The sequence below is a fragment of the Sus scrofa genome, chromosome 2 (genome assembly GCF_054392235.1).
Source record: "Sus scrofa isolate SSC_HxYL_T2T_F1_AM1 chromosome 2, Sscrofa_HxYL_maternal_Yorkshire_Landrace_v2.0, whole genome shotgun sequence".
In the NCBI taxonomy this organism is placed as follows: domain Eukaryota; kingdom Metazoa; phylum Chordata; class Mammalia; order Artiodactyla; family Suidae; genus Sus; species Sus scrofa.
The window spans coordinates 52,093,613-52,337,841 of record NC_139384.1 but is presented as its reverse complement, the minus strand read 5'-3'; the positions used below and the strand labels follow the sequence as shown (position 1 = coordinate 52,337,841).

The window sequence follows — 244,229 nt, the reverse complement described above, 5'->3', positions numbered from 1 at the left end:
AGCCATGACAGAACTCTGTGCCGCCAAAAACTTATTATAAACTTTTCAAATTTACACAAAAATAGAAATAATAATGTAGTGAACTCCCATATACCTATTATTAAAATCCAATAATTAAATAAGTCCAATAAAATATAAATATAAACATAATATAAATATATATTAAATACATATTAAATATAAATATAATTTAAATATAAAATATAAAATAATCCAATAAATTAAATAATAAAAATCCCACTTAATTCACCTATCCCTTTTTCTTTTCTATTTTGTTTCTTGCCAGAGTATTTGGCTTTTCCTTCCTTCCTTCCTTCATTTCAGTTCTCTTCTCTTCGCCTTTCCTCAGGCATCATATTATTTCATTTCACCCCACACAATTCAGTATGCATCTGTTAAAAAAAAAGCAATGAAAAAGAAGAATGCTTTCTTACGTAACCAAATGCTATTGTTACACTTAACGTTAACAATAATTTTGTGGTATCATCTCATACCCAGTCCATAATCAAATTTGCCTTACTGTCTCAAAAGTGCCTTCCAACAGTGGTTCGTTCCAAACAAACTCCAAACAAAATTGTTGTATCTCTAAGGTTTCTTTTAATCTGGAGCAATCCGCCTTCTTTTTGTTTTCCAGTGCCATGGACTTGTTGAAGAAAACAAGGTTTTAACAATTGTCATGTAGAACTTTTATTATCAAGATAGATCTTGACTCTCCACTTCACCCTGCCTGTGTAGACACAGCCAGAACACCATGGCCTGCTTACTTGTCAGGGTTGGGTGGGGGTGGGGGACTGGGTGACCAGTCTCAGTATTTCTTACACAGAGAGAGTATCATGGGAGGTTAATCTTTGTGCTTTTCTTTGTTACACTTTTTCCACTTGACCTTTCCCCTAGTAAGTCAGAAGCATTGCCTCAAGGAGAATTAGGATTGGTAAAACCGGAATGCACAGAGAAAGAGTCAGAATAAAACAGTCAATGTTCAGTTTTCTGACTTTTAAAAGAGCCTCTTGGAGCCCACATCAAAAACAATAGTTTTGAAAGCCCAAGGCCTTTATTTGCAGAGCACCGGGTTTTGTTGAGGGAAGAAAAGGCCCTTGAGAATCACAAAGGAAGGCCCGGAAGCGTGAGGGATTGGCTTTGCCCTAAAAACATTGGAAAGAGACCAGGCTGGGGGGACCTGACTAACCCCTCTCACTCTCCAGGTCCTTTGGGCAAGGGAGGATTTAGGAGGTTGGAGGGAGGCCTGAGGGAAGCTGCCGGCCAAGCGGATGCAGCAGCCGGGAGACACTGCAGATTGGCCTCAGGAAGCCTGTGGTTGGAGGCCATCTAGGCCTGGAACCCATCTGCCATTTGAGTGGGCCCCACACCCGCTGAGCCCAGGAGCTGTGTTAGCTGTTCTTCTTACTACTGTCAAGGGTCTTTCATCATCAACAGCCAGAAGGCCCAGCAGAAGTGACACCTGTCGGGAGTCATTTGTTGACCCCATCCAGATGACTCCGCATGGTGGAGGATACTAATAAGCCACCCTGACTTCTTAGATGGAAGGGCATTTTGTACTACAGGAGAGGGGGAGCTGATAGGGGAGCCGCCCACCTCTGTGTTTAGGTGGGACTGGACCCTGGGGAGATGCCCTGCAGGGCATTCAAATGGTACAGGATCTCCCAGCCCAGCTGTACTCTTGTGTTCTAGCCTAGTTTTTGGTCTCAGTTTGATGAGTTTGTTCTGCTAGTTAGAACCGTGGTCCTTAACCTTTTCTGCCTCTTAAAACCACTTGGGGGAAGCCTTTAAAAAAGTACTGACACCCGGGCCCCATCCCAAATTAATTGAACTAGATTCTCTTGTGGGTGGGGCCTAATGTCATGTGTTTGTGAGTAAAATTTTATCTTGGTGAGGCCACTTAACTTTGTTTGGCCCAGACGTTATCACACTTCAGCTATTTAAAAAATGCACCCCGGGGATCCTAACAGACTGAGACCAAGAGATAGTTTATGTTTGTATGTAGAGCTAAAGGGAAAGCTACAGGCCCCAAATGGCATCGCTTGTGCTAAAGCCCATGATTCCATCCCTATACAGAATACCTGAGCTAACTGCAGTTTTGACCTTCCCCAGAAATGCAGTCTTTATTATTATTATTATTATTATTGGTCTTTTTAGGGCCACACCCACGGCATGTAGAAGTTCCCAGACTAGGGGATGAATTGGAGCTGCAGCTGCCAGCCTATGCCACAGCCACAGCCACACCAGATCCAAGCCGCGTCTGTAACCTACACCACAGCTCACAGCAATGCCGGTAACCCAGTGAGTGAGGCCAGGGATCAAACCCACATCCTCATGGATACCAGTCAGGTTTGTTACCACTGAGTCATGACAGGAACTCCCAGAAATGCAGTCTTAATCAGCCTGAAATTTTCCAGTCAGCACCTATGAGGTAATCTGTCACATAGGCCCTCTCCATCCTCCCAGAGGATAGAGAAGGGGGAAATGTGTGTGATAAAACCCTTGTCATCCCCTACCCCCTAGAAAGATGTCCTGGCCTAACAAGAATCCTTTCTTTCCTTTTGCCAATTGCTCCCCTACCCTGTCCTTCTTCCTATAAAAACCTTCTATTTTGTACAACTCTTCAGAGTGCCTTTGTAGTTGCTAGATGGGATGTTATTCCATTTATGAACTGATGAATAAAGCCACTTAGATCGTCAAGTTGACTCAGTTGAATTTTGTATTTTAACAGTAGTTAGTTTCAGATTTGGGGTTGTACTCATCCACACAGCCAGAAATAGAAGGGTTAACTGCAGCCAGCAGGGGCAGGTGTTTGGAGAGAAGACCAGCTGCAGGTGATGGGAAGAAGGCCAGCCCAGGGTTCGGTCACAGACGACAGGTGGTTGTGCTGTAAAGAGCTGGCCCCAAGGAGGAACAACTGGAAGTAACAGGGCATCGAGAATGGCAGAGAGCACAGTGGAGGGCATTCTAGGAACAAACCATAGACAGGCCCCTCCAGCCAGAGGAGGCAGAGAGAAGACTCTGCTTGTGACAGCTTGTTATAGACTGAATTGTGTCTCTCCTCCTGCAAATTTATGGTCGGAGTGAAACTGACAGCCCTAATGGCCTGAACCAAGCCAGAACACAGATTGGGACTTGAACCCATGTGCCGGGACTCAAACCCAGCCAAACTTAGAGTGGGACTTGAATCCATGGTTTTAAATTCGAATTACCCTGTGTCTGGACTCACTATGGTTCAGGTTCTTTACGCCTCCGCAAAGAAGGAATTTGGCAAGTGACAAAGTGATAGGCAAGACACAGATTTATTAGGATAGGGCGCTTGTGAGAGATGCAAGCAGGCAGGCAAGGAAGCTTCGGCCCTGAGGATCTGGTGGGCCGCAGTTTTATCCAAGCGGAGTTAGGGTTGGAAAGCTCCCCTCTTCCTTTCTGGGAGTAGTAGCTCTTCCTTAGTATCTGATAAGATGTGTATTCAAATCAGCTGAAGGGTGATCCTCAAAACCGCTTGCCCTTGGTCTGAATCTGAATGCAGACCTCATCCCATCCCCCACCCAATGACCCGAGGCAATTCTCACACCTCCACTAGTCAAGCAAGTGGAGGTGGTCTCCCAACATCCCCCAGGTTTCCCTCTTTATCTACGATCCCCCATTGGGACCACCTGTGCCTACTCCGACCCTATCAGGAGTCCTAACCCTCAGAACCTCAGAATGTGACTGTATTTGGAGATAAGGCCTTGAAAGGGGTAATTAAGGTAAAATGGGGGTCTTCTGGGTGAGTTCTAATCCGATATGAATGGTGGCCTTAAAAGCAGAGGAGATTAGGACAGAGATGACATGCAGACCGAAAGGACACAAAGAGAAAGTGGCCATCTACAAGCTGAGAAAGGCCCCAGAAGAAACCAACCACACCTGCTGCCACTTTGATCTTGCACTTCTAGCCTCCAGAACTATAGGAAAAAAAATTCTGTTATTTAAGTCACGCAGTATGTGGTATTTCATTATGGCAGCCCTCATCAAGGGATTGGAGAGAACAGGGCAGGTCTAGTCCCAGAAGTAAGGTTTTGTGGCTGAGTCTCAGCACCAGGCACCCACCAAGGGTCAGGGAACCAGGACTGGGTCACTGATTCAGGGCAAGCAGGATCTCATTCATTTATTCATTCATTCAATCACTCAGCAATATTTTATTAAGCTCCTACTGTATCCTGATGCCTGTTCCAGGCAATGGATATACTGTGACTGCAGTAGTCCAGACAGGGAAGTGATATGGGCTTGGATCAGGAGGGTAACAGTGGGTGAGGTGATTTAACACTGAAACTAACCAGCCTGGGGGTGATATTCCTTAAGTCTTCCTGACCAGGCGTGTGCCTACCTTCAGAGGGGTTTTAAACTACCTCATTTACAGAGAGAAGGAACTGTGGAGCAGGGATTAGGCAGATTATTTATAATTTATCCAGCTATATGGTTTTTCTCTGTGGGAGAAAGTAAAGTTTCGGTTTACATGAAGTTTTCATTGGCACCTGAGTTTACAAACTGGGATGTATCCCCTGAATGTCTCCATCTCATGGTCTTTAGTTTAACCCGTAACATTCCGACTTTATCTCAACTTTATTAATTTTTCAAAAACATCAGTTTCTTTCCCAAATCATGTTCCAGCGGAAAATGCGAACAATTCTAGACAATAATTCCATCATCTGTGCCACTGTGGACAAAGATCAGATAAAACTTCCTTAATTCATACTACATCTGCTCTCCCAGCCCTGTTTGAGTTTGAGCATTAAAAAAAAGGTCCAGATTATTTTTTCCCCCAATAAGCATTCCTCCCAAACCTCCCTCACCAATTTTCTATTAAATGAAAGACAAATTGTCAACATCGAATCAGGCAACTTTTATTAAAAGCTGGGAATTCTTTGTTTGTTTTTTGCTCTTGGAGGGCTGCACCCATGGCATACAGACGTTCCCAGGCTAGGGGTCTCATCGGAGCTGTAGCCACTGGCCCACACCACAGCCACAGCGTGATGGGATCCGAGCTGCGTCTGTGACCTATACCATAGCTCACAGCAACGGGAGATCCTTAACCCCCTGAGTTAAGGATCGAACCTGCAACCTCAAGGTTCCTAGTCAGACTCGTTTTCACTGCACCACGACGGGAACTCCAAAAGCTGGGAATTCTTTCAAAAACTTTCAGAGTAAACTGCCTTGTTAAACATGACGAGTAGATGACGGGAAATAGCTACATCTATACGGTCCTGGTTGATCTCTGCAAATTCTCGCAACCTGGGACTGCTTGGACACAGGCATCTTTCTCTATCACTCTGGAGGACTCTTTCCTCACCCTATTATTTGAAAAATTAAAGTGATATGAGAGCCCAAGATCTCCCAACTTGATTTGCACTCTGCCCTTGTTTCTATTTGACAGGTAGCATGGGTGAAGAGTAAAGGACACAGGCTTTGAAGTCGAGCAGCCTTGAGTTTGCCCAGGGATTCTTCCTTCTTCTAGCCCTGTAATTGTGGGCAATTCACTTAACTTGACTCTCTATAGTTTCATTAGCTATAAATTAGGGATAATAATATTTTCCTTATAGGCATGTTGTGAGGTTGAATGACACAACATGTATGAATGCATCAGCCCCTGCCTGGCAGTGTAGTAAATGCTCATTAAATGACAACCCTTTTTAATAGTAACAACTAAGGATGCCCTGATTAAAAAATAAAAAGCACCTGCTCTTTCCCCATGCCCGAACCCAAAGCTGAAACAGTATGTATACCATTTCACTTTTGGTTAATCATCATTAAAGTTAGGAGATATACTCAGTGATCTCTGATTCCTCCCTTCTAGCTCCAACATTCTTTTTTTTTTTTTTGATTTTGATTTTTTTCCATTACAGCTGATTTAGTGTTCTGTCAGTTTTCTACTGTACCCTTCTAGCTCCAACATTCTAAGATTTTTTTCAAAAATTATTTTATTGAAGTATAGATGACTTACATTGTTGTGTTAATTTCTGCTGTATAGCACAGTGATTCAGTTATATGTATATACATTCTTTTCATTACAGTTTATCACAGGATATTGAATGTAATTCCCTGTGCTATACAGTAGGACCTTATTGTTTATCCATCCTATATACAATAGTTTGCATCTGTTGACCCCAAATTCCCAATCCATTTCTCCCCACCCCCCTCCCCCTTGGCAACCATAAGTGAGTTCTCTATATCTGATATTTGTGAGTCTGTTTCTGTCCTTTTTTTTTTTTTTTTTTCGGGGCTGCACCCTCAGCATATGGAGTTTCTCAGGTCAGGGGTCCAATTGGAACTGTAGCCACCAGCCAATGCCACAGCCACAGCAATACGGGGTCTGAGCCATGTCTGTGACCTGCGCCACAGCTCACAGCAACGGCAGATCCTTAACCCCCTGAGCGAGGCCAGGGATCGAACCCACGTCCTCATGGATGCCAGTCGGGTTTGTTAACGGCTGAGCCATGACAAGAATCCCTGTTTCTGTTTTCTAAGATCTTATGTTCAGGGAGAAATGAACACTGAAGAGCAGAAAAAATGAGATCATCTTTTCTGACTACTTCCTCTGCAGGTTCAAGCAGTGCTTCACTAGTACTTCCAGTTCCAAGGCTTATAGGATTATGCTTTTTCATGAGAACAAGAGGAGGAGGCCTGGGTGGAGGGTACCTGTTAACTTCACGGCAGCTAAATGATTCTTCAGGGTAATAGAGAGCAAGGGGACATTTGACCTTTTCAAAACTTTTTTTTTTCTTAATGCAAAATACGAGGTATGCACATAATCTTGTTTTCCGACAGATCCTTCAAAAAATCTGGCATATTAATGATTCCACTTAAAAGCCCTGAAGATGGGGGCCAGAAGGAAACTTTTTCTTTCTGAACAATGACTGAGAAGGGAATTCTAATGAATATTTTGGCACACAGATCTCATTTTCTGGCTGCATCAGGACCCAAGAGCCAGTAGGTCATAATTAAAGCCAATAATGGCAACTCCAGACAGTTATCCAAATATTTTCCTGGTGCTGTCAATTCTCTGTGTTAAATGATTTAACATCATACTTGGGGAGTGCAGAACATACAGAGAGGGAATTAAATGTTGATATAAATTCTGGAAGATGCATGGCAAGTTGCCTCAAAGACACTGTTTATTACATTCAAAGGAATCATAAAATGTTTTCTTTAGTAGATAATTTTAAAGAATCCTTTCTGTGCAGCAAAACTTGTGAAGTTTGTCCTTAAGTCCTTAGAACAAGATCACATTTTCTGCAGGAAAGAAAAATATCATGTGTTTGGGCCAAAGACCTCATGTTATGTAAATAAATGAACTTCTCCTTCCTCCATTGCACCTTACAGGAAGGTTCTCTTTGATCACCAGGAGCTGCTAATGCTGCAGATGTACTTACACAACTTACAAAAGGCCAGAGCTACTCACTTTTCCGTCAATTCCTTTTCCAGAAAGAAAACCCACAAACACGTCTGTTTGTAAAATCTGTTTAGGATCTTGAAAACAACGTCTTCAATTTTGTCTTTCTTTTTCCATAACAAGTTCTGTATCTTTAAAAAATAATGACTAGGCACAATCCTCTGGCCCTCCCCCCACCCCTTTCCATCCTGACTTTAAACAGGAAGAGAGTGTCCACCTGGATGGAAATTAAGTGGCTCAATCTAAAATGGGTGTGAGAGAGTTCAGAAGCACATTTGGGGATGAAATAAACTGGTCTGTCAATTCATAAAGTCAAACCTGGATTTGTTCTGCAAAACAATTCAGCCAAAACTTGGCTTCCAGGAGTTCCTGTCATGGCTCAGCAGAAACGAATGAGGATGCAAGGTTCGATCCCTGGTCTCGCTCTGTGGGTTAAGGACCTGGCGTTGACTGCTCTGAGCTTCGGCGTAGATCGCAGACGCGGCTCGGATCCGGTGTTGCTGTGGCTGTGGCGTAGGCTGGCAGCTACAACTCCAATTCACCACCTAGCCTGGGAACCTCCATATGCTGAGGGTGCGGCCCTAAAAAGACAAAAACCAAAAACAAACAAAAAAAGACTTGGGTTCCAAACTCTAGAGCTGTGCTGGGGCAATGGAAACTTTCTGGCCACAAATTGAAGTTGGGAGCCAAGCATAATACTAAGGCAAGGAAGACATTTGAGACCAAACCAGACAGTGATCTTGGCATTGTCTCTCCCAAGCCCAGAGCTTCAGCAGTCAGTGGTCATGTAGCCTTTGGAGGTCTCTAAATCTCTAGGTACACCAGAGACCAGATTTTAAAATCCCTTTTGTCTTCCCTGTCTTTCTCTACCCACACATTTCACCTCGTGGGTTACATCATACTAGATGGTGAAAATGCTATGAGGTGCACACACAATTTTTAGGCACACTTCCACTTAATCATTCTCAGGTTTCCCTGAGGGCCGCCCCATTGTGAGTGAGCAACTCCTTGACGTTGGGCAAGAGAACACGAGACTCGCAGCCACAGCCCTTGGCTCTGTGATGGGGCCACTCTGTGCCGGTCACTTCCCTGTCTGCCTTGCAGAAAGAACCAGGCAGGCCTCTGGTTTCGGGGGAGACATTTTGGGGGTTCTCTTGTCAAAATGCACAGAGCCTACTCAAGAAGACTCTATATACTCCACATCACAAGATGGCATTGTGCCAGTTTCTGGGCCAGTTGGCTGACTCAGAAATGAGGAGATAATTCCATGACACTGTGTTTTTCAATTCTTGCCCAACGGGTTAAAAAAAAAAAAAAAAGTAAAACTTTGCTGCCACCTGCTGTTTTCTTAGGAATAAATTCTTGAACTGATTCTAGGATTAAAATAAATAAAATGATTTATTTTAGCAAAGTGCCTTGAAGAATTTGGGGGGTGGTCAGAAAACACGTTTGTATAGTTGGGTACCGACTGGCCTGTCATTTCCTGGGATGGATTGCTGGGCCTCACCAGTGTCTTTCTTCTCTCAGGCCAATAAGTCCTGTCTGTCCCATCCATTGATACAGACTTGCTCCGGCACAGGAGGGAAGGGCTGATGCCCTGACCCTGGCAACCTTCCAAGGACATCCATGCAGGGGTCTGGCCAGTGAGGTGTAGGTTTGGATGCCCTTTCCTCGTGGGCCAATGATGTCATGAAAGTCATAACCCAAGGCAAATTCCCCAGGCACAGACTGTTCCCCTCGGATGTGTCAGGGGGACCTCTTCCTCCAACATGCCCTTCTGCAGTGCATTTATCAGCAGAGGTGACTGCAAACCTTGGGATGAGGTTCATTTGTAAAATCTTCAAATGTTTTATCTCTGTCTTTCTTGAGGAAAATGAGAGAGATGAAGGGAAGCTGGAGTCTCCAGGCAAGATAAGGCTAAACCAATTTGAATCACTCCCAGGTGAGGATTCTTGAGCCCGTGTTAGATGAGGAAAGGGAGGAGAGAAATAGTATCTCCATGGAGCCCGGGCAAAGAACAGGGGAGCAGGTAATAGTCATAAGCATAGATGGGCCGAATAAGGGCCCTTGATCACCTTCCTGGTAGTACCCAGAAGACCTCCTTGTCTTGACTAGATTAATAGCTTTTTTTTAAAACAGCTGCACCTGCACCCTATGGAAGTTCCTGGGCTAGGAGCTGAATCAGAGCTGCAGCTGCTGGCCTACGCCACAGCCATGGCTACACCAGATCCTAGCCACATCCTGTGACCTATGCTGCATCTTGAGACAATGCTGGATCCTTAACCCACTGAGCAAGGCCCACATCCTCACAGAGACTGTGGCAGGTTCTTAACCTTCTGAGCCACAGTGGGAACTCCCATTAGTAGTTTTTGCTGCTACTAATCAGAAAGTGGGAATTTTTTTTCTTTGCAGTTTTGTGACCCATTTATATGGATCCATTGTCTTATGAGAAGTCTTCAGCCAAGATCTTTTTTTTTTTTTTTTGTCTTGCCATTTCTAGGGCCGCACCCGTTAACCATTGAGCCATGCCGGGAACTCCCAAGATCTTTTTTATTGGCAGAGATTAATGAATCTATTAAATATGTTTTCATGTAATTCTAAGTGCCTATTCTTCCTCTTTTTTATCAAAAAAAAAAAAAAAAAAAAGTAAGCTTGGAGTTCCCGTTGTGGCTCAGCAGAAACGAATCTATCGTTCATGAGGACACAGGTTTGATCCCTGGCCTTGCTCAGTGAGTTAAGGATCTGGCGTGGCCGTGAGCTGTGGTGTAGGTCACAGACTCGGCTCAGATCTGGTGTTGCTGCAGGCCAGCAGCTGTAGCTCTGATAAGACCCCTAGCCTGGGAACCTCCATATGCCACGGATGCGACCCTAAAAAGACACACACACACACACAAAAGTAAGCTCTGGGACCTTGTAGATGGGCACAGAATGGAGTTTTAAGGAAATGACCCTTGATCATTCTCCTATGAAAGAGAAAAGGCACCTGAGTAGTACTGATAAGCCTTGAAGATATTATTCATTGTCTGGCATGATAGATGGCATGTAGTAGCATGTTTGCTGAATGAATGATCAAACCCATTATCCATTGTTCTTGTGAGTGGGTCTGTGAGAACTGCTGGGGAGGGTAGGGGATAGAAAGGTTAATAAAGGGCAAAGTCTCTGGATAGAATGAATCATAGGAACTGGAATGTAATGATAGCACCAAAAGGGATAGGAAATTAAGAGATACAAATTACTATGTGTAAAATAAATAAGCTACAAGGACATATTGTACAGCACAGGTAACATAGCCAATATTTTGTAAGACTATAAATAGGGTAAAAATTGTGAATCACTATATTGTACACTTGAAACTTACATAGTATTTTACATTGATTTTTTTTAAATAAATAAAAACCTTGATAAAATTAAAAAAAAAAAACAAACAGAATCCCCAATGAATACCATGTAAGTTTTCCAATATATGTGTACTACTTATAAATTAAATATAATTCTTGGAAAAAATCAAATAACAAGAAAATTATAATGTATAAAATTCCTCCTTGCATGTCTCATTCCCTAAACATTACCATTTTAATGTCTTGCACAAGCCTGCCTGTGTTTATACTTCGTGTATTTTCGTGTTTATATCCTCGTTCTTTCTCAGAATTTTGTAAAGGCTTTGGAAAAGTTCCAACTTGTCTCAGCTATGTAAAGAAGAGCTCAGGGAGTTCCCGTCATGGCTCAGTGGAAACAAATCTGACTAGCATCCATGAGGATGCCGGTTTGATCCTTGACCTTTCACAGTGGATTAAGGATCCGGCATTGCTGTGAGCTGTGGTGTAGGTTGCAGATGGGGCTCGGATCTGACATTGCTGTGGCTGTGGTGTAGGCCGGCAGCTGTAGCTCCGATTCGACCCCTATGCCACGGGTGCAGCCCTGAAAAGGAAAAAAAAAAAAAGAAGAGTTCCTAGGGAAGGAATTAGTATCCTACTAAAGAAATACCAGGAGTTCCCTGGTGGCTCAGCTGGTTAAGGACCTAGCATTATCATTGCTGTGGCTTGGGTTTCATCCTTAACTTGGGAACTTATGCATGCTGCTGGTACGGAAAAAAAAAATCAGCATTTCCCTAAGGGGTCTAATGTGATGATGGCAATGGGAGGTCAAATGGGAGACCCTAGACAGGAAAACTCAAGAGGACTGGATTGTGTTGTGGAGATTCTTAGCCTGGAGATTCTTTATTTTTTAGATTTTCTTTTTTTTTCTCCCCTCCAGCTTTATTGAGGTATAACTGACATGTATATGTTTAAAGTATTCAATGCGATGATTTTATATATGTATACATTGTGAAGTGATTACTGCAATTAAGCTAATTAACACAACCATCACCTCACCCAGCTACTTGTGTATGTGGTGAGAATGCTTAAGATCTACCCTCTTAACAAATTTCAAGTAGATGATACAGTTGTATTAAGTGTAATTATCATGCTGTGCATTAAATCCCCAGAACTTATTCATCTTATTGCTGAAGGTTTGTACCTTTTGGCTTCGGTCAACATCTACCATTCCTACCCCGCCCCCCGCCCAGTCCCTGGCCACCACCATTCTACACTCTGTTTTTAGGAGTTCAATTTTTTTTTTTTTTGTTTTTAAGCGTCCACATATGTGTGAGATCATAAATATTACACTGTACTTGTCTTCTGGAGATTCTCTTGAGAGTGAGAATCTCACTCAAAGTTTCTGGATTTTTTTTTCTTTTTTTCCAGGACGGGAAGCAACTTCTCAGGAGAATAAGATGGGCGCTTTATTCTCAGGAGAATGACTGAGATTTGAGTAGCGTGGGAGCCTGCTGTCTTGGGCATCTGTTGATCCCTTGCTACCCACAGAAACCCTGTCCTGGCCCAAATGTCAGAGCCAGAGGCTTCAATTGGGTTCTGCACTCTAGGGAGGGGAAGAGAGCGTGGTATTTGCCAAGAGAAGTGAAGATGAGTGTAAAGTAAGCAGGCGACTGCTACACTCTGCTCCTCCTAAGGCTCTCGGAGCTCTATCCTGACAAATGTTATTTTGCAAATGTACTTACCAGACTCCCCTGTGGCTGGATGAACGAGATCATCACTGTTTCTGCAAACCTGTCCTCTGACGGACATGCACTCCCATCGGAAGACACCAGGACATGGCTGTTTGAGTGTTTTAGATACAGGTTCTTGCCACCTCCTGTTGTGCCTGGTAACCGGGATGCTGTCAAGAAAATAAGCTCCTGTGAGCTTAAAAAGAGCACTTCGAAATATTGCATTAGCCTCTTGTCCCTTCAAGTCTTTTTCCTAGAACAAATGTAATCTTAGTCGCTACAAATTCTGTTTAAAATAGCTCTTCTGGTGAGTCATGTAAAGTTAAGCTACAGATATGGTATTGTTTTAGCCATGTCGAGCGTGAAACCTTAGCCCAGTCCTAGTAACAGCTCACTGGGGGGAGCTGGTGACATGCTGGCACATGCCTGTTTTGGGGAAGATCCTAAAATGTTCAGAGAGAAAGACATGCCTGGGACGAGCCAGTCAGTGTTATGCACCTCAGGAAAGGCTGCAAAAGCGTCAAAACGTAGGGAATGGTGTCTGCAGGCTTGGACATTCCTCACAGCCCAAGACACGTGAAAGTCCTCTGGTTATACCCCAGCCCCACCCCAGCAAGTGGACAGAAATTTGGAGAAGTCTCCAAGAGGCCGTGCGGAGGTCAGAGGACCTTGCAGATACCCTGAGGAAGAAATTAAAGCTTTAAACAGAACATCATGCCATGACTTTAAAGGTCATTATCTAGTTCACACTTACATCAGGCTCTAAATATTGTCAGAAAGTGGATAAGTTTGCCAAGACCATGAACAGTAAAATCGCTCAAAATAGACCATAGAAATCTTCAAGGCCGGTACGGCTGTGGCCAGTTGTGATGCTCGAACCTGATGCTGCCTCCTTGTGAGAGACCTCAACAGGAATGAGAAACAGCAGCTGCTTAGAGGAACATTTATACTTACTGACCCTCAAAAATGGCAAAAGCTTTTTGAACCCCATGAGTGCATACAACCTTATCCCTCCCTTTCCAAATGGAAATGGTGCCGGAAGGGCAGATGCCTTAACTGAAGTCCTTGGTCAGAGACTAGCATTCCTGTGATCCTGCAGTGCTCTCTGTCCATGTCCCTTCCTATGGTGGAGCTTGGTGCCCAGTTAGCACTGAGCTGTAGCTAGCAGCTTCACTCTCTTGCTGGCCCCACCCTCTGTTGACCAAAGCCAGGTCACCTCCTGCCAGGCAGCTGCTGGGTGAAAGTCCAGAACAGCTCTCCTGAATAAACAAGTCAAAGAAAGGCAGTTCCCAGCAGTGGATGGGACTGTGCTCCAGAAGCCTATTTGCAAATCTCTCCTTTGAAACTTGGAAGACGTCCTCCAAGAGGAGCGATGTTATGTGTGTGTGGTGGGTTTCCCAGGCTAGCCCACAGCATGGATTTAATCCCAGAACAGCCTTGGGAAGTGGTGCTCTAGAACTCACCATCACAGGCAGTAGAGCTGGGTTGTCTTTGCTTTATAGATATTTGCTGAGCGAGGCATGGTGCCACCTGATGGGGGATTCCATGCTGCCCCAGATTTGTGGGGTGGGTTGATTCAGTGGTTCCCAGGTGCCAGGACAGTGGCTGAGATCGTCCCAGCTTCATGAAGCAGCTTTATCCCTGCTGCCCTTTCCCACCGACAGACTTTAGGCTGAGGGTGAAGGAATGACTAGTCTGGCTTTGCTTTAGTCTCGTTCCTTGGAGTGTCCTGGTGTTGGACCAGGCAGCCTGGATGAGAATCCTGACTTCACCACTTACGTAGCCTCTCTGAGCTGCAGTTTCTCATTAGCAAAATTGGGGTAGTGGATTCTTTTTTTTTTTTGCTTTTTAGGGCTGCACCTGAGGCATATGTAGGTTCCCAGGCTAGGGATCCAATTGGAGCTACAGCTGCTGTTTCTCATTCCTATAAGAAAATGAGGAAAGAAGGAAGAAGGGATGAGATGAAGCCTGATCCCCAAGAGAGGTCCTTTTGTTATTGCTCCAGCAAATCATGCTTCTCTCCTTTCTTCCCTCTTTGTCCCCCAGACCTCTTCAATGCATACACCTGTCCAGGGTCAAGGGGGGCATCCCAGGTTTAACAAGGCCAGGTTCCCAGGCCAGGGATCCAATCGGAGCTGCAGCTGCTGGCCTACCCCAGAGCCACAGCAACACGAGATCTGAGCCGTAACTGCACCATACACCACAGCTCATAACAACGCTGGATCCTTAACCCACTGAGCTTGGCCAGGGATCAAACCCGTAATCTCGTGGTTCCTAGTTGGATTCTGTTTCCACTGCGCCACAATGGAAACTCCCCTTACTCTCAATTCTTACCAGACCTAGGGAATAGGGGGATGTCAGAGCTGGGATGGACTCCTGGGGAGGAAGGGAAGGTCTTTATTGGAGGGGAACAGGAGAACTCCTATCTCACTTGAGAGACTTACTGAAATCTAGGAGGGATCTCAGTTTGCAGATTAAAAGGTGGATTTTTTTTTTTTTTTTTTTTTTTTTTTGTCTTTTTGCTATTTCTTGGGCCGCTCCCGCGGCATATGGAGGTTCCCAGGCTAGGGGTTGAATCGGAGCTGTAGGCACCAGCCTACGCCAGAGCCACAGCAACGTGGGATCCGAGCCGCGTCTGCAACCTACACCACAGCTCACGGCAACGCCGGATCGTTAACCCACTGAGCAAGGGCAGGGACCGAACCCGCAACCTCATGGTGCCTAGTCGGATTCGTTAACCACTGCGCCACGACGGGAACTCCTAAAAGGTGGATTTAAACTCCTGTAGGGGGTTGGCAAGGCTGGCGTCTTGGAGTCTTTGCATGAAGGATAAGGATGTAGGCAAGACAGCCTCTTCAAGGACAGAGGGTTGTGTTGTGACTGTGGTAGGAGGGAGGAGTCATGTGGAGGACACGTAGCGGCTGTAAGTCAGATTTCTGGTCATTTCATCACCCCTAGATTTAGGCCCGTGTCCCCAGCGAGAGGAGACTGCAATAAAAGAATGAGTTGACACAAAGCTGGCAGGACCAAAAGCTCTGAAAGGGACCTCGATCACGTGATATCACTGCTTTGTAGTGTTGCTGCATAAGAAGGGTAGAGTTCTTTTGTCCCAGTTTAGCACACCGCTTTGGGAATGTGCTGGAACACAGGAGGGAGAAGGAGGGTAAGAAAACATTTCTTCACAAAAATGGGTTAAGGGTGCCACGTTCCCACAGCGAAATGGATGCCTAGAAGTGAATATAGAACTCCGGCGGGATCCGACTAGAACAGGATTGAACTGCCAGCCTCTTATCTGGACGGAGATTTATGGCTGTTGTCATGAACTGCCCTCGCCTTTGTTTTTATCAGCCACATTCCATTAATGCCTCATAATGAATCTGTGGTCAATAAAAAAAAAAAAAAAAAAGCAGTTGTTTTTTACGGGAACCGCTGCCAAGCCAGGAATCCCCATGAACTTGTCGATTAAAAAAAAAAATAAAAAATGAAATACACAACTAAATAACGATCTCTTGTTGAATTTCCTGCTGTTGAGATTCTTTCGCATCTTGCTTCTTCCATCTCTCAGCTATGACTCTAAACTTTGTGCTTGTCTTCTTCATTCAAGTCATGTATAAAAATGCTGACTAAGGCAGGGTAATAATAGGAAGAGTTCTTGTGGGTGGACACCAGTTATTATCAAACTTCTGTGGCTACGGCTATTCAGTCAGCTGCAAAATCATGTCACAACACTTCTATTTTTGTTTTTTTTATTTTTTGTCTTTTTTGGGATGCACTCACGTCATATGGAGGTTCCCAGGCTAAGGGTCGAATCACAGCTGTAGCCACTGACCTATGCCACAGCCACAGCAATGCCAGATCCGAGCTGCGTCTGTGACCTACACCACAACTCATGGCAATGCCAGATCCTTAACCCACGGAGCAAGGCCAGGGGTCGAACCCGAAACCTCATGTTCCTAGTTGGATTCGTTTCTACTGCGCCAGGACAGGAACTCTGTTGTCACAACACTTTTATACCACCTGCCTTCCTGGATCTGATATATCACTGAGCTGTGTGATGCTTTGTTTCATGCCTCACCGAAATCAAGTTGCAGTGCCTCTGGGATTTTGACCCCTAGCAATCTGGCACTTACCCAATTCCTCACATGTGGTAGGCACCCATAAATATTTGTTGAATTAAATTGGATTCCCTGAATCATCAGCTTAAGAACCATATGCATTTTTTTGGCCACACCCTTGGCATGTGAAATTTCCTGGGCCAGGGATCAAACCCAGTGACCCAAGCTGCTGTAGTGACAATGCCTGATCCTTAACCCACTGGGGCACAGCAGAACTCTACATAACCTTATATTTTTTAAAAAAGGAAATGAGACGTGGTTAATGGATGAGACACGTGGTTTCCTAGTGCTCTTTATATTTATTTTTCATTGTTTTAAATTAAAACGTGTTATACATTACAGAAAAATAAAACGTAGACTGGCAATAACAATTATGCCATATTATTATCATTATCAATATCCATCATTGTAATTATTTACTTTTAAAAGACATAATCAGGAGTTCCCGTTGTAAAGAAAAGAACTCAACACAGTGTCTGTGAAGATGAGGGTTCGATCTCTGGCCTTGCTCAGTTGGTTAAGAAGTTGGCATTGCCACAGGCTGAGGCATAGGTTGCAGATGGGGCTCTGGAGTTGGCTGCGGCATAGACTGGCAGCTGTAGCTCCCCCTAGCCTGGGAACTTGCATATGCAGCAGGGGCAGCCCCAAAAAGAAAAAAAGAAGGAGTTCCCGTCGTGGCGCAGTGGTTAACGAATCCGACTAGGAACCATGAGGTTGCGGGTTCGGTCCCTGCCCTTGCTCAGTGGGTTAACGATCCGGCGTTGCCGTGAGCTGTGGTGTAGGTTGCAGACGCGGCTCGGATCCCACGTTGCTGTGGCTCTGGCGTAGGCCGGTGGCTACAGCTCCGATTCGACCCCTAGCCTGGGAACCTCCATATGCCGCGGGAGCGGCCCAAGAAATAGCAACAATAACAACAACAACAAAAAAGACAAAAGACAAAAAAAAAAGAAAAAAAAAAGAAAAAAAGAAAAAAAAAACCATAATTACACGAAACATCCTTTTTTTTTTTTTTTTTTTTTTTTTGTCTTTTCTAGGGCTGCTCCCGCAGCATATGGAGATTCCCAGGCTAGGGATCTAATCGGAGCTGTAGCCACTGGCCTATACCAGAGCCACAGCAACTCGGGATCCGAGCCGCGTCTGCAACCTACACCACAGCTCACGGCAACGCCAGATTGTCAACCCACTGAGCAAGGGCAGGGATCAAATCCGCAACCTCATGGTTCCTAGTCGGATTTGCTAACCACTGCTCCACGACGAGAACTCCCATTTTTTATTTAATATATTTTAGCTACCTTTCCATTACTGAGTAGAACTCAGTTGTACAATTCAATTTTTAAAAGTGAAAAAAAAAAAAAAAACCAAAACTCAGTTGTATGGATCTCATTCTTTTTTTTTTTTTTTTTTTTCCGCTGTGCCTGCAACATGTGGAAATTCCTGGGCCAGGGATTGAATCTGTGCCACAGCAGTGACCCAAGCTGCTGCAGTGACAAGGCTGATGGATCTCATTCTTTCTAAGTGTTGAACAAATTGTCTGCTTCAGTTCTTTAGGTTTTAACATCACAATAATTCGTCTTCAAATTATGGAGTTAATTTATTCTTCCTAAAGTTTATTCAGCATCTACCAAAGGCCAGATCTTGGGTCAGAATGACAAGGAACTAAAAAGAAAAAATGGACAAGGTCCTGGCTGGTCAGACACTTGGAATCTGATAGGGGTCATAAAATAAGCACGTAATGATGGAAAAAGGCCTGATGTGCTGAGAGCTGCTGCAGAGGAGTGAGCCACGGTATCAGCCTGAAATTTTCTTCTGCTTGTAGACTTAGTACAGCTTAAACTGTCTGCCTTCAGACATCCCCTGCTCAGGGAGCTGTGCTAAAAAGTCCTTGCTCTGGGTGAGGGCCCCATACACTTCCCCTATATCTGTTGGTTATCAGATCAGCTCAGATCCCCATCACAGAGGCTATGGCAGAGAGAGGAAGAGGAAAATGCCAGGAAAGCAGAAGCCAGTTGTGGCAGGCAGACCCTCAGGGTGACTGCCCTATACTCTAACTCTGGCATTCACACTTTGGAACAGTCCTCTTTTTTTCCCCCAACCAGCGGCATATGGAGGTTCCCAGGCTAGGGGGCGAATCAGAGCTACAGTTGCCGGCCTGCACCACAGCCACAGCTCAAGCTGCTCCTGCGACCTACACCACAGCTCATAGCAATGCCCTATCCTTAACCCACTGAGCAAGGCCAGGGATCCAGTCTGCATCCTCACGGATCCTAGTCAAGTTCTTTAACTGCTGAGACACGAAGGGAACTCCGGTCCTCTTCCATTCCCCTCCCTCCCCTCCCCTTCCCATTCTTTGCTTTTCTTAAGGAGAAAAGAATAGCTTTATTGCTTTGCTGGGCAAAGGGGGAACAGTGCACTAATGCCTCCGAAAGCTGTGAGTCCCCAGTCCTCCTTTTTTTTTTTTTTTTTTTTTTTGTCTTTTTAGGGCTGCATCCATGGCATATGGAGGTTCCCAGGCTAGGTGTTGAATTGGAGCTGCAGCTGCCAAGCAATGCCACGGCCACAGCAATGCTAGATCCAAGCCACGTCTGGGACCTACACCACAGTTCACAGCAACACCAGATCCTTGACTCACTGCGTGAGGCCAGGAATTGAACCCACATCCTTATAGATACAGGTCAGATTTGTTTCCATTGCTCCACAACGGGAACTCCCAGTCCTCTTTTCTTTTCTTTTCTTTTTTTTGTCTTCTTGCCATTTCTTGGGCTGCTTCCGAGGCATATGGAGGTTCCCAGGCTAGGGATCTAATCGGAGCTGTAGCCACCGGCCTATACCAGAGCCACAGCAACTCGGGATCCGAGCCTCGTCTTCAACCTACACCATAGCTCACGGCAACGCTGGATCGTTAACCCACTGAGCAAGGGCAGGGATCAAACCCGCAACCTCATGGTTCCTAGTCAGATTTGTTAACCACTGAGCCACGACAGGAACTCCCCAGTCCTCTTTTCTTGAGTGTGGATGTGGTCTATGACTTCTTACTAACCAAAGAACACCGACAAGGTGATGGAATGTACATGGTTGCTGATTATGTTGCATATAAAATCTTAGTGCTATTTTGCTGAATTGCTCTTTTAGCTTTGGGAAGCAAATAGCCATGTTGGGAACTCCCTGCGCCAAGGACTTGTGTGAGCAGACTCTAAATGTTGAGAGTGGCCGCTGGCTGACAGGCACCATGAAACTGAAGCCCTGAATGCTACCACCACAAGGAAATTAATTCTGCCAGCTGAATTCTGAATAAGCTTGGAGCAGATTTTTCCCTAGGTTAGCCTTAGAGGAGAACATAGCCCTGTTTGATACTCGATTGCCTTCTGAGACTCTAAGGCGAGGGTCCAGTTAAGTCACGCCTGGTCTCTTGAATCACAGAAACTATGAGATGGTAAATGTGTCATATGAAGCCGTTAAATGTGAGGCAGTGTTAGGCAGCAACAGTTGACAAAGCACCACTGATTGATCTCTTTGGCCTTCCATAAAAACTGAAGGATGAAAATTAGCCAGAGGGAGGAAGTGGGAAGGGAAACTCAGCAAATTTATGAAGATAAGGAAGTTAGACTAAAGAATGGGCTTCTGCTGTGAAGCTCTGCTGTGTTTATGCACTCGTTCATGTATTCACTCATTTATTAAAGGATATTAAATTGGAAGTAGAGGCAGACACACCAAGATATATGTGTCAGTCAGGTTTCAAGGAAGGATATTGTTGTTGTTTCATCTTTTTTTTCTTTTTTTAATCTTTTTTAGGGTCGCACCCGTGGCATATGGAGGTTCCCAGGCTGGGGGTCAAATTGGAGCTGTAGCTGGCAGCCTATGCCACAGCCACAGCAATGCAGGATCCTTAACCCATTGAGTGAGGCCAGGGATCAAACACTCGTCCTCATGGATACTAGTCGGGTTCGTTAACCACGGAGCCATGATGGGAACTCTGGAAGGATATTGTTATAGATGGAATCGTGTGCCCCTAAAATTCATAATTGCAGTTCTAAACCCCAGCGCCTCAGATTGTGACTGTATTTGGAGAGAGGACCTTTAAAGAGATAATTAAGATAATTAAGTTAAAATGAGGTCATGGGGATAGACCCTCATCAAATTGGATTGGTGTCCTACAAAGAAGAGCAGATTAGGATACACAGAGGAGTACCAGGGGCATATTTGCACAGAGGAACAACCATGTGAAGGGGCAGCCAGACTGGCCATCTGCAAACCAAGGAGAGAGGCCTCAGGAAAACCAACCCTGCCAATGCCTTGATCTTGGACTTCCAGCCCCCAGATCTGTGAGAAATAAATTTCTGTCGTTTTATCCACCCAGTCTCTGGTATTTTGTTATGGCAGCCCAAGCAGACTAATACACATATAGAAATCACTCTAGATGTTTTAAGCACAGAAGGATTTCATACAGGTGTCTTCAAAATCTTTGGAAGAGCTGGAGTAGTGGGGTCGGGGGCTGCCACCAGCCTTAATGCAGTCAAGAATGTACTACCATGGCTGTGATCTGGGGATGATGAAGGTGCTGCCTCTTCTGTTGGCTCTGCCATGGCCGTCACAGTAGCCTCTTATCACCTGAGAAAGCTGTCCCTGAAAAGCTGGGATCAGCTTCCCAACTGGCTTTCTACACTCAGGTGTCCATGGCCTTGATGGCCAGGAGAAAATGGTAGGGGAGTGATGCCCTTCATCCCATTTATGCCTTCCAAATCTCATCTGAGGGGTCTTTATTTTTTTTTTTTAATTTCTTCATTAAGACACACACCCCGGTAGAATTTAAAAACCAAAAGGAGGGAATTCCCACTGTGGCTCAGCAAGTTAAGAACCTAACTAGTATCCATGAGGTTCGAGATTAAGGATCTGGCATTGCTGTGAGCTTACCTGGGTTGCAGATGTGGTTCAGATCTGGCATGGTTGTGGCTGTGGCGTAGGTAGGCAGCTGCAGCTCCAATTCGACCCCTAGCCCTGGAACTTCCATGTGCTACATGAGGTCCCCCCCAAAAGAAAAAAAAACCCTAAGCCTCCCCAAAACAAAAGGGTATAGCTCCAACATGAATTATTTGAGCGCAATTTCTTATACACATAAATCGCATGTAACGTAACCTTCTATATAAATACTGAAGCAGGCACTGTTCCTTCCGTATTACTATATTTTGTTGCCTTGAACATTTTTATTCTTTTTTTTTTTTTTTTTTTTTTTTTAGGGCTGCATGTGTGGCATACGGAAGTTCCCAGGCTAGGGGTCGAATAGGAGCTGCACCTGCCATCCTACGCCAGAGCCACAGCAATGCATTTTTATTCATCTTTAATGTAGATTTATGTTCAGCCTAATGAGTCCCTGATTATGAACCCAGGGAGCACACTGTAAACTTTAATCTCAATAATTCCTTGTAATTCTAAGCCTTAGCTTATTTTCTTGGTCTGGTTGAATTATAGTGAAGGTACCGCGTGGTCACTCCACAGTGAATTCCCAGTGATCTCCATTGTAGGCATAAACACATCTTATTATAATTAATTTCAAAAATTTATTATTGTTATTATAATTATTTTTGCTTTTTAGGGCCACAAAAATATGGCATATGGAGGCATATGGAGGTTGCCAGGCTAGAGGTCGAATCAGAACTATAGCTGCTATCAGAACTATCAGAACTATAGCTGCTAGCCTACACCATAGCCACAGCAACACCAGATCCGAGCTGCATCTGCAACCTACACCACAGCTCAGGGCAACACCGGATCCTTAACCCACTGAGCAAGGCCAGGGATTGAACCTGAAACCTCATGGTTACGAGTGGGGTTCGTTTCCGCTGTGCCATGATGGGAACTCCCCCATTATAATTACTACAAGGTTAGTAACTGGCTTCTGCCAAAGTAAAATGGAATGTCCATCTTAGGTTTATGTATTTATTTTAAAAAAAGTTCTTTGCAGAGTTCCCTTGGTGGCTCAGTGGTTAACGAACCCAACTAGTATCCATGAGGATGCAGGTTAGATCCCTGACCTTGCTCAGTGGATTAAGGAACTGGCATTGCCGTGAGCTGTGGTATAGGTCGAAGAGGTGGCTTGGATCTGGTATGGTTGTGGTTGTGGCATAGGCCAGCTGCTACAGCTTTGATTAGACCCCTAGCCCGGAAACCTCCAAATGCTGCAGGTGCAGCCCTAAAAAGACAAACAAAACTCTTTGCAAGTTAAATTTTTATTCTGTCTTATTTCTTTTTCTTTTTTCTTTTTTTGTCTTTTTGCCTTTTCTAGGGCCGCTCCTGTGGCATATGGAGGTTCCCAGGCTAGGGGTCCAATTGGAGCTGTAGCCGCCGGCCTATACCAGAGCCACAGCAACGCAGGATCCGAGCCGTATCTGCAACCTACACTGCAGCGCACAGCAACGCCGGATCGTTAACCCACTGAGCAAGGGCAGGGATCGAACCCGCAACCTCATGGTTCCTAGTGGGATTTGTTAACCACTGAGCCACGATGGGAACTCCTGGTTTCTTTTTTAAAAATTACTTTTTATTGAAGTATAGTTAATCTGCAGTGTTTTGTTAGTTTCAGGTGTACAGCAAAGTGATTCATTTATACATACATATATTTATTTTTTTTCCAGATTCTGTTTCCTTATTCACATCTCAGGTTTACATAGAAAAAGCTGTTACTTCCCTGTGACTCTCTCTCGTGTTTCCACCCTTTCTCTTTCCCTTTATTTTGGTTCTCTTCTTTTGCACATTCTCTTTTATCCCTGAGACTGGGAACCAAACATTAATGTAGAGAGCTGCTCTATGGACAGGCTCATATGAGGTTTCTTCATTAAATTTAGTATTCGGGCAGCAAGGGAGCTGTAGTTTCTAAGTTTCCAGGCTCTGTAGCATGAGAAGGCACACCGAAGGGTATGAAAAGGATGCTGAAGTTTACAGACATGTTCAGCACTATATGCTAGACATCAGAGCAAAGCAAGTGCCAAGGTATTTGACGTAGACACCTGAAACTGGTAACGAAATTCACTAAAGTGCTCACTTACATTGAAGATATAAAGTGCATGGATGGAGTTCCCTGGTGGTTCAATGGGTTAAGGACTTGGTGTTTTCAATGCTGTGGCTCTGGTTTAATCCCTGGCCCAGGAATTTCTGTGGGATTGGCTCCCCCCAAATGCATGGAAAGGAGAGGATTAGTAAAGAAGATTTCTCGAAAAGTTGTGCAGTTTTATCTCCATCTATCTCAAGCAATAGTGTTGAGTGCTTCTCCTATCACCTCAGGTGAGAGAGAAGGTGTGCAATAGGACCACTCTGAGAGTTTGATGTAGATCTCCTGCGGTTTGGGCATAAGAGTGTTTATAATGGACTGAACACTCTGTCTGAGTTTTGCCTTGGAAAATGTAAAGGTGGAGATCGTTTGAGGAGCTGCTCAGACTTTGGTAGTGAAGGACAGGTAGTTGATCTGGGCAGCTTACTTTTCTATAGTTAGTTGTGGCAGAGAATGTGTGTGTTTCAAGAGCTATGGTATGGGAGTTCCTGTTGTGGCTCAGCAGGTTAAGAGCCAGACATAAGGTCTGTGAGGATGCCAGCTCGATCCCTGGCTTCACTCAGTGTGTTAAGATCTGGCATTGCCACAAACTGCTGTGTAGGTCACAGATGCAGTTTGGACCCCCCGTTGCGATCCCACGTTGCTGTGGTGTAGGCTGGCAAGCTGCAGCTCCGATTCAACCCCTAGCCTGGGAAGTTCCCTATGTTGTAAGTGTGGCTCTAAAAAGAAAAAAAAAAAAAAAAAAAAAAAAAGCTCTGAACTATGGAATGCCACTGGAGAAGTGAACTGGGAGAGCTGGGGGAAAGCTTTGAGTTGAATCATTGAAGAGTTAGCTATAGCCAAGTTGAGAAGGGCAGAAGATGCTAGACTATAAGCTAGAGCATTCCAGGTAGAGGGAACAGCATAAGCTGTTCAAAGGCTGAGAGGCACCAAAGGGCCTGGAATGTCCCAAGAAAAATTAAATGCTCAGTGTGGCTGTGGTATGACTTGGGGGTGCAGGGAGTACAAAAAATTAGCTTGGAAAAATGCCCTAAGGACATGTTGTGCTTCCAGGCTTAGCCTTTATCCTTTAGGAACTAGGTAATTACCATAGAGTTTTTTGTTTCTTTTAAATTGACACACTATTTTTTCGAACATTTCAGATGTGCAGAAAAACTGAGCAGATGGAACAGAGAGTTCCCAGGGAACTCCACTGTTTCTTCTGTTTCTGTCATCTTACAATATTGTAGTATATTTGTTACAACAAATGAATCTTATATTGACACATTATTATTAACTGAAGTTCATCGTTTATTCAGATTTCCTTAGTTTATACTTATTGTCCTTTTTGTATTCCAAGATCCCATCCAGGACACACAAGTACATTTACTTGTCATGCCTCCTTAAGGTCCTCTTGTCTGCCTGTGACTGTTTCTCAGACTTTCTTCTTTTCGGTAACCTTGACAGTTTGAGGAGTATTGGTCAAAAATATTGTACGATGCTTTTAAACTGGGATTTGTCTAATGTTTTTCTCATGATTACAATGGGATCCTGGGTACTATGGATTTTTCAGTATAATTCTGACCTGTGTCGTACAAAAGTGATTTGGGGTCAGTTTGAAGAGTGAATGATGGAGTATATACAGTTGGTACCCTTTCATTGGCAAGTCCTGCCATGGCGAACCATCACAATTATTGTTATTATTATGTTTAATTTTAATTTTTAATCAAAGTGTAGTTGATTTACAATGTTGTGTTAGTTTCAGTGTATAGCAAAGTGATATAAATATATATATATATATATATACTCCTTTTCAGATCCTTTTCCATATGTTATTACAAGACATTAAATATAGTTCCCTGTCCTTGTTGTTTATCTAATTTATGTATAGTAACGTGCGTCTGTTAATCCCAAACTCCTAATTTATATTCTCCCCATTCTACTTTGGTAACTATAAGTTTTTTTTTTTTAATGTCTGTGAGTATTTTTATGTTTTTCAAATAAGTTCATTTGTATAATTTTAATTTTTCAAATTATTTTATTTAAAAATCTTTTAAAAAATATAGTTGATTTATAATATCCTGTCAATTCTTGCTCTATAGCAAAGTGACCCAGTCATACATATATATACCTTCTTTTTCTCATATTGTTTTCTATCATGTTCTATCACAAGTGATCGGATATAGTTCCCTGTGCTATACAGTAAGACCTCATTGCTTATCCATTCTAAATTTATTTTTTAAAAAATTGAAGTATAGTTGATTTGCAATACACAGTGACTCAGTTATCTATATATATATGTATATGTATACATATATTCTTTTTCAGAATATTTTCCCTTATATGTTATTATAAAATACTGAGTATAGTTCCCTGTGCTATATAGGTCCTTATTGCTTATCTATTTTATATATAGTTGTATGTATATATTAATCCCAACCTCCTAATTTATTCCTCTCCCCACACCCCTTTCCCTTTTGGTAACCATTAAGTTTGTTTTCTATGTATGTGAGTATTTAATATATTTGGTAATAAGTTCATTTGCACATATATGTATTTTTTAGATTCCACATATAAGTGGTATCATGTGATAATTGTCTTTGACTTACTTCACTTAGTATGATAATCTCTATGTCCATTTATGTTGCTTCAAATGACATTATTTCATACTTTTTTATGGCTGAGTTATATACCATTACAATTATTGAATTAAAAAAACTAGGAGTTCCCTCTGTGGTGCAGTGGGTTAAGGATCCAGCATTGCCTCTACTGTGGCTTAGGTCACGGCTGCGGCTTGGATTCAGTTCCTGGCCTGGGAACTTCCATATGCCATGTGAGTGTGTCCAAGAGAAAAAAAAAATCTAGAGAACGACAAACACTGATGACTTCACTGACATGTGGAATCTGAGAAACAGAACAAATGAAAAACATAACAAAACAGAAACAAAGTCATAGATACAAAGAACAAACAGGTGGTTGCCAGAGGAGAGGGAGTGGAGGAAGGAAAAGAAATAGATGGGGAAATTAAGAGGTACAAACTTCCAGCTATAAAATTAATGAGTCATGGGGATAAAATGTACAGTGTGGGGAATTTGGTAATAATAATGGAATATATTTGTATGGCGACAGCTGGTAACTAGACTTACTATAGTGTAATTTACAGAAACATGGAGTCATAATGTCATGCACCAGGAACTAACATAGTTTTGTAGGTCCATTATATTTCAAAAACAAACAAAACTCATAGAAAAAAGAGATGAGATTTGTGATTCCCAGGGGGTTGGGTGGAGAGGACGCAGAAGAAATTGGATGAAGGTGGTTAAAAGGTATAAACTTCCAGTTATAAAATAAATAACTACTAGGGATGTATTGTATAACATGATAGATATTATTATTATTATTATTGTTATTATTATTATTATTTGGTCTTTTTGTATTTTTAGGGCCGCACCTGTGGCATATGGAGGTTCCCAGGCTAGGGGTCCAATTGGAGCTGTAGCCACTGGCCTACGCCAGAGCCACAGTGGGATGTGTAATCTGAGCCATGTCTGTGACCTACACCACAGCTCATGGCAACACCAGATCCTTAACCCACTGAGCGAGGCCAGGGATGGAACCCACATCCTCATGGATGCTAGTCAGGTTCACTAACCACTGAGCCACAGCAGGAACTCCCCAACATGATAGATATTATTAACATTGCTGTGTTCTATATATGAAAATCGTTGAGTAAACCCTAAAGGTTCTTGCCCCAAGCAAAAACATTTTTTTTTTCTTTTTCTTTTTTATATATTATGAAATGATGGCTGTTTATTGAACTTACTGTGGTGACATTTCATGGTATATGTAAATCAAATCTTTATGCTGTATACCTTAAACTTATACAGTGTTTTATGTGTTGATAAAACTGGAAGAAAAAAATGGTACTCTTTAATATGACTTACATAGCCCTGCAGCAGGAACTGGACCTAGCCTGTCTTTCTGACCTCATCCTCAAGTGGGACACTCTCCTACTCGCTCTTTATGTTTCAAGCCCACTGGCCTTAGTTTTCTTTTCTTTTCTTTCTTTCTTTTATTTTTTAGGGCTGTACGTGTGCCATATGGAAGTCCCCAGGCTAGGGGTCAAATGGGAGCTGCAGCTGCCCAACTACACCACAGCCACAGCAACGCAGGATCCGGGCCGTGTCTGCAACCTATACCACAACTCATGGCAACTCCGGATCCTTAACCCACTGAGTGAGGCCAGGGAGTGAAGACACATCATCACGGATACTAGTCGGGTTCGTTACCAATGAGCTACGATGGGAACGCCCTTGTTTTCATTTCTCGAAGATGCAAGGTGGGCTCCCCTTGGGACAATTTTTTTTTCTTTTTGCGATTTCTTGGGCCGCTCCTGTGGCATATGGAGGTTCCCAGGCTAGGGGTCAAATCGGAGCTGTTGCCACTGGCCTACACCAGAGCCACAGCAACTGGGATCCCAGCCGAGTCTGCAACCTACACCACAGCTCACGCAATGCCGGATCCTTAACCTACTGAACAAGGCCAGGAATCAAACCTGCAACGCCATCGTTCCTAGTCAGATTTGTTAACCACTGAGCCACGAAGGGAACTCCCCCTTGAGACATTTGAAAGGGTTTCGCTTTATAATCCAAGCAGAAGATGAGTTGGGTCTGAATTAGAGAAGGGACAGCTCAGAGAGCATATACAGGGTAGAACTGAAAGGATTTAACTGATGGGATCTATGAAATAAAGAAAGACTATTTGAGCAGTTCTGAGACTTCTAGCACTACACATGCCCATTCTCTGAGATGGGGAATGCAGGGGTTTGTGGGGGGGGCATCATGAGATCATGATGACATACCAAGTTTGATTTGCTTTTGGGCCATCAAGATCTCCTTGTCCAGCAGGCGGTTGGAAATCATGAGTCTTGAGTTCAGGAGGGAGATTGGAAGAAGAGCAACTGCCAAATAAGAGATTATGGCAGGGGCCCTGATTATTAATTCAACTGGGATAAACCCAAGGGACATATTTGCAGTAATTCAAACCCTTGGCAGCAAATAGTTTAATGTGAACTTCAGGTCAGCAGAGAAATTAAATTTATTTTGGAGACTCTCAGGCAAAAGGAGGCCAGGACTTTGGAGAGGATTTTGTGGTCATTCCATTCACCAGGCTTAGGCAGATGACTGCTTCGTTTCTACTGGAATGAAACTTTGGGACCTGAAGAGAGTGCTATATTAACTAATTAATATAGCCTCAGAAAAAGTAGCAGAGAGGTTTGGGGTATGCACCGAGTCATGGCAGTGGAAAATAGAGTGGTGGACAGGCCAGGTTATGATGAAATTGCTCCCAGGTATGCCATTTTCTTACAGTCTTTATACTACTGTATTTAAAATTTTTAAAAAATTACAAAAGTGGTACTTTCATGCTTTGCAGATACTCAGTAACCACTGAAACCACTTTCTCTCATGCCTTCTTCTACAAGAGAGGCTGGAAAGCAATATACATAAATTCCAAGACCTCATTAAAACCTATGGTGGCCACTAAGTACAGTCTGGGTTCATGAGGAGTTCCCAGAAGTCCTTGCGGTGGGCTTCCATTTCTGCATAGATAAGCAAATATTTGTGAGAAGCTTTTTGCCCTTCTGACTTCTCCTAGCACGGAGCTTAGATGCAATGCCTGGAGATGGCAGCCATCTTGTTACCAAAAGAATGAAAAGTGTAAGCTGAGCCTGATTCCTTAATGACATCCTTTAGCAACTGTGCTAACTCTGGTCCACCCACTTCTGGATTTTGTGTTATGTGGGAAAAAAAGCCTTAATATCTTCATACCAGCAAACTGGCTCTCAAACTAAACTGTCCACTAGAATAACCTGTGGAGAATTAATGCTCCCAGTGTTTAAATGACCCTGTATACTACTGGCTGAATGGGAATTTCTGGTGATGGAACCTTAGATTCTGTAATTAAAAAATTTTTTTTGGTCTTTTTTTAGGGCATCACTTAGGGCATATGGAAGTTCCCAGGCTAGGGGTTGAATCAGAGCTGGAGCTGCTGGCCTACACCACAGACATAGCAATGTGGGATCCAAGCCACCTACACCAGAGCTCACAGCAACTCCAGATCTTTAACACAGTGAGCGGGGCTGGGGATCAAACCCTCGTCCTCATGGATTCTAGTCGGGTTGTTACAGTTGAGCTGTAATGGGACCTCCCCATGAGTTTGTTAAACCACTGTTTTTTGTTTTTGTTTTGTTGTTGTTATTCCCAGGGGAACACTATTGTTATAATACATGTGTTGAAACTGTATTTGAACAATAGAAGCATATAAATTCCCCATCTCCAATCAGCTCCATCTCTATTATTGTCCCTAGGAGGAACACTATCCTCACAGTGCTATGCTATGTTTCAAGATATGTGCCATGTGTCTGTATATACCAGTGTGGGCTAATTTTTTACTATTAAAAAAATCCTTCTAGGGAGTTCCCATTGTGGTGCAGTGAAAACAAATCTGACTAGTACCCATGAGGATATCGATTCAATCCCTGGCCTTACTCAGTGAGGTGGGGATCCAGCATTGCCATGAGCTCTGGCATAGGTTGCAGATGTGGCTTGGATCCCAAGTTGCTGTGGCTGTGCTGTAGGCTGGCAGCTGTCGCTTTGATTTGACCCCCAGCCTAGGAACTTCCATGTGCCGCCGGTGCTGCCCTAAAAAACAAAAACAAAAAGCAAAGAAACAAATCCTTCTAGAGGCTGTTCAAGTGGGGCTTGAGAAGTGACACTGCCAAATAGCCTGGCAACATCAGGACAGTACAGACCTCAAGTAATTATCTTCAGAAACCATTAGAACACTTGGGAAAAGTCAATATTTTGGCATTCAACCTACATCTCCCTTTTGCATTTTTAAATGCCGGCCTATGCCACAGCCACAGCAATGCCACATCTGAGCCGTGTCTGTGGGCATTCAACCTACATCTCCCTTTTGCATTTTTAAATGCCGGCCTATGCCACAGCCACAGCAATGCCACATCTGAGCCGTGTCTGTGATCTACATCACAGCTAATGGCAATGCCAGATCCTTAACCCACTGAGTGAGGCCAGAGATCAAACCTGTGTCCTCATGGATACTATTCGTTTCTGCTGAGCCACAAAGGGAGCTCCTTTTTGTTTTTGTTTTTAAGTTGCAAAATCACTTTGAGATCCATGAGAAGTTAAAATTAGTGCATGATAACATTTCCAGCAGTCCTGCTATAATTGAGAGTGTATCTAAAAGTGTATATAAAAACATTCTTTTGTTGAAAAGACCTAGCTTCAGAGTGCCAACTCCTGTGCCACAAAGTATTAATGTTGTGACTTTAAGAGGTGACTTGCAAACTATATGTTGATTTATTTCTCTTGGGAGGAGTCGTATCAAAAGTTCTAGCGTGAGAAGGCAGGGGTTTAAATGCTAACTCTGCAGACAAGAAAACAAGTATTGGTGAGAATGTGGAGAAAAGGGTACACTTGTGCACTGTTGGTGGGAATGTAAATTTATGAAACCACCAAGGTAAATAGTATGAAGTTTCCTCAAAAAATTAAACATAGAGGAGTTCTCACTGTGGCACAGTGGCTTAGGCCTCCGGTGTTGCCGAAGCTATGGTGTAGGTAATAGCTGTGGCTTGGATTTTATCTCTGGCCTGGGAACTTCCATGTGCAGTGGGTGTGTCTGAAAAAGGAAGAAAAAGTAAACACAGAATTACCATGTGATCCAGCAATTCCACTTCTGGCTTATTATCCAAAGGAATGAAGACATTAACTTGAAAAGATCTGCACCTCCACATTCATTGCACATTATTTACAGTAGCCAAGATATGGAAGCAAACTAAGTATCCATTGCTGAAATAATTAAAAAATGCAGTATGTATGTACAATGGAATATTATTCACCCATAAAAAAGAATGAAATCTTGCCATTTGCAACAACATGAATGGAACTTGAGGGCCTTATGCTAAGCAAGATAAGTTGGAGAAAGACAAATGTGACATATGATCTCATATGTGGAATCCAAAAAAAAAAAAAAAACCCTCATGAGACAGAGGACAGATGGGTGGTTGACAGAAGTGGGATGGGGTGAGTGAAATGGGTGAAGGGAATTAAAAAGTGTTAACTTCCAGTTATAAAATTATGTCATGGGGATGCAATATGTTGCATGCTGACTACAGTTAATAATACTGTATTGTGTATTTGAAAGTTGCTAAGAGAATAGACCTTAAAAATTCTCATCACAAGAAAAAAATTTTTTGTAGCTATGTATTGATGTTAACTAGACTTATTGAGGAGATCATTTCACAATATATACATATATATTTGTAAACAATATATACAAATCATTGTGTTATACACCCAAAACAAATACGTCAATTATATCTCAATAATAATAATAATAAAAATCTCAACTCTACACTATGTGACTTGGGGCATATTACTAAATCTCTAAGCCTCAGTGTTCTCATCTACAAAATAAGGATATTATTGGGAGCATTAAATGAGATACTTCATGTAAAATAATTAAAAATGTGTCTAGTTCATAGTAAATGTCCAATAAATATTAACCATCATGGTTAGCTGTGATAATTTGAACACTTACCTATGCTCAAATGTGAATTCCCTTTTTGTGTAATTTTCCCCCAGATCTCCACTTGACATGGATTCCCACCCCCCCATAATTTCTATTGCATTCCTTGTTGGGATTTTACCATTAGTATTTCATTTTCCTCTTATCTCACTCTATACATTCTTCCTGAGCTCCAGTTATCTCCATAGGCTTCATGGTTCCCACATTTGAAGCTCAGTACAATTTTTTTTTTTTTTTTGGCATATACTCCATACTCTTATGGCCTTTCCGACATTACTACTTGGATGTTCCATAACATTTTATCCCTTAAACTGTATTGCCTATCACAGAAAAATACCACCACAATCCACATATAACTGCCTATATATCTGAACATAATCCCTGACTCCTCCCTTTCACATCCCTCAGTCTTTTTTTTTTTTTTTTTTTTTTTTTTGTCTTGCTTTTTTTTTTTTTAGGGCTGCATCCATGGCATATGGAGATTCCCAGGCTAGGGGTCTAATCAAGGCTACAGCTGCCAGTCTACACCACAGCCACAGCAATGTGGGATCCAAGCCGTGTCTGCAACCTACTTCACAGCTCATGGCAATGCCGGATCCTTAACCGACTAAGCAAGGCTGGGGATCGAACCTGCAACCTTATGATTCCTAGTCAGGTTCGTTTCCACTGTGCCATCACCATGATGGGAACTCCTTACATCCCTGTCTATCAGCTGTGTCTCCAACCCATCCACTTCCCTCCCACCTCTTTGCTACGCCCTAGTTGAGGCTGCATTCTTCTCTCTCACCTACTGCAGTAGCCTCCCATTCTCCTGTCTTCACTCTGTAGCTTTAATTATATTTCTAACATGTAAAAGTGTCATGCCCTCCCTCTGCTTACAACCCTCCAATGATACCCTATCATCCTCCGGATAAAATACAAAACTTTTAACAAAGCCTGTAAGTTCCTTCGTGATCTGGCCTGTGCTTAGCCTTCCAGCCTCATCACCTGCCCTTCCTTTCTTTATGTTCTAAGGTCCAGGCTTACAAATAAATCCACCGTGCCCTTTGTCATCTCAGGGTTTTGGCACTTGCTGCTCCCTCTGCTAATTTCTTCTCTTTGCCCCAGCCTGACTTTGTCTGCCTAACTCCTTCTGATTCTTCTCACTTTAGGTATCATGTCCTCTCAGAAAACTTCCCTTGACTCCTACAGTTGTGTTAAGGGCACCTCCTACTTGTTCTATAAAACCGTTCTTATCATTGTACATTATACTATCTTGTAACGATCTGTTCTCTTATCTATAACACCTACTACAGGGGAGATGCAGATAAACCTTGATAAAGACAAGGTTTGTGTACCAGTACCTGTTGTGTAATCGGTACCTCTATCGGGCATGACCTCTAAGTCTTCTGGGAATGGCATTTCTTCTCTGATAGCTAATTCTGTTGTAGTCTCTGGAGGGTTTGGTAGGTCTTGATAGGACTTAGATCAAAGGTAAGCACCTGACCCAAATGAGAGCAATCATGGTATAAAGTCTGTGATAGAATAATGATAAAGCCTAACATTTGCTGGATTCAAACTAGGCTCTTCCTATTGATAGAGTATGAACATCATTGTGGTTTTATCTTTTCATCTGTAAATGTGTATAATAATACCAACTTTATGACAAGTGCATCTTGAAGAATGATAGTGAATTATCGTAAGTCTAATCAGGTGATGATTCTAGACGCAGTTTCATTGCTGACACCTTTAACACTTCTGGTATGCAGCTGTTGATCTGAATGCTTCTTTCTCTCTACTTGTTGATAAAGACCATCAGAAGCTGTTTGCTTTCGGTTGGCAGAGCCAACAATATACCTTCACTATCTTACCTCAGGAATGTACCCACTCTCTAGCCCTATGTCATAATCTTGCTCCAAGGAACCTTGATTGCCTTTCCATTCTGAATCACCCTGGTTCAACATATGGATGATGTCATGCTGATGCTATTGTGCTTGCTGGTAAGCAGGAAGTAGCAGCTACTCTAGATCACAGATGCGTGGACAGAGTGGGAAATAAACCCCACAAAAATTTGGGGTCTTGCCATCCTGGTAAAATTTCTAGAGGTCTAGTGGTCTGGGGCAGCGTGAGTTATCTTTTTCAAAGTAAAGGAAGGAGTTCCTGTCATGACTCAGTGGTTAACAAATCTGACTAGGAACCATGAGGTTGTGGGTTCGATCCCTGGTCTTGCTCAGTGGGTTAAGGATCCGGTGTTGCCGTGAGCTGTGGTGTAGGTCGCAGACGTGGCTTGGATCCCGCATTGCTGTGGCTCTGGCGTAGACCAGTGGCTACAGCTCCAACTCGACCCCTAGCCTGGGAACCTCCATATGCCACAGGAAGCGGCCCTAGAAAAGGCAAAAAGACAAAAAAATCCCAAAAAACCAAAAAAACAAAGTAAAGGAAAAGTTGTTGCATTTGGCCCCTCCCACCACTAAGAAAGAGGTACAATACTCTCTAGTTTTTGGAGGCAACATGCAACTAGCTCATTGGGACATGCAACTCTCACTTTTTTACTGAGAAACTTAAAAATCTGCCCATTTTGAGTGAGACCCTAAATAAAAGACTACTCAGATCCAGACTGCTCTGCAAGCCCCTCTACCACCTGGGCTGTATAACACAGCAGCCAATGGTGTTGGAAGTGCCTGTGGCAGATAAGGACACTGTATGGAGATTTTAAATGTCTTCCATAGGTGAATCACAACCCAGACTATTAAGATTTTGGAGCAAAGCTTTACCATCTTCTGAAGATAACTATTCTCTGGAGAAACAGTTTCTAGGTTGTAAATGGGCTTTAGTAGAGATTGGAGGCTTGATCATAAGTCACCAAGTTACCATGTAACCTAAGTTGCCCAGCATGAACCGAAGATTGTCTGACCCTCCAGGGCTCATAATGGGGCATTCACAGCAGTATTCCATCATTAAATAGGTGGGGGTATATGAGACCATGCTCAAACAAGTTCTAAAGGCACAAATAATTTGTGTAAGAGTTGGTACAAATACCTATGGCCCATGTTCCTATCACATTGCCTCTTCCCTCTCAACCTGAATCTGTGACCTCTTGGGAAGTTCCCTATGACAAATTGGCTGAGGAGGAAAAATTCTAAGCCTGGTTTAAAGATGGATCTGTATGATATGCTAGCGCTACCTGCAAGTGGATGGTTATAACATTGTAGGCCTGACATCATGGATGGATTCAAAAGGTAGGAGTGAAGGAATAGTCTCCCAGTGTGCAGAAGTATGGTTCTGTATTGACTCAGGGGCAGTGGCTAATGGTTTGGTTGGATGGTCAAAACGTAGAAAGATCATGACTGGAAAATTGGTGACAAGGTCCAAGAAAGAAGACTGGGGATAGAACTCTCTGAATGTGAACATAGTGTTAAGACATTCTGTCTCATGTGAATGTTCATCAAACAGAAATCTCATCAGAAGAAGATCTTAATGAGCAAGTAAATGAAATGATGTGTCTGTGGACATCTGTGACAAGCCTGTGTATGTCTGTTAGCATCTTTCCTCAGCCACTTCTGTCTTAGTTCCCTGGAAACCAAACAGAGTGGTCCATGGAGGTTCTTCATGGGTTGAACAACATGGATTTCCAATCGCCACTGCTGAATCTTCAACCTGCCAATAGCAGAGACCAATACAGAGCATTTGCTAGGGCACCATTTCCTGAGTGCATCAGCCACACTTGGTAGAAAGTTGATTACAAAAGATCAGTTCCATCATTCAAGGGACAGAACTTTGTTCTCAGTGGAATAGACACTTAAGACTCTGGTTATAGATTTGTCTTCCCTGTTCACAGTGCTGCTACCAAAACCACCATCCAGGGATTTATAGAATGTGTCATTCACATTGTATTTCACAATGCATTGCTTCCGACCAGGGAACTCACTGCAAATGAGTTGTGTGTGACATTGGGCTAATGCTCATGGAATTCACTGGTCCTGCCATGTTGCCCATCACTTTGAAGCAGCTGCCCTGATAAAATGGTGGTGTGACCTTTAGAAGACTTAGTTGCAATGTCAGCTGGGTGGAAATACTTTGTAGAGCTGGGGCAATGTCCTACAGAATGTAGCGTATGCTCTAAACTAGTGTTATGTTGCTATTTCTCCTAGAGCTAATTTCTATGGTTCCAGGAATCAAGTTGTGGAAATGGGAATGGTTCCTCTTACTATCTTCACTAGTGGCCCACTAGTAAAATTTCTGCTTTCTCTCTCCATCATTTTAGATGCTATTGGTCTAGAAGTCTGATTTCCCAAGGGAGGAAGGTTTCCTTTAGGGAACACCTCAATCGTACCATCAAGACGGAAGTAAAGACTACGACCTGGCCACTTTGGGCTCCTCATACAATGCATCCGCGGGAAAAGAAGGGGGTTACTAAACTGGCCGGGCTATTTGATTCTGATATTAAGGGGAAATTGGATTTTCCTAAGAGAGGAGTCTTTAGAGGCTGGTGTGACCCATATATCAAGGCCAAGTCTGTTGGATTAGATCTGCATTTAATTAGGACTCTTATTAATTGCCCTAAGAATAGAGCCCCAAATCCAAGCAGCTTGAGAAAAATAAGGAATTTACTTAGAGAATTGTCTCCTGGAACTCAAAGTCAAGACCTCATTTGGTCCTCAGGAATAAAGTAGAGCCAGACTCTCAAATGTTGGCCCAGCTCCCCATATTTCATTCCTGCTTCTCTCTGCACATCAGTTTCATTCTGTGTTCTTATTATTGCACACTGGTCATCTCTGCTTCTCAGTTCATATGGCTGAAAACATGGCTGCTGGAAGCAATAGCGTCTGCTCCCTGGAGAGAGACTGATACCTTTTTTTTCCTGTTAAAGTTGCAAAGTTCCCGGGGAGGAATTCTGATCAGTCCAGCTTGGTTCAATGTTTGGGGGAGGGAGTCCTATTGTACAAATGTGGTAGCTTCCATGAGAACCTCATGGAGAGAGCTGGTTGGTCAGAAGGTTTGGAACGGGGGAAAGGTGACTGTGAGAAAGTCAGTTCCCAGAAGAGAAAGAAGGATGCTGCGTTGACAAATTATGAGGGTCTACTGCTTAGCACTCCATTTCCCCCCTCCCCCAGTAATAATAACAAAAGTAAATGAATGAATAAATAAATAAACAATAACTAATAGTATAGAAATTATTATGTGCTAGACACTATATGCATCTCTCGCTGTGTGGTTCACAGTCAATAAGGTAAGTTTAATTTTTATCCCCATTTGACAGAGGAAAATAAAGAGACTTAAAGAGAATTAAGTAACTAGTCCAAGTAAGTAGCTGGCCTGGAACTTAAAACGCAAACACTTGTTTCCAAGTGCTGTTCTTATAGCATGACACCCATACCTGGTTCTCCAGGCTCTAGGCACCCAGTTTCACCACAAAACCCAGGGTGCTGTCTGGGCTCCTGAAACCCTGCAAGGGGCCTGTGAGCTACTTTTCCTGGGCTGCATTTTGTCCTTGGGCTCCATGTGTCTGACTCTGGGGAATCAACTGACCTTGAACCTTAGTTTATACGTAAAAATGGGTTCCAACAGGATTATGGAAGCTACAGGAGGGCAAGTATTTTTGTCTCTCATGTTCACTGCTAATCCTCTGCATCCAAAACAGTGCCCGGCACTTGACAACTATTTGTTAAATGAATGAATGGGACAAAGGGAAACTCACAAGGGTCCTGCTTGAGGAATATTAGGATATGCCTGCCTTCTAGCTAAGTACTGGGTTTTTGTGTGTGGGGTTAGGTAAGTGACAGGGAGAGATGTGGAGGGGACTTCTTTTTTTTTCCTTTTCAGGGTGGATGTGTTAAGCATTGGCCTTGCAGTGGGTCCTGGGTGGTGTTATGGAGCCGAGCACACACACTGGCTACTACTGAGATGAGGCTGAGCACCTGGCCCATGGAATTTGCTCAAAGTCTATTTCCCTGTTGACCTCAGCTGACGTTCCTGCATCTCCACGAATGCAGCACAGGGCTTGGCATGCAGAGACTTCTCAGAATGTCTGCCTCCTTGCCAAGCGGGTTTTCCAAGGGCTCTGCTTGCGAGCATGACGAGCATGACAAAGCTCTGAGATATGGAGACTTTTGAGCCACTTTATGCATTTTTCCCTCCTGCTCACTCCCTAAAGAAGACGCTCTTTGGCCTGGTTGGGAGACTCCTGGGTAAGCAGTGATGTAATTTGTTTTCTCCAAAACTATCAGAGGCTTTTGAGTTAAGCTCACTCATTTTTTTTTTTTTTTTTTTGCTCAGCTGGCCGTTGCCAAAAACGACGGTTGCGTTGTGTCATTGCCTGTTGACAGCAATCACAGTCACGCGTTGTTATCTCAAAGGCCAGACCATTTCAGGGTAAAATGCTCACAAGGGGGTTGAGCCGCCCAGAGGGCTGGAGGGATCCTGTTGGGTACCAGCCTCAGGGATTCTATGCCAGGTATAATAGAGTTGGCAGGCAAAGGAAATGACAGCCAGTTCAGGCCCCTGCTGTCCTTTGGCACAAATGCTCTCAGAGTTGCCATAGATATTTGAATCAGGATGTCCCTTTGGTTTGAATCAGTGGGATGCAGGTTCTATATTTACTTGTTTGCTCCTCCTACCAGACAGTGACGTGGAGAGGGCAGGAACTCTGACTGGTTCACTGCCGTGTGCCTGTGGCCTAGCACAAAGCCGGGTACAAAGCACTCGTTTGGCTAAAGTTTGTGGGCTGGAAGGATGAACGTGGCGTCCTCCTTTCAGCCTCTGTTTTCAGGCTCTTCTTTACGCCCCTTCTTTGGCTTGGGTCCCTGCTCCCTGCAGGTGTCTCCTAAGAACTCCTGTCCCTCTGTTTCCTTCTCATCCTGGAAACGGAAGTTCATTTTGAAGGCTGCTCTATTGTTTGTTCTGCTTGTAAGCCCAAGCTGAATGGGACCCATTTGTTGCATGCTTGGCTGGTCTTCACACAGCATGTTTTTGTGATACGTAACATTTCCTTTCACAGCAAGTGTGGCCTGGTACAGTGACAAGCACCCATGCCCGAGGGCTCTTAGTGCTCTCAATTTCTGTTTTCTCTCTTTCTGAGGGGGGAAATTCAGACGAGTTACGGGATTTCAGGAAACCTCCATTTCCTTTGTCTCTAAAGTTGGCACAGCAAGATGAACGTGGCTGAGATTGGACCCCCAAATTTTTTATTTCGTTTTTTTTTTTTTTTTCCTTTTTGGTCTTTGTAAGCTGCATGTATGGCATATGGAAGTTCCCAGGCTAGGGATCAAATCCAAGCTGAACCTGCTGGCTCATGCCACAGCCACAGAAACACAGGATCCAAGCTGCATCTGTGACCCATACCACAGCTCATGGCAACCCTGGATCCTTAACCCACTGAGCAAGGCCATGGGTTGAACTTGTATCCTCATGGATACTAGTTGGGTTTGTTACCACTGAGCCACGATGGGAACTCTGATTTTTTAAATTTATTTTCTTTCTTTCTTTCTTTCTTTCTTTCTTTCTTCCTTCCTTCCTTCCTTCCTTCCTTTCTTCCTTCCTTCCTTCCTTTCTTCCTTCCTTCCTTCCTTCCTTTTGTCTTTTCAGGGTCGCACTTGCGGCATATGGAGATTCCTAGGCTAGGGGTCAAATCAGAGCTGTAGCTGCTGGCCTATGCCACAGCCACAGCCATGTGGGATCTGAGCCACGCAACCTACACACACAGGATCCCCAACCCCCTGAGGGAGGCCAGGGATCGAACCTGCATCCTCATGGATAGTAGTCCAGTTTGTTACTGCTGAGCCAGAAAAGGAACTCTGATTTTTTAATTTTTTGATAAAAGAAAAAGAATGAGGAAGAACTGTGATTTTGAAATTCACAAGCAATTTTGTCTCCTAAATTCTCCTAAAGAGGAAATGCCTCCTAGGGGCCTTAAGCAAGCTTAGAGCAAAGATCTTACTGGGGAATGGGGAGGGTCTCATATTCTGTGGCTCCAATAACCTAAAATGGTTGGCAAAATTATGTCAAATGTTGTCATTATATTAGAGTTAATCTCTCGAAAGGGTCTCTTTTGGAGCAGTGTTTATTTCCTAAGTATGTATTTAGACTGCCATCTGTCTGTTTATTATTGCTTTTAGAAAATGGATGAGCCATTTTTCAACTAGTTAATCAGAGAAACTCAGGAGCTGAGCCACTGAAGATGCCTGGAAGTCTGTATCATCCTGGTCATAAATTCTTGTCAGAGGAGAGAATGTGGACAAGAACTCGACTGGGTTTTATGGGGCTCAGGATTGTCTGGCCTGTAATATCACACACGTGGTGTTCTATGGTCAGAATGCTTGTTCTAGTGTCATTGGTGTTTTCCCTGAAATGGGCAGTTCAGTTCTCTGGCTTCCTGGAATGAGATCAATCCTAAAGCAGGAAATAAAGATAAAGGAAATAGGTCTTAGATGGGAGTGTGGGGCAATAACCCCCTCTTTTATCTGGACCTCAAGGATCTGCGGAATGAAGTGTGTCTCGCTGAGGGAGGCAGGCTGGTGCTTGCCCCATGGCAGCAGTAGAGACTAGTGTAGAATTCCAGTGAGAAATCTGAGCACAAGACTTGGGTTTTGAGTTTCTCTCTGTTGTCATTCTCATCTCAGTCTGCGTTATCATGTGTATATATATATATATATATATATATATATATTTTTTTTTTTGGTCTTTTTAGGGCCACACCCATAGCATATGGAAGTTCCTGGGCTAGGGGTCTAATCAGAGCTGTAGCCGCCAGCCTATACCACAGCTCACGGCAACGCCGGATCCTTGACCTGCTGAGTGAGGCCAGGGATCAAACCCGAAACCTCATCGTTCCTAGTTGGATTTGTTTCTGCTGTGTCACAATGGGAACTCCTACTGTGTTATCATAATGAGAAAATAGGGGGAGGGTCTGTTCAGCTCATGAATGGGCTTAGGAAAGTTGTACCCAGAGGGAAGCGGGTGTTCAGACCCAGAATCCTCCATGTGGGACCAGGCAGCTGGCTGAGCTGGAAAGTACAGGAGAAATGGGTGGACCACGTAGGCATTTCCCCAGGGGAGCTTGGTAAATGCTTAAATTTCTTTCTTTCTTTCTTTCTTTTTTTTTGTTGTGTTTTTAGGGCGTTCGTGGCATATGGAGGTTCCCAGGCTAGGGGTCTAATCGGAGCTATAACCACTGACTTACACCACAGTCACAGCAACGCCAGATACGAGCCATGTCGTTGACCTACACCACAGCTCATGGCCATGCTGGATCCTCAACCCACTTGAGCAAGGCCAGGGATTGAACCCTCAACCTCATGGTTCCTAGTTGGATTCGTTTCCACTGCGCCACGACGGGAACTCCTCTTTGTTTTTTTTTTTTTTTCCCGGCCTTTATAGGGCTGCCTCACTGCATATAGAGGTTCCCAGGCTAGGGGTCTAATCAGAGCTATAGCCACTGGCGTGCGCCACAGCCACAGCAATGCCAGATCCGACCCACGTCTGCAACTTACACAGCTCACAGCAATGCCAGATCCTTAACCCACTGAAAGAGGCCAGGGATCAAACCTGGATGCTAGTCAGATTCATTTCCACTGAGCCATGATGGAAACTCTAATGCTTGGATTTCTTGAAGGCAAGTAGGATGAGGCTTAAGCTCTAGTGATTGAGGCCTTAAGTAGAAGTATGACTTTACAAACTGGTGAAGTCGGCTATATGTGAGTCACATCGGGATTCTAATATCTAGTCCTCTTGTGGTAAAGGGCTTGCTGTTCCATTCAGGTTTTACTAAATGTAACTACTATCACTACTAGTGTGAGTTGAAAGGATGGATCTCTGAGATGCCTTCTTGCTCAGAAGTTCTTTGAGTCTCTGGGCTGCTGGAAGCCCCTGTGGAGTCAGCCTGGTCAAGGGTCCTTTGCTCTCCCCCCTGCATCCTCCTCCCTCACTGTCTTATTTCTGCTCAGCTGGTGTGGGGTGTGGGGCAACGCCGGAATTTTTCAGAACATGGGCAGTGTTGTAATTCATTAGGAGTTATTCTTAAGGGGAGAGAGGCTTGCACTTCAGAGAGTTTGTCACATTCTTGGAAATTAGGATTCTGAGGTCTTCCTGGTTGCAGGAGGGCCAGTTCCCATTCATCTTGTGACATGCTGAGATATTGTTTAAGTGTTTCTTTTTCATTCTTTTTTTTTTGTCTTTTTGTCTTTTCAGGGCTGCACCCACGGCATATAGAGGTTCCCAGGCTAGGGATCTATTCAGAGCTACAGCTGCCGGCCTACGCCAGAGCCACAGCATCGCAGGATCCGAGCGGCGTCTGCGACCTACACCACAGCTCACTGCAACACCAGATCCTTAACCCACTGAGCAAGGCCTGCAACTTCATGGTTCCTAGTCAGATTTGTTTCTGCTGTGCCACGTTGGGAACTCCTGTTTAAGCATTTCTTAAAAGCAGAGGAGACATGTCATGAGGAGCACAAACAAAACCTCACTTTCAAGATAGCAACAAAATAGAAATCTTTCTTAAAATTTGCACATGAAGGAGTTCTCCTCGTGGTGCAAGAGGAATCTGACTAGTATCCATGAGGATGCAGGTTTGATCCCTGGCCTTGCTCAGTGGGTTAAGGATCTGGCATTGCCATGAGCTGTGGTGTAGGTCACAGAGGCAGCTCAGATCCCACGTTGCTGTGGCTCTGGTGTAGGCTGTAGCTCCGATTCAACCCCTAGCCTGGGAATCTCCATATGCCGAAGGTGTTGCCCTAAAAAGCAACAAACAAACAAACAAACAAATTAAATATGAACACACCAGGCCCTGCTATGGGACAACGCCAAAGAGCCACATGACAGACAGTATTCTCCAAAGATGGCCACAACACCATCTCCCCTCCCATGTGCTGTTTTTGTGATGACACTTTGATGTTCTCTCCTTTGAGAGATGGGATCTATGTTCCATCTTCTTAAATCTGGGTGACTTTGGGGGGAACTAATGCTATATGACTGAGCCCAGATGGTGAGAAGTGATACAGTTTCTGTCTGGCTTTTACAGGCTGCTCACTCTTGGAACCTGTTATATATCTATTGTTATGTAACAAATCACCCCCAAACTAGTGGTTTAAACAACACATATTTATCATATGAGTTTCTCTGAGTAAGGAAGTTGGCCACAGCTTGACTTGCTCCTCTGTGGCAGGATCTCTCACGAGACTGCAGTCAAGGTTTCAACCAGGGCTGGGGTCTCATCTGAAGGTGCAAATGAGGAAGTATCCACGTCCAAGGTCATTTATGTGGTTGCAAGATTCAATTCATTGAGGATTATTGGACTGAAGTTTTTAGTTCTGCATTGGCTGTTGGCTAGAGTAACCCTCAATTCCTTGCCATGTGGGCCTCTTCAACATGGTAACTTCCTTCTGAGAGAGAATGAATACGTGTGAATGTATGACTGGGTTGCTTTGATGTACTGCAGAAATTATCACAACCTTGTAAATTAACTATACGTCAATAAAACTTAAAAAAAAAGAAAGAAAGAAACAAGCAAAAAATGACCACTTTCTTCATCAAAGCCAGCAAGAGAGGGAAAATCTGAGAACCAGACAGAACTCCCAATCTTTTGCCACCTAATCACGGATGGAACATTCTCTCAATGTTAGCATATTTTATTGGTTAGAAGCAAGTTACTCAAGGGGATGGGATTACACAAGGCTGCGAATACCAGGAAGAAGGGATCACTGGGGGGCCACCTTAGGACCTCTTACCGCAGAGCCTAACCACTGTTCTGTGAGAAATCCCAGATGGGGAGGTCACATGCAGATGTTTCAGTGTTATAGACATGAGGGAAAGAGGCTTCAGATAATTCCAGTACCCAGTCACTGAATAAACCCCCCAGCCTTTCAGACTTCCCAGTTGAGGGTACAGACACTGTGGAGCAAATACAAATTGTCCTTGCTATGTCCTTTCCGAATTCCTGACCCGTATAATCCTTGAGAATAATAAACCAGTTGTTGCTTTACACCACGAGGTAGTAACTAGAACAAACCACCTATCTGGAAGCTTTATTGCTTACCTGGTCACCTGGTTTGACCATATGAAATACCATTGCATATTTTTTGCCATTAGATTGATATCACATTTCAGCCCAAAGTTTGCAACCTGAGAGTACTCCAGGAGTCCATGCAGGATTGAAAGATCTTGAAAGATTCTTGTTGCCATAGGCACTAATTACTTTTTGGCTCCTCTAAAAAAAGTAACACCTCCACTTTGGGTGTCTTTCCTGCATCAGCAGTTTGCAAATTGTCTTCGCAAGGGGTACAAGACAAATCAAATTTTCCCAAGCTCAGCTCTGGGATTCAGCTGAGCTGTCGTGGCCAGGAGTACACTCCCGCATCAGACAAGACGTTCTAAACTTTCTTATCAGTCCATTTTGAACAGGACAATCACAGTGCTTGGTCAGGCATGAACTATGCATCAGAATAGTTCTGCTTACATTTTGTTTACACATGTGTCTTGAGATGGAAAAAATTCTGAATTACTTTAACATCTGGTGCTTGAATTCCTCTATGGGAGGGAAGTGACTTTGTCTGAAAAAAGAATTTGGTAAAGAAGCAGGAGGGGGGCAAGAATATGCCCCCACCTCACCCCCTGCTCCAGCCTCCCTGTGTGAGATTAAAGGAAAGGAATTTCTTTGTGACTTTGGAGAGATATGGTGGGGAGAGGAAGGAGCAGAGGACAGGGAAGGGAGAAGGAAGACAGAGGAACCTAAGGGGTTCACGGAGGTTGGAGCATTGAGGGAAGGTGTAGAGTTGGGGCCAACAGAGACAACCATCATAAGGGGGTGGCTGCCAGGACTGAGGACAGTGGGAATGTGCTATGAGGATGTCTAGGTTGTCTTTTGTGCTGAGTGATGAGACCCCCTTCCTGTGATGCCCCCCACCAACATTTGAAGGAAATATTAATCTTATATTTGGTACTTATGGATTTTTCCATGAAAAATTTATATTTTGTGCCTAGATTGATAGGGTGCTAAACAAAGCCATTACCCTTAGAAAGCAGGACATGTGCATCTATGTATCCTGAGCATTTACAGAAACCCTAGAGAAGGTGTTGGATTTCCATAGGCCCTAGTGGTGTGTATTTTGAGCAAATGTAGCCCAACTATCATGATGCAAGGAGGTCCCAGCTGATGTCAGGGACCTGACATATGTCAGGCCCTGCCTCGTTCCTGGCCACATGTCCTTTCTCAGTTTTCCACCCTTTCTTTTCCCTTGGCCTATGTATGTGACCCCCTGACCTGCTATTAGAGGCCCAGCCCTGCTCCAGATCCCTGGGACATTCTTGGGATGCGAGAGGCATTTAATCCAATTTAATGGCCTAGGGCTGCACATAAAACCAACTTACCTGCTCCTGACTTCACACTCGTATTCTGCTGTCTCTCCTTCCCCACCTTGGGGGCCTCAGGATTTGTAATTGGACTTCTGCTTTGGAATCTATTCCTAAATTTCTTCTCTGATCTTCCACCTACTCATTCGCTCTTAGGAGTGAGGAACTTTGGGCCCTGGGCCCAGATCTGATATGAAACTGCTATTTGACTTTTGCAAAGTCACTTTCACTCTCTGGCCCTTGGATTCCTCACTTGTAAAACATTGTGGTCGGGAAGATGATTATTAACTCAGCAGGCTTGGGCATGAGTTATTCAGGCTCCTCAGCAAAGGACTAGACCAGCAAAGAATCTGCTGGTCCTGCCAGAAGCCATGGAGGTGTGCTGAAGTCAGGCCAGGTGTGGGTCAGGGTTTGTGACCGCAGGGCTTCCTTGAGGGGTTGGTGGATTTTTCCGAGTGTAAAGTGGAGATAGGGCAGAATCTTGGTTTTCAACATTCAGGCCACTGAACCCAGCCAGTGGCTGGGAGTTTGAGGGCCCAGCCCCTCTGTGAGGGGATTCTGGTCAGGATAGATAGGGATTCAGAACCAGAACCAGAACCCAAACCAGGGGGCGGGGCTTGAGTTCAGGGAAAGATGTAGTTTTCAGGAAACTGAGACAGTTTCCTGGAAAGACAGGGAAACTGAGGCTGAAAGCCAGGAGTCTGAACTGAATCCATATAGCCGGCAGGTTGTGACTAGGAGAACTTGGAGGTTATTTCTAGCTTACTAGATTTGGGGGGGATAAAAATAACAAGATTATTTTTTTTATCAGCAACTATATCAGCCAATGCAATTAAAATTCCTTGGGTCCAAGCTTTTTTTTTACTCCAGCCTGCTCTAGAATGGGGTGAAAGCTGCCTGTGGGGGAGGATGGATTGTTGGTACCAGATCTGTCCACACAAAACATTCTAGGTTTCCTTGAGCAGCCTCAGCCCTTCAGGAGGGGTCAGGTGAGGACAAGCCATAGTACTTATGTGAGAGTGCCACTCTGCAGGCTCGCAGAGAATAGAGGCAGGGCACATTGGGCTTGGATCCCTTTCTACCATGTTTGGTGGGTCAGTCCTTGAGCAGAATACTGCGCATACTTGGGAGTTTGCTCTAGTGTAGGGAGAGATACTGGGTCCGGCATGCAGTAGGCCTTCCGTAAATGCTGGTTGCATCAATGAAAAATGAAAGTTGAATAAAATAAGCAGGAAAACAGAAAAGAAATGCATGGACTTGGAGAACTGACTTGTGGTTGTCAAGGGGGAGGGGGAGGGGGAGGGAGTGGGATGGACTGGGAGCTTGGGGTTAATAGAGGCCAACTATGGCATTTGGAGTGGATAAGCCATGAGACCCTGCTGTATAGCACAGGGAACTATATCTAGTCACTTTGATGGAATGCGATGGAGGATAATGTGAAAAAACAAATATATATATGTGTGTGTGTGTGTGTGACTGGAACACTTTGCTGTACAGTAGAAAATTGACGGAATGCTGTAAACCAACCATAATGGAAAAAATAAAAATCATTAAAAAATAAAATAAACAGGAAAGACTGACAGCTGGGAGAATGGATAGAATAGCAGTGATCCGGAAAATTGTCCTGTTGCCTTCGTGTGATCCTTACCATCAGCAACTGAGTCTTAACCTTTCCCCTCTAATAAGAAAAATAATCCTCAAAACATATTTTCAAATTATAGATTGCCAGGGCCAGGGAGATGTTCCTACCCTTGACCCAGTAATCCCACTCTTGGGATTCTATCGTAGGAAATAATTCAACAAAAACAAAAAGCTAAGTGCAGAAATGCATTTATGGTAACATCATCTGAAGCAGCAGAAAAATGGGAATAGGCCATGTGTCCAACAATCAGGGACAGGCTGAGTAAATTTTTTTTATATAATGATTTTTGTTTTTTCCATTATAGCTGGTTTAGAGTGGTCTATCAATTTTCTGCTGTACTGCAAGGTGACCCAGTTATACATACATGTATACATTCTTTTTTCTGACATTATCAAGAGGCTGAGTAAATTTTGTTACCTCCACTCAGTGGAATATTCTGAAAGCATGCGAAAGGTCACGGTGAAGATTATGTACCAAACATGAAAAGCACATACGAAATTATTTCATAAAAAAGGAATATACAAAATGCTACATAGAGTATCAGTGCAAATGTGTTGAGTGTTCTTTCTTGTCTCAACCAGTTTATTCTAAGTTTCTACTTCTGTGGTTAAATTCTGAAAAGAATGTATAAAGGCACTTAAGAATATCTAGTGTTCCCCACCCTTGCTCTGATTTAAAAAATGGTACAAATTAGAATTGTGAGAAGAGGGCATTCCTGTTGTGGCTCAGTGGAAAAGAATCTGACTAGGAAGCATGAGGTTGCAGGTTCCATCCCTGGCCTCACCCAGTGGGTTAAGGATCCAGCGTTGCCTTGAGCTATGGTGTAGGTCGCAGATGTGGCTTGGATCTGGCATTGCTGTGGCTGTGGTGTAGGCCGGTGGCTACAGGTCTGATTCGACCCCTAGCCTGGGAACCTCCATATGCTGAGGGTGCGGCCCTAAAAAGGACAATATATATATATATATATATATATATATATAAAGGAATTATGAGAAGATGGCAGGAGCAGGGTAGCGTAGATTTCAAATCTTCTTGAATCACCAGACAAAAACAGACAGAACAACTAGTTAAAAAAAAATTAAAGACTTAGGGTCAACATTTACAATAAAACTAGGTAACAAAATACAAGCACCAACAACCATGGTATAGTTGGGCATCTATGTGGGAGAAAGTAGAGGGAGGAAATGGGGAAATAATGCACCTGAGAACACATCAGACGTGGTGGAGGCATGGTGGGTCAATCTGAGAGCAGGAGCTAAAACTGGAAGGAGTTTGCCCACTCTAGTGATGGATGAAAACAGAGAGCTTGTGGTAAGGCCTAAAGGGACTGGGTCACTCTGACCTCTTTGAACGTAAACTCTCAAGACTGAGTAGCCCTGGTGTCATTTAAAGACAGGGCCCCACACTAAGGGAAACTCCTAGGAGCATAATAAAAATTGGTAAGATATGGGAGTTCCCACTGTGGCTCAGTGGTAATGAACCTGAATTGTATCAACGAGGATGAGGGTTTGATCCCTAGCCTCACTCAGTGGGTTAAGGATCTGGTGTTGCTGCGAGCTGTGGTGTAGGTCGCAGATGCGGCTCTGATCTTGTGCTGCTATGGTTATGGTGGAGGCTGGCAGCTGTAGCTCTGATTAGACCCCTAGCCTGGGAACTTCGATATGCTGGGGGTGCAGCCCTAAAAAGCAAAAAAAAAAAAAAAAAAAAAAAAAAAGAGAGCGAGCAAAATATAACATTCTATTTCAAAACAGGAGATTAAGGAACATATAAATCAAAATTTGAAAAACTTAGAAATCACGTGACAAAACTAAAGGATTAGAAATAACAGACAAAATCCTTTTAGAAACAAAGACTCAATTCAAAGAAGCAGTAAAAAACTATCCAAACTGTAATGCAGAGGAGAGAGAAAAAAAGCTGAAGAAGATGACCAGACCCTCTATAACCTATGGGACAACCTATATAACAGGTGGAATAGTAAGTGTATAACTGGAATCCTAAATTAGGGGGAGGACAAAGAAATAATGGCAGAAAAAAATTTTTAATAAAATTTTTAATAAAAATTATAAATCCACAGACCCAAGAAATATATCAAACCCCAGGCAAGAAAAGTAAAAAGCAAATCACACCAAAGCCTACATAATCAAATTGCTGAAAGCTAAAAATAACAACAAAAAATCTTAAACTCAGCCAAAGAAACTCAAGAGACATGTTACATATAGAGGAACAAAGATAAGAAGGACTATAAAACAAGCCATGTTTCTAACAGTATTTTTAAAGTACTAAAAGACAACTGTCAACTTAGAATTCTCTATCCAGGAAAAACATCCTTTAAAAATGAAGCAGTAAAAATCAGTATCTTTTTCATACAAATAAAAACTAAAAGAATCTGTGACTATTACCTGTATTGAAAAAATGTTAAAGGAAGTTCTTGAGGCTAAGGAAATATGACACCATGTGGAAACTTGGAGCTACATGAATGAAAGCGGAGTGGAAGAAATGGTAAACATGTGAGTATTTATAAAAGAATTTCCTCTCATTTAAAAATTTTATTACAAGATAATTCCCAGGCTAGGGGTCGAATCGGACCTGCACCTGCCACAGCCACGCAGGACCTGAGCAGTGTCTGTGACCTATACCACAGATCACGGCAACGCCAAATCCTTAACCCACTGAGCAAGGCCAGGGATCGAACCTGCAATGTCATGGTTCCTAGTCAGATTTGTTTCTGCTATGTCATGACGGGAACTCCTAGAAACATATTGTTATAAGGTCTATGTTATACAGAAATTGGTATACTATTTGAAAGTAGACTGTGATAGGATAAATATCCATATATAAAATGTAAAGCAATCACTAAAAACAAAACCAAAGGCAAAAGAAAGTACCTCCAAACAAGTGTAGCCCGAAACTCCAAATAAGTGGAGGTAAAATGGAATACTGAAAAAACAATCAAGTAATCCAAAAGAAGTCAGTAAAAGAAAAAAAATAGTAAAGAAACACCAACAATAATGACAACCAAATAGTTTAAGTGGAAAATAAATAAGGTGATAAATTTAAATCCAACTATATAGATAATTTCAACAAGTATAAATGTTCCAAATGCTCAGTTAAAAACAGAGGCCCAACTTTAGGCTGCCTTCAGAAACCCAGCTTAAGTATAAAGGCATCGATAGGTTACAATTTAAAAGATAGCAAAAGATATACCTTGCAAGCACTTACAACAACACTGGATTGTCTATGTTAATATCAAACAGAGTATATTCAGGGCAAGAAATATTACCAAGTATACGGAGTTCCCGTCATGGCGCAGTGGTTAACGAATCCAACCAGGAACAATGAGGTTGCAGGTTCGATCCCTGCCCTTGCTCAGTGGGTTAAGGATCCGGCGTTGCCGTGAGCTGTGGTGTAGGTTGCAGACGCAACTTGGATTCCACATTGATGTGGCTCTGGCGTAGGCTGGTGGCTGCAGCTCCGACTGGACCCCTAGCCTGGGAACCTCCATATGCCGCGGGAGAGGCCCAAGAAATGGCCAAAAAAAAAAAAAAAAAAAAAAAGAAAGAAATATTACCAAATATAGTATGAGACATTTCCTAAAGATGAAAGGGTCAATTCATCAAGAAGGCATAATTCTAAAGGTGTATACACCCAATCAGAGCTTCAACATATATGAAAAAGAGATGGACAAAAGTGAAAAAAATGGACAAATCTACAACTGTGGATGGAAAGAGTAATACCCCTTTCTCAATAATTAATAGAAGAGAGAGACAACCCGTAAAAAGACTTGAATGTGATCTACCAACTTGACCTAATTGACATTTGTAGAACTTAATGTCCAATAACAACAGAACACACATTCCTTTCAAGTGCACGTGGAACATTGCAAAGGTAGAACACATAATGGGTCATAAAATAAGTCTCAATGAATTTAAAAGAGTTGAAATCACAGACAGTACATTCTCTGACTAAAAAGGAATTGAATTAGAAGTCAATAAAAGAAGATAACAGGAAAATTCACAAATATTTGGAAATTAAATGATACTGTTGTTCTAACTCAGTCAAGGGAAATTATATTTTGAATTGAATGATAGTGAAAACATAAATCAAAACTGAAGGTAGGTAGTTAAAGCAGTGCTTTCAGATAAATTTAGCTTTAAATGTTGTTACAAAAGTCTGAAAATCAATGATCTAAGCTTCCACTTTAAAAACAAAGTAGAAAAGAGAGTTCCCATTGTGGCACCGCGGAAACGAATCTGATCAGGAACCATGAGGTGGTGGATTTGATCCCTGGCCTCGCTCAGTGGGTTAAGGATCCAGTGTTGCTGTGGCTGTGGCATAGATCAGTGGCTACAGCTCCGATGGGACCCCTAGCCTGGGAACCTCCATGTGCTGCAGATGCGGCCCTGAAAAGACAAAAAGCCAAAAAGAAAAAAAGAAAAATTATATAAACAAAGTCGAAAAGAAGAACAAATTGAACATGAAATAAGTAGATGAAAGGAAATCATTAAGAGCAGAAACCAATGAAGCAGAACACAGAAAAGTAAGATGAAGTCTATAAAACTGAAAGCTTGTTCTTTGAAAAGACCAATAAAATTGATAAACCTCTAAACAGATGAGAGAGAGAGATTGCCAGCATTAGAAATGAAAGTGGAGGGGGTTCCCACTGTGGCTCAGCGGGTAAATAACCTGACATAGTCTCTGTGAAGATGCGGGTTCAGTCCCCGGCTTTGTTTGGTGAGTTTTGGATCTGGAGTTGCTGGCAAGCTATGGCGTGGATGGCAGATGTGGCTCAGATCTAGTGTCGCTGTGGCTATGGCGTAGGCCTCAGCTACAGCTCATATTCAACCCCAAGCCTGGGAACTTCCATATGTGCAGGTACGGCCTGCATTTTAGGAGGTTGATATTAACCTGACAGCAAAATCAGATGTCACAGATATTACAAGAAAACTAAAGACCAATATCGCTTCTGAAGAGATTAAAAAATCCTTAATAGTCCAGCAAATTAAAACCAGCAGTGTATGAAAAAGATAATATATCATGACCTAGTGGAGTTTATCCCAGGAATGAGAGGTTGGCTTAACATTTGAAACTGAAAATCCATCAATATCTGAAGATAAATTCACTACTCAAATATTTCAGCCTAGTTTTTTATAGTTTTCTTTTGCACATTTAAAATTTTAAATAATCTGGAATTTATTTGGGTGTAGGTTGCCATGTGAGACTATGAATTTTTTTTGCCAAAGTTAGTTTTTCCAGTACCATTTGTTGAAAAATCTAGCATTTCCCTTCTTCATTTCTGATGTTTCCATCATAGCTTAAGTTACTAATTTGCATATTTGTCAGTAACTTTTGTCAGTATTATAGTTTTACAATGTTTAATAATAGTAGTTTGAAAGTATATTTTATATCTGGCAAAACACAGGATTTCCAATACTCTTCCTGTGAGCCTTTTTGCCAGCTCTTCTTTCTTAAATTTAACTTTGAAAAACTTATGGTTACCAAAGGGGACAGTTGTGGGGGAGGGAGGAGTGGACTGGGGGTTTGGGATAGAAATATTCTAAAATTAGGTTGTGGTGATGATAATTTTACAACTATAAATATAATAAAATTCATTGGAAAAATGTATTTATTACAGGTAATAATTTACTTGGCTTAAAAATCCAATTGTAGCAAAGAATTTGCAGATGCAATAAATGTTACTAATTTCTTGTGTTTTTACCCATTTTTTTCTTTGGCTATGCCCACCCATGGCATGCAGAAATTCCTGGGCCAGGGATAAAACTTGAGCCACAGCAGTGCCAATGTGGAATCCTTAACTACTAGGCCACCAGAACGCCCTAGCCATATTTTTATATGCATCCATATTTTATGAATAAAATAATAAAAAATCTAATTTTAACTATTAAGATATATGTACAAATGATAGCAAGCTTACACAGTCTTATGTACTTTGCTTTTTCACTTAACATTTTATCTTGGAGTTCATTCCATTTCAGAATATTAAAAGCTTCTTCATTCTTTTTTAAGCTGTGTAGAATGTTTACCACAACCGTTTATTGAACAATTTCCTATTGACACATATTTGTTTCAATTTTCTAATGTAATAACAATAAATACAAAATAACATTGTACATACGCTTCTTTTCTTTTTAGGGCCACCCCTGTGGCATAAGGAGGTTCCCAGGCTAGGGATCGAATCGGGCTGCAGCTGTTGGCCTACACCACAGCCACAGCCACACCAGATCTGAGCTGCGTCTGCGACCTACATCACAGCTCACGGCAATGCTGGATCATTAACCCACTGAGTGAGGCCAGGGATAGAACCCACATTCTCATGGATACTAGTCAGGTTCATTACTGCTGAGCCACAGTGGGAACTCCCCGTACATGTACTTTTTTTCATAGATACAAGGATATCCATAGGATAAATTCCTAGAAGAGGAATTTTTGGATTAAAAGGCAGGCATACTTAAAATTTTTAACTATTGCCAAATTTTTCTCCATAGAGGCTATACCAAGATACCATCAGCAATGTATGAGAGAATGTGTTTACTCACACCTTTATCAATGGTATGTTTTCTTTCTTTTTTTTTTTTTTTGGTGGTGCCACAGCATGTGGAAGTTCCAGGGCCAGGGATTAATCTGTACCAGAGCTGTAATCAGAGCCGCAGCAGTGATAACACCAGATCCTTCACCCGCTGAGCCACCATGGTACTCCCTCAAATTTTTTGATAGTTTTCCTGCCAGGGGGGTGAGGAAAACTTACCCTGCTCATTGTTCTAATACACTTTTCTTTATTCTGAATGACTCTTTTTTTTTTTTTTTTTTTTTTTTTTTTTTTTTTTCAGCTCTTCTTGATTAGTATTTTTTTTTCTGGACATTATCTTGGAATTTTAATATATAGCATTGATAACTAAGGTATTAGCATTGCTAAATACTGATAATTTTGTCTTAGTATCTCTTGTTTCTTTTTCATGTCTTCCTTTATTGCTTTGGCCTTAACTTCCAGAACAATATTAAAGAGTAATGGTGAGACTGAGCATCTTTTCTGGTTACTGATTTTAACAGAATAGTCTACAGTATTTCAATTTTAGGTAAGCTATTGCTGCTCCTCATTATGTTAAGAGATTATCCAACTCTTCCTAAAATTTTAACAATTAAAAAAAGAGCCAACAGAAATTGATGTGGAATTTTAGCAAATGCTTTTCAGGATCTAGATTTGGGTGATTTATTTTTCTTATTAATGAAATGTATGGTTTTAACACATTTCCTAATGTCAAACCATCCTTACCTAGCTAGAATAAACCCTGCTTGAGTATCATGGAATTTTTAAAAAATGTGCTTTAATCCAATCTGTTACTGTTCTCAAATATTTTCTGTCCACATTCGAAAGTGAGACTGATTGTTGTTTCTTTTTGTGTTTATGCTGTTCTTGACAGGTTTTGTTGTCAGGGTTATGATGACCTCATAAAACAAACTGGGCCGCTTTTCTTTGCTTTTTTGCTTCTCTGCATTCCTGGCTTGGGGAGAACCAGGCTGGCCCACATTCAGAGCTCTTCCAGGACCCCCGGTGACCTCCAGCATGTTCCCGGCCCTTTTCTGGACTCTCGGTGCTGTTGTCTCTGGCATCTCTCTGCTTCTCCTTTGGTCTGGCTTCCCAACGCGTTCCCTTAGCATCTGTGCTCCAAAGTGAGCTGGCCTCGGGGTGAACCCAGGGGAGGGGATTTCCTTGGCAGATGGAGGTTCTCCATGTGCTCCTCCCACTTCCTCCAGGAGCCGTCCCAGCAGCAGTCCCAAGGCTCCCCTGGGCTTCTGTTTCCAGCTCTCTGCTGCCCTCACCTGCCCTCTGGCCATCATGTCCATCCTTGTCATGGCTTTCTGCACCCAGAGGTATTAAGAACAGGGCTTATGTCCATGGGTTCAGTGACCACGGATGTCTTGACACCCCTGGGAGTTCTCCAGAGCAACTGGTTTGAAGTGGGTGCTGTATGAACAGGACAGGTTGTTCTGGCTGTCTCTGAAGATGGCGAGTCCCAGAATATACCCAGAGCCCAGACTCTGCCCATACAAGGGAATCATGAATCATATTTCTGCCAAAGGGCACCTCTGAGAAGGCCTGGTATGGTCTGGCAGGGCAGCTCTCTGAGCCTCAGAGTGGGGAATGGTCACTTTCAGTCTGGACCTTTGTCCAGCATGAATCTGTTGTTCCCCCAGATGTCTGTGGCCCGAGAGGTCGGACTTGCACCTCTACACTCTCAGCCCCCATGACGCTTTCCTGCCCTTTCCTGCCACGTGAGACAATTTGTATGTTCAGCCTTTCTGTTCAGCTGTCAGCTGTGAATGACACCAGATGGCAAGACCTGAGCTATTCAGCTGAACCATCTGGCTCAGGCTGACACCTTCCTTGCCAATCTCCCCTGATGGCATTTAAGGCCAAGGAGGCACTTTTGTAAGGATGTTGTTGGTCACTATTTAATCCCACCTAGTGGTTAAGAGTCAGGCAGATTTGGCTTTGAGCCTTGGGTATGTCACTTCACATTCCTTGAACAAGTAACTTGACCTCTTCTGTGCCAAAGTTCCTCATCTTTAAAATAGGAAAATAACAGCTAAACTCGTTAGGTAGTTGTGATATAATAATGTATAGAAAGCATTTGGCCTAATGCCTGACCTAGTACATGGTCTATAGATGTCAGTTAAGTTCTTCATTGTTCTAATTATTGTCTCCTGTGAAATCAGAGTAACTCCTTAACTGACAGTCAAGACTCTACACTCAATTTTCAGGCTGTCTTTCCAACTCTATCTCCACTGTTTCATCACACATACTCTATTAATCAGCCAAACCTTCACCTTCTTGCTTTTGTTCATGCTGTTCCCTTAAACTGACCTCTTCCCATCTCATCATCTCTTTGCTTAGAAACTTTCCAATTGTTAAGGCCCAAGTTAAATATCACCTCACCCACGAGGCCATGAGTTGCTCCTGGCTGCCCTTTTCAGAGGCTGTCTGCCTCCTGCAAGAATGTTATTGTTGCTTTCAATCAAGAACCAGGGGATCAGATTGGCCCCTGAGAGTGAAATTTAACGTCAAAATGCATGTGACAGGTGTCCTGAGTTTCCAGGGATATGCCCCTCCTGGAATGTTGATCTCTGAATGCCTCAGGCCTTAGAGGCACTGTTGGCTCTGGAACTTCTCCACTGGGGACTCTTGGAGGCAATCTGGTAGAAGGGGAAGCAAGAGTTGCATGGCACATGCCCTGGTTTCACTGTGATTGTTTATTAGGGATGCTTGGTGGGGGTGGTAAGAGGTTGGTCGGTTTACATTGGTCCTACTGATGAGCCATGGATATTTCCTAATCTGTGAGTGAGCGAGTGAGTGAATAGAGGACTTAGATCTTGACAGTGACTAAACCAGCTCTAACCTAAGCTGTTCTTGCAAGAGAGATGCAAGATGTGAACAAAGGTGCAAGGTGGTCATGCGGAGACTGTGAGAGACCAGCCAGTGTATTTCTATGTGTTGTCCCAAGGCCACCTCCAGCGATCTTTGTGAAAGGCCTGCTGGGAAGACGGGACCTTTGCCTGGGTTGAGTGGGCTAAGCTGACTAGTATGAGTGAGAACTTGACATTCCTAGGTGTTGAACTAGTCAAAAGGAAGGAAACTGGGATCTGGGCAGGCAAAGACCGTCTTTCTTCAGGGACCTCTCAGGTATGATGGAAGCTTGGGCTAGATCTGTCTACCAAGAACCACAGGCAGAAGGTCAGGCTAGGTCTAGAGTTACATCATCTCTCAGGGTTGGGAGCTGTCTTCATGGATCCCATGGTCTGGCCGTGCTTTGGAGCATGAAACTGGGGATATGTGACTTAGCGTCTAGACATCCTCCCCTGGAACAAAGGGTTGGGTGAGGGATCATGACTATAAGGGGAAGGTCAGGGAATGACCCAGGTCTCACACAGAGGACTCGAGAGAGATGCTTGCTGCTTTGAACTTCTGTGTGAAGCAGCAAGGGATCAACTGAGCCCGGGGTGATGGAGTGACCAGCAGGGAGCCTTTCAGAGCACAGTTGTGGAAAAGCTTCATTTTGCCATATTCCAACCTAGACCCCAGGATCCAGCCCTAGCTCCCTCCTTACCTTTCACTGAGCAGTTGTTCCTCTCTTAGTCTTTGAGGAATCATGGGCGCTGCTTTCCAAATATTTTCAGTTCTCTTCTCTTCCAGGCACATAATACGCCTGCACTTTCAAGTACCCTGTGACTGGCTGGAGCCAGTATGGTCATAGGAAGCCAGTAGGTTGTAAATGGAAGAGATGTGTATCACTTCTGGACCAGAGCATCTCATGGCCACTATCGGACCTTCTGGAGCTCACTTTCTGCCAAGATTGTGGGCCGTGTTTAAGATGATGGCTGATCTATCAGCCTGGGTTCCCAAGGAGGAGATGGAGAGCAGAGCCCCCAGCCCATGGACAGGTAGCCTAAGAGGGGGAAATAAACCTGTGTGGTTATAAACCACTCCTTTCTATTAGTTCTGCATCATGGAGGATCTGGGTCCCATGTCCATTCCCACACTTTACTCTCCCACAGTATTGTAAGACCTGTTCCCCCTCCCTGCACCCCGACTCTGTGTCCTCTGATTTACTTCTGTCCTTTTCTGTCCTGCTCTTTCTTTTCCTAGTTCTTATCCTTTATACCCATATTCCTGGGTCCCAGGGCTACCTTGACATTGCTTAGCTCCATCCTTGGAGCCCCAGAGTCCCCTCTTGGACCATGAGGAAAGGTAGACACTCCTCAAGCAAGATTGCAGAGGCTGGAGTGGGAGAGGGCAGAGGGTGCATGATAACTAGCTTCCAAGATGGCCCGGGTGATCCTCACCTCCCAGTATTTACAGCCTTCTGCATCCCCTCCCACCTGGTACCAGTGTAGGTCTGTGAGCTGAACAGAATAGAGCAGAACTGGTGGTGTGTCACTTCCTAGATTAGGTCAAAAAAGATGGCAGTTTTTGTCTTTCTCTCTGAATAATTCACTCAGGGGGAAGCCCTGTCATGAGGTGCTATGGCGAGGTCTGTGTAACAAGAAACTGAGGCCTCCTGCTGGTAGCCCTGTGAGTTAGCTTGCAAGTGGACACTCCAATCAAGCCTCAGGTTCCTGCAGCCCTGGCTGACACTTTGACTGCAACCTCTCAAGAGACCCTGAGTAGAACCACCTTGCTAAGCTGCTCCCAAATTCCTGACTCCGTAACATGTTTGTTGTCTTAAGCTACTAAATTTGGAATAACTCATTATGCAGCAAGAAATAATAAATACAGGTTGGGGAGATTGTTCTAGGGAATGCCAAAGCTGAGTACAATAATGAGGATAGATCTTGGTTTAGCTTCAGCTGTGTCCTTTGCTCTGGGACAGATTTGGCTGCCAGGTACCATTCTTTCTTTCTTTTTTTTAAAATTTTTTTCATTATAGCTGGTTCTGTCAGCTTTTTACTATATAGCATGGTGACCCAGTTACACATATAAGTATACAATCTTTTTCTCACATTATCATGTTTCATCATGTGACTAGACATAGTTCCCAGTGCTATACAGCAGGATCTCATTGCCTATCCATTCCAAAGGCAATATTAACCCTAAGTTCCCAATATATCCCCCTCACCCTCCTTTCCCCTTGGAAACCCCAAGTTTATTCTCCAAGTCCATGATTTTCTTTTCTGTGGAAAGGTTCATTTATGCTGTATATTTGATCCCACATATGTGATATCATATGGTATTTGTCTTTCTCTTTCTGACTTACTTCACTCAGGATGAGAGTCTCTAGTTCCATCCATGTTGCTGCAAATAACATTATTTTGTTCTTTTTTATGGCTGAGTAGTATTCCATTGTGTATATATACCACATCTTCCTAATCCAATCATCTATCAGTGGACATTTGGGTTGTTTCCATGTCCTGGCTATTGTGAATAGTGCTGCAATGAACATGCCAGTGCATGTGTCTTTTTCAAGGAGAGTTTTGTCCGGATATGTGCCCAACAGTGGGATTGCTGGGTCATATGGCAGTTCTATGTATAGCTTTCTAAGGTATCTCCATACTGTTCTCCATAGTGGTTGTACCAGCTTACATTCCCACCAACAGTACAGGAGGGTTCCCTTTTCTGCCCACCCCATTCAGCATTTGTGACTTGTGGACTTATTAATGATGGCCATTCTGACTGGTGTAAGGTGGTACCTCACTGTAGTTTTGATGTTGAGCATTTTTTCATGTGCTTGTTGGCCATCTGTGTGTCTTCTTTGGAGAATTATCTATTCAGGTCCTTTGCCCATTTTTCAATTGTGTTGTTGGCTTTTTTGCTGTTGAGTTGTTGAAGTCGTTTGCGCATTTTAGAGATTAGGCCCTTGTCAGTTGCATCATTTGAAACTTATTTTCTCCATTCTGTAAGTTGTCTTTTTGTTTTCTTTTTGGTTTCCCTTGCTGTGCCTTTATACATTTTTTTTTTTTTTTTGTCTTTTTGCCATTTCTAGGGCTGCCGCTCCCTTGGCATATGGAGGTTCCCAGACTAGGGGGTCTAATCCGAGCTGTAGCTGCTGGCCTACACCAGAGCCACAGCAACACCAGATCCGAGCCGCATCTGTGACCTACACCACAGCTCACGGCAACGCCGGATCCTTAACCCACTGAGCAAGGCCAGGAATCGAGCCCTCAACCTCATGGTTCCTAGTCAGATTCGTTAACCACTGAGCTACGACGAGAACTCCTATACATCATTTCTGATGAACCTGTCAGGACAGCTCTTAGCCCAGGGGAGGAGGGGCAGGAAATGAGCACAGCTTGGTGTCTATCCCTTAGAAAGGGCTCTCGACTCATTCCCAAGAGACTCACTTAGGCTTGCCTTGTGATGAATTCTGAAACCAATTTACAAAGAGTGTAAAACATTGATGCAATAGCCACATTCCTTTACGACAAATTTGCTGAGTATGACACACACTGAGAAGGCCAGTGTGACCCTATGAGGATTCCAGCTCGCCCACAGAGCCAGGAGTAGTGGATACCCTGGAGATAAATGACATCTTCCATAGCAGTGTGGGCCTAAGTAGCTGGGAGGGAGCAAGAGGCTGGTGAAATCAGAACTACTGCTCATACTTATAGCCTTGCAGGGCTTAGGAAAATTTGAAGTCCAATAGCAACAACAGCAAATACTGTTCTTCCGTTTAGTAAACACTTGCATGTTTAACTTCAAAGTAAATTGCTCATGTACATCATATTTTTCAAGCTTTGAAGTAATCTATAAAGTGGATTTTATTCCCATTTTACAGATGCAGAAACTGACCTTGCATAACTTGCTTCCTCCAAAAGTCAAAGTAGGGGCCACATGGGCAGACCCCTCCCACTCTTTTTTGGGTTTTTTTGGCCATACTCACGGTGTGCAGAAGTTCCTGGGCCAGGGATATAACCTGTGCCACAGCAGTGACAATGTCAGATCCTTAATCTACTAGCCTACCAGGGAACTCCATCCAGTGTGTTCTAAGCACACAAAGATCTGGCCCCTTTGAGAGACCAGGTCCCTTGGAAGAGAGCCCATGCCATAGCCAACCTAAGGCTCTTAGCTAAAGGGAACTAACCTGCTTTTATACACTGAATCAACAAAATGTGTAGATAACTTGTAGTAGCCTTGGAAGAGAGCATTTGAGGTGAAGTATGAACCTCTTGCACTTTAGCTTTACACAGATCTAGGCAGGAGCAAATAGAGGCAAATCCCTGAAAAAATGTAGGCGCAATGAACAAAGACTGTCACTTCAAGACTGAGTTTTAGGCAGTTGCAAAGGAGAGATGGGAACAACACTATGAATGTGCTTCACATCACTGAACTACATGCTCAAAAAATGGTTAGGATAATACATTTCATGTTAATTTTACCGTAATTAAAAATTAAAAAAGAAGACATTGGGACATGTCATCACTTAGTAAATGGAATCTGATAGGAAGGCATGACTGTTTTAAGGAGGTTTCTTTTCATTTCTTTCTTTCTTTATAGGACCACACCCATGGCATATGGAGGTGCCCAGGCTAGGGGTCTAATCGGAGCTACAGCTGCCAGCCTACGCCACAGCCATAGCAATGCAGGATCCAAGCCGAGTCTTTGACCTACATACCAGCTCTGGGCAACACTGGATCCTTAACCCACTGAGCAAGGCCAGGGATCGAAACCGCAACCTCATGGTTACCAGTCAGATTTGCTACTACTGCGCCAAAATGGGAACTCCCTAAGGAGGTTTCTTATGGGTCTGTGTGGGATATGGATCAACAAGTTGAAGAAGCAGGTGATACACTGTTGGGTAGTGGCAGGAAAGGCTAGATGAGACCATCACAGAAACTCTGCCGGGAGCCAGGACTGGAGAGGAGGGACTGGCACTTCATCCTAGGCCCCTACCCATGGCCATGACACTGTATGCACACTCAGTTAGTCACTGTATATATAACATACATATATAATATAGTTATACAAAATTACATTATTATATAATGTTACATATGTAATAACTACTGTTGTTATGACCTGTTATATCTGTATAACTATTTGATAATTGTAATTATTGTATAATAATACATATTACATTATGTAATGTGAGTTATATATATAATATGCATAAACACAATAGTTACACAAAACGATATTGCATATATAAATTGTCATTATGTATAACATTATATAGTAATATAATGTCATTTTATATAACTATTATATAGTTGCAATTGTTGTGCTATAATGAAATACATATTACATTATGTTACAGAAGTTATGTTTTATATATATTATATGTATACAGGTATATATAATTAACAAACAGTCATGTATGTTTGGTCACATAGGATGGGTTCAGATCTTTCAAATGATTCTTTTGTCCCCTTTACAAAATCCTGAGTCACAGAGGCCTTTCAAATTCGTGCAGGAGGGAGGCATACTCTGGGGGTCCCCCACCGCAATGTAGTCATGGTTCCAGGGCTGAGTGGATGTCTCAGATGAGATGCCTCTGTTTCTGTCTGTCTGAGCTACATGTTAGACCCGACCTGCAACAGCGCACAGAAAGCCAGCAAGGCAGAAACAGCCTAGTGTTCCTGATGATCCGATGGGAGAATTCAGACTCTCTTTGCTCCTCCAGGTTAAGGGCCCTGTCGCTGATGAGGTGAGGGGTGAGTCTGGAAAGGGGTTTGGGAATCTTGGCTTCTTCTGAAAGTTGTGTGGTCCTGGGTGCTGGGCGTGGGAAGTTGGGAGGAGTGTTTTTTTGCATATGGAGAAGCAGAAAACCCTTAGAGGACAGTGCTTGACTGAGAGGTGTGGAACTGGATTATCATCTGCATCCCAGGCCCTTCGAGCGCTATACTCTTTTCCAAGGCTCTGGGATGGTATTTAAGAGCATCTCTCAGAGTTCCCGTTGTGGCTCAGTTGTGAACAAACCCAACCAGTATCCATGAGAACGCGAGTTTGATCCCTGGCCTCACTCAGTGGGTTAAGGGTCTGGCATTGCCGTGAGCTGTGGTGTAGGCTGGAATTCCATGTTGCTGTGGCTGGGGTGTAGGCTGGCAGCTGCAGCTCCAATTCGACCCTTAGCCTGGGACCCTCCATGTGCCACAGGTGCTGCCCTAAAAAGACAGAAGACCAAAAAAAAAAAAAAAAAAAGTATTTTTCTGCCGGGCCAGCTTTCCTACCCCTGCATCAAGGAGGACCCCTACCTTTGACCATGCCAAATCCAGCACAGGCTCTAAGAAGGGCTCAACAGCCCCTTATACCCCTCTTGACTCAGTCCACAGCTGTCTCTTAGCCTAATTATGACCCCTATGAGGGTAGACACCATGTCTTTTTCATCTTGGAAGCTTCTGTAGCTTCTCTCTCCCTTCTTCACTCCCTGTGCTTTGCATGTAACAATGTACTAGAGGATACTAGTGACTATTTGTTAAAGACCCTTGTTCCCAGAGGCTCCTCTAAGCAGTAATATGTTTTCCTCTACCCTACGGGACAATTGCTGTTGCTTTAAACTTGACACTGTTGGGAGTTCCCATTGTGGTGCAGTGGAAACGAATCCAACTAGGAACCATGAGGTTGTGGGTTCGATCCCTGGCCTCTCTCAGTGGGTTAAAGATCCGGTGTTGCTGTGAGCTGTGGTGTAGGTTGCAGACATGGCTTGGATCCGGCATGGCTGTGGGTCTGGCGTAGGTGGGCAGCTATAGCTCTGATTAGACCCCTAGACTGGGAACCTCCATATGCCATGGGTGCGGTCCTAGAAAGACAAAAGACAAGAAACAAAAACAAGAACAACTTGACATTGTCAGCCAGGGTTCTTAAAATGTCCCCCCCTTATTTTGTCTTTTTTCCACTTCTAGGGCCGCTTCTGCAACGGGGGATCCCAGCCGCGTCTGCAACCTACACCACAGCTCACGGCAACGTCAGATCCTTAACCCACTGAGCAAGGCCAGGGATCGAACCCGCAACCTCATGGTTCCTAGTCGGATCCGTTAACCACTGAACCACGATGGGAGCTCCAAAATGCCCTTTATCATGGTCTGTGGTCTCCAGATTCTTGCTTGATTCCCCTCTCTCTGGAAATCTCCCAGATAAATCACAGCTAGTCATATCCGCGCACCTCTCCCCAGAATAGCCAGCATGAGGGCAGAGTTAGAAGGTCCCTGGGAGAGCGTCCAGGAAGCCTTTGTGTTACAGATAGAAAAACAAAACCCCTGTGAGGAGAAGGGACTTGCCCAAGGTCATGGTTTTGAATCAGGGCCAGAAGTCAGCTCTCTGGGCCTCCCAGGGCCTCCCGGGCTCAGAAAGCTGGCCTGGTGACCTCCTTCTTCATTCTGCTCGGGGTTTTGAAAGGGCCTTTCTCTGGTCCTCACCTTTCAGGTTTCACTTCCGGAGAGGCCGATTGGTGGCTTGGTCAGGGCCCAGTGTGTCTGTTCTAGGGGAGGACTAGTGCTCAGGGTCCAAGGAAAAGATACGGCTCAAGGCTGTGGAAACCATAGCCAGGAGCCCTCTTGACATTCTCTCCATGTAATGCCTTCTGTCAGATAGTAGTTTGACAGTGAACCCAGTGAACAAATAGTGTCCTGCTGGAATTCACCCTGAACGTGAACTTTGCAAAGTGTTCACGGCCATCGAAACTCTCCGCCTACACCATCTAACTGTCTTCTGGCAGGAGGACTGTTATGTTTTTGTGGCTTCGTGGTAATGTTTTTCTCATCAGCAGAGGCTGATTCCTGACTGAGCCCTGACCAAGGCCACCGGCTGCGTGCCATGCTGAGTTCTGCAGGGAAGAAGGTGGTCACGCTGTGTCACGAAGCTGTTTTCCAGGCCCTGCTCCCTTGATCCCCCGTGACACCCCGGGTGATAGGCAGGGGAGTCCTTATTAGTCCCTAGTTTATAGAAGACACTATGGCCCAGAGAGGATGAGTGATTAGCCCAAGGTCACACAGCTAGTAAGTTATGGAGATGGAGAAAGTTTTCAAATTCCAGCTCTGCTACTGACCTTGAAGAGCATTTCAACCTAGGGTCTGTTATTCACTGGTTATGAGATCTTTAGCATTACTTAGCAACTCTGCCTCAGTTTCCTCACTTTTCTTTTCTTTTTTTTTTTTTGCTCCTTAGGATCACACCCACCGCATATGGTAGTTCACAGGCTAGGGGTCAAATTGGAGCTACAGCTGCCAGCCTATGCGACAGCCACAGAAATGCCAGATCCGAGCCGCATCTGCGACCTACACCACACCTCACAGCAACCCCAGATTGCTGACCCATTGAGTGAGGCCAGCGATCAAACCCGCATCCTCATGGATACTAGTTGGATTCACTTCCGCTGTGCCATAACAGGAACTCCCAGTTTCCTCACTTTTAAAGTTAAGAAAGAATACAGAACAACCTTCATCAGAATGTGAGGAGATTGAAAGAGCCAATACATGAGAAGTTCTTAACCCTGTACTTAGCGGTCAGTAAATGCTGGATAATGTTAGAGATGGTTAATATTTTCAAGACCCTCTCTGCTCTGAGACAGGACAAGTCTTCTCTGAGCTCCCGATGGGGATTCCTCCAGACAAAGCCATAGTTTGCAAAAGACTTAGAGGTAATCCAGTTTGACCCTGTATTTACTTTTATTATTATTTAAAAAAATCTGACTTTTGAATATAATCACATATCATTACTCTTGTGATACAGAGTAATTGGGCACAGAAGGTCAGTGGTTCACGTAAATGGTTGAAGTTATTATTGAACTGATGTAGGCAAATAAAAAAAATTTAATTTTTCTCTTTTATGGTCATTTTTTGTTGTCTGTAGTAGAAATCCATGTCATCACATTGCTCCATTACATGCACCATTTAATCCTGATAGTATGCACTGACAATGACTCACATTAAGAGGCAAAAATAGAAAAAGAAAACAGTATTACTCATAATATTCGGGAAGTGGGAGGAGGGGGAGTGAGAGGAAGCATAAGGGTGTTAATTTCCTTACCTCTCATAGCCTCCAGTCAATTGATACGGTCTAAAATGGACTGTATTTTAAAAAAACACATAGTGATTCCAGTCTCTTAATATGTTTCATAATATGTTTTCTTAACCTTAGAGGTATCTTTGAGAAATAATATCTCTTGCGGAGAATAAACAAAGTTAAGCAATTCCATTAGCTTTACTTCAGTGTTTTATACCTTTGACCAAGCAGTATGTGGAGAGTGATCCCTTTTTTTCCTTTTCTTTTTAGGGCTGCACCCTCTGCATATGCAGTTTCCTAAGCTAGGAGTCGAATCTGATCCAAAGCTGCCGGCCTACGCCACAGCCATAGCAACACGGGATCCAAGCCGCACCTGCGACCTACACCACAGCCCGTGGCAATGCTGGATCTTTGACTCACTGAGCGAGGCCAGGTATGGAACCTCCATCTTCATGGATTCTAGTAGGGTTTGTTTCTGCAGCACCACGAAGGGAACTCCAAGAGTGATCTCTTTTTAACTATTTCTTCATATCCATCCACCTATCCATCCATTCATCCATCTGTCCTTTTGTGCATCTGTCCATCCAGCCACTCTCCCTTTTTAGTTACCTTCCTATCTATCCTTCTCAATGCACATATAAACAGAGAAATATCTGCAGTGGTGTTTATTTGTGTTAGCCATGATTATTTTTATTATTTGGAGGTTATGGAATTTTGAAAAAAATTTTTTTTGGTCTTTTATGTCTTTTCTAGGGCGGCACCAGTGGCATATGGAGGTTCCCAGGCTAGGGGCCAAATCTGAGCTGCAGTTACTGGCCTACGCCACAGCTACAGCCATGTGGGATCCGAGCCACATCTGCAACCTATACAACAGCTCACGGCAATGCCAGATCGTTAACCCACTGAGAGAGGCCAGGGATTGAACCTGCAACCTTATGGTTCCTAGTTGGATTTGTTAACCGCTGAGCCATGATGGGAACCCCAGATTTTGAAGATTTTTGACTAACTTCTTTGTGCTTTTCACTGTTGTTTGAATTGGTTATAATAAATATATATCTGCCATATTTCTAATAACATTTCAGCTTTAAAACAAACAAACAAATAAATAAATAAATATCTGCCATTTGCAGCAACATGGATGGATCTAGAGATTGTCATACCATGTGAAGTAAGTCCGACTGAAAGACAAGTATGATATCACTTATATGTGTGGTCTAAAATATGATACACATGAGCTTATTTACAAGATGGAAATAAACTCACAGGCATAAAGGATATATATATATATCCACACACATATATATATCTGAATCACTTTGCTGTATACCTGAAACATTGTAAATCAACTATACTTCAATAAAGAAGATACAACAAATGAAAATTATCATTTTTATAAAAATAAAGGATTATCTTTAAAAAGAGGATTTCGAAGTTCCCATTGTGGCCCAGTGGAAACAAATCTGATAGCATCCATGAGGACGCAGGTTTGATCCCTGGCCTTGCTCAGTGTGTTAAGGATCTGGCGTTGCCATGAGCTGTGGCATAGGTTGTAGATGTGGCTTGGATCTGGTGTTGCTGTGGCTGTGGTGTAGGCCAGCAGCGACAGCTCCAATTTGACCCCTAACCCGGGAACCTCCATATGCCACGGGTGCAGCCCTAAAAAGACAAAATAAATAAGTAAACAAACAAACTTGAAAAGGGGATTTCCCCCAACTTTGGGAGTTTCCTTGCTCCCCCACTCCAGTACATTCCAGAGCCAAGGCTTTCAGTCTCATCCAATACCCATGGTGGTCCTATCCCAGGCCCCTGCTCCCAGAACTCACAGGAATCCTTAATGGTGGAGAACTTAAGTCACAGAGACTCTTTTCAAAGAGGCTGTGTATAGCCTGCAGGGAGGCCTATAACTGAGGCAAGATGGCCAGTGACAGGGAGATAAGAAAAGGGCTCTGAGTCCCTGGCATTTCCTCAGTTTACATATGAAGACACCAAGCCAAGAGAGGAAGAGTGACTCATTCAGTGCCAACCAGCTTGTCACACACATCCAATGCACAACTTCAAAAGCAGTCAATATTTTTCTCCAACCCCTGTGTGTAAGGAGAGATGGGCCTCAGGATCTTATTCTTGATTTGGAAATTGGAGAAGGAAGAACAATGTCAGAGTGTGAGAGAAGGACTGGGGCCACAATTTCTCCCTCTCCAGCAGCCTATTTCCTATTTTCCTATTAAGTCTGCCAGAATTAGCATCTGTAGGGATTGAAAGACCCCTTGGAGACATATATACATTGAATGTTCAGAATCAGAGAAAAGGAGTTCTGGACAGATATTATGTCTGGATTTGAGAGGAGAAGATTCAGAAGACTGATAACCAATTATTTTCTTCTCTATTCCAACCAAGGTACGTGGTCTATGGTTCCATACATTCTAAAGTTTTTTTTTTTTTTTTTTAACATTTGTTTGGGGATGGGATGGTGGTAGGTGTGGAGGGGGCTCTTTCGCAGCTCTTGAGGAGGGCAGCCCCTGTCCAACTCCAGGATATTGTCAGCACCTGCCTGGTGGACAGCTCCACACCAATCACAAGAGCTCCCCATCTCAACAGGGCCATGGGGTCACTGGTATTCTATGAATGATGCCTTGTCTTTTTCTTGTTATTCCTTTTTTCTTTCTTAAGACATTCACTTTGTTGTAATAGAGATTTGGCTGAAGAGGTTTTATTCTTTAAGTTACACAAAATGATATATTAAAAGGAATGTTAAATTAGTCTGCATAAAGCGTTCCTTTGGCTAATTATAACAGCCTAAGTGATTGAGTTAGAAACAGTTCAGAGATGTTTGTGTGTGTAATAGCTCAGGAATCTTCTATGACAGGATTTTCAGATCCAAACCAAAATCAAGGATACATCATTTTACAAAAATTGTTTTGGGCTACTTTCCAGTGCTAACGCAATATGGGAGAGGTTAGTTGGACACTGAAATCCTAGCATTTCAAGGATATTTTAATGTTTTTAGGCTATCTTTCAGAATGTTTGAAATCTGAGATGTCCCAGAAAATCCAGAGTTATGATTATGGTCCTAATCAGCAGTCTAGAATGACTCAGGTACAAGAGAGAAGTCTAACTGGAAAAGGAGGTCCTGGAATTGTGAACACTCTGGGAACAAAGATACTCAAGTATGCACAGAGATTTTCCTGCTAGGAGGGAACAGAAAGCTTTGAAAAAAAATGTGATTCCATTTATTGCTTCCCTTAATAGAAATGGAACACTACCAATGAAGCCTGTAAGAAGATGTCTGATCAGGTCAGGTGCTGTTGGGAGAGGTTGGTTGGCTTCTACTAGGTCCTTATAAAGCAGCCTTTACTTGGAGAAGGCATTTCCCAGAATCTGGTTCCCAGCCTGATGAGCTTGGAAATACATTTTTGTCAATACTGAGGGTGGCCTCCATCTCATTTAGAATATGGTCTCACTGTAGGTGAAAGTAAGTTTCACCTATTCTCCAGGTGTTCACTGGCAATGATAAAATAAAACTCCTTGGGGACTGATCACTTGCTGCTCCTAATCAGTATCTTCTCTTTTTCTATAGAAAACCCATCAGGAAGCCCAGTCATCATCAGAAAGTTATTTGGTTATCTTGGACGCAGAATAAGGGGAGATAGCTTTATGAAGGTGGGGTTTGATGGCAACAGGTCCTGATCAGCTGTTCCCCTCATGTCTAGAATGGGGAAAGAACTGCCACTGAAGCTAGATAAGTTCAGGCCTCGAACCAAGAAGCTGGCTTTCTTTGTTTGGATCCCTCCAAAAGGAAACCCTGAAACAAGGATTTGAGTGAAAGTAGCAGTTCATTTGGAAGGTGGTCATAGGAAACAGTGGTAGAAGAGTGGGGAAGTGAAAGGGAAAGGGAAGGAAACCAATACAGGTGTGTTTTCAAACAAGTTCAACTTTCAAACAAGCAACTAGAACTTATTCACATGGGGGACTCTGAGAGGCAGTGTATGATGTGCGTATCAGTGTTAACCCACCCCATGGGCAAGAGATCCAGGCTCCTTATCCGTCAGTTCTCATGTGTTATTGGTTGAGTGATGTTCCAGACCATGGGTGGAGTTGAGTAGTCAATTTTCTGACAAATCCAGTCTACTGTGGACATGCCAGAATGTGGCTGGTGGCCAGAGAAAGTCCTCAGGCCAATCGACACAGGTGAGGCATTTGGAAGATGGTCTGGTGGGCACCAAAATGGATAGTACTGAGGGGATATAAAGAGGGGCACAGGTAGCATATGCCGCACCCTCTGTCCATCTTTTATCTGGCCATTTGTAAACTGGGTACCATCTCTGCTTCTGATCATACTCATTCTTTTTTACTGTACTTGGATCACTGACCAATACCCATTATGATGGATCCATTCTTTTTATTTTAAAAAATGTTTGTTCAGCCTACTCAGTTAGATTTTGCTCTTTCTATTCCTGATCCCAGAAATAGTCTATGATTATAGCTTTTTATATGTTTCCAGTTTTATTTAGAATGTGAGGATTTTAATAGCTGACTTAGAATTTGGGGAATGCCTTGCTGATGACCACATGTGCCACTTCCAGGGGTGGGAGTGGTGAGGAAGAAAAACACATCAGTAATTGGAAAAAGAGGAACATTTAGAAACAGAGTATTTGATGTGTTCTGAATTTTTTATGAAACTTCACTACTGACTCTTGGGTTCATCTGGAAGAGAAAAGACACTAACTTAGCCAAGAACATTTTGAAAAAGAGCAATGGCGAAGAATTTGCCTTGTTCTATCAAGTGTCAAAACATACTATAGAGCTGTAGTGATTAAAACATTGTGGTTTTGGCACAGGGATAGGCGAATAATTCGGTGGAACAGAATAGAGCGTCCAGAAAGAGAGTCATTTATATGCATGAGTTTAGCATATGATGAATATAGTATTTTAAATGAGAGGATAAAGGGAGGGGGAATTGGGTGAGTTATAGAATAAGTGGTATTGTTAGATATCCATTTGGGAGAGAATTAATTTAGATCCCTATCCCACACATATACAAAAATAAAATTCAATTGTGGAAGTAATGCAAAAGAACAAAACTTAGACATTTTGGAACAAAATATATGAGGTGCTTTTTTAATTATTCAGTGAAGTTTATTACATTTTTAGTTGTACAACGATCATCAAAACCCGATTTTATAGCATTTCCATCCTGAACCCCCAGCACATCCCCCCACCCTCCAACCTCTCTCATTTGGAAACCATAAGTTTTTCAAAGTTTGTGAGTCAGTATCTGTTCTGCAAAGAAGTTCATTATTTCATTTATTTATGTATTTATTTATTTATGTATTTATTTATTTATGTATTTATGTATATATGTATGTATGTATGTATGTATGTATGTATTTATTTATTTATTGTCTTTCTGTCTTTTCCAGGGCGGAGGTTCCCAGGATAGGGTTCTAATTGTAGCTGTAGCCACCGGCCTATATTCCAGCCACAGCAATGTGGGATCCAAGCCACATCTGCAGCCTACACCACAGCTCATGGCAACACCAGATCCTTAACCCACTGAGTGAGGCCAGGGATCAAACCTGCAACTTCATGGTTCCTAGTTGGATTCGTTAACCACTGAGCCATGACAGGAACTCCTTATTGTGTCCTTTAAGAGTCTACATGTAAGTGGTAGCATATGATGTTGGTGTCTCGCTGTCTTATTGTCTTCACTTAGCATGATCATTTCTAGGTCCATTCATGTTGCTGCAAATGCTGTTATTTCTTTCCTTTTAATGGCTGAGTAATATTCGATTGTGTATATGTACCACCTCTTCTTGATCCACTCCTCTGTCGATGGACATTTAGATTGTTTCCATGTCTTGGCTATTGTATATAGTACTGCATATGAGAGATATTTAAAAAAATCTCGGGATGGGGAAGACCATTCTAAGTAAGACGAAAAATTAGAAGCCTGGGAGAGGCTGGCAGATTTACTATGTAACACTGAAAACTTTTGTGCAAGCTAGGACACCACAAACAGATCATGAACAAAAGGAACTCCGAATCTCTGTCTCTCCCTCTTTAGTTCTGGTCTTTCTCTGTGTGACACTCTTCTCAGTCCCTGGCCGCCTCTCTGAGTCTTCACTCTCCCTTTCTGAACCTCTGCTCCTCCTTCTCTCCATCTCTGATCCTTCCTCTTTGAGTTTTCCCCCTTCTTGTCTGTGTTTGTCTCACAGTTCCTTTCCTTGAGAAAAGCCAACAGGTCCCAGACAAACAGTGAACTCACACATGAATTGAGAAGAGAGTCAGCCAAAAAATGGTGGGGTGGGGGGAAGTTTTGCAGCATATATATACCAAAGAAATGAGATTCATAAAATATATATAGCAAACACCAGTCTACATCATAAAATATATATAGCAAACATCAGTCTACAAAAATGTAAAAGTGCCACTAGGAAATTAGATAAAGGATATACGTAGGCGTTTGGAAGATGAAACGTAAGTGACTTAGTCTGCTCTGGTGCCCACCCGATTCCCTGCCTCAGAGCAGGACACTCAGTCCCCAGATTCTGGGAGTCTTAGCATCTCATGGCTCTCAGCTGAGTCCCTGCTACAGGAATAATCATTTATTTAGAACAAAAGCAAATGCTGTCGTTCCTGAAAGAGCAGTCACACAGAAGTCTGAAATACAACGTTGTTGTCTGTCATTTATAAATAAAAGTGATCCTCACAGCTGCCGCCATAATTATGTCGATTTCCCAAGTTTAGTTTCAGTCTTTTCAATTTAAACACTTAATTTCCTTTCCTCATAAAAAGGAGAATGACCTAATTTGCATTTATGTTGCTTCCATTTTATTGTCTAAGTCAAGCCTTTTTTGGTATTTGCTTGCTTTTATATCAAACTGCGAGGTTACTGAGAAATCTGCTCTGCCCTCCCTATTCTCCTGGAGGGAGATCTGACCTCTGTCTTGGCTAATGACAGGGGCTGAGGGCCAGGACAGGGGGGCAGCAGCTGAATGCCTCTCTGGGATCTGACTGTCCTCAGAACACAGAAACACCGTGTGGACTGGAGCAGAACTTCAGTTACATGCGTGGGTCAAAGGGAAATGTCCCTGACAACAACAACAGCTGGGGTTGTAATTGTGATTCCCCTGGCGGCTCTGCAAACCCACATGCTCATCCTCCCCCATCACTCCCCAGGGTGCAATGTGATGGGATGTTTACTGCTCACCTGAGCTGTTGAGGTCCAGAGGGGCCAAGGATATAAACAAGGAGGACAACAGCAAGACTTGAACCCAAATGTCAGACCACACACATTTCTGAATGAGGACACGACTCCCCTAAAAAAAAAAAAATCCCCCTTCCTCTGTGCTCCTACAGGCCCTTGTTCTTTCCCAATTATGCCAGACTGGAAATATCTCCGTAAACTCTTGGACTATTCTTGCAACACCTGGGTGGAGTGCACGGTAGGTACAGCCCACCACCAGAAACCCCTCTTACTCTTGCGGGTTTATGTCCACCGGTAGAGTTCAGAGCATTCAGCAAAAGATTTGAGTTGCTCATCAAATCATTTATTGGTCCTTTTAGAAGTAGCCTTAGAGGGGCAAATTGGAGTTCCCTTTGCTCTCTTCACTTTCCTATGATCCCGTTTCTCTCTTTTTTTTGGAGAGGGGTGTACTTGTAGCATATGGAGGTTCCCAGGCTAGGGGTCCAGTTGGAACTGTAGCTGCCGGCCTATGCCAGAGCCACAGCAATTTGAGATCCGTGCCATGTCTGAGACTTACACCACAGCTCTTGGCAACACTGGATCCTTAACCCACTGAGCGAGGCCAGGGATCGAACCTGCATCCTCATGGATGCTAGTTGGGTTCGCAAATTGCTGAGCCACGACGGGAACTCCTGTTTCTCTTTTCTACTCCTTGGCCTTCCTGGGGTCCTAACTCCATTCCAGAGCTGTGGCATCATATCCTGAGGTCCTCAAGGTCTTAACATCTTTCAAAATCAGCAGACTTTACATCCGTAAAGTAAGTCATCCTCTTTCTACAATTCATTGCCCGGGGGTTTTGTGCTAACAGAGCTCCTGCCCCTCTACTGGGGCTACTTAGAGACAAGTCTTCCCCATAAGAGGAGGTGGGGGTATGGGTAGGAAAGAAGTGGACAAAGAGGAAAGAAAACCTCATCCAGCCACCATATGTATTCCTTGAGTCCATCTCCTCCAGTAGATGGTGGGCTCTTTGAGGGCAGGGATGTGCCATGATCCCTCCACCCCCACACCAAGCATGGGGTCTGCTGCAAAGCAAAAGCCCAGTGAATGCTGGATGACTGAAAACATTCAGGCAGAGAAAAGCAGACCTCAAGAGCCTTCCAGAACCCAAGCCTCCTTCACACATGGCTGGTGTGACTTCTTTTGATTGATTCATTCAGCAACATGAACAGCTGTCTTCACCAACAACTTATCTTCACGAACAACTGTCTTCAGAGAGAACAAGGCTCCCCCCTTCAGGTCAAGAAGCTTCCAGATGGTTCTGGAAGAAGCCAATGAGCCACACCATCACATTATAGTCTCATTCTTACCAGGATGGGGGTCCACAGGGTGTGGTGGGAGCTCAGAGGGAGGGCCCCCATGCAGACAGGGGGATTGGGGAAGGCTTGAAGTCCTTTCTAGAAGCTGCTATGTTCCTGGCCAGAGATGGGGAGAGGGTAGGGAGAGCCAGCAGAGAGGGAGCTGGCCGGCAGTGAGGCCAACCAAAAACTTGGCTATTTTCACCAGCCTCTGGCCAGGAAGGGGGAGTGAGAAGACTCAAATGGAGCTTTGACACTGTTTTTCTTTCTTCTGGAGAGCTGCCACGTGCCGCCACAGAGAGCATTTCACGGGTAGACGCATATTATTCCAGTGTGTTTATCTAGGAAACCAGAGCCCAGCTCCAGCATCTGGTTTTCAGCACAATCCTGAATGAAGTCCAATTTTCCAGTTGGGTTAATGAAAATAAAACCTGGGAAGTTGTGGGCTGGCTGCATCGGAGGTGAGTCCTGGGCTCAGGCAGGGTCACGGACTGCACGGCCGGAAGGGCTCGGGCAGGTCACGGATTCCATGGGGTTGGCCATGAGGCTGGCACCAAAGACAACCTCACACAGGGCAGGAAGGCTGCCCAGCCTGGCTCTGGGGAGCATGCCTCACGGACGAATGGATGTCTTCGGATCCCATCTGTCTCAACCTGACCGAGCACCTTCCATGGCCAAAGCACCAGGCGGGGTCGTAGGGTGGGGGTGAGATGCAGATGTGAACCACTGCCTGTCCCTGGCCTCCTGGAGCACAGCGCAGAGCCATGGGGCGGGGCTGGCCAGGCGAGCTGACAGACGAATGGGACCCATGACAGCCCCTGTCAGCACTCGCCATGTTGAAGTTGTCAGGACACTTGAGATTTGAGAAGGAACTATTAAAAGCCAGCTTAAAAAAAAAAAAAAAAAAAAGAAAAAAAGAAAACCTGGGCTCTGGGGAGACCTGAAACCCAGAACTAAAAGTCCATAGCGCCCTCTTTGCCCCTCATGGCTGCCAGGCTTGCATATTTGTTTCATTTTCCTGTCTCACTGCAGCCTGGGTTTCTCCGCTCTCCAGACTGTGTGGCAAGAAAACACAATCGCCCCGCTGCTCCCGAGCTCACATCGGTTTTCTTCTCTCTCTCTTGCTTCCCCAATTTCGGATTCCTTGGGAAAAAGTGTTGACTGATGCTGGTAGATGACAGACTCACTCGTGGTAAAGTCAGCTGCAGTCAGGGATCAGAGCCACACGTGGAAATGGGGCTAAGGTGGGGGGAGTGGCGGGGCTGACCCGAGATCCCAGGCCTGGGGCCTCTTCTTCATGGAAAGTGCTTATAGGCAGACTCCTCCTCCCACCTGCTCGACCTTTGTGAGGGAGACAGGACAGGGAGGCTCGCCCCTGAGGGTCCGAAGCAGGGCTGAACCCGAGTGCTCACTCCTGGCCCAGTGCTCTTTCCACATCACCCTGTTCCTTTGGTCCTGATGCGAAGCCAGCAATTGTGAAACAGACTCGGCCCATGCCGTTTCCCCATGGGAGCAGCTCTAGAACGAGCAGGGTTGATGAGAGAGAATTTTGTTGGCGGGTCTTGGAGGGAGCTGGGAGCCAAACGCCAGTGGCGGAGCTGGTTGCAATCCTTGGGGAAATTACCAAGAGGTGTATGTCTTGGGTCCCAGAGAGGGTGACCTCGCTCAGGTCTGTGAGGCTCCCGGGAGGACGGCCCCTCACTCTTGTCTTCTCTACCTGGTTCTTAAGACAAAATGTGGTGAAGGCCAGGGCAGGAAGGAGATGCCGCTTTCTCCTGAGTCCCAGCTCAAACTGGAGTGTCATAAAAATGGTATTTGGTGGGGTGGCCATTTCCTGAGGCTGGAGAGGAGAGTCCCCAAGCCAGACCAGAGAGCTAGCTCCTAAAGGACCCCAAGGGGAAGGAAATTTGGTATCTCCTGGTCATCCTTTAAATCTCCTGGCAATGGCATTTTTCTTTTATTCCATCATCTTGGTGTGGAAAGTGATGCTAATGTCCTCCAGGATGCTGTCAGTTTTGTGCTCCTGCTCCTGTCTCTCCAGCCCCTCGAGACTGCAATCATTGCTGTTGCTACTTCCCAGGCTGAGCCCAATCCAGTGCCTGAGTCAATCTGATGGTAGCCTCAGTCCATTCCAGGGGGTTTGGAATCATCTTCCTACTGGTGGACCTGGCATGGAGAGCACCAGCCTGGGCCCCAGGTGGGCTCTTCCTGCCTTACTGCTTTGGGATACCCACAGACTGGGCTCCTACTTTGGTCCCTTCTCCTCCTCCTGCTCTTCCCCCTCCTCCCCCTCCCCTTCCTCTTCCTCCTGCTCCTCCCCTCTCTCCTCTCCCCCTCCTCGTCCTCCTCCTTCTTTTGTCTTTTGTCTTTTTAGGGTCACACCCGAAGCATAGGAAGGTTCCCACGCTAGGGGCTGAATCGGAGCTGTAGCTGCTGGCCACAGCCACAACTATGCGGGATCCGAGCCTCGTCTGCGACCTACACCATAGCTCACGGCAACACCAGATCCTTAACCCACTGAGTTCTAACCCAAGGATAGAACCCGAGTCCTGATGGATACTAGTTGGGTTCATTAACCACTGAGCCACGATGGGAACTCCTAGTCCCTTCTTCTTAGTTCACTTGGTAATACTTCTCCAGACCCAGACTGCGTGGGGCTCAAAATCCACTTATAACCTTTGAACTGCTATCTATTCCCCCAGCCACTCACTGATGAAGGAAACCCGGGCATCATGATCTGGCTTCATCTGGTTCTATGTCATCTCACATCTCTGTCATCTCTGACTATCAGACTGGCTTTCTTTAATACTAAGGCAGATCAGAATTACTTTTTTCAGCTGAGCTTGAACCCCTGGTACAGGGTTGCTCTCCCAATCCTCTCTTGTTCTTCTCTTTGGTCCTTCACACTTCCCTTTTCTTTTTTTGTCTTTTTTAGGGCCGCACCCATGGCATATGGCTATTCCCAGGGGTCCAATCAGAGCTGTAGCTGCCGGCCTACACCACAGCCACAGGGACGCCAGACCTGAGCTGCGTCTGCGACCTATACCACAGCTCACAGCAACACCAGATCCTTAACTCACTGAGCAAAGCCAGGGGTTGGACCCACGTCCTCCTGGATACTAGCCAGGTTCGTTAACCACTGAGCCACAATGGGAACTCCGGCCCTGCACACTTCTTCTGTGTGCCTATTCTAGTGACACTTGGCATGGATTTTGCTACCCATCCCATTAGACCTTATAGTGGATTCGTCTGTCCTTTCTATTTGTCCCCTTTCTGTTGGTTGCAGGGGTTTTGGGAGTTGGTGGGCAGTAGTCCTTTCCCCTGGGAACAGATTTCCTAGTTACAAAAGGAGGATGCTGACATTTTAGAATCAAGTCTAGCATGTAAATATGTCCCAGAATATTACAGATCATCCTACGTCAGCTCGTCAATCAACAGGATTAACCTGAATCTAAACAGCTCTGCCCAAGGTAAAGGAGAAAAGCAGACTGTGTTCCTCATTCTTTTGATTTTAACTCTCCCTCCAGTGATGCAGGCAGGTGTCACCTGAGGCCACTCCAGGCTGACCTTTCATAGTCCCTTTTACCATCCAGCTAGTGAAATGACATGTTTACATCTCTAAACTTGGGTTTCTAAATAAAGTTCCTGCAGGTGCAAGGTCTTTTCTGTCTAATCACTTCCTCTTCCTTGGACGTGGCTCCTATAGCTTTTTTTTTTTTTTTAAGTGGCTGACATTTATTGAGTATTTGCTAAGGCCAGCCGGTGTTTTTTTTTTTTTTTTTTTTTTTTTTTTTTTATCCTTTCTAGGGCCTCTCCCGTGGCATATGGAGGTTCCCAGGCTAGGGGTCTAATTGGAGCTGTAGCCGCCGGCCTACGCCACAACCACAGCAACGCCAGATCCGAGCCACGTCTGCAACCTACACCATAGCTCACGGCAATGCCGGATCGTCAGCGCATTGAGCAAGGCCAGGGATCAAACCTGCAACCCCATGGTTCCTAGTCGGATTTGTTAACCACTGTGCCACGACGGGAACTCTAACTTTTGCCCAAGGCTGATGTTCCCTCATCCACCTCCCCCATCCATCCATCTATCCATCCATCCAGACACTCAATAAATGCTTCTGCCAGGTTATGTGCTCGGCAATGAGAACACAGGGGTGAAAAAAAATCACACATGGTTTCTTCCCTCAAGGCGCCTTGAGCCCTGCCTGTCCCCCCAAGCTCTCAGCTGGAGCTGGTGATGCGCCCACCTCTAGGCTGGGGCTCATTCTTGTGGGGATGACAGACAAACATGACGGAGAAAGATGATAAGCATGTAAACAATAATGAACACTGACTGGGGAAGTGTTCTATAGGAAATGAATGGGACAGCAAAAGAGAACAACAAGGAATTGGAGAGGAGACTTATTTAGACAGGATGTTGGGAGTAGGCTTTCTGAGGAAGTGACCTTTAAGCTAAGATCTGAAGAATATGGTAGAGGAACCAAAATGCACAGGCGGCAGGAAATAAAATATGTCAAGGTCCTGGGGTGGGAAAGAAAATGTATTCTAGGAATGGAAATCCGTGTGGCTAAAGTAAGCAAATGAGTAAGTGGTATGAAATGAGACTGGGGAGGTAGGCAGGAGACATATGGATATACAGCTTTTTGGCCACCGTGAGGAAGTTGGAAAAGGAAAAGTCTTCAAAAAGGACTGATGTGATCTGACTTTTTTTTTTTTTTTTTTGTCTTGTTAATGCTGCACCCAGGGCATATGGAGGTTCCCAGGCTAGGAGTCAAATCAGAGCTGTAGCTGCCTGTCTATACCACAGCCACAGCAACTCGGGATCCGAGCCGTGTCTGCGACCTACACCACAGCTCACAGCAATGTTGGATCCTTAACCCATTGAGTGAGGCCAGGGATCGAACCAGCATCCTCATGGATACTAGTCAGATTCGTTACCACTGAGCCACAATGGGAACTCCCTCTGACTTAACATTTTTAAAAGATTACTCTAGGAGTTCCCGTCTTGGCGTAGCGGAAACAAATGACTAGGAACCATGAAGTTGCGGGTTCAATCCCTGGCCTCAATCGGTGGGTTAGGGATCCGGAGTTGCTGTGAGCTGTGGTGTAGGTCACAGACACAGCTCGGATCTGGCTTTGCTGTGGTTCTGGTGTAGGCCGGCAGCAATAGCTCTGATTTGACCCCTAGCCTGGGAACCTCCGTATGCCACAGGTACAGCCCTAAAAAACAAAAGACAAAAAAAAAAAAAAAAAAAAGAAGATTAGTCTAGTTGTAAGTGGACAGTAGGTTGCAGAGGGATCCCATGGAAGCAAGGAGAACCAGTAGGAACTATTGCAGACTGTCAGCTGAGAGGTGATGGTGGCTTGATGTGGTGTCGTGGCCCTGGAGACACATTTTGGATGTAGAACATGATTAGATGTGGTAGTCGTCTCCATGCACGACTCTCATGCTTCTGTTTTGAGAAACTGGGTGAATAGTGGTGCCATGGATGGAGATATGGAGTCTGCAAGCAGAGAAGCTTTGGCGTTTGAAGGAGGAAATCCAGAGCTCAGACTTGGGTCTGTCCATTAGACATCTAAGTGGTCAGGGGGGCAGTTGTAGAAATGAGATGGAAGAGAAGAAGTTGGGCTGAAGTTAATTAACCAGAGTTATTAGCACATGGAGAATAATTAGACAGGAGGGACACTTTGTATCTACTTCCCTGGGAGTTTTGCACCAGAGCGAAGGTCCTTCATGCTGCCTTGAGGAAAGTGGTCAGGGATGAGGGTCCCAGGACACCCTTTTCACAGGAGTGAGGACTCTTGGGTTCCTGCGGGGTCAGGACTGTGCACAAGCAGTGATTCAGTTGGGGCAGGGAAGTTTCTTTTCTCCACGGGACCTTTCCTAGGATTGTTCTAAATTCCATTGATTATTTTTTTTGCCTTTCCCTGGAAACAACTACTTTTTATGTAAGCCCTCTCAGAAAGTGACGAATCATGGAAAAATTCTCTTGGATCTGGATTCTGCAAAAGCCGAGGTGGTGCATCTTGCTCTGTGGTGTCGAGGCCATCCCTGAGGACCACTAGAGGCAAAAGATCTGGAAAATGGATGCAGGTGGCCAGGCTGAGTCCTGGCCACGCGTCACTCCTAAGAAACCATACATGGCTTCACGTGACATGAAGGGAGGGCAGTGGGGGCACTCAGTCATGTCTGATATCCTAGTCAGGAAGCAAAGAATTGGAAAAGGAGGAGAAAATGTCATTTCTCTAGGGCGGGAGAACACAGTGTGCTTCTCCACCTTCCAGAACAAAAGTTTCCTGCCCGGAACTCCGCTCTCTGCTGTGACTGAGCTCTCTGGGAAGGAAGTTATGACCTGACCCCAGGGACCCTCCAGAGGATATTCCTCCTGCCATCATTCTTGACTTTAGAGGACACATTTGGGGAAGCAGGGCTTCCTGGGCTACTTGACCAGGGATGAAGTGTTTTTTTTTGTTTGTTTGTTTTTTGTTTTTGACCGTGCCCACAGCATGCAGAAGTTCCTGGGCTAGGATCAAACTGGTGCCCCAGCAGTGACAATGCTGGATCCTGAACCCACTAGGCCACCAGGGAACTCCTCAGGGGCAAAGTCCTCTCTCCTGCTTCTGCTCCTCATCGCTTTATTTCCTCCCTTCTCACCCCTATCCTTTATCATATCTTTCTTTCCAGACTCTCTTCCTCGCAATGGGATGAAGTAGCGTGTAGGGCTGATGGTGTTGGTCATAGCTGTAGAATGATGATGGCAGGAACAGCGAGTGAGGAAGGAGCAGAGATGCTTCTATACACACTGACCCAGGAAGTACCTCTTCAAGCTCCAAGGCTTGGATACTCACTATTCAAGGAGGAAGCACAGGGTGGAGATGAACCTCTGGTGGCAAAGAAAAGGGGAGCCCCTGTCTCCATCCCACCAGCACATTTGCTAGAAAGCAACTTTTTTTTTTGTCTTTTGTCTTTTTAGGGCTGCACCCTCGGCATATGGAGGTTCCTAGTCTAGGGGTCTAATCAGATCTGTAGCTGCCAGCCTACATCATAGCCACAGCAACTTGGGATCCTTAACCCACTGAGCAAGGCCAGGGATCGAACATGCAACCCCATGGTTCCTAGTAGGATTCGTTTCTGCTGAGCCATGACGGGAACTCCTAGAAGGCAACTTTTAAGGTGATATGTTGACACGACAGTTGTCAAGATTATAAAGAAGAGAGATTAATGGAGTTCTTGTTGTGGCTCAGTGGGTTAAAGGACCTGACATTGTCTCTGTGAGGATGTGGGTTGTATCCCTGGCCTCGCTCAGTGGGTAAGGATCTGGTGTTGCCACACGCTGTGGTGTAGCTCGTAGATGTGCCTCGGGTCCTGCGTTGCTGTGGCTGTGGCGTAGGCCGGCAGCTGCAGCTGCAATTAGACTCCTAGCTTAGCCTGGGAACTTTCATATGCTGCAGGCATGGCCCTAAAAAGGAAAAAAAAAAAATTAGAGAGATTAGTGGAAGTGATGCAGAAAGCACACGCATCACCTTAGAGAGAAGGTAGTTGATGGGAGTTCCTGTTGTGGCTCAGTGGTTAACGAATCTGACTAGGAACCATGAGGTGGAGGATTTGAGCCCTGGCCTTGCTCAGTGGGTTAAGGATCCGGTGTTGCCGTGAGCTGTGGTGTAGGTTGCAGACACGGCTTGGATCCCACGTTGCTGTGGCTGTGGTGTAGGCCGGCGGCTACAGCTCCGATTAGACCCCTAGCCTGGGAACCTCCACATGCTGTGGGATCAGCCCTAGAAAAGACCAAAAAAAAAAAAAAAAAAAAAAAAAAAAGAGAGAGAGAGAAGGTAGTTGACACGACGTGGCTCCTGGGGGGTCCCCCTCCCAGCCTGGGTGCTTCTCCCTAAGGTTAAAACCCAAACCCCTCTGGGGATGAGACACTGTCATGAATTGGGAGGCAAGGCTAAGGCTGTTGAAAATGGAACCATGGAGGTTTCTCTGGGGAATATAGTGACCCAGGAGTGGCTGGCCCAGGAGCTCTGGATGGTAAAAGCACGCCTCCTCTTTTTCTGCACTTCTTACTTGTTTTATGGAGTTAATGCAATAACCCCGGACAAACACTCCAATGGCTTCTCATCCTTCCAAAGTTCCTACCATGAACCGGACTATCATGTAACACTGTACCTGACTCAGTCTCCCAGTACTTCTGCTATGCTCTTCCTCTTCCCTCTGTTCCAGTCACCCTGGCCTCATGCTGTTCCTTGAAGTTGCCAGCACATTAAGCCTCAGGGTCTTTGCATTTGCAGTTCCCTTTGCTTGGAAAGCTCTTCTCTCAGAGACCCGTGTGGCTCAGCCCCTTATTCAGGCCGCTGTTCTAACGCCACCTTAACAGAAGAGCTGTCTCCAGACATCCAACCAGAATCATACCCCCTTCATCTGCTCTCCATCCCTTCCCCTGCTTAATTTTTCTTCATAGCTCTTTGTCACCCCTGTAACATACTATGTATCTATCTTCTTGTTTCTTGTCTGCCTTCCCCCATTTGAATGTAAGTTCTCTTTACTACTGCATTCCAAAGCCTAAAACGGCATCTGGCACATGGAGGAATTCAATAAATATTTGTTGAGTGAGTGAATGAATGACTAAATCTGATGGGACTAGAGGTTTTGGTGACTCATTAGCATTGACATGTAATCTGCAGAGTGCATGTTTGTCACATTTATCAACATTTTCTTTAAATTAAATCCATTCTCTGCTGATCTTGTCTCATCAGTGCAAGAAACCTCTTCAATGTTGGGCCAAGAGCCAGGTGATTCCTGGAAAGATGAGCAGGACCGGCCAGCACGGTGATGCTTCAGCTGGACCCTTGATGCTGAGAAGAGGCGCCACACGGGGTTTGGACCGGATGCTTGAGGTCGCAGCCACTTGAGGGGCTTGTGCTGCCCCTTCCTGCAGTGGAATCTAGTGCCACCCACAATCTTAGTTTTCGCAGTTATAAAATGGGGATAGAAATAGGACCATTAAATATGAAAATATTATGAAAGCATTTTCACATCTGTCACTGATATTGGCTGGCTGTCCTTGGGACTTAATTTCCCAAGTTCCAGCCTAGTACCTTTTGCATCCATCAAACATGCTGGGAAGAGCTAAGAGTGAAGAGTTCTCCTTGGGGTGGGCCATCTCTCTGAGGACGGTAAGTTTTCAATCAACCACGCTAAATGCTGTTGGCTCAGCTCCCACCCAGACTTTTTCTTACATGGTGGGGGTGCAGTAGAGAGGGGATCGTAGGCAGCAAAAAGGAGTGAAAAGTTGCTCCCCCAACCCTGATCAAGAGACTATTATTGGAGTTCCCGTCGTGGTGTAGTGGTTAACAAATCTGACTAGGAACCATGAGGTTGCAGGTTCAATCCCTGGCCTCGCTCAGTGAGTTAAGGATCTGGCGTTGCTGTGAGCTGTGGTGTGGGTCTCAGATGCAGCTTGGATCTGGAGTTGCCGTGGCTGCGGCATAGGCCGGCGGCTACAGCTCCGATTCGACCCCTAGCCTGGGAACCTCCATGTGCCACGGGTGCGGCCCTAGAAAAGGCAGAAAGACAAAAAAAAAAAAAAAAAGAGGCTATTATTTATTCAACATTTATTGAGCACCTATTATGTGTCAGGCTCTGTTCCAGGCACCAGGGGTCAGTAGTGAGCCAGACAGCACGGAAATTCCGAACATTTTTCACCTGTTATGTCCTGACTAATTCCACACTAGATTAGTTTCAGGTTTCCTTAAAGTAGGGGCCAGAGGGCTTTTCCCCTCCATCCTCAATCCCTGCCCTCTGGTTTTGTTTTTTTTCTTTCTTTCTTTTTTAGTTCCCAAGGCATATGGAAATTGCCAGGCTAGGGTCTAATCGGAGCTACAGCTGGTGACCTACACCATAGCCACAGCAACACTGGATCTTTAACCCACTGAGTGAGGCCAGGGATTGAAACTGCCTCCTCATGGATATTAGTCGGATTCGTTCCCCCTGCCCTCTGTTAATGACAGCTTTGGAGGAGCTCTTTTCCTAGGGCAAAATGTCAGGCTCAGCAGGGATAATGCCAAGGCTTCTGAGGCTGGAGGCGATACCTCCTCTGGGGTCACTCTCTCCCACAGCTTCCTCAAGGAGTTTTATAAAGAGTGGTGAGCTCTGGGCTGAGTCTGGCTGACTCACCTAGAGCAAATCGTAGCTGAGTTTGGACTGGTTCCCTCTGCCCCGCCTCTACCACCCTCTCAGTCTCTCTCTCTAATTCCCTAGCTCAACCTTGGGCACCAGCTTGAGCCCTCTTGAAATTTCCCAGCTGCTGATTCTGTGTCCAAGTTCCTAATCCCCAGGCTTGCTTTTGCTCAGAGCTCAGGAGCCCAGGTCTAGAGTACCTGAGAAATAAAACCATGGCTGATGATCTTCAGGAGTCCCAAAGAGCCCTGCTGAAATGGAGACAGCCCAGGCCCCAGGATGGCACAAAGAGGCCTGGAGTGTGAACCTGCTGCTCCTACTTGTTTGCTGTGTGATGTCAGGTAAGTCACTTTCCTTCTCTGGGCTCAAGTTACTTGTTTGTTCATCCGTCTGCACACCCATCCAATATGCCCTTTGTCTACTCCCCATATCCTGGCAGTGTTTAGGGGCCTTCACAGTCTGAGCCATCTAGGAGGGAGCCGGCTGAAAGGTTCTGCTTCCTGAACTGCTCTTAGTCTGCCCCGGTTGCCCAGTCCTTCACACACCACACCTGGAGCTGCAGCTGGTCTCCGGTGCCAGGTGGGCTGGCAAGGACCCACTCAGGGCCCCTGAGTACGAAGAAGCTCTGTCTTGCCTAGAATTTCCTGGTGTTAAAAGACTCAAGGGTTTTGGAAGGTCTCTCAGCCCTTGAGTTATTCCGCTCTAAACTTGGGGGTGGGGGAGGGGCACTGAGAAGCAGGTTAAAATGAGAACCTGGGAAGGCGAGCTGACCTACAGAGGCTCAAAGGGTAGCCCTCTGGATGGACAGCACAGGGAAGAAAAGGAAAGAATTCTGAAGAAGAGAAAAAAGAAGAAGAAAAATCTGTAGGAGTTGAAGTCAGGAGAGACCTGGCAGGGGTCACAGGCAGATGGTTTGACTCAGGAGAGGGAACTGGAATTTGTTGCTGCCTTTGGTGGCCAGACTTTAGCGGAGAGCACAGCATGGACGCATTGGGCGTGTGTCCTGTTCCATCAGTTGACCATGGCACTTAGTTCGGGTGACAGTATGTGCCTCGGGAGCCGTCTATCAGAGTGAATTCCAGGACTTGGGCTGGAGCTTTGGGGAAGAGAGTTGATCTTTCCCCATTTGACTTGTGTCTGGGAAGATGAAGGCTTGGATGTGCTGGGAGTCATTTTACTGTAGCTGTGATATTTGAGATTGAAGTTAACCAGGAGGAGGGCAGAGCAGAGGCTGAGCTGGACCAGTGCCATTCTTTGAGCCACTTAGAATGCTTTGCCTGAATATACCCAACCCTGGGACTTTTTAGTTTCATGGACCCTTTTTCTTTTTGCTTGTGTGTGTCCAATTAGTCACGTGTGTGTGTGTGTGTGTGTGTGTGTGTGTGTGGTGTGTGTGTGTGTGGTGTGTGTGTGTGTGTGGTGTGTGTGTGTGTGTGTGGTGTGTGTGTGTGTGTGTGGTGTGTGTGTGTGTGTGTGTGGTGTGTGTGTGTGTGTGTGTGCTGCTTCCTGAAACCAAAAAGTCCTACCCAATATAGAACCCATGATAAAATTCATCTTTATAAAGACCAGTATGATAGGGCTTCAGGGAAGAGTCCTCAAGAGATCATTAGAACTCGGCCATATGGTGACTCAGTGGTGTTTATCAGCTGATGACTGCAGTCTTGTCCAGTGGGGCCCCACTGATCTGGTAATTGACATCCTGGGAGGCACAGGAGAGCTGCTTTATGGCCCCATTTACATAGTCCAGAGAAAAGGGATTAATTAACTACCAAGTCTGAGATGACATTTCCTGGCAAGCTGGCGAGGGGGTGGGTGCTGAGGTCTCCAAATGTGGCAGATGAGGATGAAGATGGGACAGAATTGAATACTAGAATGTACTGTATAGAATTTGAAGTTTTTTTTTTTTTTTTTTTTTTTTTGGTCTGCACCTGTGGCATATGGAGGTTCCCAGGCTAGGGGTTGAATCAGAGCTGTAGCTGCTGGCCTATATCACAGCCACAGCAACTCGGGATCCTTAACCCACTGAGCGAGGCCAGGGATCAAACCCACAACCTCATGGTTCCTAGTCAGATTCGTTTCCACTGTGCCATGACAGGAACTCCTAGAATTGGTGGTTTTTGGATGTGGACTCAGAGCAGAACTGAAGTTATCTTGATAGTAAATGGTCTGGAGTTCCCGTCGCGGCTCAGTGGTTAACTAACCCATCTAATATCCATGAGAATGCAGATTCAATGCCTGGCCTCGCTCACTGGATTAAGGATCCAGCATTGCCACGAGCTGTGGCATAGGTAGAAGATGTGGCTTGGATCTGGTGTTGCTATGGCTGTGGCATAGGACGGCCGCAACAGCTCCGATTAGACCCCATATGGGAACCTCCATATGCCGTGAGTGCAGCCCTAAAAAGACAAAAGACAAAAAAAAAAAGTAAATGGTCTATAGTTCTCATTCAGAGGAGAACCTTGTTGTCCTCAATTTCTTTGCTACCTGAATAAATGATCCTCAATTTCTATATGTTCCAATTTTCATATAATTTTCACTTATGTAACTATACATTGATGTTTTTTTCCTTCTTTTTATGTCTGCACCTGCAGCATATGGAAATTCCTGGGCTAGGGGTCAAATCAGAGCTGCAGCTGCTGGCCTGCACCCAGTTTGCAGCAGCGCTGGATCCTTGACCCACTGAGCGAGGCCAGGGATTGAACCCGCATCCTCACAGAGACAACGTCGGGTCCTTAACCTGCTGCGCCACAACAGGAATTCCTACACATTGGTGTTTGGAAATAGGTACTTCATCTATCAGCTGATGGATTTTGCGTTGCCTCTTGGTAGCTGCTTGCTGCCTGCTGCTGCTACCTTGGGGTGGGGGCACAAGAATTGTTATGGTGGAGTTGGCTTCCTTTCTCTCGATGTGCCAAGGGGACCTCAAATCCCCTGGATACTTGGGGCCTGGAGCTTGCCTGTTGATATCAGATTGCTGAACAGGGTGAGTGCTCCCCCTCCCCTCCTGTGGTCCTTGCATCTGGTGTGGATGGGGAAGTTCAGTGGCGGGTGATTCTAGATGATGGCAAGGGTGGTTTTCTGGCTGGGGACGCTGGAGATTTTGCCTGGAAGTTGGAGGTTTTGCCCATCTGTAGTAGTGGAGAAGGTGCGGGGGAGAGGTGGTGGAATCATGGAATAAGAGCCACGGCCTGGACCTCCCCAGACCCCATGGAGCAACAGGGGGGATACCTATGAAGGCTTGCCCCTGCCAAGACCCAAGGCAGGTGTAATGCCTGTGGTCTTTTTGCAAGTATAAAACTGATGCTTAATAACCCCTTACGTCACTGATTTCCCTAGGAGACTCAGTTACTCTAATTATCACTAGAGGGCAGGAGAGACTTCTTTAGCAAGAGAGCAGGCTTCCAGCTGGGGCTACCACTTCCCCATAGATTGGGCCTGAGTTGCCTAATGCCTCCCCCCCACCGAGCACAGAGAAAATGAGTATATTGTATGTCGCACTAGGGTAAACTGAAGGAGATTTGGGGATACCTATTTGGGCTTAGTGAAAAAAATGCACATCTTTTTTTTTTTCATGTTTTATCGTTATAGTAAGATACAAAGTAAACTAGTAATATTGAATTTGGATAAAATACAAAATAAATATTTTCAAATATACTATTATTAAACATGAGCTTGCTCCTACTAACATTTATTTATTTATTTATTTATTTATTTATCTTTTGTCTTTTTAGAGCGGCACCCATGACACATGGAAGTTCCATGGCTAGGGATTGAATCGGAGCTACAGCTGCTGGCCTATGCCAGAGCCACAGCAACGCGGGATCCAAGCTGCGTCTGTGACCTACACCACAGCTCACGGCAATGCCGAATCCTTAACCCACTGAGCGAGGCCAGGGATTGAACCCACTCAGGGTACTAGCTGAGTTCATTACCCACTGAGCCACGACGGGAACTCCCATATCTTTTTATATATAATTTTGAACTGAAATGGCAGCATTAAATTTCTGATTGAGATTTTTAATGATTTCCTGGAATTCTTGATAATCATCATTGACAAGAAAATTCATTCATAGAAACTGGTGATAAAAAATGACAAAAAACTTTAACCACTCAAATATTTACAGCTGTTGAAATTATGGTTAAAGACTATAAGCCTTTTCTTTTCTTCCATTGACAAATGAAGTGTTAAAATTTCTTGTGATAAGGCATTGGATTTAGTATCCATCAGATCTCTTGGATTTGAGCATACTGAGATAATGACGAAGCATTAATTTGCAGCACACACATGCATTTTTAGAGCAGTCACCTCGCAGCCAGGCTGGACGTAACTAAAAAAAGCTTGGCTGCTGCAAGAGATAAGAAGTGGCCCATATATGTAGAGTAACCATTGTCCTGATTTGTCCTGAAAGGGTTCTGATTTATGCTTTCTGACTTGACATGACTATTCATAGCATCTTCTTTCACTCAAAAAAAAAAAAAAGGAGTTCCTGTCATGGCGCAGTGGTTAACGAATCCGACTAGGAACCATGAGGTTGCGGGTTCGATCCCTGCCCTTGCTCAGTGGGTTAACGATCCGGCGTTGCTGCGAGCTGTGGTGTAGGTTGCCAGACTCGGCTTGGATCCCGTGTTGCTGTGGCTCTGGCGTAGGCCGGCGGCTATGGCTCCGATTCGACCCCTAGCCTGGGAACCTCCATATGCCGCAGGAGCGGCCCAAGAAATAGCAAAAAGACAAAAAAAAAAAAGAAAAAAGTCCATGCGTTTGGTGTTGTTGATACACATAACATGGATAAATCTCAAAAATATTATTCTGAGTGAAAGAAGCCAGATGAAAGAAAGTACACACACAAAAGATGATTGATTCCATTTATTTGAAATTCTAGAACAGGCACAACACATTTGCAGTGATGGAGAGCAGATGAATAGTTGTCTGAGGCAGCAGTGGGGGTAGAGAGAGGGGGGAATAACTGCAAAGGGGTACCTAGGAAATTTGGGGTAATGGCACAGATTTCTGTCTTGGTTGCAGCAGTGGTTACCCTGGTGGATCACCTGTGTTAACAACTGTCAACACTCGTAGTACTGTGCATTTATAAAATAGGTGCATTTTATTATATGTAAATGATACTTCATTCAAGTTGATTTTATTTATTTATTTATCCTTTTCAGGACCACACCCGAAGCATATGGAAGTTCCCAGGCTAGGGGTCTAATTGGAGCTGTAGCCACTGGCCTACATCATAGCCACAGCAACACAGGATCTGAGCCGTCTCTTTGACCTACACCACAGCTCACAGCTATGCTGGATTCTTAACCCACTGAGCGAGGCCAGAGATCGAACCTGCACCCCCATGGATCCTTGTTGGGTACGTTAACCACTGAGCCAGGAAGGGAACTCCTTTAGTTGATTTTTAAAAATAAAGTGTACCAGTTTGGACAATAAATTGCATGGCTTCTATAACTATTTGTGGAGAGATTCAGCACTGCCATCTGATGCTGTGCCCACCAGGAGCCCCCTCCTGCTCTCCTTGTCCTGCCCCCATCCCTTGGCGGGCACTTTGCAGTTCCTGCACACACATGCCTCCTGGTCCACACTCTGTAGTTGGTGGCCAGGGGACATGTGCAGGTGGTGGAGGGCCCCCCCCCCCCCGAATGATTGGGGAAAGATCATTGTCCTTGCGGCCAAAAGGGTCGAACTTGAGGGGGGTGGCCCTCCAAGGAGATCTATAGGCCAAGCTCTCCCCAGGAGTGACCAGCCCATGTGCTGTAGCTGCCCACTCACTTCAGGGCTGTGGGCATCACCATACCACTTTCTTCATACCCATGGCCCGCTGGAGGCACTCCCACTAGAAAGCTCTGGCCTTGGGAGTGTCACTATGCCAGTCCCTAAGGCTTACTCATGAGGCAGAAAGGAGGAAGATATTATGGAAAGGAAATAAACCAACACCCACTTCTGGCCCCAGAAAGAAGATAAAGAGTGGGAGGGGGAAGGAGGAGAGAAAGAACAGTCAGAAACATGGGTCTTAAGGAGTTCCTGTTGTGGCACAGCAGAAATGAATCTGACTAGGAACCATGAGGTTGCGGGTTCAATCCCTGGCCTCAATCAGTGGGTTAAGGATCCAGCATTGCCATGAACTCTGGTGTAGGTTGCAGATGCAGCTTGGATCTGGTGTGGCGTAGGCTGTGATGTAGGCTGGTGGCTGTAGCTTCAAGTGGCCCTAGGCATGACAAAAAAAAAAAAAAAAAAAAAAAAAAAAGCAGCCATGGACAATACAGAAGTGAATGACTCTAGTTGTATTCCAGTACAACTTTATCTGTGGATGCTGACATTTGAATTCACATAATTTTCTTTTTCTTTTTTGTCTTTTTAGAGCCACACCTGTGGCATAAGGAGGTTCCCAGGCCAGCGGTTGAATTGGAGCTGTAGCTGCTGGCCCACACCACAGCCACAGTAATGTGGGATATGAGCCTTGTCTGTGACCTACACCACAGCTCATGGCAATGCTGGATCCTTAACTCACTGAACAAGGCCAGGGATGGGACCCGCATCCTCATGAATACCAGTCGGATTTGTTAATCACTGAGCCATGATGGGAACTCCGAATTCATGTAATTTTCATGTGTCACAAAATATGATGCTTCTTGTGCTTTTTTCCAACCACTTAAAATGTAAAAAACATTCTTAGCTCACGGGGCCTTACAAAACAGACGGTGGGCTGGATTTGGCTGGTCAGGCACAGCTTGCCATCTGCTGATTTAGAGAGATGTGTTTATTGCGGGGATACTGAGGGTACAGGGCTTCTGGAAAGGGGTGGTCCTTGGTTGCAACATATTTAAAGAGGCCATGCATGACCTTTAGCTTTACCAAGATGTTTTCAGTTCCTGTTTGTTTTGCACGTAACTCAGAAATTCTCGCTGCCCCTGAAGGAGCGAATATATTTTAACTTTGTTCCCCATCCGGAATATACAAATGTGTTATCTGACTTTCAGTCATTTGATTTTGACCTTCAAATAGGTCTTCAGAAATCATGTGGCATGACATATATAAAATAATAAAAGGGGGCCATGAATTGACATAAAAATGTGTTAGGAACCAAAGATTCTGAGTAACCAAATTCTCCTTTGTGGTCTATAAACAGGTGTGTATCTGATTGAATAAAGTCCAGAACGGGGCCCTCTTCAGGTACCATGGTAGGGAACCAATTCGACCCTGGACCGAGAGTCCATTGCAGTCACTCCCCCTGGTACTCAAAGCAGGCCGGTCAGGTATGCTGTGTCCATGTGGGAAGGGCTGGAAGAGGGCCTGTTTCTGGGCATGCGTGATGCCTGACACATGCATGTCTTAGTTCAGCCTGCATTCAGCTGTGTCCACAGCCAACTCTGCTTTTTGCTTCCTGTCTCCTCCCTCTTGGGCCCCATGGCTCCCTCTCTTTCTGCACCCCTGGATCCCTTCTTCCCATACTCCCTTCTCCTCCTCCTTGTCACACACACAGTCATTTTTGTTTTGTTCTGGGGTATTTTTCTGACATCAGGAATTGGTCCCCCAGGGTGGTACTATGGCACACGTGTGGTCCTCCCGCCCTGCCCCTTGTTGGGGGCTCGCCTATGCCCACTAATTGTGAATTGAGCCGGGGATGTGGGGAAGTGGCAGGTTGGCTCAGGAATAGTGAAGCTGGCTAGCATCCCTGGCTCCCTTCATTTGCTCCCCAGTTGGAAGCCAGCCTTCTGATCTGCTCCCAGGATGGTGTGGCCATCAGAGGGCTGGCCGCCCTGACCTCTTCTCTGTTCCCTTCCCTCACTCTTTTGTTCTTTCCATCACGAGCTGTCTTCTCTGCATAGTCAACAGATCCTAATTGTGGGTTCTGAGGCCTGCCTCCCCTCAGGGGCTGTGTTGGGCTGTGCGAGTCCCTCCAGGACCTAGAACAGGGCCAAGTGCAGAGTGAGCCTTGATAATATTTATTGGCTAGAATTGAATCCACAGTTCACTTGTGGGATCTGTCCAGTCTGGCGGGAACCTGGGCGTTTTAGCCAGCCCCTGCTACCTGTCCTCAAGGGACCTCAGCCATTGAGGATGCCTGTGGGTCACTGTACCCCAGAATACCCTGCCATGACTACTAACAGGGCATCTGGGGTGAGGAATGCTGGGGACCCAGGAGGGGGCCCTGTAACACCACAGGTGGAGGGGGAAGGAGACGGGGATGGGGACAAGGTCAGGGCTACACAAAGGGACTCCGGGAGTTCCTGTTGTGGCTCAGCAGTAATGAACCTGCCTAGTATCCATGAGAATGTGGGTTCGATCCCTGGCCTTGCTCAGTAGGTTGAGGATCCGGTGTTGCTGTGAGCGTGGTTCAGGTGGCAGACACAGCTCGGATCTGGCATTGCTGTGGCTGTGGCTCTGGCTGTGGTGTAGGCTGGCAGCTATAGCTCCGATTGGACCACTAGCCCAGGAACTTCCATATGCTGCAAGTGCAGCCCTAAAAAAGCAAAAAAAAAAAAAAAAAAAAAAAAAAAGGTACTCTGGCAGGAACATTGCCATGGGGTAGGACAGAGAGAGTAACAAACAAAGTGGGAGGAGGCTGAAGGGTGGTGGTGGTGAGATCCGTGCCCTGGCCTTGGTCCTGGGTTTCCTGCTGGGGCCCTGCCCTGCTGGGGAGAGAAGCTGGCAACCTCTTTCCCAGGGAGAACCATGCTAAGCAGGCAGCAGCGGGAGAGCTCCCCCAGCATTTCTAGGGTCTAAGTATGGAGGCTGAAGACCCAGGCTCCCACCTCTTCTGGGGTCTTACGGGAAGGAGTTTCAACACTCAGATTTCCTTTGCAGAGGGCTCCAGGGAATAATTGCTATGGGAAAGGGCAGTTTTGGGTGGCAGGAAGGGGATTTCTCTGGGGCCCAGTGTTTTGTGGATTGGGTGAGGCACCTGGGAGGTCTTGGAAGATTGGTGGGTGGAGCCACACAGCTTGGCCCATTGAGGTGGCAGGCACCATGCCAGCTTGCGTTGTGGCTGCTGCTTTCATCTTTCCTTCACAAAGGATGATAAAAGGAGACTTTCTGGCAGCAGGATCTCCATGGACACCAAGGGGAAGTTTCACGGCTAGAGCGTGGAAGGGGGTGGATGGGCTTGTCAAGCCATGTACGCTGTAAGAAAGAACTGCGCAAAACGACGAGGTGGGACTCAGGAGGGGGTGTCCAACTCCGCCTGGGGGTGGAGCTCTTGGGAACACCTTCTCAGAGCAAATGGCACTTTTGCAGAAGTGGCTGGGAGGCAGGAGGATGGTAATTTCTTTTTCTTTTATTTTCTTCTTTTTTGGGCCTCACCTGAGGCATATGGAGTATGAGATAGAGGCTCAAACAAGGCCCCTGGGTGTGACCATTTTTGGAGTGGCCGCCCCCAGGGTCAGAGAGTCAGACTGTAGATATCTGGTGGGTGCAGGCCATCCCGAAGGAATGTGGGGGGGCCGGCTCCCACTTAACACCTGCGTTTGCTCTGGACTCACAGCTTCTAAGACAGCAGTGTATTTACCAGTTTATGCCCTGGGAATCCTGGCCCCCGTTCAGGTGTCAGAGGAGATTAATAGCATCAAGATTTGACTTCCTTCTAGGAATGGATGATTTGGGGATGTTGGTTCCTGTGTCAGCAGAGTGGAGATTGGGCTTGTTGAAGCTGGTGTTTTTTTTTTTGAGTAGTTTTTTTTTTTTTTTTTCTTTTTAGGGCCACACCTGCAGCACATGGAGGTTCTTGGGCTAGGGGTCTAATCGGAGCTACAGCTGCCGACCTATACCACAGCCACAGCAACACCAGATCTGAGCCTCGTCTGCCACATACACCACAGCTCAGGGCAACGCTGGATCCTTAACCTACTGAGCGAGACCAGGGATCGAACCCAAAACCCTATGGTTCCTAGTCGGATTCACCTCCTCCACGCTACAACAGGAACTCCCTTGAGTAGTATTTTTTGTTTTATTTTATGGCCGCACCTGTGGAATATGGAAGTTCCCAGGCTAGGGGTTGAATCAGAGCTGCAGCTGCTGGCCTGTGCCACAGCCACAGCAATGCAGGATCCTAGCCATATCTACAACCTATGCCACAGCTTGTGACAATGCTGAATCTTTAACCTACTGAGTGAGGCTAGGGAGCGAACTCACATCCTCATGGAGACTATGTCAGGTTCTTAACCCGCTGAGCACAATGGGAACTCCAGCTTTGAGAAGTTTTAGAGAATGGTAGTAACTGGCAATCTTTTAAGAGTTCCTGTTCTGGACATCTCAAAGTGGGATGCATGATGCTGTGCTGAGGGTAAGTCAAGTTAGGACAACTATAGACCATCTTCCTAGAGCATCAATTTGATGTGGATTATTTGTGGGGAATACCACTCCCACTTATGTCTATGAAAACAAATATATGTATAGGAGTAGAATGCAAAATTTGCAGAAATGTATAAGTGAAGAGGGAGCCCTGATAGAACTCTCGAGTTTCAAAAGCATATTCGTGGAGTTCCTGTTGTGGCTCAGAGGAAACGAATCTAAGTAGTAGATCTAAGTAGTAGTATCCATGAGGATGCAGGTTTGATCCCTGGCCTCACTAAATGGGTTAAAGATCCAGTATTTCATGAGCTGTGGTGTAGATCACAGATGCAGCTTGGATCTGGCCTTGCTGTGGCTGTGGCTGTGGCCAGCAGCTGTAGCTTCGATTCGACCCCTAGCCTGGGAACTTCCATATGCTGTGGATGAGGCCCTAAAAAGCAAAAACAAACAAACAAACAAACAAAAACAAAAGAGCATATTCAGGCTGTCCTCCCAGACCCTTGAGATTTGCCTCTGCTCTGGGTGCTGTCACTCTCTCCACATTTTACAAAGGACGTCTTACAAACTAAGTCCAGAGAGGTGGGTCAGTAACTTGCCTAAGTGATAGCACAGAATGAGAAGTAGGGGTGGGGGAGTTCCCTTTGTGGCACAGCCATTGACAAACCCGACTAGGATCCATGAGGACGAGGGTTTGATCCCTGGCCTTGCTCAGTTGTTTAAGGATCTGGTGTTGCCTTGAGCTGTGGTGTAGGTCGCAGATGCAGCTCAGATCCCGCATTGCTGTGACTGTGGTGTAGGACGGCAGCTGTAGCTCTGATTTGACCCCTAGCCTGGGAACCTCCATATGTTGCAGATGTGGCTCTAAAAAGCTAAAAAAAAAAAAAAAAAAAAAAAAAAAAAAAGAAGAAGAAGTAGGGGTGGGACTGGAATCCACGCAGCCAGACTCTGCATTTAGCATGCTGTGTGCTGCATGAAAGTCAATCTCCAGTGTCATGTTTTAGTATTTTGTTAGTATTTTGGTTTCAGTTGTACCATGGGAACCCCCAAATCCTACATGTCAAAGTAGCCTTTCAGCATGTTGGAGGGAATGTAGGGCAGTGGAAAGAAGCCAGGACTGCAAGTCAAGAATTTTATCCTCCAGCAGTTCTCTCAACAATTAAGCTCTGTGACTTTAGGCAAATTGTTCCACTCCCCGGTGCTTGGTCTTCCTTACCTGTAAAATGTGATGACTGTACAAGATACTCTCTAGCAACCTGGCCTTTCACGAAATGGGCAATGCCGCTGGGTTCTTCCTGGCCATTCTAGAGCCTCTGAGGGAGAGGCAGCTTGCAGCCCGATTGGCCACTTCTGCCTCACAGTGACCAAGGAAAGCTGCGGATGGGGCTTGGACGGGGTCTGGAAACTCAATCTTCTACAGGATGTCCTCTGCCTTCATCTGGGGAGCATGCAGCTGTCCTGGTAAAGGTGCTTGTGTGAGGGTTGGGCAGTCTCACAGTACGGGAGAGGAAGAACTAACTGCCTGGTGCTAGCTTTAGGCTGCCACCCTAAAGCTGTCCCCATATCCTGGTTCATTAGCATCTTTCATCTTTGCTGCTTTATCTCTTCTCATCTTGACTGGCTTCCTCTGCTGGCACACAGCCAGCCTGGCTGCCAGCCCAGCAGGGGTGCCACTCACAGCTCCTTGGTCTGCTCCAGAGAGAGAGAGCTATAAGCTTGGCTGGCTGCTGAGCTGGGGAGGGTGTCAGGAGCCTCACCAACCGGTATGCAAATTTTAGTCAACGCCCCTATTTCAGTCTAGGCTCACCTTTATCTTCCCCGTCCTGGGATCTCTCATCCTTGAGTCTCTCTGTTTTTTCATTTCCCCATCCCGGGGATCTTATCCTCGAGTCTCTCTGTTTTTTTGTTTTCTTTTTAGGGCCACACCTGCGGCATATGGAGGTTCCCAGCTAGGGGTCTATTGGAGCTACACATGCCAACTTATGCCACAGCCACAGCAATGCAGGATCCAAGCCACGTCTGTAACCCACATCTCAGCTCACGGCAATGCCAGATCCCCAACCCAATGAGCCAGGCCAGGGATCGAACCCCGCAACCTCATGGTTCCTAGTCAGATTCGTTTCTGCTGTGCCACAACGGGAACTCCATCCTTGAGTCTCTCTGGATCAATTGTTGCCAGGACAAAAATCACATATTTCCCAGCAGGATGGCTTCCTGGCAGGGCAGGCTTAGGGAGGGCCTCTGGGAGAGCCCGGTCATCCTTTCTCCCTCTCTCCTCCCGTTTTCAACCGCATTTCTCACCTTGGCTCAAATTCAGGAGCCTTGCTAGGGTTCAGTGATTGGAACCAACTTCCTTCGTCTTGGCACCCTCACCAACCCCCTGTCTTTGCAGGCACTCTGGCTTCAGCTTTCCCTGCTTTGCTTAGTTAACATTATCCAGCTTCTTACCTCTTTCAAGGTTTTATTAACTTCTCTTGTCCTCCGTCACCTTCATGCCATTCTTTTTGTTCATGTGGACTCATGATGTTTTGTTCCCTCTCTTTTACTTTAGCAGGTGTCAGGAGCTACATGTGTGTCTCAGCCACCTTCCCCCAACCCCCAAGCTTAATGGAAGTCCCAGTCACCATTCTAGACATTCTTTTTTTTGTCTTTTTGTCTTTTTGTCTTTTCTAGGGCCGCACCCACGTCATACGGAGGTTCCCAGGCTAGAGGTCTAATTGGAGCTGTAGCCCCTGGCCTACACCACAGCCACAGCAATGTGGGATCCAAGCCACATCTACAACCCACACCACAGCTCACAGTGTTACAGCAGCTGCCCAGCAGCCCCACGCCACAGTGTATCAGCTCTAGTGACAGCTCTGTGGCTGCAGTGCATCAGCTCTTTTACCCGGCGAGAAACCAAGTGAGCACACAGAGAGTTGGAGAACTCAGATGTATTACGCAGGCGGGCTCAGAGGAGATCCCTCTCAGGAGTCTGAGCCCCGAAGAAGGGTTTCACAAGGTTTTTACGGGCTACTTCTTCCGGGTCCAAGCTTAGCTGGTCAGACCGGAGTGAGATCAGGCAAGGTAGTAGATGTGGGAGCAAGCTTACAGAAGCAGATGTGTGGGGGAGGGATGGTTAGGGGCAGTTGGCTGGACTTTGCTTAGTCTCATGGCCAGGGTCTCTCCTTTCTACCTTTTTATAGGGACATTTTCTCCTACATCGGCAACACGAGATCCTTAGCCTACTGAGCAAGGCCAGGTATCGAACCTGCAACCTCATGGTTCCTAGTTGGATTTGTTAACCACTGAGCCACAAAAGGAACTCCTTTTTCTTTTTTTCATTTTCATTCTAGACATTCTTTCATCTCCACCCATCCTCTGAAACTCTTCTTCTCAAGGACACACATTATTGCCAAGTCCAAAGGTCACTTCCTTGCCCTCATAGTATTGTCTCTCAGCAGCATTCCACAAACGTGACCCCTCCCTTCTTCTTGAACAACTGGCTGCTTTTGACCTTCATGATAAGCGATTCTTCTGACTTGTCTGTTTCATTCCCTGGCTATCTTCATTTCCTTTTGCTAATTCTTCCTCTTCTGAGAATCCCCATGGACTCTTCAGTCCTCTCTTCTCTCCTACTCTTTCCCCAGTGGGTCTCATCTAGTCCTGGGGCTTTAAGTATCTCCTCAAAGCCAGTCCTCCTATCCCTATCTCCAGCTCCAGTATCCCCTGAACTCCAACTTAATGGACATCTCCCTTTGGATGCCTCACAGGTATCAAACTAGAGCTATTTATTTATTTATTTACTGCTTTTTAGGGATGCACCCGTGGCTTATGGAGGTTCCCAGGCTAGGGGTCTAATTGGAGCGACAGATGCCAACCTACACCACAGCCACAGCAATACCAAATCTGAGCCGCATCTGTGACCTACACCATAGCTCATGGCAACGCTGGATCCTTAACCCACTGAGCGAGGCCACGGATTGAACCCGCAACTTCATGGTTACTAGATGGATTCCTTTACACTCTGCCACGATGGGAACTCCACAGACTAGAACTCTTGATTTTCCCGCAAACCTCTTCCTTCCCGATCTTCTCCACCTGAGTAAATGACATGCCCACATTTTTTCAAGACCCAAACTCCAGATCATGCTTCACTCTGTCCTTTCTTCCTCTGCTCCCATTTACTACATCAGCAAGCCCTGTCAGTGCCTCCACAATGTACTTTTGTGTCCACTTCTTTCCAGCTCCACTGCAACTACCCTGTCAAGGCTGCCATCACGTCTTGCTTGGACTGTGCCAATTACCTCCTGATTGTTTTTCCTGCTTCCATCATTGCTCCCCATGTCCCTTGAGTCACTTTCCGTACAGTAGCCAAAATGATTCCATTAAAAATGTCTATCACTGGAGTTCCCGTTGTGGCTCAGTGGAAACGAATCCGACAATATCCATGAGAACGCAGGTTTGATCCCTGGTCTCGATCAGTGGGTTAAGGATCTGGTGTTGCTGTGAGCTGTGGTGTAGGTCGCAGATGTGGCTCGGATCCCGCGTTGTTGTGGTGTAGGCTGGCAGCTAAAGCTCCAATTTGACGCCTCGCCTGGGACCCTCCAGATGCTGCAGGTTCAGCCCTAAAAGGATGAGACAACAACAACAACCAAAAGTCTATCAGGTCCTGAATCATGTAAAGCAGGAATTAAGAAAATACAGCCTGGCTAAACCGCTGGCTAAATCTGGCCTGCCACTTGTTTTTACATTAATCTTAAACCAAGACTGGTGCTAACATCTTGCAAACAACAACAACAACAAAAAAAAAACAAACAAAAAAAATCAAAATCAAAGGAATAATAGTTTTTCATGTCACATTCAAATTGTATGAAATTCACATTTTAGTATTTATAACTGAAGTCATATTGGAACACAACTACAGGCAGTCATTTATGTATTATCTACAGCTGCCTCTGCACTACAAGGGCAGATTGTGATAGAGACCGTAAGGCCTCAAAGCCTGAAATATCTGGGTCTTTATGGAAAAAGTGTTCTGACTCCGACCCAATCACAAGCAGAGTTCAAAACTTTGAACATTTAAAATTTGGTGATGGGGAGTTCCTGTCATGGCTCAGCAGAAAACGAATCTGACTAGCATCCATGAGGAAACAGGTTCTATCCTGGCCTCATTCAGTGGGTTAGGATCCAGTGTTTCCATGAGCTGTAGTGTAAATCAGATCTCACATTGCTGTGGCTATGGCATAGGCCAGTGACTACAGCTCCAATTTGACCCCTAGCCTGGGAACCTCTATATGCCGAAAGTATGGCCCTAAAAAGACAAAAAAAAAAAAAAAAAAAAAAAAAAAAAGAAAGAAAAAAGGTGATGGGAGTATATGAACAGCACATGTTTTCCTTGAGAATTAAGGAATTATTCAAACTGTTTGTTTCATTAGGAGAAACTCCTTGGATTGGGCTAAATCTACAATAATTCTAAATAAAAAAGAAACCAGATTCTTTCATCTCATTTGAAATCTAAGAGCCAATATGCACTAATTACCAAAAGTTATTTAAAAGTTCCATCAAAACCAGACTTATTAAATGGGTTGGAGTCAATAACTTCCTAACCTACCTTCTCTTTTCTTTCTTCCTTTCTTTCTTGCTACTTTCCTTCCTTCCTTCCTTCCTTCCTTCCTTCCTTCCTTCCTTTCTTTCTTTCTTTCTTTCTTTCTTTCTTTCTTTCTTTCTTTCTTTCTTTCTTTCCCTTGCTCGCGTGCTTGCTTGCTTTTTAGGGCTACACCTGCGGCATAAGGAAGTTTCCAGGCTAGGGGTCTAATCAGAAATGCAGCTGCTGGCCTACACCACAGCCACAGCAATTCGGGATCCAAGCTGTGTCTGTGAGCTATACCACAGCTCATGGCAACACTGGATCTTTAACCCACTTAGTGAGGCCAGGGATAAAATCTGCATCCTCATGGATACTAGTCGGATTAGTTTCTGTTGCACCACAATAGGAGCTTACCTGTCTTGTAAGCACGCTCTTAATTTAGAAATCAGCTGTACATTAGCAAATAAAATATGGAAGAGAGTTTGTACTAAAAAAAAATGTCAGGTTATGCCATTGCCTTGTTTAAGGTTCTCCAGTGATTTCCCATTGCCTTTAACATAAAACCCAAGCTTCTGGAGTTCCTGTTGTGGCACAGTGGTTAACAAATCCGACTAGCATCCATGAAGATGCAGGCTTGATCCCTGGCCTCGCTCAGGGGGTTAAGGATCTGGTGTTGCCGTGAGCTGTGGTGTATGTTGAAGACGCGGCTTGGATCCCCAGTTGCTGTGACTGTGGTGTAGGCCCGTGGCTATAGCTCTGATTAGACCCCTAGCCTGGGAACCTCCATATGCCGAGGGTGTGGCCCTAGAAAAGACAAACAAAACAAAACAAAACAAAACAAAAAAACCCCCAAACCCCAAGCTTCTTACTGTGGCCTCTGCACTTCTGCAAACACCTTCTATCACCCTCCCTTGTTTTATAGGCTTCAGCCACATTGGCCTCTCTGTTGCTCTTTCATTTCTGCCCCAGGACCTTTACACTTGCTGTTCCTTCTGTCCAGGATGGTCATTGCAGCCACAACTCCTTCTCATTCACGCGTAAGCTCATATTTACATCTTCCTAATCTATTTTACCTAGAATAGGCAGCCTTTCTCCCATATCACTCTCTAGAACATCATTTTGTTTTGTTTGTGTTTGAAAAAACTCATAGCAAGTATAACTGGGTCACTTTCTTGTGCAGCAGAAGTGATCACAACCTTGTAAATCAACTATACCTCAATAAAACTTTTAGAAATGAAAGAAAAATAAAAAACTCATAGCAAGTATCGTTATTCAAAATTATCTTCTTTACTTGTTTATTTTTTGTCTTTTGTCTTTTTAGGGCCTGACCTGCAACATATGTTTTTATTTTATTATTTTATTTTATTTTTTTTTTTGCCTTTTCTGGGGCTGCTCCCATGGCATATGGAGGTTCCTGGGCTAGGGGTCCAATCAGAGCTGTAGCCGCCAACCTACGCCAGAGCCGCAGCAACGTGGGATCCGAGCCGCGTCTGCAAACTACACCACAGCTCATGGCACTGCCGGATCATTAACCCACTGATCAACGCCAGGGATTGAACCTGCAACCTCATGGTTCCTTGTCATTGGGGTTCGTTAACCACTGAACCCCAACGGGAACTCCTCACTTGCAACATACGGAGATTCCCAGGCTGCCGGCCTACAATGCAGGATCCGAGCTGAATCTGTGACCTACACCACAGCTCTTGGCAACTCCAGATCCTTAACCCCGTGAATGAGGCAAGGGATCGAGCCTGCATGCTTATGGATCCTAGTTGGATTTGCTTCCACTGCACCATGATGGGAACTGCCCCCCTACCCCTTTTTGTATCTCCACTTATTTGGTTTGAAATACAGGAGGTGCTCAATAAATAAAACCAAGCAGGGCCAGTTCCCAGAGAAGGAAATGCAGGCAGAACAGGTACCTCTAAACATGTCTTGAACATTTGCTTCCTTTTCTTACTCTAGACCAGAGTGTTACATGAAGTCTGGCAATGTTATAAGGAGTCAGCCAGAAGAACTGACAAGAAGGTGGGGAGGCGGGCTCAGTGGCACAGCTCTGCAAAGATCTGCAAAGATTTTGCTGTGTTCCTCCACCCCCAGCAGCCCAGTTTTCCTTGGTGACCTTCTGTAACTTTCCATGCAACTTTCTTTCGAAGCTTTTGGTGGGTAATTTTCCACATGATTAGTCAGCTCCATCAATTGCAACCGTGAGGAATGGGACACAGAAAGGCTGAGGTGGTCCTGAGACTATGGGGGGACATGTGGTGTTCGCACCTGAAACAGATTCCCAGTTGTCCTTTGTGTAGGAGAGCTAGAAGTCTGGTACACAGGATGCTTCTCTGCAGCTCTTTTTAAAAGGAATGGTTCAAAGAAGAAAGAAGGCCCCCCCCCCTGCCTTTTGATAGAATGTCATATTTTTATTAAAATTCAGATCTTTTGCCTCAGTGTTAAAACTGCATCTCGGAGGAGGTGTGGGGGCACAAATCCCCACCCCCTCCAAGAGTTTGTAGCCTGGGAAATTACTATTTAGAAGTTTCCTTTCCTGGGGAGTTCCGTCATGGCTCAGTGGAAATGAATCTGACTAGGATCCATGAGGATGCAGGCTCGATCCCTGGCCTCGCTCAGTGGGTTAAAGTGGCTCAGATCTGGTGTTGCTGTGGCTGTGGTGTAGGCCAACAGCTCTAGCTCCAATTTGACCCCTAGCCTGGGAACCTCCATATGCCGTGAGTGGGTCCCTGAGAAAAAAAAAGACAGAAAAAAAAAGTTTCCTTTCCTTTGTGTTGCTGTACAGTTATTGATATTTTTGAATTTGGGGGGGCAAGCATAAAAATAGCAACAAATGTATTTATAAAAGAAGAGAGGGAGAGAGAACATTTTCACTTTTTGAAGAGGGCAAAGCGGGAAGGAGAACCTTGAGCGCGTTTCCTTTGTGAGTGACTTGAGGCTCTAGGGGCAGGGGTCCCAGCGCTCTTACTGGGGGCACTTCTAGAACTAGGGAAGCAGTGGGTCTGACTTTTGGAAACTCTGCCCCCTCTTCTGCTGCCCACAGTCCAGGGCAGGCTCTACCCAAGGGGAGCTGAGGAGCAGCAGCTACCCACGGGGGCTTCACAGTCCCGAACATCCCCCCAAGGCCAGTTCATCTCCCACCCCTCCAACTCCCACCCCTGCCTCACCTGCTGTTCTGGGGCTGTGACCACGCTCCTTCAGGTACTCGGGGGAGAAGAATGCTCAGTCAGCTTGCAAGACCGGGCATCTCTCGGCAACACATTCTTATTGACTTAGCACAACTGCTGGCACGTTCCCTGGTCACATTCTCAGCGATCTGCATACTTGTCTGTTGGGCTCCTTCATGTCTGACCCAGTTCTCCATCCGGACCTTAATTAATTAATTTGTTAATTAATCCACGTGCTTGTGTAATAGCTGGCACACCCACATGGTGATGAGGCCTGTTCCGGCTTGTTCTGCAGGTATTTAAGGATGTAGATGGGGGAGGCGGGGAGAGCTATTACCTGGTCTGTTTAATCTGAGTACCAGGACCTGAGCAGCTGACTGTGTGTTGGAAGCCATCAGATCAAGGTGTCTTTCTGTGATGGTAGGTGTCTTATTACCATCCCCAGAGAAGGGCTTTCCTTGAAAGTCTAGAAAGACAATGATGACACAAATGTTATTCTGGAAGGACTGAACTGACATTAGGGATGAGAACTGTACAAGTAGACTGAAGCAAATGTCTAGACACAAGTAATCACACAGAAGATAAAGCATTGTTCAGTTATCGATGCTAGTTCCTCTTCACCACAGCCAGCTGGGGCTGAGGAATCAGCTCTGTCATGATTCTGTCGACTTTCCTTTTCTTTCTTTCTTTTTATTTTTCCCTTCTGGTCTTTTTGTCCTTTTAGGGCCATACCTGCGGCATATGAAGGTTCCCAGGCTAGGGGTCTAATCGGAGCTACAGCTGCCAGCCTACACCACAGCCACAGCAATGCCAGATCTAAGCCACGTCTGTGACCTACACCACAGCTCAGGGCAACACCGGATCCTTAACCCACTGAGCGAGGCCAAGGATTGAACCCGCAACCTCCTGGCTCCTAGTCAGCTTCGTTTCCGCTGAGCCACGAAGGGAACTCTGGCTTTCCCTTTTTTTGTTGTTTTATCCCTGTGTTAGTTCTTAATCCTCTTCTTGGTCTCAAGCCGTCTGCGTCCCACATTGGCTATCCTGAAATGATTTATTTTCTTAGAATGTGGTTTAGTATCAACAGTGGAGAATTCCCAGTCTTTCCACCAGCAGTTGCTCCAAGTTCACAGTAAATGAGCTAATCTTCAGTCGCCATGCTTTCGAAGAGGTTTAATTTCATCCAGTGTGTCTGCCTGTGCATGGACTTCTTAAGATACTAGGGATGGCCTTTGGACCACAGAGTCAACATGACATTAAAACAGGCTCTAGGAGTTCCCATTGTGGCACAGAGGAAACGAATCTGACTAGGAACCACGAGGTTTCGGGTTCGATCCCTGGTCTTGTTCAGTGGGTTAAGGATCTGGTGTTGCTGTGAGCTGTGGTGTAGATCGCAGACTTGGCTTGGTTCCTGAGTTGCTGTGGCTGTGGCTGTGGCTGGCAGCTGTAGCTCTGATTTGACCCCTAGCCTGGGAACCTCTATATGCCGTGGGTGCCACCCTAAAAAGCAAAAAAAAAAAAAAAAAAAAAAGAGGCTCTAGGAGTTCCTGTTGTGCTATCATGGCTCAGTGGAAATGAATCTGACTGGCATCCATCAGGACACAGGTTCGATCCCTGGCCTCGCTCAGTGAGTTAAGGATACAGCATTGCAGTGAGCTGTGGCTTAGGCTGTTGGCTATAGCTCTGATTTGACTCCTAGCCTGGGAACGTCCATATGCCTTGGGCGTGGCCCTAAAAAGACAAAAAACAAAACAAAACAAAACAAAAAACTCAAAAAACAGAAAACAGGCTCTAATGTCCTCTGGTTTACAACTTTTTTTTTTTTTTTTTTTTAGCAGTCACACCTGCAGCATATGGACGTTCCTGGGCTCAGGGTTGAATCAGAGCCACAGCAACACCAGATCCCAGCCGCATCTGTGACGTACACTGCAGCTTGCAGGAACACTGGATCCTTAATCTACATCCTTATGGACACTATGTTGGGTTCTTACCTGCTGAACCACCTCGGGAACTCCTGGTTGACAACTTTGGATCTTAACCCCTTCTGACAGCCCCACACACTGTGTTCTAGCTTGCCCTTGATCCCTCCTGTTCCTGACCTGGCATTTTTTTCATCTTTAAACGCACGTTGTCTTTTGTATCTGATATTTGGTCCATACTGCTGGCTCCACTCTGCCTATAGCCACCTGGGTAAAATCTCTTTCTGGTCTTGCTCCCGAAGTTCCTCCCTGGCTCAGACCTGTCTAGGCAGCTTCTGTCGGCCTTGTCCAGTTGAAAAGCAGCAACTAGAAGCATCTGAGGGTCTTTGCCAGCTTCATCTGTGCCTCATGTTGGGCCAGGCCTTGAGCATGGGCTGTCGACAACGGTGGATGCTGACTTACAAAAGGCTCCTTAGTGCCCAGTCATGGAATCCCACCTCCTGGTCTCCTACCATTAAACATCTTCATCTGCAGCCACTTGGGGTTTTAGTGTTTAACCATTTCATGACCACATATATGGGCCACAAATTTATATTATCCCCCCGAGAGCACCCTTTTAGTAATGAATAGTACTTACATTTGTTCAGGTATTGAATCTTTTTTGTTTATTTTATTTTTTATTAAAATATAGTTGATTTACAGTGTTGTGCCAATTTCTGCTACACAACAAAGTCACTCAGTCATATATACATATATACACCTTCTCTTTCTTTCTTTCTTTCTTTCTTTCTTTCTTTCTTTCTTTCTTTCTTTCTTTCTTTCTTTTTCTTTCTTTCTATTACTTTGTTTTACTTTCTTTGCTTTTTAGGGCCATGCCCATGGCATATGGAAGTTCCCAGGCTAGGGGTCAAACTGGCGCTGCAGCTGCTGGCCTATGCCACAGTCATAGCGATGTGAGATCCAAGCTGGGACTGCAGCCTATACCACAGCCCACGGTAATGCCGGATCCCTAACCCACCAAGTGAGGCCAGGGATTGAACCCTCATCCTCGTGGATCCTAGTCGGATTTTACCACAGAGCCAGGACGGGAACTCCCACACATTCTTTTGAAGTATTGTTTTCCATCATGGTCTATCCCAGGAGACTATATAGGATATAGTAGGATCCCTGCTCTATACAGTAGGACCTCATTGCTTATCTATGCTAAATGTAATAGTTTTTCTGCTAACACCAAACTCCCAGTCCATCCCACTACCACCCTCTCTTGTCAACCATAAGTCTGTTCTCTATGTCTGTGAGTCTGTTTCTGTTTTATTTATTTTTACTTTTTATTTTATTTATTTTTTGTCTTTTTGCCATTTCTTGGGCCGCTCCCACAGCATATGGAGGTTCCCAGGCTAGGGGTCTAATCAGAGCTGCAGCCACCGGCCCACGCCAGAGCCACAGCAATGCAGGATCCGAGCCACGTCTGCAACCTACACCACAGCTCACGGCAATGCAATGCTGGATCATCAACCCACTGAGCAAGGGCAGGGACCGAACCTGCAACCTCATGGTTCCTAGTCGGATTCGTTAACCACTGCGCCATGACAGGAACTCCTGTTTCTGTTTTATAGATGGATTCATTTGTGCCATATATTAGATTCCATATGTAACAGATATCATATGGTATTTGTCTTTCTCTGTATGATTTATTTCACTTAATATGATAATCTCTAAGCCATCCATGTTGCTACAAATGGCATTATTTCATTCTTTTTTATGGCTGAGTAATATTCTACTGTATATATATACTATGTTTTCTTTATCCATTCATCATTTGATGGACACTTGGATTGTTACTATGTCTTGGCTTTTGTAAAAAAGTGGTGCAATGAACTTTGAGGCACATGTATCTTTTTGAGTTTTTATCTTTTCTGGATATATGCCCAAGAGTAGAGTTGCTGGATCATATAGGAACTCTATTTTTAGTTTTTAAGGGAACCTCCATACTGTTTTTCATAATGGCTGCACCAGACTTGTGGCTCACAACATAGTGGCTGCACCAATTTACATTCCCACTAGCAGTGTAGGAGAGTTCCCTTTACTCCACACTGTCTCTAGCATTTAGTATTTGTAGACTTTTTAGTGATGGCCGCCATTCTGACTGGCGTGAGGCGATACCTCATTGTAGTTTGATTTGCATTTCTCTCTTAATTAGTGATGTTGAGCATCTTTTCATGTGCTTATTGGCCATCTATATATCTTCTTTGGAGAAATATGTGTTTAGGTCTTCTGCCCAATTTTTTTTTTTTTTTTTTTTTTGTCTTTTTGCCTTTTCTAGGGCTGCTCCTGTGGCATATGGAGGTTCCCAGGCTAGGGGTCTAATCGGAGCTGTAGCCACCGGCCTACGCCAGAGCCACAGCAATGCGGGATTCAAGCCGCGACTGCAACCTACACCACAGCTCACGGCAACGCCGGATCCTTAACCCACTGAGCAAGGCCAGGGATCGAACCCGCAACCTCATGGTTCCCAGTCAGATTCGTTAACCACTGCGCCACAATAGGAACTCCCTTCTGCCCATTTTTGATTGCATTTAAAAAAAATATTATAGCTCCTCTTTTATAAATACTAAATGCTACAAATTATGGAGCACTTCCCAGATACTAGCACTGTGATAAACATCCTATACATATTATCTCATAAAAATTCTGTGAGGTGCTGTGATTATTGAGGTTCTTTAGACTGTAAGCAGCAGAAACCAATCCTGCTAGCTAAGTAAAGAAGAGATATATTGAAAGGATAATAGGATATCTCATGGAATAGGAAGGGGCTTGAATAATTAAAATTTGAAAGGGTAGAAATCCATTCTTGCTTAATTTTGTAGGCTCCTTAGAAGGTAGTATTGGGCATAAATCTGGGCAGGCCTAGTGGCTCCTAATTCCTGCTATTTCTTTGTTCAAAATACCACATGCCTTTGAGGGAGAATCTGGTTGGGTCAGGCATTTATTCCTGGGCCAATCAGGTTGAAGGGCACGACCACTGGGGGCCCTCATCTTTTTCTTTTTTTTTTTTTTTTTTTTTTTTTTTGTCTTTTTTGTCTTTTTGTCTTTTGTTGTTGTTGCTATTTCTTGGGCCGCTCCCGCGGCATATGGAGGTTCCCAGGCTAGGGGTTGAATCGGAGCTGTAGCCACCAGCCTACCCCAGAGGCACAGCAACGCAGGATCCGAGCCGCGTCTGCAACCTACACCACAGCTTACGGCAACGCCGGATCGTTAACCCACTGAGCAAGGGCAGGGACCGAACCCGCAACCTCATGGTTCCTAGTCGGATTCGTTAACCACTGCGCCACGACGGGAACTCCCCCCTCATCTTTTTCTAAGTGCTGTTCTCAGAGAAGGGGAATCACTGTGAACCAGTTAGCTAGCTACTCATCACAAACACAGTTGAATCAGACAAGATCTTGGCACTCAAAAGTGAGTAACTTGGAGTTCCTGTTGTGCCTCAGTGGTTAATGAATCTGACTAGGAACCACGAGGTTGTGGGTTCGATCCCTGGCCTCGCTCAGTGGGTTAAGGATCCGGCGTTGCCATGAGCTGTGGTGTAGGTTGCAGACGCGGCTGGGACCCCACGTTGCTGTGGCTCTGGCATAGGCCGGTGGCTACAGCTCCGATTAGACCCCTAGCCTGGGAATCTCCGTATGCTGAGGGAGCGGCCCAAGAAATTACAAAAAGACAAAAAACAAAACAAAACAAAACAAAAACAAAAGTGAGCAACTGAAGAGCATGAACAAGGGGATTAAATGGGGAGAGTTTAAGGAAAGGCAGGTTAGAGTATCTTGGGGCTCATGGCAGTGGGCCGTGCCAGGCCTGAAGAGGAAAGAGGAAGTAGTGGGGTTTTTTTGTGTTTTTTGTTTGTTTTTGTTTTTTGCTTTTTTAGGGCCGCACCTGTGGCATATGGAGGTTCCCAGGCTAGGGGTCTAATCAGAGCTACAGCTGCTGGCCTACACCACAGCTCATGGCAACGCCGGACCTTAACCCACTGAGTGAGGCCAGGGATCGAAACTGCAACCTCATGGTTCCTTGTCGGATTCATTTCTGCTGCGCCACGACGGGAAATCCAGAGGAAGTAGTAGTTTTTGAAACCCCTGGAGAAATCTATAAGAAGATTGTCTGAAAAGTAACTGCGGTTTTTTGGAGAGGGTCACAGCTGACCCTTAATGGCCCAGCAGTGTGGGGTCTATGGAAATAAATACCAAGATTTTGTTCTTCTCCTACCTGCCCATCTCTTGGACACTACTGGAAGCCAGAGAGCGATGGAGTCCCTTGATTATGGTTCTTAGAGGCCAGTCTTCCAGGACTCTGGCCTGGGCATGTAGGGAAGGCTGGAGAGTAGACATGGAAGGGCAGAGAGAAGACAGCCAACACAAAAATATCAATTTCAGCTCATAGATGAAGACTTGGGGAGTTAGTGACTGGTTTAGAATCACATAGTTCTCGGAGTTCCCATTGTGGTGCAACAGAAATGAATCAGACTAGGAACCATGAGGTTATGGGTTCGATCCCTGGCCTCGTTCAGTGGGGTTAAGGATCTGGCGTTGCCATGAGCCATGGTGTATGTTGCAGACTCAGCTCAGATCTGGCGTTGCTGTGGCTGTGGTGTAGTCTGGCAGCAACAGCTCCGATTAGACCCCCAGCCTGGGAACCTCCATATTCTGCAAGTGCGGCCCTAAAAACAAAAAAAAAAAAAAAAAAAAAAAATCACACAGTTCATTCAAGGTCAGAGTTTGGGTTTGAACTCAGTCTGACTCCAGAACCTGTGCTTTTAACCACAGGGCTCTCAGACGAAGATCCTGAATTCAAATGCCAGACAGACCACACACAGCTCAGGTGAGGCCTTTATCTCTCTGGTCTCCTTGCAACATTGCCCCTTAGCTGCAACCACAAAAGCCCATGGTCCAGCCCCCAGAGTGGTGGTGACAGATGCCCACTTGCTGGTTTCCCTGCAGTCCTTCCTCCTGGGCTTTGCAGAACTCGGTGGTTTGGAATATCAGAGGCAGGCAAAGTCAAGTCCAAGTTTCTTGACACCATGCAGGCAGCTCTACTCTCCTGTGGGTAGCAGTATGATAAAGCTGTAAATCACACTCCAATTAAGGCTCTTTTCCTCCTCTCTAAGTCCTCAGGGGAGCATTCTCAGGCTCGGACCATGCACTTGCGAGAGCTAATACCGTTATCAGATGCCCATTTCGCTCCTATAAATAGGCCCATTAGCACCTCTTCTGTCTGGCCTTGCACTTTTCTGCCACTTCTTAGACTCCCCCACCCACCAAGACAATCACATTTCCAATCAGGCATGCAGAGGAAAATATCATTAATGGCAATAAGATTCGCTGTATGGTTTCATTTCCCTTCCCATTATTTTCTAGCTCTTTAAGAAGAGGCAACATCTGCTATACACTTGCCATGACAGGCACTGTGCTGTTGTTACATGGATTGTCTCATTTTATCTTGAATCTAAACCTAGGAGCTAGCTAGGTACTACTTAATCCCAACTTTAGGATGAGGAACTAAAACTTACAGGGGTGAAATATGGAGCTGGAGGTGACAGAATTATTACTAAGTAGTAGATCCAAGATTTGAACCCAGGCAGCCTGGCTCCAGAGCCCATAGCACTTTAATCATGTTGCTTCCTCCTGTTCTGGATGGCCTGTATTCATAAAATAGTGGACTCTAATCCTCCTTCTTCAACTTTAGAGGTGGAATTCTAGAATGTTTAGGGGACAGAGATGTGGTGGAGATTACTAGTGACTGCCAAATATCAATGTATTCCTACAAAGTTTCTGTCTGTGTTGCAGTTGAGTTGGAGACCTGTGACTAAGGGTGGCCCATTAGGTGTGGCAGGAGTGGCGTATGCCATTTTCAAACCTGGCAATATACCCCTTGCATTATCAGCTACTCTCTTTCTTATCAGTTGTTCTAGAGGTCAAGAACTTCAAGAGAGCTAAATTGCCATAGGTAAGGAACTTCTTACTGCTTGGAGAGGGCAGTGCAGAAGAGTTGCCTAGGTAGACAGTGACATAGTGAGAAATAAACCTCTGCTGGATTAGACTACTTAGTGTTTGGGGTTTACTTATTGCCACAGTATAGCTTATCATACTCTGATTAATATAAATTTCATATTCCTACAGATATTGGTACCTCTAAGTATAGCATTGCCCTAACAGCTTAATTATCTGGTGGCATGCTGAGCAGAAAACTAACGTTGGAGAATAGACATACCTCAGTGTTGTAGTGCTGAAATAGTATTAATTTATCTAACTTGGGAGGTAGAACCCATGTTCATTTATGTGATATCTCTAGAACACTAGTAATGTATGTTGGCTACTGTTGGCTGCAGTTGTCAAGATATTACAAGAAAAAATGATCTCAGATTAGAATTGGCCAGAGATTGGCAGAATGAATAAAAGCCGATCAAACAAAGAAACAAATACCCATGACCCAACTATATGCTGTCTGCAAGAGACATATGTTAGATTCAAAGACAGATATAGGTTGAAAGTAAAAGGACAGAAGAAGATATATCATGCAAATAGTAACCAAAAGAAACTGGAATGGCTATACTAATATCAGACAAAATAGTCTTTAAGACAAAAATTGTTTCTGGAAACAGAGAAGAATATTTTCAATTCTTTTATTATTAGAAAAGAATCAATCCATCGAGAAGGTATAGCATTATAGACACATATGCCTCTAACAAAAGAGCCACAAAATACATGATGCAAAAAATGAGAATTGTAGACAGAAACAGACAGTTTAACAGGAAAAGTTGAAGACTTCAGTATCTTACTTTCGGTAATACATGGAACACACAGATAATACTGGACAGACAGATGATCAATAGGAAAATAGAGATTTGAACAACAATGTAAGAAAACTAGACCTAACAGAGAGCAGTAGAACTCTGCACTTAACAATGGCAGAATATATATTCTTCTCAAGTGCACATGGGACATTCTCTAGGATGGACCATATGTCAATCTATAAAGCAAATCTCAAAAAATTTAAGACGTTTATAGTAATATATGTTCTCTGACCACAATAGAATGAAACTTGAAAGCTGTAACAGAAAGAAATTCACAAACATGTTGAAACAAAACATATATCTTCCAAATAACCAATGGATCAATGAAGGAATCCCAAGGGAAATTAGAAAATAATTTGAGGTGAATGAAAATGAAAAAATGGGCAAAGGCTCTGATAGACATTTCTCCAAATAAGATGTATAAATGGCTAATAAGCACAAAAGGATGTTCAACATTATTAGTCATTAGGGAAATGCAAATAAAACCATGAGATACAGCTCCCCTCCCACTAAGTTGGCTATAATCAAATAGAGGCAAACAAGTGATGGTGGGGATATGGAGAAATTGGAACCCTATGCATTGCTGGTGAGAATGTCACATGGGATGGCCTTTTTGGAAAAGCATTTGACAGTCTCTCAAAGTCTGAAACATAGAGCTCCTGTATGACCCACATATTCCACCCTAGATATCCAAGAGGAATGAAAACACCCATCCACCCAAAACCTTGTTCACAGTGTTCATGGCAGCATTATCCATAATAGCCCCAAAGTGGAAACAGTCCACACACACAAACAGATGAATAGATAAACAAAATATAGTATATCTATTCAAGGGAATATTATTCAGCCATAAAAAATGAAATACTGATTCATATACATTGTGGATGAACCTGGAAAACATTTTGCTAAGTGAAAGAAACCAGACACAAAAGACCAGATATTGTATGATTCCATTTACCTGAGATAGCCAGGATAGGCAACCTAGCACATCAGAAAGCAGATGAACGGTTTCTATGGGATAGAGGGAACAGGAAATGGGGAGGGACTGCTAACAGTTACCGGGTTCTTTTTGGATGATGAAAATATTCTGAAATTAGACAGTGGTGATGGTTGTACAACTTTGCGGTTTGCACAACCAAAAAACACTGAATTGTGTATCTTAAAAGAGTGACTATTATGCTGTGAAAATGATGTATCAATTTAGACTAAAAAAGCAAGCGATTGGCTATTTTGCCAATTTACTTAAATAGAATAGACAATTCCAGAAGAGTGAAGCCTGCAGAATTAGAAAATCTGAGTGCTTCTAGTTTCCAAATAGTAAAGGATGGGAGTTTAAAAGGCTGTGTGCATCTAAGGTCCAAGAAAATGTTTCAGGTGATTTAAGTGAATTGTGGAAAATATCTGAATAAAGGGGTATTCCTTGATTTCAGCTAGCTTTAAGGAAATAACTCTCACATTGAAGGGAATGTGTGTGTGTGTGTGTGTGTGTGTGTGTGTGTTGTGTGCGCGTGTGTTGGGGTCCGTGGGATGAAGGGGGGTGGGGAGCCCAAGAAGGCAAAAGAATAAAACAAACTTGAAAACTATGTCTTCCAAAAGGAACACTGAGTGTGAATATTGGCAAATGGATGGGTCTGGATGCAAATAGGTTAGAAACTTAGCAAATGTTTGAGGAAACTGCATTGTCAAAGAAACCACAAGCCTGTGTAAAAAGCTTAAGTCTTTTAGTTAAGCCTTAAAACAACCTCTAGCAGGAAGTTGCCTAGCCCCTAAGGGAGCACTCCTCACAACTTCCTCTTTAGATGTAGCCAAAGAGAATAAGGTGGTGGCTACGATCACAGATCACAAAGAACTGTGGAGGGGAGAGTTCCTGCCCCAGGCTAGGAACCAACCATACTCATGTCTGTCCACTGGTACTTCAGCATTATAATACCAGGTACTCAGCAGTGTTATACCAGTGGATTCAGCAGGGTCATACCAGTGCATCTGTGGCACAGACTACTGTGGGTCTCTCAGTCTTCCCTTTTCTGAATGGGAAAAGTTATTCTGATGTTATCCTCTTCCTGCTGCATCACTGCATGTTTGTATATTGGTGTGGGTCTGAGACAGACATCTTGCCTTTTTAGCTCATGGTCTAGAAGAAGTCACATTTATTCCTGATGGAGAAGATTATCAAATGCAATGACAGATTGGATTTTGCATTGTTGTCCACGAGGAATAGTTGAAGGTGTTCTATTTGTGGGAAGAAGGGAACAAGGGATATTTAATGACCAGAAGAGGACACTGTGGTGGAGACTGTTATTGTTTATCACATAGGCTTGCCATGTGCTCCTCTAAATTTTTCAGCCCATGATGATGGCCAGTAATCTTTCTTTCTTGTAATATCTTTCTATATCCAGGTATCAAAGTTTTGTAAGTCTTATCAAATGAGTCTGGATGTTTCTTCTCTTCTATTCTCTGGATGCATTTGTTTAGATCAGTATTATTTATACCTTAAACTTTTGTGACTCTGTTTGGGCTTGCAGTTTTCTTTGTGGAGGAGTTTTTTGTTTTGTTTTGTTTTGTTTTGTTTTCAGGGCTGCACTTGTGGAGTATGGAAGTTCCTGGCTAGGGGTCTAAACAGAGCTACAGCTGCTGGCCTACACCCCAGCCACAGCAATGTGGGGTCCCAGCCACATCTGGGACCTACAACACAGCTCATGGCAACACCAGAAACTTAAACCACTGGGCGAGGCCAGGGATTGAGCCTGCAACCTCCTGGATACTAGTCTGGTTTGTTTCTGCTGAGCCACCATGGGAACTCCTGTGGAAGAATTTTAATGTCAGATTCAATTTCTTTGATAGATATAGGATGATTGGTATTTTATATTTCTTCTTGTGGCAATTTTGGTGAATTGTATTTTAATGAACTTGACTATTTCACCTAAAATTTCCAATTTATTGGTGTAAATATGGGTACATAGAAGGCCAATTTTTTGGCATAAAGTTGTTATAATAGTTTCTCATTATCCTTTTGATGTATGTAAGATCTGTATGCTGTCCCATTTTTTATACCTGATTTTGGTATTTGTATTCTCTCTCTCTCTCTTGTTTTTTCCCCTCTCTAGGTCTGCCTTGCCGGAGGTTTATTAATTGTATCACTCTATTCAAAGAATGCATTTTGACTGTTGATTTGCTCTATTGCATGTCTTTTTTCTAGTTTGTTGATTTCTGCTCTTATTTTTATTCCTCCCTTCTATTTTTTTTTGGGGGGGGGCAGTTAATTTGCTGTTTTTTTCCTAAAAATTTTGAGTTGAACACTTAGATCATTGGTGTTCAACCATTCTTATTTTTAAACATATGCATGTAATGGTATAGGTTTTCTTCTAGGCATAGCTTCAGTAGTGCTTTTGGCCACACTTGACCTCCCACACATCAAGTAGTGAAAGACTCCTAGATGGTCAAAGTGGTGGGTGGAAGCTACATGAATCTCTGAGTCACTATTTGGAGGAAAGCCATGCAGGAGAGCTGCCTGATCTGCACTGGCTGTGATGTAAGCAAGACACATAACTTTTGGGAGTTCCTGTTGTGGCACAGCAGAAACAAATCTGACTAGTATCCATGAGCATGTGGGTTTGACCCCTGCCCTCGCCCAGTGGGTCAGGGATCTGGCTTGCTGTAGCTGTGGTATATTGTAGATGTGGCTTGGATCCTGTATTGCTGTGGCTGTGATGTCGGCCGGCAGCTGTAGCTCTGATTAGACCCCTAGCCTGGGAACTTCCACATGCTTGAGGGCAACCCTATAAAGCAAAAAGGAAAAGAAAAAAAGAAAAAAAATAAACAGAACTTTGATGTGTTGAACTTCTGAGTTTTGCTTGTTTGTTTTGAGTAGGCCTGCCACAGCCTAACTTAACTAGGACAAGAGGGCTTGTCTTACCTCAGGTCCTGTATTGACCTATATGGCTGAAGACCTCTTCTCCCTTATTTTCCCAAATATCAATATTTTGAGATTATTGTTATAAGAGGTTTTAACTGAAGATATGAGGGTAATTGAGGGGTAGTACATCACTGCACAGGAAAACAACTTTACATTGAATATGCCTTCCCCTCATCCCATAGGAAAATTTTCTTTTTCTTTTTCCTTCTTGCTTTTTTTTTTTTTTTTTTTTTTTTTTTTGGCCTTTTTAGAGCCATACCTGTGGCATATGGAGGTTCCCAGGCTAGGAGCTAAATCAGAGCTGCAGCCGCTGGCCTATGCCACAGAAACAGCAATGCCAGATCTCAGCCACATCTGTGACCTACATCACAGCTCATGGCAATGCTGGATGCTTAATCCACTGAGTGAGGCCAGGGATCGAACTTGCATCCTCATGGATTCTAGTCAGATTCATTTCCACTGAGCCACAATGAGAACTCCTCCATAGAAAATTTTTCATTGCTTCCCTTTTGGGTTTGCTCCTGCCCCACAGCCAAGTTTTTGGGTTTCCTTCTCTGTTTAAACTCTTCCCTCACAGTTCATATTTGCTTTTCTTCCCATTGCTCATATCCCAGAGCACTTCAAAATTCTCCAGCTTTTACATATTGATTTTCTTTACCTTGGATAAAATCAAATTCCTAGTCATGGTGTCTTTGCTACTGGCCAAATCACAACCCAACTTCTGATGCAGAAATGGGGCTGTGGGCAGCCTATTGGAGAATCCATGTGTGCCTTCCAAGCTAAGAGGTTTTTCCCAGAACCTAGAGTTGTATTTAAAATTTTTTTCCTGCCACTTTTTTTTTTCTATGCTCGAGTTTTATTTCTTATATGTCTCACACAGTGGAAAGTATGTTCTGTGTCATACTTTTCTATCATAAGCATTTACCATATTACTGTATGATCTTGGTAAGCATCTTTGGACATGCACATCTTCTTCCTATTTAAAAACACAATGATCGATCCCAAGGTGTATAAGCAGCTCAAGCTGCTCCCCGAAATCCCACCCCCTGGACAGAGAGCATCCAATACTTTGGGTTGCATGACTTCAGCTGCTGACGGCTGGACTGAAAGAGGAATATCTGGAAAGTCTGTGCACAGACTGCTTGGACAGAGCTGTCCCTTATCAAACTGTAACAGAGCCATGGTCCTGGTGGGTTAGCCCGGTGTCCTGGAAATCAGGACAGCCAGGCTCAGATGCATCTGGGTGTGTCTGGAGTGTTTGTGGCGAGGGGGTCTGGCAGCAGTCTGCTCTCCAAACCATCCAGGAACCTCTTGGGGAAGGGTCCAGCTTGCCCACATTGCTCGTGTTGCTCTGGCCCATCCTCAGAAGGTGGGGCTCTAATGGAAAGTGAATAACAACAGGGCCATTTCACTGATTTCTGTGGAAGTATTGGGCCACCTTGCTTTGTGTTCCCTGTAATAGTGACCTATGAAGGACAGGAAGGGGATGGTGGGAGGGACCCTTCCCTCTGGTGGTAGGTAACTCTGGGAACAGATTGGATACAGCTGCCTTAGCTGTGGTGGACCAAACTACGTTGGTCTGGAAAAGGAGCGTTGGAAGACCTCCGTGTCGGGGGCCCATAACAATTGGCCATGACTTCAGTGTTCAGCCTGACTGGGTATGAGTCATCAGCTAACAGAAAGGCCAGAGGTCAGAAGGATGGCAGAAGGCCAAGACAGTGACTTGTAGCACTGTTCTCAGATCCTCAACTGAGGAAGAGAGAGAAGCTAGAGGGCCAGGTGGGCAGACAGGTGCCTGCAGCCATTGGGTTCTGTGGGCCAGGTTAGAGACGGGAAAACCCTATGCAGAAGGGTAACTCCTGCATAGGGGCTTAGTGAGGGGTCTGGTGATATAGGCTGAACCTGTGAGGAAAAGGGCCTACAGGGACCAAAAGAGTTGGCTGGGGAATAGGAGATAAGGAAGGTTGCTGGAATCTGGCATTACTGGAAGCCTGTAGTAAAAAAGAGCAATGTAGGAGTTCCCGTCGTGGCGCAGTGGTTAACAAATTCGACTAGGAACCATGAGGTTGCGGGTTCGATCCCTGCCCTTGCTCAGTGGGTTAAGGACCTGGCATTGCCATGAGCTGTGGTGTAGGTCGCAGATGTGGCTTGGATCTGGCGTTGCTGTGGCCCTGGAGCAGGCCTGTGGCTACAACTCCGATTCAACCCCTAGCCTGGGAACCTCCATATGCCACGGGAGCAGCCCTAGAAAAGGCAAAAAGACAAAAAAAAAAAAAAAAAAAAAAAGCAATGTAGATGCTCTTTTGCCTTTTTCCCCTTTGGGCCCCAGGAGGTGACACCCCGATGCTACTAGCACTTGAGTATCATTATAGATCCTGGTGGCTCTCACCATTCTTCCCACATCTTTGTAAATAGTCCCTCTATTAAGTTATCTATTCAGTCAATGATCCCAGCCTGTCCTTCTATTAAATTATCTACTATTATCTATGTCCCTAATAGTCCCTCTATTAAGTTATCTGTTAAATCAGTTATCCTAGGAGTTCCTATTGTGGCACAGTGGAAATGAACCTCACTACTATCCATCAGGATGTGGGTTCGATTCCTGGCTTCACTTAGTGGGTTAAGGATCTGACATTGCTGTGAGCTCTGGTATAGGTGGCAGACATGATTTGGATCCCGTGTTGCTGTGGCTGTGGTGTAGGCTGGCAGCTGCAGTTCTGATTCAACCTCTAGCATGGGAACTTCCATATGCCGCAGGCATGGCCCTAAAAAAAGATAAATAAACAAATAAATAATCCTAATATGGATGTAGCATCTGTTTGGTTCTGGGACCCTATTGATACAGAAGCCATTCTGTTGCTGGCTCTGGGGAGGCACCCTAGAACTCTGGCTCTCAGCCACCAGCTCTGGAGATGAAAGATACAGTCAGGGGTTTAAACGGTGGAAGCCTGCAGGGAAAGTGTGTGAGGAAAAGCACAAAAGGTAAGGACAGAGACTGACTTCTGGACATACTCCAGAGATTCCTGGTAAGAATGGAATTTGGCTGTGCCTTTAGACCTAACTCCTAGGAATGGGTAGCAATCAGACAGACCTGATTTGAAGCGGGGGCTGGTTTTAGGAGGCAGGACTGTCAATATCACCCATATCTCTGTGTGTGTGTGTGTGTGTGTGTGTGTGTGTGTGTGTGTGTGTGTGTCTTGTTAGTGCTGTCCTTCTGTTAAATTATCAGCAGCATATGGAAGTTCCCAGGCTTGAGGTCGAATTGGAGCGACAGTGCCGGCCAACACCACAGCTACAGCAACTCAGGATCTGAGCCGCGTCTGTGACCTACAGCACAGCTCATGGCAATGCTGGCTCCTTAACCCGCTGAGCAAGGCCAGGGATCGAACCGGCATCCTTGTGGCTCCTAGTCAGGTTCATTAACTGCTGAGCCATGAAGGGAACTCTCAGTATCACCCATATCTTATTCCACTTTCTCATTGGAGAAGGGCCGAGCAGAAGTCCAGACCCTTGGGGGAGAATGAATGGTTAAAGAGCCCCCTGAAGCAGGAGCAAGGTTGGGAGGGCCAGGCCATGGCCCTGGAGTGCCCGGACAGGGTCTGGCCCCTCGGGAACTTTTGGCAGAAGGAATAAAGATGCTTACAAAACAGCATGAAGAGGACATTCCTCTCCAGTGACTTCCAGGCTATACTCACATGGAAGGAATGTTTGAGAGAGACAGAACTGGACACATTCAGAAAACACGAGGGTTTGGGGAGGGTGGGCATGAGGGATTTTCAAACAGGTTTATTGTAAATTTAATAAATGCTGGAAAAGTGACAGGCTTTTGGAAAAGTTAATTTGAAAACATCACCACTCTGGAGCACTAAATCTGGTTTTACTTAGCCAGGCCATGCGGCACTTCCTTGAGTAAAATTAGGAATTTCTACACATTGGACATTGTGTTTTTCTTGTGTAAACTTAACAGAATGTCCAATCAGGAATATGTGACAGAAATAAAATGGGGGGGAAAATGACTCGGATATTGTTCCCCTAAATTCTCCCAGGGCTCTGCACATGCTGTTTCCAAGGTCAGAACCTTCTTCTCCTTCCTCATACTTGGAAGGGGGTCAGGCTTCCTCACTGTGCTCTGATACAGCTGTACTCTTCCTTCCAGCCCTGTTGAAGTAATGTGTTCGGGCAGTCATCTGATTAATGGCCTGTCTTCCTAAATGGCTGTCACCTCCATGAAGGCTAGAAACTGTTCTGCTGACCCCTGTTGCTCTAGGACCTATGCCTGACCCGTGCTAGATACTCAGTAGCTATTTCATGAGTATGGCCACCTGGAGGACTTTTAGAGCATGTCTAGTCTGGCTTCCCAAGTAAGGGAGGGTGAATCACAGTATATAATTCTGCTAATCTTGGATCTCTACTGCCTGCATTGCTCTGTAAAGACCCTTTTTCTGACACCACACTAGCAGGGTGGGCACATGGTACCAGGTACCAGTGTGGTACCTGCTCACATTGGGACTTCACGAGGAAGGGTAGTGAAGACCCAAGTCAGATAGAATCCTGCCCTCCCATCATGAAAGACACACAACTCCTTTGATTTCCCTGAAACTGCCACAAGGTTTAGCCTTAACGGAGAGGTTTTGGATCTCAGGAGTGGTTGCTGTGACTATGCAAATACCACAATGCACCGACCCTGACTTGGAAAAGTTGGGAGGCGTGAGGATATCGAAACTGCACTGTATTGTAGTTTCCCCTGCTTTCTTAGAGGTAAGATTTTAGGTCTGGTATAATCAGGTGAATCACAAAATCTATATTTGGAGGTTACAGAGCTGCTCAGTGTAGCCAACGGAAGCTAAGTGGTGATATGATATGGCAGCTTCATTAAAAGACGTTTGGGACCTACTGTATAGCCCAGGGCACTGTATTCAATATCTTGTAATAACCTATAATGGAAAAGAGTCTGAAATGTATATATATATTCTTATATATATATATATATATATATGTCTGAATCACTTTGCTGTACACCTGAAATCAACTCAGCATTGTAAATAAACTATACCTTAAAAAAATTGTGTAGGAAAAAAAGTTTTTTAATTTAATATGTTGTATATAAAAGAAGACATTTAGGAGTTCCCGTTGTGGCACAGGGAAACGAATCTGACTAGGAATCATGAGGTTGCGGGTTCGATCCCTGACCTTGCTCAGTGAGTTAAGGATCTGGTGTTGCCATGAGCTGTGGTGTAGGTCGCAGATGCAGCTCGGATCTGGTGTTGCTGTGGCTCTGGTGAAGGCCGGCAGCAACAGCTCCTATTAAACCCCTAGCCTGGGAACCTCCATATGCCGCAGGTGGGGCCCTAAAAAGATAATTAAAAAAAAAAAGGCATTTAGCATATGGCCCTCTCCCTTTTAGTCTTCATTCCTTCCTTCTTTTGTCCTTCTTTTTTTGGGTGCTAAGAACAGTTAACATGAGATCTCCCCTCCTAACTGACTTTCTTTTTTTTTTTGTCTTTTTGTCTTTGTCTTTTCTAGGGCCTCTCCCGTGGCATATGGAGGTTCCCAGGCTAGGGGTCAAATCGGAGCTGTAGACGCCGGCCTGTGCCAGAGCCACAGCAACACGGGATCCGAGCCGCGTCTGCGAACTACACCACAGCTCATGGCAACGCCGGGTCCTTAACCCACTGAGCAAAGCCAGGGATCAAACCCACAACCTCATGGTTCCTAACCATGCGCCACAACGGGAACTCTCTCCCGACTTTTAAGAATGTAATACGGTATTGTTATCTGGGGCACAATGTTGAAGAGCAGATCCCTAGAACTTACTCATCTTGCATAACTGAAGTTTTACCTTTATTGATGAGCAACTTCTCATTTCCCCCTCTCCCCAGCCCCTGGTGACACCATTCTATTCTTTGCTTCTGTGAGTTTGACTATTTTAGATAACCTGTATAAGAGGAATGAAAGGAGTAATGGTCCTTCTGTGACTGGCTGACTTTGCTTAGCATCACGTCCTAAGGTTCATCCATGTTTTCATATATTGCAGGGTTTCCTGATTTTTTAAGGCTGAATGGGATTCCTTGAATGGATGTTTAACATTTTCTTTGTTCATCTATCAATGAACATGTAGGCGGCATCCCCATCTTGGCTGCCGTGAATAGTGCTGCGGTGAACACAGAGTGCTAATATCTCTGAGATCCTGATTTCAGTTCTTTTGGATAACTACACAGAAGTGGAGTTGCTAGCAAAAAAACAAAAACAGAAACACCAAACGAACCAACCCTAATAACTCGATTTAAAAATGGCCTAAAGGAGTTTCTGTTGAGGCTTAGCGGGTTAAGAATCCGACTAGTATCCAGGAGGATGTGGGTTTGGTCCCCGGCCTTGCCCTGTGGGTTAAAGGATCTGGCGTTGCCATAATGAGCTGTGGTGTAGGTCGAAGATGCGGCTTGGATCTGGTGTTGCTGTGGCTGTGGTGAAGGCTGGCAGCTGCGGCTCCAATTCAACCCCTAGTCCAGGAACTTCCATATGCTGCAGGTGCGACCCTGGAAAAAAAGAAAAAAAAAGAAAAAAAGAAAAATGGTGTAAAGACTTGAATAGACACTTCTTTAAAGAAGACATACATATGGCCAACAGGTATGTGAAAAGATGTTCAACATCACTGATTATCAGGGAAATGCAAGTCAAAACCATAGTGAGGTATTATTTCACAGATGTTAGGATAGCCTTAAAGACAACAGGTGTCATAAGGATGTGGAGAAATTAGAACCCCTGTATACACTGTTAGGGGTACAGCAAAATGAGCATCTGTTGTAAAAAATAGTATGGAAGTTCCTCTAAAAATCAAAAATAGAAGTACCTTCAAGTCTTTCTCCTTGCTTCCTTCATGAAACATGTAATGACTGAAGATCTCACTATAGGCTTTTTTTTTTTCAAAGGAAAGGGGATGGCTAATTCTCACAAGGATGAGGGCAGGTAGGGTGGTAGCTGGAAGGAGTTAGAGGATTGGTGAAGGGTCTGTGGTTCCCAACTCTAGATTATTTACTGGAAGAAAGAGAAAGACATTTTTCTCTTATTGGTCTCATTGTTATTTTACGTCTCTGTTACCCTCAGCTGACTCTAATTCTGACTAATACATTTGAGAATATTAAGTTATTGGTAAACCACAAGCTTTTGCTATGTTTATTTAGAAAGGATCTGCCACATGTCACTGGAAATTGATCTGGCTCAGTGGGGGTTGTCTGGAATGTGACTGTAGATAGGAACTATGTAGATGGGCCAGGGACAGGGGGTTACCTTTTGGGGCTAGTTGACAGGTGATGGATACCAGTGACTTCCAACTGATTAGTTTCTCTTTCTCAAAAACTTACCCTTTAGACACCTCATGAGCTGTGGGGACTTTTACCCACCCTGAGCTGTTTGGGGCTCATCCAGTGATCTCTCTAAGATATCTGAGGATTCCTGGGTGGAGCTTCTGCATCATGGTGACCTTGGGATGCTCATTCCTTGTTCTGTGCTGATCCCCCTCTGGCAGCAGATCTCCTTTCTCTCCTGGGTCCTTCCTGCATGGAACATGACCCTTCTTTGTTCCCTCAGAGCACCTCTTAAACCACTTTGCCTGAAGGTTTGGAGGGAGTTGGAAACTTGACGAAGAGCCATTTGCCCTGGGCTTCACACTTAATGGTGCAAAGAAATGGTGGAATTGTGAAATAACAGGTTTTTTTAAAAAATCAATTTTTTAGTTCTTTTTAACAATGTTCTAATGTATAGAATGTAAAAAAATTTTTTTTGTCTTTTTAGGGCCACACCTGCGGCATATGGAGGTTCCCAGGCTAGGGGTCCAATCAGAGCTACAGCTGCCGGCCTATGCCACAGCCACAGCAACTCCAGATCCAAGCTGCATCTGTGACCTACACCACAGCTCACGGCAACTCCAGATTGATCCTTAACCCACTGAGCGAGGCCAAGGATTGAACTTGCAACTTCATGGTTCCTAGTTGGATTCGTTTCCACTGCACCACGACGGGAACTCCTAGTGAAGTAGAATTGATTTACAGTGTTAATTTCTGCTGTACAGCAAAGTGATTCAGTTATACATATATATATATATATATATATATATATATATATATATATATATACATTCTTTTTCATATTCTTTTCCTTTATGGTTTGTCATAGGATATTGAATACAGTTTCCTGTGCTCAACAGTAGGACTTTATTGTTAATCCACTCTGTATATAAAAGTTTACATCTGCTAATTCCAAACTCCTGATTCTTCCCTCCCCTACTCCCCTCCCCCTTGGCAACCACAAGTCTGTTCTCTATGTCTGTGAGTCTGTTTCTATCTCATATATTCATTTGTGTTGTATTTTAGATTCCAGTTATAAGTGATATCACATGGTATTTGTCTTTCTCTTTCTGACTTAAATTCACTTGGTATGAGAATCTCTAGGTTCATCCATGCTGCTGCAAATGGCATTATTTCATTCTCTTTATGGCTGAGTAATATTTCATTGCATATATATACCATATCTTCTTTATCCAGTCATCTGTCCATGGACATTTAGGTTGTTCCCATGTCTTGGGTATTGTGAATAGTGCTGGCATGAACATAGGGAGGCATGTATTTTTTTTTTTTTTTGCTGTTTAAGGGTGAACCCATGGCATGAGGAAGTTCCCAGGCTAGGGTTAAATTGGAGCTGTAGCTGCCAACCTATGCCACAGCCACAGCAATTTTAGATCTGAGCCATGTCTCCAACCTATACCACAGCTCATAGCAATGCCCGATCCTTGACCCACTGAGAGAAGCCAGGGATCCACGTCCTCGTGGATACTAGTCAGGTTTGTAAAATGCTGAACCACAACAGAAACTCCTGGGTGCATGTATCTTTTTGATTTTGAGTTTTCTCTGGATATAGAGTGGGATAGCTGAATCATACAGCAACTCTATTTTTAGTTTTTTAAGGAACTTCCATATTGTTCTCCATAGTGGTTGTACCAATTTACATTCCCACCAACAGTGCAGGAGAGTTCCCTCTCCAGCATTTGTTATTTGGAATCTTTTTAATGCTAGCCATTCTGACTGGTGTGGGGTGATACCTTATTTTAGTTTGATTTGCATTTCTCTAATAATTAGCAATGATGAGCATCTTTTCATATGTCTGTTGGTCATCCATATGCCTTTTTTTTTTGAGAAATGTCTATTTAGATCTTCTGCCCATTTTTCACCAAATCAAAGTCTTATTCAGAGTCCTCCTTCCACCCAGACATGTCATTATCCTCAGTGAGATCATAGTTAGGCTCCTTCTTAAATAGTAGGAATTCAGGAACTGGAAAAGTGCCTCTGTTTCTCTCTGATACAATCTAAGCTGCTCCCACTCCTCCAGATGTCCCCAGCAGAATCCACAGAGCCCAGATGTCCCCAGTAGAATCCACAGTGCTGAGCATGGATTGGGTGTTGACAATACTGCCAGGACTGATGATGGCCAGCCTTCTGGAGTCTAACATTCATCTGGGAAGCAGACACTGAGACAGGACAGCTGCAGGCTCTTGTTTCTGTTTCAGCCTTTGACCTTATTGTTCATTGAATGGTTAGGTGGGCAATTTTTTTTTTTTTTTCTTTTTAGGGCCTTACCTGCAGCATATGGAAATTCCCAGGCTAGAGGTCAAATTGGAGCTACAGCTGCCAGCTTATGCCACAGCCACAGCAATGTGGGATCCGAGCCATATCTGCGACCTACACCACAGCTCACAGCAATGCTGGATCCCCGACCCGCTGAGCAAGGCCAGGGATCAAACCGCATCCTCAGGGAAACTAGTGGGGTTTGTTTCTGCTGCGCCACAACAAGCATTCCTGGGTGAGTGATTCTGAATCAGGAATTGGGAAGAGGATGGCCTGGGATTGGGAATACTAAAAGCTGCACTCAGGAGGGATCTTGGATATGAGTACGGCTTGAGGTGTGTGTGTGTGTGGGGGGGGGGAACAGGGGAAGACTGCATCTCTAGGAGACTAGGAGACAGAGATCACAACCTCATTTGAGGGTCTACTCTCCCCACCTCCCTGCCCCCCTCCCAAATAATTCTGGAAGGCTACACTTACGCTAGAATTTGCCATCTGAATTTCAAGTTATAAAGTGAGAGATGAAGGAAGTTGGGGGCAGATGGTTTGGGAGTGTTCAGACAATGAGTTCACTGGGCAAAGCATTTGAGGCTGTGATTCCATCTCCAGCTGCAGAGTCTCAACAGATGGTATGATGATTAGGCTGATGGTAGAGTTTGGAGAGTATGAAAAACACACACGGGGGAATGAGCTGGGGGTAAGACTGGAGCAATAGCTGAGCCTTGCTTGTCTTGTTCCGCGTCCTGGGGGGAAGGCGGGGACAACAGGCCATTCTCAGGTGGGGCAGAGGGCTGCCAGTTCCCAGACTTCAATTTAGTTACAGAGACGGTGTCCCCAACAGCAGGCAGGCTGAGAGGGTGTTCTGTGTTCGCGTGCTGTGGGTCCCAAGTCTGGAATACCCACCTATCAACCCTCTTCACTCCAGTCCAGAGAGGAGTGACCGAGGGACTCTAAGCCCCAGGTCCCCAGCCACCCCAAGACTCCAAACCAGTCCTACTCCTGAGCTCTCTCCCACTCCAGGCCTGGGCATATGGACCAGACATCCCCCACTTGCTGTCCCAACAGCTCCATTTCCAATCCTGAGTGTGCATGCTCTGGGTTGTGGGCCTAGCTCTCACTCATGCTTATTTGCAAATTGCTCAGGGTTGTCTCTCTTCTTTCTAGAAACCATTTCAGGAAGAAGGAACTGGCTATCAGCTCTAAGGGGGCCCATTGTCGGGCTTTAGCTTGCTTAGGGCTGGTTGACCACACAGAAGTTTAAAATTCCTGGGGAGGGAATTGAACCTCCAGCTGGAGTGGAGAGGCAAGTGTGGAGAGAGGGCGGAGGGGGGTAACCCCATTATCCTGCAGCATCAGTGGGAGCCATGATGTCCTTCCATGCCCAAAGCCAGGAACACTGCACTCTTCTTCCAGCCCCCAGGCACTCCTGATTTTGCCCCATTGTCAGACCATATGCCAGGACTTCGGTCCACTCAATTAGTAGAAGGCCCCAGAGCACTTTAGTTTGAAAACTGGATGTACTGGCTGAGGCTCTGCTAAAGCACTCTCAGAAGCCGAGCCCTTCTCTTTTTGTCTCCTGGGGGCAGATCTTGGCTCAGAAGACAGTAAAAGAAGACAGAATGGATTAGCAATGAGGTCCTGCTGTGTAGCACTGAGAACTATGTCTAGTCACTTACAATGGAGCATGATAATTGGAGAAAAAAGAATGTATACATGTATGTATCACTGGAACACCATGTTGTACAGTAGAAAAAAATTGTTTTTGGGAAATAACAATAAAAAAATAAGAAAAAGAAATGAAAAAAAAAAAAAAAGAGAGAAATTGGAGACTGCCACATACCCATCTCGGATGTGTTTGCATGCATGCGTGCAAGCGCATTGTGAGACACTTACCCAGAGAAGAGTGTTAGTAGGGGTTGGGGAAATGGAATACAGAACCCAGACCTCCCTGGGCTTCCAAAAATACTTAAAAAACCCCTATCCCCCAGGGGTATTAGGAGTCAGAGAGCTCTTGGAGATAACTGGTGGCTCATGCTCTCTGAAGTGTTAAGGTCTGAATGACTGGAGGGAAGGGCAGGTTGGAGGAGAGGAGGAGAGGACTCAGGATGTCCACTCCTGACGGCAGAAGTCTGGAGAAGAGACAAGTGCGGCTGCTGGGGGATGGGGTTGGGGGTTGGGGGGCTATGTTGGCAGAAACTAGTTGGTATATACATTAAACTGAAGCGATGGGAGGGATGAATTAAATTAGTGGCCTTCCAAGTGGGGTGTGTTGGATGGATGATCCACTGGGATATAAAAGAAAAATTTAGGAGTTTCTGTCATGGCTCAGTGGTTAACGAATCCGACTGGTATCTATGAGGGTGTGGGTTCAATCCCTGGCCTCACTCAATAGGTTAAGAATCCGGAGTTGCCATGAGCTGTGGTGTAGGTCACAGACAGGCTCGGATCCGGCATTGCTGTGGATGCGGTGTAGGCAGGCAGCTACAGCTCCATTTTGACCCCTAGCCTGGGAACCTCCATATGCTACAGGTGTGGCCCTAAAAAAGCAAAAAGCAAAAAAAAAAAAAAAAAAAAAAGTCATGTTTCTACTGTGGTCAATTAGGTGTGCAAGAGCATGATGTTCAAAAAAAATGTACATACCTCAATTAAAAAAATATGAAATGAAACATTACAACAGTAACATCAACTGATAGCAGAACACTGTTCCAAATATATTAACGAAAAAGTCTGAAATATCTGGAGAATTACCAAAATGTGTTGGAGACAGGAAGTGAGCAAATGCTGTTGGAAAAATGGCACCAGAAGACTTGCCAGATGCAGGATTGCTACAAACTATCAATTTGTAAAAAATGCAATATTTGCTAAGTGCACTGATGGGAAGCACAATAAAATAAGGTATGTCTGCGTTTACGTTTTAAAAGTTAAGACTCACCAGTATTTATGGTGTGTTTTGATGAGGCACCCTTTCTCAATGCTTTTGTCAGGTCTCCATGTTATGCGTCATAGTGGTGGTGCCTTCAGGGAAGAGAGTGGTTTCTCCCACACAGTGATAGTGGCACCTTCACTGGTCCAGGTACTTTCAAGGGGATTGTGAGGTACGATGAATTGCTTGTATCCCAGGCGGTAGATAGATATATTATCTGTTCATTTAACTAATTCTCATAAAAAGTACAAGTAGCTTGAAACAACTCCTGCAGAGAAGTCCACAGATCGGAAATACAACTGGCTTTCTGAATCTGTGGATTCTGCACCAGCCAATTCAACCAACTGCAGATGGAAACTATTTTGTAAACATTTCCAGAAAGTTCCAAAAAGCAGAATATGAATTTTCAGTGTGCCTGGCAACTATTTACACAGCATTTCTATTGTATTAGGCGTTATGCATAATCTAGAGATGATTTAAAGTGAATGGGAAGATGTGTATAGGTTATACACAGATACTATATGTATATAAGTTTTCTATAAGGGACTTGAGCATCCGTAGATTTTAGTATCTGCAGGGGTCCTGGAAAAGACACTGTGATATGAATAGTGCCAGCAAACACAAACTCAAAAATGGCAGAGCCAACAATTTCCTACTATTCAAACGAGATCCATTATGATGATATCTCTAACATGAAATTCTACCAGAGAAAAAGTTCAAATTGATAAAAGAGACCAGTCAAAATATGGACTTACATCACTATAGTTAACAATCAACCTAAGGCTCATATTGGGTCTTGACGTGTTAGCTAATAATGATATAAACATGGGATCACAATTAGTAAGACATGTACATTCCACATGCCCAGAGCATGCAGACAAACCTCTACAATTTTTCCAAGTTACACAATACTTAGCTGTGTGTTTTTGTGAACCATTATTGAATGTAATAAACGTGTTTTTGAAATCTCTTTTGAGTCAAATCTTTTACTTAATAGTAAAAGGCAAAATGTCTATCAATATCATTGGAAAAAAAACATGCTGTTCTCTTTGCTGTGGTTAAAGTGACTGAACTGGTGCAAGAGAGAAGATAACCCCATATAAAAAAAAATGCATTCTGTTGAAAGACACACAGACAACCTTGTCAAAAACTTGAAAATATTTTAGAACACGTGTTGTGTTGTAGAGGTTGGCTATAGGGTTGAATGCCAGTTGCCATATTTTTCAATGATGGCATTCATAAAGAAGTACTTGTGATCTACTATGGAAAAGATGTGTTTATTTCAAAAAATTTTATTGAGGGATAGTTGATTTACAATGTTGTATTAGCTTCAGATTTACAGCAAAGTGAATCAGTTATACATATACATATATCCATTTTTTTTCCCATATAGGTTATTACAGAATATTGAGTAGACTTCCCTGTGCTAAACAGTAGATCCTTGTTAGCCACCTATTTTATATATAGTATTGTGTATGTGTTACTCTCATCCTCCCAATTTATCTCTCTGCTCAACAGTTTCCCCTTTGGTAACCCTAAGTTTGATTTCAAAATCTGTTAAGTTTTTTTCTGTTTTATAAAGAAGATCTTTTGCATCACTTTAAAAATTATATTTCAGAGTTCCCATCATGGCTCAGCAGAAACGAATTCGACTAGTATCCATGAGGATGTGGATTCAATCCCTGGCCTCACTTAGTGGGTTAAGCATCCAGTATTGCTGTGGCTGTGGTGTAGGCCAGCAGCTGCAGCCCTGCTTTGACCCCCTAGCCTGGGAACCTCCATGTGCCGAGGGTGTGGCCCTAAAAAGCAATAAAATAAAATGATAAAAAAGAAAAATTATATTCTACATATGGGAGATCATGTGATACTTGTTTGTCTGACTTACTTAATATGATCATCTCTAGGTCCATCAAGAAAAGATGTGTTTATAATGTGAATGATATATTTAGTACAACAAATTGTGGTTTTTATGTGTGGTTTCCACACACTGATGGAGTGGCTGCTCAGACTGGAATGCAAGGCTAGGAGCTGAGGGAGGGAGGGACTCCATATGAAACTCATCAATTGCTTCATTCGCAAATTACAACAACAAAGAAATTGAAGTTAGAAGGGCACAAAATGTTACAGGATGTGAATAATATGGTTAATCTGAAAAAATCAAATGGAATCTTCACAATAATTTGCAATAAGATGTGGAATGAGACCATGAAAATCGTTTGTCTTACTCAAGGTTTACTGATTATCTCTAGGCAAAAAACTTAAAAAGTTGTGGCATTTAAAGATGTATTTCTTTAACAAAAGGACAAAGACTTCTTTTTGTGAATATGGATCTTTTATTTTTTTATTAAAGTATAGTTGATTAACAATGTTGGGCCATTCTACTGTACAGCAAAGTGACCCAGTCATATATATATATATATATATATATATATATATATATATATATATATATATATAATTCCCTTTCTATATTCCTTCATGGTCTATCCCAAGAGATTGGACATAGTTCCCTGTGCTATACAGTAGGACCTCGATGCATATTCATTGTAAATGTAATAGTTTGCATCTACTGACACCAAACTCCCAGTCCATCCTACGCCCTCCTGCTTCCCCTTTGGCAGCCACAAGTCTGTTCTCTATGTCTGTGAGAAAAGGACAAGTATTTCAAATTTACTGACTTCTCATGTGCTGGCTTGTGACTATCACAAGTATGTGTGTGATACACACACACTGTATCCTTTCTGGTAAAAGTGATATTTTAGCAATGAATATAACTGTGCTTTAAAATAATCATGTTATTGGGAAAGCACTTTGAAAATTGATGTTTGGAACTGTCTCCCTGATCATGCAATTTTAATGCCAAAATGAAGTGTGTCGTTGTCAACTATATAGACTGTCATATCCATAGTCTTCAAAATTAAGAAGTATACTTTTAACCCATTTTATGTTCTTCCAAAAGAGGAGTTTCTGGAGTTTAAAAAAAAGAAAATTCCATTGTTAAAAATATCCACAGGAACAAGTGATGAAAATGAAACAGCTCATAAAATACTGACCAACTTCAACTGGTTTTGCTTCCTTAAATAGGTTGTTGAAACAGCACCAGCTGAAACTGGTTTTGCCTCCTTAAATAGGCTGATTGATCATACCTTTGAGTTATTTTCCAGAGACAGCAGTGCACATGTGCAAGATGGGAAACCATATCTCCAGGATGACCCCCAACCAAGAATTTTCAGTCTATGGAACTCAAGGAGTCTTTGGAGACCTTAATGAAGGGAAAGGTGAAGTCCTTCTATAAGGAAAATCTGGCTTCCACTAGCATGAATAGGCTATATAGTCTCATTCGAGACCAGCCAATCGGAAGTTCCCATTGTGGCTCAGCAGAAGTGAATCTGGCTAGCATCCATGTGGATGCAGGTTTGATCGCTGGCCTCAATCAGTGGGTTAAGGATCTGGTTAATTTTGCCATGAGCTGTGGTGGAGGTCGCAGATGCCACTTGGATCTGGTGTGGCTGTGGTGTAGGCCAGTGGCTACAGCTCGGATTCGACCGCTAGCCTGGGAACCTCCATATGCTGCAGGGGCAGCCCTAAAAAGCAAAAAAAAAAAAAAAAAAAAAAAGAACAAGACCAGCCAATCAGCCTCCAAGTTTGGAACTCCCCTAACCCCTTAAATTTCACCCCAACGCTGGATCGAGGAGACAGATTTGAGAGCTTTGTCTCATGTCTCTTTGCTGGTCAACCTTGCAATCAAGCTCTTTCTTTTTCGCAAATACTATGGTGCCATAGTATTGGCTTCTATGGACATTAGGCTCCAGCCCTTGCTTGTTAACAAAAACATGAGAAACATGGGCTTCATGGACAAAGAAGAGTTGTCTGGGGGAATTTCACATCTACGAAACTGGAAGATGGGATCGAAGTGGTGAGAACTGTGGTTTAATGAACGTGGTCAAAAATAGAATTTTTTTTTGCAAAGAAAATTCTTCTATTTGGGTCTATTTTGTGATTTTTTTTTTTTTTTTGCAATAACAGCCATTAGGACTATTGACATTCACCGAACTTAAAAGCTTACTTTCTAGTCCCATAAAATGTTAAACTAAGAATTATTAAAACCGTATTTAATCATGTTGCTCTCACTAAACTGATTTTTGCTAATAACTTTAAAATGAAAGAAAAACAGTATAATGTACTATTCATTAAAAATGGAGTAATTTAAAGTTTCATCTTTACCAAATCCTTTAACGGCTTTTAGTGTCCTTGATACAGTTTATTTATACAGTTACATGTGCATATAACTTATAAGTAAATTTTTTTTTTTTTTTGGTCTTTTTAGGGCCGCACCCGTGGCACGTGGAGGTTCCCAGGCTAGGGGTCTAATCGGAGCTACAGCTGTTGGTCTATGCCACAGCCACAGCAATGCAGGATCCGAGCTGCATCTACAACCTACACCACAGCTCACAGCAATGCCGATCGTTAACCCACTGAGCGAGGCCAGGGATTGAACTTGCAACCTCATGGTTCTTGTCAAATTCGTTTCCACTGTGCCACGACGGGAAATCCTATAAGTAAGTTGTAAACATCAGGCTAAGATATACAGAAAGGATAAAACTTTGTGCATGAATGAGACCATGTGAAAGCAGTTGGCAGTGTCAAGACCCTAATGAATAGTTTCATTTCCCCCTTAACGATTAACTTGGTGTGAGAGATGAAAAGGAGAAAGACTTGAGCGTGGCTCCAAGGAGGTGGTGGGGCTATTGCCCAGAAGACTGGAAATATTACTCAACCAAACTTGGGTCCACTAGCCAATCTACTGACGCGGGGTTGTGGTGAAAGGAAGTGCCACGTTTTTAGCAGGATGCCAAGCAAGGAGTAGCCATGGCCACAGAAAGTGCTAAAGACCTGAACTCCCCAAATGGATTTCAGGGAAGGGTTTTTAAAGATGGAGAGCGTCACAGGGCGCCTGATCAGCTCGTGGACATTGTTCTGACTGGTTGGTGGTGAGGTAATTGGGAGTCAAAATCTGGTTCCAATTGTCTGGGGTCTGCATGCAGTGGATATCTTCCATCTGGTGGGGGTTTCATTCCCTGTGAAATAGCTCACGGATCTTGCTCAAAGTATCATCTCTAGCCCTTGAGGAGAAACTAAAGGTCTCTGATTTTGTTTTCTAGCTAAACTATTATTACTTTTGTCATATTTGACTGTTTTGGTTCTGCATTTTCCTCACTTCTCTGATTAAATTTCTTCTTTGGAACTCAAGGAAGGCCTAGGAGGCTAAAGTTTTTCTACAAACAAGAGGCAGGAGTTCCCGTCGTGGCGCAGTGGTTAACGAATCTGACTAGGAACCATGAGGTTGCAGGTTCGGTCCCTGCCCTTGCTCAGTGGGTTAACGATCCGTCGTTGCCGTGAGCTGTGGTGTCCGTCAAAGACGCGGCTCGGATCCTGCGTTGTGTGGCTCTGGCGTAGGCCGGCGGCTATAGCTCCAATTGGACCCCTAGCCTGGGAACCTCCATATGCCGCGGGAGCGGCCCAAGAAATGGCAAAAAGAAAAAAAAATAAAAAGAGGCAGGTGGAGGACATGGTGGGGGAGGTGTGTCCTAGGAAGGCCCCAGAGGGTCCGCGCTCCTTGCAGAAACACAGGAACAAGAGCAGGTTTTGGTACATTCCGGAAGGAAGTTCGGAGTTGGAGTTCCAACACGTTTCCTGGGCCGCTAGTGGAGATGTGTCCAGGAAGTTGGATAGACCAACTGCAGCTCTGAGCATTCTGGGCTGGAAAGGAGGTTCAAGCCATGGCAGTGGGTGAGATGCCCAGAGGAGACAGGCAGAATGAGAAAAGAGGCAAGCAGCCCAGCTGTGGAATCCCAGGGAACAACACCGTTAAGCAAAGCCAGGCCCTGGAAGCCAAGAAGCTACAGTCATTAAGGTATGTAGAAAATTTGGAGAGAGAGAGAGAGAGAGAGAGAGGGGGGCGGCTGGCGCCAACTCTGGAAACTCCGTACCCCAAGGGTTCCAGCAAGGAAGGTGTGGTCAGCAGGTTCAAACGCTGGGGAGAGTTGAATAAGGGGGAGGCTACAAGGCACCTACTCTCTTTCGGCAACTAGGCGGTCAGTCCGGACTTGGAGGGGCGGGTGTATAAGCCAGAGCAGAGGGTTGGAGGAGGGAGAGTGTGTGTGCGCGCGTGTATTGGGAGGAGCAGGAAGGTGACCCAGGAGCCCAGACGGACGCCTGGGAGAAAACCAATGCTTGCGGGTCTGTTCAGCTCCAGGGAGTAAGTCACCTGTTTAGGGGCCGTGACCCCAGAATCTCTCCTTGGGACAAGTCCTGGCGGGGGAAGAGGTTCAGGAAGATCCGAACACTGTGGGGAGTGCCCTCTCGGGGCCGGAGGATTGGCCGCGGAGGCGAGGTCCGAGGAGCCGGGGTGAACCTGACCCCCGGCTGAAGCCGGCGCGCTTCCGGCCGAGGACACGGCGGCCGCCGCGTCCCTGGCGCTCGCAAGTTTCCTGCTGGCCGAGCGGCCGGAGGTTCAGGTAGCCGCGGCCGGGCCTGGTGGGCAGGCGTTGGGCAGGACAGACCTGCGCGGCGGCGGCGGCGGCCCGCGCCCCTCTGCTGTCGGATCCTCTCCTCTCTGCGCTGCGCCCAGGTAGGGCACCGGCTGGGGCGGCGCGCGGCCCTCTTTCTCCTCCTCCCGCCGGGCGGGCCCAGGAGCTCCGGGCTGCGACGCTGCAGCACCGCGCCCTGGGAGCGCTGGTCCCCGCCCCTGCGGCGGGGCGCACAGCGGGCTCCCGCCCAGCGCCCGCCTGGGGCAAGGCCCGGCCCCGGGCGGGCGCGGGCCGGCGGCAGTGCGGAGCAGCCCTTCCGCGGTGCTTGCCTTGCGCTCTGCCCCGCACCGCCACCTGCGCTCCAGCCTGCGGGTCGCCCCTTTTGGCCCACGGCATGGCCCTGTCCCCTGAACCCGGTGAGTGAGTGCGATGCGGTGCTGCTGACCTTGGACCCATGCCCCGCGGCCCCTGGGTGGCCCAGGAGGGGAGTCGCAGCGCCCCGGGTCAGAACCTCGGCCCTGGGCTTCCCTGCCCTCTGAGGCAGCAGCTCTGACCCCAGGCTCCTTCCCTGCCTGGGCCTTAGGCCTGTGCCTGTCCAAGTCCCTGTAGTGGCCTGGGCTCCAGAGGCCTCAGGTGAGCTCGTCGCATCTCAGCTCCCTGGCGACTTGCCTTGGATTTGAAAGGCTTAGAGAAATGAAGGCACCTGGGACTTGCTGCCACTTAAGCGGCCAGACTGGTTTCTGGGTGCTTGAGAACTGGCGGGGTGCCAGTGGCTGAGGTGGACTTCCACCTGGAGGCAGGGTGATGGACAGGATGGTAGGGTGATGGGGTCACTGGAGGCCTTCATCTTTACCTCTCTGGCTCTTTGCCACCAAGGGAGGTAGGTGTATTGCCTCTGGCAGTCTGTTCTCTGCCCTTGAACTTCCTGGTAGCTGCTTTGCCAGTGGAGCAGCTTTGCCAGTGGAGCTGCTAAATGGCTCCAGTTGGCTGGCAGAGGCCTCCGGGGTGAGTTTTGAGAAGCCCTGGAGTAAGAGAGGCTTGATAACTAGAGTGTCATTTTCCCTGTTAGGTCCTTGTATGTGGCTGGAAGCTTGGTGATGACAAATTAGCAAAGGAGCTGGGTGAAGAAAGCTGGAAGCACTAGGAGGAGTTTCAGTGTAGTCCTGGGCCCTTGTTGGTTATCCCTCTGGATGTGGTGACCAACATTTGGCCATCTTTAAGGGGGCAATTGGCTGCAGCTGGAACCCTCAGAGGAACAATTCCACCCCTGGCTGTGAAGCATCAATGCTGAGTGGCAGTCAAGCTGCAGAGCCAGGTAGAAGAGCCCCTCTCAGTGCTCACCTTCCAGAGTGTTGACTGCAGGTTTGGGGTAGTTAGCCTGATTGGGCTGCAATGCTGGCAGCAAATCTGAGGGGTTGGCTTGCTCTGAAGATGCTGGTACAGGGCTGCCCTGAGAATCATGGGACTTGCATGGGTGGGTTGCTGGGAGACTCTTGGACCTCTGAGTCACCACCACCACCTCCTCCTGAGATCCTCAATAAGGAGTGAGGGGCTCTGTTTACCTTGTCTTCACACTAGGTGAATCACTCTTCAGGTAGCTTTGAAATCAACCCCAGGTCTTGAAAATATCATGGACAGATAAAATGTAGCCTTAGGGTTAAGCAGGGAGAATATCTTTTCTCCCTGAAAGATACTCATTGGCCTTTGCAGGTTCTTCCCCCAAATATATATATATATATATATATAATGTATATAAAAATATATTTTTTAATTCTCAGTTATGATTTATTTTTTCCGCTGTGCGGCATGGGGACCAAGTTACACATACAGGTATACATACTTTTTCCTTCCATTGTTGTGTTGCAATGTAAATATCTAGACATAGTTCTCAATGCTACACAGCAGGATCTCATTGTAAATCCATTCCAAGAGCAATAGTTTGCATCTGTTAATCCCAAGCTCCCGATCCCTCCCACTCCCTTCCCTGCGCCCCCCCCCCCCAATCCTGGGCAGCCACAAGTCTATTCTCCAAGTCCATGATTTTCTTTTCTGTGGAAAGGTTCATTTGTGCTGTATATTAGATTCCAGTTGTAAGTGATATCATATGGTATTTGTCTTTCTCTTTCTGACTTATTTCACTCAGTATGAGAGTCTCTAGTTCCATCCATGTTGCTGCAAATGGCATTATGTCGTTCTTTTTTATGGCTGAATAGTATTCTTCCCCCCAAGTACTAATCTTTTATTTCATTTGTGTGCTGGCCGCACGTCTAGGACAGAAGACCATGGCTTTGGGCTTGGATCTAGGAGGGGGTTAGGGCCTGAGAGGATGGACTCATGGCTGGAGTGCTGGCCATGCAAAGTCAGCATCGAGGCTCTTTTTCCTCATCTGGGGTTCACATTTGAACATGGTTTCCTTCTTGCCCCCAAATAGGAGTTGAAAGAGTTCTTGGAACATAATAGTGCTCAATAAATAATGCTGAATGGAAGGATTTGGTGTCTTGAATGAGATGTCATGTTCATTTTCCCAGATGGACTTTCTCGTACCTGGTATCAGGATGACAATGATGTTAAGACATAATACTTATAAAGCACATATTTATTAGTGCTTAGAATTAGTGCTATTCTAAACACTAATTATAATATGCATACTATAATAAGCACGCATGCTAATTTAAATTGTCATGGCAACCAGTGAAGTCAATACTGTTACCATCCCCATTTTATAGGGAGTAAAACTGAGCCAGAGAAATTAATGACTTGCCCAAGGCCATTCAACTTAGTGGTGGGACAGGATTCAAACCTGGGTAGTCTGGCTTGAGTCCATATTCTTAACCACACACTGTACTGGCGCTTGACATTGATGTAGGTAGATTCATCCCTTAGCTCATCCACTCATGCATTATGTTATGCATTCATTCATTTAAGAAATATTTCTTGGAGTTCCTATTGTGGCTTAGCAGTGAAGAACCCGACTAGTATCCGTGAGGTTGCGGGTTCGATCCCTGGCTTCGCTCAGTGGGTTAGGGATCCGGCATTGCCATGAGCTGTGCTGTAGGTTGCACACGAGACTCGGATCTGGCGTTGCTGTGGCTGTAGTGTAGTCTGTCAGCTATAGCTCTGATTTGACCCCTAGCCTGGGAACTTACATATGCTGCAGGTGTGGCCCCCCCCCCCAAAAGACAAAAATAAAACAAAAGCCACAGAAAACCCCAAATATTTCCTGGTGCCCAGTATATTCTGGGCATGGGGATACAATAGTGAATGAGATGGGCAAAGTGTGTCATGGGAGTGGTATTTAATAGGCAAAGCCTCTGTGCCCAGCCCCTCTGAGTCATGCACTCCTCAGAAATGAGAAACAAAGTGGACCCCTATAGGAAAGCCCACAGGATCCTTTTGGGGAGGGAAGAGTGGTATCTTTTTAGATGAGATGTAATTTGATTCCAGCCTTTCCTGTTTGTTGGGGTTTTGTGAGGGAGTCTTAAGTGATCAAAGTGGATGAAGTCTGGTTTTCTGGGCAGGAGATGCAGGCCTGGGCCTGGTTATCATAGATTGTCTGTTTTTAAGTCTATTTTAAAAAATTGAGATATAGTTGATGTGCAGTATTACATAAGTTACAGGTGTACAACATAATGATTCCCAATTTTTAAAGGTTATACTCCATTTATAGTTATAAAATATTGGCTATATTCCCTGTGTTGTACAATACGTCCTTGTAGCTTTTTTATATTATACATAATAGTTTGTACCTCTTAATCTCCTACTCATATCTTGTCCCTCCTCCTTCCTGTTCTCCCCTGGTAACCACCAATCTGCCTTCTCTATCTGTGGGTGTTTTTCCCTTTTGTTATATTCATTAGTTTGTTGCGTTTTTAAGATTCCACATGTAAGTGATATTGTACAGAATTTGTCTTTCCTGTCTTATTCCACTTTGTATACTACCCTCCAAGTCCACCCAGGTTGTTGTAACTGTCAAAATTTCATTTTATTTTTTATTTTTGTCCTTCTAGGGTGCACCTGCAGCATATGGAGATTCCCAGGCTAGGGGTCCAATAGGAGCTGTTACCACTGGCCTACACCATAGCCACAGCAACGCAGGATCCCAGCCACGTCTGTGACCTACACCACAGCTCACGGCCACGCCGGATCCTTAACCCACTGGGTGAGGCCAGGGATCGAACCTGCGTCCTCATGGATACTAGTTGAGTTCGTTAACCACTGAGCCATGAGGGAACTCCTCATTCTTTTTTGACTGAGTAGTCTTCCATTGTGTGTATATGGAGTGTACATACACACCGGATAGCTTCTTCATTCATTCCTCTGTTGGTAGACACTTAAATTGCTTCTGTAGCTTGGCAATTATAAATAATGCTGTTATGAACATTGAGGTGCATGTATCTTTCCGAATTAGTGTTTTCGTTTCTTTCCGATATATACCCAGGAGTGTTGGGTCATATGGTAGTTCTACTTTTAGCTTTTTGAGAAACTGCCGTACCATTTTCCACACTGGCTGCACCAATTTACATTCCCACCAACAGTGCACGAGGGTTCCTTTTTCTCCACATCATCACCAACATTTGTTATTTGTGGTTTTTTTGATGACAGCCATTCTGACAAGTGTGAGGTGATATCTCATTGTGGTTTTAATTTGGATTTCTCTGATAATGATGTTGAGTGTCTTTTCATGTGCCTGTTGGCCATTTGTATGTCTTCTTTGGACAAATATCTATTCAGGTCTATTCAGACTTTTTTTGGGGGGGGAGGGGGGTCTTTTTAGGGCCGCACCTATAGCATATGGAAGTTCCTAGGCTAGGGGTCGAATCAGAGCTGTAGCCGCTGGCCTACACCACAGCCACGGCAGGGTGAGGTCTGAGCTGTGTCTGTGACCTACACCTCAGCTCAGGGCAAGGCTGGATCCTTAACCCACTGATCAAGGCCAGGGATCAAACCTGTGTCCTTGTGGATGCTGGTCAGATTCATTTCCGCTGAGCCACGATGGGAACCCCGCCACACCCATTTTAAAATTGAGTTGTTTGTTTTTGATGTTGAGTTGTATGAGCTGTTTATATATTTAGGATATTAGCCCCTTATTGGTCATATCATTAGCAACTATTTTCTTCCATTCAGTGGAATCATAGATTGTCTTAATGCTTCTCCAAAAGGGAAATAAGGCTTTGTGTCTGAGATGAGTATTCCTCAGTCCAAGAAGACATTTAAGCCATATGTAGGCGCCAAGTGGAGCTGTTAGGTCCTGAGCAAAGTTTGCCCTCCCAGGTCAGAGCTATAGTTGCCTTCTAAGTGGCTACTGTCCTGGAGGGTCTCACAACTCTCCAGGGGGACCCTTGGCCACTGTCCCAACCTGTGTCATCTTAGTGGGGCTGCTGTCCATCTCTGTCTGGAGTGGATCTCACACCCAGAGCTGGGCCCCAGGAGGGCAGCTTTCTCCAAGCTGGAAAATGAAGTCTCAAAGTGGAAGGCATTTTCCAAAGCCTATGCCACAGGATATTAATAGGTCTTTTTTCCTATGGCGGCAGTGGTGGGAGGGTCACATCAATGTGTTGGGTTAAACAAAGTCAGGCAGCTTTCCTGACTGGAGGACTTCTCGGATGTCTAGAACCTGCTAATAGGATTGTGTGTGAAGCCTCATAAAGGACTCTGGCATGCAGTGTTGTCCAAGACTTCTGACGTTTCAGGTTCTACAGCCCACACTTTGGAAATACTTGTTTAGATCAAGGCTTTCCATGGTCTGTTTAAAGGTTCAGAATAAGATTCCCTGATGCGTGGGAGTTCCCTTCATGGCTCAGCAGTGAACCCCACTAGGATCCATGAGGATGCGGGTTCAATCGCCGGCCTTGCTCAGTAGGTCGGAGATCCAGCGTTGCTGTGGCTATGGTGTAGGCTGGCAGCTATAGCTTTGATTGGACCCCTAGCCTGGGAACTTCCATGTGCCATGGGTGCAGCTCTAAAAATCAGAAAAAAAAAAAAAAAAAAAAAAAGACTCCCTGATATGCTGGGTCCAAGTTGGTTCTTGGATGGGCTAGCATGCTCACACTGCAGCCTCATCATAGCTCCTCCACTTCCCCCCCCACCCCCTGCTAGCAGAGGGAATAAGTTGCCTCTCTTCCCTTTGGCAGCATTGTACTAAGCACTCAGATTTTTTTTTCCTTCTGTTTTAAGGCCGTTTAATTATTTAATGAATACACATTACCCTCCCTCTAGGTTGCCTGTAGTCTGCTGGTCACACTGTTTATGAAACAGTTGTGAGGACAGGTGGGTTGTAATCTCTGGGTAGCTAAAGCCCAGGAGCGGCTGGAGGATCGTGTGTCAACCCTGTAATCCTGCTCTGTGGGCACAGGAATTATTATGTGGGCTCAGGAAGGCACAACCTCACGATTGGATGTGAGGAGGTGACTCAGGCCCAAGTCAGGGCTGGAGCTGGCCTCCTGGTAAACAACTGGCCCCATCCTTTCTGGGCGCTTCTCCCCCGGATTTCAACAGCACCACAGAAATAGCCCTGTTGCTCAGGGTTATTTCCCAGACCCACGCCGCTGGTCTAAGTCCCCGGGAGGCCGTGCGTCTGCTGTGAACTTCCCCACAAAGGACCGTCCTTCTCCTAAAGGACAGATGAAGAGTGGAGCTTTGTGCCCCGTGATGCTGTCGTGATCACCCTGACTGTGCTGTGGGTTCCTTGAGGCAGGGAGAGCGGCAGCTGCTGGTGGCAGGGGTGGCCGCGTCCAGCCAGCTTTCAGGGAGCTTCTCCGTCCGAGCTGGAGGCCCACGTGGGAGCCTTGGGAGCCGGGACTGGCAGTAAGGAGGGGAGGCTGGGGTGGGTAGGCGGGTCAGGTGGGAGGCACCCCTTTTCCTGGGGGTGGGTGGGCGAGTGGGCACGCGTGCTCTGGCAGAACTGGTCCGGCTGCCCTGTCACTTGTGATGTGCAGCTCCTTTCAGGAAAGAAAGGAAGGAATGGGGCAGGGCATGCCAGCTTCTCATCCTCATTTGCCCCTGTGCTGAGCCCTCCCTGCCGCTGAGGTTCTGTCCCTTCCAGTTCAGAGTCCCTCCTTCTTTTAGACGTGGGGGGAGGGGCTCGTGTTGGCTACTGGCCCAGAGGTGCCCAGCCAGCCCTGGGGTGCCCTCAGGAGGATTGCTTTGGGGGCTCTCTGAGGAGACCCGGGCAGGCTGTGTGTGTATAGACGAATCCCCCTGGTGAGAAGAGCCCAGTCGCTGGGCTGAGCCTGAAGTGCCCTTCAACATAGAAGCAGCACGGGAGATGGTATCGCAGTTACTACTCAGCTTTCAGGAGGGGTCTGGATGATCGAGGGAGGCCGTGGCTTATCGTCTGTGGTTGGTCAGGAAGGCTGAATGCACTGTGGCATCGGGCAGCAGCAGCTTCAGTTTCCTGCTCCGAAGAGGGCTGTGAATGGGGCCAGGACGCTGCCTTCTGGACACAGCAGCTGTGATAACTGGCATTACCTGGGCCCTTTTGCACTGTTGGACATTTTCCACTTCCATTTCACATTCACGGAAGAATTTCCAGCCCAGACTCTTCCTGCTCTTGCTCAGGGCTGCTCACAGATATGCAAAATAGAGACCTCCCACCTCTGCAGCAGCTGCAGACAGGACCCAGCTAGCTGCACTTAGACTGACTCAGCGCAGCTCCCTGGCAGCACGCACACCTGGCATGAGTGCGTTGCCTGGGTGGCGTCCTCAGGATCAGCCATGGAGACACCAGCGCCAGGCTCAGGTCTGTGTTGTGGGTTCTGATCGTGGGAGTCTGGTGAGGACAAGCATGGCTTCATTTGTGTAAGGAGGGAATTTAAGAGGCCCCCTGTGTTCCCTTTCTGGAGGGGCCGTGATGCCATAAGAAAGTTCCTATTTGTTGAAATTGGTGGCATTTTTACAGCTCTCTAACTTGGGGACACTTTTCCTCCAAGCTCACTGGAGGGTATTGGATATAACAACAACATAAGCTGTATTCCCAGCCAGTGCCAGCAGGGTCACAGTGAAGCCTCCCAAGCGTGCTGGCTTCAGTGACAAGTGGTTGAAAGCCAGGCCTGAACAGGCAGCTGGAGCTGAAGCTCTGCTTGGCTTGTATATGGTGGGCTTTTCTCCACCTGCCTGGCCTGGCAGGGGTCTCTGGGTCTGAGAAGAGAGGTGAGCTCTGGAGGGAGGGTTAGTAACAGGTGGGAGCTGTCTGCCTTGGATGTCCAGAAGCTGGCAAATGTCTAGAAGGCTCCTAAGGCCCAGCTGGGTTCCTTGGTCAATCCTAAGGCAAGGAATGGCATCTTTCCCAATGATTTCAGATTCTGGGAGTCGTTTTGCAGGAGATTCTTGTGGGTTCTGAAATAAAGGGGTCTATCAGGATGGTACTCTGATCCTCAAGTCTCTGATGTGCTCTGTGACTCTGGGGTGAAGGAGCCGTGAATAACTGACCATAGACCTACTGCATAGTGACCGGTATGGACTTCTTTCTCATGGGTCCCAGTTTGGAAAAGAATGATTTAAGCACTTTGAGCTAAAGAAAAAGGAAGATCTTCCGTAGAAAGATGCGTCCTGAAAAATGTGTGTGGTTGACTTGAGCAAGCTAAAAACACTGCATGAAAAAACATGGCAGGATCTGGCCTTAAAGCCCTCAGACACAAAGGACCCCCTAAATGCCCATTTCTGAGGGGGTCTGAGGGATGTGGCTGGGTCAGGCTTGTGTGTGTTTGTCCGGGGTAGGAAGGTGGTGGTGGGCAGCTTCCATTCAGGACAAGAGCTAATGCAGAAATGGCCTTTGCATTCTCTTTGGACTGGCCCCTCTCTCTCTGGTGTGGGTTAGATGGGAGAGGATGCTTACTGCCAAAATCTAGAAGGTAGAGGTTTGATTCGTTTTCCTTTTTTTCTCTTTTTATAACTTCAGTCTAATTCATTTTCTTCCTACCATCTTTGTTTTTTGTCTTTTTTTTTTTTTTTTGTCTTTTTGTCTTTTTTGCCTTTTCTAGGGCTGCTCCCATGTATATGGGGGTTCCCAGGCTAGGGGTCGCATCGGAGCTGTAGCTGCTGGCCTATGCCAGAGCCACAGCAATGCCAGTTCTGAGCCACATCTTTGACCTACACCACAGCTCACGGCAATGCTGGATCCTTAACCTACTGAGCAAGGCCAGGGATTGAACCCGCAGCCTCATGGTTCCTAGTCAGATTCGATAACCACTGAGCCATAGACAGGATCTCCTTGTCTTTTTTTTTTTTTTTTTTTTAAGGGTCGCACCAGTGGCATATAGGGGTTCCCAGGCTCGGGGTCCAATTGGACCTGTAGCCGTTGGCCTCCACCACAGCCACAGCAACTAGGGATCCAAGCCGAGTCTGCGACCGACACCACAGCTCATGGCAATGCTAGATCCTTAACTCACTGACTGAGACCGGGGGTCGAACCTGTGTCCTCATGGATGCTATTCAGATTCGTTTCCCCTGAGCCATGACAGGAACGCCCTCATCTTTTGTTTTTTTGTGCAAATGACATTATGATAGCATTAATGATCAGATGTTGCCTCTTACACACGCAGTCCTGCCATCTGGTCATTTGAGTGTGTGTCTCCTGCAGCCCTCACCCATAAGGGGGTGCAAATGCGTATCAAATGCGTATCATTGTAATCAAATCTTGGGTACAGTTTCACGTATTAGTTTTTTTTCACTTTTATTTCACAGTATATTTTTTATGTGATTGCACTGTCCTCGTAAGTATAATTTTGGTTGCTTAAATTTTTTTTTTTTTCAAGTGAATATGTTCTCATTTGGACATTTTACTGCTATTTATATAAACAGTGCAGGGAAACACCTTTGCACTTTTCCTTCCTTCAGATTCTTTTCTGAGAAGCATTTTCTAGCAGTGGGTTTACTCTGTGAGGTGCCTGAATGTTAAGGCATGTGCTGCTCCTTGCCTGGGGCCTGTTGGGAGTCTACTTCGGAGATGCAATGTGAGATTTTGAGGTTGTACTTGACCATGGCCTTAGAGCTGGTGGGGGGTGGTGGGGTGGGTCCAGCTTTGTTTTTTCCTTACGGCTCCTCTTGGGTCTTGTTCTTTGTCTTTCTCTCCATGTCTTTCCCCTGTCCCCTTCTTCTCTGGCCTCTGCTCTGATGGTTTCCAGCTTCCCTTTCTCTCTGTTATCAGGATGTGGAAATCTCCACAGTCAGCTCTTCCTCTTTGCAAGACAGGCCTTTGCTGTCTTGGTCTCCGCTACCACTGACCAGCACTGTTGCGTGCAGGGCTGTCTCTCTCCTCCCAGCTCCCTCCCACTCAAGCCCCTGAGGGTGGGGCGGGGGTGGGGAGGAGAGGAAATTGGTTTCACAGTCTAGGGCCCCACAGGGGTACTTTGCCTGCCTGCTTCCCTCCTTCCTGGCTGTGTCATGGGCTGCAGAGAAGACCAGAGCAGCAAGTCTCCCCAGGCACCAGAAACCTCTCTGGTACCTAGAATTATGGTGGTTAGAACCGAGAGGGCCTTGGAGACCCCTTAGTCCAATCGCTTTGTCTCAAAGGCAAGAATATTGAGGTGCAGAGAATGGCTGTCCCAAGGTTGCCCAGGGAGTCCTGCCTCCCCTGTAATTGTTTCCTCTTCCTGCCAGATGGCAGCTGGGCACTGTCTCACCTTCATCCTCCTCTATCAGGCTAACCAAAACTGCTTTTCTCTTTATTTAAAAAATTTTTTGTCTTTTCGTCCTTTTAGGGCCGCATCTGCGGCATATGGAGGTTCCCAGGCTAGGGGTCCAATCGGAGCTGTAGCTGCCGGTTGACACCACAGCCACAGCAACGCCAGATCTGGGCCACGTCTGCAACCCACACCACAGCTCACGGCAACGCTGGATCCTTAACCCACTGAGAGAGGCCAGGGATCAAACCCGCAACCTCATGGTTCCTAGTCAGATTCGTTAACCACTGACTGAGCCACGATGGGAACTCCCACTTTTCTCTTTAAACCCTGCTGAAAGAAACCATGGTAATGGACTGTCAGGAAACTCCTCTTCCAGAGCCATTTCTGGGGAAGACGGCTTGTGGAAAGGATGCTGTGATCATTCCATAAGTGTGATGCTGGGGACAATGAGGAGACCTGCCCTGATTCTCAAATGGGCAAAGAGAAGCAGCACAATATAGTGATTCAGAGGACAGATGTGGGAACCAGGTGCCTGCATTGACCCTGTGCAAGTTATCTTTGTGCCTTCATTTTCTTACCTGTAAAATGGGAATAGTGGGGTTAACTGAGTTAATATTGTTGACTGAAAAAAAATGCACAACCTGATGGAGTTCCCATCGTGGCTCAGCAGTTAATGAATCCGACTAGTATCCATGAGGACACAGGGTTGATCCCTGGCCTCGCTCAGTGGGTTAAGGATCCAACGTTGCTGTGAGCTGTGGTGTAGGTCACAGACACAGCTTGGATCCTGAGTCACTTTGGCTGTGGCATAGGCTGACAGCTGCAGCTCTGACTCTACCCCTAGCCTGGGAACCTCCACATGCCGTGGGTGAAGCCCTAAAAAAAAGGACAAAAGACAAAAAAAAAAAAAAAAAAAGAAAAAAAAAGAAAAGCACAACCTGAAAGTTGGGACTTAAGTTTTATTTGGGACAAAATTAGGACTTACGCCTGGGAGACAGCATCTCAGGTAGCCTTAAAAAACTGCTCTGAGGAGGCCAGGGGGTTAGCTAGGATATATAGGAGGTTTTGCAACAAAAGGCACCTAGCAGGAACAAAAGAGGCCTGGGCTCCCGGAAATCATTCCTTTGATATGCACCTCGCTATCAAGGCCGGAATCCTGAGTTTCACAGCCTGTAAGACTCACCCGTTCTCAGGCTCTCGCCCTTGGAGGTGACCCTTGGAGGTGACCGCATTCACAGAGGACCATGACGTTCTTTGTTTTATCCTTAACTACTGCCCGGGCTGTAATAGATCTGAAATACTGCCCCAAGGCGGAAAAGGGGGAATCTCAGGATATGATAAAGGTGAGGGGGAGGTGTGTGCAGCCAGGCACATATATTACCAAAGTTTGCCACTGGTCTCACAAAGGTTACTACTAGTCACAAGGAGCAGACATCACCATGAAGGATGAGAGTGTTTTTCTAGATAGGAGAAAATGCAAAAATTGGGCACATAAAATCTTCACCTAAGAATATCTATCTGAAGACCCGTTCTTCCAGTTTCCCCAGAGCACAGAGTGCTCCATGCCTGATTTTCACCCTGAGCTCCGAGCAGGAGGTGCTGTGGGTCCACAGCTGCAGCGGCTCATGATTTAATCCATGTAGAGGCTGCTGGCAAGTGCCAGACTTCAGTTCACAGTAAAAAGGGGTTGGAAGAGAGTACTTACTATGTGCTATGTAAGTGTTGAAAGAAAGACAGAAAAGAAAGGAACCAACCAGTTGATTGAGGGCCGCTCCTGATAGTGAGGAACCAGGGTACAGAGGAGGCTAAGGGCAAGCTTCTTAGAGGGAGTGAGTTTTCAGCTGGGCTCTGAGTGGTGAAAAGTCCTGTCCCCAAGCCTTTATTTTATTTGCTGCCTTGATAGAAGTTCCAGAGGGTTTGGGAGGTGGTGGCACTGATGTCTTTTCTGCAAAAGGCCTTTTTTTTTGATCTTTTGCCATTTTAGGGCCACATTTGCGGCATATGGAGGTTCCCAGGCAGGGGTCCAATCGGAGCTGTAGCTGCTGGTCTATGCCAGAGCCACAGCAACTCGAGATCCAAGCTGCAGCTGCGACCTACACCACAGTTCAGGGCAACACTGGATCCTTAACCCACTGAGCGAGGCCAGGGATTGAACCCGCAACCTCATGGTTCCTAGGTGGATTCGTTTCCACTGTGCCATGCCGGGAACTCCAAAAGGCCTCGTTTTATGTGGTGAGGGATGCAGCTGTGGAGTCCCCAGGGCTCTGCTGTCATTTTGTCGGACCTTATGCCAATCATTAAACCCTTTGGGCTTTGGTCTCCCCCCTGTGCAGTGGGGGAGCAGCCCCAGCGTGGCTTCCTCACAGTCTGCAGGAAGGGGCTCTGGATGTTGTTCCCCCGGCTCCATCACCGGAGCCAGGGGGTGGGGGTCGGCAGGGCTACCCCTGTGCTGAGGACCTCTGGCTTGGCAAAAACGGAAGCCCACTTGGGTGGTTGACTCTTTCACTTCTGGACGTTGGGTTTCTCATGAAACCTAACTGGGCCCACACCCTTCATATGTGGTTACTTCTGGAGCTAGTTTGAAAAATTTGCATGCTGGGTTTGGTTTGGGGTCTTTCCAAGTAGATTGCTGCCTTTATTTTGGTACTTTTTCCTACCGTGCTCTGGCGACTACATCACAAGGGCTCACGCTGCTTCTTTCTCTGCTAGCCGAGATGCCTCGCCAGTTCCCCAAGCTGAACATCTCCGAGGTGGACGAGCAAGTCCGGCTCCTGGCTGAGAAGGTGTTCGCCAAAGTGCTCCGAGAAGAGGACAGCAAAGATGCCCTGTCCCTCTTCACCGTCCCTGAGGACTGCCCCATCGGGCAGAAGGAGGCCAAGGAGAGGGAGCTGCAGAAGGAGCTGGCGGAGCAGAAGTCCGTGGAGACTGCGAAAAGGTTTGTTCCCCTGACTTGTGTGTGACTGTGCAGACCCAGGCAGGCTGTAGGTGCCTGTTCTGTGCTGAGGCGCCTTGTGTGAATTTGACTGTCCTGGGTGCTGAGTTGATTTCTTTCTTTCTTTATCTTTTTTTTTTTTTTTTTTTTGTCTTTTTGCCTTTTCTAGGGCCGCTCCTGTGGCATATGGAGGTTCCCAGGCTAGGGGTCTAATTGGAGCTGTAAGCACTGGCCAGAGCCATGGCAACGCGGGATCCAAGCCGCGTCTGCAAACTACACCACAGCTCACGGCAGTGCCGGATCCTTAACCCACTGAGCAAGGCCAGGGATCGAACCCGCAACCTCATGGTTCCTAGTTGGATTCGTTAACCACTGCGCCACGATGGGAACTCCTGAGTTGATTTCTTAACCAGGGCTACTTAACTCACCACTTATTCACTGAAGCCGGTTTTATTGCCTTTGGTTGAGAATATCAGAACCCACTTTCTCGATTACTGCTTTTTTGTTTTGTTTTGTTTTGTCTTTTTAGGACCGCACCCTCGGCATATGGAGGTTCCCAGGCTAGGGGTCAAATTGGAGCTGCAGCTGCCGCTCTATGCCACAGCAAAGCAGGATCTGATCCGCATCTTCGACCTATACCACAACTCATGACACTGCCGTATCCTTAACCCTCTGAGCGAGGCCAGGGATTGAACCTGCATCCTTATGGATCCTAGTTGGGTTCGTTACTGATGAGCCACAACGGGAACTCCTCTACGGCTGTTTTAATAACAAATCATGTGCACAAACACACGAGTGCCATTTCCATTTTCTTTCTGGAAATGTGAGGCTTTCTTGGGAAACACCAATTTTGCTTCTTTCCTTCACTTGACGCATACTTTGCATGATTAATTACCTCAGCTCGCCATTTGCCAGGTGCTGTGCTGGGCACAGGGGACGCATTCATGAACACGATAGATAAGTCCTTGTCCTGTAAAGATTATCGTTGGTCTAGATGATAATTAAGCGACTGGATAAATTAATTAAAAAAATGACAAGCTATGATAAGTGCTGTATCAGTCAGGGTCTACCCAGAAAAACAGAATCTACTTGAGTGTTGGAAATGGGATTTTAATGCAAGTTGGAAATGGGATTTTAATGCAAGGAGTTGATTACAGAGGTGGTAGAGAACCGCGGGAGGCAAGCAAAGGGGGAGAGAGGCAGCCCAGAGACACCGTAGGAAGCTGCTACCACCCCAGGCTGGAGAGACAGTAGAGAGAAGTGGTGTTGCTGGAGCCCAGGGTGGAGAAGCTGGAACTGCAGTGGCTTTTCCAATGGAAACTGGAGCCTAGAGGGAGAGGCAATAGCTGCAGAGATGGATCCCAAGGGAGAGATGGAGGCAGGAGATAGTAGCTAAATCTTTCTGGCATGTTCCAGTTGTCCTCAGTAGTTGCCATTGGCCAAACCTAGCCAGGAGCCAGCCGACACATGAAGAGTCCTTTTCCTTTTTCTTTTTAAACGGTGCATTTTTATTTTTTAGTTTTTGTCTTTTTAGGGCCTCACCTGCAGCATATGGAGGTTCCCGGGCTAGGGGTCCAATCAGAGCTGGAGCTGCCAGCCTACACCACAGCCACAGCAACGCCAGATCCGAGCTGTGTCTGTGGCCTCCACCACAGCTCATGGCAATGCTGGATCCTTAACCCACTGAGCAAGGCCAGGGATCGACCCTGTGTCCTCATGGATGCTTGTCGGGTTCGCTAATCGCCAAGTCATGACGGGAACTCCTGGAAGCCTTCTTACATAAGTCCAAACAGCGCTCTATGCTTTCCAGAAATTCCTCTGCAAGCTACACTCCAGAAACGCTATTCTTCCCCTACTTATTAAGTTGTGGTGGTCTTGGTTTGCATCTACCAGCCCGCTTCAACTGGAAGCCCTTTAAGGACTGTATCTGGCTCCCACTCTATGCCCAGGATACAGCCCAGCACTTAGCCTGTGTTGGTGAGCAGTGGACATGTGGCAGAGGAAAGATGTCCTGTATCTCCACTGCTGCCACTGATGCTACCTCAGCATGGCTACAGCTCCCTGGACCCCGCTGTATTCTGCCACTCACTAGTATGTTGTGTGACCTTGAGTCCATTAGGAACCCTCTCTGTGCACCAGTTTCTTCATCTGTAAAGCAGTGATGGTAAGAAGCTTCTTTCCATCCCCACTAGGGTGTGGTATTGAATGAGGGAATTGTAAAAGGCTCAGGGCAGTGCTTGGAGCACCGTAAGCCCCATGGAAATGTTAATTATTTGTCCAACTTCCTGTGGCAGAGATGGGCAGCAGTGGCAGCTACTGCTTACTGTGGGCTAAGCACTGGGCTGTGCAGTCGACTTTCATTCTTTAATACCCACATTAAGCTTCTCAAGTAGATAGTCTTGTCTTGATTTTGCAGATTAGGAAACTAAGGCTCAGGGAGTTCCTGTTGTGGCTCAGCGGTAATGAACCTGACTAGTATCCATGAGGACAAAGGTTTGATCCCTGGTCTCCTCACTCAGTGGGCTAAGGACCCAGCATTGCTATGAGCTGTGGTATAGGTTGCAGATGCTGCTCAGATCCTGTGTTGCTGTGACTGTGGTGTAGGCTGGCAGATTTGACCCCTAGTCTGGGAACTTCCATTTGCTGTGAGTGCAGCCCTGAAAAAAGCAAAAAAAAAAAAAAGGAAACTAAGGCTCACAAGTTAAATTGCACAAGGATACATAGCCAGTAAGTGACAGGGCAGAGACTAAAACCCACATCTTTTGAATGTAGTACCCCACACTTTACTCACGAGGCTGTCTACCTCCAGTCAGAGCCAGGGTCTTTGGTTCCATGTGGAAACACTGGAGTGACAGTAGGTGCAGCTCTGCAGGGTATAAATTTCAGGCATCTGAATGAACCGAAGGGAAAAGCTGGACAACAGCTCCCTGCTAACCAGCAGTGGCTTTTCTGCCAAATGACAACCTGGCCTCTAGACTACCTGTCAGACGTCCCAGTGTCCTCTGGAGCTGTGCACCCCCAATTTTTTCTTTCAGGCTCACTGCTCAGTAGAGGCGCTGCTATGCAAATATTCAGATGTGAACTGTTTGAGGGAGGAGCCCTCTCCACAGCTTCCTCTTTATCTCTGGCTGCTCCCTGACATTCTGGAATGTAATTGGTAATATGCAGCCCTCTTGCAAGGAACCCCAGGCTTAGAGCCAGAAGCAGGTCTCCAGATACCCAGAGTCTGTGGGTTTGTGTTTCAAACTGTGACATGAGATGGGCCTTCCTGTTTGGCAAAAGCTCTCTCTCGCCCTGGCTCCTCTGATAAGCCTGAATGTTCCTGGTGTTTAGAGAAGGCTTTTCTTTACAAACATTTTCTTTTTCTCTTATTTAAAAAGAAAAGGAGTTCCTGTTGTGGCTCAGTGGGTTAAGGACTCAACATAGTCTCCATAAGGATGCAGGTTTGATCCCTGGCCTCACTCAGTGGGTTAAGGATCTGGCAATGCTGCAAGCCATGGTGTAGGCCTCAGCTGCAGCTCTGATTTGACCCCTAGCCCAAGAACTTCCATATGGCACAAGTGAGGTCATAAAAAGGAAAAAAAATGATAAGAGCTAAAGGGATTTCCGTTGTGGTGCAGCAGAAATGAATCTGACTAGTAACCATGAGGTTGAGGGTTTGAAACCTGGCCTTGCTCAGTGGGTTAAGGATCCGGTGTTGCCATGAGCTGTGGTGTAGGTTGCAGTTTAGGCTCAGATCCAGCATTGCTGTGGCTGTGGTGTAGGCCAGCAGCTGTAACTCTGATTAGACCCTTAGCCTGGGAACCTCCATATGCCCTGGGTGCGGCTCTAAAAAGCAAAGCAAAAAAAAGCTAAGAGCTAAAGTCTAATATAAAGGCACTAGCTAAAACTTGAAAGTAAAAGCAGCTTTTTACGAAAAGAATGAAAAGCTTGGGTTGTGTGTAAGGAAGATGAGCACCTAAAACATGGAGGCTTGGAAGTTCCCTTTTTGGCTCAGCAGTAATGAGCCCGACTAGTATCCATGAGAATGTGGGTTTGATCCCTGGGCTCGCTCAGTGGGTTAAAGGATCCGGCGTTGCTGTGAGCTATGGTGTAGGCAGGCAGCTACAGCTTTGACTTGATACCTAGCCAGGGAACTTCCCTATGCTGCAAGTGTGACCCTTAAAAGCATAAACAAAACAAAACAAACAAACAAAAAAAACCCATGGAGGCTGCCATTAGGATTCTAGCAGCTGCAGGAGCTGAGCTGGGTCGGATAGAACCCTTCAAGGACTAGGGGCCAACTCTAGGGAGCCAGCACCCCAGGCTGCTCAGAGAGGTGCTTGTTTTGCAGGCCAGATTGGGAGGTCAGCAAAAGATGACATTTGCCAGGTCTCCGTTGAGACTCCTGTGAGTCAGGGTGAATGGGAGGGGTAGACTGTGCATGGAATCAAAGTTAGAAGGCGAAGACAGGAAAACCCCGCTGGTACCCAGCAGCCATCTGCTGTTCACTTGAAATCTCACCATGGGTACCTGGCCAGAATTCATCCACACTGTGAATGGACATTGTTGGCATGCAGAATGTCTGATGGGCAACCAGAATGCACAGGAGGGCTCCTCTGACTCTCCCTGTTTCCTCTTCTCCTTTTTAGGCAACTTTATTAAGACAAACTCCACATAACATACAATCCAGCCACTTAAAGTATACGATTTTGTGGTTTAGCGTGTTTGCGGTTGGTGCAACCGTCATCACAATTAATTTTAGCACATTTTTATCACCCCCCAAAAGAAACCCTGTACCCTTTTGCTGTGACCCCCCCATATTCTCACCTCATCGTCTATTCTTTCTTTTTTTTAAATATAATGACTTTTATTTTTTCCCACTATAGCTGGTTTACAGTGTTCTGTCAATTTTCTACTGTACAGCATGGTGACCCAGTTACACATACATGTACACATTCCTTTTTCTCACATTATCATGTTCCATCACAAGTGACTAGACATAGTTCCTGGTGCCACACAGCAGGATCTCATTGCTTATCCATTCCAACATCATCTATTCTTTCTCGCTGCCTTGTGGCATATGGAGTTGAATCAGTGCTGCAGCTGCTGGCCTACGCCTCAGCTCACGACAAAGCCAGATTCTTAACCCACTGAGCGAGGCCAAGGATCGAACCTATGTCCTCATGGATGCTAGTCACATTCGTTTCTGCTGAGCCATGACCGGAACTCCTATTCTTTCTTTACACAGAGTCCTAATAAGCTTGGTTATTTTGTTTCTAATCCTGTGACAGATTGAAGGAAGCCAATTAGAAATGGCGAGAGGGACTTTTATAGGCAGAGTCACGTATGTGCGGCATGGTGGCTGTGAGCTCAGACTGACTGGTTTAAATGACAGCCCATCTCTTACTATTGAGTGGCCTCGGGCAAGGATCTTAAGTTCTGGAGCAGCCTGTTTCCTGATCTGCAGAATGAGGATAATAGAAGGGCCTTCCTTGTGAGAATGAAAGGAGCTAATGAAGATGATTGCTTTGCACTGTGCTTAGGCATCATCAGTGTTCCTGCTTTTGTTGTTATTATGTGACAGTCAGCAGTGAGGGAGGAAACAGAGTAATTAGGAAAAGCAGTCACAAGAATTCAAAGCACAACAGTCTCAGGACAAAAACGCCTCTAAAGATGATGACTGAATAATGCAATGATGACCCTGAGTCACAGAGCAAAGTTTAACTTATGTTCTGATTCAGATACAGGAATTATACATTTCCTTTTTCTTTCTTTCTTTTTTTCTTTTTGCTTTTTCAGGCCACACTCATGGCATATGGAGGTTCCCAGGCTGGGGGTCAAATTGGAGCTACAGCTGCTGGCCTACGCCACAGCAACTCGGGATCTGAGCCGCGTCTGAGACCTACACCACAGCTCGCGGCAATGCCAGATCCATAACCCACTGAGTGAGGCCAGGGATCGAACCCACATCCTCATGGATCCTAGTCTGGTTCATTAACCTCCGAGCCACAAAAGGAATTCCTGAATTTCATTTTTAAAAGCCGCACTGAAGTTGCTTTTTTTTTTTTTTGATTAGGGTATAAAGGGGAAAGATTTTATCTGAAAAATTTAGCTGTCTAGAACAGCTACTTCCCTGTAAAACAGATAAACAGATGTTTATTATGAATTGAGCATAGCACAGCTAAATCATTTTGTTTTGGGAAACTTCTTAAACTGAGGGTAGGTCCCTTTTTAAATTCGGGGCCATTGACAAAAGCTTCATATGAAACAGTTTAATTCATAGGCTTGTAAAATTAAGAATAGAGTTTGACTTAATTTACCAGGTAGTAGAGATGGTACTTCATCTTGCTCTCAGGAAGAAGGGCACCTGGGAGGGACTGGGGAAAGGGAGGAAGGGAAGAGGGGTCAGTGGAGACCTGCACTTGGTCAGGGATCGGGGCAGGGCAGTGACAGGTGACGGCAGGTGGCAGGTGACGGTGGGTTATCAGAGGGGAGAAGTAACTGAGGTTGTCTTTATACCAGATGGGCTTCAAGTGTGCAAATCAAAGCTGCACCCACGTGGTCAGGCCGCTGGTCCCTGGCTGTGCACTCAGTAGGGCTCTGGGCCACTGCACACCCCTCTTGTAGCACCTACCAGGCAACACCCATCATAGGCAGCGGTTTCTACCTTCTCCTTTTCGGATAGGCTGTGACCAATGGTCTCAGTCAGAGCAGGTGCCAGCCCTTCAGCCGCTCCCTCCATAGACCAGGGTCCTTACTTCCCTGTGAATCAGGGCAGTGACAGTGGGGACAGTGGACATGAAGAATGCCAGCCTCACTAATGACATCAGATTCAAATTGTTTTTTTGCTTTTTTTTTTTTTTTTGCTTTTTTAGGGCTGCACCCATGGCATGTGGAGGTTCCCAGGCTAGGGGTTGAATTGGAGCTGTGGCTGCCGGCCTACACCACAGCCACAGCAACGCCAGATCCGAGCTGCATCTGCAACCTACACCACAGCTCATAGCAACACCAGATCTTTAACCCACTGAGCAACGCCAGGGATCAAACCTTCATCCTCAGGGATCCTAGTCAGATTTGTTTCTGCTATGCCATGACAGGAACTCCAGATTCAAATTGTTAATGAACCCTCATGCCGGTTTGTGACCCCTGCCTTGAATCTTTAGAATGGTAGCTCTTACCTGGAGGGTAGGCGCTGCCAGAATGGTCTGAGTGTGTGCGTGGGAGGGATTCAAACAAGTTGTCCCATTCCGGAATGTTCCCTTCCCCCTCTGAGAAGGAGGCAGGGAGTCTTTCCTGACCCCCTCTGCTCCACGGTTCCCACCCCCAGACTGGATTAGGTGTCTCCTCTGGGATCCCAAATTAGCCAGGCATCTCGTCATACCAGCCATGCTGTATGATGATGGTCTATTGAAATGTTTGGCCACTGACACCAGCACATCTCAGCCTCTGGAGTCAGCGGAATACTTTACAGCTCTGCCCTCCGGGAGCTGGCACATGGTTATTTATCAAATAAAGTGGAGTTCGTTGTGATCTCCTGGCTGTGCATAGTTGAGAGCCTTTAGTAAAAGGGCAGTGGGCAGCAGGCCCCTTGGAGGAAGCTCCTCTTTGGGAGGAAGGGCCTATTTTTTTTTTTTTAAAGGTCTTTTTAGGGCCACACTTGTGGCATATGGAAGTTCCCAGGCTAGGGGTCCAATCAGAGCTACAGCCATAGCAACGCCAGATCCAGGCAGTATCTGCAGCCTATGCCACAGCTCACGGCAATGCTGGATCCTTAACCCACTGAGTGAGGCCATGGTTCCTAGGTGGGTTCGTTTCCGCTGAGCCACAACAGGAACTCTGGCCCCAGGGTTCTTGACTAAGGTGTCTAGGAGCTGAGAAGGGCTGGGGAGAGGGGTGGGGTATGGGTGGGGACACAGAATGGCAGACAAGGGTGCCATAGCACGAGTGGGGACAGCAGACAGGTGCTGAGAGATGCCATAATCACAGCCCAAAGGAGCAGGGCATGTCCTTGGGTTGAGGGCCTGGTTGGGCAGGAAGGTTCTTGTGGCCCAGGAGGGAGGGTAAAGCTGTTCTCTGGCCCTTTGGGCCCCTGGGCTTGGCCTGGAGCTGGTGCTTGCATGGCCCAGGTCTTTGGCAGAAGTGAGTTTCTGCCAGATGGACATGTGGGTAGGGGAAGGAAGGGGCGGGCCAGCTGTGGCAGAGCGAGCTGGCTTACTCTGTGTCCCAAGAGCTAACATGGGGTGCAACAGGTGGAACTGTGGACAGACAGATCTTGGCTCATCACAAGGAAGTGCTTTCTAACAGTGGCAACAGCTCATGTTTTGTTCACCTTGTATTTACGTGCTTAGCACTGGCCTGGCCCAGAGTAGGTGCTTGGTAAATGGTTTTTGAATAAATGATTGACAGTGGATGTTTTACTCAGAAATGGAGTGAGCTCACTGTCGCTTGAGGTATTCAAGCAAAGGCTGCCTTAGTGAGAGGATTGGGGCATGTGATCTGTAAAGCCCTTTCTAACCAGGACACTTCATGGTTCTATAATTCAGAAAAAAGCTTATGATAACTTCTTCATTCTCGTGACACACGTGGAGCTTCAGCAGCTTTGGGAGAGAAAGGACAGACGTGTGGACATACACACACATATCTGCAAATTCTTGGTCACTCAGTTGCCCCTTTGTGGCTGAGCCTCAGCAGTACCGAATGGATACTAGATATGGGTGGTTGACAGAACTTCTAAAATGTCCCCCAGGAAGTGTCTTTCCCTAATCTCCAGACCCTTTAATAGGATGAGACATCGATCCTGTGATTACGCTGTGGTGTGTGACTCTGTGGACCTGAAGATGGGGAGGTTATGAATGGGCCTGATCTGATCTCTCGCACCCTTAGTGCAAGAGAGCTTTCTCAGCAGTAGTGAGGGAGGATTCCAAGCACCAGTGCCAGGCTTTGAAGACAGAGGGCGCTATGTGCAAGAAGCAGAGGCCTACTCTTGCCCAGTAGCCAGTGGGGAACCGGGGCCGGTCTAGGGCCATGTGGAACTGAATTCTGCTAAACACCTGCATGAGCTTGGATGTGGATGCTTCTCCAGGATCTTCTGTTAAGAGCCCAGTGTGGATAACCCCTTGATTTTGGCCTTTGATACCTGGGGCATAGAGTTCAGCCAGGCTCACTTGGATATCTCACCTCCTGAGCTGTGAGCCAGCAACTGGGGGCTTGAAGTCACCAGGCTTCTGGCAATGCGTAGCACAGCCGCAGAAGATAAGCACAGGGCTCTTTCCTGGGGCTCCATTCTTCTTTTCTTCTTCTTTCCTTCCTTCCTATCTCTCTCTCTCCTTCCCTCCCTCCCCCGCTTCCTTCCTTCCTCTCCCTCTGTCTCTCTCTGTCTCTCTTGCTTTGCTTTGCTTTTTAGGGCCACATGTGCGGCATATGGAAGTTCCCAGGCTAGGGGTTGCATCAGAGCTGCAGCTGCCCTCCTACACCACAGCCACAGCAACTCGGGATCCAAGCTGCACCTGCGACGACCACCACAGCTCATAGTAACGCAGGATCCTTAACCCACTGAGTGAGGCCTGGCATCGAACCCACATCCTCATGGATACTTGTTGGGTTTGTAACCTGCTGAGCCACAATGGGAACTCCCTCCATTTAGCTTTTTTAGTTTTCGTGGAGACAAGTTTGGTGGTTAATGCTGGTTTATTGCAAGCCCTTGCCCATGGTTGATGAGGAGTTGACCCATCTGTTGTCAAACCTGTCCATTGTCCCTGCAGAGTCAGAGCTCCCAGCCCATGGATGTCCACATGTGACCTTCTGGGGCTCACCTCAAGTCCAAGGCTGGAGCCATAATGGGTGTCTTTAAGAAGGTGAACTTGGGGACACAGCTGGTGGGTACTGGTGTCTTCTCTGTGGCAGAGGAGTATGGATGTTTCTTGGACAAGCCTGGTGGGCTCTTGGCTTAGGCAGCCTTCCAGCTTTCTGATCATGGTTGGGTTATTATTATTTGTCTTTTTAGGGCCACACTCCATGGCATATGGAGGTTCCCAGGCTAGGGGTCAAATCAGAGCTGCAGCTGCCAGCCTACACCACAGCCACAGCAATGTGGGATCTGAGCCATGTCTGTGACCTATACCACAGCTTGCGGCAATGCTGAATCCTTAACCCATTGAGCAGGGCCAGGGATTGAACCTGAGTCCTCATGGATCCTAGTTGGGCTCGTTACCACTGAGCCATGATGGGAACTTCCGAGTTATTATTATTATTTTTTAAAGCCTTTTTAACCTGTTGTTCACCTTAGATGTTACCTCGGTTCTTTCCTTATCAGGACTGGTCCTTAGGCAGCATTGGCTGAGGCTTGTGGGGGTTAAGTTGGCATGGAGATAAAGATAGTGACCTAGCAGGCATGTGAGTGACACAGGAGTCAGGGTCTCATGGGGCCTGTCAGAACATGAGACGGAGCCCAACGTAATGGCTTTTCTTCTAGGTGTGACCATCCCAAAGATGCCAAAGTGGGAACCTCATTACTCAACGTGGGCCTGCCTCTGAGGAATGATTGACAGGCATCAGTTGGCCTCTTTCTTGGGACAAGATGCTTGACTCAGCTCCATGTGATAGATGGAGGGCAAGCTGGGGAAAACCTGGGCTGGAGGTTCCTGAAGTTCAGCCTGGGTTTCCTGAATAACCTAGCATTTAAGGGCAGGGCAAAGACAGACTTCTGATAAAGGGGCTGCCTCCATTTTCCAGGTAGAAATAGCCTTGTCCCCAAAGAAGTGATAACACACGTGGGTGGATAGTGACCAGAGAGCCATGGCAAGCATTGGGTGTAGAGAGAGGTCAGGGAACTGTAGTTCCTGTAAATTGGCCATGGATCAGTGAGGAGAGACCTGGCCAAGAGCCAGGAGGAAGATAGCTGGTTTCGGGTGAGTCATGAGGTCCGTTTGGAGATAACAAATTTCTCCATACCCTGTAGATGTCACTGGTGCCTGGAGAAGAGGAGGGGTTTTTGTGGGCTTTGGGGGCAGGGAGTGGTCACAGTTGCTCTTGAATTCTTGGCTGGAGGCTCTGGTTGTACCGGGCTAGTTGGCCCACTGCTGGGCCCTCTGGTCAGCTGGTTTCTGGCATTGCTGGGGGTCTGGGTTCCCTCAGAGGCAGAAAAAGACATGGGAGAGGAAGTGCTGAGGTCCTCACCTCCCTCTTGCCTGACTTTCTTCCTGGGGATCCTAGGACTTGGGGTGGTGTCGTTTGAAACATTACTAATTAGTTAACAGGAAAATGAATGTTCCTAAGTCAGCATTGCAGATAAGCATGAGCTTGTGGCATTTGAAACCAACCTTGCACCTGCTTCCCCAGGAGTTTGTGAAATCAGCCTTTGGTGCCAAGGTGACAAGTTGAGAGGACTGGAATTGATGCTGATCAGTCCCTTTCCAATAACAGATCTGTGCCTGCCCAGAGCAGCCAGGAAGGCACATGTCAGGCTGCAGGAAGGAGCAGCCAGGGTGACAGGCTGCCAGGGAGGTGGGGTGCGAAGGGCTAGCTGCCACCTGGCCATGACTTTGTAGAATTTGTTTCCCATCCCTGGTCCCCTGAGTCCTTTATGAAAACAGGAGGTGGGACGGGTTGATGGCATGAGCTTTTCTGGCTCCAGTGCCCCCGTTTTCTAACTCTGTGAAATGCACGGTGATTATCTGAGACTCTGTGTACTGGGACTCAGGGTCTGGCTTTATCTGAAGACAGCATGCTGGTTGATTTGACATGGTCCTCACCTCGTCTGCCCTCAGAGTTAGACCCCCACAGATCAGTCTTCCCTCTGTCTCCTGAGACATTTGCCTACTCCGATGCTCCACGCACCCTGCAAACACAGCCCACAGCAGTTCTTAGTGACCACAGGGTGCCTAGAGTATTGCATTCAGGGAGAGGAAGGCATGAATAATTAGAAACTTTTTTGGGGGTGGTGGTTGTACCCTTGGCATATGGAGGTTCCCGGGCTAGGGGTCAAATTGGAGCTGCAGCCTCCAGCCTATGCCACAGCCACAGCAGCACCACATCCAAGCTTTGGTCTGTGGCCTACACCGAAGCTCATGGCAAAGCCAGATCCTAAACCCACTGAGCAAGGCCAGGGATCGAACCTATGTCCTCATGGATGCTAGTCAGAGTTGAGAATTTTTTTTTTTTTTTTTTTTTAAGGGCTGCTTCCATGGCCCTAAAAAAAGTTGCTGGGCTTGGGGTTGAATCAGAGCTGCAGCTGCCAGCCTACACCATAGCCATAGTCACACCAGATCTGAGTTGCGTCTATGACCTACATCGCAACTCATGGCCATGCTGGATCCTTAACCCACTGAGGGAGGCCAGGGATCAAACCCTTATCCTCATGGCTACTGGTCGGGGTCGTTACCTCTGAGCCACAACAGGAACTCCTAGAAACTTCTTAATAATGGGTCCAGCACTAGTGATTAATCAGAGTCAGATTGTCCTGCCATGTCCAGAACAAAGACTCTTTTATCACTCCCCTCAAATTAGCTGCTTCTATCTCTCACATTTCCTTGCTCTTGACTTTTAGAAAGAAAAGTTTTAAGATGATTCGGTCCCAGTCCCTGTCTCTGCAAATGCCGACGCAGCAAGATTGGAAGGGACCCCCAACAGCCAGTCCGGCCATGTCTCCTGCAACCCCTGTGCTCCCTGGAATCACTTCCCAGCCCGCGCCTGCACTGTATGCCATGCCCGAGTTCCAGCGGGTCACCATCAGCGGAGATTACTGTGCTGGGGTAAGGCGACTCCCGCTCTCTGAGGGCTCTGTGCTCCAGCTGGTACCTCCCTCTGCTGCATCGCTCATCCCCTCTTATAAACAACTGTCTGTGTAGCTGCTTGTCTCCCTGAGCATGTTCAGGTTTCTGCCACACGCGCTTTGCCCAGCAGACCAAGATTGATGAACTCCCTGGAAGGGGGTAATTTATCTCATTCATTTCTGAGACGAGGCCGCTCTGGGAAAACAGAGCATCCTTGGACTTTGGAAATCAATCAGATCAGAGTCTGAAGTTTGACTTTGTCACTTCCTGTGATTTATTCTCTCTGGGTCTCCGTTCGCCCAGGTGCGAAAGAGCTTGCAGTGAGGACCAAATGAAATCTATGGCCAGGGTCTGTCCCATAACACATAAGCGCTTGTGGACGGGGTGAATTGGGGCGATTGCCAGTGGAGTCAGAAGCCTGGGGTTGGCAAAGCGGCAGACTGAGCACACAGAAGTTTTGGTCTTTCCTTCTGAAGGACCCAGGTATTTTCTTAGCTGAAAATGATGATGCTCACCCTCATCAGGTCCAGGCTTTGCCACTTCATTTGCTGGGTGCAGTAGCAGCTGCCTTGAGGTTCAGTCTGCAGCACTGAGGCTGGCCCGGGGTGTGCAGGCGGGAACACCTACCTCCGTTTCATCGGCCCAACTCTCCTCCTTTGTTGGGGTCCCCCAAACCACCTCTGGGTTCCATGATTTGCCAAGAGGACTCCTAGGACTCGGCACATGGCTATACTCATGACTAGGATCTGTTGCTGTGCAAGGATGCAGAGCCAGGGCAGCCAAGGGAAGAAGTGGGTGAGAGTCTGGAGGAGGCTAATGTCAAGCTTTTCCCAGGAATCCCTTCCAGTGGAGTGGCCAGAGCAAAATCAGTTCCCTCTGCATTAAAGTGTGACAGCATGTGTGAAACTCGTCTACCATGAAAGCTCATAGAGACCCAGCGCCTGAGGTTTTACTGGGGCTGGCTGCACATCTGCAGAGCACACCCCTGCATTCCAGGTTCCTAAAAGGAATTGGGTGTCCAGCATCCACTGTACAGACCACTTAAGCACAGGGAACCACTGTGCCCACTGTGGTGGGAATGCCTGCCCCCCAAGCCCAAGTTCCGAGCTGCCAGCCAAGGGCCGACCTTGTGGTAGATCTTGGTAGGATGGTGGTCTCAGGCCTGCTGTGGGAACCCTTTTCTGCAGATCACTGTGGAGGACTATGAGCAGGCTGCCAAGAGCCTGGCCAAGGCTCTGATGATCCGGGAGAAGTATGCCCGGCTTGCCTACCACCGCTTTCCACGGACCACAGCCCAGTACCTGAGTCATCGGCAAGCAGACGCTGCACCTCCGGAAGAGGGGCTCCCAGGTACGGTGCTGTGGCTGCAGGTGGGATTCCAAGTGGTGCACGGCATGGGAGTTGGTCAGGACTTTTCCCTGGTTGGATATGTTTCCCCCTGATGGTGTTTTAAGGGCAGAGCCCTGGTATTGGCTTCTCCTACACTGATTTTTTTTTTTTTTCTTTTTAGGGCTGCACCTGAGGCATATGGAGGTTCCCAGGCTAGGGGTCCAGTCGGAACTACAGCTGCAAGCCTACACCACAGCCACAGCAACACGGCATCCAAGCTGTGTCTGGGACCTACATCACAGCTCACGGCAATGCCGGATCCTCAACCCACTGAGCAAGGCTGGGGATTGAACCCTCAACCTCATGGTTCCTAGTCAGATTCCTTTCCACTGCACCATGACAGGAACTCCCTACACTGATTTTTTTATTTTGCTGGCTCCCCCCAGGATGGATTCTGGGTGCATTGTGTGTCTTGCCCTGCGTTGAGCTGAGCTGTAGCATTTAAGAGACAGAGAAGTGAAAGACAGTCCCTGATCTTGGGAATCCTCTAGGGAGACAGGCAGGCTCCTGCTGGATTTTAAACACATGTAGTAAATGCCACGCTGCTGGTGGGGTGGGTGGAGTGGGGGTTAGAGGAGAGAAGAAGTTCCAGGGCAGGGGAGTCTGGAGTCAAACACACCTGCCTGCTGATGTAAGCTCCACACTTTCTTGGGCAAAGAAGGTATTTCTCCAGACTTCAGTTAGCTCGCTCCTTCCTTCCTTCCTTCCCTCCTTCCCTCCTTCCTTCCCTCCTTCCTTCCTTCCTTCCTTCCTTCCTTCCTTCCTTCCTTCCTCTCTCTCTTTCTCTCTTTCTCTCTTTCGTTCGTTTTTTAGGCCCGCACCCTTGGCATATGGAGGTTCCCAGGCTAGGGGTCAAATCCAAGCTGTAGCTGCCAGCCTATGCCAGAGCCACAGCAACGCGGGATGCGAGCCGAGTCTGCGACCTACACCACAGCTCACAGCAACACCAGATCCTTAACCCACTGAGTGAGGCCAGGGATCGAACCTGCAACCTCCTGGTTCCTAGTCGGATTCATTTCCACTGTGCCATGATGGGAACTCCCAGACCTCAGTTTCTTGATCTGTAAAATGGGAATACTAATAATATGTATCCCTTGGGCCTGTTGGGAGGATGAGATGAGAGAATGTCTGTGAAGTAGTGAGTGTGGTCCTGGCATCTAGTGTTTGATAAATGGTAGCTATGTTGATGCCGTGGAGTTTGGGGAAGGAGGGTTTGGAGAAGGCAGGAAGGCTTCTGGTGGAGTCTGTTTGGCTGGTGATGGACCCAGGAGCAGCAGAGGCTGTAATAGGAATGAAGAGAACAGGAAACATTGATCTTGAAAGTTGGTGGTTGAGGGGATCAAATGAGGGCCCTGTGGTCTGTGCCAGCTCCCAGGACCCTGGCGGCCCCCCTGGGTGTGCAGTTGGTGCTAAGATGCTCCTGTCTCTGACTGCCTTGAAGCTCTGGACCTGGACTTTGGGTATCTCTTACCTGCTAGGGCCCTGGGTAAATTGCAGCCTCCTGGGACCATTTCCTAGACTATCTGAGGACAGTTGGTCCCATCAGCCCCACTGTTGGCAAGAGCAGGCAGGAATGACCATCAAAGGTGTGCTTTATTTTATTTTATTTTATTTTTTGTCTTTTTAAGGCCGCATCCACAGCATATGGAGGTTCCCAGTCTAGGCATCTAATTGGAGCTGTAGCTGCCGGCTTACGCCAGAGCCACAGCAATGCCAAATCTGAGCTGCATCTGCAACCCACACCACAGGTCACAGCAACCCAGGATCCTCAACCCACTGAGCCAGGCCAGCGATCGAACCCGCAACCTCTTGGTTCCTAGTTGGACTCGTTTACCACTGTGCCACAACGGGAACTCCAAAAGTGTGCTTTACACAAACCAGAGTACCCAGTGATCCTGGGCGTGAATGTGCTGAGATGAAGGTCGTGATTTCCCCCAAGTGCTGGCACATGTCAGGGACTCTCTGCAGCCATGCCTGATGGGGTAATGTCAGTTCCCAGCTGTCTGTTGCCTCATCCCCTGTGACTCTCACATCTGTTCCAGGAATACTGACGGGGGATGCTCAGGCCGTCACCCCACCTTCGTTCCTTCCTTTGATGAAGATTCCAGGGTTTCCTGCTGCCTAGGCTGGACCCTAGTGGGGCTGGCAGATGTGCAGAGCTGAAGCCCCTGGTTCCACTGCAGTTTAGCGTAGCCTGGTCCTTGGCCAGAACAGAGCTTATCGAGAGTCAGGAAAACCCACTCAGAGAGTAATGCGATAATGCCTAGGATGTATTACTGTTTACAGAGCATTTTTCTTTACCTGCTACTGCAGCCTTCACAGCAGCCCATTAAAGCAGTGGTGTCAAGCTCAGCTGAGTAGACAGGAGCAGGAGACAAAGTGGTTTGCTCCAAGTCTTGTGGCTGGGAAATAGCCAGGAGGCCTTTTCTGCCTCCTGTGGGCTAAGTGCTCACAACCTGGGGACAGACAGCTCTGTCATTGAGGGAGACAAGCTCCCTATTCTGTGATTATTGGGAGGGGGGAGGTGGCTTATGCATCTAGGCCCTTGGCCACCCTGGACTCAGGAAGATATAGAAGCTCAGGGGCAGTTATTCCCACTGGGCAGTCCCAGGTCCTCTCTGTACTCTACTTAGGAGAAAACACAGCCACCCTTTTTAATAAGCCTGTGTCCTGGAAGTACCCAGGAGGCTGAGGCTTATTTTAGTTAAATTAAAAAACTGTCTTGTTGTTTCCGCTATGGCATAGCAGGTTAGGGATCTGGTGGTGTCTCCATTGCTGTGCAGGTTCAATCCTTGGCCCGGCCCTGTGGCTCAGATTCAGTCCCTGGCCTGGGAACTTTCACATGCTGTGGGTGCAGAAAAAAAAAAAAAAAAAAAAGTCTTGAAGTGCCAGCCTTGTGCTAGGAACTGTTCTAGGAAATGGGGATACCAATGAACAATATACTACCCAAGATAAAGAAGAGAATTTGGGAGTTCCCTTGGTGGCTCAGTGGTTAACAAACCCGGCTAGGATTCACGAGGATTCGGGTTTGATCTATGGCCTCGCTCAGTGAGTTAAGGATCTGGCGTTGCCAATGAGCTGTGGTGTAGGTCGGCAGCTATAGCTTCGATTCCACCCCTAGCCTGGGAACTTCCATAGGCTGTGGGTGCAGCTCTAAAAAGCAAAAGAAGTTATTTTACATAGTGGTAAGTGCTAAGCAGACAAAATAAGGCAGGGAAGGGAATATGAGATGTCAGGGCAGGTGGGGTGGTTGGGTTTTAGACCAGAGGGACCAGGACAGGTCTCACCAGAAACACGACTTTTGAGCTCCTGAGGTCAAGCAAGACACTTGGCCCTCACTCAGTGCTGTTTTGCAGACTTCCACCCACCCCCACTGCCCCAGGAAGACCCTTACTGCCTGGATGATGCTCCCCCGAACCTGGGCTACCTGGTCCGCATGCAGGGGGGCATCCTCTTTGTGTACGATAACAAGAAGATGCTGGAGCGCCAGGAGCCCCACAGCCTGCCCTACCCCGACCTGGAGACCTACACAGTGGACATGAGCCACATCCTGGCTCTCATCACTGATGGCCCCACGTAAGCCAGCTTTCCCCTGAGTCCACATCTCTTTTTAGGGGTGCTATTCTGGGAAGGGACTGAGAACGGCCTTTCGCTCTGGGCTTTCCTTCAGCTGAACGATCCCAGAAAGAGAGGGGTGTCTCCTCTCCCCTGTGCATAGTGGGTTTCTGCATCAATTTTCCACCACGGGCTGGCTTATTCTTAGAGTTGGTATTACCTTCCCCCTTCTGCATGCACAGGTGTTAAGCTTCTGCTTGCCATTGGCCACCTGTGCACCTTAAATTGGTGTCACCAACCCCACCCCACCCGCCCAAGCTGCCTGCAGACTTGTGGAGAGTCACAGCCTAGAGTGTTACCGGAGGTGGTAGAGGAGCAATGAAGACCATTGCTTCTGGTGTTGCATTTTTCTGTGTTTCTGGAGGGGAGAGTTCAGGGAGCCTGGGAACTTTGAGCCATGACCCCATGATGCTCGTGGGCTTGGTTTGAACTAACCCGGCAGGGAGCTGCCTTCTTGAACTTGGGTAAGCACCTAAGCTAATTAGTGATGGAGGCTCTGCTGGTTGGGCCCCGAGCCTCCGAGAGGCTGTGCCATGAGTGCCCAGCCAGGACCGGAAGTCCTGGGGAGGGAGAGGTGCTTGGCATGGCTGAGGCACGTCTCTCTTGACCGTCTTTGGGGTTTTGTTGCGAATGGGGTCTCACCAGTTTCTAAGGGAAAAAGAGTAGGCCCAGGAGGTGGGTGGCCTGGGTCTTGGTCCTCGGGGATCAGAAGGCAGAGCCAAGACCTGGCAGAGAGAAGGACAGTTTTGGGAGCACATTGCCACCAATATGAGCAGCTTTTAGGGGAAGCCTTGGGGATGGGGACTATTCCAGGAGATGTATGAGCAGGGGATGTCCGGTCTAGGAGGCTGTCAGGGTGAGTGCTCCGGGGAAGAGACTGGGTGAGATGACCTTGGGAATGAATCCCTTCCAACTCAGCCTCTGCTACACTCTGCTCTGGGGCTCATCGTGGCAGACAGATGCTGGTGCTGGCCCAGGGTTGGCAGCTGCTCTTTATGAAAGTCTGAGTGACTGGATGCCAAGGGGGCTCTGTGTGTCTGGGGGCCCACAAGGGAGCAGGGTGGCCTGAATCGGGGCCGAAGGTTCTGTGCGGCTGTGGGCACAAGGCACGTGGCCAGGCACCTGGGCTGGGTATGGGCTGGCAGTTGGCCGAGGACAGCGAGTGCTTCCATCCCCTGTGGCCTTTGCCACTGGTGGGGACATCAGTCCTTGCAGAGATTTCTGTCCTGGTGACAAGCATTCCTATGTTCCTCAAATGCCCGTGATACACAACATCTTCCTCTCTGAAATTGCAGAGTTGAGAAGCGTGTTCAGGTCTCGGGGTGTGGGGAGGAGGGATGGCATCCGGTCACAGGGTGGGTTTCTGCAGTCAAGGTGGGCAAGGCACGCCTTAGGTTTTGACTTAGTCCCGATCTTTTGGGCGGAAGTGAAACTCCTTTCAAGGAATTAAAAGTGGCTGAGGATAGATGAAAGGGCTGAGGAAGGAAACTTTCATCGAGCCTCCGCTGTGCTCAGAGTTGGGCCCTTCACGCACAGAAGCCAGCTTAACCCTCGCTTCAGTCCTGGGTACTGTCACTTCCATACTTGTTCACGCAAGGCCAAAGCTTGAGATTAATTGCCTAAGCCCATAAAGCCAGAAGTTGCAGCTGTATGAGCTTGTAGAGGCAGCTCTCTACTGCCCCCTATCGACTCTCCACACATTTCCTAGAGCACCTGGCTGCACCCTTGGGCCGGGTCTGCAAAAACTGGTCCCTCCTCACCCCTCCCACTCTGGCTCTGTCCTCACCTTCCATCCGAGGGTGGGTCAGTCCCCACAGACACAGGACGTCTCCATACTGGAGCACTTGAGATGTGACTTCTCCTCAATGGTGGTTTCTCCCCCTTCCCAACCCGCAGGAAAACATACTGTCATCGGCGACTGAACTTTCTGGAATCCAAGTTCAGCCTTCACGAGATGTTAAATGAAATGTCTGAGTTCAAAGAGTTGAAGAGTAACCCCCACCGAGACTTCTATAATGTGAGAAAGGTGCGTTGGCTGGGCCAGTGCTCAGAGCCCCCCTCCCGGACCCCCCTGGTAACCCACTGGGGTGCCCTGTGCCAGTCTTGGGCTGGTCCCCCATGTGGCCTTTCGTGGCCAGAGGTGTGTGATGTGTACATGCAGGAGGAAGACTGGCCAGTTGCTTCCCCTGCATGGGGCCAGGCCTCAGATGGTGCTTGGTATGACTCTAGGTGGAAATTTTTGCCCATGTTGTATATGTTTTGGAATGTGTTCTCTTCCTGGAAAAATAGGGCATTGTCTATTAATTGATTATAAAAGTTGAGACCAGCCTACTTTTAAGGTAGAGAATATATTATTATTATTATTATTGGCTTTTTAGGGCTGCACCTGTGGCATATGAAAGTTCCCAGGTTAGGGGTCCAATGGGAGCTACAGCTGCCAGCCTACACCACAGCCACAGCAATGCCAGATCCAAGCCACGTCTTCGACCTACAGCACAGCTCACACAACGCCGGATCCTTAACCCACTGAGCAAGGCCAGGGATTGAACCCGCAACCTCATGGTTCCTAGTTGGATTTGTTTCCACTGTGCCACAACGGGAACTCCTGAGAATATATTAAATTTATCTTGGGTCCAAAAAAGCTATCAAGACCTCTTTGGACTTCAGAGTTTGTGGTTCTCCTTCCTCCTGGATATGCTGTATTTGAGGAAGAGCATCTGATGTGCTCCCCTCTCCGGCCCTCCCCTAGAGTGCTTGAGCCGCCTGGGCTCAGGTGCCTGCAGGGGCCTCAGCTGCGGCAGGTGCATAGGTTAAACGATCACCAGATTTTCCATTTTCTTCCATATAACTAATATACTGCAAGCCTGGGATCTGTGCCAAGCATGGGGCATTTCATGTTAAATAAGAGTCACTTCTGGTGCACGTCCAGTTCTCAGCCTGTTGTTATTGGTATGATGTCTTGCAGGAAGAGGTGGTAGGGTTTCTTGCAGGAAGAGGCTGGGAGTTGACTGAGCTGACTTAGAAGGAGTAGGGGAGTTCCTGTCAGGCTGCAGTGGAAATGAATCAGACTAGGAACCATGAGGTTGCAGGTTCGATCCCCGGCCTCGCTCAGTGGGTTAAGGATCTGGTGTCACCTGAGCTGTGGTATAGGTCGCAGACTCGAGGCTCGGATCTGGCATTGCTATGGCTCTGGCATAGGCCAGCAGCAACAGCACCGATTAGACTCCTAGCCTGGGAACCTCCATATGCCGTGGGAGTGGCCCTAGAAAAGGCAAAAAGACAAAAAAATAAATAAAAAGACAAAAAAAGTGGGGTCGGGGGGTGGGGGAATCGGGGAGTGATAGCTCGAGGGAGCAGCAGGTACAAATGGTGGGAGGGAACAAGCCCGAGACAGGAGAGACCTGAGGTCCTGGGCTCAAGGGGTAAGGGAGAAGGTAGCAGAGAGCAGTGGGGAGTGAGCCCTCAGATGCGTGTGAGGTTCTGGATCATGCAGGGGCCCTTGGTTATTGGAGGCAGGCAGGGCCATGGCAGTGTCCAAAGCTTACCGGGAAGGGTGGTGGTTTGGCTTTGCCTGGAGGAGGAAGGGCCAAACCCCAGCTGAGTCACCATGGGGCCTTATCACTGCATGGGGCTCTATTCTGGATGCCACTCCTTGAGGACTGCCCCTCCCTGGAGTCAGCTTTGTCAAAGTGGCCAGAGGAGGTTGCGTCTCCTCTGGGGAGCCCAGCTCAGGCCTCCCTGACCACCTGCCTGGGAGCACTCAGCCAAGCTACACAGAGGGCCTCCTCCAGGGAGGCCCCCAGATCACCTCTGCTGTTGTCATGGGGTCCAGGGTGGACTCCTACTTGGATTGGGAGCAAGAGCCTTATAAGTGTGTTAAGCTTCAGCTCCTGGGCTCTGAGGCTCGTGGTGGAGGATTTCTTGGCAGAGATGAAAGGACATGTGTCAGACACCACCTACGTGCCATTTTCACCTTCTAGCACCATCTGTTTCTTCTCTGCAATCCTCAGGTGCTCAGACAGGTGGGTGCCTGTTACTGGGCCAGCTCCTCTCAGCCCTGCCCGAATGCACCTACACCCCCAAATGGGTGTCCCAGGGAACTCCTTGGCCCGCCCCGTGCAGCCCAGCCCTCTGCACACGTGGGTGCTCTGGGCCTGACTGCTTCCTGCTGTGGGGGGCGGAATCCTCCCTGACTGCAGTGGCTCTGACACTGTTTGCTTCTGGGCTGCGGCCGCAGGGGGTGTTCCTGGGCTAACCAGTGGCCCATGATGTGGGCGAGAGTTCTGGCGTGGACATATTATAGTTGATCCTTGGGGTTACCTGTCACTCTGGGCGTTCATGCGCTCTCTAGAGAGATGGCCTTGAGCCCTGTGCTGTGACATAGTGGCCTGTTCTCTGGCGCCACAGCAGACCATAAACATAGGCCCAGGTCTGTTCCAGGTCAGGCTGTGACTGTCCCTCCCTGCCCCCTGCCCCCTGGCTGCTTCCTCTTACTCCGGGAGCCTCTGTTAGTGGAAGACAGCTGACTTTCTGAAATCCAGGATGGGCTGGAAGCTGGCCTCCACGCTTCCAAGTGGCTGTCAGTGTTGTGCGGGCCGGCCCTGAGGCATGGGCTGTGTGTGGTCATGGGTTGGTGGGGGCGGTATTTGTGCAAATCCCCAGCAGCATCACAGAAGGTCATGAGTCGTGGCCCCAGAAGTTCCAACCAGCAGGGTTGTATAACTGAGACGGTTGTTTTCTGCTCAGAGCTGAGAACCGGGGGCTGAGTGTGTTTGGTGCTTGAGAGTTGGGGGAAGATTAGGCCTTTCCCAGTTTAGTGTCAGTGTCATATCAGGGATAGGAAAATAGGTTTTGGAGTTCCCATCATGGCGCATCAGAAACAAATCTGACTAGGAACCATGAGGTTGCGGCTCCATCCCTGGCCTTGCTCAGTGGGTTGAGGATCCGGCATTGCCATGAGCTGTGGTGTAGGTCACAGATGCGGCTCTGATCCTGCATTGCTATGGCTGTGGCGTAGACCAGCAGCTAGAGCTCCCATTCAACCCCTAGCCTGGGACCCTCCATATGCCATGGGTGTGGGGCCCCCCCCCCAAAAAAAATAGGTTTCATCTTCTGTGCTAAACATGACCCCTGGGACTGAACCCCTGAGGCTACTCCCCAAGCTTAGTGAAGCATGTTCTAATTGGCCGCTGTCTGCCATGGGTGTGCAAACAGTCAGTGTTGGCTTAGGGGCCAGGTACTGGCCAGCCCTGTTTCGAAACTGTTTGTTTAGCCCTGGATGTTAGGTGAAAGCAAGGGACGCTCTTGGATCTTCTGGCGAATTGAAAATGCTGACCTCCAGTGACAGGTTCTTTCACTTGGGCCTAAAATAATCACCTTGGTCATCTTAAAGTTGGGATCAGATGCTTCCTGGATTGGCTGCGTGTTTTCCTCCCTCATCTTGTGACTCATGGGGGTAGGGACAGGCTGCACCCCCTGCGGTGTGTCATTGGTCTGCTGTAGGACGGCAAGAAAGCCCAAAACATGCTAAGTCATGCTGGGCAGTAGAGTCCAGCTGTGTCCAGCCGAGCTAAGCCTGGCCAACCTTCCCTGGTGGATCCCATCTGAGCCCAGCCCATCCCTGAGGTGCCTGAATCTGTGTGCTGTGCTTTGGGCGATGTTTTAACCTTTGTTACTTCCCTTCTCCGATGCCCAGTGGTCTGCCTTTCCGGAGGAGTGGCAGGATTCAGGGCAGGAAGGGCCCCGATGAGTGAGTGATGCGGCCAGGGACATGAGCTGGCTGGTAAAAAAGCTCACAGAGGTTCAGTGGATCAAATGTCTGGTTTGGCCTGAATCGGAGATGCCTGGCCAGCTGTGGACAGCGTTCCCTGGCCTGAGGTCAGCCGCCTCCTCGTCCTGGCCCTGGCGGAGTGCCCAGTTGGCTGCAGTAAGAGCTGCGCAGTGCGGGCTGGCGGCTGGCCGTGCGCTGGTCTGCGAGGCCGCTGCCACCTTCCCCAGGGACCTTGCTCAGGCCCCTTGGGCTCATGGCAGGGGTCAGGATGCTCTCACTGTGACTTCAGACCATCCCTCAGCTCAGCTAGGGCTCTATTTCTTTAGGGCTGGTGGCTGAGGGAATGAAGGTGCTGTGTGTTCCAAGAGAGGCCAGTGGGAGGAGTGGGATTTTGTGGAGCATTTGGTGGGCTAGAACCAAGCTATTAGAATCTCCCACCCTTGGCCCATTCCTTGATCCATGGATTCAATGTCATAGCAGGCTCTGGGGTAGGCGCTGGAGACTTAGATCCATCCATTGTGGTCCCTGCCCTTGAGAGCTGAGTTCCCCATCTAGTGACAAAGGAGACAGACAGTTACAACTATGGATTGGAGGACATATATGGTGACAAGAATGTCCGTGCTAGGGTCCCAGGTTGGATAAGGGAAAAACTGATCCATTGTACTTGAGGATCAGAACGGGCTTCTCACTGGAGGAGATCTTAGGAAATTACCAGGTAGATGAGACTGGTGAGGAGGAAGGCAGGCATGCCAGGCTGAGAACACTCGGAGTAGACTAGCACAGTGCCTCGGGGACCTCTAAGTGGGGTGTCCTGGCTGGAGCAGAGAACTGGGCAGTGGCAAGGGAGACTTAGGTTTGAAGTAAGCCTTGAATCCCAGGCTAAGGAGCTTGAGCTTTATCTCGAAGACTTGGCGGGGCCGGGGGGTGGCGTGGATGATTTGTTAACAGGAGTGGGATCCATCTCTTGATGCTGTAAGGAGGGGGACTGGGCAGAAGAGCTAGAGGGAGGAAGACCCATTCCAAAGTCGAGACGAGAAATGGGGCAGGAGCTCCAGCATCAGTGGAGATGCTGAGGCTCTGCGCTCTGGACTGAGGCCCCAGCATCCTGATTCATGTTGCCAGAGACATGGCTCAGCTCACGTGCTGGTGCGGGGCCGGGGGGACTGTGTTGCAGGTGGACACACACATCCACGCGGCTGCCTGCATGAACCAGAAGCACCTGCTGCGCTTCATCAAGCACACGTACCAGACGGAACCCGACCGGACAGTGGCCGAGAAGCGGGGCCGGAAGATCACCCTGCGGCAGGTGTTTGACAGCCTGCACATGGACCCGTACGACCTCACTGTGGACTCGCTGGATGTCCACGCGGTGAGTGACCTTGGCCCCAGGGCCTTACAGTCCTGGGTGGGGGCTTAGCCCCCTGGGAAACAGCCACAGTTGGACTTGAAGAGGAGCTGGCTCTGAAGGCATCTTTCTCTTCTGGCCATGGGGACAGTGAGAGGTTGTTTGACCTCACAGAGTAACAGGGCTGGGAGCAGCTCTGGGACAGGGGAAAAGAGTATGTGACTTGGAGTCAGACAAGTCCCCTTTGGGTGATTCCACTTCTGCCCTTAGGCAACTCGTTTAAGTGTTTATTTCCTTGCTTATAAAATGGTGACTGCCACATGTCTTACTGACATTCCAAAGTTATTAAAATACCAAATGAGGTGGGAAGTGGCTATAGAAAACAGTATGGCATTTCCTTTAAAAGTTAAATGTGAAATTACCATATATGCCAGCAGTTCCACCCCTAGGTATGTGCCCCAGATAAGTGAAAGCAGGGACTAAAACACATGCTTGCACATTAGAGCTTTTAGCTGCATTATTCACGGTGGCCAAAAGGTGGACAAAATGTGAGTATCCATCAATAGCTGAATGGATAAACAAAATGCAGACACATTGGAATATTAGCCCTAAAAAGGAATACAGTGCTGATACCTGCCACAATATGGATGAACCTTAGAAACCTTATGCCAAGTGAAAGAAGCCAGACACAAAAGGACAAACACTGTGTAATCCACTTGTCTGAGGCACCTGGAATAGGCAACTCATAGAGACAGAAAGGAGAATGGTGGTTCCCAGGGGTGGGGAGGAGGGGGTCATGGGGAATGAATGCTTAATGGGTACAGCTTCAGTTTTACAAGATGAAAAGAGTTCTAGAGATGGATGTCGGTGACAGTTGTACAACAAGGCGAATATATTTTATAGCACTGAAATACATAAAAATACATTTTTAATTTATACACTTAAAAATAGTTAAGATCATGAGGTAGCGGGTTCGATCCCTGGCCTCACTCAGTGGGTTAAGGATCTGGTGTTGCCGTGAGCTGTGGTATAGGTTGCAGATGGACTCGAATCTCATGTTGCTGTGGCTCTGGCATAGGCCGGCAGCTACAGCTCTGTTAGACCCCTAGCCTGGGAACCTCCACATGCCACAGGCGTGGCCCTAAAAAGACAAAAGAAAAAAAAAAAATAAGATGGTGGAGTTCCCTTGTGGTGCAGTGGTTTAAGGATCTGGTGTTGTCACTGCAGGGGCTTTGGGTCATTGGTATGGTGCGGGTTTGATCCCAGGCATGGGAATTTCCATGTGTGGGTGCGGCCAAAAAAATTAGTTAAGATGGTAACTTCTGTGTTATGTAAATTACACCACAATGAAAAAGCTCTTAAACCAGGTACTGAAAGAGGCAATGTGGAGAAAGCGCCTTCTGAAGTCTCAGCAGTAGTAGAACACTGGTTATTACTGATGGCTCACTGTCCTCTGCTTACCTTGGTCAGCCCTGCTCCTGGGAGCATGAGGGCCTTCCATCCTCCTTCACAGAGGGCCTCACCAAAGGACCCCAGGCCTGACCACGTGAGGATGCCTGGCCCTGGTCCTGGAACTTTGCAAGCTTTCCCGCAAGAACTGACCCAGGAGGTGTTTTTCAGCATGGCTCACGTCAGGCCTCTTGTGAAGGCCTGAAGCAGGTGGGTGTGTGTGCAGTGGCTGCAGAACAACCTGATCAGCTGGCTGGTGTCTTCGCTCTCCAGGGCCGGCAGACGTTCCACCGCTTTGACAAGTTCAACTCCAAATACAACCCAGTAGGGGCCAGTGAGCTGCGTGACCTGTATTTGAAAACTGAAAACTACCTGGGAGGAGAGTACTTTGCTCGGATGGTCAAGGTAAGTGAGCCCTGGGCCTCTTCCCAGCCTTCTTTGGATTCCTGACAGCATCTGCCCTCGGGGTGGGGACCCTGCAGGGCTTCATGTCCTCTTCTTCTTCTTTTTTTTTTTTTTTTTCTCTTTTTAGAGCTGCACCCGAAGCATATGGAGGTTCCCAGACTAGGGGTCGAATCTGAGCTGTAGTCCCTGGCCTACACCACAGCCACAGCCATGCAGGATCCAAGCCACGTCTGCAACCTACACCACAGCTTATGGCAATGGTGGATCCTTAACCCAATGAGCGAGGCCAGGGATCAAATCCGCATCCTTCATGGATACTAGTTGGGTTTGTTAACGCTGAGCCATGATGGGAACGCCTCCTGTCCTCCTCTTCTCCTTGAATCCTCTTCCATTCACCATCCAGCCAGCAGCTCCCACAGTTCTGGCTGTGCTATGTGTGGACAGTGCCGACTACAGGCAAAAAGGAGAGGGTGTCCATCCCTAGCGGCACTCACGGCATCCAGACTTGCCACTCTGTGTATTTGCTGCCTTCACTGGTATAGGTTAGCCCCATCTGGAGATGCTTCCGCTGCCAGCCTGGCCACCCATGTAACTGTGCGGGCCCAAGACCTTCCTCCAGGGAGGTGGAGTGAATGCTGACTCACACTGGCCTGAGTGAGTTATTAGTGAGGCTCCCATCTCATCTGGCAGGGGCTGGGGGTGTAGTGAAAGGAAGCCCATAGTAAACCATTGGTAGCCATGACTGCAGCATCTGGAGCTTGTGGTAGCCATAAATCAGGTAGGCAGGGAGCAGTCCTCTGGGGCCCACGAGGTACTGGTTGTACAGCAAGGAAGGCACATCCTGGGGCAAGTTGGGGTGGGGGGCAGATCAGCGACAGGATGCAGATCAGATCTTCTGAGGCCAGAAGCAGGTGGCTGAGGGAGGGAGCTGCAGGTTCTAGCAGCTGGGGTGCTCTGGGCTGACCTGAGCTCTTCTTGGTGCCAGGAGGTGGCCCGGGAGCTGGAGGAGAGCAAGTACCAGTACTCAGAGCCGAGGCTCTCCATCTACGGCCGCAGCCCCGAGGAGTGGCCCAACCTGGCTCGCTGGTTCATCCAACACAAGGTCTACTCCCCCAACATGCGCTGGATCATTCAGGTGCCCCGGATCTAGTAAGTGAGGCAGTTGCTGTCTGCCTGTGTCCTCTGGGGATGCCAACCCCTCCCGTCCTGCAGGAGCTGCTGAGTCCGTGCAATTGTGTGTGTGTGTGTGTGTGTGTGTGTGTGTAAGTGGTGGTGTGGTGGCTGCTCTGGTGCCAGCCTAGCCTCTCCTCCCCAGGGATTTTCCACCCTTGGTGGTTAGCAAAGATGTCCTTGTGACACTTGGACTCTGTTCCTTTTTTTTTTTTTTTTTTTTTTTTGGCTATTTTAGGGCCACACCTGTGGCATATGGAGGTTCCCAGGCTAGGAGTCCAATCGGAACTATAGCTGTTGGCCTACGCCATAGCCACAGCAACGCAGGATCTGAGCCGTGTCTGCGACCTACACCACAGTTCATGGCAATGCCAGATCCTTAACCCACTGAGCGAGGCCAGGGATTGAACCCTCATCCTCCTGGATCCTAGTCGGGTTTGTTAACCACTGAGCCATGAAGGGAACTCCTAGACTCTGTTCTTTGAAGAATGTATATGTGCAGATGCCTGGTGGGGACTACTGCCCCTCTTCTCACTGTGGTTTAGGATGAACCATCCTTTTGGGTGAGGCCTGGGATATGAATGACCTAGGGGGACCTACATTGCTGACCCTCTGCCTGGATATGATGCAGACTAGCACTGTCTGCTCCAGTTTGGCAAATGTGGAGCCCCTGGATGGGCCAGGATGTGTGGTTTAGGGGAAGTGAGCTGAGTGGTACAGAGTTGGAGCCCAGCTCACCCTCCAGCTGGAGAAAAGCTCTGTGATGAGCATGGGTAGGTGTTGAGTGTGCAAACCAATCCTTAGTGTTGCAGAACCTGTCAGGAGTTGGGGGGGGGGGCAGGATCTGTGTTGGAATCCCACTTCTGACTCTACTCTGGGTCTTTATTTATCTATTTATGCCTTTATAGGGCCACACACGTGGCATATGGAGGTTTGCAGGCTAAGGGTCAAATTGGAGCTAGAGCTGCCGGCCTACACCACAGCCACAGCAACACGGGATCTGACCTGTGTCTGTGACCTACACAACAGCTCTCAGCAATGCCGGATCCTTAACCCACTGATTGAGGCCAGGGATCAAATCTGCGTCCTCATGGATGCCAGTCAGATTCTTTTCCTCTGAGCCACGGTGGGAACTCCTACTCTGGGTCTTTAATGGGGACCCTCTCAGCCTGAGGAAGGGGCTGGGGCAGGTCTCTGACAGGGCCAGGGTCCACCTTAATCACTGAGTCTTTGCCTTCCTCCAGTGACATATTTAGGTCAAAAAAGCTGCTGCCAAGCTTTGGGAAGATGCTGGAGAACATCTTCCTGCCCCTTTTTGAGGCCACCATCAACCCCCAAGATCACCGAGAGCTTCACCTCTTCCTCAAATATGTAAGCGTGGGTGGCACCCAGGCGATGTGCCTAGTTGGGTGAGGGTGAGGGAGGAGAGGATTCTAGGTGGGTTGGGTCAGCCTTCTCTTCTTTTTCTTTTTTGGTCTTTTGTTAGGGCCGCCCTCTCAACATATGGAAGTTCCCAGGCTAGGGGTCAGTTGGGAGCTACAGCTGCCAGCCTACACTCCAGCCACAGCAATGCCAGATCCGAGCCACGTCTGCAACCTACACTGCAGTTCACAGAAACGCCAGATCCTTAATCCACTGAGCGAGGCCAGGGATCAAACCTGGGTCCTTATGGATACTAGTCAGATTCATTTCCACTGAGCCACGACAGGAACTCCCCAGCCTTCTTGTCTAAGATCCTGTGACTCATGTGCTGTCACTCATGTGCCCAAGATGTGGGGTGGTCACAAATCAAGAAGCTGGATTTGTAGAATAATGAGCTTGCCACAGGGAGGGGAATTTCCCTTCTCCTCAGGGGTGGCCCTGTGGCTGTGGGTGGGGTACTGGGAAGGCTTGAAGCCCAGGGGAGGGCCAGTTCTGGGCCTTGCCTGGTGGGACGCAGAGTCAGGAGAGGCGCTATTACCCCCGTGCCAGGCCCTGAGAGTTCAGATGCATTATGGAGCTGGTGAGCACAGAGCAGAATTAAGGTCCCCTGCACACCAGCCCCCAGACCCATAAGGGCCATACTGAGAGCTACACTAGGAACCCAGTCCTGAGCGGCTCTGGCCCGGCTCAGTGGGTGGTTCCCAACAGCCACGGCTCAGCCTTCCAAGAGGCCCTCTTACGTGGTGCCCACCTCGGCCTGTTTGTGAGGCATCTCAGCTGGTTTCTCATGGCCACACCTGGGACATGCCCTCAGGTGTCCTCCACCTGTAGCCCCAAAGGCTGCAGACCCTGAGCTCATTTAGGCTCAGAGCTGGTTGTCTCATGTGGGCACACTCCTTACCTGGCCCTGTTTCACTCTCCCTGCCAAGCCCTCCCTCCTAGGGTCCACAAGTGTTAAATCAGCTGATGTGTCGTAAGTGCTTCAAGCGGAGTCTGGCATACAGTGGGGTCATGGGAAATGCTTGTCTCCTTCATCCTCATAGCCATTGTCACTCTTACTGATGGCAGTGGCCACTGGCCATCCTGCAGCGCTGGGTTCCTCCTTGGCGCAGCAGAGGGATGGATGGTGGGTACGGTTGCCTCACCCTTCACTGGGCCTGGCCTGAGTTTCCCTCCACTGTTGCTGCCACACAGGGGCTTGAGACTCTCCAGTCTGACTTCCTGGGTATCTCTGCAAGCCCTGGAGGGACAGACTGGGGCCCTGTGGCCACTCCCCATCCCTGGGAAGAAGGTGGCTCAGACAGGCCACGGGGTCCCCTGCTGAGGTTTCACATCTGAGAGGCCTGGCTCCAAGGCCTTGGCTTGATGCAGGACCCCTCCGCCTGCCCAGGTGACAGGGTTTGACAGCGTGGACGATGAGTCCAAGCACAGCGACCACATGTTCTCCGACAAGAGCCCCAGCCCGGACATCTGGACCAGTGAGCAGAACCCGCCCTACAGCTACTACCTGTATTACATGTACGCCAACATCATGGTGCTCAACAACCTGCGCAGGTGGGTGAGCCGGCCCCTGCGCACGCGTCACGCGTCACGCTGGGGATGCTCCCAGGCCCACTGACAGGGCGCATGCCCAAAGGGCCACGCCCACAGCAGGCACGCCTACCGCTACAGACACCATCATGTCTGTGCACACACTTGTCAACACCTAAACGTGTGCGTGTCTGGCCCTGATACGACAGATGTAGGACCTGCTGACATGTTCACTCTCCTCCACATCAGCAGTGTTCACACGTGCATCTCTCCCTTCCACAAATCCTGGCACCTGCCAGGTGAAGGTACCGTTCTGATCACAGGACACAGGATAGGGAACCAAACAGAGCCCATCCATGTGCCCTCGGAACTTCCATCTGGTGGTTGTGCACGCCCAGGCTCCCCTAGCGTGTGCACGCAGACACAGCCCACACGGCAGGACATTGGGCATCTTCCTGCCTCTGCTGGGCCTCAGACCTCAGCCTTGGCTTGCACTAGTTTGTGGGTGTGGAGGTTTGAGGGGGACCGTGATTGAAAGGAGATGGCTGAGGTTGGAGTGGGGAGTCCTGGGCTGAGCTTTGGGAGACGAGCACTAAGGTTCAAGCTCCGCTGCTGGCCTGCTCAGTGGTTTCTGACATCTGACTCCACTCTCTGCTTTTGCCCATGTTTATAACAGAGGCTAGACTCAGTGGCTTCTTGTAGCCCCTCCTGCTCTGAAGGTCTATGAATTTGGGCTCCCAGGCCCTGGGGAAGGGGAGGGAGGGGGGTATAGAGGATTAGGCCCTCTCTTGTTCCCCAGAGAGGGTGTCCTTTGGTTCTGAGGAGCTCTGGGCCTGGGCCTCTGCATGTGGGGAGAAGCAGTTCCCAGGGCATCCTGGGTCAGTGGTACCAAGCCTGCCACTGGGGTGGGCCCTGAGCTAGCAGCACAGACCCACGGGGCCCAGGGCAGGTGGGCCAGGGGTTCTATTTCACCACAAGCCTCACTCTACAGGGAACGGGGCCTGAGCACGTTCCTGTTCCGGCCTCACTGCGGGGAGGCCGGCTCCATTACCCACCTGGTGTCTGCTTTCCTGACCGCCGACAATATTTCCCATGGGCTGCTCCTCAAGAAGGTAAGCAGGACCCTCCCAGATACCTCCCCTGGGGAGGTCCTGGCCAGTGATGCAGTAAGGCCAGGTCTTTTTCTGGGCTGTGTGGTCTGAAGTCTCCTGGTTTCATATTTAATTAGGAAATAATGTACATACATCACAATTTACATTTTTGAAAAAATGGAGAAATGGGAAAAAAATGCTTATTGCTATTACTTTAATAGCAACAGCATGATTAGCTTCTTAGTATTTCCAATTCCCATCTTTCTTCCAGAGCCTATCTCTAGTATACTCATTAGCATAATGAACACAGATTTTTATTATTACTTTTTAAGTTTTTATTATTATTTCCCCCAACACAGTTTTTTCCCCCCACTGTACAGCATGGGGACCCAGTTACACATACATGTGTACATATGTTTTCCTCCCATTGTTGTGCTGCGCTGTAAGCATCTAGACATAGTTCTCAGTGCTACACAGCAGGATCTCATTGTAAATCCATTCCAAGAGCAATAGTTTGCATCAGTTAACCCCAAGCTCCCAATCCCTCCCACTCCTTCCCCCAGGGCGACCATAAGTCTATTTTCCAAGTCCATGATTTTCTTTTCTGAACACAGATTTTTGATTCCTTCTTTGTCCCTTAACTTTGCATCACAAGCGTTTTTCTGTGCTGCGACATGACATCTGTGCTGCTCATTCCAGTGCTACTGGAAGGACCACCACCCCTCAGGTGGGCTGTGACTGACTCAGCCAGTCTCCCACTGTTGCACAGAGCCCGTCTGCCTCTTCCTTTGTCAGTAATGCTACTGTGAACTCTATGCCTTCTGTCTTCTCCGTAGTTTGAATCACTTTCATAGGAACGATATTTGCTCAAACTCCTCTCCCTCCCTGTTCCCAGGGAGGTCTAACCACATCGTTTCAGGGTTCTTTGTGGGGTGGGTTGCTGCATCAGAAAACCTGTCCAGCCCGGTCAGGTCTGCCCCTTCCCACCCTGGAGGAGCTGCAGTGTTTATGGTCTCAACCTGAATGTTTGTGATCAAAGCAAGAAAACAACAAAAGTGGGGAATTTCCAGGACTGACCTTTTGGGGTCAGTGCCTGCAGGAGGGGAGCCAAGGACATAGGTTAGGGTCAGTCCTGGGCCTTACAGGTGCCCTTCCTGCCCTGTGCTGTGTCTCAGTCTGGAGCCAAGAGGGAGCGCTTCCCACAGAGCACAGACTAGCTGGTCCCAGGGTGTGAGATGAACATAGAGGGTGGGGTCTGGGCGTCCTGGTATCGGGGGCTTGGGTTGACTGGGGCTTGCAGGGACGCTGCCCAGATCCCTGGCTTCCCCTGGTGAATGCTTCCCCCAAACCCTCCCTCCCCTTGCTGGCTCTCATCCCGAGTTTGGTGCTTCTTTTGCAGAGTCCGGTGCTGCAGTATCTCTACTACCTTGCTCAGATCCCCATCGCCATGTCTCCTCTTAGCAACAACAGCCTGTTCCTCGAATATTCCAAAAACCCTCTGAGGGAGTTCCTGCACAAGGGACTGCATGTGTCCCTCTCCACTGATGACCCCATGCAGTTCCACTACACCAAGGTGAGGACTGTAGGTGCCTTGGCAGGTGTCTGGTTCCCACTACGGGCACCTGGGCCCACGGCTTAGTTCTGCCCTCGGGGTGGTGTTGGTGGCCAGTGAAGACCAGAGGTAAGCTCCTGGTGAGGAAGGAGTGTTCTAGCCAGAAGCCCTCTTTCGGGGTTCTCGAATCCTTGAGGGCGCAGTCTCATTTCTTTGCCTTTCTATTTTCCCTGATACTCACTAGTTCTGTGATGTTGGTAGTTACTTGACCTCTGTATCTTACTCCTCTTCAAGTGTAAAACAGGGATAAACCTATCTCTCTGGCCACCTCTACCAGTTTATTGTGAGGATTCATCAAGATAATCAAAGCGTCTAAGACAGTGCTTTTATAGCACATTCAAAATGTTAGCTACCATTTTTTCCCCATTTTTAAAAATTATTTTTATTTTTTCCATTACAGTTGGTTTACAGTGTTCTGTCAATTTTCTACTGTACAGCAAAGTGACCCAGTCACACACACACACATATATATATTCTTTTTCCTCACATGATCCTCCATCATGTTTCATTACAAGTGACTAGATAGAGTTCCCAGTATTAGACAGCAGGATCTCAGGCTTATCCACTCCAAATGTAATAGTTTGCATCTATTAACCCCAGACTCCCAGTCCATCCCACTCCTTCCCCCTCCCCCCTTGGCAACCACAAGTTTGTTCTCCAAGTCCATGAGTTTCTTTTCTGTGGAAAGGTTCATTGGTGCCATATATTAGATTCCAGATTTAAGTGATATCATATGGTATTTGTCTTTTTCTTTACTTAGTATGAGTTTCTAGTTCCATCCATGTTGCTGCAAATGACATTATTTTGTTCATTTTTGTGGCTTAGTAGTATTCCATTGTGTATGTATTACCACATCTTCTTAATTCATTCATCTGTTGGTAGGCATGTAGGGTGTTTCCATGTCTTGGCTATTGTGAATAGAGCTGCATGTGTCTTTTTCAAGGAAAGTTTTGTCCAGATATATGCTCAAGAGTGGGATTGCTGAGTCATATAGTAGTTCTATATTTTTCTGAGGTACCTCCATACTGTTTTCCATAGTGGTTGTACCAATTTACATTCCCACCAACAGTGTAGGAGGGTTCCTTTTCTCCACACCCTCTCCAGAATCTGTTATTTGTGGACTCATTAATGATGGCCATTCTGACAGGTGTGAGGTGGTACCTCATTGTAGGTTTGATTTGCATTTCTCTAATAATCAGTGATGTTGAGCATTTTTGCATGTGCTTGTTGGCCGTCTGTGTATCTTCTTTGGAGAAATGTCTATTCAGGTCTTTTGCCCATTTTTCAATTGGGTCGTTGGCTTTTTTGCTGTTGAGTTGTGTGAATTGTTCATATATTTTAGCAATTAAGCCCTTGGCAGTTGCATCATTTGAAACTGTTTTCTCTCGTTCCATAGGTTGTCTTTTTGTTTTTTTTTTTATGGTTTCCTTTGCTGTGTGAGCTACCATTTTGTTACCACAGTTATTACTAGTACGCTGCGTGTAACTCTGGGGAAGAGAAGGGGAGGTTAAAGGTGATGCTGTGCATGGGGACCAGCCACTGGTGTAGCAGCACGTTTGGGTTGTACTGATGAGACCAGCCACTGATTAATAAAAATAGAAGAGCCTGGGTCTTCTAAGATAGGCTGCAAGCTTCTGGTCTCAGGACCCCTTTATATTCTGAAGAGGCCCTCAGAGAGGGTGGGTGATGTGCCTTGTATCTACTGACATTTAACTATGTGTAAAACTATGGGAAATTGAAAAATATTAAGTCAGGTAAGAATGGCACGAATAAGCCATTAAATGTTAACACGGCAATTTTATAAGAAAGAACCATATTTCCATAAACTACAATAACAAGAATGGCATTGCTTTACATTTTTGCACAAGGATTCTCATCTCTGCTTCTGCAGTCCATCTGCTGTGATAAATTGTTTTTATCAACATATATGAAGAAAACATTGCCTCACAAAATACATAGTTAGAAAGGGGAGGTCCTTTCAAAAGGTCATGGGGACCCTCAAGGATGCTGATGCCGTGTTTTTAGAACCAGTGCTCCAGGATACAGAGGCAGTGAGGTGGCAAAGAGGTGACGGAAGGGCTTGTGTTAACTGTCAGACGTTTCACATCCCGGAAGATAAAGCGAAAGCACAGCTCAAACCCAAACCCAAAATCCTCCTGGGCTCACGCTCTCACTCCTGATCCCTGACCACTTCTCTTTGTTATCCAATGTTCCATCTCTGTTCCTGTACTTTACTGAGATTAACTTTTATTTGGACAATGCTTTGTATGAAACACATTTTCTTAGCAAGGCTGTAGAGTAGTTACTAAAAGGTGCCCAAGAGGAGATGGGCATAGGTCTGACCGCTGGTGTCCCCAGTCACCACCACAGGGCTTTGAACACGTGCTGGTCAACAGATAACTGCCTAGGGGTTGTCTGTCTTTGGTAATCTGAGCTTTCACACAAAAAAAGATCTCAAGAGTTTGTAACTTAAGGGGGAGAGGGGGTGTTGATTGTCCAGGTGCCAGTCATGAAAGAAAAATGAAATCTGCTCTGTCTGATGTTTCTAGCTTAGGAAATACACGTGAAGCATTGAAATGGAGAGTCTCCCATATAATAATGCATTTACTTTTGGGGGAATCTAGGAAGCACTGATGGAAGAATATGCGATTGCAGCTCAAGTGTGGAAGCTGAGCACATGTGACCTGTGCGAGATCGCCAGGAACAGCGTGCTGCAGAGCGGCCTCTCGCATCAGGTACTCTGTGGGGTGGCACCGCTTGTCCCTCCCATTCTTTCGACGCACATACAATGAATGCCTATTTTGTGCCATGTGCTTTCTCAGCCCTGGGATCAGGAAAGAATGGAACAAGAGGGTCTCTGTCACACTGAAAACTCATATTCTAGGGGAGACCCCTGAGGAAACGCCTAAATTTTCTGTCACCTTTACAGATGGCTGCTCAAATGTCACCTCTTCAGAGAGGCCTTCCCTGATCACCCATTCTACAATAGCCACACACTTGTCCTCATTCCCTATCCTTTTAATCTGTTTTTCTTCATAACCTTACTACTGACATTGCAATATGTAGTCATGTGTATGTAGTCATGTGTTTTTCTGCCTTTCCTTCCAGAATGTAAGTTCATATTATATTCGTAGGGCCTAGAATAGACCCAGGTGAATAGTATCTAGATCAAATTCTAGGGATGGGACCCAGACACTATTTTTTCTTCCTTCCTTCCTCCCCTGTTCCCCCCCCACCCAGCTCCCTTAGGTGATTGTGATGGGGAGCCAGGGTTGAGAACCATTGCTCTAGCTGATGTCTTAGGTCCCTGGGCACCTCCCATGGGGGTGTCACCGGTACAGCAAGAGGGCTGCATTGGGTTGCTCCTTTTGGATGCTGACGCAGACGAGTTAAAATAAGGCTCAGGGTTCCCGGTGTGGTGCAGTGGAAACGAATCTAAGAACCATGAGGTTGCAGGTTCGATCCCTGGCCTTGCTTAGTGGGTTAAGTGCGTTGCATGAGCTGTGGTGTAGGTCACAGAGGTGGCTCGGATCTGGTGTTGCTGAAGCTGTGGTGAAGGCCGGCAGCTGCAGCTCCAATTCAACTCCTAGCCTGGGAACCTCTATGTGCCATGGGTGCAGCCCTAAAAAGACAAATAAATAGGGCTCAAGATTCATTGTGTGGGACTTGGTTCCTAGGATGGGCCCTCCCTAGAATCACCTGTCTGCCCTGGTCAGCTCTTGGGAGGGACCACACCGTCACCTTGCTTCTTTATCACCAGCAGTTCTTGCAGTTGTCTTTCCTCTCTGATCAAGGAAAGCACAGTCAGAAGTGAAGAGAATGACTGTGGTTGTCAGAGGCCTGGAGGAATTTCCCCTGTGGGGAAAGATGTTTTGATGCAGGAACTGCGTTGGGGGACTAGCCTGCTTTGGTGTAACTCATGTCAGAGCTGCCAGGTGGATAAAGAAAGTGACTCCAAGGCATGTTGTTTCATTTGTATTTCTTTTGGTCTACAGGAAAAGCAAAAATTTCTGGGACAAAATTATTATAAAGAAGGCCCTGAAGGAAATGATATTCGAAAGACAAATGTGGCTCAGATCCGGATGGCGTTCCGATATGAGACCTTGTGCAATGAGCTCAGCTTCTTGTCTGATGCCATGAAATCAGAAGAGATCACAGCCCTGACCTAAGAGGTCCAGCACTGGACATGCATTTTAACTTTCTGGTTTAATTTCAAGTCTGCTGTGGTTAACAGTGGTCAAGATACCAAACTAGGACTTTCCTCCATCAAGAGGATGATGCCTCTGAAGAACTTTCAAAAACTAGTGATTTTGGTTGCACTGTTCACTTTAAGGTCTAATATATGCCCACTTGTATTAATATTTTTGAGTAAAAGATGGTGACTCCTCCTTGGGGATCTGGGAGCTGGACACTTGTCTATGCTCATTCCTAGTTTTCCAAATGTTTCTCTTGAAAGTGCTATTGTTTGCATTGTTGGAGCCAGGATCTTACATGGTCCAGTGCCCAGTGATAGACATGAGGTCTGAGGGGCGGTCTGCCATAGTCCTCTCTGTAGGCCCTACAGGCTCGTTGGTAGTTGTTTGTTTCAGCCTCTGATTGGCTGGCTGCCTTAAAACCTTCTACTTCAAAGCTCTTTTTCATAAAGGAACCACTTGAAGAGAATTAGAAAACATTCTTTTTGATTGTTTTTTTTTTTAAATGAATTTTAAAACTGTTTTATTTAGACCTCCTCCCTTTCTATTTAGGAAACCAAATGTTCACACTGAAACCATCACTCCTATTCTGCGTCTCAGTTTCCTCATCCGAAAGGTGAGGGTTTAGACTAGGTGAGTGGTTGGTTTTCAAGTCCCCCCTCCTGGACCACTTCAGGGCAGGGATGGACAGTGGCGGGGGAGGGAGGCTCCAGGGTTGCTGCTCTTATTTCTTCAAGGTGACTCTGCTTTCATCAGTTTTACATTGGGGCTTCTACATATTTACATTTGAACTAAGGACTGTGAAAAAAGCACAGGACTAGATGATTTCTAGTCCTTTTGGCTCCAATATTCTAGGATTATAGCCCAATTATTTTACTTATGAAGACTTCAGGTCAGAGAAGTGAAATTTGCTTAAGTACTAGGACTAGAACTGGCTTTCCCTGATCCTAATCCAGTCCTTTCCCCACTATTCCATCAGGCCTCAGAAATTTAAATTTTTTGTTTTTTTCTTTTTAGGGCTGCACCCACGGCATATAGAGGTTCCCAGGCCAGGAGTCTAATTGGAGCTATAGCTGCCAGCCTCTGCCACAGCCACAGCAATGCAGGATGCGAGCTGCGTCTGTGATCTACACCGTGGCGATGCTGGATCCTTAACCCACGTGAGTGAGGCCAGGGATTGAACCCGCAACCTCATGGTTCCTAGTAGGATTCCTTTCCACCACTGCGCCACGACTGGAACTCCAGATTTTTTTTTTTTAACCATTGCATTCTCCCCCCGCCCTGCCGGTGAAATCTCCTTAACCAATACACAGACTTCTCAGAAGATCTAAGTGGTCTCAGGGGCCAGGTAGAAAGCATTTTTAAAGGCCAGTGTGAAGTCAAGTTTTACCAAGGTACTCTTCGTGTGTGTTACTAGTGCCTGGTACATAGTAGGTGCTCAATAAATGTTATTAAATAACTGAATGGATTTCCTCTTCTGGCAACTTTTTGAGAATTTGTGCTCCTAGTACTCAACAAGCTGCTCAAGGACTTTTCCATTTCTGTGGGCAAACACAGACTATGGGAAGCCCTTTTGAATCGTTCAGAGTTGGAAGAAATTTTTGCCTGTGAAAATGCTTACCTGACGTTATTGTCTTCTCCTGTTACTGTATAATACTTGTCTCCTCCACCGGTCAACTCAGCATAGAGGACATAAATTCGGTCTTTTTATTAGGCAAACATATGCTATCTTACAGCTAATCATGAAACTGAATTTATCTTAGGCATTATTTTTGAAAAGCCCCCATTTGTATTTGCCCTAATATAGCCAAGTATTGTACAGTTTTTCATTGTCATTTTATCTGTATGAAGTATTTGGTTTTAGTTTTTAAATAAAGTCTGTTAGGACCATGGATCAATAATTTAAAACTTTTAAGTTAACACTATTTAAAGCAAATCTTTTAAGTTTTTATTTTTATTTTTGGCTGTCCCATGGCATATGTAGTTCCTGGGTCAGACACCAGCAACATGGGATCCTTAACCCTGTGCTGGGTTGAGGATCAAATCTGGGTCCCAGCGCTCCAGAGATGCTGCCAGTCTCACTGGGACACAGCAGGCACTCCTTTAAGTTTTTAAGATGGGCATCATGAAAATCAACTATCAGTAATAAGTACTAATTTATCTTTTCTAAGACTCGGACAGTCACTATGGATGACACTCACTAGGAAAACTCAAGATTTTGAACTGAAGCACACTAGATCCAGAAGGTAAACCTTTGCTCTTTTTCTCTAACTTCTGCTGTTACAGTTCATGAGCAAAGCCTCATGCGGTCATGTTCATTTCCCTGGATATAACTTCAGTCTGTTCAGCCAACACCTACTGGATTTTCCTTGTCCTGTAAGCTTTTTCAGACACCATTTTCTATAGCCCTTTGCACTCTTATTACATCATTGTACCTAACTGGCTTTTTTTGGGTGAATCTCTACTTTGTTTTGTGATCACAGTTGGAATCAAAGCCAATTGATACTAGCCCACGTTAAAAAAACGTTTTTGAGGCAGGTGTTATCCCTTGCCTCAAAAGCTCAAGTTCATGTTATGTATCACTTCAACATGCATTGTTGAAATGACCAGTGTTATTTATTTATTTATTTTTGCCTAATGGAAACAAATCACAGCTCCAGGATTGGTCCTTACCAAGGCCTGTCCTGAGCCTTGACTTTCTTACCCTTGATAAAGCCATGTTGAAAGCACATCCTTCTAGGTTTTCTCTGGGTTCTGAGTGCTGTGTTGGTGAAACAATATTCATCTTTTTCTGGGTTTGCAGACACAACTGAGGTGCTATGTTGGTAATATACCCAGGTATTCTCAACCTGATCTATGACTGTTATAAAGAACAAGCATAAATAAGTACCTGCAATAAAAGGAACACTAACCAGACACAGTTTCTTGAAAATTTTTGTACCTTTAACCTCTAAAGAAAGAAATACCTTATTAGAAAGATAGAAGATGCCAGAGAGTTAGACTATAAATAGCAAGATTTTATCAGTAATTTTTACTGTCCAATAGAGTAAAAAAAAAAAAAAGACATGAAAACAAAGTCTGTTGCCAGCTGTCTATATTGTCATTGTGTTGCCCATTATAAATGTGAGTGATCAGCTGATTAATCTCTAAGGAGCTTTCTTATTCCTAGATAAAGTAAGCTGGACTTAATTTAAAAAAAAGTTAAAATGCAAATTCTTTGGACTGCCTTTTAATGAATCCAACTTCCCAATGTTAAAAAAAATCACTGAACCGAAAGATATTTTCAAGCAACCTTATTACCCAGATACATTATATTATGAAATCAAGCCTAATTTAAATGAGTTTTCAAACAGCATAAAACATCACAACCCCCCAGAGTACAATACAAAACAATCCTCTAAGGAATATAAACAATTAGTATATAAGAGTGTGAAACTACATGATAAGAAAAAAACCCTCTTCAATTAGCTAAAATTTACTTGCTAAAGATTATTTATTGCACAATAGGTCAGTTTGCCCTAAGAATAAAACAGATATTATCCTCAACTTCTAAATTCAGTACACAGTCAAATCCATTTTCTCAAACTAAAGTTCTACAATATTATGAGTAAACCCTTTGTTATTGAGTTAGGATAGGGAAACTTTATAACTTACAAAACAAACTTCTTAGAGTTCATGAAACCACTTCATAAATCCTAGAAGGCACCCATATTTCCTATCATAGTAAGTGCATATAAGTAGTTCATATTTATAAAAGACAAGCTGTACAGAATACAAAAAGTATACATTTCATCCATTTAACAAATTTACAACTTTTACGATTAGTTATCACAGTAGAACCTAACATTCACATCTACGGAATTATCACCCAGTTTAATGGAGTGAGCAAAAAACTGTGCTCATTTATTTGATAAGGCTAGTAAAAACATATTTCACAGTAGATCAGTTAGTACCTTGGAGCTTATACTAGAAAAGGAAGAGGTCTGGGTAATATCAAGTCATTAGGCTCGCTGTTTATTTCCTTGAAAGGTGAAGGATGCTGGGGGATAAAGTCATTGGCTATACCTGGAAAGATCAAAAAATCTATACAACTTTGCTCATTTTCAGAAACATTCTTAAAGTGAGCATTCTAAATTAGACTCAGCCAGTCTAATCCAAAAAGGCAATTTAAAATCTTACAGCTAGAAAAGACCTCAGAAGATTATCTTATCTCAAGGCTTTCAAAATATGTCCTTTATTAAAATGTGGAATACTAAGAATCCATCGAGGAAATTCAGAGTTCTGCAATTCTGACTTAAAATTTTTTCAAAAAAAACCCTACAAAACAAATCCCAACATGCCACTGTGTGTTGCTCGTCAAATTCCAATATACCAGATATCACCAGTGCATTGTTACATGTTTTTGTAGGTTGACTTCATAAATATTTAGTTATATGGTATATAAAGTTTATATAAGGAAATTTGTAATAATAAAATGACATACATTGTAGGGTAGGGTGTGTGTGTGTGTGTGTTTAGGGGTTCTAAGATTTTTACTTGGGGGAAAAAAGGTTCTACTGCTGAATTAAAGTGTGAAAACAATAGATAAAGCCTGTTCTAAAATAAGAACTTACAAACTAGAGGACAGGGCTTTCTCTAGGTCATACAACCATCAAATGCTTTGCCAGGTTGACAGGATAGAGTCCCCAGTACTCCGCCTGCACACATCCATAGCAAATGTTTAGCTATTTGGTACTGAGCTGCCTTCACCATGAATGTCAACCATTTCATCATCAGTATTTGGGGGTAAAATCAAGCTACTTTTGGTCAGATATTTTTCCTAAAAATGAATTACTTAATTTGCATGCATAGTAAAATCCTAGTATCTGAAAATTTTGCCAAACAATAGGCAGCAACTTAGATTGTATATTTTGGTACTTTGAAAAATAGCAGTATTTGCTACAAGTCAGAAAAGGTCATCAGACCCTAGTTTATTATATGCTGAAATGTTAATGCTTAGCAGAAAATAAAAACTTATAAGTAAAAGTACCTACTTATTTTGACTATTGGCAAAATTTTAAAAAAAATGGTTCAAGTGCCACTGAACATTATAATTCCATTATAACTATTTTATAGAGTATTTCAAATAAAATACACTGAAACAGTAACAGAGTCGATCTCCTAATTTTCATTGGTGTTTTATGTACGTATGCTTAAAAGGCTATTATACTCTATTTTCTCTTAATCCAAGAAATTTGAAGACTTTGGGACCTCAGATGCCTTCAAGTTAAGAGAGAAAAAAAAAGCACCATAAACCAATATTTAATGATTTACTATAATTTGGACATAAAATTTAGGGTCTGTGATGAATAAAAATTTCCATCTAAAGCTAGAACAGTTTCCCAGCTTTGGGAAAGCATTTCCAGAACAGCCAAGAAGATTCCCCAGCAGAAATCTATTTACAAGGCAAAGACATGCCCAAATTTATAGTTCTCACCCAAATTATATGGCATGGGGGAGGGGGAAAGACTTTTAAATTAAAAAAGTGTAGTTCCAAAACACTGTTAAAGTTATGAAACAATTGCGGATGATTTCAAGTAAAAAATTATGAAAGGAGCAATAGTTAACCACAAGGGGGCATACATACTCCTTGGATTCCAGCAGAAAGACTAATTTAAGTAGTAACATGCACTTGGACAGAGTCTACATTTTCAGTCATTTTGGATTTTTCTCTCAGATGGCTACAACTTCTTAACATTCAAGGTTTATTTTAAACCTAACTAACTAGATTCCAGAATACTCTTGCCCTGAAAATCAGTCATGTTTCAGAAGCCCCTGGAAATGTTGCTGTTACCTCAGCAAAGGATTCAAGAGCAATTAGTTCTAATATATATTAGAACAGGTAAATAGGAAAAATTGGCCTAAAACAGTAGCAAATTATAGTCTACCACAAATGGAAGACATGGAAACTTTATCAAAAGCAATGAGACAAAGTGTTAGAATAGCGAAAATAAGAAGGTAGGGAAAAAATGATTTCTGTGCTACAGCAACCCTGCATTCTTCCCCTGTGACCAAAGTGTTTGTAGCCCACAATAGCAACAGAACACTTTACCCCAAGGTCACGGCCTGTGAGGCTGGCCTGCCTCATCAGCCATGTTGAGAATATAGTTAGCCATATCGTCTTCAGTGGGTGCATCTGACACCACCCAAGATTCATTTGCTCCAGTCATCTGTAGGCGACAAATAGGGCAATTCCTGTGTCGATCACTCCTATAGAGAGGTCAAATAAAGAATAGTTTGTTTTCTTTTTCTTTTTAAAAAATTGATTTGAAACATAGTATATGATTTTTTTTTTAAAGTACACAGCATAAAAAGTATACAGTGAAAAACATATCTCTCCCTCCTATCCTGATCTTTAGTTTTTATCCCCAGAGGCAAGTACTGCGAAGTTTCTTAAATATTCTTCGAGAGAGACTAGGCATGATCAAGCTGTGTGTATCTATACATCCTACTCTTTTCACTTGTCAATATATCTTGTAGGCTATTAGGTATCAGCCCATTTTAGAGCTGTCTATTCTTTTTAAACATACACTGTTTGAACAGGCCTTTTCATTTAACCTGTCTTCCATAAAAGGGTATTTAGGTTTTTTCCTATCTTTTGTTGCTACAAACAGTGAAATGGAAGCATTCAAGATTTAAAATACAAAATGAGATTTATATACAGAATGATTTTGGGGGGGAGGAAAGAACTTTATATAATCACTTAAATAAGATTATGTTTTCCAAAGGGATTTTTTTTTGTCTTGTCAAATATTATTTTGGAAATTTCAAAAATAACATACTTGAGCCAGAAACATGTCATACAGGGAAAATGTTTTTTCTCTATCCCTCAGTGAAGTCTGAAACCAAAGTAATTAAATTATATCAATTGCTCCTTGGCTTTTGTGCAAAAAGTTAGAAATCTGTTCCCAAAACCAAATGTGCAAAGTAGAGATGGCATATATTATTCAGACTAATTTCTGGTTTCTCAGAGATGTTTTTCAAGATAATTATGTGTGTTCATCTGTGCACAAAAATCATGATTTTAAAACAGTCAACTTCTGCTTCTGGCCAATTGGGACCAAATTTATCTTCCCACTTAAAACATAGGACAAAATACATGAAATAATGGTTGTCAACACTAGACATGAGATGACAAAGGAGTATAACCTGGAGAGATGGGAAGCAAAAGAAGGTGAGCCCAATAATCACCCCAGCTTACTGCCTTGAGAGTTTCCAGGCCACAGAGGACACTGAAAAGACCTGAGAACGGCAGGAAGCCAAGACAGCTAGAGTTCATATGACAGAGTCGTGGAGAGGGAAAGCTACACATCGAGAATCCCAGGGTCTACTGAAGGTTTCCGGAGAGTATATTCAGTAGAGGAATGATGAGTGTGTGCTTGTAAAGAAACTACTCAAGGCTGAGGAATCACCTGAAAGGATTTGAAGGAGCAGCACCCAAAGCTCGCTCGGGGCCTGGGACACTGCCTGTTCCCACCAGCCAGAGTGGAAACCTCATAATTCATGGAGCACTGGGCAGAATACTCTGAAGGCTTCCCTCATTCGGGGCGCATAATTAGCTTTAAACTAAACATCACTCTGGTCTGGCCTGACAAAACATAAAAGCAAGACTCGAAAGGATCACACTGTTTCCAAGTAACTATATTTCAGAACAAAACTCAAGAATATTTACAGGAATACCAAAAATATCCAGTACCCCAAAAAGTAAAAAACCACAGTGTCTGGTACCCAGTTAGCAACTACCAGTCACACAAAGAGGCATAAATCCATCAAAAAGAATCCAGAACTGATACGGAAATAAGAATTAGCAGTGAGAAAATGAAAGGTTATGATAGCTATATTCCATATATTAAACAGCTACAGGAAAAGACTAAACATATTAAGCAGAGACATGGAAGATATTAAAAAACTCAAACTTCTAGATTAAAATTATAATATCTGAAGAAAAAAACACACTGACTGGGATTAATGGCAAGTGAGACACTGAAGGGGAAAAAAGGATGAGTGAATTTGAAAAGATACAGCAACATTAACTTTCCAAACTGAAATACAGAAAAAAAAATGACTCAAAAAAGAAGGAAAATAGCATCACTGAGCTGTGGGACAACCTCAAGTGATATATACATGTGTAACTGGATTCCCAGGAGAGGGGACAAGAGAGAACAGAAAAAAACATTTGAGAAAAAACTGGCTGGAAAATTTCCAAAACTGATGATACTGTAAACCTGCAAATCCAAGGAGCTCAATGAGCCTTAGGTGTAAAGAACATGAAGAAAAACTAAGACACATCATAATCAAAATGATTGCTCAAAATCAGTGATAAAGGGGAAAAAAAAACCTTACAAGCAGCCAGAGGAAAAAAGGCATGTTACCTACAGGGTTTTGTAAAAACATGAGGGTGACAGCAGATTTCTCACAGGAAACGACGTAAAAAAGAAGCTAGAGCAACATCATTAAAGTACTGACAGAAAAAACACTATCAGTCTAGAATTCTACATGCAGAAAAAATATCTTTCAAACATACTGTTCAGACACTCAATAAAATCCTATGCAATCTACTAAAAAGCTATCAGAGCTAACAAATAAATTAGTAAGGTTGCAGGATACAAGATTGATACACAAAAATCTACTGTATTTCTATACACTAGCAATAAACAATCAGAATTAAAATTTAGACTTGTGGTTGCCAAGGGGGAAGGGGAGAGAGTGGGAGGGACTGGGAGCTTGGGGTAAATAGAAGCAGAATATTGCCTTCGGGATGGATTAGCAACGGGATCCTGCTGTGTAGCACTGGGAACTCTGTCTAATCACTTATGATGGAACATGTAATGTGAGAAAAAAGAATGTATACATGTAAGTGTAACTGGGTCACCATGCTGTACAGTAGAAAAAATATAAATAAATGATAAAAAATACCATTTAAAGTAGTATAAAATTATAAAATATTTAGGGATATATCTGTCAAAGATATGTCACACTGAAAACTATAAAAATTCATCATGGAAATTAAAGAAGACCTAAATAAATGGAGAAATATACTGTGATGTGGGGTGGAAGACTCAATATTGTTAAGAAGTCTACACTCTCCAAATTATTTAACACAATCCCAATCAAAATTCTTAGGGCTCTTTTTTTGTAGAAAATGACAAATGGATTCTAAAATTCACACTGATATGTACAAGATCTAGAAAAACCAAAACAACCTTGAAAAAAAAGGACAAAGTTAGAGGACTAACACTCCCTGAATTTAAGACTTACAAAGCTATACTAATCAAGGTAGTATAGTATTGGTGTGAAACAGAAAACAGATCAATGGAATAGAGCCCAGAAAGACTCACACGTATTTTAACAACTGATTTGCAGCAAAGGTGCAGAGGCGATTTAGTGAAGAAAGATAGTTTTTTTTTTTTTTTTGGCTTTTGTTAAGGCCACACCTGTAGCATATGAAATTCCCGGTCTAGGGGTCAAATCGGAGCTGCGGCCACAGCAATGCCAGATCCGAGCTGTGTCCACAAACTACACCACAGAACATGGCAATGCAGGGTCCTCAACCCACTAAGCGAGGCCAGGGATCAAACACACTCTCATAGATACTGGCCAGGTTCGTAACCCACTGAGCCACGATCTAGTCTTTTCAATAAATTGTGCTGAAACAACTGGAAAGCCATATGGGATTAAAAAAAAAAAAAAGACTTTTGATCTATACCTCACATCATATACAAAACTTAACTCAAAATGGATCACAGACCTAAATGTAAAACCTAAAACGGTAAAACTTTTGGAAGAAAAAAATAGAAGAAAATCTTTGCAACCTTGGGTAACACAAAGATTTATTAGATGTAACAGTAAAAAATAACTTTCTATTAATCACAAACTGAGAAACTGGACCTCATCAAAATTCAAAACTTCTAGAGTTTGAAAGGCATTCTTAAGAGAATGAAAAGACAAATTAACAGAGAAAATATCTGCAAATCATATTTGAAGAAGGACGTGTGTCCATAATATATAAAGAATTCTCAAAACTTAATACAAAAACAATCCAATAAAGAAATGGGCAAAGGATTTGAATGAATACTTCATCAAAGATGAAATAACACAGTGAGTAAATTAGGATATGAGAAGATGCTCAACATCATCAGTCAGCAAGGAACGGCAAATTAAAACCACAATGAGATACCACTACACATCTATTAGAATGGCTGAAATCAAAAGGACTGACCATACCAAGTACTGGCAAAGTCGGGGAGCAACTGGAACTTTCACACACTGCTGGTGGGAGTATAAAATGGCGCAACCACTTCGGAAAGCAGTTGGCAGTTTCTTAAACATATCCCTACCATATGATCTAGCCATTTCATTTCTAGGTATTTATCCATGAAAAAAAAAAACAAAATGTATGTCTATAAAAACAACTAGCCACAAAAATATACCAAGCTTTATTTATAATAGCTACAATGTTCATCAATGGGTGAATGGATAAATAAGCAGTGGTATATCCATACAATGCATACTACTCAGCAATGAAAAGGAATGATCCTATTTATAAAAATCCTAGAAAATCCAAATTATTTTATAGTGACTGAAAGCATATTAGTAGTTGTCTGGGGACCAGAAGGAGAGGTGAAGGTGAAGGAAACCTTACAAAGGGGCATGAGGTAGCTTTTGAGGGTGATGAATTTGTTCATTATCTAGACTGTGATGATGTTTTTTATGGATATGTATCTATATAAAAACATATCAAATTGTACTTCAAGTACATGTAGTTTATTATGTATTAATTATAATTCTCCCAAATGCTGGAATCTTACATACTTTGTAAAATAATAAGCTTGACTAGATGTTCTCTGAAGTTCTCTCCATGTCTGGAGTTCCTGTCGTGGCTCAGCTGTTAATGAATCTGACCAGCATCCATGAGGACATGGGTTCGATCCCCGGCCTTGCTCAGTGGGTTAAGGATCCAGCATTGCTGTGAGCTGTGGTGTAGGCCACAGACGCAGCTCAGATCCCGAGTTGCGGTGGCTGTGGTATAGGCTGGCAGCTGTAGCTCCAATTAGACCCCTAGCCTGGGAAATCTCCATGTGCTACGGGTGCAGCACTAAAAAGAAAAAGAAAAAAAAAAGAATAAAATCCCTTATACTTAACTACAATACTTTTGCATTCTTGGAAGTTTATTCATACACACTCTCCCATTTGACCTTTGCCTACCCCGTGAAGACAGCAGATTACTTACCACTTGTCAATGCACTTCTGACAAAAGCTGTGAGTACAAGGCAGGATGAGGTCAGCTCGACCATCCATACAGATACAGCACTCCTCCTCGTCAGTCAGCTGCTTGACCCTGCAATGTGAAAACTGAGCTGGAGCAACGATGTCACAGTGCTGTAAACTTTCTTTCCAATGCCTTAAAAACAATTCCCAAGCATTTATGTGCCCTCAACATAAAGCACAGTATGATTCATACAATATCAGAGTAAATTAACTTATTTTTTAGGGATGGCAAATGTATTGGGGAAGGAGAACTAGAGGGGCAAATTTCATAAAGACTGGATAAAAGATAAATCCTGTGATAGTTAAAAAGAAAATGTGGATCTAAACTGGAAATATTCAGGTCTTTCTGGAAATAACTTGGCCCATTTTAATCACATGAATTTTCACAAATAAAATCAACCAATACGATTTATTCACCATGCTGGATACAAAACTCTCTAAAATATGAACCTTGCAATCAGGGTCTGGTTATGCTGCTACTGCTAACGTGAATATAAGTGAAAGATGGCTTAGTCTTAAGGATCAGGTGCTATATGAAATGCAAAAGAGATAGAAAGCAAAGTATTTGTCCTCAAGGAGCTCTTTCATCTTGGGAAGAAAAAGAGATGTTGAACCTTCTACTCCAGCCACAATTTAGAAAGCCCCTGAATGAGCCAAAGGCCTTTGTATACAGTGTTTTTCTTCCCTGGAATACCCTCGTGAGTTTGGTAAATGCCAACCTCAGTAATGTGGCTCAAAATATCATCTTCTCTCTGTTCTCAAAACCAGCATTTCCCTCAACTAAAGAACTTAAATACTGCATTTTAATTGGCTGTTTATTGGTTGGTCTTTCCATTAAACTGTAAGTTCTTCGAACATAAGGAGTTTGTCGTAGGCTGTCAAAACATGTTTCTTAAAAGTCATTTTATTTTATTTTTTTGTTTTTTTAGGGCCACACCTGAGGCATATGGCGGTTTCCCAGGCTAGGGGTCAAATCGGATGCAGCTGCTGGCCTTCATCACAGCCACAACAATGCCAGATCTGAGCCACATCTGTGACCTGTGATCTGTGACCTATGGCTCATGGCAACGCTGGATCCTTAACCCACTGATCGAGGCCAGGGATCAAACCTGTATCTTCGTGGATGCTAGTCAGATTCACTTCTGCTGAGCCACAATGGGAACTCCTTAAAGTGATTTTAATTTGTTTTAATTTTTGTGCTATTCTGTAATTTTTAAGTTTTCTTAACTAAGCATTTATTACTTTTATAATTATACAAAAATTAAATGTTTAAAAGTATAGACTATAAGCTTCTTAAGGGCAGAACTATCCCTGAATGTCATTCCCTGCTGTGCTCATACCACTGCCTACAAGACAGTGATACAGTACTTTAAAATCTGTCAATTTGCATGTAGAATATAAGCAAAGGCAAACGTACATTACATGTAGTAGGTATTAAGAAGGAAGAAATGAGTATATTCCAACATTGTTAGAAAGATGAGGTAGAAAAACGATAGGATTCTGACAGGCAGAGTTCATTCTATATGCATAAACAAAGCTACAGAGGTAGGGGAAAAAAACAAAACAAAACAAAATTCTGTGTATATGTGTAACCAGGAGGCTGGCGTGATGCTCTGGAGAGAAAACTAAAAGATTGCTTAAATATTGCAGAGATAATCTGATCCTTCTATGTCCAAACAGTAAGTTTAAACTTGTTCTGACAGAGTTTAATCAAGGGGAAAGTGAACACCCACTGGAAATAATGCTTCAGCAGATTAATTAACTGGGAGAGCACTAAAAGAGATTGTCTAGAGGGAGGAACACCAACTAGATCCTTAGTTCAGCAATTCACCTGGGAGATAATTAGGGTCTGGTCCAAGGGGCATTACAAAAGACAAATCATCAGGATGTGGTAACAGGTTAAATGTTTTGCTTCAGCAATGTGTAAAACAGGGCAGTCCCTGAACCAAAATGGGGAATCTGAATGAAAACCTAGACAGATGTGGATCTAACAGATTTGATTTTTTTCTCCATCTATTCAGTTCAACATTTAAATGCCTTTTAGGTGCCATATACTATGCCAGACCCCAAAGAACTGGGGCCTCTGCTTTTGAGGAGCTTACAATCTATGTCTAAGGATATGGACTTGGGTGTCAGTAGCAGAGAATATAACTGAATTTACAGAGTGACAGAGTTCTGAAGGTTAGACTTTAAAGTGAGGGGTAGAAAGTTGTGAAGAAAAGCATTCTAGATTGAGGTGAAAGAAAGAACAGGAGACACTGATGCAGCCAGTGGAACCTGTACTATGTTCATTTGATTTTTTTCACTACCTTCCTAGAGTACAGTGACCAGAAGAAGGAAGGAGAAAGTTTTGCTCTGTTTGTCCCTGTCAGATTATTTATCGAGTGGAGAATTCAGTTCTCTGCTCCCTACCCTGAAAGATAAACTGACAGATAAAAGATTTAGGAAAAGCCTCCAGGATGTAGAAAAGACCCATATAAACAAAGGCTGGAGGAACTGGGAAGCTTATCCAGCAGAACAGAGGCTCAGCGATTACTGTTTTTAAGTCTTTGAAGGGCTGAAAGAGAAAACATAATTTGGGGAAATTCCAGAAGTCACTGTCACTGAATTAAGTAGAAATAAGTATTAATTTAATAATAATGTTAACTCCTACAGACATTTCTTAATGGGCCATGCACTGTTTTAAGCATTTTACATATATTAACTCACTTAACTCTCTCAAGTATTTCTTATTATCATCCTCTTTTATGTATTTATTCTTTTTGTCCTTTTAGGGCTGCACCTGCGTCATATAGAAGTTCCCAAGCTAGGGGTCAAATAGGAGCTGCAGCCACAGGCCTACACCACAGCCACAGCCACGCCATATCCGAGCCACGTCTATGACCTACACCACAGCCTGTGGCAACACGAGATCCCTAATTCACTGACTGAGGTCAGGGATTGAACCTACAACCTCATGGGCACTAGCTGGGTTCCCACTGAGCCACAATGGGAACTCCTATCATCCTCTTTTAAAAGATGAGGAAACTGAGGAAAGAGTTTAATAACTTGCTCAAAGTGACACAGCTAGGAATAGAGCCAGGATTTGAACACAAGCAATTTGGTTCTCAAAGCTGTGCTGGCTCAGGAGAGCCAGATTTTGGCTTGTGGGATATCATGCAAAAGGGAAAACTGCATAGTAATTAAAGCCATTTGTGTCTTATAAGGCTTTCTGAGGCAGTGAGTCCCATACAACTGCAGGTGTTCAAGTACAAGCTGGTCTACCACCTGGCTAAGTGTGGTAAGTAGAGTCTCACTACTCAGAGTGCTATCTGTGGATAAGCAGTAGTGACAACACCTGGAAGCTTGATAGACTCTCAAACCCCTTCCTTCTCAAAACCAAGAATATCCAGGTTTAAGCAGCACTGCAGCACAGGACGTTTGTGTACCAGAGAGTACTAAAGCAGAGGCTAGGAGGATGGCTGTACTGCCAGACAGGGCTGACTGGGAATCTCACCTAGGCCAATATCTAGCCATGTCGCTTTTTTTCTAAATCTTAGTTTCTGTATCTGTAATAAGCCAATTGTATTCCTATGGGGTTGTTGCGAAGAAGATTTAATGAGCTTATGCCTGTAAATCACTCATCACAAAGCCTAATACCCTGTAAGGACTTCATAAATGTAAACCACTAATAGAAATATGCATCAGATATAAGGCTGAACCAAATAAAATACCTCTTAAGATTCCTCTCAACCCGAAAAGGCTATTTTTCTATGAACTAAGTATATCAGGGTATAACAAAAGACCAAAAAACATACAAAGGCAAGAAGCAGCACTAACCTACCAACCAGGCATTGAGTTTCCCAGCCTCAAGCGCACATGAAAAGGTAACAACCTTACCTCCTTCATTAAAATGACGGCAACAAGAAAAAAAGTGTTACATTAATTTCATTTGCTACCATAGAGCTTAGTGAATATTATTCTTGACTTTCACAATGCTTTAAAAAAAAATCACCATTCTGAAGGAGAGGAAGAAAAAGAGAAAATCAGATGTCTGTCGTTGAAAGATTAACTTTACAAAATATAGTAAAAATATGCTTAAATGCTGCTAAAATACTCTTAACACTCATTTGGCATTTTATCAGTAACACCTGACAGCTCAAACCTAGAAAACCAAAAACCCTATTAAAGATAAATAGGAAATGAAAAGATACAGTTTTATTGTAACATAGTACTGGGAAACTAGTTGGTTAAGAATGGATTAGAAAATGCACCTGTAAAAAGAGCAAGAAAAAAGAAGTTCCTGTTAAGCATATTCTTAACTAAAAGACGCTGCCAAGGAGTTTCCATTGTGGTGCGGCAGAAATGAATCTGACTAGGAACCATGAGGTTGCAGGTTCAATCCCTGGCCTTACCCAGTGAGTTGGGGATCTGTCATTGCCATGAGCTGTGGTGTGGGTCACAGACGCACCTCGGATTCTGCATTGCTGTTGCTGTGGTGTAGGCCGGCAGCTGTAGCTCCAATTGGACCCCTAGCCTGGAAATCTCCATATGCCGTGGGTGAGGCCCTAAAAAGCAAAAAAAAAAAAAAAAAAAAAAGAAATTCCACTGTCAATACAGATTTGTGCTGTCCCCCCCGGCAGGATGTCAACATCTCTGGACCCACGTAAGCCTTTTTCCAATGAGGCATTTACAAATTTCAATTATGGTCATAGTTGTCAAATGGCAACAGGTGGGAGCTTTCACATGCCAAAAGCATTATAGAGAAGGAAAAGAAAGTTTAGATACAGCAATAATATATTAGGCCTGAGTAAACAAGCACCATCACAGAAAATGCTGGCTGACTTCATTTCCTTCTGATAACTCGGTACAAGCAACATGTGAACCAACTACTTGTTCATTCCTGAATGACTGCCAGGTCCTGGAGCCGATATTTACAATGTTCATGCTCCTATCAGATACCTTTATGACAAACTGGGATGGTTTTGCCAGATTCTTGGACCTAATTCCCTCAATCCCCTTTGGTTTTCTAAGATCCTCAACACCTATTTTAAGAGGGGTATTAACTATATCCTTTGTCATTAAATGTGAGCAGGGAGAGCAGAGAGGATTCATGGAAACTTGGTTGACAAAAAACATTACCTGCTGTGAGTCCCTTTAAGTATTATTTAATTTGGCGCTATATCACTGTCCTGAAGCGCGGAATAATGCAAAAGCTTAACTGTGATATAGTATCAACTAAGACAAAAAGCAATGTGATTTAAGACCTCATGGAGAACACCAGCAAAAATATTAATGTGACTTCAGTAGTTTGCAAGTTGGAAAATAAGAGAAACATGGTCTTTATGCACTGTATACCTTCCCATCCAAAAACTAGCCTGACAAGATGTTAGAGATGATGAGTTTTCGTCAGGGTCTTCAGAGGTGGTGGAGCTCTGCGCCAATACTCCTGCTGCTTGACTTGTGATGTCTTTATAAAGCTGAATAAACTGGTACAAATTCATGATCCGTGATGCTTCCACAATGCCACTGCTTTTGTTAATCTAAACACAAAGTAAATGAAAAAAAAAAAAAAAAAAAGGTAATTTTTCTGATTGATTTTTCCCCAAAAGGGAAGCAAATATTTAGTCAAACCTCCTAGGAAATAGAAGTTTTCAAGTCTGCAAATTACCTAACAACAGAGCAAGAGTCTGAGCAAATGAACAATATCATGTCCCCTACATTTGTGGGGTTCAAATACACAAAATTATCTCATGTGATACTCAAAGTAACCTGTAGGGTTGATGTGGCATCATCCTGTTTAGAAGGTGTTGAGGTCAGGCAACTTGCCCAAACTTAAGAAATGAATTTTAGAGATCAGTATTGACAATTCTTTTCATTTTCATTTACTTAAAGAATTTCTTAATTAAAGATTTATTTGAGGGAGTACCCTTCATGACTCAGCAGTTAACGATCCTGACTAGGATCCATGGGGATGTGGGTTTGATCCTTGTCCTCCCTTAATGGGTTAAGGATCCTGAGTTGTTGTGGCTGTGGTGTAGGCCAGCAGCTGTAGCTCTGATTCAGCCCCTAGTTGGGAACGTCCATATGCTGTGAGTGTGGGCCTTTTAAGCAAAAAAAAAAAAAAAAAAAAAAAAAAAAAAGATTTGAGTCCAATGACCACATGCCATTCTACCATAACTGAAACACCAGACTGCTTTCTTGAATATATATGTATATATATTTATATATATTTTGTCTTTTTAGGGCCACACTCTTGGCATATGGAGGTTCCCAGGCTAGGGGTAAAATTGGAGCTACAGCTACCAGCCTACACCATGGCCATAGCCACGCAGGATCAGAGCCGAGTCTATGACCTACACCACAGCTCACACCAACATCAGATCCTTAACCCACTGATCAAGGCCAGGGATCAAACCTGTGTCCTCAGAGATGCTAGTCAGATTCACTTCCATTGAGCTCCTGAGTATCTTAAGTTCTATATAATAGATAATATTGCCTTCATACATCTTGGGAAGTCAAGCAGTAGGGCATATATTCTCTTTTAAAATGACCAAAGCTAGGAAAGCTGATGGTACAATATTCTTGGATGAAGAACTTGAAGTAATCAGAAACAGACTAGAGATGTGAAAGACTTCCTTTCAGCACAGGAGATGATAGGGAAGACTGTGGGAACGGAAGTAAGCAATGAAATCTATTAAGTACACAGGAAAATAAATGGAACAAACAACATAAAATACTCAGAAAGAAATCAAGAATGGAGGGAGAGATACGGAGAGGGGCTTAAAACTGCAAATGAAGTAGGTTTTTAAATGTGCTGATGGAATTGGGATGTGAGAAAGTGAAATAGGTTACATATTTAAAACACACAATTGTAGCAACATTTCAATATTTGTGATAAAATAACAGTTGTGAATAACATTTGTTACTTGTTTATTTTCTGCTTTTTCTTTTTTTTTAATGGCTGCACCTGCAGCACATGGAAGTTCCCAGGTTAGGGGTAATCAGAGCTGCTGTTGCTGCTGGCCTACGCCACAACCACAGCAACACAAGATCCCTGACCCACTGAGTGAGGCCAGGGATGGAATCCGCATCCTCATGGATGCTAATCAAGTTCATTTCCGCTGTGCCACAAAGGGAACTCCCTACTAATTGTTTATTATTTGAGAAGGCAGTAAGAGAAAAAACTGAGAATCAAGTAGGAATCAAGATTCTTTATTGTGAAAACGGTAGAACCATCTCTAATCATCAAAAAATTGATTAAATGTGAAAAGATCCACGAGATATGCAAATATGTAAGATCCTTTGTAATAAAAGACTATATATAGGATAAGGAACATATAAATAGAATTAAAGGTGATAGGGATATACATAGCCTTACAAAAGAAGACTTTCAGAGCTGAGCAAACTGGGCCAGTCTTCCTTCAGAAGAAATTCGGGAAAATAGCAAAAGTTTATCAAGCTGCAATTTTTTAACTTAAGTTCAGTCAGTATACAATTATATAAGTTACATGCGTACGATACAGTAATTCCTAATTTTTAATGGTTATACTCTATTTACAGTTATTACAAAATATTAGCTCTATTTCCTATGTTCTACAATATATCCTTGTAGCTTATTTTATACCTAATAGTTTGTACCTCTTAATTCCCTACCCTTATATTCCCCCCTCCCCGCTCCATCTCCTCCCTGGTAACCACTAGCTGGTTCTCTGTATCTGTAAGTCTGCTTCTTTTTTGTTCTATTCAACACAAACTGTAATTATTATAATTGCAGGATTCACCCAACAAATATAGTACCCATCATGTGGATGTTCTAGGTACTATGTGCTCTGCTCTAGGCACTGGTGACATGGTGTGTAAAAAGCAGACAAAAACTCCTGCCCTCATGGTGGTTACACTATAGGCAGGAGTGACAGACAAATGAAACTCAGGTTAGATGAAATGGAAATAAGTGCTATGGAGAATATTAAAATGAGGAGAAGAAAGGCTACAAGGAAGGCCTCACAGAGGAGGTGACATTTAGGAACTAGGGAGGTGCAAGAATGAGTCATATGGATATCTGGGAGAAGGAGTATTCCAGCCTGAGAGATAGGAAGTGCAAGGCAGAAGTGAACCTGTCAAGGAGCAGAGTCCAGCAAGGAGCCCAGGGTGGCTGCAACAGGATGAGAGACGGAAGATAAGGTTAGGGAGTGAGGTAGGGAGAGAACACATAGGACTTTGCTGATCTTAGTAAAGGGCTTTGGCTTTTATTCCAAGTGGATGGCAAATCACTGGAGGGTTTGGAGTCAAAGAGTATTAAGATATGATTCCAGGAGTTCCCTTTCTGGCTCAGTAGTTAACGAACACAACTAGGATCCATGAGGATGTGGGTTTGATTCCTGGCCACGCTCAGTGGGTTAAGGATCTGGCATTGCCATGAACTGTGGTGCTGGTTGCAGAGGTGGCTCGGATCTGGCATTGCTGTGGCTGTGGCGTAAGCCAGTGGCTCCAATTCAACCCCTAGCCAGGGAACCTCCATACGCCATGGGTGTGGCCTTAAAAAGGCAAAAAGAAAAAAAAAAGATGATTTCATTTCAGATTATGAGTGGAACAGATTGGTGGTTGTGCTAATACTAGAGACAGAATGGGGACAAGGGCAGAAAGAAAGAGAACAGTTAGGAGGCTACTGGAATAATCCCGGTGAGAGATGACGGTCGGTAGGAATAAGGTGATAGCAATGATTTTGGTTAGAGATGGTCACATTCTAAGTATATTTTGAAGAAAAAACTGACAGGATTCACTTATGCACTGATTGTGGGGTATAAGAGAAAAAGAGAAGGATGACTCCAAGATTCTGGTCTAAGTAACAAGATGGATAAAAATATAATTCATGAAGTTCCTTAACAGCCAACTTTGTCCATAATTTTAATTAACCCATTAATTTTTCTACTATCATTCCCACAAAACATCCCATTTAAACATTGTTTAGGGTTTTTTTTTTAAATAGTGTTTGAATATAACCATCACAGCAGATAGCCAAGATAAGGTCTTATTGAAAATTGTTTTTTAGTTGCTTAAGATTAAGAAGTATGAAATTTCAGTCTGCTATCATTTTTTTTCTTTACAATGGACTTCAGTTCTTTTTTTTCTAATGTAAACACTGATTTCTCACAGATTCTTTCAAAAAGAAACTAAGAAATGCACGTAAAACATTTCTTTGGAGTAGACCTAAAATCGAGAAAAATTACACAAATGAAAGATCTGATTGCCTAGGTCTTCAATACTTTTGTTTTTCTAACTTAGAATCTTATTTTCAGGATAATGTTTAATTACCATACAGATGTAATGATTAGAGATACTGAGGCAAAACAATTTTTTTGACTAATAATAAAATTAAACATTAATTCTGTGTTTGAAAAATGGAGCAAGAGAAAACTACAGGATCAGAAATCTGCTACATTTATATTCCTACATCTTTCTAAAATTCATACCAGCCCCTCTCATGTAAGTGGAATACTTAATAAAATAAAGACAGAGAATGTAATTTAGGTACTATACTGTATCAATAAACAAGGAAAGCAACAAATGGCACCTAATCAAACTCATAAGCTTTAGAACAGCAAAGGAAACCACACACAAAATGAAAAGACAACCTACAAATTGGGAAAAAATATCTGCAAATGATGCAACCAAGAAGGGATTAATTTCCAAAATATACAAACAGCTCATACAATGCAATAACAAAAAGATCAAACAACCCAATTAAATAAAGGGAGGTGCAGAAGACCTAAATAGACATTTCTCCAAAGAAGACACACAGCCAGTAAGCACATGAAAAGATGCTCATCACTGCTAAGTATTAATAAAAGGAAATCAAAACTACAATGAGGTAACATCTCACACCAATCAAAATGGCCACCAATAAAAAGTCTACAAATAATAAATGCTGTGAGCCACACGGGAAGTCCATCATGCTGCTAAAAAACCAATGGGTCAATGAGGAAATCAAGAAGGAAATTAAAAAATACCTCGAGACAAATGACTGAAGACACAACCACTCAAACTCTATGGGATGCTGCAAAAGCAGTGTTCAGAGGGAAGTTCACAGCAATACAGGCCTTCCTCAAAAAAGAAGAAAAATCTCAAATCGACAACCCACCACCTAAATGAATTAGAAGAAGAACAAGCAAAATCTAAAGTCAAGAGAAGGAAGGAAATCATAAAGATCTGAGAGCAAATCAATAAAGTAGAGATTCAAAAAACAACAGACAAAATCAATCAAACCAAGAGCTGGTTTTTTGAAAAGGTAAACAAAATAGACAAACCTCTGGCTAGACTCACCAAGAAGAGAAAAAAACCAAATAAACAAAATAAGAAATGAAAAAGGAGAAGACACAATGGAGACCACAGAAATACAAAAATCCATAAGAGAATACTATCAACAATTATATGCCAACAAATTCGACAACCTAGAAGAAATGGACATCTTTCTAGAGACCTACAGCCTGCCAAAACTGAATCAAGAAGAAATTGATCAACTGAACAGACTGATCACTAGAAATGAAATTGAATATGTCATAAAAACACTCCCTACACATAAAAGTCCAGGACCAGATGCTTCACAGGAGAATTCTACTAAGCATACAAAGAGGAACTTCTACCCATCCTCCTTAAACTTTTTCAAAAGGTTGAAGAAGAAAGAACACTCCCAAAGACAGTCTATGATGCCACCATCACCCTAATTCCAAAACCAGACAAAGATACCACCAAAAAAAGAAAACCATCAGCTAATATCTTTGATGAATTTAGATGCAAGAATTCTCAACAAAATTTTAGCCAACCGAATCCAACAACATATCAAAAAGATCATACACCACGACCAGGTGGGATTCATCCCAGGTTCGTAAGGATGGTTCAACATATGTAAATCAATCAACGTCATACACATTAACAAAAGAAAAGTCAAAAACCACATGATCATCTCAACAGATGTGGAAAAGTATTTGACAAAGTCCAACATTGCTTCATGATAAAAACTCTTACCAAAGTGGGTATAGAGGGAATATTCCTTAACATAATCAAAGCTATTTATGACAAACCCACAGCAAATACTCAATGGAGAAAAGCTGAAAGCCTTCCCACTAAAATCTGGAGCAAGACAAGGATGCCCACTCTCACCACTACTATTCACCACAGTTTTGGAAGTTCTAGCCACAGCAATCAGACAAACAAAAGAAATTAAAGGCATCCAAATAGGAAAAGAAGAGGTAAAACTGTCACTCTATATAGATGACATGATACTATATGTAGAAAACTCTAAGGACTCAACCAAAAACTACTTGAACTGATCAACAAATTCAACAAAGTAGTGGGATATAAGATTAACATTCAGAAATCAGTCACATTTCTGTATACTAACAACGAAACTTTAGAAAAGGAATACAGAAATACAATACCTTTTAAAATTGCACCCCCCAAAATCAAATACCTGGGAATACACCAGACCAAGGAGGTAAAGGAGTTATATGCCAAGAACTATAAAACATTAATCAAGGAAATTAAAGAAGATGTAAAGAAATGGAAATATATTCCATGCTCCTGGGTTAGAAAAATTAATAGTGTAAAAATGGCCATACTACCCAAAGCAATCTACAGATTCAATGCAATCCCTATCAAATTACCCATGACATTTTTCACAGAACTACAGCAAACAATCCAAAAATTTATATGGAACCACAAAAGACTCAGAATTGCCTAAGCAATTCTGAAGAACAAAAACCGAGCAGGAGGCCTCTCTCTCCCAGACTTCAGGCAATATTACAAAGCCACAGTCATCAAGACAGTGTGGTACTGGTACCAAAACAGACAAACAGAGCCATGGAACATAACAGAGAACCCAGAAATAAACCCAGACACCTATGGACAATTAATCTTTGACAAAGAAGGCAAGAACATAAAATGGGAAAAAGAAAGTCTATTCAGCAAGAATTACTGGGAAATCTGGACAGCTGCATGCAAATCAATGAAACGAGAGCACACCTTCACACCAGGCACGAAAATAAACTCAAAATGGCTGAAAGATTTAAATATAAGGCAAGACACCATCAATCTCCTGGAAGAGAACATAAGCAAAACATTCTCTGACATCAACCTTACAAATATTTTCTCAGGTCAGTCTCCCAAAGCAACAGATATAAAAGCAAAAATAAACCATTGGGACCTAATCAAACTGAAAAGCTTTTGCACAGCAAAGGAAACCAAAAAGAAAACAAAAAGACAACTTACAGAATGGGAGAAAATAGTTTCAGGCAATGAAACTGACAAGGGCTTAATCTCTAGAATATACAAGCAACTTACACAACTCAACAGCAAAAAAGCCAACAACCCAACGGAAAAATGGGCAAAGGACCTGAACAGACATTTCTCCAAGGAAGAGATACAGATGGCCAACAAGCAGGTGAAACAATGCTCAACATCCCTGATTATTAGAGAAATGCCAATCAAAACTACCATGAGGTACCACCTCACACCAGTCAGAATGGCCATCATTAATAAGTCCACAAATAAGAAATGCTGGAGGGGGTATGGAGAAAAGGGAACCCTCCTGCACTGCTGGTGGGAATGTAAGCTGATACAACCACTATGGAGAACAGTGTGGAGGTATCTTAGAAATGTATACATAGAACTACCATATGACCCAGCAATCCCACTCTTGGGCATATACCCAGACAAAACTCTACTTAAGAAAGACACATGAACTCTCATGTTCATTGCAGCACTATTCACAATAGCCAAGACATGGAATCAATACAAATGTCCACTGATAGATGATTGGATTAGGAAGATGTGGTATATATACACAATGGAATACTACTCAGCCGTAAAAAAGAACAAAATAATGCCATTTGCAGCAACATGGATGGAACTAGAGACTCTCATCCTGAGTGAAGTAAGTCAGAAAGAGAAAGACAAATACCATATAATATCACTTATATCTGGGATCTAATATACGACACAAAGGAACCTTTCATTAGGAAAGAAAGTCATGGACTTGGAAAACAGAGTTGTGGTTGTCAAAGGGGAAGGAAGGGCGTGGGAGGGACTGGGAGCTTGGTGTAAATAGATGCAGAATGTTGCCTTTGGGATGGATTAGCAATGGGATCCTGCTGTGTGGCACTGGGAACTCTGTCTAGTCACTTATGATGGAACACGTAATGTGAGAAAAAAGAATGTATACATGCATGTGTAATTGGGTCACCATGCTGTATAGTAGAAAAAAATATATATAAATAAAAAAAATAATAATAAATGCTAGAGAGGATGTGGAGAAAAGACACCCTCTTACATGGTTGATGAGAGAGTAAATTGGTGCAGCCACCATGGAAAACAGTATGGAAGTTCCTCAAAAACTAAAAATAGAACTTGCCATATATTCCAGCAATCCCACTCCTAGGCATATTTCTGGAGAAAACTCTAATTCAAAAAGATACATGCACCTCTGTGTTCATAGCAACACTTCTTTTTTAGGGCCATACTTAATGACATATGGAAGTTCTCAGGCTAGGGGTCAAATCAGAACTACAGCTGCTGGCTTATGCCACAGCCAGAGAAACACCACATTCAAGCTGCATCTACAACTTACACCACAGCTCACGGCAACACTGGAACCTTAACCCACGAAGCGAGGCCAAGGATTGAACCCATGTCCTCATGGATCCTAGTTGGATTCGTTACTGCTGAGCCACAATGGGAACTTCCTTAGCAACACTATTTACAATAGCCAAGACATGGAAACAACCCACATGTCCATGGATGGATGAATGGATAAAGAAGATCTGGTAGATATATACAATGGAATATGAGTCATAAAAAAGAATTAAATAATGCTATTTGCAGCAACATGGATGTCCACAGAGATTCTCATACTAAGCAAAGTAAGTCAGAAAGAGAAAGATTAAGTACCACATATCACTTTATAGGTGGAATCTAAAATATGACACAATTTGACATATCTTTGAAACAAAAACAGACCCATGGATAGAGAACAGCCAAGGGGGAAGAGAGGTGGAGAAGGAAATGACTGGGAGTTTGGGATTAGCAGAGGCAAGCTATCATATATAAGACAGATAAACAACAAGGTCCTACTCTATAGCATAGGGAACCATATTCAATATCCTGTGATAAACCATAATGAAAAAGAAAATGAAAAAGAATATTTATGTATAACCGAATCACTCTGCTGTACAGAATTTAACACAATATTGATTTATACTTCAATTAAACTTTAAAAATAATAAATAAGGAAAGCTTCAACCTATTCCATTTAAAATGAGAATATTTCTTCAACAGATTTTTGTTCACTCAATATATACTGAATTCTTGGAGTTCCTATTGTGGCTTAGGGGAAATGAATCTGACTAGCATTCATGAGGACCCAAGTTTGATCCCTGGCCTTGCTCAGTGGGTTAAGGATGTGGCATTGCTGTGAGCTGTGGTGTAGGTCGCAGACATGGCTCAGATCCTGCGTTGCTGGGGCTGTGGCACAGGCCATCATCTAGAGCTCTGATTCGACCCCCAGCCTGAGAACCTCCATATGCTGTTGGTGCGGCCCTAAAAAAAGCAAAAAAAAAAAAAAAAGCCCCAAAACAAAACAAACAAAAAACATATACTGCATTCTTACTAAGTACAAAGCACTACAGGCTGTAAGATATTCAAGGATGAACCTAGACAGAGTTCCTGCCCTTGGGAGCTTACTATCTACCAGGTGAACTAAGAACCTAAATAAATAATTCTATTCTTTTTTTTGTCTTTCTGCCTTTTCGAGGGCCGCTTCCTACGGCATATGGAGGTTCCCAGGCTAGGGGTCGAATCGGAGCTGTAGCCACCGGCCTACGCCAGAGCCACAGCAACGCGGGATCCGAGCCACATCTGCAACCTACACCACAGTTCACAGCAATGCTGGATCCTTAACCCGCTGAACAAGGCCAGGGATTGAACCCGCAACCTCATGGTTCCTAGTCGGATGCATTAACCACTGCACCATGACGGGAACTCCAATAATTCTATTCTTAATGTAGGATTTAATCATGAAGTATAAACAAAGTGTTGATGGAGTTTAGAAGAGCCAAGAGAATTTGTTAGGGATGACTTTACAGATGAGATAGTATTTGAGGTGGACTTTTAAAGAGACATCAAGTTTAGACATTCAGAAATAAATGATGGGCCAAAAACTGATTTTTCATATGCCATTCCTACTTTTCATTGCCAGTAGAGTCCTAATTTTGTTTTGGTGCTTAACACTCCCTGAAATGATTCAGGAATCAATCCTGGTTAGTCTAATCTAAACCAATCACAGGAGTCACATCCTCTGCCAGCATAGTTATAAGATGATGTGAGCTAATACTGATCCAATACTGAAGGATCTGCTAGGTCTCTGAATTAGCCAGTCCAGAAGATACTTTATATTAGGATTTCTTGTCAAGTGAGGAAATAAATGTGTTTTTGTTTAAAATGGTGGGACAGGGGTTTTCTGTGACTTACAGCTGACGGCAATTTAAATGACAAAGGAATGGATATTCAGGTGAGGGAACTCAATGAGCAGAAGCACCAAGATGGGAAAGTAACAGCTATACAGTCTTAAATTAGTTAAACCTGGTGAGACTAATAGACTGCAAAAGGGGACAGTGGTAAAACAGAAAAGATAGTTTGGAGCCATATTATAGAGGGCCTCAAATGCCAGGTTAAAGAGTTGGGACTATTTTGAGGCCAAAGAACTGTTGAGGAATTTTAAGCAGAAAAGCTGCCTGATAAGAGCTGTGCTTTAGAAAGGTTATTCTCACAGCGTTGTAAATTAGAATTAGGAGAAAAGTCTTAAGGTGTGGAGATTAACCACAGAATCTAAGGCAATCTGGATGAGAAAAGAGGGGCCTTAGCATTAATTATAGTCTTCTTTAGAGTGTGAAACTTTGTCTTACAAATAAACTCCAGTGAAACTTGGTAGAGGTAAAACTGGCAAGATCAGCTGGCTAGTTACTGAGGAGAGAGCAAGAAAAGGAGAAAAAAAAGCGTGTTTTTCAGAAACGACCTTTTTCACTAGAGTTCTTATAAATTCACCCATGTGTCCTCTGAAGTTGACTTTCAAATAGTCCCGAAAGACTATGTCTAGTGTAAACTTGCATATGGCGTTCCTAGGCTAGGGGTTGAATCCAAGCCACGGCTGCCATCCTACACCACAGCCACAGCAACGCAGGATCCCCCCGACCTACACCACTGCTCACAGCAAGGCCAGATCCTTAACCCACTGAGTGAAGCCAGGAATCAAACCTGCATCTTTAAGGATGCTAGTCAGATTCGTTTCCACTGAGCCACAACAGGAACTCCAGATTTTGCATGTTTTAAGCCCAACTGGTCATTTCTTCTTTACCTTATTCCTTTGCAAAGTCAAAAGTTTCATATCCCCAAAATTCTTTTGGGAGTATGCATATTTATAACACTATAAAAACCTCTAATTAAATATAAATAAAAATATAAATATAAAAATAATTAATATTTATTTATAAATATAGATATTAACAAACCCACTAACAGAAACAAAGAAAACAGAAAATGGAAAAATGTATAATTGGTATACAATTTTTGAGCCCAGGAATTGAAGTATAAATAACAAAATATGATCCAAGTTGTCAATATTTCCGTGTACTGTGTTATGATTTGTAACACATTATATATACACTATATAAAGTTACACTGCTACCCATACTAGAATCACATTAGCTACCTCTGTGATGAATAATGCAAAAAAAATTTGGTTCTCTGGCAGCTATTACAATGCTTTTTAATATTTGGACTTTTAAAAAAAATAAGCAAATGTTAGATGTGGACAGATTCAGCTGAATGGTATTAAACTATACTGCATATTTTCTCTTAATCAACTGTAATCTTTAACAGGCTCCATTCAATTTCAGGTACTTGGCCAAGTCTGAAATTAAGATTTTTGCTCCTCTAATCCTTTTTAAAGTTCTTTTACTACTTAAATTGATTACCTTTCAAGTTTGATCAAAATCCTACCATACTCATAGCACAGTAGTAGCAAACAATCCTCTGGGAAAATGCAGCATTTTATTTCGGTAACTTCAGAGTCCATAATACAAAAGAAGAAAAATCTCCTTATCCAGAAGTTCATTATGGATTGATGAGGGGTAGAATTAAGGGCATTCACGAATGACCAACTTGCTGTTTATATGCATATGGATGATTTTAGAGTAGGGGTTGGGACAGGAGGAAGCTTAATAAAATCCATTCCTTCATTTTCACCCAAAGTTCTGTGGCCTTGAAAAGGTTAAGAACCAGCTATTCTAATCTACCTATTAGGGGAAGAGCCTTCCTTATTCTCTATGATAGCTTTTATTATATTTCTTTTTTAGCACAGTTGATATATTCAATTACCTAAAATTTAAAGATGAACTGAGACAGCACATTGATGATGAAAAATCCATTCAATATCTAAAAATTACTAAAAAAATCCAAAAAACTCACAATCCATTCTATAATTAAAAGTCAGCTTGTAAAAACCTTTCAAAAAACCGAAACTTTCTAATGGATTTTTAAATTATCATTTAATGAATAAAACCTAGTATTCTTTAAAAGAAAAGATCTCCTAAGATAACTAAATTTTGAAAGAGTCATCCTAGAACTAAGTGAGGTGTCACCTTAGGATTCCACAGTCAGTTGAAATCCAAAAAGTGAGGTAGAAGGTAAGGATGAGAGTTTACTACCATCTTTCTTGATTATAACAATTTCTGCTATACGGCAATTACACAACTAGTGAGATTCAAACAGTTAACTTGGTAGGCAAAAATAGTATCAAAACTGTTCTACGTAGTTGTACAAATAAATGTTAATAACAACCAAATTATAAACATTTATTTCCACTACATTATATTACACTACTAAATGTGGTTCTAACCACCACAGTAGTCTAAGCTCGAAGTTGGAAGTCTCTATCACTCTCACCTTGGTACAGACTACGCGTACAACCACCTTCCAAAAGGCAGAGGAATCAGACCCAGGTTGTACCTCGAAAAGAAGATGCTTTTCCTGGCCAGAAGCAACTTTAGCAGTCCTGAAAAGAGACAAACACATTTGTTAATTTTACGAAAAGTTATATAAAATAATGGAGCTACGAAACCAGGTTTCGTTTAAAACAGAGAAGTTTAAAAACAGAGAAAGTTTAAAACAGAGAAGGAATGTGAAGAAAACACACAAAGACAAATAACAATGACTGTAATAATTAGATTCTTAAAACACTGGGGTATACAGAATGTTTGACTATAAACATACAATTTAATTTCCAAGGTCAACAACATAAGGGAATGGTATTTCCAAATATCTTTTTGTCATATCTATATCTCAATGGTCTTTAAATTTCTAACAAAGACAGCTAGGAGAAACATGTGCAAGGAATCAGATACTTAAAAAAGTTAGCTGGTTTCATTTATCCAAATTTTGACTATTGCCTTGGGTATACATAAAGCAGGAAAAAGTCGTGCTCTTGGTTAAGTCTTTCCTTAAACAACATTTACATACCTCTTTGAAGAAAAGTTTTAGACAATTTGAAACTGTCAGTGAAGCAAATGATTTTGAGATGTTTATATAACTTTACTGTCTTCCCCTAGCAGAGTAATTCAAATTTAGAAAGTGACAGGATACTAACATAAAAATATAACACTTTTTAGGATAATTCAATATTGTGCTTCAATGCCAATTTACATCAATTCAAAGACATAATTAAGTACTGCAGCTCCCTTTTATCATTATTCACATTTCTCTCTGAGTACCAGTGGGGATATCACACTCAGAACTAAGGGACTTACAGCTAAATAAATTGAGGTCACTGAAAATTAAGCAACCAGCCCTAGGTAACAAAGTCTGCCAGTGAAAAGTAGTACTGCCAGTTTCCAGTTCTGTTTTCTAGATACCAAGCCAGGCTTCTTTTGTGTAGGTTTAACTTTACAGTTCTCAGACACCACTGAACTTGGGGAGTTGGTTTTAAGAAGCAAATCCAGTCAGAAACATTCTGTGCTAAATAAATAAAAGAATAAATAAAAGGGAGATACTCTTTGCCATCACCTCTGTAATATGCAGTGAGCTGAGCTTGTGGATGCTTTCAAAGGATACGATTTATCCAGTATCTTTAGGCCAGAAAACAAAATTTCACAGAGTAGACTAGGTGGATTGTACGTAAGTTGTAAGACTCTAACAGGATGGTAAATGTCATTGATTAATCTTCAAAAAAGTTGAAACAACAAACATAAAAAAGTATTACAACCTTATGACACAATTAAATTCTCAATATAATTTTATTCCTTAAGAATATGGTCTCAAAAGTAATGCCCCAAATGTTACCATTTGGATGATCCTTTAAAAAAAGAAAGGAAAAAAAGGGAACAAAGTAAAATGCTAGAGTTTTAAAAACCCATGACATTTTTATTATAAAAGATCAGACAATACACATTATACACAGTTAAATATAAAACCTTCCTTCACTGCTCCCTGCCTTCTATCAACTCTCCTGAGACTCAGTGTGCATCCTTCTAGTCCATTTTTTATGCATTTACATATACTTTTTTTTTAATGAGTGAAATCCAGTGTTCCTAAAAAAAATGATCTTCTAAGACTAAGAGTTAAGACTGCTTTTATTCTTCATGACTGGCTTATAACAGGATATTCCAGCCATGTCCATAAAAAGGCTGTATTTCTCTCTTTATCTAGTGTGTTCTAGATAGCCAAGTACGTCACTTACCCAACAGAGCTATCACAAAGCTTAGGGAGTACACCCGTGTATTTTACTCTAAACCATTAATAACAACTATAATATAAATTTATATACACTAAGTGGCCCCAGACTGCTAGGTGATTTTGTTTGGCCTTTTTGGGGTATAAGGAAAGGTAATTTGTGATAGTGGGAAGAACTTCAGGCTTAGGGAAAGCTGGATCTGTCATTAATACTTGGATTAACCACTTTAGGCAGAGTGCCTTGCATATACTCTGTGCTCAGTGAATGTTAGCTAAATTGAATAGACCAAAGAGAGAATCTTTAAGATCTCACTTATGCCAGTAAGTTATAACTCCAGGGAGAATGAAGATATGTAGACATAGAAAGGTGGATATGGGTGGTGCTAAAGGAAGACTTAACAGAGAGAAGTGACATCTGCACTCCTGTCACTAGGGAAGAACACAGAAACAAAAATGGAATATTTAAAAGTGTGACAATCTGGGGTTATTCAGGGAAAAAGAGCCCTGTGTATTTTAATAATTTCTATAGAGATCAATTTAAAAATTGCTTTAACAAAGAATAACTCACAAAGAGAAAGCTAAACTAAATTCTAGTAGGTGTGCTCTTTAAGGAGGTAGAGAAGTTTATATTCCATTTAGAAATCCATTCAAAATTTTAAGTAGAGGGATTTCCTTGGTGGCACAGTGGGTTCAGGACCGAGCATTGTCATTGCTGTGGCTAGGGTCCCAACTGTGGCTCAGGTTCGATCCCTGGCTAGGGAACTTACACGTTAACACAGGTGCAGCCAAAAGCAAAAACAACAAAAAACTAACAAAAAAAGTTAAGTAGAGATTTAAAGATGTTAGCTAATTAGAAAATACTTATAAACAAAATGTCTTATCAGTGATGACAAATCAATTATTACCATATATATATATCTGGCAAAATAATGATTCAGCGAACAAGTAGAAGATTTATTATCTAGATGAACTGGTTGATGTACAGAAACCTGAGTGCTCTTCAACTGTCCTAGGAGCCATTCTCTACAGTGACTAACTGGTATATTCACTTCTTCACTTCTTTTTTTTTTTTTTGTCTTTTGTTGTTGTTGTTGCTATTTCTTGGGCTGCTCCCACGGCATATGGAGGTTCCCAGGCCAGGGGTTGAATCGGAGCTGTAGCCACCGGCCTACGCCAGAGCCACAGCAACGCGGGATCCGAGCCATGTCTGCAACCTACACCACAGCTCACGGCAATGCTGGATCGTTAACCCACTGAGCAAGGGCAGGGACCGAACCCGCAACCTCATGGTTCCTAGTCGGATTCGTTAACCACTGCGCCACGACGGGAACTCCTATATTCACTTCTGATATGCACCTCCTTTAGTGCTTTCAATCAAGGGTCAATTTATACGTTTGTGTTCAAACTGAAGTTCCCTCCATTCTTTTGGTCCTATGACATTTTTTTAAGTAGCCACATAGAAGCTTAGAGTATTCAATAAATATTTTCTGCTACTGAAAATATTGTCTTACCAATCAATACTTCCAGTTACCTCTCAGATAGTCACAACATCGGGGCACACATCAGAGGGGAAAATAAAATGAAAAAAGAGCACGCCTTACACATCATTAAGTTCAGCTACTCTCCCAAGAAATTCTTCATAAGTTAAGGAGCCACTTTCTCGAACCAATGTGACATGTTTTGCTACTTTTTCTGGTAACTTGTTAAGAACCAACTGCGTCTGATCCGAAATTTGCTGTCCCATGATGAAGTGACGTCTTATGAAATCCAGAAAGAATACTGCTTCACATAGTTTCTATTCCTTCGAGAAAATGAAGAAAAATAGGAATATCTTTAAGTGAGATGTCAACAGACTTACATAAGCCTAAAGTGGAATATATTTAAACAACTATATTTTAAGTAGAGATTTACAGTTTTATTTTTTAAGATTATATAGTTAAATGAGAAGAGGACTCATTTACCTTACTGGGAGGGCAATGAACCTCTAATTCCTGTAATTTTGCCAAGTCAAAACCATCACACACACACATTTAAGTGACTGTATTTAACAGGGAGCTTGTTTATCTTATATAATTTTCCTAAGAACATTTCCTGACTGCTTACCACATGTCAGGTTCCAAACTAAGGGCTTTCCATATATTATCTCCTTTATTTCTCCCAACAACCCTAAGAGGTAGGCATTATTATAATCCTATTTTACAGATAAAATGTAAATAGAGAAATAGAGCTGAGTAAAAGTTAAACAGTTGGTAAATGGCTTGAGTGAACTTTGAACTCATGTTTTTCAAATTCTACTGCTCATAAACACTGATATACTATGTATACATGCTATAAATGATATAATCATGATATAAATAGGCTAGCTAAAAATTTTGTTTACTTTTATAAATGTACAACTTAATTGTAAAATATATGTAAATTAAGGAGTTCCTGTTGTGGCTCAGCAGTAACAAACCCAACTAGTATCCATGAGGATTTGGTTCAATCCCTGGCCTCGCTCAGTGGGTTAAAGATCAGTGTCACTGTGAGCTGTGGTGTAGGTCAAAGTCACAGCTCCAATCCAGTGTTGCTGTGGCTGTGGCCTAGGCTGGCAGCTGTAGCTCCAATTCAACCCCTAGCCTGGGAACTTCTATATGGCGCAGGTGTGGCCCTAAAAAGCAAAACAACAACAGGAGTTCCTGTCGTGGCGCAGTGGTTAACGAATCTGACTAGGAACCATGAGGTTGCAGGTTCGGTCCCTGCCCTTGCTCAGTGGGTTAACGATCCAGCGTTGCCATGAGCTGTAGTGTAGGCCGCAGATGTGGCTCGGATCCCGTATTGCTGTGGCTCTGGTATAGGCCAGGTGGCTACAGCTCCGATTGGACCCCTAGCCTGGGAACCTCCATATGCTGCGGGAGCGGCCCAAGAAATAGCAAAAAGACGAGACAAAAACAACAACTATATATATATATATACATATATATATATGTAAATTAAAGACTTTTATTTGAAAAATCTAGAAATTAAAATGTTAGCTTATTTGGAGTTCCTGTCATGGCTCAGTGGTTAACGAACCCAACCAGTAACCATGAGGATGTGGGTTTGATCCCTGGCCTCGCTCAGTGGGTTGAGAATCCGGCATTGCCATGAAATGTGATGTAGGTCACAGACGCAGCTCGGATCTGATGTTGCTGTGGCTGTGGTGTAGGCCAGCAGCTACAGCTCCAATTCGACCCCTAGCCCGGGAACCTCCATATGCTGCATATACCTAAAAAGATCAAAAAAAAAAAAAAAAAAAAAAAGTTAGCTTATTCAACTACCTTACATTTTCCAATTAGGAAAAAAAAATCACCTTTTGCTTTTCAACTCCTTTAGCTTTTGTTTGTTTTTGCTTTTTGTTGTTGTTGATTAGGGCCGCACCTGTGGCATATGGAAGTTTCTGGGCTCAGGGTCTAATTGGAGCTGCATCTACTTGTCTACACCACAGCCACAGCAATGTCAGATCTAAGCCATGTCTGACCTACAACAGAGCTCATGACAACACCAGAGCCCCAAATGAGCAAGGCCAGGGATCAAACCTACATCCTCAGGGATACTAGTCAGATTCATTTCCATTGTGCTATGACGGGAACTCCTCCTTCTGGTATTTTTAACCTAAAATTTATCTAATTTTTTTCCTAAATATGAAGGTGATATTTTAGTTACAAGTCTGCATCACTACTTTAATAATCTACTATCAGTGTAAATCAGTAATTTACAGAACTGGCTTTAAATTTAATCACGAAACATTTAATCATCACTTATTCTAAATTCTTGAAAGACATAATTCTATGTACTATGGCTAGAGAAGAGTTCAATGTTTTTATTCTAGACAGTTTTTTTTCCCTTTTGGTAAATAATGATTTATCAGAATATCAAGCATTGAGATATGGTTAAAACAGAAAATAAATTTTTTTTTTTTTTTCTTTTTGCCATTTCTTGGGCCGCTCCCGCGGCATATGGAGGTTCCCAGGCTAGGGGTCTAATTGGAGCTGTAGCTGCCAGCCTACGCCAGAGCCACAGCAACTCGGGATCCGAGCCACATCTGTGACCTACACCACAGCTCACGGCAACGCCGGATCGTTAACCCACTGAGCAAGGGCAGGGATGGAACCGCAACCTCATGGTTCCTAGTCAGATTCGTTAACCACTGCGCCACAACGGGAACTCCTATAATTTTTTTTTTTTTGGTATTTATATATCATGATATATTCTATAACTGAAGATAGAAATCCTAATTCAGTAAGAATACCATTAATAATAGTAAAATTAACTAATACCCATTGACCACTTCCATTGTGTAACACAATCTTCTAAGAACTTTACATGTATTCAGGAATTCAATCACTTAAATCCCCATGATAACCATTTTATAGATGAAGAAACAGGATGGTTAAGGAAATAAGTGCAGAGGTTAAAATAACAAAGTCACAAAGCTAAGAGTAAAGTTAAAAAATAAAGTTAGAAAAAAAAAAAGCATTACAATTAAAAAAAATCTGATACCCCCTCCTCCAAGAAATTCCATCTTATTTACCTATCAAAGACTATCATTTTCTGGCTATGTATGGCACAGAGAAATCTACTCAACATTCTGTGATAAACTAGATGGGGAGAAACATGTGTATATGTATCAGTGAATCACTCTGCTGTACAGCAGAAAGTAACACTACACTTCAATAAAATTTTTAAAAAGACTATCATTTTACTTTACCTGAATTAACACTCATATCATATAACGCAGGTAAAACATTAACAATTTATACTAAAAAATTTGTCAGGAAATCTGCTTTATCACTTAATCAAAAAATTAAAAGTTACAACACTAAAATATAAAGAACATAGGCAAAACATTCTCTGACATAAATCATACCAATGTTTTCTTAGGTCAGTCATCCAAGACAATGAAAATAAAAGCAAAAATAAATGGGATCTAATCAAACTTACAAGCTTTTGAACAGCAAAGGAAACCATAAGCAAAACCAAAAGAACCTAGAGAATGGGAGAAAATATTTGCAAAAGATGCAACCAACAAGAGCTTAATGTCCAAAAAAAAAAAAAATATATATATATATATCTCATACACACACACACAGCTCATACAACTCAATTAAAAAAAAAAAAAAGCTGGAGTTACTGTCATGGCTCAGTGGTTAACGAATCTGACTAGGAACCATGAGGTTGTAGGTTCCATCCCTGGCCTTGCTCAGTGGGTTAAGGATCTGTCGTTGCTGTGAGCTCTGGTGTAGGTCACAGATGTGGCTCAGATCCTGAGTTGCTGCTGTGGCTGTGGCGTAGGCCTGTGGCTACAGCTCAGATTGGACCCCTAGCCTGGGAACCTCCCTATGCTGCAGGAGTGGCCCTCAAAAGCAAAAAGACAAAAAGACAAAAAAAAAAAAAAAAAAAAAAAAGCCAGCCCAATAAAAAAATAGGCAGAAGACCTAAACAGACACTTCTCCAAAGAAGACATACAGATGGCCAACAGGCAGGAAAGATGCTCAACATCACTAATTACTAGAGAAATGAAAATCAAAACTACAATGAGGTATCCCCACACACCAGTCAGAAAGTCCACTGTTAAGAAGACTACAAATAATACTGGACAGGGTGTGGAGTGAAGGAAACCTCCTACACTGTTGGTGGGAAGGTAAACTGGTGCAGCCACTATGGAAAATAGTATGGAGGTTCCTCACAAAACTAAAAATTCAGCTACCTTATGATCCAGCAATTCCACATCTGGGCATATATCTGGAAAAAACTAATTCATAAAGATACATGCACCTCCATATTCAAAGCAGCACTATTTACAATAGCTAAGACATGGAAACAACCTAAATGTCCATGACAGATGAATGGATAAAGAAGATGTGATGTGTGTGTTTATTTATTTATATAAATATATAAATATATATATATATATAAAACAATTGAATATTTTGCCATCTGCAACAACATAGATGGACCTGGAGGGTATTATGCTTAGTAAAATAATTCAGACAAAGAAAGACAAATACTGTATGATATCACTTACCTGTAGAACCTAAAAAATAAAACAAACTAGTGAATATAATAAAACAAAGAAACACAAGAGAAAAGCAGAATGTTACCTACAAGGGAACCCCCGTAAGATTATCAGCTCATTTCTCTACAGAAACACTACAGGCCAGGAGGGAATGGCAAGAGATATTTAAAGTGCTCAAAGGAAAAAATATGCAACCTAGAATACTCTATCCAGCAAGAATATCATTTAAAATAGAAGGGGAAACAAAAATTTTTTTCCAACAAACAAAAGCTAAAAGAATACAGCAACACAAAACCCAGGTTAAAGGAAATATTGAAAGGGCTTCTCTAAACCAAAAAGAAAGGAAGGAAAGGGAAGAAAAAAGAAAAGAAAAAAAAAAAAAAGAAGAAGAGGAAGAACTAGGACTGAGAAAACCGCAATCAGAGAGCAGTCACTCAAATAAGCCAGCATACAGATTTAATCATGAACATGCTTCAAACAAAATAAAATTAAAAAGAAAAAAATAAAAAAGAGTCATCAAAACCATAAAATGTGGGCAAGGGATGTTAGGAAATAAATAACCCTTTTTGATTGTTTGTTTGTATGTTTCTCTTCTTAATTTTAATATAGTAATGAAGTGTTCGAACTTACAGGACCATCAGGCTAAAACACACAATTATAGGAAGGGGTTAGCATACTTAAAAAACAGAGCAACCACAAACCAAAACCAAATATTGCATTTGCAAAAAAATGAAAAAAAAAATACACTCAAGCAGATAATAACAGGAGACCATCCAATCAAAAAAAAAAAAAAAAAAAGAAAGGAAGAATGGAGAACCATAGAATCAACTGGAACATGAGGTTCAAAATGGCAATAAATAATCATCTACCTTAAATGTCAATGGACTGAATGCCCCAATCAAAAGACACAGAGTGGCTGAGTGGATAAAAAGGCAAAAATCTTCAATATGCTGCCTACAAGAAACTCACCTTAGGACAAAAGATACATATAGATTGAAAGTGAAAGGGTGGGGAAAAATATTTCACGCCAATAGACATGACAGAAAAGCAGGAGTCCAAATGCTCATATCAGACAAAATAGACTTTAAAACAAAAGACATAAAGAAAGACAAACAAGGACACTACTTAATGATTAAGGGATCCATCCAAGGAGAGGATCCTTGGATCGTCAACATATATGCCCGAAATATAGGAGCACCCAGATACATACAACAAATATTAACAGACATAAAGGGAGATATTGATGAGAATACAATCATAGTAGGAGACCTTAATACCCCCCTCACATCAATGGACAGATCCTCTAGACAGAAAACCAATAAAGCAACAGAGATCCTAAAGGAAACAATAGAAAAGGTAGACTTAATTGATATCTTCAGGACACTACATCCAAAAAAATCAGAATACACATTCTTCTCAAATGTTCATGGAACATTCTCAAGAATCGACCACATATTGGGACACAAAGCTAATCTCAATAAATTTAGGAGTGTAGAAATTATCTCAAGTATCTTCTCTGACCAAAATGCCATGAAATTAGAAATCAACCATGGGAAAAGGAAAGAGAAAAAACCTACTACATGAAGACTAAACAACATGCTACTAAAAAACCAATGGGTCAATGAGGAAATCAAGAAGGAAATTAAAAAATACCTTGAAACAAATGATAATGAAGACACAACCTCTCAAAATCTATGGGAAGCTGCGAAAGCAGCGCTCAGAGGGAAATTTATAGCAATACAGGCCTTTCTCAAAAAAGAAGAAAGATCCCAAATTGACAACTTAACCCTCCACCTACATGAATTAGAAAAAGAAGAACAAAAAAGTCCTAAAGTCAGCAGAAGGAAGGAAATTATAAAGATCAAAGAAGAAATCAATAAAATAGAGACTCAAAAAACAATAGAGAAAATTAATAAAACCAAGAGCTGGTTCTTTGAAAAGGTAAACAAAATTGACAAACCCCTGGCCAGGCTCACTAAAAAGAGGAGAGAAAGAACCCAAATAACCAAAATTATAAATGAAAAAGGAGAAATCACAACGGATACAGCAGAAATACAAAAAACCATAAGAGAATACTATGAACAACTGTATGGCAACAAGTTTGACAATCTGGAAGAAATGGACAATTTTCTAGAATCTTACAGCCTGCCAAAACTGAATCAAGTAGAAACAGACCAACGGAACAGACCGATCACTAGAAATGAAATTGAAGAGGTCATAAAATCACTCCCTACAAATAAAAGTCCAGGACCAGATGGCTTCACAGGTGAATTTTATCAAACATATAAAGAGGAATTGGTGCCCATCCTCCTTAAACTCTTTCAAAAGGTTGAAGAAGAAGGAATACTCCCAAAGACATTCTATGATGCCACCATCACCCTCATTCCAAAACCAGAGAGAGATACCACCAAAAAAGAAAACTATCGGCCAATATCATTGATGAATATAGATGCAAAAATTCTCAACAAAATCTTAGCCAACCAAATCCAACAACATGCCAAAAAAATTATACACCATGACCAGGTTGGGTTCATCCCAGGTTCACAAGGATGGTTCAACATACGCAAATCAATCAGCATCATACACCACATTAACAAAAAAAAAGTCAAAAATCATATGATCATCTCAATAGATGCAGAAAAAGCATTTGACAAAGTCCAACATCCATTCATGATCAAGACCCTCCCCAAAGTGGGTATAGAGGGAACATTCCTGAATATAATCAAAGCCCTTTATGATAAACCCACAGCAAATGTAATACTCCATGGGGAAAAACTGAAAGCCTTCTCACTCAAATCTGGAACAAGACAGGGATGCCCACTCTCACCACTGCTCTTCAACATAGTTTTGGAAGTCTTAGCCACAGCAATTAGACAAACAAAAGAAATAAAAGGCATCCATATGGGAAGAGAAGAGATAAAACTGTCACTGTATGCAGATGACAAGATACTATACCTAGAAAACCCTAAGGGAAAACCCTAACCCAAAGCAATCCCGAGAAACAAAAACCAAGCAGGAGGCATAACTTTCCCAGACTTCAAGAAATATTACAAAGCCACAGTCATCAAGACAGTGTGGTACTGGTACCAAAACAGACAGACAGACCAATGGAACAGAATAGAGAACCCAGAAATAAACCCAGACACCTATGGACAATTAACCTTTGACAAGGGAGGCAAGAACATAAAATGGGAAAAAGAAAGTCTATTCAGCAAGCATTGCTGGGAAACCTGGACAGCTGCATGCAAAGCAATGAAACTAGAACACACCCTCACACCATGCACAAAAATAAACTCCAAATGGCTGAAAGACTTAAATAGAAGACAGGACACCATCAAACTCCTAGAAGAAAACATAGGCAAAACACTCTCTGACATCAACATCATGAATATTTTCTCAGGTCAGTCTCCCAAAGCAATAGAAATAAGAGCAAAAATAAACCCATGGGACCTCATCAAACTGAAAAGCTTTTGCACAGCAAAGGAAACCAAAAAGAAAACAAAAAGACAACTTACAGAATGGAGAAAATAGTTTCAAATGATGCAACCGACAAGGGCTTAATCTCTAGAATATATAAACAACTTATACAACCCAACAGCAAAAAAGCCAATCAACCAATGGAAAAATGGGCAAAAGACCTGAATAGACATTTCTCCAAGGAAGAGATACAGATGGCCAGCAAACACATGAAAAAATGCTCAACATCGCTGATTATATGAGAAATGCAAATCAAAACCACCACGAGATACCACCTCACACCAGTCAGAATGGCCATCATTAATAAGTCCACAAATAACAAGTGCTGGAGGGGGTATGGAGAAAAGGGAACCCTCCTGCCCTGTTGGTGGGAATGTAAACTGGTACAGCCACTATGGAGAACAGTTTGGAGATACCTTAGAAATCTATACATAGAACTTCCATATGACCCCACAATCCCACTCTTGGGCATCTATCCAGACAAAACTCTACTTAAAAGAGACACATGCACCCGCATGTTCATTGCAGCACTATTCATAATAGCCAGGACATGGAAACAACCCAAATGTCCATCAACAGTGATTGGATTCGGAAGATGTGGTATATATACACAACGGAATACTACTCAGCCATAAAAAAGAATGACATAATGCCATTTGCAGCAACATGGATGGAACTAGAGACTCTCATCCTGAGTGAAATGAGCCAGAAAGACAAAGACAAATACCATATGCTATCACTTATAACTGGAATCTAATATCCAGCACAAATGAACATCTCCTCAGAAAAGAAAATCATGGACTTGGAGAAGAGACTTGTGGCTGCCTGATGGGAGGGGGAGGGAGTGGAAGGGATCAGGAGCTTGGGTTTATCAGACACAATTTAGATTAGATTTACAAGGAGATCCTGCTGAATAGCATTGAGAACTTTGTCTAGATACTCATGTTGCAACAGAACAAATGGTGGGGGAAAAAATGTAATTGTAATGTATACATGTAAGGATAACCTGACCCCCTTGCTGTACAGTGGGAAAATAAAAAAATTATAAAAAAAAACAAAAAAAACCCAAAAAAACCCCAAAATTACTCCATTAATACCAGAAATTAGAGAGGACCTATGTTTAAAAAAAAAAAAAAAAGAGGATATCACATGAATCTAAAGACTGTGTGTTAAGATACCAATTGTCCTAAATAAATCCATAAGTTAACACAATCCCAATCAAATCACTAGCAACCTTTTGTGTTAGAGGCTAATTCTCTAACTTATGTGAAATTGCCAAGACCTAGCATAAGCCTTGAATAAAACAAAGAAAACATAAAAACAAACAAACAAAAAAAAACAAAGAAACATTCACAGATATAAAGAACAAACTTGTAGATGTCAGTGGGGAGAGGGAAGTGGGGCGGACAAGACAGGGATAGGGCATTAAGAGGTACAAACAACTGTTGTATAAATAAGCTATAAGGATATATTGTACAATACAGTGAATATGGCCAATATTTTATAACTATAAATTGAATACAACCTTTAAAAATTGTGAATCACTATGTTGCATATCCAAAACTCATATAATACTCTACCTCAATTATACCTCAATAAAAATGTTCCCAGAGCTCCCACTGTGACTCAGTGGATTAAGAATCTGACTGCAGTGGTTTGCTAGGTTGCTGCAAAGGTGAGGGTTTGATCCCTGGCCCAGCACAGTGGGTTGCCCCAGTTGGCAGCTGTGGCTTGGTCAATGCCTGGCCCTGGAATTTTTATATGCTGCTGGTGTGGCCATAAACCCCCCCCCCCACGCTAAAATAAAATAGTACCTTTTGTTTCTGCATTGTTTTGATCTGATGTCCTAACTTTGACTAAGGTTTAAAATTTGAGGTCACATATTAACTTGTTATCTTATAATTGCACTTAGTATCTGGGAAATGTGATCATTAACTCCTCAGATTAAAAGGGAACAGTATTGGGGTTCCTGTTGTGGCTCAGAGGAAATGAATCTGACTAGTATCCATGAGGACACAGGTTTGATCCCTGGCCTCACTCAGTGGGTTAAGGATCCTGCTTTGCCATGAGCTGTGGTGTAGGTTGCAGACATGGCTTGGATCTGGCATTGCTGTGGCTGTGGTCTAGGCCAGCGGCTAGGGCTCCCATTTGACCCCTAGCCTGGGAATCTCCATACGCTGCAGGTGTTCCACACCACAGCTCACAGCAACACCGGATCATTCAACCCAGTGAACAAGGCCAGGGATTGAACCCGCATCCTCATAGATGCTAGTTGGGTTCGTTACCAGAGCCATGATGGGAACTCCTCACTGTTCTTTATTTCAATGTTCTTTTTAAAAGATATTTTATTACAGTTGACTTACAATGTTCTGTCAATTTCTTCTGTCCAGCAAAGTGACCCTGTTATACATATATATATATATGCACATTTTTTTTCTCACATTATTTTCCATCATGTTCCATCACAAGTGACTGGATACAGTTCACTGTTCACTTTATATATAGCAAGATCTCATTGCTTATCCACTCCAAATGAGATGATCACTGTTCTTAAAAACAGTGGTTCTCAACCTGGTTCAGTGGAAAGGGCCTGAGATTTACAGTTCATTTTGAATACTATAAACTGATAAATATTAATCTCCATCATGAGCATAAAAAAATGCCTCTGTGATCTATATGCAATAAAATCACAATAGAGTGTGCAAGCATGCTCACAAAACAATCTGCTGAGGCCACCCTCTAGTCACCCACCCCAGGTTTTTCAAAGTCCCTCTCTGGTGACTCGGCACATTCTTCTATCACAGCACATGTCATCAGTGAGGTCACTTAAACATCCCCCTCTATGAGGGTGGAAGCTGTGTTCTTTCTCCTAGCAGATACATAAGCACACCATAAATGTTTACGAATGGATATAGTAAATATTGTCGACAGTTTTTTTTATTATTAATTTAGTATTCTGACATTTGTTAACTTGTTCAGTCACCTACTAGTTGGAGAGATGCTGAAATTACAAAAAATACATGCAGGAGTTCCCGTCGTGGCGCAGTGGTTAACGAATCCGACTAGGAACCATGAGGTTGCGGGTTCGATCCCTGCCGTTGCTCAGTGGGTTAACGATCCGGCATTGCCGTGAGCTGTGGTGTAGGTTGCAGACGCGGCTCGGATCCTGCGTTGCTGTGGCTCTGGCGTAGGCTGGCAGCTACAGCTCCGATTAGATCCCTAGCCTGGGAACCTCCATATGCCACGGAAGCAGCCCAAGAAATGGCAAAAAGACAAACAAAAACAAAAACAAAAACAAACAAAAAAAATACATGGAAGAAAAAATATAAAAATTGTAAAAAACTTATCATTAATGTTTATGTAAATTGAGAAATGTTCATTATTTGCTATGAGCAGAATATTTCCCTCTGTATCATGAAACAGTAGTACTGAATAGGAGTTAATTTGCAAACCACTGGCATAGAATTCATCAAGACAAATCTCTGGTTAAGATTTCTCAAAGGACTGGCAGCTCTCATACTATTGTACCACCTATAATTTAGTCCTTTCAAGCAGGATAACAATGTGCTTTCAGAAAATATTTGAAGGATTTTCTAAATAAAGAATAACTGTTATTTTGAAACTCATAAGAATATCAGGGATTCCAAAAATGCCACATTCTCTGATGGGTGGTAACATACACTCAGTTACTTATTTTTCTAACAAATGAACTGTTGTGATTCAAATATTCTTTAGAAAGATATGAAAATCACATCATGGGTAGCTGGGGAAAAAAAAAATCTCCATGAAAATTTAAACCATATCCATTCATAAAAGGATTAAAGCAAAGATGAAAAGCCTGGAAGTGCAACATGACTGGTTCACAAACACTGTAGTACTGAGAAAACCCTCTGAAACCTGTTCTCCATGAAATTTTGTATCAACTTCTTTACTTACCAGATATTTATAGTCCAAATAATCATCAACTAATTTCACTGTTAAGTCTGCTTTAGTATCAGTGCTAAGCACAAAAAAACTAGGTTCCTAAAGATAGCTTCTCATTCCTTACCCAGACTCTAAATCTATAAACAGATTATCCAGGGTCTTTCAAGACAAGAAATTAACAGCAGTTATAACAACTAGTCAGAAGCACTATGGAGTCTGGAATACTTTTCTGGGCTCGAAGATCTTAATCAGACAAAAATTTTACAGAAAGAAAAACTATAAAAGGACAGTACTTTAAGACCGAAACAGATTTCTGATATCACCAGTGTGTTTACTAGATAAATTTCATATTTGGAAAAATGCACTAACTAGACTTGTAAGAATTTTCTCTGGATCTTCTCTGCCTTTTGGGGAGGAGAAGGGGACAGGAAGTGTGTCAAGAGTTCAGATGTGAAAAGAAGGATCAGGCTACAGACACCAAATATAAAGTTCATTTATACCAAATGGTTATTTTGGAAACATATAACCATATCCTGGAAGAAAACATCTAGAAACTGCGGGCAGTCAGCATCAAAGGAAAGGAGAAAAATTCCCACTATTTTTGAGTTTTAAATTCAGAAAGTAACACTTTTTAGTGGAGTGATTTCAATACAGAGGTGAAAATTCAGAATCATTTGTCCGGGGCACTTCATGTTCCAGAAGAAATTCAGAACTGGAAGCTCATTTTATAATAAAAAAAAATGGGCGGAAGGTGGTGGAAAAGAATCATTTCATGCACAAGAGCTAAGAATTATAAACCATAGGGGAATTCGCGTCCTGGCTCAGTGGTTAACCCCGCTAGCATACATGAGGGCATGGTTGGATCCCTGGCCTCCCTCAGTGGGTTAAGGATCCGGCCCTGCTGTGAGCTGCGGTGTAGGTCTCAGACATGGCTCAGATCCGGCGATGTTGTGGCACAGGCCGACAGCTACAGCTCACATTATACCCCTAGCATGGGAACCTCCATATCTGCTAGTGGGGCCCTAAAAAGGCAAAAGACAAAAAAAAAAAAAAAAAAAAAAAAAAAAAGAATTATAAACCATAGGAAGTGTCAATGCCTCTTTAAAAATACGCCAGAGATGATAACTGAATCATTTGGCACTGTGAAACAGGACAGGGTCAGAATATGGTTGTACACTACAATTTTAATGGGACTGGGGATAAACTTGAACAATAACAATAAACCTACATTTTGTAACATAATAAAAACAACTGAAATAAATCATTTCAAAAACGAAAACAGAAAGTTTCCTTTCCAGGAATTAGTACCATTAACAAGCAAACTTCGGGTCTCACGGCAGCTGGTTCGACAAGGCCAGACCTTTGGGAAGAAGAGTAGTCTAAGCTAATTTAGAAAGGGAAGGCAGGTTAAGGAGACCGAGCCCAGGCAAGGCTTTCTAATACCGGGTGTCCAGTGCGCTGTGGGCTCACAGTTTCCAGCCCCACCAGGGCGTTTACTAAACACAACCGCCACCCTCCCACCACCACCCTTCCTCAAGCGCACCTGCGCTACGACCAACAGTTGCCTCCACTGGCGGACAGACTGCACCGGCGCCAATATTCAAAAGCGGGTCCGCGCTCGAGGAAGAAAAGCTCTCTCCCGCCCCCGCCCCTCCAACGCCACCACCCGCCCCCTCACAACGGGAAAAGCCACCTCCACACCCAGCTACTACAAACAAAGTGAGAAAGACTGCGCCAGTCCTAAGCCGAGGCCTAGAAAAGGCGACGGGGTGGGGTTTGTTTCCCTACAGAAGCCCGGAGCGGCACTCAAAGCCTGGCCTATGTTTCTACTCCTGTACCGAGGGTGATAGAGAGGCTGGGAAAAGAAGCGGCGACAGGCGGAGCTCACCCCAGGTTCAAGGCATCCCGCTTCCGGCAGTTGCGGCGCCGCCCCAGCCAGCGGCTCAGCCCCACGGGCGGCGGGGCTGCTAGGTCCGCTACTTGGTCGCACTTCAGTGACGCACAAGCCCCGCCTCCAGCGCGTTGCTTGGAAACAGTGTTCAACCTTCCTCCGCAAAGTTCGGCTCAGGATCTCTGGCTTCCCTTCTTCTGAACACCTTCCAGGCCAGGCCCAGAGGCCATCCGAGAGGGAGCGGTGGCGGCGAAAGGCGAGAAGGGTGCCGTGACCTAGTGGCGGCGGGAGAGGCCTTGCCTGGCAGGCTCCCCGTGGCTAAGGCTCCATGAGGCGGCCATGGCTGCGGCCTGGCAGATTGCTGCCTCTCCTGGCCCCATCTCCCTAGCAAAAGCCCAGCTGGTGACAAAGGCACTGCGAGCTCCGGTTTGGTCGAGTGTTGTAGTGCAAGCCACTACTTAGGCTTCCAACCTCCCACTGGTATAGCTACACAAATATCGTCTCGTTTCTTTATCATGAAAAGGGACCATATGCTCACCTACCTAGGTTAAGAAGTGTGAAAGAGAATACAAAGTACAGGTTCAAAATTGTAAGCCTAATACATGGCAACTATTATTATTATGAACTTATGTTGGCCAAATCTTGGCGTTTCAGAACATTTGTAGGTAATAATTACTCTCTATTAAACATCTATTGTGTACTAAATACTTTACTAGGCACTTTACAGGCATTGCTCTTGTTTAAATAGTTCACTCCGTATATAAACAGCAAGGCAAAGGTTTAACTCCAGGAATTGGTATTGACCCTGTTGCCTGTATGCTTAGCAGCTAAATTAAACTACTGTTTATGCTTGTTCCTGTTTCCACATTCATCCTCCCCCCTGTCATTTGTTGATTTACCTTGTAAAGAACTAATCCTGCCTTCTGATAATAGACATGTGTAGACAGTTTACTACATGCCTTGCTCTGTTCTAAGTAGTTTGAACGCATGAATTCATTTAATCGTCACAACAATCCCATGAGGTAGGTATTCTTAACACTTATATTTTACAGTTGAAGAAGCAGGAAAGTCAATTACGTTTTCCACGATCAATCAGTAAGGAGCAGAAGCAGATTCAAACCCAAGCTGACTGAACTCTGATCCTGCGCTTTTAACTCTTGTTCTAAATTGCCTGGGTGAGACTTCATTAGGGCCAGGTCCATGTGTCTGTGTACTCCTTTTTATACCTTATGGAAAGGGTACTGAGGATTGTCTCCCTGACAACCAGGGCAAAACCTGACATGCAATAACGGAAGAACAAATCTGACTCCATATTAGGTCTGTTGCCTGTGCTTAGTCATGCTCTGCACCTTTTGTAAAAGAATATTGCCTATAGCTTGAAATATGCAGATAACCTGACCACGACCTGACCTGAACAGAGAAAAACAGGAACATCGTGACCTGACCTACATGGACAGCTACAAAAACAAAGGATCCAGACACCAAGAAGTTTGCAACAACTCATCATGCCCCTCCCTCAGCCTGCTTTTAAAAGGGGGTTGCTGAAAGCCTTGGAAAATTTCCATTTTTTTAAGGCATGAGCTACCCATATCACTGAAAGGCCTTGCAATAAATCTTTCTCTGCTTCAAATTCCGACATTCCGGTTTTGTTTAGCTTCATTGTGCATCCAGCACACGGACTTGCATTCAGTAACAGAAATTGTTCAACATTTGAACATTTGATGAATATTTGAAAGTGGGGAAAACTAAAAGCCTAATAATGAACTATATATAATTATTTAGTAAGTTTTTTAAAATCTGCTTACATTCCACAAGTCCTGTTAGTTGAGCTTAATCTGGGCCAAGAGTCAGGAATAGTTCTCTGAAAAAATTGCCTTCAATTAAATATAATGTTAGAGTTTTTTTTTTTTTTTTTTTTTTTAAGGGCCGCATCTGTGGAATATGGAGTTTCCCAGGCTAGGGGTCTAATCAGAGCTGTACTGTAGCTGCCGGCCAATGGCCTACACCACAGCCATAGCAACGCAGGATCCAAGCCTCGTCTTCAACCTACACCGCAGCTCACGGCAACGCCAGATCCTTAACCCACTGAGCAAGGGCAGGGATTGAACCTGCAACCTCATGGTTCCTAAACGGATTCATTTCCGCTGCACCACAACAGGAACTCCAATGTTGGAGGTTCTAATCAGTGTTAGAAAATAAGACAAATGTTGGGAGGGGAAAAAACATATCTATTTAAATTTTAAGAGACTTTATATTTTAGCATAATCTGAGCCTGGGAATTAGGAACGTCACTCTACAAATTGCCTCCAATTCCATAAAATAGGACCAGTACTCTTATATACCTCGTGGAGAGGGTAGTAAAGATTAGGCAAGACTCCAGGACTAAAATATTTTAAAAGTAGTATTAACTTAGTGTTATTATGGACATCTCTAGGTAGTTCTTTCTCATCACTACAGCTTTTTTTTTAGTTTTGCATAAGAATAATGAATTAGCTAAAATGTAAAACAGAATAAGACATTAATAAGGATTATCTTAAAAACCATAATGGAAGAGGTTAGAAATTCTCTCTGGAATAGGACATAGGAAGTTGTTTTGTAGCAAGATAAGGAAAAAGTTTTTTTTTTTTCATATATAGAGTGGAAAAAACATGTTTATAGGAAATCATAAATATAAGTATTGACGGTTATATGGGAGGGATAAATTAGGACTTTGAGATTAGCAGATACAAATTACCATATATAAAACAGACAAGCAACAAGTCCTACTGTATAGCACAGGGAAATATATATTCAATATCTTGTAATAACCTATAATGGAAAAGAATCTAAAAACAAATATGTGTGTGTGTGTGTATAACTAAGTCACTTTGATGTACACCTGAAACTAACACAACCTTGTAAATCAACTATACTTCAATTAAAAAATTTTTTTAAAGAGAGGAGAGACTTCTAAGTTATTCCTTTTGTAAGATGCATCCTTTTGTAATGAATCTTGCAACTTGTAATATGTATTCAGATTGTCATAATTTATATAAGTATTTTCCATTTAAAAGACAGAGGCTTCAATAAAATTGTAGTAAACACAGTCCTGTAGTCAAGACAGGAAAATTTGAGAGACTTCTGAAATATTTTTCTAGGAAATATGTCCAATGCCTCCTGCTTTTCATAAGGTCACTAAACATCTGTGACAGGACTGTGGGAATATATGAGGAGGGCTTTTAGTGGTTATGAGTTGTAAACATTTTTAACTTCCTGTATGTAATTCATAAAATCATAAATTTGAAAGAACTGTCTAATAAATCATCTGGTCCAACATTCATTTTTTTCATTTTTTAAAGTTTTATTGAGGCATAGTTGATTTACAATGTTGTGATAATTTACGCTGTACAACAAAGGGTTTCAGTGGTACATATACACACATCCATCATTTTTCAGATTCTTTTCCCACATAGGTTATCACAGAATTTTGAGTAGAGTTCCCTGTGCTATACAGCAGGTCCTCATTGACCATCCATTCCATGTACAGTAGTGTACACATGCTAATTCCCACCCCCAATCCATCCCTCCCCAATGTTCATCTTTTACATATGAATAAATTGGGATCCAAAGATGGGAAATTATTCACCTAAGGACTAAAGAGCTGGTTAACTAAACTGGGTTAGAATCTAGAGTTTTCTAGCCACTAGTCTAGTGCTTTCCCTCACAATTACTACTTTTGATTAGATCAGTGTAAAACATGGTGGACGAACAGTGAGTTAAGATTACAGCTTCATCATCTTCAAGGATGCTGCACTTTTAGCTTAGTGATCCCTCCTTTCTGGCTGCTGCTTCTCCAGCTCTGGCCTCAGGGCTCTACTTTTTTTTTTTAAATGTTTGGTGAACTCATGCACTCATAGCTTCAATTATCACCTATATATACCAATGATTCCCAAATCAACATTGCCAAGTGATAACTTTCACTGATGTTTCAATCCTGTACTTCTCTAAATATATAGAATATCTCCCAAAGGAATGAATACCACAGTATTCACCTGAACTCAACAATTTCGGTATCAAAGGAGCTTCAATATTCCTTCTGGTCTCCCAGTTTAAATCATATGAAGAGATTTCCTTCTGTTTCCTAAAACATTCTGTCATGGTCTCCTGTACTTTCTTTAAAATTTCTTATCTTGGAGTTTCCGTCATGGCTCAGTGGTAACAAATCCATGAAGATGCCGGTTTGATCCCTGGCCTTGCTCAGTGGGTTAAGGATTCTGCATTGCCGTGACCTGTGGTGCAGCTTAAAGACACGGCTGAGATCCTGCATTGCCGTGGCTGTGGTGTAGGCCTGCAGCCATAGGTCCGATTCACCTGACCCCTAGCCTGGGAACTTCCATATGCAACAGGTGCAGCCCTAAAATCCTCCCCCCCAAATAAAAGTTTTTTCTTTTTTTTTTTCAATTCCTAGTGTGTGCCAGGCCCCAAAGTGTTCTATATATATCATTTCCTATAAGCCTCACAATGATCCTAAAGGGCAGGTAAGATTAATCCAATTTTACAGAAGAGAAAACAGTCCTGGAGAGGTGAAATAATGTGCCCAAGTTCACGGCAGAGGAAGAATTCAAATCCAATGTTTGATTTCAGAACCTCAGGTTTTACCTTCTGGACTTTACTACTAGGTTTAACCATTCTCGTTTATTCCACACTATCATCTCAGTCCAAGTTCCATGTTATTTCAGAGATAGATTAGTATAATAGCTTAGCTTATCAACTTATACTGAAACACATTTATTCAGTCTATCTTGTATCTTGCTGCTATACCAAGCAACTTAAAATATTATTTTTTAAATTTAATTTATTTAATTTTTAAATTTTTTTATTTTTTCCCGCTGTACAGCATGGGGATCAAGTTATTCTTACATGTATACATTTTTCCCCCACTCTTTGTTCTGTTGCAATATGAGTATCTAGACATAGTTCTCAATGCTACTCATCAGGATCTCCTTGTAAATCTAAGTTGTATCTGATAACCCCAAGCTCCCGATCCCTCCCACTCCTTCCCTCTCCCGTCAGGCAGCCACAAGTCTATTTTCCAAGTCCCTGATTTTCTTTTCTGTGGAGATGTTCATTTGTGCTAGATATTAGATTCCAGTTATAAGTGATAGCATATGGTATTTGTCTTTGTCTTTCTGACTTATTTCACTCAGGATGAGAGTCTCTAGTTCCATCCATGTTGCTGCAAATGGCATTAGGTTGTTCTTTTTTATGGCTGAGTAGTATTCCGTTGTGTATATATACCACATCTTCCGAATCCAATCACTGTTGATGGACATTTGGGTTGTTTCCATGTCCTGGCTATTATGAATAGTGCTGCAATGAACATGCGGGTGCATGTGTCTCTTTTAAGTAGAGTTTTGTCTGGATAGATGCCCAAGAGTGGGTCATGTGGAAGTTCTATGTATAGATTTCTAAGGTATCTCCAAACTGTTCTCCATAGTGGCTGTACCAGTTTACATTCCCACCAACAGTGCAGGAGGGCTCTCTTTTCTCCACAACCCCTCCAGCATTTGTGACTTGTGGACTTATTAATGATGGCCATTCTGACTGGTGTGAGGTGGTATCTCATGGTAGTTTTGATTTGCATTTCTCTTATAATCAGCGATGTTGAGCATTTTTTCATGTGTTTGCTGGCCATCTGTATCTCTTCCTTGGAGAAATGTCTATTCAGGTCTTTTGCCCATTTTTCCATTGGTTGATTGGCTTTTTTGCTGTTGGGTTGTATAAGTTGTTTATATATTCTAGAGATTAAGCCCTTGTCGGTTGCATCATTTGAAACTATTTTCTCCATTCTGTAAGTTGTCTTTTTGTTTTCTTTTTGGTTTCCTTTGCTGTGCAAAAGCTTTTCAGTTTGATGAGGTCCCATGGGTTTATTTTTGCTCTTATTTCTATTGCTTTGGGAGACTGACCTGAGAAAATATTCATGATGTTGATGTCAGAGAGTGTTTTGCCTATGTTTTCTTCTAGGAGTTTGATGGTGTCCTGTCTTCTATTTAAGTCTTTCAGCCATTTGGAGTTTATTTTTGTGCATGGTGTGAGGGTGTGTTCTAGTTTCATTGCTTTGCATGCAGCTGTCCAGGTTTCCCAGCAATGCTTGCTGAATAGACTTTCCTTTTCCCATTTGATGTTCTTGCCTCCCTTGTCAAAGGTTAATTGACCATAGGTATCAGGGTTTATTTCCGGGTTTTCTATTCTGTTCCATTGGTCTGTCTGTCTGTTTTGATACCAGTACCACACTGTCTTGATGACTGTGGCTTTGTAGTATTTCTTGAAGTCTGGGAGAGTTATGCCTCCTGCTTGGTTTTTGTTTCTCGGGATTGCTTTGGCGATTCTGGGTCTTTTGTTGTTCCATATAAATGTTTGGATTGTTTGTTGTAGTTCTGTGAAAAATGTCATGGGTAATTTGATAGGGATTGCATTGAATCTGTAGATTGCTTTGGGTAGTGTGGCCATTTTTACAATATTGATTTTTCCAGTCCAGGAACATGGAATATCTTTCCATTTCTTTACATCTTCTTTGATTTCTTTGATTAAAGTTTTATAGTTCTTGGCATATAAGTCCTTTACTTCCTTGGTCAGGTGTATTCCAAGGCATTTGATTTTGTGAGGTGCAATTTTAAAAGGTATTGTACTTTTGTATTCCTTTTCTAATATTTCATTGCTGGTATACAGAAATGCAACTGACTTCTGAATGTGAATCTTACATCCTGCTACTTTGCTGAATTTATTGATCAGTTCAAGTAGTTTTGGGGTTGAGTCCTTAGGGTTTTCTAGGTATAGTATCATGTCATCTGCATACAGTGACAGTTTTATCTCTTCTCTTCCCATATGGATGCCTTTTATTTCTTTTGTTTGTCTAATTGCTGTGGCTAGGACTTCCAAAACTATGTTGAAGAGCAGTGGTGAGAGTGGGCATCCCTGTCTTGTTCCAGATTTGAGTGAGAAGGCTTTCAGTTTTTCCCCATGGAGTATTACATTTGCTGTGGGTTTATCATAAAGGGCTTTGATTATATTCAGGAATGTTCCCTCTATACCCACTTTGGGGAAGGTCTTGATCATGAATGGATGTTGGACTTTGTCAAATGCTTTTTCTGAATCTATTGAGATGATCATACGATTTTTGACTTTTCTTTTGTTAATGTGGTGTATGACATTGATTGATTTGTGTATGTCGAACCATCCTTGTGAACCTGGGATGAACCCAACCTGGTCATGGTGTATAATTTTTTTGGCATGTTGTTGGATTCGGTTGGTTAAGATTTTGTTGAGAATTTTTGTATCTATGTTCATCAAAGATATTGGGTGATAGTTTTCTTTTTTGGTGTTATCTTTGTCTGGTTTTAGAATTAGGGTGATGGTGGCATCATAGAATGTCTTTGGGAGTATTCCTTCCTCTTCAACCTTTTGAAAAAGTTCAAGGATGATGGGCACCAGTTCTTCTTTATATGTTTGATAGAATTCGTCTGTGAAGCCATCTGGTCCTGGACTTTTATTTGTATGACTTCTTCAGTTTCATTTCTAGTGATCAGTCTGTTCAGTTAGTCTGTTTTGGCAGGCTGTAAGATTCTAGAAAATTGTCCATTTCTTCCAGATTGTCAAATTTGTTGGCATATAATTGTTGATAGCATTCTCTTATGGTTTTTTGTATTTCTGCTGTATCCGTTGTGATTTCTCCTTTTTCATTTATAATTTTGTTTATTTGAGTTCTTTCTCTCCTCTTTTTAGTGAGCCTGGCCAGGGGTTTGTCAATTTTGTTTACCTTTTCAAAGAACCAGCTCTTGGTTTTATTAATTTTCTCTATTGTTTTTTGAGTCTCTATTTTATCGATTTCTTCTTTGATCTTTATAATTTCCTTCTTTCTGCTGACTTTAGGTCTTTTTTGTTCTTCTTTTTCTAATTTGTTTAGGTGGAGGGTTAAGTTGTCAATTTGGGATCTTCTTTTTTGAGAAAGGCCTATATCGCTATAAATTTCCCTCTGAGCACTGCTTTCGCAGCATCCCATAGATTTTGAGAGGTTGTGTCTTCATTATCATTTGTTTCAAGGTATTTTTTAATTTCCTTCTTGATTTCCTCATTGACCCATTGGTTTTTTAGTAGCATGTTGTTTAGTCTTCATGTAGTAGGTTTTTTCTCTTTCCTTTTCCCATGGTTGATTTCTAATTTCATGGCATTTTGGTCAGAGAAGATACTTGAGATAATTTCTACGCTCCTAAATTTATTGAGATTAGCTTTGTGTCCCAATATGTGGTTGATTCTTGAGAATGTTCCATGTGCATTTGAGAATGTGTATTTCTGATTTTTTTTTTGGATATAGTGTCCTGAAGGTATCAATTAAGTCTTACTTTTCTATTGTTTCCTTTAGGATCTCTATTGCTTTATTGGTTTTCTGTCTAGAGGATCTGTCCATTGATATGAGGAGGGTATTAAAGTCTCCTACTATGATTGTATTCCCAACAATTTCTCCCTTTATGTCTGTTGATATTTGTTGTATGTATCTGGGTGCTCCTGTATTTGGGGCATATACGTTGACGATAGTAATATCCTCTCCTTGGATGGATCCCTTAATCATTAAATAGTGACCTTCTTTGTCTTTCTTTATGTCTTTTGTTTTAAAGTCTATTTTGTCTGATATGAGTATTGCAACTCCTGCTTTCCTGTCATGTCTATTGGCGTGAAATATTTTTTCCCACCCCTTCACTTTCAATCTATATGTATCCTTTGTCCTAAGGTGAGTTTCTTGTAGGCAGCATATTGAAGGTTTTTGCCTGTTTATCCACTCAGCCACTCTGTGTCTTTTGATTGGAGCATTCAGTCCACTGACATTTAAGGTGATAATTGGTAGATGATTATTTATTGCCATTTTGAACCTCGTGTTCCAGTTGATTCTATGGTTCTCCATTCTTCCTTTCTTTTTTTGGTTGGATGTTCTCTGGTTATTATCTGCTTGAGTGTTTTTTTGTTGTTTTTTTTTTCATTTTTTGCAAACGCAATGTTTGGTTTTGGCTTGTGGTTGCCCCGTTTTTTAAGTATGCTAACCCCTTCGTATAATTGTGTGTTTTAGCCTGATGGTCCTGTAGGTTCAAACACTTCATTACTATATTAAAATTAAGAAGAGAAACAAACAAACAAACAAAAGGGTCTATTTATTTCCTAACATCCCTTGCCCACATTTTATGATTTTGATGACTCTTTTTTTTTCTTTTTAATTTTATTTTGTTTGAAACATGTTCATGATTAAATCTGTATGCTGGCTTATTTGAGTGACTGCTCTCTGATTTTGGTTTCCTCAATCCTAGTTCTTCCTCTTCTTTCTTTTTCTTTTTTCTCCCTTTCTTTCCTTCCTTTCTTTTTGGTTTAGAGAAGCCCTTTTAGGGTGATTTTGGTTTCCTCAATCCTAGTTCTTCCTCTTCTTTCTTTTTCTTTTTCCTCCCTTTCTTTCCTTCCTTTCTTTTTGGTTTAGAGAAGCCCTTTTAGTATTTCTTTTAGCCTGGGTTTTGTATTGCTGTATTCTTTTAGCTTTTGTTTGTTGGAAAAAAATTTTTATTTCCCCTTCTATTTTAAATGATATTCTTGCTGGATAGAGTATTCTAGGTTGCATATTTTTTCCTTTGAGCACTTTAAATATCTCTTGCCATTCCCTCCTGGCCTGTAGTGTTTCTGTAGAGAAATGAGCTGATAATCTTATGGGGGTTCCCTTGTAGGTAACATTCTGCTTTTCTCTTGCTGCCTTTAGGAGCCTCTCTTTATCAGTAACTTTTGCCATTTTTATTATAATGTGTCTTGGTGTGAGTCTATTTGGGTTCAACTTGTTTGGGTCCCTCTGTGCTTCCTGTATCTTGAACTCAGTATCCTTTATCTTTTTCTCAGTATCCCCTTATATTTTTCTACTCCTTCTGGAATTCCTATTATGCGTAGATTGGCCTGCTTTATATTATCCCATAGGTCTCTTATATTGCTCTCATGTTTTTTCATTTGGTTTTCTGTCTGCTGACCTGATTGGGTGATTTCCAGTATTCTATCTTCCACATCACTGATTCATTCTTCTGCATTATTCATTCCAGTTTTTACTGCCTTTAGTTCAGTTTGTATCTCTGCAAATGAATTTTCTAGTTTTTCTTGGCTCCTCCTTATATTTTCTAGTTCCTTTCTGAGGGTGTCTGCATTACTGCTCATATCTTCTCTTAATTCCTTCAGTATTTTCACTCTTTCTCTTTTGAACTCCAGGTCTGTCAGACTGCAGAGATCTGTTTCATTATTGACTGCTTTAGGTGAGGTCTCCTATTGGTTTAACTGGGGGTGGTTTCTCAACTTCTTCATCTTGCTTGTTGTTTTCTTTTTCCTGGTGGAGTTGTACTCTCCATGGCCGGGCAGTGTTTGCCTTGTCACTGCTGTGGAATGTTTCCTGAGGGCTGGCATTGTTGGTCAGTCTTCTTTGAGGCAGTGTGGCTTTTCTGGAGGGTGGGCGGGGCTGGCAGGGTCTCTCTGAAGCAAAGGAAGACTTCCTGAGGGCAGACAGGACTGGGAGGTCCACACCACGATGGGAGCAGATTTCACTTGGCTGGGCAGAGCTTGCTCTGGTGTTTTTGGGCTGTGGGGCTCTTGCAAGGGGCTGGTGGTGCTGGGCAGCTGGTCCACAGGAGTGCAGCACCCCCCCAAGGGCTGCAGCAGTTATCTGGGTCACTGAGAACCCAAGAGGCTCTTCCCCAGGGCAGCCCTACTCAGAAGGCCTAGACCTCCCAAGCAGTCTCTGCTCCACACCCCCCGCCCCCAGCCCTTTCCCAGGGACTAACTTCCGGAGCCGAGGTCTTGGTGCCCAGCCCCCACCCAAGTATCTCAATTTTTGGTGACTGTGCCAGTAGTTCAGATGATCTGTTCGGTTCTCGATCTGCTTTTCAGAACTCCGACTTACTGCTTCACTCTTCTCTGCATCTGGAGATTCCTCAGGTTTTATTGATCTTTCCATCGATTAGGTGACTTTCCAGGGTGTGGGATCCCTTTCTCCTCTACAGTTCCCTTTCGGAAGCGCCTCTCCAGCTCAGATTCACCTTCTCTCACTCTCCTCTTTTCTCTTGTTTTACCTAGTAATGTCATGAGATCCTTGCCATTATTAGAGTTTAGGTTCTTCTGCCAGTGATTGGTTGCTGTTCTGTGTGAGTCGTTTATCCTTGTAGATGTGTTTTTTGTTGTTGTTGTTGTGTTTGTGGGAGAGGGCAAGCGTGTCCCCCTACTCTTCTCCCACCTTGCCTCCTCTCCTAAAATATTATCTTTATTAAGCCTATACTATAAAGGTGCTGCTGCTCAGTATTAGGCCAGAGCAGTGTTTGGGAACCTGTTTTAAATGGATGGTTTCACCACCCCATTACCCAGAATGTCTCCCTGGATATTAGGGAGAGT

The 244,229-nt window shown here is 44.3% G+C and overlaps 2 protein-coding genes across 9 annotated transcripts; one reads left to right on the top strand and one right to left on the bottom strand.

The window, feature by feature from the left end:
* The first annotated feature begins 84,450 nt into the window (after nt 1-84,450).
* Nucleotides 84,451-189,324, top strand: AMPD3 (adenosine monophosphate deaminase 3). 7 transcript variants are annotated; one of them, XM_085012074.1, is made up of 15 exons: nt 84,451-84,685; nt 148,443-148,668; nt 161,192-161,396; nt 162,605-162,767; nt 166,163-166,382; nt 168,318-168,447; nt 173,366-173,560; nt 175,259-175,390; nt 176,376-176,539; nt 177,805-177,931; nt 179,373-179,536; nt 180,504-180,624; nt 182,003-182,176; nt 184,840-184,950; nt 186,211-189,324. In XM_085012074.1, exons 1-15 carry the CDS (start codon nt 84,601-84,603, stop codon nt 186,382-186,384), a joined length of 2,391 nt encoding a protein of 796 aa, XP_084868200.1. In that variant the 5' UTR covers nt 84,451-84,600; the 3' UTR covers nt 186,385-189,324. The 7 variants fall into 7 exon arrangements, with proteins under 7 accessions (XP_084868200.1, XP_013850025.2, XP_013850024.2 ...); XM_013994571.3 differs by lacking the exon at nt 84,451-84,685 and adding an exon at nt 133,248-133,577; XM_013994570.3 differs by lacking the exon at nt 84,451-84,685 and adding an exon at nt 134,780-134,840.
* Nucleotides 189,325-189,621: 297 nt separating this feature from the next.
* Nucleotides 189,622-232,853, bottom strand: RNF141 (ring finger protein 141). Of its 2 annotated transcripts, none has more exons than XM_005661125.4 (6): nt 232,452-232,853; nt 219,072-219,271; nt 215,689-215,797; nt 203,053-203,237; nt 197,678-197,785; nt 189,622-192,657 (listed from the first exon to the last, which is right to left on the bottom strand). In XM_005661125.4, the coding sequence occupies exons 2-6, from the start codon at nt 219,212-219,214 to the stop codon at nt 192,507-192,509; spliced, it is 696 nt and encodes a 231-aa protein (XP_005661182.1). In that variant the 5' UTR covers nt 219,215-219,271; nt 232,452-232,853; the 3' UTR covers nt 189,622-192,506.
* Nucleotides 232,854-244,229: the final 11,376 nt, after the last annotated feature.

What these genes read in the sequence shown, in the direction of transcription:
- AMPD3 (XM_085012074.1), top strand. Translation starts at nt 84,601, where the DNA reads ATGGAGACAGCCCAGGCCCCAGGATGGCACAAAGAGGCCTGGAGTGTG. An exon ending in ACTTCTATAATGTGAGAAAG is followed by an intron (nt 168,448 to 173,365) that starts GTGCGTTGGCTG and finishes ACTGTGTTGCAG; the next exon opens with GTGGACACACACATCCACGC. An exon ending in TTCACCTCTTCCTCAAATAT is followed by an intron (nt 177,932 to 179,372) that starts GTAAGCGTGGGT and finishes CCGCCTGCCCAG; the next exon opens with GTGACAGGGTTTGACAGCGT.
- RNF141 (XM_005661125.4), bottom strand. Translation starts at nt 219,214, where the DNA reads ATGGGACAGCAAATTTCGGATCAGACGCAGTTGGTTCTTAACAAGTTA. An exon ending in GCTAGTTTTTGGATGGGAAG is followed by an intron (nt 197,786 to 203,052) that starts GTATACAGTGCA and finishes TTCACATTGCAG; the next exon opens with GGTCAAGCAGCTGACTGACG. An exon ending in CAGAAGTGCATTGACAAGTG is followed by an intron (nt 192,658 to 197,677) that starts GTAAGTAATCTG and finishes ACCTCTCTATAG; the next exon opens with GAGTGATCGACACAGGAATT.